This window comes from Conger conger, chromosome 2 (assembly GCF_963514075.1).
Source record: "Conger conger chromosome 2, fConCon1.1, whole genome shotgun sequence".
Classification (NCBI taxonomy): Eukaryota; Metazoa; Chordata; class Actinopteri; order Anguilliformes; family Congridae; genus Conger; species Conger conger.
The window spans coordinates 49,368,985-49,640,033 of record NC_083761.1 but is presented as its reverse complement, the minus strand read 5'-3'; the positions used below and the strand labels follow the sequence as shown (position 1 = coordinate 49,640,033).

Here is a 271,049-nt window from a genome sequence, read left to right as displayed (position 1 = left end):
ACTAGGGGATACCACAGTGGCCTCATCCCCTAGTGCAAGAAACCTTGGAGTGGTGATGGACAACAGGCTATCCTTCTCCGAGAACATCGCTATTGCTATTGCTTTATTGGCTGTTGTATTGTTGTACTCAGGGTATTCTAGCTGCCAACTGTGGTATGCTAGTTTGGAAGATCATTGTACTCTTCAAGGGTTCTGATTATCGGTATGTTTACACTAGGACTCGTAACTGTACTGTCCTCTCAGGTCCTCTTAGCACTCATACTTGTGTTTGATTTGCACTTCATTGTAAGTCGCTCTGGATAAGAGCGTCTGCTAAATGCCATGTAATGTCATGTAATGTAATGTAAAGGAAAAGCAGATGTCCCACTAAATTGCATTCCCAGTATACTGCTAAATGCTATGCAAGTGCATTTCATCATAGACGGCAGCAGTGACAACTTAATCTAAGCAAATGTAGCATTAAATCGTGATGCCACCACAACAAAGGCTCTGTATCATAAACAACTGATCGACATGCAGCTTTTCAAAGCTTTATTTAAATATCATAGTTAAGAGTGCACTGTCAGATTTGTGTACCAAATGCAACAACAAGATGACTTTATCTATCCTCAGCTGGCCAGTCTTATGGGACATTGCATCCATGGGTTTTTTTCCCGATTGCCTTAACATCGGTTACAGGTTGCCATCGATAGGCTACTGATAAAAAGAATGTAACCTATTTGTAATCAAGTTTATGAGTTAAAATCATGCCGGTTAAGTCAGTTAAATCACAGGAGTTGGGCCAATAAATTAATACAGATACCACTGTCGGTATGGAGTTATATTAATGCCATGAGTTGTACTCTTGTAAAAAAAAAAATTGTACTTGTTAAAAAATGTGTACTCATTTTTTTTGGAACAGAGTGATTTATTAAGTGATTTAAAAAAAGGGATTTTTGAATGGGAAAATGTCTTTATGACCCAGGGGGCGTGGCTTTGACGTCACGACTTCGGCCCTCCACAACCGTTTTTCTGTTGCCGTTTCCTTTCCAATCCAGTTATATTACAGTTCGTTTTCCCAATCGGAAGGCTCCGTCTACTTGACTATAACTCGTTATCTCAACCTGTTTCCATAGACTATAGAATAAATGTCCATCCTCTCCAAATTTCAGAACGATTGAGATACATTTTTTCTATATTTCCCAAAAGTCTGTAATGCCGGTTGATATTGATGACTGGACCGGGACAATTCTAATTAACCTTCCTGTTATTGCAAGGAGTACAGTATTTGAACCAAAAGTCTTCACCTTGAAAGCATACATAGATTAATCCACAGAAAATCTGTTTTGGACGGAAAGCGAATTAACGGTTACGTGGCTAGCTTGCTACCAAAATAACGTTAAGCCTAATTTTAGGTAGCTTTGGTTGCCAGCTAACGATATGTCCGGGAGATGTAAGAGCCGAAGCCGTGCAAATGCTACCTCAATGTCGGGAAGTGTGTCCATCGATGAGCGTATTTTGCGAGAATGCCACCAAATATACACTGATACGGATAACGGTGAGTTTTCGGCCGTAACGTTACAATGTACAATGTTAAGAGTAAATGTTGACGTCAGTTGTCATTAAAATAATTGGATCCTGCGCTCGCTAGCTAGCTCCATCCAGCTTATAATGCTTACATTAACTCGCTAGTTGACAGTTATGCCGTAAACTTTCTTCTTACCGTGAAGAATCCCTACACTACAAGATCTGTGCTGATACCTTGATGGAGAGCAGGCTGATGTTAGAATTAGGGCTTTTGAGGCTTTCAGCAAATGCAAACATTTCACTTAAAACTTTTTTGTGACATTTTCTTAGTTTTTACAACGGGAGCTTCAATGAATACTTAGTAATAAATAGTAATAATTTGAGAACTTGCCAACATTAACTAGAGTTACAGTTTTTTCTCAATCGCTTTGGCCCGATTGTCGAATGACAATTAATGTTCTCAAAACAGTATGTGAAAACCTCCACACCATAAGATCACTTGTTCACAGCAGAACATCATTTCTCATTGCAGTCTACACATTTATGTAAATGATAAAGTACAGTTATCTACAATTGGCCCAATTATCAATCGCACAAGTCTTGCCGATCACAATATATTAGGTTGTTTTCTGTTGAATCGTTTTATTCTCAAACACGCAAAACACACATAGGTCCATCCAACTATCATAATATGTCAAGTAGATACTCCCTAAATTTTAGTGACATTGTATTCATGTAATGTCAGCTGAATTGATAAATTGTTGGCCAGGTGAATCTTGGATTTTACTTATGAAGGGAAGTTTCCCACATCTGACTTCACCCAGTCACAAATTACTGTAGGGCACAGGTGCAACACAATTACAGTACTACACATTCTGATCAATCAAAATTGAGCAGTATTCATAAAATGGGCCAAAGCGATTGAGAAAAACTGTAAAGAAAATCTAGTCTTGCAAGCCTTTCCTCCCCATTTCTTATACGCAAATGCCATCTAATGGCAAAAAGTGGCATTTGCTGTTCATTGAATGATACATTCTTGGCTGAATTGAGAGTTCTCAACCAAAGGTTTTATTTTTCTAGCTAGCATGCATAAAGATGCATGATTTAAAAGTATAGCTAGTTTGCGTCATTCTTTTCAATTTCAACGCTAATTCCGCTGTCTGAAGCGCATTTCTTCAGTCAAATCAACACGGTATTTGGTAAGTTCCACCTTGCTTGCTAGATTGAATGTTCTCATGTGTAATGACAAATATTCCATATTAGCCAGTTGGCTAGCTAACTAGCAAGGTGTAACTACTTTTAAAAGCCTGACTATAGGCTAGCTAGCTCGTAAACTAGCTGGCATTAACACTGTCACTGTGATTTTCCTGTGTAGCTAGAGCTAGCTGCCTAGCCTAGTTAACCGACTTTGTTGGGTTTTATGACTACATTTACATTTACATTTTAGTCCTTTGGCAGACGCTTTTAATATCCAAAGCAACTTACAAGTGCATAGGTTCTTCCACAAGTTAAAGCATCACATCCATAACTAGTAAAATACACATGAAGTGCTGTTCTAAACAAAGATACAGTCATCGTAAGTGCCATTTTTAAAATTAGTTAATACATTTATTTTATTTATTTTTGGGTTAGACAAGAGGGATATCGGAAGGGGGGGGGGATCAGGAGGGAGGACTAAGGTACTGTTTTTAGTCTGAAAAGGTGTGTTTTTAGTCTGCGTCGAAATACGGTGAGGGATTCTGCTGTCCTGACAGTGGTAGGCAAGTCATTCCACCACTGAGGAACCAGAACGGAAAACAGGCGTGAACGTGCAGCTCGTGCAGAGCTGGCAGACCGGAGTGGTCTAGCTGGGGAGTAGGGAGTGATTAAGGATTGGGAGACCGGCTAGGAGGGAGTTGCAGTAATCCAGGTGGGAAATGACTAGTGCCTGGACTAGGAGCTGGGTGGCTTTCTCCATCATGAGATGATGGATACGGCATTTATTGTAGAGGAAGAACCTGCATGTTCTGGCAGTGGAGGATACATGTGGAGCGAGGGTGAGGCGGTTATCAAGAGTCATCCCAAGATTCTTGGCCGTATGGGAGGAGGATACTACAAAGTCCTCAACAATCAGTGAGGAGGTCGATTGTCAGAGAGGATTTAGCAGGGATGTAGAGAAGCTCAGTCTTGGTAAGGTTAAGCTTCAGGTGGTGGGAAGTCATCCACGCAGAGATATCAGCCAAGCAGGCAGAAATCTGTGTGGTGACCTGGGTATTGGGGAGGAAGGAAGGAAAGAGTTGAGTGTCATCAGTGTAAGAATGGTAAGAAAAGCCATGGGGAGAGATAGCAGAACCAAGAGATATAGTGTATTGAGGGAAGAGGAGAGGACCAAGAACTGAGCCCTGCGGGACTCCAGTTTGTAGGGGGTGGGGGTCAGAGACTGAGCCCCTCCAAGTCACCCGGTAGGAACAGCCAGAGAGGTAGGAGGAAAACCATGCCAGTGCAGATCCTGTGACACCCATCCCAGTCAGCGATGAGAGCAGAATCGCATGGTTGACTGTATCGAAGGTGACTGACAGGTCGAGGAAGATGAGGACAGAGGAGCGGGATTTGGCTTCAGCAGAGTGGAGTGACTCAGTGGAGTGGCCATTCTTGAAGCCGGACTAGCCTAATGAACTAGCAGAACTTTTAAAAGATTTAGCTGTAAGTTTTCTGTTTATGTGCGTTTTTTGGTGGCCCTTGCTTTACTGTATCTGACACGTCTTCACAAATTGAGTGCATGGTTTCCACTTTGGACAGACAGTGAGAGAGTGAGAGAGGCTGTTGTGTGTCTTCTAGCCACAACCTGCGTGTGATAACGTTGCTGAACAGAATGTTCAATTAGCATCATACAAGTTAGCATGTCTCTCCCCCATGTTCAGTGTATGGACAATTCATCATCGAAATGTCGAATTTTGAGGTCTAATAAATGTAATAAAATGTACAATCATGAAATTACAAACAGCACATACATTTCAGAATTACATACATTTCGTACATTTCATAGTGCTTGGAGTTCTGCCCAAAGAGTTTTTTTGCTCATCAGACAACAGATCTACAGAGTGTTCCTTGGTCTTCACCTTTCAATCTTTTCAACCAAATCTTTCAAATGAACGAACTGACCCAATTCTTCTCAGTCAAAGATTTGTTTGTTTGGCTCTCTCGGAAAGTGACCGAAAGGAGCCATTGAGCGAGAGAGCCAAATGAGCCATTTAACGACTGCGACAGAGCCATGAGCTGTTGTTACATTACATTACATTACATTAATGGCATTTGGCAGACGCTCTTATCCAGAGCGACTTACAACAAAGTGCATACCCATAACCAGGGATAAGTGCGCTGAAAGAGGGAAGTACAATTTCAACTGCTACCTGTACAACAAAGATAAGGACCAGGGCCTATTAAATTTTTTTTTATTTTTTTATTATTTTTTTTAAACAAACAAATAAACAAACAAACAAACAACAAAGCAAAAGTGACCAAACTTAACTAGCCAAACACTGCTTACCTAGCCAAACTAAAAATACCGATACAGAAAAAAAGTAAATCACAGAAAGACAACAATTAAGGTTCACAGGGAGGTAGGGAGGGATGGGGAGAGGTGCTGCTTGAAGAGGTGCGTCTTCAGTTTGCGCTTGAATGTGGGAAGAGATTCTACAGTTCTGACCTCAACAGGGAGTTCATTCCACCACCGTGGAGCCAGAACAGACAGTAGTCGTGAGCGTGAGGTGGAAGTTCGGAGAGGGGGAGGTGCCAAGCGGCCTGTGGAGGCTGAACGAAGAGGTCTGGCAGGGGTGTAGGGTCTGATGATTTTTTGTAGGTAAGCTGGGGAAGACCCCTTAACTGCTTGGAAGGCTAGCACTAACGTTTTGAATTTGATGCGAGCCATGACAGGCAGCCAGTGGAGAGAAGTAAGCAGGGGGGTGACGTGAATATTTGGGAAGGTTGAAGACCAGACGAGCTGCTGCATTCTGGATAAGTTGGAGGGGTCTGATGGCGGACGCTGGGAGGCCAGCCAAGAGGGAATTGCAGTAGTCCAGGCGGGGCAGAACCATCGCTTGGACCAGGAGCTGGGTCGAGTAGGGGGTGAGAAAGGGGCGGATTCACCGTATGTTGTATAGGAAGAACCTGCATGACTGGGTCACCGCCGCAATTTTCTCGGAGAGGGACAGTCTGCTGTCCATCACCACGCCGAGGTTCCTTGCACTGGGTGATGGCGTAAGTGTGGTATCCCAGAGGGAAATGGAGAGATCCAGATGGGGAGAGGTATTCGCAGGGATGAATATCATTTCAGTCTTACCTGGGTTGAGCTTTAGATGGTGGTTGTCCATCCAGCTCTGGATGTCACTCAGGTAAGCAGAGATACGGGCTGAAACCTGTGTATCAGATGGTGGGAACGAGATGAAGAGTTGGGTAGCCCATGTGCAGTGATCACAGGGCCAACGGAACGAGTGTAAAGAGAAAAAAGAAGTGGGCCTAGGACGGAGCCCTGGGGAAGGGCCGAGGTGTCGATACCGTACCAGCCCAGGCAACCTGGAAGGAGCGACCAGAGAGGTAGGACTCAATCCAATCCAGGGCTGTACCACAGATGCCCGTTGCTGACAGGGCGGACAGGAGGATGGAGTGATCCACAGTGTCTAAGGCAGCAGAGAGATCTAGAAGAATGAGGACAGAGGAGAGGGAGGCTGCTTGTGCGGCATGGAGTGATTCACTAATGGAGAGGAGCGCTCTCTGTCGAGTGGCCCGATCTGAAGCCAGACTGATGGGGGTCTAGCAGGTTGTTGTTAGAAAAGAAAGAAGAAAGTTGACTAGAAGCGGCTTGTTCTATGGTTTTAGAAAGAAAAGGAAGAAGAGATACCGGGCGGTAGTTCTGGATGATGGAGGGATCCAGAGTAGGCTTTTTTAGCAGCGGATTGATGTGGGCCCTCTTGGAGGATGCTGGAAAACAGCCAGAAGACAGGGAGGAGTTGACAAGGGAGGTGACAAATGGGAGAATGTCAGGTGTGATAGTCTGGAGAAGAGAAGAGGGGATAGGGTCAAGGGCACAGGTTGGAGGGCGGTGGGAGAGCAGGAGTTGAGAAACATCAGAGTCGGGGGAGAAAGTGGAAAAGGAAGGGATGGGCCTAGAGGGGGGAAGGGCACAGTGAGGGGGGCGGTGGTTGTAAAGGATCTGCGGATTTCTGTGACCTCATCGAAAAAATCAGCAAAATCATCAGCAGCGAAGGAGGACTGAGGTGGAGGAGGCGGTGCGTTGAGGAGAGAGGAGAAAATAGAGAACAGTTTCCGGGGGTTAGAAGTGGAGTTCTGAATTTGTGTTTGATAGTATTTTGCTTTGGCGGCAGTGACAGCGGAAGAGAATGCCGCCAGGAGAGACTGGTAAGTTGTGAGGTCTGAAGGGTCTCTGGATTTTCCCCACTTCCTCTCTGCTGTGCGGAGGCTGGCCCTGGAGGTACGGAGGGTGTCAGATATCCAAGGACTGGAAGGGGATGTGCGAGGTGGCTTTGAGACAGGGGGACAGAGAGAGTCAAAGGCGGAGGAGAGAGATGAAAGGAGGGTGGCAGATGCAGAGTCAGTGGGGAGTTTGGAGAAGGATTCGAGAGGGGGGAGTGAGGCGGTGGCAGTGGTGGCAAAGGAAGAGGGTGAGAGGGAGTGGAGGTTACGGCGCGCTGAGGAAGTGTGGGTGGGAGGAGGGGGAGGAGGATGGGGAGGAAGAGGGAGGGAGAATGAGATGAAGTGGTGATCAGATGTATGCCTCACCACGGGTAACCGTGAAATCGGAGCATGAGCAGTTCCTCACAAAGACAAGGTCTAGGATATTGCCTGCCTTGTGGGCTGGAGGAGAGTGTTGCAGGGAGAGGCCGAAGGAGTGGAGTAGCGGTAGGAAGGCAGCAGCCTGGGAGGCTTCAAGGTGGATGTTGAAGTCTCCAAGGAGAATCAGTGGGGTGCTGTCCTCAGGGAAGGAGCTGAGAAGGGTGTCTAGCTCATCAAGGAAGCTTCCCAGGGGCCCTGGAGGACGATAGATAACTGGTGTTATCTATCAACTGGTGTTGAACTGAAAGTACATTGCACTTGAGCCATAAGATGTAATATTAATGCCGGTAGCAGGCAGCACATATTTCACGGACTAGCTGAATAGTTAGGATATCACAGATAATATTTTGCTCAATCCTGTTGTCTTTTGATTTTCTGTAATATAGCCAGCTTGGCTATGCAATAAAAGGGATGAATGATTTTGCAAAGACCACAATGTGCATTGTGTAATTTTTTTTCTTAGGTAGCATATTGAGCATATGTAGCTAGCTGTCTGCAGCCTGCACTAATATATTTCAGATATTGTCTTAATTGCATTAATGTTATATTTCCTCATTTATAGGTGTTTAGCTAAATGTAAAACATTACATTAGAAGTGTTAACAAGTGTTAATAAATACTTTATTATTTTAGCTAATGTTACATTATATGTAATGTCATTTTGACACATTTAAAATATGTCTTAGCAACTTTGGCATCAACAACTCATAGGCTACAATTTCTTATGAAATCTGAAATGAAGCTGTGGAAGATAAAATGTTTATTAATCCTATTCATAGCGGATGTTGTTTGTGTTTCCTGTTCTCCATTTTGTGTTTAAGTCAACAGCATTTTTGTGTATTTGTACCCTCTGTGCTTACTGTAGATTGTTTCCTGTTCGTTTCATTCATTCATTTGTTTTGTCTGTGCCTCATTTCGCCTTTCCGCCTCCTCGGTCCTTATATGTACTTCCTTCCTGTCTCTGTCATGGATTCCACCTGTTTCTCGTTTTGATTCTTGTTTAGTGTATGTATTTAAACCCCTTTGTCTGTTTAGTTCTTTGCCAGATTGTTATGTGTCCCGACCTTACTTTCACCTGTTGTTGTTGCCACCTGTTGTGTCTTTTACCACCGATTATTGGATGACCCTCTTGTTCTGTTTTGACCCGCTGTATTTGGACCTCAGTTAGATTTTTTACTTTTGATTTTGGATTCTGTTTTTGTTTGGACTGCCTGTTTGTTTTCAATCTTCTGCCTGTGACTGTTACTATTCTCTGGATTATCTGTGTTTGCTTGGATTCCAAACCTTTGCCTGGACATTTGATTACAAACTGCCTATTCCGTGCCATTCCTGTTTGCTGGTTATTGACCACTGCCTGTTTAAACTGCGATAAAGAAAATAAATACTTGAACTTTACCTCCTGTGGTCTCAGTATTGGGTTAATTGTTCTGAAGCCTGACAGATGTATTATTTAGCCTACTAAGCAGACGGCTTTTGTACATCCATACTGTAAAGCATAATTTAAAAAATGTACAGTTTATTGGTGCTGTTGCAATCCAAAAAGTCTAAATATTGTGTTAGTTTTGTTTTTCTCTGATTAATAGACGAGGCTAATAACAAACTTTGCAACAACGTTAGCTAATATTAAAACTTGACGAAGAGGGCTGAGCTACAGACTTCATAAAATGTTATCATATTCACTGGCAAGCCATTTCTTTACGCAGTGTACTATAGCTTGATAGATTCTCTCTGATTTACATTGGAGTGCTCTATTTTGCTGACTTGTAATTTCACCTATGCCGTTTGAAAGATTAAACAATCTTCATATTAAGAGTCTATATGTGATATGTCTGTATCTCAGGCTTGATCAGCATAGCACGGTCAGTGGGGCTGAATCTTCTGCCGCCAAGGAAAAAGATCACCGTCATGCTTATGGGGAACCACTCTGCTGGCAAGAGCTCCTTTATTAACTGGTATTGGCTTAAAGTTACCATTCATGTCAGTAGTTGTCTGTACATACGCCATAAGTCTTTATATACCCTAAATCCACATTTATGAAGTGTAAAACATTTCACCCATGTAAATCACAGAATTGCTGCATATAACTACATGCCTATGGTGTAAAATTTTGTATGCTTTAGTATGTTGCTCCATTTAATGCATTGCAGTGTTGTTTGTTAATGTAAAAATATTTAGGTGTAGTATTTGTCTGTCAGGTATGTAGATGAGCACATTCAGCGCACAGGAGTGGCCATTGAGACGCAAGGCTTCAGTTTTGTTACCAGTGGACGAAAAAGGGAATCCCTCATGGTGAAAAGCGCAACTGTGTTATTCTTTGGGTTCTCTGTGTATTGTTTTAAATTGAAACTTATATAAGCAGTATTATTCTGTAGGCTTTTAAATGGTCAGGGCATGAAAGTAAGGCAAAGTCTGTGATGTTATGGAAAGGTTTCTATTATTAAGTCCAATCCCATCATGTCCCCAGTTTCACTTATTATTTTCAATTTCAGGGAAAGGCAACACTCTTCCTCCACCCTCATTTCAAACATCTGCAGGATTTCAAAGGTCAGACCAGTGCAAATTATATTAACCTTTTTCAACTTATCATAACATCATTTTGTATGAGTGGTGCACACATGTCCAGTCGCTTGCAACATCCCTGCCCCAGGATGAATCTCTGTTCCTCACAGGGGTGTCGGAGTACCTCACCACTGAGATCTGCACGTCCCGGCAGAAGCGGTTCAGTCTCGTGACCTTTGTGGACACACCTGGCCTGGTGGATGGGTACATGAAGTATCCATTTGATGTAGATCAGGCTATTCTGTGGCTGGGTTTGTAAATTCTAAAATACTGTCATTTACTGTGGAACGTTTACTCTCATTGTGTCAGACTCCCACTCTCCCTTGCAACCATTTGTTGTTTTCATCACATCCTTCTCACTTCGACTCTTAACTTCTTGCTATATCATTGGTTGGATTCATGTACTTCCTTCCTATCTGTTCTCAGGCAATGCGTGTGATCTGATTCTGGTATTCTTCGACCCAATGGGCCAGGCACTGTGTAAGCGCACCATGAACCTTGTTGAGAAGTTGAACGAAAGCCAAGGCGAAAAGTTGAGGTTCTATATGAGCAAGGCAGACGAGGCTGGGAGTGACTCAGACAGACAGGTAATCTAGGGGAGGCATCATGATTGAAAAAAAGAACATTCAAATAAAATGACACAATAAGGAAGGCCAAGTCAGCCAAATTTGTGTCGTGCATGGACATGTGAAGGGTTGAAGATGCATTTATCGCCGAAATAAATGGCAGAGATATTGTGTGTATTATATTAAGTGTGGCTGATTATGTATTCTGTTGAATAAGTTCACGCAATTAACGAGGGTCGAATTATGCATGAAATTTCTCTGCCTCTATAGAGCAGGCATAAAGCAAGGTGCAAGATCTAGGCTTCAAAGATGCACTGAAATAATCTTTGCAACAAGAATCACACTATTTCAACGCCCAGAGCAAGAAATCATCAAACAAATGATGATTAATAGTAAATATTCATTCATGATTGCAGCCAAGCAATAATTAAGGCTGGGTGTTTGTCACAGAAAATATTTACTAAATAATTTATTAAATTAACCAATATCTCATGCAAAGCAGTGGGAGGTGACTGAAATAACATGCTCAACCATAGTGACAGTAACTGAAGTAAATAAAAAATAAAAAAAAAAAGAAATCAGTATTGCCGCTAATAAAAAATATGAATAGGCTAAATGCAATGATGCGCTGCTTTTAATCACTTTTGTCTATCACTTTTGTCCATCGTGATTAGTTATCCTCCAAAACAATCACAGAAAATAAATGGGGAATTAAAGGGATTGGCAAAAAATACAAAATCCCATGCGACTTCTGTGACACCAAGCCAAACAAATAATTATGCTTCTGGGAGAAATAAATGATGTACTGGTACCTCCCACACAAAGTTCCCATTCAAAAGTAAAGCTCATTGCAATGTCGCATTTAATCCAAAGAAACATAGCCACCACAGCTGGAATATGTAAAGATTTTGTCCTACACTGGATATGCTTTTAAGTGGCAGCCGATACATGGATATCGCCACATGCAGTGAAGATATTCAATGCAGTAAACACCTGTTTTAACTGTGCTGTTTAAGATCTGTCTCTTTCGCAAAATGGGGTTTGTTGACAGTCCTGTTCACTGATTGTGTAATTAGCTGTAGCCTTTGTAAATAAGATGCAAATTTCAGGCAGGGTGTGACTGCACCAACACACCCTTGTCAGGCCATATTTTGCACTGTGAGCTTTGTGTATGTAAATTTGGCCCCAGGAATCTTCACTATTTCCAACCCATTTTCAGGACGGGTTTCCTTAGCAAAGAGGTACAGTTAATATGGTGTCTTTATTTGGTCCTTAATTGGTCTGTGTAAACTAGCTCTCGTTCACGTTTTTTTTGTTCCCCCAATGCCATCACATCGTCCTTTTCCATGAACAGTTGCAAAAAAGTTCCACTTTTCTTCCATACCAAAGTCTTCTCAGTGGAGTCATAGATTCTGGATGGCTTTGCAGTTTTTGTACTGCGGCGCACAACCATCTCAGCAGTAGAACACCTTCCCTGCAGTTTTCATAGCTTTCTTTAATGGAACCACATGAGATGCCTTCAGAAGAGATGGCCACTCACTGTCCCTCCAATGGTCCAATTGAGATGAGCAAAGCATCAGCCCTTGACCAGTGGCTTAAAAATAAAAATCCTTCACATGACTTTGCACCTAATATTCTTCTTCTTCTTCTTCTTCTTCTTCTTGTAATAATTATTATTATTACAAGGAGTTTGCAAGCTGGATAGCTAAGTAGCTAGTATTGTTACTACCTGTAGGTTTTGGAGCTTCAAATTTATCTGGTGCTTTAACTTTTAGAAACAGCGCCTCTGGATTATTTAACGTTATCTTTAATATACATTTCTTGGTCAGAGCTCACCGTTAGCATGTTATGCACAATTGTTCATACCAACAGCGGAAGATCACCCAAAAAAATCCCTGCATCCTTTTTTGAACGGTTTCCACATCAATGCTTAGCTAATGTCTGAGCTCATTTTCATCTGTAGTCCCTAATCTGCGTGTCTTTGGACTGTGGTAGAAAACCAGAGTACCTGAAGGAAACCCACGCAGAGACGGGGAGAACAACTCAATTGTTAGTTAGGGATCCCAAGTATGTAGACTGTAGAAATCTCAACCAGCAGACATTTCACATTTCACCAGCAAAAATAGTTGAAGGTACAATTGGTAACTTTGGACTTGCACTTGCACTTGCACTAAATTGCAACAACAGACAACCTCAAACCACAACACTGTTAATGCTTCCCACAGTCTATAACTATAACACGTAATATAAATTGTTATTATACAGCTCGGTGTTCTTGTGCACATTTTTTGGAAAGCTTACCGTAACAAACGCAACAGAGCCTGCCATCTTTTCGTAGTGACCTTGACTTTGGTTCGCTACACAACACTATTTACAATTTTCACTTTAGCTAACCAACTATATTGTGAGCAAGCAAGTTATTTGGCTACATAACTAACTGGCTATATAACTAAGATATGATAGTCTACCACAAACGATGCTACTGCAATTTACAGTTTGAGAGGTTTACAGATGATTGAACACGCAAAGAGACAAAAGGAACGTGTAGCTGCCCAAATTGCACTCCAGACAAGAGATTACTGAAACGCTATACTATTGCTTATCTAGTTAGAAACCAATACCAGTTCTCTTTAACAAGCAAATGAGCAATTACTAGTTAGCTTCCCGAATGTACAAATATCCGCCTGAAGCACAACGTTTGTGCAATCGCTACTATGTTTGTATTGCCTATATTTTATTGTAAGTGAATATTGGTTAATCCTTCAAGCTAACTATAGCTCATTTGCTGGTTGCTACCGATAACAAACTGGAATTGTTTTATAACTAGATATGTAGTCTTCGCTTGGATAATAAGCAATAGTTTCAGGGATTGCTTGTCTGAAGTGCAATTTGGACAGCTACATGAACAATCAAAATAAGCCCCATGTCATTGGCTGTGGCAGTTAGAACCAATTTTCAACCAATGAGCTTGAATTGTTGTACAGTTGTACAATGTTTTGTTAAATTTGACGGCCCGACAAATGTACTCTTTGAAACCTGAATTTAAGGACTATGAACACAGAGGGTGATTCAATATGTCAGTGAGCCTTTTTTTCAATGATACCTATTGTGTCTTTAAGTTAGCTACAGCATTCTTCATCGTCATAATATATTTTAAAAAAAACACTTGACATTGGACAACCAAATACACATGTTTCCCAGCAGTCTTTGCATATCAGCAAATAAGAAAATAGGCTACTGCTTTCAAAGAAAGTATCACAAATAATTGTATTAATTGTGTTTGGAATACATTCTCTGCACTATTTGTTATGTTAGGAGGTTGCTGTAAGTTTCCATAAGAAGTTTTAAGCAAGTAAACATGAAGCTGATATGTTTGTTGAATTGACAGTATATAATAGACTCTAACCCTCTGGTTGATAATGGCTTTGATGCTGGATAATAATATGTAATAATGTTCTCACATTCTGTACTTCTAAATTCCAAGGCACACTTGACCTTGCCACGCAACACACTGTTTGAAAACCACTGTTCTAGCATTTGGCTGGAGAGATATTTACTGTATTTTTTTAATGCTTTGGGTGCGCCTTGATATGCAGCTCCAGGGTGAAATTGCAATTACGTGCAGAATGTCAGGGAACTACTAATTTCTCATTCACCATTTGGCTATGGAAAACTTCAAATGGCTTCAGTGGCTGGCAGATAAGAAAAAGAGTAAAAAGGGGGGTCAGTTAATAGGGTGTGTGTGTGTCTGTGTCTGTCTCAATAGGGGTGGCCTAGAAAACTTCACACTGGCACCTCTCATACTATTAAAAATCCAGATCTTTAAAATGGCTAATATACCTTCAACTGTAGGTCAGCCCATACCAGAATAGAGTGGAAGCCATAGTGTCAATGCTGTCTTCATAACTTGGTGATGCGTTTGTGTTTGGTATGCGCTAATTGTTAAAAGATGCTGGATTCGGAAATTAACCATATTTCACCTTAACTTTACTTCCCAGACAAGATTTAGCATCAGATTTCTCATCCTCAGTTCAAACTTAATATAATGCTAATCTGATCCTGAACATCATTATTTGTGAAATGACCGTTATTGCACAGAACAAAGTTATAAAATATTTCTAGTTTAATGTATCTTTCGATAGTTTCAGAGGAGTCAGTAGAAATATGATGTTCTACTGCCCCCAACTGTCTGAACTATTGAACTGTATAATTACTGGAACAAAAACCTGGTCACGTGGTTCCATTTAATCCCATTCAATTAGGTTCTTCCGCAAGTGGCACTGCTGCAAGATGGCTGCCATGGCCCGGAAATAGAGTTATTGATGAGCAGTAACTCATCAGTACAGCCCCAAAGTTCACATTCAATAGAAGCAGGCAATAGCATTTTACAATTTTACAGAGTCCCAATTTCTTCTAGATTGAACGAAAAAGAAAGAGAGATCATCAAAAATCCCTGAATGATGAGTAAGAGCTGAGTAAGCAAAATAATCTCTGATTGGTTGAGGCAGGGGCCATGTGATGAGGCCTCGCTCCACTGCAGTTTCAGTCAGCTTCAGATCTGCGTATGAATGTAAATACCCCTTTGGTAAGAGTGAATTATCACATGCAAGAAGCCTTTCATCCTAGCTAGCCCAATGGTAGAGAAATTGTACTTAAATTGTGACATTGTCAATGATTATGTTTGTTAGACTGGAGACACTCATAAGACCACACAGATTTGTAACTAAGAAATAAAGAGCTAAACTTTGTCTTCATGCTCGTGTAGAGGTCTATCTAATAAATTGCTCACTGAGTGTAGGTTAACATGTTTTAAAAAAATCTAAAAGGGTGAGTTCAGGGAGTGATTTATTTCTTATGGAATGCACCACCAAGAAATCAAGTTGGTAATATGTTTATACCCAGAGTGTTCTTGTGTTAATTAACTGAATTGTGTTTTACTCTTCAGAGAGTTTTGATGCAGATAGTTCAGGAGCTGTGCAAGAGACCAGGCCTCAACAAGTGTGGTTTTGACATGCCCACTATTTACATACCCAACCCCAACAAGGTTGTAAGTCATCATCACAACCAGACATGCAAATACCCTGTACATACACTGTGAAATTATCTGAGATTACATAAACAGGCACAAAACACATACCATGTTTAATTGTTTAAATTAGTGAGCCATTGCACCAGGAAATGGACCAGGCTGTCGAGCCTGTCGCTCAGAATTCCTTCACTTTTAATACATATATTCCTTATATGTATGTTGCGTTGCATGTTCAGAGATGCTCTTCTGCATACCACTATTAATGACAGTGAACAGATAATAAAAGGACAAAAAAAATTAAGCTGAGATGTGACACATTTTCTTGATTTTTTTTAGATGCAGTTCACTATAATGTATGGACCACTCCTTTTCCGGCAATCAGTACACTGACAATTTACAGCCGACTCAACACCAACATCTCTTTACAGATATAATGCTGCAGTTACCTGATCAATATAACTAAAAAATGCGGAACTATTCCTTCTATTGCCGGAACTCTATTCTATTGATAGATAGATAGATAGATAGATACTTTATTCATCCCGAGGAAAATTTTATTGTCCACACAAGCAGAGGTTTGTGCCAAAGCACACCATTATTCTGGGGCAAAGTGTCAACTGTTTTGATCAGTGAGTGTTACTGTTGAGTTTTTCCTCATGTAAATTCTTGCCGCATTGATTACTAGAAAAGGAGTGGCCCATACAGTCCATTATATTGCATTATGTGCATTTTAAAAAGTTGTGAAATATAGAAACATAGATTTGTCACATCTCTGCAAATCTGGATGGAAAGATCCACGTACTCTGGGTATGTGGAAACATGATTTACTTTTGATTGACCCCCCCCCCCCCAGATAAAATTCTGTTGTATTTACTTAATGTGATCTTGGAAACAAGAGCCCATAAAAATCCTGGTTGAATTTTGATGGAGAGACCCTTATGGTAAACTATTACTCTAACATGTTGGATTGCTTGGATAAGTACAGAACTACTTTACACACCTGCATTTATTTTCTCCCCTGAAATTCCTGTCTTTTCTATCGCACCTCAGCCAAGTTGTTGTGTGAATCAGATTGAGGAAGTCTGCAAGACCTTAGAGAAGACCATTAACCAGACTGTGCAGATGTCCCTTAACTCACTGGAGAACGACTGTGAAGTCATCATTTGCGCCATAACTGACAAACTCAACACTGATAGGTACTTCATCTGATGTACATTACATTACATCAATGGCATTTGGCAGATGCTCTTATCCAGAACGACGTGCAGTTGATTAGACTAATCAAGAGACAGTCCTCCCCTGGTGCAACGCAGGGTTAAGGGCCTTGCTCATGGGCCCAACGGCTGTGCAGATCTTATTGTGGCTACACCGGGATTCACCGACCTTGCCGGTACCCGTCATGTGTCTTAACCACTACGCTAGGCCGCCCCACATGTACGTAATAGTAATATCTTACTGAATATACAATGTTCTATATCAAAAGTGATACCATGCTGAAGTCCACACAAGTGGATGATGAGTGAGAAATTAGAGATCCAATGACAGAAAATTATTTCTAAGATAATCAAATTTGGGACTTCTGGATGACTCTCAAAGCATTATTCCAGGGAATGAATGGAATTCCCATTATTCCAGGAAGGGAATTCAAGCGCTGTCCACCAGGGGGCACCACTGGCCCTACTCACAGGTATGGCGGCAGCTGTAACTTTTTGTAATCATTGTAACTGCTATCCATTATCTATTCATTGGGCCTTATAAAATGGGCTTTCAAGCCTGAGAGGACTGTCTGGCTGAAAGACTGTGGTCTGTTTTGGCTTCTGGTTTTCTGGTTTTGCCTTTTTCCGGTGGAATGTTTTGTTGTCTACCTTCTCATTTCATGTTGGAAGGTTTTGGTGTTTTTCTCTTCGTGGTCTGTGCTTTACCAGACTGATTGCAGAAGCTGCAGCAATGAGCCTAGTGGAGGAGGGTGTGTGAGTGTAGGCGTAAAAAGTTCGCAGAAGTCACTTGATTTTACCAATACCAGTGTTTTGGGTCAGAGGCAAATAAAAAGACAAATATACTGCACCCGCAATAGGCTAGCTAGCTCACCGATCCAACATTGAACATTGATTTAATAAGGGCTAGCAGCATTGCACTGGCCCACTCGCACTGAAGGTACAAACACTGATTTGGCTGTACCACAAATGATAGGTGAAAGTCTGTTCTTTATCCTCATTCATTGCCTCATTTCACATCCAATGTGCTGGACTACAGAGACAAAAGAACAGAAATTGTAGTACTGTCCAAACACTTACAGACTGCACTGTATTTCACCAATATGAAACCAAACACACTTTTACCCTTTCGCCACCGCCTCATCTGCCTGTTCAACCCAGGTCTAAGGCGTGAGTCACAGCCCAGTCTATGGCATATTTCTAATTCCAGGACTTTCACAAGCAATGATCCGCGCATGATCAGCCAAAATCCAATTAACAGTTTTTGTAGATTGTGTGCTGTTCAGTTTGTCTTTGATTTAAATCCCACAAGCAGGAAAATACATCGGTTACATTTTATTTGTTTATGTATTGTTTTTATTCTTCTATATAGTTCCTGTATTTATTTCTGTTTTTAATTATTTGCTGGTTATTCTCATTGTAGACTGTGATCCCTAGGGTACGGTATTTTGTCCTTTTTCTTACACCTGTCTAATGAGAAGAATGGCATAATGCAACTTGGACAATCTTTTCATTTTGATTACGTGACAGTGTGTATGGCTTACTGGCACAAGTTACAGAGAGACTGCATTTGTAAACTGTTCGATGATAAATGTTTTTTGCAACAATTTCTCTTTTGGCGTAATGAGTAATATGCAATAAATGTCACATCAATGTATATGTGAAGACATAATTAGGGGAAACCGGGGCAAAAACTAACATGGGGCATGTTGAGAATGGGGATTTTGTGAGAAAAAGTATTGACCAGATGTGTCGTGTTAGATTGATTGGTAAACAATAAATAGTTCTGAATGTCTACTCTTGGTTTTAGCCTTGGGTTTTGCCGATGAATACTGCGTTAAAACGATAAACTAAAATTTCATAATGGACTTTATGAAAATGGCAACATTCAGTTGCCACGGCCAGTGCATCATGCACCTTGCCAGTGACTGCACTGTGCAAAGTGGATTCCGCAAAATATGGCTCCATATGCAAAATTATTTTCTTGAAATGGGGTCACCTGTAGTGTAGTGGCTAAGGTACATGACTGGGACCCGCAAGGTTGGTGGTTCAATCTGCATAATCGACTCCTGCTTAGTCTAAAATCAACTGTAACTGTCACTTTGGTTAAAAAAATGTAATCATGATTTAAAACAAAACTTTAACAAGCACCGTTGCCGATTTAGGCTACTAGCGCGTCTCCGGTCGTAACCAATGAGGTTCCTTGATGAAATCCCGGGTCCAGTAACCCTGGATTCCCCCTTTCATACAAACGCCAAGCCATGTTTCGTCCTGGGTAATTCCCAGGTCAAGAGCAGGGTCGCGATCCTTTCACACAAACAGCAAACACAGGACATTCCCGGGTAGTTGCTTCTGTGTGAAAGCGGTTTTAAGACGGTAGTAGGAGGAAAGTTGAGTCAACTACCTGAAAGCACACTAAATGTTTTTTTTGCAACTTCAGCTGAAATGTTCTTTCGACTTTCATATAAACACATGCCTTCCCCTGTCCCATCCCCTTCTCTTTCACAGGCAGCACAGTGCAGACAACTCGCAATCCCATTGCATAGGCTGTATGCTTTGTCTGCTGGGCTCTTTTCTGCTTTTCATGCTGCTGGCTGTCCTGCTGTTGGGCGGTCTGTCCAACCCAGTTTTTCAGATGGCACTGGGGGAGGAGGGCAGGGAGGCATTAACACTCTATTTGGTAAGTCAGTATTGATTATATACATTATTAGTGTGTGTGTGTGTGTGTGTGTGTGTATATCTTAATGGCTTTGTACAGTATGTGTCAGAGTACACCTGTGGTGAACTCTGTCTTTACTCAGTGAGAAGTTACATTACCAGAATTTCACCTCCTATACTTGTATCACAATTCTTACTACTATTATGATCCCTTGGGAAAAGTCAGCCAAAAGCTTAGTAATTTAAAAGGAAAACCTGATCTCAATTTATGTTGTCCAGATTTCTTCTTTAATTATAATGTTGCTTGGCTGTTTGCTAATGACTTGTTGCAGTATATGATTGCTAAATCAGAAGTTTTTCGGTCTGTGAATATTAAAGTCACTATCATAATATCAATATCACGTAAACAGAAAAATAATTGTCCAGAAGAAGCTTAATATACACTCAGTGAGCACTTTAGTAGGTATTTATAGACTTATTTTTTAGACTTCTACTGCTGTAGCCTTTTCACTTAGAGTTATGCATTGTGTGTTCAGAAATGCTCTTCTACATATCACTGTTGTAATGTGCGCTTATTTGGATTACTGTCACCTTCCTGTCAGCTTTGACCAGTCTGGCCATTCTCCTCTAACGTCTCTCATTAACAATGTGTTTCTGTGTGCAGAACTGCTGCTCACTGGATTTTCTTTTTTTTTTTTCTGCACCATTCTTTGCACTCTAGAGAGTGATCAGCAGTTTTTGAGATACTCAAACCACCCTATCTACCACCAACAATCATTCCACGGTCAAAGTCACTTAGATCAAATTTCTGATGGTTGATTTTGATGTGAATATTACCTGAAGTTCCTGATGCGTATCTACATGACTGCATGCATTGCACTGCTGCCACACAGTTCATAACTAACTCATTGTAACTAATATTCCTGTGTAGGTAGCTAAATAAATATGTTTGAATTAACATTTCACAACAGGATTTGGAAGGTTTAACCCAAGCATTTTTTCCATGGATGCTCTCCTGTTAGGTGACTGTAGCTGTACACATGGTTAATTCAAAAGCTTGCATGAAGTGTATTTTCTTGCTTTAAACCACGAACTTGTGAATACCCCTACATCAGACATTGCACAGCCAGTAGGTTGTGAGAAATTTTCTATCTAAATTTCTTTTTTTTTAGCAAAATCCAATTTTTTGACCACCTGTTTAAAGCACTGTATGTCAAAGTACAGTTAAGTAATGGTGCAACTATGTTGTGAGTATAAACAAGCCACCTCCAATTAATTTATTCCTGAAAACATGCAAGTTTGGTTGAAATATGCTCATCTGACCCCTCTCAGTCTGGCTCTCAGGGTTCACACAAGGTGCTTACTTGAAATTACTGCCCAGAAATGTTTCTTCTTTAATGATGTTCCAAACATCCATCCATCCATCCATCATCACCCGCTTATCTGGAGTCGGGTCGCGGGGGCAGTAGGCAAAGCTGGGTATTCCAGGCGTCCCTCTCCCCAGCAACGCATTCTAGCTCCTCCTGGGGGATCCCGAGGCGTTCCTTGGCCAGGAGAGATATATAATCTCTTCAGCGGGCTCTGGGTCTCCCTCGGGGTCTCCGCCCAGTTGGACGAGCCCGGAAAACCTCCAAAGGGAGGCGCCCAGGAGGCATCCTGATCAGATGCCCGAACCACCTCAATTGGCTCCTTTCGACGCGAAGGAGCAGCGGCTCTACTCCGAGCTCCCTCCGGATGTCCGAGCTCCTCACCCTATCTCTAAGGCTGAGCCCGGCCACCCTACGGAGGAAGCTCATTTCGGCCGCTTGTATACGCGATCTCGTTCTTTCGGTCACTACCCAAAGCTCGTGACCATAGATGAGGGTTGGGACGTAGATCGACCAGTAAACCTCTTCACCACAACGGTCCGGTGCAACGCCCGCATTACTGCTGACGCTGCACCGATCCGCCTGTCGATCTCACGCTCCCTTCTACCCTCACTCGTGAACAAGACCCCGAGATACTTGAACTCCTTCACTTGGGGCAAAGACTCGTTCCCAACCCGGAGGGAGCAATCCACCGTTTTCCGGCAGAGAACCATGGCCTCGGACTTGGAGGTGCTGACTCTCATCCCGGCCGCTTCACACTCGGCTGCAAACCGCTCCAGTGCGTGCTGAAGGTCACGGTCCGATGAAGCCAGCAGAACCACATCATCCGCAAAAAGCAGAGATGCGATTCTGAGGTCACCAAACCGGACACTCTCCTCACCTCGGCTGCACCTTGAGATCCTGTCCATGAATACCACAAACAGGACCGGTGACAAGGGGCAACCTTGGCGGAGTCCAACACCCACCGGAAACGTGCTTGACTTTGTGCCGAGAATGCGGACACAGCTCTCACTTTGGTTATACAGGGACCTGATGGCTCGTAACAACGGCCCCGGTACCCCATACTCCCGCAGTACACCCCACAGGGTTCCCCGGGGGACACGGTCGAAAGCCTTCTCCAAGTCCACAAAGCACATGTGGACTGGATGGGCAAACTCCCATGACCCCGCCAGCAACCCTGCCAAGGTAAAGAGCTGGTCCACTGTTCCACGGCCAGGACGGAAGCCACATTGCTCCTCCTGAATCCGAGGTCCGATCGTCGGTCGGAGCCTCCTTTCCAGTACCCTAGAGTAAGCTTTCCCAGGGAGGCTGAGGAGTGTGATACCCCGGTAATTGGAGCACACCCTCCGGTCCCCCTTCTTGAAAATGGGGACTACCACCCCGGTCTGCCACTCTACAGGTACTGTCCCCGACCTCCACGCGACACTGAAGAGGCGTGTCAGCCAAGACAGCCCAACAATGTCCAGAGCCTTCAGCATCTCAGGGCGAATCTCATCTACACCCGGTGACTTGCCACTGAGGAGCTTTTTGACTACCTCAGCAACTTCCGCCAGGGATATAGGTGCAGATTCCCCCGAGTCTTCAGGCTCTGCCTCTTCCACAGAGGACGTGTTGTTCGGGTTCAGGAGCTCCTCGAAGTGCTCTTTCCACCGCCCGACAATATCCCCAGTCCGGGTCAGCAGTTCTCCCCTGCTGAAAACAGCCTGAGACAAGCCCTGCTTTCCCTTTCTGAGTCGTCGGATGGTTTGCCAGAACTTCCTCGAGGCCAACCGAAAGTCCTTCTCCATAGCCTCCCCAAACTCCTCCCATACCCGGGTTTTTGCTTCAGCGACTGCCGAAGCCACAGCCCTTCTGGCCACCCGGTACCTGTCTGCTGCTTCAGGGGACCCCCGGGCCAGCCAAGCCCGAAAGGCCTCCTTCTTTAGCTTGACGGCCTCCCTCACCGCTGGTGTCCACCAGCGGGTTCTTGGCTTGCCGCCCCGACAGGCACCGATGACCTTCTGGCCACAGCTTCTGCTTGCCGCCTCTGCATGGAGGCTTTGAACATGGCCCACTCGGACTCCATGTCCCCAGCTTCCCCCGGGATGCGTGAGAAGTTCTTCCGGAGGTGGGAGTTGAAGACCTCGTTTACCGGGTCTGTCCGGCAGCCTCCCCGGCCACTTGATCCAACTGACCACCAGGTGGTGATCAGTTGACAGCTCTGCTCCTCTCTTCACCCGAGTGTCCAAGACATACGGCCGCAGGTCTGATGATACGACCACAAAGTCGATCATCGATCTTAGGCCTAAGGTGCTCTGATACCAAGTACACTTATGAGCTACCCTATGCTCGAACATGGTGTTTGTTATCGACAATCCATAACCAGCACAGAAGTCCAATAACAAAACACCGCTTGGGTTCAGATCAGGCAGGCCGTTCCTCCCAATCACCCCCCTCCAGGTTTCTCCGTCATTGCCCAAGTGAGCGTTGAAGTCGCCCAGCAGAATTATGGAGTCTCCGGGTGGCACCCTTTCCAGGATGCCGCCCAGTGACTCCAAGAAGGCCGGATACTCTGAACTGCCATTTGGTGCATAAGCACAAATGACAGTCAGAGCCTTCCCCCCAGTGACACGTAGTCGCAGAGAGGCGACCCTCTTGTTCCCCGGGTGGAACTCCAACACAGTGGCGCTCAGCCGGTGGCTTGTGAGTATCCCCACCCCCGCCCGGCGCCTCTCACCTTGAGCAACTCCAAAAAAGAACAGAGTCCAGCCCCTCTCCAGGAGTTTGGTTCCAGAACCAGTACTGTGCGTGGAGGTGAACCCAACTATATCTAGTTGGTACCGCTCCGCCTCCCGCACTAGCTCCGGTTCCTTCCCCACCAGCGAGGTGACGTTCCACGTCCCCAGAACCAGTCTGCGACGCCGAGGATCAGCACGGATCCCCGCCTTTGCCTACTGCCCGTTGGACAAAGCACCCGACTCCGATGCCGACCCCTGCAGGTGGTGAGCCCACAGGGTGGCGACCCCACGTGACCAGTTCGGGCTGTGCCCGGCCGGGCCCCATGGGATAAGGCCCGGCCACCAGACGCTCGCCGACGAGCTCCCCTCCCAGGTCTGGCTCCAGCAGGGGGGTTCCAAACAGTTTGATTTTTTTAAAGCCTATTGTTTAGCCTATGTATCGGACTATTTTTCTTTTTTTTTCTTATTTCTCAGCCAGATAATGGCTTGTCTGGTCCTAATCTTGAGAAAACACCAATAACAGACTCCCAACGCAATAAAAAGCTTAGAATCCAGAGTAGATCTCTAAGAAAGCATTGGAATACACCTGACTAATGAGAAATAGTTACCAATTACGATGAAAAGGGATGTAATTCCAACACGGATTACCCAATATGGATGTTAAAGGTGACAGTCTGAATTTCACATCATATTCATTGTTTCGTGTAATCCAATGTGCTGGACTACAGAGCCAAAATAACAGAGCGGCAGTATTCATGTAATAATTTTGTTCAAACACCAGGCCAACGGACACGTCATAGTTGGCTGTCTATGGCTGACAGCGATAGGGTCTCATCAGTGCTGGTGGGGTGAGATCAGACATAGTGTTCACACTGCTCTGACGGTTGCCTCATCATGTGCATCTATTTGCATTCTAAGCCTCAGCAAACACAAGTCTTCACAACCTGTACTGCGTGTATTGGGTTTGGAGGGAGTCCCACCTTAATCTCCTCCTCCGGAAATATAAGATAGCCTTACATTCAGTATTCGTGCTGTTGGTTCAACACAAAAAGCTGCTCTAGCAATGAAAAATGGTAGGCTACTAGCAATCAATTCAGGTTTTGAAAACGGTTACTAACAACTGTGAAAACAAATAATACTCATTTGAGAAAAGTCCCAGTAGCCAAATTGAATTGAATTGAACATTGAAAGGACTGTCAACATTTACAGAAATATGACTTTGGGTCAAGCAAGCCCTTTAACAAGCGATAATATGCATTTTTGTGAATTTTTGTAAAGTTTCATAAATCTCATCAAGTCGATATAGTCAGAAATAAAAATTCCGTAGATGTTCCAGGAGGCATCATGCTGTTGTCAGAATTAGTCTTTATTTTGGTAGTAACCATTCACAAATACAAACTGGTCACCTAATGGTCTTATTGTGGGAAATGACTATAACTTGCACACCTAGAACCTTTTGTTGTGTTTTACACTTCTACACCACCCCTCTTCTCCCACGTCAAAACTACTGCACACTGATTGTCTTGAAAGGCGGACCAACGAGCCCCCGGTTAATTATTTTGATGATGATCCCGGCACCTACTGCAAGGGCCAACTACAGCCAATGACACAAACACCAGACCTGTACCCCAATGCATAGTGTATTCCCTGCTTAATGCTCACCTTTTCTGTATGTGCTGCTTTATTGTTACCATCAATACATAACAACTTTTTTCCTCTTTAGGTTCCTGTGATGAAAGCATTAGTCTCTATGCCTATTGACCATCAGCTTTATTGCTGTGGAGGACTCGTTATGGTCTTTGTCACTCTCCTCATCCTAGCATGTTTGGCCTTCCGGTAAGAAATTTAGCTTTCTGTTTTTTCCGTTTTTACTAAGTACTGTTAAGTAAGTACTGTTATTCAGAATATGCTATAATCATAACCTACTCCTTCAGTTCCAACACTCCACTAAAAGTGGTGAGATGAGATGTTATTGCACTTGCAAAAAATGTGTAATGTTATTGGACTGTGGACTACTATGCTAAAACACTTCAATTCAATTTAAACCAGGCAGAACTCAAATCAGCCCTGGTATCTCCTAAAAATAGTGTGATAGCAGGTAATCGAGTGAGTGTTATAACTAACGGCAACAATATTTGCTGTATTATGCAGGTTTTTCCATTTTGACACAAGCAACTAACATCATTTTCTGTTGTTAATCCAAAAAGTTCCCAATCACTATTGGTTTCAAGCAAGACATTGATTTGTACTGTATTGAAAAGTTCTTATACATAAAAATGTAAATTACATGTGGATCATGAATATGCAAATCAATTCATTAACAAATCACAGCAGACCTAATTCTGAACATCTGAAAACTATAAATGTAACCTGTGTGAACTGCAGCCTTTCTCATTGGCAGCATATTACAGCAAAATAGATCACAGGGTCAAATCCATGCCCATGCCAATCCTGAAGAAGCGCAGCATTTGGCATTGCTTAGGGAAGGAGGGAAGAGTTTACTCGGCCGGGAAGCCCAGGAAATCATAACGTCAAAATGAAGTCTCCGAGTCTGTGTGAAGATATTGTACTGTAGCGGTTGGTCAGCCTGTGCTTGTACTGCCTTGATCCTCAGTGTGTTTTTCACAGACATTTATTTATCTTGTCCATCTGTCTTCCAAGCACCCGTCCGACCATGTCTGGCTGGCAGAAGAGACAGTTGAAAGAGAAACTGGACTTTGTTGAGGAAGTGTTGAATAAAAAGAAGGTACTGAAAAGAGCTGGAGTGCATTATTCCTGCTGTTTGTTAGTACTGTACACTAGATCCCTGTTTCTGTGTTGAAAATGAAGCTGTAACAGGTCAATAACTGTGCCTTTGCATTCATGTATTGTATCCTTCTGTAGAGAAAGCTCTATGAAGACTACCTCCGTCAGAGTCTTGGGGAACATGATATGGTCTGAGGGAAAGGCACGAAATAAGAGATGATATAGTGCCCTTCTGATATTGCACTATGCATTCCAGTACTCTAGAATGCCAGTTACAGTTTATTCCAAGCTATCGTATTTTGACTAGGCCATGGGTCGGAATCCCTGGTCCTGGAGAGTCACAGTGTGCTGGCTTTCGTTGTTACTTAGCACATGATTGATCAATGAAAGCAGTTGATTGACAGTTAACTCACCTCACCTTGTTTCTTGGGTCTGAACTGAATGCTGATTTTAAGATTTTAAGGTGAAAACAAAAATCAGCACACTGTATGTCTCTCCAGAAGAGCATAGAGAATGGAAAGCATCATCATTTGTATCCATTTGCTGTCTTTTACTGCATTACATTGACCGATGAAAAGACATTGTAATTTGCGGGAACTGTTACAGTAAACTTTTAATGCTGAGGCACTTATAAAGCTGTGGATGTGATTGATTCTGTATTTGAATTCCAACAAATTTCTTATTTAACTACATGATGTAGTTAAAACACGATTAATCATTCTTATATCGTATTATTCTGTTTTCTGATGAAGGCAAAGTAGCAAAAAATCTTCAATCCTACTTTGTGTCCTGCTTTCCAATGTAATGCTAATGACTATATTTTCTTTTAATGGAGCCATTAAATGCACATGGTAAATACACTGAAGTGTAGTGTTTTAATATGTAAAGAAAATTAACAGTTCTACATCATATTCTTTTTGCACCAGCTAGGAGCATGCTGAATATCTAAAACATATTCCATTTAAAGTCATATATACGCCGATGTTATGCTGTTAGTCCTCTGCGTGCCACAAAAACAGCTCTGACCCACCGAGGCATGAAATACCAATGAGGGTGCCCTGTGGTATATTGCACCATGTTGGTTGTCTCAAGGATAATGCCAGGTGATGAGCCGTCCAATTTTTGTCTCATCAGACCAGAGAATCCTTTTCCTCATGCTCTCAGAGTCCTTTAAATGCCGTTTGGCAAACTCCAAGCGGGCTGTCATATGCCTTTTCCTCAATAGTGGCTTCCGTGTGGCCAGTCTACTGTAAAGGCTTCACATTCCTTTTCATACAAAAGTAATTGGACAGTTCTCGGCTTCTTCTGAATAGTCAGGTATATTCAATCGCTTCCTTAGCACAGGTATTACATTACATTACATTACATTATTGGCATTTGGCAGACGCTCTAAAAGCTTTCAGCATCTAGTCTTGATTCTAGGATTGATTGCCTTTGGAGTTTGGACATTTGTCAATATGAGGGTAGAAAGTGAAAAGAAGCTTAAATAAAGTTGATACTTTTTCTGAGTAATGTTTTTTGTTTTTATTTTATCTCAACCTCAAATGTATTTAGTGTATTGCAAAAACAAAGGAATTGGCCTTGCTCTTCCAATACTTTTGGAGGGGACTGTTTGTTCCACATACTTTATGACACGTCCACCCTTGCCACCCTTGATTAATATGCACAAAAGATGCTGTAAACAAAAATAAATACAGTTATTGACATAAACTTTATTAATCTTAAAATTAGGTAGTGCGATCTATTAATGATTTAATGGAGATGGCCATTGTAGAACATGGTTGTTGTTTTTACTAAACCATTTTTTTGTGGATTTTGATGTATGCTTGAGTTTTCTTGCTGGGCAATCTACCTTGACAGGTAGACTTCCTAGCAGAGGCAACCAGATTTTCTGCCAAAATGATCAATTATTAATTATTGATCTTAAATAGTGACCCTGGATAACTGACAGCAAAACTCTAAAACATCCATTTTCTTAATTAATTTTTTTACCCATTCTGTGGGTACCATCTGTGTCTTCTGAATTGACAGTTTGGGATTTTCCCATGCTTATGGTTGACAGGCATTTTGCATGCTTACCTCATTTTTACACTCGAGTGAAACAGGAAGTGATGGAATGACACAAAAACTAGTTATTTTAGTGTGAGATTAATTAAAATAAAATTGTTTTGCCAATTTCACTTTGTTTGATTTGATTCACAATAATTGTTAAGTTTTGTAGTTTTCAGAAAAATGTGATTGGTAAATAAAAAATCGAAAAATAAGTGTAAAGTTATTGAAATGAAAGTTCTCCTGTAATAAAGTGCTCAGTGAGTGTTTATATATATATATATATATATATATATATATATATATATATATATATATATATATATATATATACACACACACATAAAAATTATGGGACAAATTAACGTTGCACACAAACATTTTTAATGTTTTTATTAGCACAAACTGGCCTCCAACTACATGTCACAAAAGTATTTTCAAGCAGATAACAGTCAAAGCTGTCAAATCAATATCAGCATTCAAATAACAATTCTGTTGAACCTGATTAATTGAACTCAATTGGAAAGAAAACCAGCATGTACAATGTCTCCCCAGGAACACGGTTGGGATACACTGAGCACAGGTTAGCCTTTAGGAGTTTAATGCTGTCGTGGTAGTGAACTGTCCTCTAGGGGGATGAGGCAGGTCTGAGGCTGGCATCCCAATGAGAAAGTATTTTGCTTTGTGAGCAATTGCAAGACAAGACACATGAAGAGAGACAGAAAGACTATAGCAGATGATGGACACTTTCAGACCGCAATAAATACATTAAAGAGAGAAAAGGCATGGAACCGACAGTTCAGCACAGAAAAAGATGTATACAATGAAGAAAAAACAAATGGGCAACAAAAAGACTGACAAACAAAGAATTTGACAAAAAGTTGAGAAAACAAGTTTAACAAAAACACAAATTCTCTTGAAATCGTCTTTATTTTTAAGAATAAAATTGTCATTATTGTATCATATTTGTTATGACCTATATATTAACTTTCTCATTTCATATACAGTTTTTTATGTGGTTTTTATTTTTGTGCTTTTTTCTTGATTTTCATTTTTAATTCCCTCTCTTCCAGTGACTAGCTGGGCTTTTTGCTCTTTGGAGCAGCTCCTATCGTTGTATCTTCTTCCTTTCTTCTTTCTTGTCTTGATTCCACTTCATAGTCACTAAATGTTCGATACTGCACCAGGAAGAGAGGAGACAAGACTTAGGGACTGTGTACTACCGTTAGGGGCGTTAGTAATTAAACGTCTTTTTTGTTAGGACTGCATGTATTTCAGTCCAGTACCAGCAAGTCAACAAGCCACATATCAGATAAATCATTCAGCCAATTAGCAAGAATAATCTCAGTTAATCACTCTAGTATCACATATCCTAGTGCATGAGAAAGTTTGCAGTAGAATGTTTATGTATATGGATATTAATCACATTGGAGTGAGGTTGGGTTGATGAAATGACTGAAATTTGGTTATAGTTAACACCACTGTTGGGTATGACACTACTATACCGATAAACTACAACCATATTTCCTAAAAGTAGAATTGCCATCATGATCATATTTTGCATGCTATAGTTATAAATAGAGTTCTACGGTGCTCCCATTTAGGAGTATTTGCTTTTTAAAATTGATATGTGCTAGCTGAAAAAAGGGGATGAATTAGTGTGCTCGCACAATTTACAGTAGGAGCACATGTTTCTTGGGGAAAATGTTAGCATAGAGCCATTCTAAATATGATTGTCTATTTTTTTAATTATAACATTATTTCTATTATTGTTCATATAATGCATGTCAGAGTCATGGAACAGTCATGAGGATGAATGGATGGGCTTGAAAATGAGAAAGTAAAAATATCTCTCGTTCATATTCCAAAATAATATTACCCACATCCCCAATCTTCTACAAATACTATCCCCTGGATTAAATTAACATTGTTATTATTATTATTTTTTAATAATCACAATTATTTTTCTTTTGATGATTTCAGAATTTCAGATTTTTATGAGTAACGTACAGTGTAGCTAGTAACTGTTAGACCAAACAACAGCCATTCTACCTACGCTAAGTTAGCTAAATGTATGGTGTTTAACTTAGCTCTAACGTTATATACTCTATACAGACTGTCAGTTTACATGCTAACACCCTATGCTACCACATTCTGTTGTATGCTCATGATCTAACTTAGGCTAACATGAGACATTTCTAGCTCTAGTCAAATGCATGTATTATAGTGAGCACAGTTAAATCATACATTGTTATGCATACTAGCTATGAAAATAAAATCTTTGGTTGAGAACATAGACTGCAGAAGGTTGACAACCTATAATTTATCATCAATGAACAGCAAAATACCACTCGTATAGGAAATGGGGAGAGTGCGAGTTAGCTAGAATAGATTATTTAATCTAAGTTCTTAGCCAAGGGATTTATTTTTAATGCATATTTACAATGACCTATCAACTATTAATTGAACCTCCTGGTGTAAAAACTTAAGGAAATTAATTAAGTGAAATGTTTGCTGAAAGCCTCAAAAGACTTATCAGTCATAACGCTAAGTCTGCTCTCCGTCAAGGTATTAGCACAGATATTTGACAACATGCTATAGCCCTGTATCTTATATTCAGTTTCACAATTGGGTATAAACAAGATTCTCATTTATACCAAATTATATGCATAGAATTAACATGGCAGCATATAATTATTTTGATAAATTCAGCATACAGAAAATAAATTGTATATATTACATATAAAATTTTATCAAATGGGTAGGACAAACCTCGCAATCTGATTGGTTCATAGCAGTGATACATTTTCTGTATAATACTGTGCATTCTAATGCTTGTTTACAGTTCTATTTCAAGTATCACTCCATGGCAAAGCTGCCATTCAAATCAGAATGAAAACACATTAGCCCAGAATTTGCAAGCAAGCAGGGACACAGAGCTATACACTGCCTCTGCATTCACGTGACTCATAAACTGTCTGATGGGGATCTTGATTTGCGAGAGAGATTCGTGTCCGTAAGCAGGCAAAAGTGAAAGAGCTTTAGGGTGACCGAAACTTGATGGACTAGAGAAAGCAGAGCAGTGCTTCTTAAAGTATTAAAATGAGTAGACCTACACATCATGCTCCCACTAATGTTGGACAGCTCAATCACGGTAGCTTGCAAGCTCTAACGTTACATACATTAAGCTAGCGAGTGTGGCATGGGTATTATTGGTAAATGGAGGGAGGGTAATGGGATTAGGCTGGAATTAAATTAAGTCATTAGTAAGAATGAGAACAAATGATGCTGACTGGAGAAAAATATGAGAAAGGAGTTTGTTTCAGGGCAAAGGAATTTAGAAAAAAAACTGTGAGACTTGTACATGAAACTCAATTGGGAAATGAATACATTGAACATGGTATTATTATGCAGACATCATTAGCAAACCATGAAGAGTATGATATTGCAACATTCAGAGATGCTGTAAGCAGAATAGCACTCACAATAAAATATTTAAACCATGTTTTACAAAATGCTCATCTCATTGGTTTGGTTTCTACATTCTAGAACCAAGATTTTACATTAACTATTGTTCTTATATTAACACTGTGTTGTTGTATTCACAAATGTGTTAGTTCTTTACTAAAGAGATAGTTGTGTAATACAATAGCTCAGAATGCTTATCAGAAGGCTCTCATTGGCATGACAGCTTATTAGAGAATATTGAGGTTAAAAAAAACATGAGCTTGGAAACAGCTTGATGACATCCACCAAGGAACACAATTAAGATGCATGTGGTTCAGTGTCAGGCCTTGACAAAGAGAGCACAGCTCAAGATGATGATATTAAGTGTGTGCAGGTGAATGAAATTTAAAGTGTGTCTTACTGCACTATTAGAGTGCAGAGCTATATAAGGTGTCTGGGAGAGCTTTTGTACCTTCCAGGTAGTTGCGGGCAACAAACTTCAGGACCTCATCAATCAGGATGACTGGGATGGACAACTTCAATACAACCAACCATTGCTCCACATTCAAGTGAGTCAATTTGAAGACCATCTGTTAAGAAAATTACAGAGAGAAAAATTAACACCAGCACTAAAAGACATCTACACAAACTATACTACGGCTAAATGTTAATTTAACTGCATGCAATAAAATGGTTTGATAAAATGCCACAATGACTCAAAATGTGATTTCTCTTTGGTGCAAAAATGCAGAGCAAACGGCCCATATTCTTATTTAGTCTTCTGATCTGATCAAGACTTGACTGAGACCTTGCATATATACGTTCTTTGTTGAACTAAAATTGTATCTCATACACTCGTTGGCTTGTCAGCATAGCAAGTCATCTATATTCTTTGTACTGTTTATTCTTTGTATTTTGTACTGCTTGGTGGTTAGACTACTTATATGGGAAAAGGGGATGGGTATGGAGGGGATAAAGGATGGGGAAATAAGAGACTTAAGAGATGTGGGGAGGGTAACAAGAACAAATTGGACAGGTGTGGTGAAGTGTGAACTCACAGGCAGGGGATCAACATAGATGATCATGAAGTGGAGGGACATGGAGAGGGTCATGGCTCCTACCAGCCATCCGTTGCTCCAGGGGGGCATACGAACCAGAGACTGGTTCTCAGACAAGCTTATGGGGAAAAGGCAAGGGAGAGGGTGAGTCTAGTAGCATCCACAATGGGGCATCGCAGTGTTAAGAGGTTGGGGCGAGAGACCCAGCCATGGAATATGAGGGGAAATGGATAGACCATTTCTCTGTTCAAAGCATGAAAAAACTTTCTTTTTTTATGTGCAAAATGTGATTGGTTGAAAACTACAGTCAGACCTGTTGAGGGCGTTGCACATCTCAATGGTGACCAGCACTGACAGGGCCATGGTCATTGGTGGAGCAGCCTCAAAAATTTCACATTCGACGCCAACAAAGTCTTCGTTTTCATCATGGCACTGCATGAAATGAGACTGGGGGGAGAAACAGAACCGTCATCAAACTGGAGGGAGTTTTTCATGCCAAAATTCCATTGATTTGATGCACCATTGAACTAAACATATACACTCAGTGGCCACTTTCTTAGGTAGACCTGTACACCAGCTCGTTAATGCAAATATCTAGTCAGCCAATCATGTGGCAGCAACTAAATGCAAAAAAGCATGAACACAATTCCCAAAAGCATTACATGCAATTATTATATTCATTACAAACATTACCATCCATTGAAATCCACTGTACACATCAGTTCTGTTAGACTACATTTAACACAGTTCAAAGATGGTTTATTTCTTGGCTTGATGTAAAAAGAAAGTGGTACTGAGGACTCACCAGCTGGTAATATGTCACACCAGGACCTTCATCGTCATACATGAACCAATATGCTGCAGCAGCAACAGTAGCAGCACCCACATAGCCTGAGGGAGGTAGAGAGAGAAACTGCAGTGACAAATATGATACAATAATGACAAGCACACCTTAATGGGGTAATAAACACTAAATCATGTTTTTGAGTTCTAAAACAGAGTATACATTAGTCCCATGGTAAAAAAAAAAAAAAATTTTATTAACCCCTTCTGTACAGCCTTTTTCTACATAAGCCTGAAAAGCTCTGAAAAGTCTAGCTGTTCTCTCTGTATACTGGCATAAACCATTGGGGAGAACAACAAATCACAAAGCTGGGAAATCTGTCCTGCAGTCTATCAGGGTAGCACTTCCATACCTCCGATGGCCATGTATCTGAAGAAGAGCCAGCCAGAGATGAGGGGTTCCTTGGGGGAACGGGGAGCCTTGCCCATGATGTCTAGATCAGGTGGGTTGAAACCCAGGGCGGTGGCAGGGAGACCGTCTGTGACCAAGTTCACCCACAGCAGCTGCACAGGGATCAGGGCTTCGGGCAGGCCCAGGGCAGCAGTCAGGAAGATACTGAAAGAGGCCAGGGGAATGTGGTGGTTAACACATTGTACATACAGATTGACTGGCCCCTATTGCGCACTTGCACAAATAAATGTATTGACCAGACACTGTAGTGACAGATAAACAATACTGACCATACGACCTCTCCAACATTGGAGGAAATGAGGTAGCGGATGAACTGCTTCATGTTGTTGTAGATGGCTCTGCCCTCCTCTACAGCAGCCACAATGGAAGAAAAGTTGTCATCGGCCAGGACCATCTCAGAGGCTGACTTGGCAACAGCAGTGCCAGAGCCCATAGCAATGCCAATCTCAGCTTTCTTCAGGGCAGGGGCATCATTTACACCATCACCAGTCTGCATAAAGAGATACAAAGATAAATGAATGGAAGACACCATGCAGAAGGAAACTTAATTGTTGAAATAATAGAATGATGGAGCCTCTTGACTGGTTGTTGCTGTTACATGTTATTTTGGGTGTGTGTAAATGGCTGACGTGATCCTTGCTCTCACCATGGCAGTGATCTCATCGTAGCCCTGCAGGAACTCCACGATCTTGCTCTTGTGGGAGGGCTCCACACGAGCATAGCAGCGAGCATTACGGACAGCCTCTCTCTGCTCATAGGGAGGTAGGTCATCAAATTCACGTCCAGTGTAGGCTCGGCCCGTCACGTCTTCATCCTCTCCAAAGATGCCAATGCGGCGGCAGATAGCTACAGCTGTGCCCTTGTTATCGCCTAAGAGAGGGAGAGTGTGTTCAGACAGAGGCGGATAGAGAGAGCAGACCACAGGTAAAGGAAGAGTGACGTCGCACACTGACCGGTGATCATGATGACACGGATGCCTGCAGCCCTGCAGAGCTCAATAGAGCCAGTGACCTCCTTACGAGGGGGATCCAGCATACCCACACAGCCAACGAAGGTCATGTCCACCTGCAAAGAGACAGCACAGGACACAAACATCAGTGGGCTATCACTACAGTCAGATCCTGACTGGAAAGGATCTGTAGAAGAAAAAGATAATGTAATATCCCCTTCCTTGCCCTCTATGCTTTTCTCCTGATAGTAGGTAGCTGATGATCAGTCTCTTCTTCTTACTCTACCCTTCCTTTTCTTCTTCACATCAAATCAGGTTGCATTCAATTGTATCTTTACTGATGTAACAGATATAAATGCTACAATTGTTTAATGGCTGAATGATTTTAGCTGTACACGCTACATTTATCTCCCTCCCATCCCTCTCCTAATTCTTAGCTTTTTCGCCTGTTCCTCACCTCATAGTTGGCGAACTTGGTGGAATCTTCCAGGTTCATTTCCTCAACCTTTGGAGGGGTGTCACGGGTGGCCAGTGCCAAGCAACGCAGGGTGTCTCTGCCAGTACCCCATTCCTTGATGACAGCCATGATCTTCTCCTTGACAACCCCAGTCAGTGGTACACGGGTGGTGCCAATGCGAACATAGGCACACCTGTCAATCACACCCTCAGGGGCACCCTGTTGGTATAATGGGAGGACGTTAGGTATATATAAGTTGGGATTGACCACAGAGCTGTCAGCTTTACTATGAAACTGTGCTTTGGCAACTAATTTTTAATTGATTCAGTTTTCAACTTTAATGTATTTCCCCACAATGTACAATTTGAAAATATTATATGGATTCAAAACACAAGATCATATGGAATGTTCTACTTGTTTTTCTGAGGAATTCTATAATTCTGCAAGTACTGCACGTACAATGAATATTTTGAGGTAGGGAATATGAGCATCTTGCCCAGGCAGTGATGTAAAATGACAAAATAGGTGATAATTATGGCAAATATTTCATTCACACTTAGGAATTGTATATATTCAAATTACATATATGAGGCTTACTGGACATAATTAGGGACATATTTATTTGCACAAATAATTAAATGATGATCAACCAAATGTCTGGTACATATAAGATGCCAAACCTCGGACTGTAACACACATGCAGACAAACAATTGGGAAGACATAAATGAGTTAGAAATGCATGTACTCACCTTCACAAACATCTTACAACCCACAGCGGCACGGGATTTTGCGGGGGTGCAGTAGACGGACATAGACTTCCTGTCACGAGAGAACTCCAGGGTGAAATCCTTCTTCATCAGCTGCTTGATTACCTGTAAGTGGGTAAGCGAAATTGGTCATATGTGGTGAGGGACTTGACCGCGTACATTTAATATCGTAACGTCATACAATGTAGTGAAACGTTCAGGGGCGCAGTGGTGTAGGTATACTTACAGTGCAGCAAGCATTGGCTCTCTCCACCTTGGACAGGGAGCGCACCTCAGAGTTGAAGACATTCATCTTCTCCACCAGGCAGCACAGGGCTGTCTCTGTGGCCTCACCCACCTTCTCATAGATGCCCTTAGCCTGAGGAGGAGAGGGACACAAAAAGTGAGACAGTCACCAGGGGAAGTGGGACAAAAAAATCTTATAGAGAATAAAGAAACAGATGTATGGACGTAGAAGATGGAAAACTTACTTCATTGTAGTCCAGAGAAGAATCGTTACATAGAGCACAGATGGTAGCCAGCTCAACCAGACCATCATACTGACCACATTTCAACTGAGCGCCCTCTTTGGTGCTAATAGAGAGAGAGAAAGAGAGATTATAATCACATATTTTCTGTCATTAATCATTTACCTGTTAGAATAAGCTTTGTGTTTATTATTCAGTTACCTTTTTCACTCAAAATTGCTTGATTTGTTTGTGTGTGTATGCGCAAATGTGGGACAGTAGGTATGTGGATGCATGAAAGCTTTAACAACTATTATTGCACAAGCTTGCAATATGTGTAATAATAGTAATATTTCATAATATGTACAAGCACATGGAACAGTCACATACTTGTCCTCCCTATAGCCTGGAAAAAGTCAACCTTTTAATAATGGTCAATATTTAAACTAATAGTTAATTCTGTATTTATTTTCAGAACTGCATTTTAAAAATTAACTATCTGAGAAGCCACATATTTCTCACATATGAAGATATTATCTTCACAAGTAGTTAATAAATCCTGCCCAGTGTTTTATAGCTGATTGGGGACAACTTATACAGCTGTCATATGACAGTGAGTGTCTTTTGCTACTGTAGGTGACAATACTGATTGTTGGCCCATTGCAGATGAGGTGGAGAGGTGTAATGAATTAGTAATGATGAGTGTACACCATTCAAACTGAACTCACACTTCTCCCTCTGGGGTGTATTTGGAGCCAGAGATGTTGAACTCATCCAGGGTGACATGATCGCCTTCCACTTTCTCAATGATGAACATCTGGAGACATATAGATTGATACATTACTCATTACCCTCCCGCATGCAACCACTGAAATATAAACCAGTCCACAGTATATTCAGCTGAGGCCAAGGAATTTCTGAGGAGTGTATCCCCTTCTCACCTTAGTCACACACATCTGATTGGTGGTGAGGGTGCCTGTCTTGTCAGAGCAGATGACTGAAGTGCAACCCAGAGTCTCCACAGAGGGCAGACTTCTGACAATGGCGTTCTTCTTGGCCATACGCCTGGTGCCCAGGGCCAGACAAGTGGTGATGACAGCAGGCAGACCTGTGTGACAAGGCAGTCAAAGGGGTCACACAAGCGATGCCCTGAGAGAGACGCGCACGTGACGTACGAAGCTTTGCTGCTCATGCATCCGACACTTCACCCGAATGAGCGCAATGCATTGCAGCTGAACGCTTGACACCTTGGTAGGTGTTCAAACCCCACACCCCCCTCTCCCTGGCAGTGAAGAAGCGGAGCCGTACCCTCGGGGATGGCAGCCACAGCCAGGGCCACAGCGATCTTGAAGTAGTACACGGCTCCACGGATCCATGAGCCTCCATGGACGGGGTCGTTGAAGTGGCCGATGTTGATCATCCACACGGCAACACAGATGAGGGAGATGACCTTGGACAGCTGCTCGCCAAACTCGTCCAGTTTCTGCTGCAGGGGAGTCCTCTCCTGCTCGGTGGCGGCCATCTGGTCACGGATTTTACCAATCTCAGTTGAGACACCGGTGGCCACGGCTACACCGATGGCCTTACCTGCAGCGATATTGGTGCCCTGAGACGGTGAAAAAAGAAGGAGAGAGAGGTTAATACAGTCCATACACATACTGTATGGCCAAAGCAATTCACTAGAATAGAAAAGAAACATTACAAAAGGGTGTACAGCATTTAAAAAGGATGGAGCAATGAGGCAAGGGTACACTTACAGAGAAAAGCATGTTCTTCTTGTCCTGGTTGACAGCTCTGAGGTCAGGGACAGCATCGGTGTGCTTGATCACACTGACAGACTCGCCTGAGAGGGACATAGACACCGTGGGTAATCATACAACAAACATGGAGAGACGATTCCCTATTTAAACTCAAACTCTATTGTTACTCACCAGTAAGGATGGACTGGTCAACACGCAGAGTTGTGGAACGGATGGCTGTGATTCTGATGTCAGCTGGGACTTTGTCACCAACTAAGAGGAAATGTTCATAACATTACATTACATTATATTACATTGTAACATTGTACTAACAGTCATAAGCTGTTAGTATTGACTATGGCTCAGACAGGAATTAATCAGGAATGGGCATTGCACAAATTCTTTAACCACCACCACTCACAACAAGGAAGTGAACCTAAACTGGCTAAATAATTTGTTGCCTCACATTTTTAGCTAAGATTGCAGACGCCATGGTCCTATGAGACTGGATTCCACAGCTCTGTTTTAGATTTTGATTGATTTGATTATAATTAATCGCATGCATTGTAAATTACTCTGGATTATATCAACAAAGTAAAAAAAATACTAATTAGAATCCAACTACAGTTCCACTACTACTACTACTACTACTACTACTACTACTACTACTGCTACTACTGCTACTGCTACTTATAATAATAATCATAATAAAAATAATAGTATTAAATTAATGTCTATGTCTGAGCAGCTGGTGTATAATTTCTCCACTGCAGTAAATTAACACAGATATTAAGTTGAGAGAGGCTGAGCTGACACAGTATCCACTGATGGACTGGGGAGGGAGGGAGACGGGACTGAATGAATTGATATGGAGGGCAACAGGTGCACACTCATATGAACGTGCGGGACAGGTGATGGGGTGTATTTATACCCAAGCTTTCATTTTCCTTCTCTCAGCATGTTTTCTTCACCATCTCAATATGCCCCTCTAACGTCCTTCGATCCCCACCTCCCACTGCCTTAGATGGATGAAACACCTCTCTGACTCACTCTTTTCATCTCTCTCAAGGACAGTGACCCCCTTGATCATTTTCCTGCGAGCACGGCCCTCACAGTTTTTTCTCTCTTTTTCACTTCACTTCGCCCTTCCCTGGCTTGTGCTTTGTAAGCAGGAAGTGATCAGTATTACAAAGAAATGCTTCCTGTCTGAGACTATCTAAACAGCCAATCAGAGGCCTGTTCCACAAAGCAGGATTACTGAGTTAGCCAGATAACTGTCCTCACTAAACCGCTAAATAAAACAGCTATTTTTTACTTTAGTCCATGTTCAAGATTTGTGGGGGTTCTGGGATTTACTCAGTGCAGTTATCCAGCTAACACAATAATCCTGCTATGTGGAACGGGCCCCAGCTTTCACACAAATTTTGGGCTCGGCTGATCAGGAAAGGTTTTGGTTTGACCAAAACTGTTATAATGTGTGTTGCGAAAAACAGAATCAAATAGATTTTTTTTCTTTAATTGAAAGAAATTGTTCTAAGTTTGGTTAAGGTGATTTTAAAAGAGATGAAGAAATAAATCTAAGGATAGTGATGTTCAGAGAACAAGAATGAGCAAAAGTCTCACCAGAGATTTCCACAATATCTCCGGGAACGATTTCTCTGGCCTTGATCCTCTGGACGCTCTTTCTGTCAGAACGGTACACCTTGCCCATCTCAGGCTCATACTCCTTCAGAGCCTCAATGGCGCTCTCCGCATTGCGTTCCTGCGGAATCAACACACTCATGATTAAACTGCCCTCCTTGATACTTCTGCCCACCCCCTTACCTATACATCAATATGTTTAAGTTCACAATGACCTCTTTACTGTAATTTTGTAACGGATCCCTAATGTAATATGAGCATGTTCCATGCTTAAACTTTGCCTCCAATATAGTATTGATGTGCATGTGTGCTCAATGTAACATGATCATTTGACTGAGTGTTTTACTGTACATTCACCATAGCCCCTCTTTGCCTAGTGCGCAATGATCAGTCTGTTTGTCTTTTCTATCATTCCCTCATATATTCCGGGTTTTACTTTAGAACTGAGAGTTTCACCCACCTGCCAGACTCCCACCACGGCATTGGCGATAAGGATAAGGAGGATAACGAAAGGTTCTACAAAGGCAGTGACTGTCTCCTCGCCTTCCTCAAACCAGGCCAGTACCTGAGAGACAAATATGGAGGGCAGCACTTCAGCAAGGTGTACACGAAGGAAATAACTTTCAGATAGCACAAAGTGTTATACACAGCACAATATTCACACAATTTATTGGGCCGCAAACCAAATCAATTTGGGTTTATTTTTTTTTGTAAACCAGGTTTTTTTTTTTTTTCATTTAATACAATGAAGCCAATATCATTCATGAATATAACTAGTTTGATGGCAGGGGATATGATGTTAAGTGTGCATGATGGTAATCCTTTGCTAATTTTTAGGCTTGCGTGCCAATATCTTATGATGCTCTATTACACAATATTAGTGCTTCATATTAACCCTATCTGCCATGGATTCCTCCCTCACTCACTGTCACCCTCTCCACTTCTCCTGCTGGCAGTCCCCCGTTTCTTCCATCCTGACCTTTCCCGAAGGATACAGTTTCTCTTCCCAGCTTGAGACTTTCTTAAAATAAACCTTTCCCCCTCTTGCTCCGTCTCTGTACCTCTCCTCAATCCACTCCTTCTAAGGCTATAATGACAGCTGTCTTGGCACAGAAAGGAGGGGATAGGAATTAATACCCCTCGTCCAGCCCCCTAGTTCTCTTCTCCAAACGGATTTCAAGATGGACAGAGATAGAAAGGAAAGAGTACGGAGAAGTTCATTCATATCATGACAAGGCCCAACAAAATGCTGACATCAAAATTGAAATAATGACTAGATTAAAAAAGAAATGCTATGTGTGTACTAGAACTCTTTAAGACAATTAAGGAAGCAAATGGATTGATTACAGAGCATATACAAAAAATAAAAATCTAAACTTAAAAATGAAGTACGCTCTGGTATGTCCCATGGATGTGGTGTCCTCTGACCACTAGGCCCAGTAGGTTCCTATTTCCTGTTTTATATCTACTACTGGATGTGGCCAGGTGGCCAGCTTTCTGTCAAGCAATCGTGGATGAAGTCTGTTGTTTTTGTCCGAAGTATTAAATGTGTCTGAGGCAGCACACAGCCTCCAACATATTTACACATTGTGTTGGAGGAACAGTCCATGTTCCAACACAATATCCCTGATGGGTCTATTGGCCCCTCAGCGTGAAAGATATAACAACATTCCTGCCTTAATTATCGGTGTCACCTTCATATCTCTACAGGCAAGATATATAGGACAGATATATAGGAATGAGCAGCCAACCAGTACTCAGTACTCAAGATGGAAGCTCTGTGGATGGGATCTCTCTTTCTCCTTGATGCATAGTTGGTGCAGTAGCATTTTATATCCTTATGCTGCATTCTGCAATATCATCAATGACAACCTCAAAGTAACAGTAGCTTGAAGCTCAAAGATGCTTCAATTACAATGAATATACAATGCTTTACTTTTACTCGGATTTCATATTCTAATTTAAAGCCTCTTATACAAATCAGGCCAAAAGCGAATCATCTGACCCAAACCAGGTTTAACACATATACAATTTATACACATAGAAATGAAAGAGCTTCCAAGGCTAAATTATACAATTATGCATTGAATGAACTGAATGGGGTCTTAGGCTCAATTTAATGGTTATAAGGCGTCAAAGATCACACTTTTAAAGTGTTTAAATTTGCATAAATTGGAGGAAACATCAGATGTATCCTTTGCCCTTCATCAGATAGAATATTTCACCTAAAAAAATAATTTTGATTAAAACAATGGCGTGACATTTGTGCCTGCCTTTATTAGCCTGGCACACTAGGAGGTAATTTATAATGTACTAAATCAATCACGTGATGTGGTTATAATGTTTTAATTGTAATATACATGTGAGTACTAGGCTGGATATTTTCTGACTCACAGAACTTTCCATAATCTAGATTATTAAACACAAAAATGTCATTAAAGTGGTTAGCTAACTAATGTAATAATACATAACACAGCTATAGCTATAGGTTTTTTTCTCTAGCTGTCAGACCATAAGCTCTTTCTGGTGTTAAAATGAACAGGCTGTTGGCCAAAAAGACTTCTGTCTCCAAGGGCAGCTGCTTACCTGAGCAAAAGGGCTATAGGCAGCTGTCTTTGAAAACAGAATACAGCCATGAAGGTACATGGATCATTGTGTTACATCATGAACACAAATGACAACAACGACACACATAATAATCACAAAAATTGCACAAATAATCAGATAGTTTACTTACAAAGGAGATGCAGGCGGCCAGCAACAGAATTCTGACCAGCAGATCTTCAAACTGTTCAATAACCAACTCCCAGATGGACTTTCCTGAGAGAAAGCGTGAGATAGACAAAAACATTAGTGGGTTTCTACAATGATAAATAGCAGCACATTGTACGTGTGTGTTCAAGACAATACACTGACTACCAGTTAAGTCACATGGATGCTGAAACAAGAAGACATAATGCTTACCCTCCTCAGCGGGGAGCTCTTTTAGTTTGAAGCATGACGAAGAGAGGGGGAGAAGAAGATAACATAATTAGCACAATTTTATCCATATATTTACAATATGCAATACAATATCATGCAGCAATTAGCTTCACAAGGTATTGATTCAGACAGAAGTACAAGGAAGGACAGAGGATATAGTAGTGCGTCTATTATGGTTTCCAGCTTCTAGTAAGTAGCTATATTTCTGTATTTCTGAGCAATAAAGTGCAAAATGTCATTAAATATTAGTATCTCATGTCTCCATATTTTTATCTCATTAATGAGATTTTGGACTGTTTTCAGTTTAACAGACACAAACAATGCATTGTACGCATGTGCAACACACAGACTGTACAGAAACAGTTGACAGTTGGTTTATTATTATCAATATCATCAGAATTGCTATAGTCTTTATAACTGACTTAAATGCAAACAGAGTTTATCAGCCTTGGGCATATTTGTATGCTTTCTCTTTTCTCTTTTATTTATATTCATCTCTTTTCACAATGCTAGTATTCACTCTCACTTTAGTCTTTTATGCCTTCTGCGTCATATCAAGAAGTTCTGTGTCTGTGAACTGTGTCTGTCCATTATCCTTCACTGTCAAAATGTTCTTATGTCCTTCACTTCCAATTTTAGCTTTTATTTCCTTTTTCATTCATGCAGCATAACATGAAATCATTATGAAAAGTACAACTTGCATCCCAGGTGTAATTACAAAGCCAACGCATTATTATTTACAGAAGGTATTCCTCAGAAATATCCCTTCACTCATTAAAGAAATGCCTCTGCACTTCTAAATAGCCATGTAGATGACTTTACAATAATCATTACTCTTTCCTGTCTTCATGACATTGCTTCCTTAGACATGCTCTCAAGGGCCTTCTTCTCAAGGGCCTTCTTCTCTTCACTGTGAAATGCTTCTCCCTCTTTTGTTCTTGCATTTCTGATTTGCCACCATGAAATTCTCCCTAACTTAACTTCCCTTTTCTCCACCCATATCCCCCCACACCCCCCCCCCCCACATGCACACCCACATTTCTCCTAGTACCATCTCCAATTGCCTCTTCTGAAATCCAATCATGAAAGTACCTCCTATGATTATGCCATTCAAATCTCCTCTCACTTATGACTTATCCCTGCTCCACTCCCTCTACCACCAGTCTTCAGCCCATTACCTCAAAGCCATTCAGATTTTTCTTATTTACACCACATTTTCCGTCTAACCACACATACGAGTTTTATATCCTCTTTCCCCCTCCTTTGCTCCATTCTCCGTTGTGCTCACCATTGTAGCCAAACTTGGCGAGGTTCTTCTTGAACTGGTCAGGAGTGAGGCCAGTAGCTTCATTCACTGCGAAGTAGGACAGACAGTCTGCTGGACCCTTTGAGTGTGCGTTCTCCATCCTTTCGTTTTAAAGGGGAGGACCTTCAAGAAAAAGAAAGGTTTATATTCTTCAATCCGTGCTTAGTTTTGTTGTTTTCAGTATTTAGTTACCAAACTTCTGCCCACCACCCTTTTAAAGTGTGGGATTGGGACAAAAAAGGCCCCCTCTCTCTTTTTCTCTCTCCCCTCTCACCGGTGTCTCTCCTCCACCTAACAGGAGCGCTGGACTGACAGAAAGTGCGAACTGACACTTATTTTGAGTGGGTTTTATACAGCCAAGAGATATCCCATTGGCAGAGACACACCCTGTGCACCCTACCCATTGGCCAGGCAAGTTAGATATGGACCCTGTGGGTGGAGCCAGGATAAATAAATGGGGAGGTGGGTTGCAGGAATTGGGCAACAACTGTAGAGGGGGTTGCATCAAAATGAAAATGAGGTCTGTTTTTGGAACATGCATGGTCAGGAGAATGGGGTAGAAGGGGGAGAGGGGGGAGATGGAATGAGAGATGTGGAGGCATTGAGTGATGGCTCAAGTGTTTCTCTGAGGAAGAAGGGGGCAAAGAAACAGAGGAAGAGCAAGGCAGAAGAGGGTTAATAGAACACATCTTGACTGCCATTAGTCTGTATAACAATAATTGCTGAGGGAGTATGTGCGCACTCTAGACCAGGGATACTCAAAACTGGCCCTGGAGGCCAGTAGCACTGCTGGTTTTCTTTTATACCTGGTTGTTAATTGACTGATTAATGCCACTGATTGGCCAAACATTTCACTCATCTGGCGTTTCAGGTATAAATCAATCCTGATTAGATGGGAAGAATGAAAAAAAGCAGTACTATTGGCATTGAGGGTCAGATTTGACAAACCCCACTGCAGACCATAAACAGTACAGAGCACAATTTACATTGAAACGGGTTGATACTGGGTTAATACGATACAGTTAGCCACTGTACATACTCACTGTATAGATACCACAATATAATAAGTACTGCAGTACACATACGTGATTGACTGCATATTCATTATCAAAGCAAATTGAGAAACAAAGAAAAGGATAATAGGCTTAATTGACTTTGTGGAACTCTGAAAGAGAAATTCAGAAGATGGGAATAAAGGAATGATGGCAGGGGATGGGGAGCGAGCACATTATTCGATCACTCAGTGGAAGAGCAGAAGAAAGAAGTCATCCGATTTTTTTTGTACTAGAGAGGGACGGATGTGAAGAACATGTAGACCAGTATTGAGATAGATGGTACAAAGACACACAATATGTTTACACAGAGGCCATCAGCACCATCACCACCACCACTGACAAAAGGCCAGGGTTCATTGGGAAAATGCAGTGATAGGATGGCTTAAGGAGAGGGTGAGAACAAATACATTATATACACCCAGTTGATATTTTAGTGTGTGAAACGTGCATACGGGGAAATCAAACTAGTAAGAGTACGAGGGAAGGAGTGAAGGAGAGAGGAGGTAGGCATGTGTAAAGAGATCACTTAAGCCCTCACTTGGAACTCTGAATAAAACTTGAGACTCGATTGAACAGCAGAGAAGTGCTGAGGCACAATACGAGAGGAAGGGCTTGTCCAACAAACTGCTGTCCACTGAACAGGGGTCTCTTTGTATCTATCTCTTTGAATCATTGATGACCTTTTGAAATCTATCAACTTCCTTGATTTGGCTGCATTATATGATGTAGTGCCAGCCCTGTGCAGGTGTGGTGTGTGTGCGTGCATGCATGTGTATGTGTGTGCCTGTGTGTGTATGTGTATGTGCATGTGTTTGGAGGAAACAGAAGAGATGCAAACTTTACCTTTGTACTGATCATTGGTCTCAACCTTATTACATATTCCCTTACTTTCCTTTATTATGAATGGAAATTAATTTGCTTAATAATCAAGACATTTGTCTTCATTACCAATTTTATTTTGTGATACCATCACTGATTGTCACATCACAGACTTGTACAACATTGTCTTATTGCTACAGATTATTTGAACTGTTGAATAATTGTACACTTCACAAAAATATTGACTAATTTGTTGACTTATTTATACATTGCACTCAATGTCAGTGCAATGTTCAGTTAATGAAGGTAAGTTTTTTAGTTTACTCTTTGTAATGACTAAATTACTTCAAATAAATGTAACTCTTAAATTGTACATTCTTTGACTGGATGTGTGGAAAAAGAACACTGCAAAGTGAAACACCATTAAGAGAAAGATTTGTGATTACTTTCCAAAATTTAGATAAATGACAAAATAAATGGAAACAGGTTGAAGACAATGGTGAGTTTAAAGGCAAGATTTTTGACACCTCTATTTCAAGATCACAAGCCTCTAATGGTGGATGCGTTTACATATGTATGTGTGTGCCTGTGTGAACACACCCATGTGCTTGTATAGATTTTGCGTTTATTTGCATATGCATGTGCAAGAGAGAGTGTGCATGGAAATGTGCATTCATACGTGCTCATGTTTATGAGCCTGCATGCAAATGTGTATGTATGTGTGCATGTATAAGTGTGTGTGACTGTCACACCCATGCATGTGCACGCACCAGTACATGTGATATGGTAATAGCAGTTGCAGCAGTGCCAGCAGTAACACTGTTGTACCTTACATGTATATTTATAAGTGGAATCAAGTTTGAAAAATGAAACTGGATCATGTTTGGAATGTAATTGGACATTTGAATCGTTTGGAGCTCACTGCGGTAATTCATAGCGAAGAGCTAAAACCTGACTGCCTGACTGATATTCCTGATGTGCCAAAGCCAGGCAGTGCGTGTCAGGTTTCTAAAGGGCCAGCTCAGGGCAGCTCTTCAGTTCTGCAGGTGTGATCTAGCCCAATAAGTCTGGCCTATCTCTCCGACCACTCAAGCACTCTGAACCACCGAAAAACTTTAGATCGACAACACTGGAGCACATTATCCGCACAATATTGATATCACTATTCATTTAAGTAATTAGCTCCATAAGACTAGGAGAATAATTCTTAATTAGGTTGCCAAACAGATGATATTATATAATATTACTACCAGGTGGCAATTCTCTAAATGATTAACCATGCAATTACTATGTGAGTCAAATAAGAAACCCTGGAAAAAATGTTGAAAGAAATACAAAAGCCAAAACTGTCCTGCTATCTGAGTCCAATACAAACAACGGGGGGATTTTCTGTTCATAGCAAATAGAATGTGAAAACAACACCAAAACAGAAGTGTAACATACCCTGTGAGGCCCTGTGACATTACTGAATTCCAGAGTGATATCACAAATTAAATCACAGTATAAAGCAATCAGCTTGAATCGTTTACTTCATTATCATTATCAGCAGTGCTTGTAATGTCCAGAGCAATGATTAACACAACAAAGGTGACTAACAATCTAACAACAACTATGGTCCTGTCCTCCCTTACTAACTGTCAGCAAATTACATTTGCTGGCAAATTTAACCTCTATTTGATTTATTGGTTGTTTTAAGCAGAAATGAAAACAGGCACCCTCTGACCTCTGGGAGCAACCATCCCTGACATGAATGTCTGATGAGTGATCAGTGACCAACAGGTGTCACAGACGTGTTCTCGTGCCCATTGACAGGACTCTTTTCCCGCAGTGGGTGAGGGGTGTTCTTTTCCTGCCCCTTTTGTGGCTTTAAACTAGTTCACAGCTTCGATCTGCCAAATGTTGCCCAATCCCATTCTGTATGCGTCAAGTAGCAGTGTTTTTCCTACATGACACAACATGACACCCTAACTGTGTGTACTGTACCATTCTTGCATCTGGTGTGAGTACTCCACCAGGTGACAAACATGTCACTCCCGGGCAGCTGTTGCCTGTGCCACAGAAAGGAAACAGGTTTGCTGATTATGGTACAAAAGGCCCATAGCATCTGTTCAACTGCTTCTTAGCCAGGCTTGACACTACTCCCTCCCTTTACTACAAAACACATTTAGAACTGTGCTGCAAAAGTCAATGTTCATCAAGGGTTGATAAGTATGTGTCTGAAAGGGATTGACTTATTGACCAGTATCAAATACACAATAAATACAACATTGTTATTTGTTATACATAACTATATATTTACTCTGTGACCATTTTATTAGGTACACCTTTCAAGAAAACGTTTCCCACGTGATTATGCCACAACCAGCAGCCTGAATCATTGACTCAAGACAGGATGGATCCATGAATTCATGTTGTGTATTCTGACCCTATCATCTGCACATGGGAGTAGGAAATCAAGATTTGTCTGGCCAGGCAACATTTTCCCTGGTCCAATTTTGGCTAGCCTGTGACTACTGTAGCCTTAGTTTCCTGTTCTTCGCTGACAGGAGTGGTCTTCTGCTACTGCAGCCCATCCACTTCAAAGTTTGATGTGTTGTGTTTTCGGAGACGCTCATCGGTATACCACTGTTGTAATACACAGTTATTTACTAATGCCTTCCTGTCAGCTTGAACCATTCTGGCCATTGTCCTCTGACCTCTCCCATTAACAAGCCTTTTTTGCTCACAGAACTGCCACTTACAAAATGTTTTGTATTATTTTTCACACCATTCTCTGTAAACTCTGGAGACTGTGGTGTGTGAAAATCCCAGGAAATCAGCAGTTTCTGGGATATTCAAACCACCCGGTCTGGCAACAACAATCACTCCACAGTCAAAGTCACTTAGATCACACTTCTTCCCTATTGTGATGTTTGGTCTGAACAACAACTGAGTCTCTTAACCACTTTTGCATGGTTGTATGCATTGGATTGCTGTCATATGATTGGCTGATTAGGTATTTGCATTAACAAGTTGCTGTATTAACAGGTTTAACTAATAGTGTGGCCACTAAGTGTGCGTATATAGAGTGAGCTCCAGAAATGTTGGCACCCTTGATACATACACACAAAAATACTGTGAACTAAGAAATAATGCAGTTTTTGATATGAGCTTTATTTTCCAGTATGTGTAAAGTAGTGTGCTTTATAAATTATTCAATAGAATCAACCAAAGTCTTAAATATTTTCAAATAATGGATGTTTTGCAATGGCCATCTCAGTCTTTCCCTTCCTATTTCTGTGTGGATCTTGATCTATGTTTGGTGTCCTGCTGGACAATCCACCTCTGATCAGGACCTAGCAGGGACAACCAGATTTTCTGCAAAAGATTACTGGTACTGTTGGTACTTACTAGTACTGGTACTTCTTCTTGTATGCATTCCGTTTTTGCCACCAAACATGTCGATGGTGTGTATGGCCAAAACATGGTTTTCAGAACAAAATAAGATTACTTAATAAAAAACATTGAAACATGTATTGAAATGTATATAGGAAGGTATATAGAGGAAATGTATTGAAATAAAAGTAGATTTATAGATATCTATGTTGTTTATTATATGCAGACTTTTTTCATAATTTTTATTAAAGGTGCCAATAATTCTGGAGCCCATTCAGTCTGTAGGTCATTCAGTCCATAGGTATTTGGACAGCAGCTTAATTTATGTTATTTTGCCTCTAGCTACTCTAGCACATTGGATTTTAATAAATGAAAAAGTTATATTATAAACAAATATGAGGTTAAAATGCAATGCAGACTGCCATCTTTAATTTGATATACATTCATATTGGTTCATCCGTGTAGGAACTGCATCCCTTCATATACATAGTCTCCCAATTTCAGTGGATTGAAAGTAATTGGACAGCTGGTTCTCAGCTGTTTCTGATTACTCTGGTGTATTCAATCGCTTCCTCAGTGCAGGTATGAGAAAGCCTTCAGTATCTAGTCTTGATTCTTTTTTTCTTTAAATTTGTTTCAGAATTTTCCATCTTTTTACCAATTGGTAGCCAATTGTGCCTTGTCTTTTCCAACTGCCCTTGTGCACCCCGTCCCTCAGCGGCCCAGATAGATCTGGCAATCCTGAGAACGACAAGCCTTCTCCAAGCCGCATCGTCCCGACTGTGTTTCCGAGGCGTCCGGGGTGCTGTAGTATGCGGCGATCTCACTAACCCCCCTCGCTGAGTCCCCCCTCTGCCCTCGGTGCGGTGAGCCAATTATGCCACTCCATGTGAGCCAAACTCAGCTTTGGCAAGACCGGGAATCGAACCCTGGTGTGCAACTGCAACAAACTGATGCCTGCATCAAGGACCGTTACTTTAGCCCTGCATCAGCATGGCTCTCCCATTCTAGGTTTGATTCTAAGTATGTTATCGCCATTTATCAACATGAGGACCACAGTTGTACCAATGACAGTTAAGCAAGCCATTATTAGGCAGATAAATAATAGTAGTAGTAGTCAGAGACATGAGCCAAACAATCAGCATACCAAAAGACTTTTTCATTAAAAAGAAAGAGCACTTGTGAGCTCTGTAATTGCAAAGGGGCAGGTAGGTCAAGGAAGGAGCTCTGTAGTTGATGACCGAAAAATTCTCGGCATAATGAAGAAGCGGATGTGTAGACTTCACATCAACAGAGGCCACACTGCAGGATGCAAACCGCTAGTTAGATTCAAATACAGGATGGGCAGGTTACAATTAGCTAAGTAGCACCTAACAGAGCCTGCAGACTTCTGGAAAAATCTTGTGGACAGAATAGACCAAGATTGACTTGTATCAGAGCTGTAGCCTATGCATGTTTCCTGCTGGTGGTATTTAAATCGAAGGCAAACTGAATAGTATACGATCCACAAAAACTGTTAATTGGATTTGGAGACCCAGAATTAGCAATAGGCCATAGACTGAAATGACGATCTGGATCGTCTCAAAAATACGAAATTGAGAGTATGCCAGCTTGACACACACCAGGCACCGGCCAGAAAAAAGTGCCTTTAGTGTATTGTGTGCAATTCTGAGGACAAGAATGCAGTCGGAGCATTGGGGAAAGTTCAATGAAGGGCAAACAATTGATTCCCGGTATAAAAAGTTATGAGGAAAAGCTTAAGCTGCTTAATCTCTTCAAGTTTAGTAAAATGAGACTTAAGGATGAGGCTTTTAAAATTCATAAAAGGGATTACAAAAGTGAACTACAGGATATTCTTCAGGTTGTGTATTGTTAACAGAATGAGGGGGCATAAACGGAAATTAGCAAAGGATAAATTCCAGACAGAAGTTTTTCACACAGATTGGCAACTGTGTGGAATAGCTTGCCAGGTCATCGTAGTGGAGACAGAAACTTTGGGGGTTGCTGGGCTGAATGGCCTGTTCTCATCGTTATGTTGTGTCATGTCATGTCATGTCATGTCATGTCATGTAATATTATGTTATGTTATGTTATGTTGTTAAGTTACATTATATTTTATTATTTTAAAACATATTGGGACATCGACATGATGATCAATGATATCAATTTTAACATTTCCATTTCCACATTATTATTATATTATATTTATTGTCTTCTATTATCTATATCCATCTGGTTTTCTCTTTAATTTATTTTTCTTTTCCTTCACATTCTTACTGCTCTGTGTGCTATGCTACCTGTTACCTTGTGTTTTTCCTGTTGTCTCCTTGCCCTCTCTGCCTCTCTCGGCCTGTACACTGTATCTCTCCTCCTCTCTTAATCTCAGCTGCTGTTGCATAGGCTGACCTCTGACCTTTCAGGGTGAGGTAGGGTAAGTCTGTCAGTGTCTCCCTCAGGGCAGCTCACTGACATTTAACTCAATATCCCAGTGGGATAGAGTTTCTATCTCTCTCTCTCCCTCTCGCTCTCTCTTGGCGCAGTGTTAATATACCGTGCTGTGCAGACTGCTGATATTCTGCCACTGAGTCTGCAGTAGCCCCCCTCCCAGCCCGGTGGTGCCGTCAATGCAGCATGTCATGCAGTTGGGCATTGCCGAAGCACTATGTTAACCCTCTCTGTCCCTCTCAGCTCTTTATCTTTTGCCTGTTTTTGGTCCTCTGCTTCTACTTACTAACACTCAACACCCCCCTGCCTTGCTGATTGCACACTACAGGCTGAGAGCCATTCTCATTGATTATCACTCTAACACTGACACAGCAACCCCAGTCACTCCAGGCATGGCAGGGCTTGGCTGGGGAGGGGGGTGTTGGGGGTGCTACTATATTGGGGTGAGGTGTCATTTACAAACTTGGTGCACCGCGCCTGACTTTACTGCAGTGGGCCGCAGTGAAACTAATTTGTACGATTACAGTTTACTTAATTTGTAAGCTGCAGGTGTACGCTTGACTGTAGTGCTGTGGCGTGGACTCACTCCATAATCTGGATAACAGTGGAGGTCTGAATGGCACATGGTGCCTTTTCAAATACTGAAGACTTTATAGAAGTGCATTACTGCAGTATGCAGTTGTACGTTTATATTTGTTATACACTGATCACTGGAGTACATTTGTGTGACTCATTGAGATATGTTACACATGAAAATGATCAAAGAGGGAATGCTGTATATATATTGTTCAAGTTCTGATAAGGATTTTAAAAATCTTTCACCCATCATTTATCCAATGTACTATTGCTATTTATTTATAAATAACATAAACATGAATAACATTCTGTACATGTTTCATTATTTATTTATTTTTTAGTGCAGGTAGTCTGCCCTCCTTATATATTTTTGCGTTTATTTGCACCGGGGGAAAGTAGAGAGGGTTGTACAGAAAATGCAATGATGGGGAATCAATAATTAATTAAGCAATAACTAGGGAGGCCAGTTTATCTGGAGCAGCTTTCTCCCCTGTTACTCAGTCATCCCTCAGCCTCCTCGTCAGTCAATTATCATATTGTCCCTCCCCAGTAATCTAGAGCAATTGGCGCTTATTACGCCGATGATGACAACAATTTTCCCACGCTGGCACATGCTGCTTTCAGTGCATACAATCGCAGATAAGTGCCAATTTTTATTGTGTCGGGTGTTAACATTTTTTTTAACAGGCGGTAAACAATTGTCGTAGACAAGTGCAATTCTAATACCTGCAAAAAAAAAGACAAATGAGGTTACATTGTTGAAATCAACCTCATAGTTCAATAGGATTTGTTTGAATTTGTTTATTTCTGTGACTTTAGAAATGTATGGCATCAAGCTACACAATGTAGGCAAGAATAACTTTTAAAGCAGATCATAATTGTAATTATAATTGTCATTTTCATTGCCAAACAAATACAATGTGCAGAACATGATCTGTGTCAACTGTGAACACAGACATGCTGTCAGCTGAGCTGACAAGCTCCTTTATCTATATGCAAGTTTTCAGCCTTCAGCTCATACTTCTGCCAAAGTTTTAGTTTCATACATGTGGATCTAAAAAGCATAACATTTAGGATCATTAACTTTTTTAAATGGGAAACATCTGCCCACTGCTCAATTCTGGGCTTTTGTATACTGACAAATATTGTCTGGAGAAAGATAAGTGATTTACTAGTCTATCTAACTGTAGGCCAGAACTGCCAGTGGGCATAACATTCCACATTCAGCTCACAAAGCATAGTCTAATGGAGAACCGGTTGGGAACACCAGGTTACCTATATATAACTGGGCAAGAGCAAAATGGTCTAGTACAACTGTCACAGTTTTGGACTTATATATATCCAGAGGCTAACCTTTGACCTAGCTCTGTAGGCCATGTGTTTACACAGTAGGGAGGGGAAACAGGAGATTGGCTTTTGGCTTCAGCCATTCCATTCACTCTGTCTTACTGTATGGAGAGTGTGGTGGGAGCCCTTACTTCATACTTACATTTCTCCATGGCTTGCGCATGCTGTATGCATCTGTTGTTCACACCATTCCTTCTTCTCTCCAAATCCATCAGTACCCATCCTCTTCTCTGTTTTCTTTATCACTGGTATGTTGGTGAGTTGGTGTAGTTAGGCAAGAATTTGGGAATTGACATGGAGACATGTAGTGAGGTCCATTCATACACTCAGTGACCACATAATTAGGTAGACATGTACACCAGCTTGTTAATGCAAATCAGCCAATCATGTAGACATGGTCAGCTGTTTTTCAGCTGGAAAGGGAAATAAATGTGATCTAAGTGAGTTTGACAATGGAATGATTGTTGGTGCCAGACTGGGTGATTTAGGTATCTCAGAAACTGCTGATATCCTGGGATTTTCACACACAACAGTCTCTCGAGTAAAAATCATCCAATGAGCAGCAGTTCTGTGGGCAGAAACTTGTTGTTAATGAGAGAGGCCAGAGGAGAAGCGTCAGACTGGTCGAAGCTGACAGGAAGGTGACAGTAACGCAAATAACCACACATTACAACAGTGGCATGCAGAAGAGCATCTATGAACACACAACTAGTGGATAGGCTGCAGCAGTAGCTTAATAAGTCTAAAAAGTTGAATAAATACCTAATAAAGTGTTCTTAAGTGCATATTCCATATATTAATAACTTACTTGGAGATGGTTATTCCAGGTAATCCATAACATTCTTCATGTTGTGTAAAGCTTCTGTTATTTACATAAAATTACAAACTTTCTGGAAACAGTAATTCTGCAATCAGTAGCGTCTCTACATTAGGGTGAGGCTCAGACGGTCACTGCTGGGCTTCACAAGCTGATTGATGCCCCACCAGAATCTCAATGCCAAAAAACGCTACTGTCTGCAATTAAGAAATTAGGGACCTTATAGGATACGTTTTCTGAACAAGCTAATTTAGTGGTGACACATAACTGGAATATAGTGACTATGAATGGATTTCCATACTATATTCCATAAAATTGTTGAAGTGTTTCTTACGATCTGCTGAAAAACAGAAACTTGCCGTTCAGGAACTTTTATTGTCTTTGATCAGATACTGATCTTCAAAGGAGTGGTGGTTGAAAATATTGAATGAAATTGCAGTTAAACTTTTAATTAATTTTGAAAGTACTGTTTCATAGTGTGTGTGAAATTCTTCTACTCTTCTATCTGGATTCCCTCAAACAGATTGAAAGTACTGAACTCTAATAGTCTTTAACCGTCACTTTCACAACTGAACTGCTTTAATCAACCTTTTAGTCAGAGTTAAATATTTACTAACATTCCTGTTATGGTTAACAATGTGAAATGCAGTCATATGAAGTATATTCATAATTAATTGACAAAATGGCATGAGACCTTTTGCAATATGAATGAATGAACACTTTCAATACACCGTTCGTCTTTGGATAGAAGCAATGAACAACCACTATTTATATACACTGGAGTTTGATATTTAATTCAATATTCAGGACAAAAAGTACCCCCCCTCCCTCGACTCCCAGAGAAAAAAATTCCCTGGCATCTAGCCTGAAGAACAGCATGTACATCTCCAAGCCTATGGGAGACAGAGAAGTACTGATGACACAGACTTGGACTCTGGGGCAGCAGGCAGAAGGGAGAGAACTTGATAACTTGATCACTGGGGCTGGGACAGAGAATGACACCAGAGACCTGAGCCCCTGGCAGCCACCGGCTCAGTGACTACATGCCTGAGCCTGACAGAAAGAGGGACCGTGAGACCCCATTCTCTCCTGATTGTCCACCACGCGGCTGACCTTCCAAAGACTCGCTTTGGCATGCATTGGTGGAATAGTTCTAATATGTAACTATAGTGATAACAGTGCATCTGGATCATGCCAATAAAGCATGGGATGAACTGAATAGGAGCAAGATTCCTGGATGATTAGGCAGACGTGTAGCGTGCATACCGAACACCAGGCCCGTGTGAAGCAGGACAGGCGCCATATCACAAACAGGTGGACAGGTTGCATTTTGAAGACAGATTTAAATAAATCCCATACCTGGATAATTAAGTGTATGTGTCCCTCTGTCTCCATTTCTTTCTCATTCTCTTAGATCTATAAAATTATGGAAAAAACAGTGGACAATGTGGCTTAGTGGACAAGTCATCTGACAGGAAGACAGATGAATGAAGGGAGAGCTATAGGGAGTGTGTCACCAAGATAGGGAGATGGAAACTATGTTAAATATAGAGTAAGGAGAGAGATGAAGAGGGGGGTGAGAGGGAGAGCACATGGGACAGGTAAAAAAAAAACGTGTTGCTTATAGCTGACTTAAAACAACTGAATGGTCCATTCCAATGAGGTAAGCACGGTCTGCTAATATCACTAGGGATGAATATGCATTCTGGTATTACTTAGTTTTAATGAACTGTATTGTATATATTTATCAGCCAAGGTTTCTTCCTGAGGATATGTGCTGGGCAAAAGTAACACAGGTGTCATCCAGCAGTGGTGTTGAGGTCTTGAGATTGTTACAAATCCTCATAACCAAATCAGCACTGTCCCTAAATCCCAAATCTCATAGGGTGAAGAGAGGAATGCACATAATCACATATATGCAGTTTAAACACCATAGAAACAAGGAAAATATAGAAGTACAGATTAGGAAAAAGTTTTACAATTGACATCGGAATGTGATGTAGTATCTGGGTTCATTATGGTGCACTTTGGACTATATTATAAAGGCTATAAATCACTACTGTATCCTTTTACATGTCTGCTACTGGCAGATGAAACTTGAGAAGGAAATCTAGGCATTATGTTACCTAACTGCTTTACTACTCGTATATATTTAGCATTGATTTGGAGAGCGCATAAACCTGTTTGCAGCCATCAATTTTATGTAATTAAAGGATGCCCATTTAGACTAAGACAATGGTAAGACTACAGTAAGAGGTGAAGAGAAGATTTACTCATCAGCATTGGAAGTATTCACCTTTGAATAGTATTCACCTAGGCAGTATGTGGCAAACAATTTAACAGGGTCAACCTTCTTCAAAACTGTAACAATGTAAATTATTTTAGTATATTTTTATTAAGCATTTACATGATCTATTGCTATGTAGTAGTGCACATTCAACATCTTAGTGAAAGAGGTGCAAAACAGGAATTCCCCTGAGTAATTCCTAATTTAAATGTTTTTTTGGTGCCCATTGCTGTCTTCTGCATCCCTTATCATATGTAATTATGTATCTACGTATGTACTTCTTTATGTACTTATTTGAACAGTTAATTATTTTTCTGACCTTACTCTCATCAGCTCCCATTAATCTGTGCTATAGCCCTTCAGTTACAGCGCAGAATCCCAGAACAGATAAGAGGGGGATCAGAAAAGTATTTCACTAACTATAGCCAGATGTTTATGAAAGCAGTGACTTCTCTGATACCAGTTGACAGCACCTGCTATTAATAGTGGGGCTGTCCTTGGGTATTTTGTAAAAGGAGACATGGTCAGATGAGTGAACAGCAGAGAGAAAACAGGGGGAAAGGATATCCCAGAGATGATAAGGATAAAAGCACATTACTTGGTCCTGTTACCCCCCGGTCCCTGCCTGTCTCTGCTACAACCCCTCTCTCACTGGTTATTTTTATCCTGGGCTTGATGTCACAGCAGCTGACCCCACAAACTGGACAGCCCCAGACCTTACAAGGCCCAGACAGAAGACTGTTGCCAAGTGACCACCTGTGTTTTTACCATACCACGGGCCTTCCTGAACCACACACACTGCCTTTGTCATCATTCTTACCACTTTTGTATTAACGATGACGATTGGTTAAACCATTATATTGATATTGTTTGAAAATCCTCAATATGGCGAAATGTTGTTCAGGAATGTATATTGTATAGATCTTGTATAGTATTATATTACATCCTAAATGATAACATTTTATATCTATGTTACTATAAATATACTGCAACCCATTCATAATAAGTTTCAGTCTGGGTTTAAAATTAAATAACAGTGTGATTGGGAGATCTACAATGTGCATCCAACACACATCATAGTACTGTATGTCTTGCTACTGTACAATACTTCACAACCAACAATAAAATATGAAGCACTAAAAATGACATTGACAGAAAATTAACTCTAAGGTCAGGTAAAATAATGAATGTAACAATGGGATGGTGAACAGGGAGAGTGGAACAGAGGAAGTGAGCCATGAAGAGCCATAGTATGAGGGGAAGAGGAACACAAGGAGAGGGAAGGTCAGAAGCCTGAGTAACAGCTGCATAGGAGAGAGAGAGGGAGAGAGGGAGAGGGGGAGAGAGAAGGGGAGAGAGAGAAAGAGGGGGAGAGAGGGAGAGAGAGGAGAGAGAGGGAGAGAGGGAGAGAGAGAAAGAGGGGGAAAGAGAGGGAGAGAGAAGGAACAGAGCAAGAGAGGGTGAGAGAGAGAGGGAGAGAGAGGAGAGAAAGAGGGAGAAAGAGAGGGGGAGAGAGAGAGGGAGGGGGAGTTATGAAAGGCTAGAAAAACAGATGTAGACTGGTAGAAAGAAAAGGGGTAATGTAGTCTGTGAACTTTATTTGCAAGTGAAAGCAATTTTACAGCATTCATACAAAGGCACAGTAATGCGAAAACGCATATGGTTGCACTAGCATACTTGAACAACTCTATGCATCATATGACCAATATACAATATCCTAGTTACCACTTTAAAGGTCTTTTAGGAGGATAAAGGATAATGGAATATGAATTATATGGACAGCTGCATTTTCATATGCAATGCTGGGTCTGTTTTATTTATATGTCAATATCCATTTTTCCTTACTATGTAATGTACTGCAATGTATGCAATTTCCGTCAATGAATGTAATGTACTGCAATGTAGGTAATTTACTGCAATGTAATAGAATTATGCTAGATTGTAGTTCCAGTCAGCTGAACATGGAGTTTCTTTTTGGTCTTTTTAATTGGTTTAAGCTTGAATAAGAATACTAAATAATGCTATTGATGTTCCACATCAAGACCCTATGAGTGAATTAATGATTTAGAATATATTTTCAATAATATGTGTTGGTCTTTGAATTACTTTGTTGCAATAATTACAGCTCCCTGTAGTCTTCCACTGAGGTTTTTTTGAGAGAAATAGAAGGGACAAAAACTGGCTATAAAGTTGGTTGTGACTTACTGAGATGTGGGGAGATGGGTTGCTTTATATCCAACTGATAAGGTTGATTCTCTGTCCAGTAATCCAATATGTTCAGCTAGTGTTGGATACAGAAAGGGTCATTTCATTTTGAATACTGAGATTTTAGTCATTTCTAAAATTGCATTTGGATGGTGTTTCAGAACTGCTTCAACGTGATTTGTGGAAAATAACTCCCTATCATTACTTCATGACCGTGGGACTGTGGGAGATCTAATTAAAAATTGCATAACTGGCCCCACTAATTTGGTTGCCTTTATAGCTATGTGTATTGGTTGTGAAATGTGTCCATTACTGGACATTCCATTTCTAGAGTGTTGTTTGTTTTAACATTAAAAAGACCGTTTTTTCATCAAAAATATGACATTGTATATTAATGTTTGTTTGACAAAACTATTGAGTAAATATTCAAGGGCCCCATGTAAAATGTCTTAATGGGGTTTTTCTACTCTCTGATCATCACATTCAGGGAGACAGTGCAATATAATGGCTCAAGAACAGGGCTTGTAACCCAGAGAGTGGGGATTCAATTTGTAGCTGGAGCACTGGCATGATATCCTTGGATTACCGTTTTATTGAAGAAAGTATAAACCAGAATTACTTCAATAAAACAATTCAGCTGTAGAAAGATTGTATTTAAACTGTATACCCTAATTTTCTTTGGATGAGAGCATCTGCTGGAATGTATCATGTGAATTGGCACTTACAAACTTGTAGAAATACTATATTAGTGTTGAAACCATGATTGACAAGAGACTTCAAGATCTTTTTTGCTTTAATTAATATGGGTAAACATCAAAGTGCATTTATTGCATGAGGTCTGAAAGGGGGTGATATCAGTACCACTGGAAATTTGACATTTCTGTTATTCGTAAGGTCTCACTCTGGAACAGATATCAAATATTATATAGTAGATATACTGTATGCTATTTTCAAGCCATATTTTCATGCATGCAGTGCATTATTATAAACTGTTCCATCAATATCCATTAACCACAGAAGTTTTACCCAGCCAAGTTCCTCCCAAGTCATATGTTTTAAAAGTTACTGCATGTGGACTGATCTAACCAAAACAAGATCACAACAAAGCCAGAGAGGGCCTGCACACCTTGGTAGAGTTTTTTTTACAGGTGCAGCTTTTTTTGAGGTTAAACTAGTAAGTAAGGAAAAAGCGCAACACTGCTACTTTACAGAGTCACCACTTTATTGGCAGACGTGCTGACGTTTCGGCACTAGGCCTTCATCAGAGTCAATTTTAATTACTATTCAAAATCATAACTGACATATCACCAGAGCCCCAAAGGCAGGGCTGTAGCTGATGAGAGATGGGGTGGGTCTTCCCGGAAAGTAGACTTTTCCTGATACAACTATTATGCTATCAACAATGGCAATAAGGCACTTTTTATTAATATATTTCCAATATCAGCTACATTATATATATTTTCCCTGCTTTGAGAATTCTAATAAAAAATGAAACATTTTACATTTTATTTAAATGTAATCAACAAAATATTTTATTTAGTTTTAGTTTTTATTACTACATAAGGGAAGCTTCATTTAGGAATGTTGGATATTGTTCGATATTTTGGGACAAGTTTACTTCCGATTGCTGTGTGAAGTTACCATAGAAAATGGGATTTGAAATATTTGAAATATTTAACATTTTATTTATTTGTTATTTAAGTGTAATGATCATCGGTTTTCACCCCAATAATATGCTTTCTCTCTCTCTCTAGCAGTGTATACTCTCTGTGTCAATTTAATTTTGAGACCCACAGGGATCCCAAGGAAGTTCAGCGGAAAACCCTCTAATCAACCGAACATTGGTTCTGACCCAGGGGAATGGGTGTTGAACCTGCCCATTACTGCTGGGGTGTGCAAATCTCAGTCTACTAACTGAGCTTGTTTAACAATTGCAAGCAGACAATGATAGGTTAAGGGCTAGTTACAGAGGCTAGCTCTGCACAGGTTAACAATGCATCAACATCAATAACCCTCTAATAACCATTTGTGGCAGGTATTTTTTAGTCCTGATTCCTTGAGGATAATGGCAAAGACTTTTTGTTCATTTGCAGAGTCTCTCTCTCTCTCTCTCTCTCTCTCTCTCTCTCTCACTCTCACTCTTCTATCTACCCATGGATGTGTCACGGCGTGTGGCAGCTTTGTTTCTGTATGATCAGTTAGATGGAGAGGCCAGTTTAATTATGTTTCCACCCCCCAACCTACCCGAAGCAACCCTGACAAAATATTTGAGATATTGGGTGTTTTCCTTGCAGAAACAGTTCTTCCAGAGAAGCCATTCACTGGGTAGAAGATTGGGAACATTTGTGTACTTCAAGGACCAGAGCGTACTCTTGTGATTCCCAGGCTCAGGTGGTGGGTGAGTGTAATGCTGACAGCTATGCAGTAACAGCTAAATCTAGAAATGAAATGTCAGAGTTGAAAGAGTGCTTGTATAGACAACAGACCTAATTAGATACTATCTTGAAACAATCACAATCTGACAGTAGACCCATGTGTTTGCACTGTGATCAACCAGGTCACATTGGCAGATATTGTTGCACAGAACCAGCTGGTGCCTCTGGGCTAAATGGGCGGGGAAGGGCAGATTCAAGACAGCAAAGGGGGGCAGTTACTTGTGTTTCAGAGCAGCAGGGAAACTAGCGCCCTCTGGTGTAGAAAAGGGGATTCCATGAGCTCAACTGTATACCTGAAACATTTTCCAAAGCTTATTATGACATGTCCAGTATGGGATATGGAGGGTGTTAAGGTTTCTTGTCTACTTGGTACGGGGTCAATGGTGACCACCATTTCTGAGAGCCTCTTTAAACAACACACCGTCTTGGGGAGAAAGGCAGTTGCATGAGGTTAGTTGGCTCCAATTAAGGGCTGCAATTGGTCTAGAGATCCCCTATGTGAGTTACCTAGGCCTTGATATGCAAGTCTTGGGCAAAACCCTCTTAAGCATGGGTTTCTTTGTGGTAAAAGAAGGCTCTGGCCCACGAGGTAATAAATCTAGGGCTCCTGGTCTCCTTGGTGAGATGCTTTGTCAGAATGCCACTAGCTTGAATGTATGTCACAGACAGGCTTCCTGGGTAAAGGTCAGTGGGCATGCTTCCATCCATGTTCCTGCTGGGTCCCTAAAGATGATCCCTGCTACCGGTATACAAAGTTTTGGTAGGGCCCTCTAGTCCACTTTGTTTGAGCCAACTACCAGTAGGTTATCAAATGGCCTCTTGGGCTTTTCTGGCAGTGGAGTGGAGAGCCCATAATTAATGTTGAGACCCAAGATATCTGGCTCCCATGCCAAACCATTTTAGGTGTACTGCCGGGTGTTAACGTTACATCTGACGTAGAATTTGCACAAAGTCTTAAAAGATACACCTGTTGCACCAACTGGGTGTAGAGCTACGTCAGGGTGTAAATTCTATGCCTACTACTATTTCAATTACTCGCCAGGTCTCTGGACAGAGAGTGTATCACAAAGCAGCAAAATGGAGTTAGCTGTAAAAGTTCACTGAGTACAATCCAAAACAGCAATTTCAGTTTATCATCCACATTTGGAAGGGTTATAGGTTTTGTTCTGCTTTAATTCTGTTCTGTGAGTTACCCCCAGAATGCTGCACCATCTTGAACATATCAGCACTACATTTCATAGTAAATTCTGCTTTTCAGAATACCTTAGGGGACACAACTAATGTCAGCAAATAAAACAGTAGAAGTAACGCTATTGTAGCCAAGCAACGCACACTGCCAGCTATATGATATATGATACCATCTACATCATCAAGGTAACAGTGAATGAACAAGCTCATAATTTCCACCAGTTTTGAAAGATGCCTACAACATTTGAAGTTAGTACTGGGAAGGCTAAAGGAACATAACCTCAAGTGTCATTTCTTCTCATCCGTCAAGTCAAATACCATGGTCATGTCATCTCAGTGGTAATAGACCCAGAAAAGATCACAGTGGTGGCTGAGTAGAAATGTCCACAGGTGTTGGCAGAACTTCAACCACTCTTAAGCCCCGGACACACCAAACCGACGGTCGGCGTCGGTGCCCCCGGAGCCATCGATGAGAGGGCTCTCGCCGACGGAGCCCTCCAAAACACGCCGACGGAGTGTCAGCGTGCGGGACACATTAGGCTTTTCCACCTATTGCCATCATTTGGGGACGGTTTTTCCTGGAGAGCTGTATCCTTGGACAAGCTGATGGGAGAGTTGCAAAGTACTCAGAAGAGGCCGGTGATCGGTTCTTTAGATGGACAATGGGATGAAGCCTTTTCTTGTTTTGAAGACCAAACTGGTGAGTGGACTGGTGCTGGGATGTGCAAACTTTTCCAGGCCATTTACTCTCAAAATACTAGGAGCAGAAATACTAAGACCACCAGGGGCAGAGAAGGCCAGGTGCATTTGCCAGTCTAGGGCTGCATCCATCGCAATATGTCAAACTAATTAAATGAAACTTGCACTACTAGCTTGAAAGTGGTCCGTGATTGAATGATTTTGGGAGTATCTGCTCTGGAAGAAATTTAAAAGACAACAGACAAAAAATCCCCTTAACAAAATCCCCAATTTTTGCAGACTGCAAAATTGGGGATGGTAGAACAGCACTGGGCCTCTCAATTGGTGCTATTCGATTTTGAAATCAAATGTCGGCCAGGGACCATGAACCCGAATGCAGATGCCCTCTGCCGCCTGCCAGCCCATCCTGTTCCAGGATCCATGGTCGATGTTGCTCCAGGGATCATGCACAAGCTGCCCATATCAACTATACTGAAGACCAATCATCCCTCCTATCATCTCCTGTTCTACCTCTGATGCCTTCCCTGTCAGGGAGAAAGCAGAACTCCAAGTGCTGCAGGCAGCTGGCCCAGCCATCGGGTGTTTTTGAGTACTGGAAGAGAAGTGCTCCCCCTACCAATGCAGAAAGGAAAAAGGGTCCAGCTGAAGCATAGGGACCAGGATGGGGTCCCCTACAGGTTAATCTATCCACTGATGGCAGTACTGGGGTCTTGCATTTCCTGCTGCCACAGTGCTTCTGGAGGGAAGTGGTCTTGGTGCCCCACAATGATCCATAAGGGTTGTGAGTTGACCACAAGTTTGGTGAAGGAACGGTGCTGTTGGCCTAACCTGAGGCAGGATGTAGAAAGGTAGTTCTAGGAATGCTAGGTGCTGACCTTCCCTGGGAGTCTTCTGGCATCCTGGCCATTAGAAGTGGTGGCGATAAGACTTCACACTCTTGGAAAGGGCAAGTGGTGAGTAAGAGAACATGTTGGTACTTAGTACTCTTCATTCAATGTACTGCATCTGTACCTAAAAAGTTTGTAATCACCTTGCCTTTTTTGGATTTAATATTTTATTTTCTCTGTTTGTAATCAAACAATTCACACGTGGTCAAAGCACAAACTATGTATTTTTTTTCATAGATTTTGCTTTCACCCTGTAATAATTACAGCACTTTTATATGTAGTCCCCCATTTCAATGTTTCAGACAAATTAACAAATAAGAGTCATGTTTTGTATTTGGTTGCATATCCTTTATCAACATCATCAGTATGGATATCTAATTTTCAGGTTGTCCGACAAGCGATACTAAAACTCCTTGCATTTGATTTGGATTTCTATGGTAATTGGAGGTTGGAACAACAGTGGCTTCAGAAAGTATTCAGACACCCTTCAGTTTTTTGCACACATTATTGTGCTATTGTGTTACACCTGTATATACAAGGTCCCACAATTCACACTGCAAGTCAGGACAAAATTGGATAAACTGGCCAAATCCAGGTGTGCAAAACTTGTAGGGACGTACCCTTGAAGCTGTAATTGCTGCCAAAGGGGCTTCTACATAGTACTGAATTAAGAGTCTGAATGAGAGATTTCAGTTCTTAATTTGTAATACATTTCCAAACGTTTCTAAAAACAAGTTTTCACTTTGTCATAATGCATTATTGAGTGTATATTCATGGGCAGACATGGCATTTTTATCAATTTAAAATTAAATCAACAACACCAACAACAACAATAAAGTATGGAGGGTTTGGACTACCAATATTAAATAAATACAAAGGCTAATAAATAATGAATTAAAATGACAATTAATTCATTTAAACCAAAATTAATTCATTAAATCCATAATTAATTAATTGAAAAAACCATAAATTAATTTTATTACACTATTTAATGAATTCATTTTCCCGATCTTGTTTGCACTGTGAAATAATTAAATCAATAATTAAAACGTCACCCATCAAACCGAGTGGGTGGGCCTAACGTTTTGATTGGTTACACCGAATAGTCACGGCCACGATAATGAGCATGATTGCGATCGCAAGAATTAATGCAAGTTCAAATAATGCAGGAATTGGTTGACTTTGAAATGATCCTACGCAGAACAAGAGAGCTTCAAAAATAAAAGTAAAAAAACATATTCTGCGGCCGAAATCAAACACTACACATTGTACATGCATTTTTAAAACTTAGCCGAAATATATCCGTCGATTTTAACTACGTTCTGCTAAGCAAAGGTAAAGGTAATACTTGCTTTCACCGCTTTGGTTTGAACACTGCCCTTATGTTTTTCTTGGGTCGTGACCTAGTGCAATGTGCTGTGGGAAACCTGTGCCGGAATAGTGTCCAGTGTTTACAGACTTTGATATTTCACCGAATGTAGTGTGTCAACCGGGTAGCTTTCATACAGCGATGGTTTCGGACGTACTAATACTATTTTGACAATCTAAATAGTAAGATAGTATGCTATTTCGGACGCAGCCACACTCTTGGCACCAGAATAATGTTACCAGTTCTTGCTGCCGTCCTTGTCAGTGGGTCGATGACTGTACTAAATGCATAGCTTTCAGTTGTCTGAAACCCCGCATAAACACCAAAGAAAAACGTAAGGAACTTAAATCACTTTTTTTTTTGGTGAGGCTGAATGTCTTGCCTCCGTTATATAGATAACATTAGTCCTATTGTTTTTTATCGAATTAAGCCGTGCCACTCAAAAAATAGCAACCTGCAATGAAAAGTTTCGTTTGAGCCATTCGTGACGTGCCGCCAAATCCTGCATAAAAGTAAGAAAATTAAATCCTGAACTGATCCGTCCCTCTTGTTGATCTAGTCGGCAAGAGCAGACACGCCCACAAAAACGTCATAATCTCTCCAGGCTCACAGCGAGGTGGAAAGTCTGGCGGTGTTTCCACAAGAAATAAACAATAAGTTTGTCTTTCAGAATGAAAGTGGTCTAATGCACATTGCCAGAGCAACTGCACTGAAGTAGCAAATTAACTCCTGATGTACTTGAGTGGCCCAGAGACATTACCTTAATCCTCAGTAAAAACCTGCCGCACAACCTGAAAATTACTGCTCGAATTGGCTGTGCAAAACTGTCGCGAGAAACAGGAAGAGTGGCGTCAGAACAAGCACAAATCATTTTTGATGGAAACTGCTTCTGGCTACCACTGAGGGTTTGCTACACAGAGCAAATTCATTGTCACAAAATAATTCTTATGGTGTTCTGCCCAAAGTGTTTTTTCAAATGTGCTATTTTCAAAAAACCTAGCAAAGTATATTATGGAAGCTGAGATCTACTCTAAGTCTACATTTTGGAGTATTCCAAGCACTTCGGACCATCTCCATTCATGCACCAGTAACCTTGGTGTTCAGGCAATTGAACTCTAGGTTGATAACCTCTTCTCCTATACAGTTGAAGATTGGGTTCTCAGCTTTCCAGTCTTGTGTTGCCGTTTCAACATAGGCTCTCATGCTTACGGTTACAAGTTCTAGGACTGTGTAGGGAGGTACAGTTGTGTTCAAGGAAATACATCAGTAACCTGTTATTGTTATTAGTAGTAGTCATATTTCTGCATGGCAAATACTTTACTTGTAGATGTAATAGAAAAACAAGACCCAACTGTCATGACATGCATACTGCTTGTTCTGAATAATTCAGCAGTGTCGAGTTTAATTCGAGAATTCATTAATTCTGTGAAAAAACAGGTGTCACTAATTGTTCTTTATTAAGGTAGAAGGGAAGCAAATGTTTCACATTGTTATAAAATATATTTCCTTCTGAATTGGTAAGTAAAATGGGCCGTTCCAAACATTGTTCAGAGGAACAATGTCATTTGATTAAAAACTTGATTGGAGGGGGATAAAGAAGTTCAGAAAATTATAGGATGCTCAGCTAAAATCTCAAATGCTTTAAAATGGCAACAAAAACCCGAAACACACGGAAGAAAACGAGCAACTACGGATCTAAGAATAATCAGAATGGCAAAGATTCAGCCATTCATCAGCTCCAGAAAGATCAAAGATAATCTACAATTATCTGTAAGTGCTGTTACAGTCAGAAGACATTTGATCGAAGCTAAGCTATCAGCAAGAAGACCCCGTAAAGCACCATTGGTGAAAAAAGGGCATGTGAAGAATCGGTTCAAATTTGCCAAGGAACACATCAATTGGCCCAAAGAGAAATGGCGTAACATTCTGTGGACTGACAAGTAACATTTTTCTTTTCGGGTGTAGTGGTTGTCGACAGTACGTCAAAATACCCCCGGGTACTGAATTTAAGCCACAGTACACTGTCAACAGTGAAACACTGTGTATATCTACAGAAATCAAGAGCCATGTCACAAAATATTTAGCAATCAGTGGGGTAACTAGGTCTATATGGTTTTGAATGAAAAGAAACTTGTATTAGTGTTCTTGATAGTTACTAGGTATTTCTAGAATTGACATTACAGAGTAAGGGTATATGATGGGAAAGGTTAAATACCCAATAACAAGTGATAGCTAGTTTGCAGACTTCCCAGCAACTTTGTGAAAGTCATAAATCAGATTTGCTATATTAAATAGACTTGCCTTAAAACATGGTTGGCAATATGAGTACAAAATCATTTAGAATAGATCAATGGCTCAACACTGGAAATTGAACTAGAATGGTATCTTTGGCATTACTCTTTTCTACTGTGCAACTTAGAAACTAAAGACTAAAATACCAATGCCCACCAATAATGTAACCACAATAAAAAATGTTAAACGCCAAAGTCATTCAGACTAATCACATTACTTTTAGAGGAAATAAAGGACAAATTGACAAAAAAACATACAAAGTATTTTTTTTATTTCCTTCCTGATAACAGAAAAGATCTGCAATTTCTTGGAAAGCAAAACACATTTTTTTTTTTTTAAATCATTAAAATGCAGTTTCTTTTTTTCTTTTTTATTTATTTATCATTTTTACCTTGATTATTATACCCAGCAACAGTGCATGGTGGAAAAGGTCCCTGATATTTTGAAGACCCTCACCGCCTTAAACTCACATTATCTATTACCCGTCCCATTACATTTCTCCCTGTCCAATAATAAAAAAAAAACCCTCAGCAGAAGTCTAATAAAATAACTAAATCCATCAAAATGCTAATTGGAACACAAGCCATCATGTATAGTAATCTCATTGGATGTTTACATTTTGTTCAGTAATCCTGCAAGAATGACACCAACAAAAGGAGAATTTCAGAAGTGTTCCTGTGAAATAAGATCAGCTAAATAAGATCCCAAAAACTTCCATATTCATAAAACTACCAAAAAAGGTCCCTTAAACCTTGAATTTATAAGACTGGCTTCTAAAACATACTTGCTTTGAAAATACAGTGATTGTCCATGTACAGTACAGTTTAACAGTACTATAAAAGCCTTCATTTTATAGAAATCCAGAAAGGGATGAATTATTGAAATACCAATTTCTCCCTCTCTTTAATCTAGTAACATTGTTTCACAAGAACTGTACAGTACCAGTTCTGCTCAACACATGTCCTTTGGGAAGCAGCACCCTTCAAAGACAATTGCAATAATGCATGATTACATTATACACAATATACAATTCCTATCCGGGGCTAAAAGAGAAATGGTTACTTCCATTGCATCCAATACATCAGGCTTTAGATCTTATGAACTTCTATAAAAAGGGCCCTTGATGGCATTAAAGCACCACTATATATCCATCCATGTTCTACCTTCACATGTATGAAGGGTATTTACCCTGGTTTGACTGAATTCAGTCAAAGTACTTAACAATGGTCCTCATGTTTACAATTAAGTAGCTGCTAGCATATATTCGGCTGGTATGTTACACATAAGCAGTTGTCTCCTGACCGCCTCAGAGAGGGGTCTGTAATGTTGGTCCTGGGGGACCACTATACAATGCAGCCCGTAAGTGTTTGGACAGTGCTACACTTTGTTCTTTTGGCTCAGTACTCAAGCACTTTAGTAATAAACAATTCATGAGGTTGGATTGTCACCTTTCATTCCTATGAGGTTCTGTGAATTAATTACATCCATTTTTATACAGACAGCCATTTAGTAATTGGACAGTTTGCTTCTCAGCTATTTCTGATTCGACAGGCGTATTCAATCACTTCCTTAGGGCATAAATAAGTAGTTCTGATTCTAGGCGTTTGATTGCCTTTTTGTCAACATGAGGATCAGAGTTGCACCAATGAAAGTCAAGGTAGCCATTATGAGCCTGAGAAATAAGAAAAAAGAAAAAAGTTTGGGACATAGGCCAAACCATAGGCTTACTAAAAGAAAGTATGGAACATCATTAGAAATAACATTGGTATATGTTAGTATACCATTGCCTTGCTGTGGGATGAAGCACTATCCAATGAGTTTGGAAGCAGAGAAGATGCTTCTGTACACTTCAGAATTCATTCTGCTGCTGCCATCAACAGTTACAATGTTGATGAAGGCAAGTGAGCCAGCACCCGTAACCTATAACATCCCCAAAACATTTCACAGATGGGGATTTGGTTCTTGGGCAGTTCCTTTTAGCCTCCATACTCTGCTCTTGCCATTACTCTGATACGTCAATTCAACCATGTGGTCACCTGCCCACAAGTATTTTTGCTACTACTTGTTAACCTGTAACAAGGCCATCCTTTTATTCAACTAAAGAGTAGTTTGCATCTTGCAGTGCAGCCTCTGTAGATTGGTTTGAGAGGTCTACTGCAGAGAGTAGCCACTGACACATCCACACCTGCCTCCTGAAGAGTGTTTCCGATCAGCCAGACGGGTTTTTTCTTTTTTTTTTATTCATTATGACGAGAATTTTTTTCTTGACCTACCAGCCCAATTGCAATTATTGAGCTCACCAGCGCAGTCTTTTTTTTCTTAATGATGTTCCAAACAATTGATTTGGCCTACGTCTATTATTTAACCTACGTCTCTTCCCGTTTCTCAGCCTTATGATTACTTCTTCCACAACTGTCCTCATTGTTTTCCAGACAATCACAAGCCTAGAATCAAGACAAGATACTGAAAGATTTCTTATACCTGACAATTACTATCCAATTACTTTTGGTCCCCTAAAACGGTGGGACTATGTATAAAAAGGGATGTTTCATTTCAAATCCGAAGTCATTCATTTCAAAGTCAAAAGAAAATAAATAGAACCACTGTCCAAATACTTATGGACTGCACTGTATATGCTAGTTTTTGTTCCAACCACAATTGCAATCCCAAATTTAACAGATTTCTTTTTCTTAATTGGGTGCTTTCATGTTCAGATGGATTATTTACCCTCTTAAACCACATTGTCAGACATAGCTATGCTTGTCATGAAGGAAAAAAGTTCCATGTTCACACTGTGCTTATTAAGCAATATTGCAAGTATTGCATAAAGAGGTAACAAATGTAAACTGATCAAATTCTGAGGAAATTCTGAGGGGAAAAAATAAGCTATAAGCAGTAAGTTCTAAATTTTTTTCCCCCTTAAACCTGACACAATGAAGCCTTGTTGTTTGCAATATACAGTAGCACAATAAGCGTAATGTGAACAGTTTTCTTCATGCATAACTATTTCTGACAATGTGGCGTAAGAGGGCAAATAATCCCACTATACATGAAAAGCACCAAATTAAAAACTGAGCAGATTGTTAAAATTCAATTGTGGTTGGAACCAAAACAGCATATACACAGTGGTCCCACAGCATCAATGTTGCAGACCCTTGACCTAAAAGATATGACACACAACTCAGGAAATGAGGGTCTGGATCAGTGAATATATTAATGATCACCAGGGGGAGCCACAAATCCCATTTGCATTATCCAGGAACCAGTCACCAGGCTGACACACTCTTGAATGGAAAAGTCAATGAACTCAACCTCAAAACGGTACACAATCTACTGTAAACAATTCCAACTGCTGTCTAAAAAGATTGCCTTTTTAGAGTTCTTGCCTCACTATAAAAGTAGCTAATGAGACTAACCAGCTGCTAACACTTGAAACCTGGTGAAAAAGCAAGGAGAATCTGTTTCACAGACAAAACAAAGGACTAGATATCAAACGTACTTGTTAAAGGTACGCCGGGCAGAAAGCAATTGACAGTTGTTTCATTTGGTGAAAGTCTGAAAGCACAGACAAGGGGAAGGTGTGAAACTAAAACTAAACTAAAAGCAAAACAATGGGCTTTGGGGAACAATCAATCATCAGGATGTGATGGGTGTACACACTGTTGGAGTTTTTGAGACAAAATCAGAAGCAGAGATTTAAATGACCTTTGATACAGAGAAAACATGAAGGAAAAAATTACAACAAAAATAAGTTGTAATTGGTGACAAAGGACACTGACAGAAGCCTGGATTCAATCAATGCATGTCCTTAATCAATTAAATGCAAGCACTCTTTTTTAAGAGTGTGTACAGTGATCACTAAAAGTACTAAATGTTGTGCTTGAATTTTAAAAAGTCACTTGCATTTCTCTAAATTAAGAACTAATACTGACTGCATCTAGACCACAGACCAAATCTGGCAGTGTAGCAGGTATTCAACTGTTCCTACTCCCATAATCAGGCCCAGAACCATTCCAATAATCAATTATGTATTTTCAAATTCTAAAAGAAAGCACAGGAGCAAGACCTGGAACAAAAATGAAGCAGAAAAATACAGTATTGTATTAATTTTACAGGAAAAACAAACACTAAGCAGGTTAATTTTAATAAATCTTACTCTTTATTGATTTCTTACTTCTAATGGAAGGCTAAAACATAAAATACCTCAAATAACCAGACAATTATTTACCATCAAACCTAAACTCCGTATTTCAATCTCTGACTTTTTGTACGAATTTGCCAATGTAATTCTATGCACATCTCGATACATAAAACAAGCAGTTCAGTCACTCTTTCAGCAGAGTTTGTACCAACTGTTTGGCAATAAAACAGAATGAATGTGTCAGCGTGTGGCTTTTTTCCCCAAACCATTTAACCCCCTACTCAAACTCTCCCAAAGACATGGAAAATGAACAGTTCAGGATCTCCTATAAACAATAAAAAACATGCTCCTTCCTGCCATTCCCTGTTCATTTAGACTGGCTCACCGCAGTATTAGCCGACTCAGCACCCACCCTGAAAACAGTGAGAAACTGTACTTCCTCACCGTGGAGACTGGGGAGAAGAGACAAGTGAAGGGGGGAAAATAGTACACATCTTCTTTCTCTCACACAGACATTCCAAAACTGTTATACAGCGCATCTAGAATTTATAAAGAAGAAACAAAAAAACAAAAAAACAAGACTAAACCCTGGGTACTGTTTTGATTTGTTGCTATTTGGAGATAGAGAGAGGAGGAGGGAGGTAGAAAATGAAAAAGGTGTACAGCAGGTGTTATTTCTTTGCTTTTCCACCCTTGGCAGAATTTCGAGGAGGAGTGACTGGACGCCCGGATCCCATGCCCCCCCCCGCCCCGTAGGAGTACAACTTCTTGTCAGCAGGCTTGAGAATCTGTTCGAGAGAGACCATTACAAAGCATTAATACAACATGCTTACAAGCCAGCCAATGACCAGTGATGACAGACTGACCATGGTACACATCACCATCTTATAAACCAAACACCAATGAAACAGGAACAGATAAAACTGAATTATTAACCCTAAGAAAATTATTTTGCCATTTTTTTTTTGCACTGGAGCTTTGCGTAATCAAAAATACCCCCACAGGAAACCAGAGAGGGGTCCAACGATCTCAAATTCAAATCATAAAGTAGCCAATGAAGGCAACTAACTAAGCAAATGCATGTTCGACAAACGTCTGGAAATGCAACACAAAGTGAAGGAATAAAACTAATAAATGTTCACTTTGTTTTATACGACGTAGCAAAATGAACAGCCCATGACCTTACGCCTGCCACGTCATACATCTTCTGAGACACATTACATCATTCAAAATAGCATTCATTTACTTTGACTGTGGACCACATTTAATGAAATCCAATTTAACAGAACACCAATTGGCTTCAAAACAGTTAGCCAATACAAGCAAAATTTTCCCCTAGTTGACATAGACAGGCACTCACCTGGAAGGAGCACATGAGGGTCTCGTCTACACTCATCATGGCTCCAGCATTGTCAAACTCACCGCAGTAGTTAGGGGCTGAGAACAGTGTTACCAGCTGTCTCTTTGCAAAGAATTCATACCCGTCTTCTACCACCTGGGTGACACAAAGGTGGTTAATGGAATTCTGATACCACTTTCTTAGAATATAGAACAAACATCAACAGTAATATATAGGATGTACTAAGGCATATAAAACATATTTAACAAAGACAGCCACAGAATCTGTGTTTAAGAGGAGGATGCCAGAAAACTGGAAATTTCATCTACACTCCAAAAGTCCTGGTAGTCTCTGACCTGATGTGCCCTGCAAATGAGGTCCATATCGTGTTTGTGCAAGAATTTGGCCACCACATCAGCTCCAAAGGTGAAGGAAACGCCGCGGTCGTTTTCACCCCAGCCCAGCACATCCTTGTCAGGGTCAGCCCAAAGCAAGTCGCACAGCAGGCCCTGGTCCGGCACGTCTGTGGGTCGCATTACTCTGCGGACCTGCTCCATCGACTGCAGGTCAGGGGACAGGCCTGTGAAGAATCCACCATCCACGCTCATTAACCCCTTACTTACACAAATACTAAATCTTTTTTGGTTCATATACCACATTCAAGGTATAACCCAGAATTATCTGCCAAGTAAGTTGAAGATGTTTAGCTGGGTTGAATAAAACTTGCTTAGTTCATGAAAATTTTAAGACTGTATTCTGTAACTTCAACTGCAACTTTGAGTAGTTTTAACTTGATATTGTGTTAACTTGATGCTAAGTCAAGTCAAATTCAAGGTTGAGACAAGCTGGTAGAAATGTTTTATCTACACCTTTTTGTGCATTGTCATAATGGGGGGCAGCCATTAAATCCCCCCCCCCCCACTTGAGTATCAGAGAAAATAAAGGGCAAACTGAATTGTTCCCGATTCGTCTACGGTCTGCCTATTGATCAACAGTGCAGATGTTTCGGCTGGCGGAATGCAAAAAGACATCTTGTACCTCCATGACAACAGAAGATTTTCTCATCGACGATGGCAGCCACTGGCAGGCAGTTAAAGCAGTCTGTGAAGGTCTTCCACAGCTTAATGTTATACCGCCTCTTGCCTACAAGCATCAACATAGAGCGGGCGTTTACACAAAGAACCCTTACCTATAAAGCTTTCTGCAAAAGATACTCAGATAAAGCAGATCCGTACAGCAGTGTGGATAAATACAAATGTGTGCCCGTCAAAGATTGAGAACACAGTAAGTCTGGAGGGCACATTGCATAATATCATGACTAATTTACACAACGCATGCGGCTGTTCACCCCACACTGACTTCACTTACACTCGTCGTAGAAACCGTAGATGCGGTTGATGGAGGCGCACTCGTGGTTGCCCCTCAGGAGGAAGAAGTTCTCAGGGTACTTGACTTTGTAAGCCAGCAGAAGGCATATAGTCTCCAGGGACTGTTTGCCTCTGTCCACATAATCCCCAAGGAAAAGATAGTTGCTCTCAGGAGGGAAACCGCCATACTCAAACAGTCGCAAGAGGTCGTAGTACTGACCATGGACGTCACCTGCGATGTAATTGCAGCAACATTTTCACTGCAAGTAAACGCCGATACGGACCAATATGCAGACATGTAACCAAGATGGCAAGCATTTTATAGTGAAATTATCCCACGGACAGTGACCTGCAATCGAATCAATTTGACTTACCACAGATCTTGAGAGGGGCCTCAAGTTCTAGCAGGATTGGCTGGCTGAGGAATATCTCCCGGGATTTCAAGCAAAGGCCGCGGATTTCATTCTCTGTCAGTTGCACGTTCTTGCCTGGCCGGGAACCTTTCACTGGACATGGGATGGACAAAATATTAGAGTGTACAAAAGATTCTTTGTACAACCAAAGTTATGCACTTTCAAATACTAACTTGTATTTTTAACCCCATGATTAAATACAAATAGTAAGGATATTTTTTGTAAAAAGTAAACAATTCTTCAGTAAACCGTTAAATTATTACAATGTTGTACCTTATTTAAGTATACCTCGATTAGAACTATTACTCACTGTCAACAATTGTTTGCAGCAATAAAATGACAGTGCATGCCATAATCTAATGCAGGCATACTTTAAAGAATCACATGATGCAAGTCTGAAGCGCAGAATTTACAACTACATTTTCATGAGACATTTTAATGAGCAACAAGAACATGGAGATCGTAATATCCCCTTTCCATGTAAAATAGCAGAGGCCTTAGTAACTGAAAATACCAACACGTCTACCACCATGGACAGCAGAAGCATCAAATAATCCCTTAAAATAATTTGCCTCAGCCTTTCCAAAATAATTGATGATAAACTTCATGGGAATATGGAATGTGAACAAAAACACATTTTTACCATTTAAGTAATTCCAAGTGAAGAGCATATTTTAGAAAAACCTCCCTCTTCATTGTCTAAGATTTTCTACATTTGTTGCTTTTTATGAATTATGAAAGTCTGCAAAGTTTATCTGAATTCTACTTAGTTCTGGGTTATGCCAGTTTACAAAACATAAATAGCAAAAAATACACTTGCGAATTAGCATTTCATTTTAGAGCATTTTCAGCAGCCTGAAAAAAAGGTATCACCAAAATTGGTGGGGGTGTACATCTTCAGAAAATCTTTTCAGGTTTAGTGTCATCAGAAATAATCTGAGCGCCTAAAAATGCTAAAATATGCAGTTATGAGTGTTTCTTTGCCTACTTATAGTGCCAAAATTTGGGTTTGAAGTATTTTGAACAATTGTATACATAATTATGTACAAACAACAGGATTTATAGACTTGTAGAAGGTACATTTGTGACACTGACCTGAAGTTGGCACCAGCCACAACTTGGGCTGCCTGGCTGTACATGCGGGATAAGTAGCAGCAAGTTAGCAGCAAGCAAGATATTTTATAAAACTATAGCAGGGCTGTCTCTAGGTGTAAAGTTCATTTTGCTGCTAAAATGAACTTTACATATTTTTGGTCCTCGGACCAATTCTGTAACAAGCTATTCCAGTGTAAACGATAATACAATTTAGTTACAGATAATTTTCAACCTGTCCTTTAAGAAAGAAAACATTTTAGCAGCAAAATGAACTTTAAACCTACTATAGTTTTATAAAATATATAATTTGTAGCTTGCTCTTACTTATCCCACATGTATATCCAGGCAGCTCAAATTGTGTCCGTTTGTGGCTGGTGGCAACTTCAGCAAAGTTCAGTTCAGTTTCACAAATGTACTTTCTACAAGTTTATAAATCCTGTTGTTTGAACATCATTATGTATACAATTATTGTTCAAAACACTCCTAGCACTTCCTAAAATACTTTAAACCCCAGTGTTAAAGTGCACTCAACCAGAATACTTTAACCATATGATTGGCCTTTGTCCCAGTGCAAATGTGGTTAAAATAGGCTGATTAGGTGGACTTAAGTCTTGACTGCTTATGCTAAAGTTAGCCAGGGAACAAATAAGCAACATTGAGCTTCAAGGGAGATGGAATCTGAACCACAGGGAAATTGGTAGTATAAGCATCTGAAGTAGTTGGCAATTCATACTGGAATTTGCTCATCTGCCTTCAATTAAGCATATACTGTGCACAATGATCAGAATACAGAAAGAAATCAGAATATATTTTCAAGAATCAAAAATAATGACACAGCTGATATCCCCATTACAATTCAGTAAAATCCCTTAATACTCTACACTAGACCACATAAGCAGAGATGCTGAAATATATGGGCCCTAAGCTCCAAGTCACTACTCAAGCCCGTGTTTTACTGACATCTGGAATAAGAGACAAAAGCAGAGACCAAAACAGAGCAGTAACCTGGGGTAGAAATTCTGTATTAAGTATTTTTGGGGTAGCATATAGTTTAGTTCCAACTGCAGACAAAATGTAAAATGAGGCAGTGACAGCACTTCTTTCAGGACAAATCAAAGATAAAAATAAATACAGAGAGGGTGCCTAGTCTATACAAATGAATAGTGACGCTTAAGGATAGCAATCTTTTTGGAGAAAATGTATTAAATCGAGGGGAAATTTGTTTTTATTTTCCCCTTTGATTTAATAAATTTTCCAGAGAGAGGGCTGTAATTAAGAATTGTCACATGTAGACAATTTGTATCATCCTTAAACTATTAAAGTCAACACGTCTCTTTTATCCACTGTCCTCTACCTAGTTAAAGCAGTTTGCTTACGATTGCCATCTATACACGCAGAAATCTACCTACTGCAATAGGGACTAGGCTTGGCTAACTATGCACCCAAACTAGCGCCAACTTAGCGAAGCGGTTTCAATCATTTGAAAGCGCTCTCTATCTTGCCAGCTTTTGCAGCAGCACACAACTTTCTCTGCCTCAGTTGATGGTGCCCTGGCTACAAGTTACCCGAGCAAAGTCAATACACTTTAGTTATACAGAGTAGCTATATTTAAACTAGATAAAATCCTACTATTTTAACACATTTCTCACGTCATATTTGTTCTTAGAAAGATTGTAGTCATTTATTGCAGACCAATTCTTTGAGATCTTGGCTTGTATCATCGGTTCTTGGTGCCTTGTGAACTTGAGTGCAGAACTGTACTAGAGCCATGTATGATGATGTTAAGGGACAAGAACAGATATTGAAACACCCAATAAATGTTCCAAAAATCATTCTAAGAAAAACCTATTAATATATATAATATAGGCTATATAGTATATATATATATATATATATATATATATATATATACATATACATACACACACACACACACACACACACACACACATATATATATATATATGTGTATATATATATATATATATAAAATAAAAAGGAAGGCTAGAAATATGCGTTTTAACTGCATCATTTCATCTCATCTTAAATATAGCTACAGTGTATTAACTACAGTTTATCAGCTCAGTGAACTTGGAGCCAATTACTAGTCTGTGTTGTAAAGGGGCGCAAGGCAAGCAAAGTTATGGTGCATTCACTGCTCATGATGGAAGGTTGGAACTCGATGTAATTAGCATCACTCCGACTATAGTACGTCCATGCATGCTCGGAAAAATGGGTGTCACTATTAGCTTTGTTCAGCAGGCACATTTGTTGTCAACTGGAAACCTCAATCCATTAGAGGTTTCCAAGTTTCGGAGTTATGACATTTTTAGCCGCTCAACTGGACTTTGCCTACCGTTTTGCAGCGTAACTGCATGTCACAAGCTGCAGTGGCTCTCAAATACACAGAACTGCGTCCTCGGTCCATGGTAGATCATGAAGACGTACTTCACAAGTATGGAAGTCCAGACAAACACTACACACAATACATGTATACTATAATTTGGCATACATAAGGCAGCTTTTGTATACAAGCAAAAAGCGAGATGAATTACTATATATGCAGCAACTTTAAAAGCAGCAGACGTTGATGACGGTAGCTAGTGGATGTGATTGAATAATGAAAACAGAAATAGTTCAAACATAAATATTTCCATTGATTTTAACTACAGTCCGCTAAGCAAAGTTAAAGAGAATACTTGCATTTAACAGTACAATAGGAAAGATTGTATTAAAACAAGACCATTGTAAATCCCTTCCTATCATTGAAAAAGGCTCACTGACATGTTGACTCACCCTTTGCCTGCGTTTATCGTCCTTAAATTCGGGTTTCAAAATATACAGTTGACGGACCGACACTGTACCAAAAATTGTATAGCTGTAAAATAATTCAAGCTCATTGGTTGAAAATGGGTTCCAATTGCCATAGCCAATGGAGTTTTAACGTCAGCGTGTTCACAGAGAAGGGGGAGGGATAAACACTGTTGTGGTTTGAAGGTGTTTGTTGGTGCTATCCCTCTCTTGACTGTTTGAAGTTATTACCTATTGTACCTTTAAATTGTTCCAACTCTTTCATTGCTTTGGTCTGGACACCACCCTACTGTTAGCTTGGGTTGTGACCTAGCGGGACACTTGTACCAGCCTAGGCTGTGTTCAAAACCGCATACTTGGTATACTACATTTCAATGACAATTACTCTGAAACGTAGTACGAGTAGTATGCTGTTTCAAGCACAGCCTCTGCTATATCACCGAATGTAGGGCATCCGGGTAGTTTTAGCACACTTTTACACAGCTATGGTTTCGGACAAACCAATACCATTTTGAAATCCTTAATAGTATGCGATTTCGAATGCAGCCCCACACTCAGTAAAACACCGGAAATAAGTTTACAGAGAAAAAATATCCTACTTATCTTCTCATGCAGTGTACTCATGGTCGGCACATCGCCTGGTAATATCAGTATATTTGGTAGACGGCACATATTTTGAGGACACAATACTTACTAGACAAAGTAGGAGACCGTTTCGGACAGGCCAAGACCTCTGTTGAATTACTTATAAATTTTGTCACAAAATATCTCATTCAAATGAAGGGAATGTGTTAGTGGAACTGAATCCAGCCTATGTAGTTAACATACTGTATATACATTTATATCATATAGCAAAAAGCGAAGCTAAGTCAGGGCCTGCTACCATTTATAATAGCTTCTTCGCGCAATGAAGATGGGAACTATCAAATGAAACATTGCGAACGTTAGACTATCCCATGTATTTAAATAGTTTTTGCCAACTTTCAGCATGATCATGTCCACCGAATATTTAATTAACGTTAGCTAGGTTTTCATTTCTCCTGCAAGTTAGCTAGCCTAGACTAAATTAGTAATTAGCTAGCTAGCAGGGCTTGTGAAACCAATTGGTGCCGTATAATCTAACATGCTAGCTAGCAATATTAGCTACGTTAGCTACTAGCAGCGATAGCTTGCTAGTTCTAGCTAAACCAGTGCAACTGAAGTAGCGCTAAATAAGTTAACGTTAGCTACTAAATAAACTAGCTAATTACTAGTGTGTAGCTAGCTGGGATTCCATTGTTAACTAGCGAATGTTTTTTTTGTAATGTTCTATGTCTGGCTTACCGGTAGTGTAACGTTATGGGCTTCCAACCCATTATCTTACCTTCAAGCAGTCGCTGTATTATGGAGTCAATGTTTAATTTGTCTGGCTCCGCCATTTTAGCCAATGTCCACCTATGTAGCTTGCTATTTCTGTGCCGTTTTCTTATACTCCTGGGCCCGGAAACTTAGTATTAGCTTGTTAGTTTGCCAAACGAACGTTAGATGTTCCTTTGTGGTCGATAAAACACGACCCCCACAGGTAACGCAGCTAGCTATCAATCTAGCTTGAGTTCTACTGTAAGTTAGCTTGCTAGGAATCAACCTAGCCAATACGAAACGAGCTTGCTTGCTTAAAAAAACACATCCAGAATTAAAGGGGATGAGTATAAGTGTGGTTCCGAATGTCCACGATTTGAGTAACAATTTCTTAAAGTATATCAATTTCTCTCCTCCACGAAACTTGAAGGGCAGCGTTCGAGAGGGTAAACGAGTACAACATAATGTGTTCCTTGCACTTTCTCACAACTGTTGGGCTAGCGTTTGAACCCACATTTCCGATTCTTATTGGATACATTCTGTGTCTGTCTTAAATGAATACTCCCGCCTCCGGTTGTAATGATGACGTCGGTGGAGTCCAAACATTTAACGCGATATTTCTTTTATTTAAAAAAAGGCCAAAGACAATCGTACATACAGCAGCAATAATAATAATAATAATACACGTATTATTATGAAAAAACTTCTTCTTCTTCTTCTTCTTCTTCTTCTTCTTCTTATTATTATTATTATTATTAATAATAATGAGCTTAGCTTACTACTACTACTACTACTACTACTACTACTACTAATAATAATAATAATAGTTGTTGTTCATTCATATTTTTATTTTGTTAAAATGAAACTAAAAAATCATTCTTGGATTTTTCATAGAAAATATGAGCCTTACAAATAAAATCATATTTTTTAATGAGTTTCCATGTATTGTTACCCTCTGTGCTTTCCGTAGTCTCTCTCTCCCCATTCATTCCCATTAATTTGTTTCATTTCCATTACATTTCCATTTTAGTCATTTGGCAGATGCTTTTAATCCAAGTGCATAGGTTCTTCCACAAGTTAAAGCTTTACATCCATAACTAGTAAAGTACACATGAAGTGCTGTTCTAAACAAGAAATATAGTCAATGTAAGTGTTGGGTTAGACAAGAGGGATATTCAAAGGGCGGGGGGGAGGATCAAGAGGGAGGACTAAAGTACAGTTTGAAAAGGTGTGTTTTTAATCTGCATCGAAATAGGGGAAGGGATTCTGCTGTCCTGACAGTGGTAGGCAAGTCATTCCACCACTGAGGAACCAGAACGGAAAACAGGCATGAACGTTCAGCTCAACCGCCAGGTGCTCGTAGTGAGGGAACCATAAGGCAACCAGAGCTGGCAGACCGGAGTGGTCTAGCTGGGGAGTAGGGAGTGATTAAGGATTGTATTTAAGGTGGGGCAGTCCCCTTAGCAGCCTGGAATGCCAACACTAGGGCCTTGAAGCGGATGCGTGTGGCAACAGGAAGCCAGTGGAGGCCAATGAGGAGTGGGGTGACATGAGCTGACCTGGGCTGACTAATGATCAGGCAGGCTGCAGCATTCTGTACCAGGCAGTGGCCTGTAGTGTAGTGGTTAAGGTAAACGACTGGGACATACAAGGTTGGTGGTTCTAATCCCGGAGTAGCCACTATAAGATCCGCAGAGCCGTTGGGCCCTTGAGCAAGGCCCTTAACCCTGCATTGCTCCAAGGGAGGATTGTCTCCTGCTTAGTCTAATGAACTGTACATCGCTCTGGATAAGAGCATCTGCCAAATGCCTGTAATGTAATGTAATGTACCAGCTGGAGGAGCTTGATGGCACAAACTGGGAGACCGGCTAGGAGGGAGTTGCAGTAATCCAGGCGGGAAATGACGAGCACCTGGACTAGGAGCTGGGTGGCTTTCTCCGTGAAGAGATGACGGATACGGCGTATATTGTAGAGGAAGAACCTGCAGGTTCTGGCAGTAGAGGATACATGTGGAGCCAGGGTGAGGCGGTTAGCAAGAGTCACCCCAAGATTCTTGGCCGTATGGGAGGAGGATACTACAAAGTCCTCAACCATCAGTGAGGGGTTGATTGTCAGAGAGGACTTAGCAGGGATGTAGAGAAGCTCAGACTTGGCAAGGTTAAGCTTCAGGTGGTGGGAAGTCATCTACACAGAGATATCAGCCAAGCAGGCAGAGATCTGTGTGGTGACCTGGGGTTTCACTTCTTTTCACCTGTTTTCACCTGTTTTCACTTCTTTGTTTTTGTGCACACCTGATTGTGATTTCCCCTCGTTATCCCTGTATATAAGCCTGTCAGTTTTGTTAGCACGCTGCCAAATTGTCATGAGCTTTAGCCTTGCTTTCCAGCATTTTATTATTTCCTGATTGATACCCGGTTCGACCTGTTTTGATTTCGACTTCCACATTCTGCTTATCCCGTCTGTCTAGTTTGGAACCACTGTGTATTGACCTGTTTTTGTTTTTTGACCTCTGCTTCTGGATTCTGTTTCTGTCTGATGATTCTGTTTCCGTTTGTTTTCAACCCTTCGCCTGTGACCACGACTTCGATTTGGATTATCTTTGTTGTATCTGTTTGCTGGATTATTGACCCTGTTTCTGGACTATTGATTACGAACTGCATATTCTCTGCCATTCCTGTTTGCTGGATATCAAACCCAGCTTGTCTGAACTAGTCTGAAGTAAATAAAGACATTAACCTTAACTTCTGTTGTCTTGCTCTTGGGTCCAGTGTTCTGAGCCCTGACAAATACCAGGAAATACAAATGGATATTCTGAACTCTTGTCTCATGTTAATCTTTTTATGCCTTTAGTGGATTAGAAAAACAAAGGAATTGTTCCAATACTTTTGGAGGGGACTGCACCAAGAAATAGCCTAGGCCAAACATTGGCGTAATAATGACGATATCAGGCTTCAGAACAATGAAACCAGTAGCAAACTCACAGAATTTCCAATAAAAATCTTTGTTGAAAAACGGGCAGGTTAAACAGGCAAAGGTCAGATGCTGGCAAACAGGAGTGTAGATAATCCAGTCAAGGGTTCAGTAGCGGGGCTAACAGACACATAACAGACACAGCAAAGCGTAGTTGTGGTCACAGGTCACAGTAGGCAGTCCAAACAGGCAGATAAACAAATACAAACCAGGAATCCAAACAAAGTCCAAACACAGTGGGTCAAACACGAACAGAAGAAGAATCCAAAAAGTGATGGTAGAGGTACACAAATGGGTCAAAGCACAGGCAGATGAGACAGAGAAAATGCTGGAGAGAATAGCAGGAGCACATTACTATCTGGCAAAGAACAGACAGAATAGGCAGGTTTAAATAGAACACAGATAATGAGGGAAATGAGAATCTGGTGTGAATCCAGTAATTGATGAGAGCGGGGTCAAGGATGTGACGTTCTGGGACCCACAAGTTCTCCTCAGGCCCGTACCAATACCATTGCACCAGGAACTGGCAGCCCCTGCTTTGGGGATGCATCTTCTTTTTTTTTTTAAACATATCTTTTGTCACGTTTCAGGTCTGTCTCGCCATGTTTTATGTTTATTCATGTTGTCTTAGTCACGTAGTGTCTTATCATGTATTATGTTAGTCTAGGTTCGTCATGTTGTTTAGTTATGTTTCGTTACGATTTATTTTCTTGTCATGTCTAGTTATGTTTCGTACGATTATATTACCTTGTTATGTTGAGTGGTTATCGTCTTAGTTTCGCTTTGTGTTATGTTTTGATTTATGTTTATTGTTATGTTAACTGGTCGTTGTTTATGCATACACTTTTACATGTCTTTCCGCAAACCTTGCGTTCCGCCTTTTCTCTCTCTCTCTTTCTGTCATTCACTCCCTATTGTTTCCATTTGTCCATTTACTAAAACTACTAACGCTAGATCAGGATTGGGTAGAAACTAACAAACTAATCATGTGTTCATGTTACCTTACGTTTCTCGTGCATGTAATTTACTAATTTACTAATGCTAGGGCAGGATAGGTTTATTACTAACGATTACTAATCACCTTGTTAAACTTGTCATCCATCGCACCTGTTTTCCATTTCCTTGCTACGCTCTAACTAATTGTCTACACCTGTCTACATCTGCATTTATATCCCAGTCGCGCTACTGTTCACTGCGAAATTGTCTGCCTCTGTTTACCATGCAACGCTTGAGCATTATTTACTGTCGTGATTACACGTTACGATCCAAGCCGACCATTGTCCATTGATTTCTGTTTTGTTGACCACTGTTTGTTTTTGACCACGTCCTCGCCTACCGTTTTGTACTTTTGCTTCGCTGATTGTTTCATGGTTTCGACTCCCGCTTCGCCCACGACTACGCCTGCCGTCTGCCTGTTCATCTGCCCCGCTGACAGCTCTCCTGCTACCGGACCTCCCTGCACGTCTACCGACTACGAGTTTGCCTCTTCCCTCGGCACCGTGCTTTTTGTTTGTTTACTATTTGTTTGGCTGGATCTACGTGTATGGACTTTGCTTGTTTTGACTACGCTCCTGGGATTCGTCCCGAATAAAGCCCTGAGGGGTCTTTATATAACTATTGTGATAAACCTGGTGTGGGAGGAAACATTGGTGGGGGGTGGAGAGCAATAACGGACTAATTGTCTACAGCTGTGGGACGGTGAAACTCTGCATGGGACTCTGGGGGTTAAAAGACAGAGCCTAGGGTTCATTCGGGTGTTGCTGGGGAGCTGAGACCTGTTTGCTATAGCGGATCGGCACACTCTGGGGGGAGGAGCCGTTCGCAAATTATAGTTCTGCCGGCGGTGAAGATAAGTGAGTCAGGGGAGCTGTACCAGCGCTAGGAGGGGAGGCTGGTTGCCTCCTTTAGTAAGACAGGGCCGGGGAGATTTAGGAGTGTGTGCATCCGCCTGCTCTCCAGCCCATCGTTCCAGCGTTCGGCCTGCTGCCGTGCGCTATTGGCCCCGCCAACCCAAGCTATTGTTGTCCCGGGGAGTCGGACGGAGCCACAGCCCAGACCCCGGGGGAGGGTCTCGCCAGCTCTGCGAGCTAAGTCTTTAAATCCTTGTTATAGTAAACTATGTTTAGTGTGTGTGTTACCTTTCATACCCTAGTCTGTTTTATGTTACTTACATTTTAAATAATAAATAAAGATATATATTGGATCATTATCTGGAGTGTATTGTGTGTTCTCTGGTCTTCCGACAGAGCCCTTTTCGGGCTGGTTTATTACACTATTGTTTCTGAGTCGTGCATTTTGGGTCCAATCCCCACGCACCCGTCTCATCTTTATTGATAATACATTCAACAAATCTTGTTCATATACATCAACTTTGACATTTCTCCCCAAATTTAACTTCACGATTATGTTTGCCCAGAAATTCTGGATATGCGCGCAGGTCCATAAAGTGTGTATAAAGCTACCAGTCTCCTTAGTACATTTAATGCACATGGCCGACTTACTTGGGTCCATCCTATTTCTATGTTGAGGCGATATCTGAAGGCGGTGCAGCAGTCTAAATTGTAGTTCTTTTGCTTTATTGCATATGGATATATTATTAGCATACTTCCATATATCTGATCATCTATCACCACCCCAAGGTCTTGAGCCCACATTTGCAGAACTGTATTGCTTACATTGTTGGATTTTTGTAAGGCTTCATAACAGCGGATAAAGCTTCTGACTTGTAGGAACCTAAAGAAATGTGTTCGAGGTATCTTGTATTTCAACCTGAGTTGATCAAATGTCATCATTATGTCTCCTTCAAATAAATCTTTCAGGGTGGTAATCCCTGCTCTCTCCCACAGAACAAACCCGTTATTGGTCATTCCCGGAAGGAAATCTGTGTTCTTTTTTATTGGAGTAATTGGCGATAAAACATCAGTTCTTTTTTCCGATTTCTTAATCATATTCCATACCTTTAGTGTAGATTTAACAATTCAATTGTTATCTGCAACTTCTGATTCCTTCCAGTTCCTGACAAATGGCAGACTAGCCAGTTCCAATGGTTTACCCAGATTGAATGCTTCAATGTCTAACCAGATGGAGCCTGGGTCATTTCTCACCCAATCTACCAGATATCGAAACTGGGAAGCGAGCTGGTATAGTTTAGTATTGGGGACTGCCATCCCCCCCTGGTCTGATGCTAATTGTAGCTTCGCAAATTTAAGTCGTGGTCTCTTAGAATTCCAAATAAATTTTCTGAACCAACTATTTATTGTCTTAATAATATTATTACTTAGCAGAATTGGAATTCAGGGATGCATCTTGAGCAGACAGCTGATGGTGTAGACTGGGCTGCTGTCAATGAGCCGGGGGGAGAGTGTTTGGCAGGGGGTTAAGCCGGGAAGTAATATAGGGTTAACTCGGGATACATGGAACACTGTATGGATGCAGCGTATGGGAGGTGGGAGGCTATGGCAAAGTGTAATGTTCCTGAGTTTTGTCTGTCAGTTTAATTTTCTTATTCTTGTAATTTATTATTTTCATTATTCATATCTGGTCTTCTGTTTATTCATTCATAGTTCATTGCATGCGTCTTCCCCTGTGATGTCTGTCTCTTAATATATTCTGAGCCTGAGTCACTCCCTAGTCTGGAGCCGTCTGTATTACGTGTGTCTTTGTGAATCCAGTCCGCATTTTCTCCCCTCGTTATTGTATTATTACCCATTCATGTTTCTCACCTGATGTTTATTTGTTAGATCATCCTCACTGGCATGCCCCTCCTAGTTTGTCTTATCCTTCAGTGTATTTAAACCCCAGTTTCAGTTGTACACATTGTCAGAACGTTGATCTACTTATTCAGTGCCGATTTTGTCGACGCGTGTTTATTTAGTGATTCCTGAGATAACCCTTTGCCTGATTCCGTGTTTGCCTAGCCCATTTCTTTGCTATTTTGATTTTTGGTTTTGATCTACGCTCTGTGTTCTCGACATCTCTCTTGACTTGCCCCTTTGTACCATTGCTTTTTTGCCCTGGATTTTTTACTTTACTCACAATTCTTTTTGCAACTCGATCTGATTACCTGGCTTTGACCCTTGGACTGTAATAAACAACATTTTCTGATTATCCCTTGGTCTGCGCTTGGGTCTCCTGAATGGTGCATAACATGCAAACTCCGCACAGAGGCCTCAGCCAACCAGAATTTGAACCCAGGACCTCCTTGCTGTGAGGCAGCAGTGCTACCCACTGCACCACCTGTGCTGCCCTGATTTTCAAATATTAATTTTTCAATAGATTTAATTTTACAGAGACATTTTTGTATTTAATTAGAAAAAGTAACATATTACTGTAAGCAATTGACTACTTTTTACATAAAAATGTGATCAAAGCTGCCTGAGATCAGAAGCAAGGAACCAAAGTCTGCAGAAGAACTGTGGCAAGTTCTCCAACATGCTTGGAAAAACCTCCCTGCTGATTGTCTTATAGAACTGCAGGACAGAGAAGTGATTAAGTTTTAACACCGAAGGGTGGTCACAAAAAATATTGATTTGATTCAGTTTTGAACTATTCTGCCAATTATTAAAATGTCATGTAAAATGTATAGTACATTTATTTAGGGCCTTTCATTTAATTATTTTTGAAAGAATCTTATCTGTACAAAATGTTATACAGGTGCCTAAGACTTTTGCACAGTACTACATAATGGCCAATGTTCTCAAGACAGTGCAAACCCTGCAGTTAATACAAAATTAAAACACAGATTGTCTTCTGTGGCAAGGGTACAGTTGGGCGGAAGGAAGCAGGGCACCCCAAGGACCATGCCTAATGGTTAAGTAGACACAAACCTGGACTGCATTTTGAATTAGTCCAGGCTGTTAAAAAGTGTGCTCTTTTCCACAGTAGGTGGCTGAGATCAAAGGAGGCCAAGCCGAAAGGAGAGCTGAAAGCTACGCGAGTTGGGTTATTTTTCATTACATTTGTTATTTTTGTTTATTGTTTTTACCCAGATCCCGTGAGGGTGATGGGCGAAACCTTTTTGTTTGTTTACAAGTGAATTGCTCTCTCTCCTCCTTAGTCCAAGGAAATAAATAAGATGCCGGTGCAATCCAGAATTTCCCTACCTCCCTGTGTCCAGCTCGTCTATCCTCCCTGTGTGTGACATCTTGATTCTTCTTAAGTATACTCATGTCACACTTCTCCTCGCTTCACTGCATTGGCTACCTATTACAGCTCAAATTAGGTTTCAATCCTTCCCCCACCAAACCTCAAATCAATATACAAACTCCAGACCCTTGCCAGATCTCTCCATTTCACTATCTTCAATTCTGAAGGCAACTCTCTCCTCTAGGCAATGGATGCTTCTCTCTCTCTCTCTCTCTCAAGATGTATGTTTGCACTGGTCCTACAGTGGTAGAAGAAACTCCCCGATGGGGTCAGGGCAGCAGAATCATCATCGTCATCTGCTATCTTCCAGTTCAGACAACAGACCCAACCCTCCAGACTACATCTCCATCCCAAAGCATTCCCGCATTTTGTATTAATTTAGGTTATTAATCTCAGCAGAAATAGGAAAGGCTGGTGGGCCAGATACCACCAGGTAATCATGGTGTCCTTCATTCAGTGTAGCCATTGGGGCAGGGCATGCTCGGAATAGAGTGTTCCCCAGGAGGTAGTACCGGAGAGTCAGTTCAGACCATTTTATAGCGAGACATTCCTTCTCAATGGTACAATACCGACTCTCCCTGGGGCTGAGGTTGGGGCTGATGTAGAATACTGGTCATTCCTCCTCCTACACCTCCTGGGACAACACCGCCCCCCAGTCCTCTGTCAGAGGTATCCGTCTTTAGGAAGAAAGGTTTAGAGAAGTCAGGGATAATCAAGATAGGATGCTTTAATGCTCAGAAATGCTATCTGGCACTGCTCCATCTACTGGACTGGATCTGAGGCTCCCTTTCGAATGATGTCAGTCAAGGGATGAGCAAGACTAGAAAATCCTGGATGAACCGGCAACAGTAATTCCCTATCCCCATTTACATTTACATTTACATTTTAGTAATTTGGCAGACGCTTTTAATCCAAAGCGACTTACAAGTGCATAGGTTCTACCACAAGTCAAAGCATCACATGAATGATTTACTTCACTTCTTCTTTGGACTTAAGTTAGGCACATGCTGAAATGGCTGTGGTTTTATTGACCAGAGTACCGGTAAAGATGGGGAGCTGGGGCAGGGGCGTGGTAAAGACAGGGAACTGGAGGGGCACGGGGAATGCGAGGGAGCGCAATATGCATGGATCTCAATGGTAATGAATAGAGTTCATTTGATTTCATATGAATGAATCAAGGTGCACCAAACTGATAATATAGTGAGCATAATCCAGCCCGTTTTCCACCTGCCCAAGCACCATGAATCAACTTCGCACAGCGCATTGGAGCAGTCACCTGGCCAGGTGCTTGGCGTACTGGGTGCGCCCCTCACTTGGCTTTGGAAAATGGCAAGATTCAGTAGTCACGCCCAGTACACCAGGCACCTCACCAGGTGACTGTGCCAATGTGCCGTGCAAAGTCAAATCCAGGAAATATGGCCCTGGTTCAGTCTCACAATTCTCTCTGCTGCAATGAGTCAAAGGGTGGGACTGTCTCAAAGCCACTTCGCACAACCCCTCCCAGTCCTTGGATATCTGACACTCTCCGTACCTCCAGGGCCAGCCTCCGCGCAGCGGAGAGGAAGTGGGGGAAATCCAGAGACGCTTCAGACCTCATGACTTACCAGTCTCTCCTGGCGGCATTCTCTACCGATGTCACTGCCGCCAAAGCAAAATACTATCAAACACAAATTCAGAACTCCGCTTCTAACCCCCGGAAACTTTTCTCCATTTTCTCCTCTCTCCTCAACGCACCGCCTCCTCCTCCTCCTCAGTCCTCCTTCGCTGCTGATGACTTTGCTGATTTCTTTGATGAGAAGGTCACAGTCATCCGCAGATCCTTTACAACCACCGCCCCCCTCACTGTGCCCTTCCCCCCCTCTAGGCCCATCCCTTCCTTTTCCACTTTCTCCCCCCTTACAGACTCTGATGTTTCTCAACTCCTGCTCTGCCACCGCCCTACAACCTGTGCCCTTGACCCTATCCCCTCTTCTCTTCTCCAAACTATCACACCTGACATTCTCCCATTTGTCACCTCCCTTGTCAACTCCTCCCCGTCTTCCGGCTGTTTTCCGGCATCCTGCAAGAGGGCCCACATCACTCTGCTGCTAAAAAAGCCTACCCTGGATCCCTCCATCATCCAGAACTACCGCCCGGTATCTCTTCTTCCTTTCCTTTCTAAAACTATAGAACGAGTCGCTTCTACTCAACTTTCTTCCTTCTTTTCTAACAACAACCTGCTAGACCCCCATCAGTCTGGCTTCAGATCGGGCCACTCGACAGAGACTGCGCTCCTCTCCGTCATTGAGTCACTCCATGCCGCACGAGCAGCCTCCCTCTCCTCTGTCCTCAATCTTCTAGATCTCTCTGCTGCCTTCGACACTGTGGATCACTCCATCCTCCTGTCTGCCCTGTCAGCAACGGGCATCTGTGGCACAGCCCTGGACTGGATTGAGTCCTACCTCTCTGGTCGCTCCTTCCAGGTTGCCTGGGCTGGTTCGGTATCGACACCTCGGCCCCTCGCCACAGGAGTTCCCCAGGGCTCAGTCCTTGGCCCACTTCTTTTTTCTCTTTACACTCGCTCCCTTGGCCCTGTGATCACTGCACATGGGCTATCCTACCACTGCTACGCGGACGATACCCAACTCTTCGTCTCGTTCCCGCCATCTGATACGCAGGTTTCAGCCCGTATCTCTGCTTGCCTGAGGGACATCCAGAGCTGGATGGACAACCACCATCTAAAGCTCAACCCAGGTAAAACTGAAATGATATTCATCCCTGCTAATACCTCTCCCCATCTGGATCTCTCCATTTCCCTCGGGGATACCACACTCACGCCGTCACCCAGTGCAAGGAACCTCGGCGTGGTGATGGACAGCAGACTGTCCCTTTCCGAGAACATTGTGGCGGTGACCCGGTCTTGCAGGTTCTTCCTATACAACATACGGAGAATCCGCCCCTTTCTCACCCCCTACTCGACCCAGCTCCTGGTCCAAGCGATGGTTCTGTCCCGCCTGGACTACTGCAATTCCCTCTTGGCTGGCCTCCCAGCGTCCGCCATCAGACCCCTCCAACTCATCCAGAATGCAGCAGCTCGTCTGGTCTTCAACCTTCCCAAATACTCACACGTCACCCCCCTGCTTACTTCCCTCCACTGGCTGCCTGTCATGGCTCGCATCAAATTCAAAACATTGGTGCTAGCCTTCCAAGCAGTTAAAGGGTCTTCCCCAGCTTATCTACAAAAAATCATCAGACCCTACACCCCTGCCAGACCTCTTCGTTCAGCCTCCACAGGCCGCTTGGCACCTCCCCCTCTCAGAACCTCCACCTCACGCTCACGACTACTGTCTGTTCTGGCTCCACGGTGGTGGAACGAACTCCCCGTTGAGGTCAGAACTATAGAATCTCTCCCCACCTTCAAGCGCAAGCTGAAGACACACCTCTTCAAGCAGCACCTCTCCCCATCCCTCCCTACCTCCCTGTGAACCTTAATTGTTGTCTCTGTGACTTGCTTTGTGTATCGGTATTTTTAGTTGGCTAGGTAAGCAGTGTTTGGATAGTTTTGCTCTGTTTGTTTGTTTGTTCAAAAAAAATAATAAAATAAAATAAAAAAATGGCCCTTGTCCTTATCTTTGTTGTACAGGTAGCAGTTGAAATTGTACTTCCCTCTAGGGTCTTTCAGCGAACTTATCCCTGGTTATGGGTATGCACTTTGTTGTACGTCGCTCTGGATAAGAGCGTCTGCCAAATGCCAATAATGTAATGTAATTTAATGGACTTTATTGGACTTTTTTCCAGGTCTTTAACCAGACAAATCTATAGTGAATTGGGTTGTAGTATAGCTTTGGGGTTTTCATGACCATTCATATGTAGTATGTTTTATTTGTGTTACCCCCTCTAAGAGTAGTCTGGTTTACACATCTTTGGTAATATTGTAATAACAATGATGGCCAACAGCCAATGTGACCATTTTCTTGGTACTCATGTTTAAAAAGTCAGCCTGAACTGAACTGAAAAGTTAACTTAAAGGTTTGTGTTAAAGCATTGTTACAAGACCATTGTAAATCCCTTCCTATCATTGAAAAAGGCTTAATGAGATGTTGACTCACCCTTTGCCTGTGTATATAGTCACCCTTTGCCTGTGTTTATAACTGTACAATAATTCAAGCTCATTGGTTGAAAATTGGTTCTAATAGCCACAGCCAATGGCGTTTCAAAGTCAGCGCATTTACAGAGAACAGGGAGGGATACACAGCATTGTGGTTTGTTGCTGTTATTCCTCTCTTGACCATTAGAAGTCAGAAATTACCCATTGTACCTTTAACTTGACAAAAATCTGAGAGAACACAAGAAAAATGCAGGATTCATATTTCCCCACCTAGCACTGAAAGGATTTAGTTGTACAGCTGTGCAGTGTGTATTCAACATAAGGAATAAGTAAAACCTACTCATCCATTTTTATATTTTACCCCCAATCTGATACTTTCTCTGCGTTTTTCCTCTCTCTTGCATCTTCATGTGCATGTTTGTGTATTTTTAGATTTTGTGTACTGCTCTTTCTCACTGTCTTTCATTCACTAGCCTCCATCTTTTATAAGATCCTTTGTATCAAGCCTGTACAAGTTAAGGAATGGTGTGTTTTTATCTCTCTCTCTTTCTTTTTTTCTCTCTCTCTCTCTCTCTCTCTCTCTCTCTCTCTGGCTCTTTCTGGCTCTCTCTTATCTCTCTTTAAGGTATGTATTATGTATTGGTTCCGCTCATTCTTTCTTTAATTATTTCTCAATGTCAATATAAATATTACCAATCCACCCATCAATGTCATTTTGACTCAATTCACTGTATTCCTGCAGTGGTTAACTAAGTTTGGAATCTTACACCGAAACTGGTGTCATGTGATGATTGGTTGGACAAGCAGAATAGACAAGTCCAGTCTGGTCCAACATTTTCCTCTGCTCACCTTTCTTCTCTGTGCCCCACCCTGTACCTCACATTCCACCACCAACACCCCCCTTCCCCCACCACCACCCCCAACACACGCACAAACTATAGCCACACACAACAGAGAGTGGCACCAGTCACAAACATATTCCTAAAGGACCATCACACTGAGAAAGAACAAAAACTATTCTCTTCACAGAAGCCTTGGCATCCAGTAGACAACACTGAAGGTATTTGGTTATTTATTTCCAGGTATTTCATATTTGTTGTGTAATTTTACATTTAGTGTATTCTTACTGAGTAAACTGAAGAGGAGAAATATCTTGTGAAATGCTCTGTTAAATGTGATGGGCTGCATTGAAGTATATTATATACAAGTTTCAAATTTCTGCATTTACACTGGATGCTCCGTAAATCAACAAAAATTCTCATGAGGTATTTGAAATATAGCAGCATTTAGATTGAATACTCTTATAACACTTCAAAAACAAGTCCATAACAAGTATTTTAGTTTTTTATTAAAATCGTATTTATATGACCTTATTTATATGATAATTTAGCTAATTAAGATGAGATTGTTTGACTCATTCAAAGACTTGCCAATTGGGTAAGTCAATTTCACAATTTTCTTTATTTATTTATTTTTACTTTAAACAAGCTGATACTTTCCACTATTAAGATTTTAAGTCCCATTACAAGACTAAAACAACTTTGTTTTGCAGTGTGCTCCATTACTGGCTTTTTGCTTTAAAAAAAGTTAATATTGCAGTATCTACATTAAACAATAAACAAGATTGGCATGCATGACCACCAGTGCTAAAAATAGAATAGGTCAGAGTACCTTACAGAGTACTTGATAAACCTTGCTTCTTCTTTGGGTTGATTTTACTAGATTGTATCTATGGAGAGAACACTGTTTTGTTTCTTTGGGCATGCACATTAGAAACAGAAATAAATAATTGGATTCATTTATTTACCAATGTATCTGATCTCAAAGCACTCTATAATGAGAGGAAATGTTATCTGCTGATATCTGGAACACACATTTCATCAGAACACACATACATTCATTAGTTCAGCTCAGGAAGATTGGATTGAAAAGCAAAGTATTTACCCTGGGCATTGATTATTTAATGAAGAATGAATGGTAACTATCATATTTAGTGACCTGTTTCATGGGTCCAGTTGAAAAAATTAGTTCACTTATGTGAATTCCTTTCATGAAAAGGTAGTAAAATGGTGTATCAGTCCATGACTGAATAGTATGAAGATGACTGGCGCGTCAAGACTTGCGTATGTCTTGGGGCAATACTATTTTCAAGGACATTTTAAATGCAGCTGTGAGCTACACACTGAAGTACAAGTTTTCAGTTCACAAACACAGCCTGACACTGAATGTGCACTCTCACATACAGTCATAAAACCTCCAGCTTTTATTTACTTAGCATTTAAGAAATCTTCTGTATCCATAAATTAATCTGCCCCTGTTTCTCAGTATCATTGTCAAAGTATTAACAGCTATTATCTGCCTCAGTGTCAACATAAATGTAAAATGTGTGTATGTAAATGTACTGTGTTGTCCAGAAGCAGGGATGACCCCCCATTCCTCTCTTTCAGAATGGGTTCTTCAGGGATACACATTGTATGCGTTGCCCTGGGTGTGCTGGGACTCATTGCTGGGATAGTGTGCTGTGCTCTTCCAAGGTGGAAAGTGTCATCTTTCACAGGACAGAACATTGTCACTGCCCAGGTACTGTGCTAGCCCACCCCCAGTTTACAAAGAATTCTAAACACAGACAGTGTATGACCACTCCCAAGAATAAGATGGGCCAGTGGAATCTCTGATTACATTGGCATTAAGCTCTCCACATTGGCCAGGTATATTAAAAGGATCACTGAGGATCGTTATATATACAGTAGGCTCCAGAATTATTGGCAACCTTCATGAAAATGCTGTATAAACAACATACGCTCAGTAAGCACTTTATTACGTATTTATTAGACCTATTGGCCTTCTGCTGCTATAGAATATCCACTTAGAGGTTTGATAAGTTGAGTGTACCGAGATGCTCTTCTCCATACAACTGATATATATATATATATATGTGTGGTTATTTGTATTACTGTCACCTTCCTGTCAGTTTTGAGCAGTCTGGCTCTTCTCCTCTGACCTCATTAACAATGTTTTTCGTACCTTTCTCTGCAAACTCTAGAGACTGTTTTGTGTGAAAATCCCAGGAGATCAGCAGTTTTTGAGATACTCATACCTGTCATCAATAATCATTCCAACTCACTTTGATTACATTTGGTCTGTAAAACAGCTGAACCTCTTGACCATGTCTGCATGGTTGTATGCATTTAGTTTGGCTGATTGAATATTTGCATTAACAAGCTGGTGTAGAGGGCTACCTAATAAAGTGGTCACTCAGTGAAGATAATCTATATGTCATGTTCAAACATATAGGAAAGCAATATACTTTTATTTTCATACATTCTCATGTTTTTATTAAGTAATCTCATTAATCTTTTTTTCAGTAATCTTTCAGAAACCATTGGTGTCCCTGTACTAGATACTATTTAGCTTTTAAGCAAATTAAGGAGTGGGTACACTTTAGTGGTAGGAAAAGATGAGCATTGCTGGGCTGAATAGCCTGTTCTCATCATTATGTTATGTTATCTATGTTATGATAATTTAGTTAATCTCAGTCTAAAGTAACTACATCGTGGCACTCCATCACTTCCTGTTTCACTTGAGTATAAAACTGAGGTAAGACGCATTCAAAATCCCTTTGTCATCCATCAGCATGGGAAAAGCCAAAGAACTGTCAGTTCAGAAGACAGTTCAGATTTGAAGTCTGAATTGACTTGATTGAATTTGGGTAATGAGTACAAAAAAGTAAAATATGGTATACGAGCCAATCAACTGGACTAGATCACGCTGCTCCTTAGTTAAATAGTCAAATTTACTTTTTAAAGTTCTCAAGTAGGCTGAGTTTTCCAACCTCCCCCGTAATATACCTTCTCCCGGTGTTTGGAAGTCCTCCACAGCTACGGGCTCACTCACAGGAGAAAATGGAGATGTCACAACACTGCAGACTGGAGACACAGGAACAACTGTGGACTCAGACTTGGCACACACAGGAATATCGGGGGGTACAGCAGGTTCAGGAATTCGGGCACAGTACGGTTTTAAAGGATTTATATGGCACAACTGAACTTTCTTTCGGCGATCCGGGTTACGGATAAGATAATTGACCTCAGAAAGTTGTTTGTCGATGACATATGGACCCATAAACTTGCAGCGGGCTATGGTCCAGCGGCAACAAAGCCAAAACTTGATCCCCTAGTTTAAAGCTTCGGTGTTTAGCTTTGCAGTTAAACAATTTTTTCATTTTTGACTGTGCCTTTTCAAGCGCCCGCTGTGCAGCACAAGCCTGATACAATCGGACCCGGAAACCATCCACATAATCAATAACATTTTCCGGAGGTTCCGTTCCTCGCCACTCCTCTGCAACCACGGTCACCGGACCCCGAACTTCATGTCCAAACACCAGTTTGTTTGGTGAAAAACCATAAAAAGTTTTGGAGTAGACGGTTGCAGGTTCCTAACCCCAGAGTGGCCAGTTGTGCCATCGTGAGAGCTGCAACAATGCCTCCCTATATACGGAAGGAACCACCACCTGGGTTTTTCCCCCAACAGACCGCACCTGAGGCACCCACCTCCTACACAACTCGCCGTCCCGCAGGAAATAACCAGATTGGGTCTCACACTTACCCTTTGTAACTGCCTGATCACGCAGGCTTTGGAGGGAATCATCAGCCAACTGTTCTTTTATTAAAGTTTCTTTTGAAACACCAAACAGAGCAACGTCATTTTTTCCCCCTTCGGGAACATTACCAGGGACATTTTCTTGTTTTACAACGAAGTCAGCACAATCAACTGTCGTATTTTCCTTACCCACATTCCCCGTTTCCTGCACCACTGCCTCCTTTGTTTCCCCGACACCTTCGGCGTTAAACCTGGATGAAGCTTTATCCAGGTCGGCGAAAAACGTGTCACAAAGTGAGGCACCTTCGTCTACACTGTGATCACATTCAGCTTTGTCTTTACTAGACCGAGTCATTGACCGGGTAAAAACACACAAGGGAAATACTTTGGGGAACTGACGACTAAGCTCGTCCTCCTCCCCACAGGCAACAGGATTCTCCACCACCAGGAGGGGCACCGATACCTGATCACCCGCCAAATCATTTCCCAAAATAAGGGAAACACTGTCTACTGGGAATTCGTCACAGACCCCCAGGACAACATCCCCAGACACCAACCCTGAGGAAAGGGAAACATAATGAAGAGGCACGGTTGAATGGCCAGTCACACTCCAAATAATCACACTGTGTCCAGTGTACGAATCGAGAGTGAACGGTAAAACATTAGATAAAACCAGGGACTGCGAAGCCCCAGTGTCACGCAATCGGAAACTGCTTGGGCCCTATTCCCAGAGAAACAAACCCCTCCGAAACAACGGAGAATAATCGGCACAATTACTACACCTCGGATTCACTGATTTTTTGTCTGCAGTATCCACCTTGGGCACACAGAAAGGACGAGGAAAACGATTGGTAGAGACCAGACCTACCAGTTTTGACGTGAAGCCCGACTTATAAGCCTTGGGGCTTTTGGGACCAGGGGACTCATTCCACCAGTGCCCCCGGTTATGACACACGTGACATTCTAGTATGAACGAACTTTCAGTCCCCGTAACATCTTTGGCTTTGTACACCGACTGTTCTTGGTTGCCAGATTGACCAGGGAACAGTTAAGAAGAGCGAGAGCCATCACGCTGAGAATGACCTCATTGGTAGTTCCCCCCTCCATCCTTACGGATCAGCATAAACTCGTCAGCTAACGTAGCAGCTTCGGATGCTGTTTGGGCTTTCCGCTCCGTTACGTACGTGGCGACCGAGTCAGACACAGAACTTCTAAACTGCTCGAGGGCAATTAAATGCCAGAGTTTGGCGTATGTATCTGCACCAGCCGCTGCACACCACTGTGTCAGCTGTAGTAGCATCTCCCGAACAAACAACATGCGATTGTTTTTCCCGGCGTTTCCAGGTCCGAAACCTTTGTCGATACGCTTCGGGAACAAGCTCATAGGCTTTCAACACTGCTTCCTTTATTGTACTAAAAGAACGAGCTTGTTCAAGAGTCAATACGTCTACACTTCTTGCGCTTGCCGCCTCTTCTGGGCACCCTATCCTACTTCCTAATATAAGCCAAACAACCTTCGATCGCCTGACTCCTACCGCTGCCAGCCAAACGGCCAGAACATCAACTTACACAAAAGCGACGCAACGGATCCCGGACGAGCCCCCATATGTTACGACCTAAGGCTCGATTTGGCCGTAACATCAAATGGACACCAACAACAAGGTGAAGGAATTTTAAACAAGTGTCAAAACCCACAACCAAATACAGGCCTTTTTAACAAGAGTCCAAGCCAACAACCAAATACAAAACACAATGTCAGAGCGAGGAAGGCGCATTCGCCGTGCAGCCATGAGCTAACGTGAGCTCCCTCCAGAATGGTGAAGCTGTGCTTTTAAACCCCCAGCTTCCAGGTGCGTCAAATCCAACAATCAGCGCTGGCTCAGTTCTCCTTAGCTCCACCCACCTTTCCATTCATGCAATCAGAGAACACGGGCAGAGACCCAGAGCGGATCGCGAACCTGGGTCGTAACAACATCCTCAATCTAGTACTGACAGCCATTCCTGTGTTATACGGAACAATATTCATTAATTTAATTTGAGTTAATTTAATGGCGGCACGGATGGTGCAGTGGGTAGCACTGCAGCCTCACAGCAAGGAGGTCCTGGGTTTGAATCCCCATCGGCCGGGGCCTCTCTGTGCAGAGTTTGCATGTTCTCCCCATGTCTGTGTGGGTTTCCTCCGGGTACTCCGGTTTCCTCCCACAGTCCAAAGACATGCAGGTTAGGCTGATTGGAGAGTATAAATTGCCCTTAGGTATGAGTGTGTGAGTGAATGGTGTGTGTGCCCTGTGATGGAGTGGCGACCTGTCCAGGGTGTATTCCTGCCTTTTGCCCAAATGCACCCAAGAACAGATGTAGAATCAGCATTTTGCTCAACTAACACTTATAACTGTAAGTTGTACGTGTGTAGCCTACTAATTCCTGGACACCAGGGACCCTTGGTCAGTACTTGTCACCCATATGAAAAATGTTCCTGAGGGAAAGCCTGTTACTGATAATACTACTGTTAGTACTAAGTATTGCTACAGTAATACTTGTGAGTCCCATCACTGTGGTATCAATGGATGTTTTCCCTGGGCCCTACATTACAATTATTACATTTCAAAGCGCCTTTGGTAACTTTCCTCTGTTCACTGTGTTTAATTTCTCAATAAATTGCCAGTGCAAAATTTAACATGCTGTTTGATGACCCCACTGTGCAGGTAACCTATGATGGGCTGTGGATGGCATGCGTGGCCCAGAGCACAGGCCAGCAGCAGTGCAAGAGACATGACTCCCTCCTTGAGCTGGCAACTGACCTTCAGGCAGCACGTGCCATGACCATCATCAGCTGTTTCCTCTGCTCTCTCTCCATCCTCATCCTCTTTGCTGGCTCTGACTTCACCACCTGTGTGCAGAATGAGGATGTCAAGCCCAAGATCACGCTGGTGGCAGGCATCATGATGATATTGGCCGGCCTTTTGCTCATGATTCCAGTCAGCTGGTCTGCCCACAACGTTATTCAGAATTTCCACAACCCACTAGGTCAGCCAAAGAAGGAGCTGGGTGCCTGTATTTTTTTGGGCTGGGCCGGTGGCGTGATAATGCTCCTGGGAGGTGGGCTCCTCTGTTGTTTCAGTCGCATCAACTCTGGCAGCTCAGGTGGCACTGCAAAGTACTACAGCAACAACGCCTCAGCTCCCAATTCCAACTATGTTTAGAGGGGTCGGAAGAGAGGGAAGGGGAATGTAGTAGTTACAACAATGGTGAAATACTGTCCCCATCCAAAACTGTTGGAGCAGCAAGGTCAAATCCTTTGTTTTTGCAATACACTGAATACATTTGTGGTTGAGATAAAAAGATGAACATGAGACAGAAGTTCAGAATTTCAGCTTTTATTTGCTGGTATTTAAGTGTTAAACTATGTAGAACGTAGCACCTTTGGAATCAGAACACCCAATTTTTAGGTGAACAAAAATATTGGAACAGAGAGTATTTAAGTAAATAACACTTAATATTTGGTAGCGTATCCCTTGCTTGCAATAACTGCACCAAGCCTGCAACCCATTGCCATCACCAAACTGTTGCATTCTTCTTTTGTGATGTCTTTCCAGCCTTTTACTGCAGCCTCTTTCAGTTGTTGTTTGTTTTGGGTTTTTTCCCTTCAATCTTGTCTTCAGGAGGTGAAATGCATGCTCAGTTTTGTTAAGGTCTGGTGATTGACTTGGACAGTCGAAAGCCTTCCCCTTCTTCTCCCTTTGTTGTGTTGCCAGTGTGTTTCTGGTCATTGTCTTGCTGCATGATGAAGTTCCTCCCAATTAGTTTGGACGCATTTCTCCGTGAGTTGACAGACAGAATGTTTTTGTAGACTTTTGAATTCATCCTGCTGCTGCCATCATGAGTTATATCATCAATAAAGATTAGTGAGCCCACTCCAGAAGCAGCCATGCATTTGTCCACACTTTGGCCTTTCCATCACTTTGGTAGAGGTTCCTTCTGGTCTCATCAGTCTATAAAACTTTGCTCCAGAACTTTTGTGGCTCATTGCTGTACATCTTAGCAAATCCTTCTGATTCTTACTACTGATGAATCTAGTACCAACTCATTCTAACTACTGTTGGCATCTTGTGGTATAGCCTCTATATTGCTGCTCTTTAAGTTTTCTAACAAAAATGCAGTCTTCACAGGCAAAACCCGAGGCTAAAACCAAGAGTAGACATTCAGAACTATTTATTGTTCAACCAAACAGTCTAACAGGACACATCTCGGCAACAAGAAACACCTGTCAGTCACATGTTCCAATACTTTTGCTCACCTAAAAAAAAAAATCAAAATACCAAGAAATAAAATGTGAAATTCAGATCAGCCATTTCATGTACATCTTTTGACCTGAAACTCAATTGTCTTCACTGTACAGCAAAAACAAAGGAATTTACTTTGCTATTCCAATAATTTAGGAAATTTCCAATAAATGTGCGGAGACAGACAAATGGTTATTGTCACAATTTAAATCAGAAACCGATTCCAGATCTCATTTAGTCCCCTGTCAACGTTAAGAATCAAATGACATTTTTACTTCTGATGAGATTTCTACATTGCGAGCAAGCACAGCACAGCTATTTAACAAGCAGAAAAGTAGCTATCTACCCAGCTGTATTGGTGTTCAGGTATGTTACAATTTGCACTGATTAGAGTCAACATTTGTCAAAATATGATGAAAATGTATGAAATCGGTTAGGCAGCTTTTGCTTTACATTGTGTGACGTCTTCTCTACAAACTTACTGTACCACTTATCCTCAAATGATGGCACATACTAAATTAAAGATGGTAACAGCAGTGTGTATAGGTGAGACCTTTGCACATCTGATATATGCTTTGTTGCTGGTGTGGTGTGGTTGTCATGCAATTAAAAAACACATACACTGCTTTAACTTGCAAAAAGTATCATATTAGACGTAGTTTGATAGCCTCGTCTATGTATAATACATCTAATCTGTTGTGTAAGATAAATCAGTGGTGTGCGTGTTTTTCTTTATTTGTTTAACAAATGTATGGTGAATAAAAAAACATTAATCAACTAAAATGCAAACATAATCCTTAAAAACAAATGTACTTATGCAGAAAATCCCATTCTTCCTTACAACCTTTGCTATAGCCATTTCAACGATGCTTATTGCGTGTTAAATATTCAGCTGCTTATGTCAGGTATATTTAATCCTGGGGTAGTGGATGCAAATTTAAATTCACTTCACTATTTTGTGTTTTTCTTTAATTGTTATCATGGTGGTGAGTGAAACTAAATTGGTGAGAGAAACTAAATACAATATACATTTACATTACATTATACGTATATTACTTTCTTCGTTTGCATCCAGTAGAAAATATAGTTACAGTAGAATAATGTACATATGATGGGTATTTTTAAAATGAGGGTGTCAATTTATGTCACTCATTTCTCTATTCAATTTCTTTATCAAAATGTACAATGAGGTTTATAGAAAGCATTACACGGTATTTGTATTTCTTGTCTTCCTATAGACCCAGATGTAAACCATATAGTTGTTTTATGTAATAAAATAATCATTCTCTCAAAAGGTTGTGTCTGTTACTTTTGTGTATGCAAATGTTTATAATGTTTTTATTGCATGTGTGTAAGTGTAAGATAAATAGGCATTTCAGGCAGACCCATGCATTGCCTTAGTCAACAAGACCTAACATTATTAGTGTGGAATCACAAACTAATGTCTGATAAAAACACAAACAGAAAGATGTTTGAAAATACTCAACATATTTTATTCAATCATGTTTCATAAACCAAGAAAACATAATATCAAAAATGGTTATTTGCTTTTTTAAGAACTCAAGCTCTAAGAGTATTCTTTGCTCTATGAAAATATGATCAAAATTTTTCCCAAATGGGGCAAAAGCAATCCTTCTTTACCTGCTTCTTTTCAAATGTATTCTTTGCTCACAAGCCCCTTTGCGACTCCCCCCCCCCCACACACACACACACATTTCATTCTTCATGAGTTCTTGGTCTCCAATGATTCCACTCTTTTAGTCAACTGTTCCACTGCTACCTTTAGCTTCCGCAACTCTTCCTGCAGACAATTCACTTCCTGAGAGCAAGAGAGAGAAAACAGTCCAAGAGTACTAACAACCTCAAAGTACAGTTTAAAGTTTATATAAAATGAACTCTTTTGATAGCGAACCTGAACAGTTCTTTTGTTTTTCTCATGTCAAGTCAAGTCAACTTCATCTTCACATTCACAAAAGAAGAGAATGTTGATCTAACTGCAAATAAAAAATGAAATTACACACAATTTCACATCACTAGACAAAATACATTTGGCCAAACTTTACGCAAACCCATAGGCTAATGAGGAGAGGTGCATCTTAATATGAGATTTAAAGGTATCAATGGAGGGGGAGAACCTAATATTCAGAGTGTCAGATGGAGGGAAAGAGAAGAAAAGCTTTTGTCAGCAAAGAAATGAGATGAGGATACCAGAAAGGAGATGACAGACACAAGACATTGCATGTGAAGGGAAAAGAGGAGGGACAGATACAGATCCTTGGGGGACACCTGTAGGATGTCATTCGCACAACACAAGCCACTATTTCAAGAAACACTACAGTACCCTTAAAGGAGGTAAATGGTCTGCATTCATATAGTGCCTTTATTCAAAGTGCTGTACACCCATTCAGACACACACTGCAATGGCAATTGGCTGCCATGCAAGACACCAACCAGCTCGTCAGGGGTTAGGTGCCTTACTCAGGGACACTTCAATACACCCAGGGCGGGATCTAACTGACAACCATCCAACTGCCAGATGACTGACTGCTCTTACCACCTGAGCCAACGTCACCCCCAGGTATGACTATATCCAGCTCGTGAAAGTTGGAGGAATAGAGCATAAGAGAGGGAAGATGATAGACAGTGACAGACAGAAAGCCAGTCTTTATTCTGTGACAGGAAGTGAGAGTGTAGACTAGATGCTGCATGTTCTGGAGTTTTGGTGAGAAAGGGGAATAGAGACTGGCCAATATTTTTGGTCAGCAGAAAGGTCCAGAGTCTGTTTCATAAACAGGGGTGTAACATGGGCCTCCTTGAAGGGTGAAGGCTCATTACCAATTTCCTGGTCTTGTTGAGAGATGTTGCTCACTAGCGCCAGTGTGTTTAGCTCCAGCATAGGTGTTTTAGCTACCCCATTCAATTTAAGTCCAAGAATTCACAATCTGCGAATTTTTTCTTCATCTAATGAGTCCTCATGCACCAATTATAACTGTTATTAGGACAACATAGAAATATTTTGCGGACAAATCAGGGACAGTTTCACTGCCGAGTCACTCTACCTCACGCACTTCGTGGACAAGCCACACTCAACAGAATTCATGCCCATATAAGGGCTCTGACCCCAATTGGTATGTGGCAGCACCCAAAAATTCAGTTACATGGTATCAAAATGCTTTTCACAAGCCTGCGGAGAGTCAGTGGGTGACCTCACATACACTTCCATGTTTTCTACAGTCGACGCTCACTGCCTGTGGACAGTTTCATAGTATCCAGCAAATCCAATAGTTTGAAACAAAAATACGCCAGACATTCTAATGACTATTTCCTCTACAGAGCCTGGGGTTCATGTTTGCAGGCGTTTCTAAGCCCTAATGGGAGTTTTCGATACTATGCTTCAATCCACCTGACTCATGTTTCAAGCATCCTTAACAGGTGACAGCTTAGCTACCAATAAAGGAGTTTCAAAACCTTTAGTTTTGAAGTAAGCTATATCGATAATAACACCACTTTGATTGTAAGATTTATTTCTCTATAGTGTTCAGGAAGGGAACTGTGATCATATCTGCTATGTCACACTAACATAAAAGGACACGGACATTAGCGGACATTAGCGCAGTATAAACCTAATTGTAAAGGCCCTACATGAAAAGAGAAAAGCAAGCTGAGTACCATGTACATACTATGAGTAAGTATGCATTAAGAAAACAAGATAGAGAGTGAGTAAAAGATAAAGAACAGATAAAAAAGGAAAGGGAGGATGAGAGGACCTGTCAGCTGATGCCAATTTAATAGTTATGCCTCCAGAGTTTTCCCTAATTGCCTATAACTTTGTTACTCCAGCCTTTTTGAGCTCAGAGTTGTGCCTGCAGAATACACTACTTTGCGACTATTACCCTCTCCGTGTGTGTGTGTGCAGTGGGTACATGTCTGCATGTGAGTGTGGGCATTTGTGTGCATGTGTGTCTGTGTATGTATGTGTGTGTGTACATATGGGCACGTGCAAGCATATTCCTTCAAAACTGAGTTTCTTTGTTGAATATAGGTAAAGCTCAGCCCAATCCCAAGACAGCCATGTTCCTCTCTAACATTTGAAATAACAACCGTACATCCCATCCAACAGTACAGTTACTTTTTAGCACTTAGAAAGAGTTGACTGCTTTTCTTGTTTTCATGGTTTAGACATGTGACTTCCAACAGAATTATGCTGTCTGACAAAGATTAATTGGGATCTATTCATTGTCAATTGTGTCTGTTATCCTTTTACTGCCAACATTATTTGACAATTTTCATTAACTTTCATTGGAAGTTCAGCTGTGGGCCTCTTTCCAGTTCAACAGTGAGGATTCTATTGGAAAAGCAACGTCACATAAGCAAAAAGACAACAGAAAATAGGACCATGGACACGGTCATAACATACAATATAGATCATTATCCATGGTGTTTATGATATGCAGCCTTTTTGTCTCCATTTTTATAAAGGGTGCAAATAATTCTGGAGCTAATGTATACACACAAAAATAAAGTTTTGATTAAAATCGGTAATTTGCAAATGTAAATTCACAGCAAGAATCATCATCAGAGGACCTGTATTTTTGCACTGATCTCACTGCATATAGAAGAACCTGTAATACAACAAACATCACTAGTTTGCTCTCTGTCTGAGATGCACACCAGTTTCTCCACTCTCCCCACTTCCTGCACCCAGAAAGGGTGAAAGCAATGGTCTCCATATATGGTCAAAATGCAAAATAAGAACGACAAGCAAAAAAAGAAACCCTGAACCATACTTCCTTACTGAGCAAAAATTCAAATGTCATGCGCAACCACAAGGCTAGAATTAATACTGAATGCAAACATATTTAAATTAAATGGTTGATCAAAACTGGCAAATGTTGTACACTTGAATAATGACACTTTGTGATATCCAGGTGCTCATATTTTATTATATTCTGCAACAACACATGAAAATATTGTTAGCTAAACTGTAGTCACGATAAGCAGCTATGATACGCTTCTGCTTTCTGCTTTCATTCACACTGACATGACTTGCTCTGGCCAAGGTACAGCGCGTGTGGATGATATCCGGTGTGACTACTGCCACCTAGCGGCTAGGAGTGGTGTGCGAAGAACAGTTGCAGGCAAACTGTGTCCAAAATACTGTTTGAACAACCAAAGAAATATTAAACGAACATTTAAAAATGCACTATGGGGGGTATCATAAGAAGCAATGCATATTATGAACAAAATGCATATTATGAACTAAATTATAAACAGTACCACATTCCATGGCGCCACACCCTCCCCCACTTAAAAAATAAAATAAAATGTTTTCTCAACATTTTATCCATTGACATATAATTGGTGTATTCCTGGAAAATGAAATGGTTGATATTACCCAAAGGCATTCACTCTGTCCAGTGGAAACATCCTTCATACTTCTTGACATTTATATTAAATGCATTCAAAGACCAAAGTAGAAGTTAATAGTGTTTAACTGTAACAAAATTCCCCTTAAGAACGCGCTTCCAGAAACGTGGCCCTCCACGACGACGGAACCCCACCAACCTCTGCTACCCCTCACTGACCCCCTGTGACAACTTCACAGTTGCAGGGGGGCTATGGAACTGCTAGTCTGCCACACGGAAGGCTGACTTCATTACTGGTTATGCCTCCCTCCTGTCCCTACAGTTCCTTGCCCTCACCGAGACCTGGATTACACCAGAGAACACTGCCACCCCCGCTGCCCTCTCATCCTCCTTCTCCTTCTCACACACCCCCCGGCCCTCTGGCCGTGGAGGTGGCACTGGCTTGCTGATCTCCCCTTCATGGAAATTCTCTGCGATTTCCCTCACTGACCTATCCCTATCCACATTTGAATGCCACGCTGTCTCAATTACTCACCCTGTGAAACTTTATATTGTCGTTGTCTATCGTCCTCCAGGTGCCCTGGGAAGTTTCCTTGATGAGCTTGACACTCTACTCAGCTCATTCCCTGAGGATGGCACCCCACTTATCCTCCTGGGAGATTTCAACATCCACCTGGAAGCCTCCCAGTCTACTGCCTTCTTACCACTACTTCACTCCTTTGACCTCTCTCTGCAGCACTCTCACAAGGCTGGAAACCTTCTTGACCTGATCTTTCTGAGGAACTGCTCCTCTTCTAACCCCACTGTTACCCCTTTACACAAGTCCGATCACCACTTCATTTCCTTCTCCATCCCCCTAGCTGCTCTACCTCCCTCCCCTTCTCTCACCCCCACTGTTTCTGTCCGATGTAACCTCCGCTCTCTATCACCCTCCTCCCTTGCCCCCAGAGTCACCGCTTCCCTCCCTCCTCTTGAATCCTTCTCCAAACTACCCACTGATTCCGCATCTTCCGTGCTTTCCTCTCTCTCCTCAGCCCTTGACTCTCTGTCCTCTTGTCTCCCGGCCTTCTCGATCCTCCCCTCCCAGCCCATGGGTTTCTGACCTTCTACGTTCCTCCAGGCCAAGCCTACGTGCAGCTGAGAGGAAGTGGAGGAAATCAAAAGACCCGTCGGACCTGTCTTCCTACCAGTCTCTCCTGGCGGAATTCTCCTCCACTATCACCACTGCCAAAAGAAATTACTACCAAACAAAAATCCAGAACTCCACTTCTAACCCTCGTCAACTGTTCTCCATTTTCTCCTCTCTCCTCAGCACACCTCCCCCACCATCTCAGTCCTCGCTCACTGCTGATGACGGTATTTTTTGACGAGAAGGTTGCAGATATCCGCAGCACCTTCGCGACCACCACCACTTCTATGCCTGCCTCCATTTCTGTGTCTGCCCCCTGTTTCTCCTCTTTCTGTCCCCTTACAGATGCTGATGTGTCTCACCTCCTGCTCTCCCACCGCCCTACTACTTGTGCCCTGGACCCCATCCCCTCAAACCTCTTTCAGACAATCTCGCCTGACATCCTCCCATTTGACACCTCCCTTGTTAACTCCTCTCTGTCCTCTGGCTGCTTTCCCTCATCATTCAAGAGGGCCTACATCACCCCGCTCCTAAAGAAACCCACTCTTGACCCCTCCTGCATTCAAAACTACTGTCCGGTATCTCTCCTTCCTTTTCTATCCAAGTCCATTGAACGAGCCACCTCCAACCAACTCTCTTCCTTCCTCTCTCAGAATAACCTGCTGGACCCCCACCAGTCCGGCTTCAGACCTGGCCACTCGACGGAGACTGCACTCCTCTCTGTCAACGAGTCCCTTCAGGCTGCACGAGCAACCTCTCTCTCCTCTGTCCTGATCCTTCTTGACCTCTCTGCGGTGTTCGACACGGTCAACCACTCCATCCTCTTAGCCTCCCTGGCATCTACCGGGATCTGTGGCACAGCCTTAGAGTGGATCCAATCTTATCTCTCTGGCCGGTCCTCCCAGGTGTCCTGGGCTGGAGGAGTGTCAACCCCTCGCCCCCTTGTTACAGGAGTCCCCCAGGGCTCAGTCCTCGGACCCCTCCTCTTCTCCATCTACACAAGATCCCTTGGCCCCGTTATCTCTGCTCATGGCATCTCCTATCATTGTTATAATAATAATAATACATTTTATTTGTATTGCACTTTATATATTTTTTTAAAAATCTCAAAGTGCTACAGATTAAAAAGCAGAAGTGCTAAAAAAAAAAGAAATACAAAACATGAGAAAAATAAAAAAATCTAGCAGAAGGCTCGTTTAAAGGTATCCACAGACTGTGGTGCCCTCAGGTGGTCGGGAGAGCATTCCACAGACTGGGAGTGGCCGAGCAGAATGCCCGATCCCCCATTGTGCGGAGCTTGGTCCTGGGGGGTTTGAGGAGGTTGGTGGTTGCAGAGCGGAGGGTACGTGAGGAGGTCTGAGGGGTAAGGAGTTCCTTGAGGTAGCGGGGGGCATTTCCGTGTATGCACTGGTGAGTGAGGAGGGAGACCTTGAACTCAATCCTAAGTGAGATGGGGAGCCAGTGAAGTGATTTGAGGATGGGGCTGATGTGATCATATTTGCGCACCCTCATCAGGATCCTAGCAGCGCTGTTTTGGACATACTGCAGTTTCTGGAGGCCGTTACTAGGAATTCCGATGAGGAGTGCATTACAGTAGTCAAGCCTGTAGGAGACAAAGGCGTGGACGAGCTTCTCTGCATCTGGCAGGGTGAGTGTGGGACGGAGTTTGGCAATGTTCCTATGGTGATAGAAAGACGTTTTACACAGATGTTTGATGTGAGTCTCGAAGGTGAGGCGAGAGTCCATTCTAACACCTAGGTTTGTGACTGATGTGGAGAGGGGGATGTTCTGGCCAGAGAAGGTGATGCTGGTGATGGTGGATGACCGGACCTGGTGTGGTGTGCCAACTAGGATGGCTTCAGTCTTGGAGCTGTTCAGCTGTAGGAAGTTGAGCTTCATCCACGCCTCTATCTCCTCCAGGCAGGTGGTTAGTGTGGATAATGGCAGGAGTGCAGATGGGATGGGGTCTGTTTTTAGATAGAGCTGTGTGTCATCAGCATAGCAATGGAAAGACATTCCATGTCTGCTGATGACACGGCCAAGGGGGAGCATGTAAAGCGTGAACAGAGTGGGGCCCAGCACCGAACCCTGGGGGACACCACAGGTGACATTGTGGGTGTGGGATTTTGCCTTTCCCAGGGCTAAGTGCTCAGTTCTGCCAGTGAGGTATGAAGTGAACCAGTTGTGGACAGTGTCAGAAAGGCCAATGGTGGAGTGCAGACAGTGGAGGAGGATGTTGTGGTCCACAGTGTCGAATGCTGCTGTTAGATCCAGGAGGATGAGGAGGGATGGGGAGCCAGTGTCTGCAGTCATCAGGAGGTCGTTGGTGACCCTGACCAGAGCCGTTTCCGTGCTGTGGCCAGGGCGGAAACCAGACTGAAATGTCTCAAACAGATTGTTATTTTTTAGATGAACTTGAAGTTGAGCGGCAACTGCTTTTTCCACTACCTTGGATATAAATGGAAGGTTGGAGATGGGCCTGTAGTTGCTGAGAACTTCTGGATCTAAGGTGGGTTTTTTGACGAGTGGTTTGATGACAGCAGTTTTCAATGCAGGTGGAACATGACCGGCTTGGAGGGAGTGGTTGATCACCTTGGTGATGAGGGGGCTTATGGCGCAGAGGTTGGACTTTACCAGGGCTGTGGGGAAGGGGTCCAGGGCGCAGGTGGACGGCTTCATCGTCCTAATAATGTCCTCAACCTCTCGCTGTGTGAGGTCAAAAAAGCAGCAGAGAGGTGAAAAAAGTGATGTAGTTGTTGCACCTCTCCTCTGTTGCCTCTGAGTGCGAGAGAGTTGGTGGTTTGAGAAGGTGATTTATGGTAGAGAAAAGTTGCTTGGAGTTGCCAGGGCTATTTTTTATGATGTTGGAATAGAATTTTGACCGTGCATCTCTGAGGGACTTAGCATAGGCCTTTTGATGTTCTCTGTAGGCTTGTTTATGAACAGTCAGTCCTGAAGCCTTGAGACGCCGCTCAAGGACACGCCCAGCCATCTTCATCTTCTGCAGCTCGCAGGTGTACCAGGGGGCTGAGCGCGAGAAGGAGACTGTTCGGGATTTGAGAGGGGCGTGGAGATCCAGGAGACTGCTCAGAGATTGGTTATAGAAGTCCACTGACTCAGTGACTGAGGGGAGGTCAGCAGAGCCAGAGGAGAGATATTGGAGGTCCAGGGTCAGGGCGTCTGGGTTGATGTTTTTCAGGCTCCTGAAATGGATTTGCCTCTTGGGCTTGGTGTAGGGGGAGGGAAACAGCAGCACCATTGAGATGGTCTTGTGGTCAGACACACCCAGATCGTAGACCTGTAGATTGCTAATGGGGGCGGAGTTTGTGATGACCAGGTCGAGGGTGTGTCCCCTGGAGTGTGTGGGGACGTCGACATGCTGTTGGAGGTTGAGACAATCCAGTAGTTGAAGGAACTCGGCTGCAGAGTGACAGGAGGGGGTGTCGACATGAATATTTATATCTCCAAGAATTATGATATTAGCAGAGGTTGTACAGAGTGTAGTGAGAAGGTCGTGCATCTCTGGGATGAAAGCTGAGTTGGGTTTGGGAGGCCGGTAGATGAGAAGTATGGTCATGGGGAAGGGGGGCTTACATTTAACTGCAAGACATTCAAATGAAGACTGTGTAAGCAGAGGGATGGGGGACAGCTCCAGTTTCTGTCGGTGTATAACAGCTAGGCCACCACCACGACCAGTGCTGCGGGCTTTCTCCAGATAGCTGTAACCAGGAGGACAGGCTTCATTTAGGGCAGAGTAAACCTCTGGCTGGTGCCATGTTTCTGTAAGGCACATGAAGTCTAGGCCCTTGTCCATGATATGGTCTTGAATGTAGGAGGATTGTTATTGATGGACTGTGCATTAAAAAGTTCCAGTTTGACCATCAATGAGGAGGTGAATCTCTGTAGGGGTCGTAATACATTAAAATCCACTCCACGCACACTGGAATTGTTATGCCGATGACACCCGACTCTTTCTCTCCTTCCCCCATCAGACACACAGGTCTCTACCCGTATCTCCGCCTGCCTGAGAGACATCCAGAGCTGGATGGGCAACCACCATCTAAAGCACAACCCAGATAAGACGGAGGTGATCTTCATCCCTGCTTTAACCTCTCCCTTCTCTGATTTCTCCATCTCACTAGGGGATACCACAGTGACCTCATCCCCTAGTGCAAGAAACCTTGGAGTGGTGATGGACAACAGGCTATCCTTCTCCAAGAACATCGCTACGGTGACCCGGGCGTGCAGGTTCTTCCTGTACAACATCCGGAGAATCCAACCCTTTCTCACCACCTACTCCACTCAGCTCCTTGTTCAAGCAATGGTCCTGTCCCGCCTGGACTATTGCAATTCTCTGCTGGCTGGCCTTCCAGCATCTGCCATCAGACCCCTACAACTCATCCAGAATGCTGCAGCCCATCTGGTATTCAATGTTCCCAGACATTCACATGTCACCCCCCTGCTCAGCAACCTCCACTGGCTGCCTGTTATGGCTCGCATCAAATTTAAAACTTTGGTGCTCGCATACCAGGCAGTTAAAGGATCAGCCCCTGTGTATATTCAATCCCTGATCAAGACCTATACACCAACAAGACCCCTCCGTTCTGCCACTTTGTGCCGTCTGGCGCCTCCCCCTCGCCACACCTGCTCTTCACGCTCACGACTGCTGTCTGTCCTGGTCCCACGGTGGTGGAATGACCTCCCGGTGAATGTCAGAACGGCAGAGTCTCTGACCTCCTTCAAGTGCAGACTGAAGACCCATCTCTTCAGGCTACACCTTTCCCTCCCCAACTCACAATCACTGTGATTGGCCTTAGACCGTAATGGCACTTATGTATAGATATTGTTACTTGTATAGGTATTGTTGTTTTTATTGGCTGTTGTTGTATTCTAGCTGCCAACAGTGGTATGCTAGTTTGAATGTTGATTGTACTCTTCAAGGGTTCTGAATTTCTGTATGTTTACACTAGGACTCGGAACTGTACTGTACTCTCAGGTCTACTTTTGCACTTGTTCTTGTGATTGCACTTTGTTGTACGTCGCTCTGGATAAGAGCATCTGCTAAATACCACGTAATGTAATGTAATGTAAAAAATACCATTTTATCTGAATATTAAACCATTGTTGTTTTCATGCCAGGATCTGTAAACATTTTCACCTTATTGGGATAAACTCACTTTTACTCATTGTAACCAGACTCCAACTAATCGGCCAACATTTTACTATAGTCTGTTACCACAATTCTGTTGTTTACCTATCATACACCATGAATTATATGTCGACCAATGTCTCCACATTAGTCTTTTCAGCATAAATCCGTTTTTTTTTAATGTAGTCTCTCAGGCTATCAATGTCTCAGTCTTATTTCTGTTAGTCAAATGCGGTTCTGAGACTGACCCTACTGGACAGCTCCACACACAGATTTGAGGACCCGACTGTTGCGGCCGATTTCATCAAAAACAGAATGAAAAAAGCTGTCCTGCCACCGCCGGGTCTGTAGCTCAAAATATCAGTTGGCTGGTCTGGTTAGCAGGCTAGTTAGCGGGCTAGCTGGTAGGCAGATTAGCTAGCTATCATTGTTGATATTTGAATGCAGCTGTTTTTTATTTTCAGTACATATTGGTGAGTGAAGCTAGCCTTGCAGAGCTCATTGACACTTGAACGTAGTGGGTTTTTTGTTTTTTATTTTTATTTTCAATACATGTTGACGAGTATATAGCGGACTCCTCACATTAATGTGATATAATGTGGAGATATATTTTATTCCACTTACATTACTGCCTACTATTTGTGTCATTCTCATTTTGTTTTGATCTGAGCTGCCTGCACTGCCAATATTTGGCTGTTTACATGGTTGAGGCTCAGTTCTGCCACTTTATAGATTTTGTATCTCTCTTAACTGAGTTAGTTTTCCTCGGGTCCTAATGTTACTGGAGACCAACTTATGCACATTTGTTTTATTCTAGTTCAATAGTCACAAATCTCAGGTAGCTAAGAGTAAGCTAGTTAAGTTGGTATGCATTGCTCTAAAGGTTTTTTGTATTTAGGGGTTTGCTTGCATCTCAGTTGGGGAGATGCTTCGGCAAGAGGGATTTTGTGGGAGGGTTTTTTTCCTTCTGTATTTGTGTTTTGTTTTCTTGTGTTTTGTCACTTGTTTTTGTTTTTTGGATTTGCACTATTGAGGTCAGCCAAAATATTTAGCTTGCATTATGCCTTGTCCTTAACATGTCCTCTCTCTGTTAAGACATGACTCAGCCTAACGTAGCTTATCCTGCTGGAGGGAATGGCTTTAATTTTCTCACTTGGAATTGTAGGGGCATTAACAACCCAGTTAAACGCAGTAAGGTTCTCCACCAAAAAGCTCACATCATCTTCCTCCAAGAAACTCATCTCAAGGTATCACAACACTCAATTCTTAGGTGCAGATGGGTGGGTCAGGTGTTCCATTCCTCATTTCAGAGTAGGTCAAGAGGGGTGGCTATCTGACTTCACAAATCAGTAACTTTTACATGTTCTAATGTGATAGCTGATCCCAATGGTAGATATGTAATTGTCAGTGGTAGGTTATTCAATACGAAGGTGGTTCTTGTTAATATTTATGGTCCTAATTGGAACAATGGTGATTTTTTCAAATCGGTTTTCTCCACACTCCCTGATATGTCCTCCCATATGCTGATCATAGGCGGTGACTTTAACTGCTGGTTGGACCCACTTTGGATCGATCCTCCACTAAATCTACTACTTTATCAACCTCAGCTAGGGTTGTCCGTACTTTTATGTCTGATTTCGCTGTTTCAGACCCTTGGAGAACATTTAATCCATCTGGGAAAGCATACTCTTTTTTCTCTTCAGTACACCACACTTTTACGTGCATAGACTACTTCCTTGTAGATGACAGACTTCTCCATTCCATATCTTCGTGTTTATATAATCCAATTGTGGTTTCGGACCATGCCCCTGTCACTATGGGAGTAGTCTTTCAAACAGCTAATAATCAGCGACCACCTTGGCGGCTTAACACTCAATTACTCAGTAACGAAAATTTTATTAACTTTGCTTCGGCCCAAATTGACTTTTTTATAGATACAAATAAAACCCCAGATATCTCTGCTTCTACCCTATGGGAAACTTTGAAAGCTTATCTCAGAGGTGAAATTATTTCCTACACCACATATGAGAACAAACTTAAAAAAGATAAATTGTCCATGCTAACACGCCGCATTGCCAAATTAGATAACGCATATTCCATTTCACCATCTCCAGATATTTATAGGGAGCGCTAAACTTTGCAAGCAGAATTTGACACTTTGCTAACAGACCAAGTTACTGAGCTGCTTGTCAAATCTAGGAGCACCTACTACGAACAGGGAGACAAAGCCAATAAGTTATTAGCACATAAGTTGCATCAAGTTTCATCATCACATCAAATTCCCAAAATTCATACATCATACGGAATATCATTAGACCCTAGGGAGATAAATGATGAGTTCAGAAGTTTCTACCAGTCCCTATATACTTCTGAAAGTGATTCTGATTTATCAGAATTTGATGACTTCTTCCATTCCCTTGATGTACCTTTAGTCAACCGGGATTTGGTTAAAGAATTAGAACAACCAATCACTGTTGAAGAACTGTCTACAGCTGTCAAATCCCTTCAATCCGGGAGAAGCCCAGGGCCTGACGGTTACTCAACAGAGTTTTATAAAAAGCTTTTCCCCAAAATAGCCCCTATTCTAATTGAAATGTATAATGAAGCATTTGTAAATGGTATTCTACCACAGAGTCTCACTCAAGCGACTATCTGTTTAATTCTTAAAAATAATAAAGACCCTCTTGACTGTGCATCATATCGTCCAATTAGCCTGTTAAATGTTGACGATAAAATATTAGCCAAACTTCCGGCAACACGCCTGGAAACAGTTCTCCCATCAATTATCTCTCCTGATCAAACATGATTTATTAAAAATAGACATTCATTCTTCAATCTTAGGCGACTATTTAATATCATGTACAATTCCTCTGACACCAACACCTCTGAGGCCATTATATCCCTGGACGCGGAGAAGGCGTTTGACAGGGTGGAGTGGAAGTACCTTTTCTATACACTAAATAAATTCGGTTTTGGCTCAAAATTCATTGCTTGGGTAAGACTTCTGTATGCGTCCCCTCAAGCCTCTGTCAGGACTAATAACACTCAGTCAGGCTGTTTCCCTCTGCAATGGTCAACACGCCAGGGTTGCCCTCTAAGCCCTTTATTGTTTGCTCTCACCATAGAACCCCTTGCAATAGCACTTCGTTCCAACCCTCTTATCAAAGGTATAGTTAGATACGGACATGAGCACAAGGTGTCTTTATACGCAGATGATTTATTGCTATACACATCTAATCTTTCTGTTTCTGTTCCTGCTGCCCTTGCTACTATTACATCCTTTGGTCACTTATCAGGGTATAAACTGAATCTTAGTAAAAGCGAATTGATGCCGCTTAATGTGACCGCAGAAAAATTCCCATTACATACCATGCCATTCAGAGTTGCTCATAGTTGTTTCACTTATCTTGGTGTACAGGTCACGAGTCGATTTGAAAACCTTTTTCAGGCCAACTTTCCTCGCTTTTAACCCGCACTAAGGATGATTTTGAACGCTGGTCGGTGCTACACCTCTCTTTAGTAGCGAGAATTAATTCTGTTAAAATTAACACACTCCCTAAATTTTTATATCTCTTTCAGTGCCTACCGATTTTTCTTCCCAACACATTTTTCAAAAAAATAGACGGCCTAATTCTACCTTTCATATGGGATAAGAAGACTCCTAGGATACGAAAACAGCTCTTGCAGAGACCCAAGTCAGACGGAGGTCTGGCGCTACCAGATTTTAGATTTTATTATTGGGCAGCTAATCTTAGGGTCATTCAGTTCTGGTTGCGAGGTGGAGAGATATCCCCACCCTCAATTTGGTTAAAGATGGAAGCTGGTTCATCTATACCGGCATCATTGTCTTCCCTCGCTCACTCCTCCATTACAGGCCCTTACTTTCACCAAGAATGTATGTGTCAAAACAACATTGAGGATCTGGAATCAATTTAGGCGTCATTTTGGGTTTCAGACAACCTCTCTTTCTGCTCCGGTGGCCTCGAACCCTGCTTTTGCCCCATCTATGGTTGATAGTGCTTTCTCAATATGGTCTAGTCTTGGTATAAAAAGGTTTAGAGATCTCTACATTGACAATATATTTAGTACGTTTGAGCAACTAGCAGTTAAATTTGGTCTTCCCAGGCATCATTTTTTAGATTTTTACAGATCCGGAGTTACGTCCGCAATTTGGATCCTCGTTTCCCCGTCCTTCCTGGTGAAACACAATTTGACACCTTTCTTACCCCGCTTCCCACTCTGAAAGGTACCTTGTCAATAATTTATAGACAAATTTGTTCTTTAAGAATTGCCTCACTTAATGACATTAAGGGAGGAGGAACTGGGGGAGGGAATATCTGATGGGCTGTGGGAGAGGGCACTCGGAAGGGTACATACCTCTTCGGTCTGCGCCCGACATGATCTCATTCAATGCAAAATCATTCATAGGGCTCATTGGACCAAAGCGAGACTAGCGAAAATTTACAAAGACGTAAATGCTAACTGTGTGAGGTGAAACCAGTCTCCTCCTAATCATGTGCACATGTTTTGGTGTTGCTCATCTCTTGATGGTTTTTGGAAAGATATTTTTAGCACACTTTCAGAAATATGTGACACACAGATCAAGCCAGACCCTTTTATTGCGCTATTTGGGGTGCCCTCGCCCACGTTGCAAATGACCAATATTAATAAGGATTTTGTTGCCTTTGTTACCCTGTTGGCGAGACGATTGGTTTTGCTTAGTTGGAAATCCTTTGTGCCCCCTTCTCATGCTCTTTGGATTAAGTCTGTTTTAAATTGTATAAAGCTGGAAAAAATTAGGCACACACTTAAAGGGTCTCTAAACAAATTCTGTGCAATGTGGACGCCTTTCTTTTCTTATGTTAAGCGACTTCGTTTCCCTGTTATTCCAGAGTGATGTGTGTATATATGTATATATATATATATCCTCTTTATTGATGTCCTTGTTGGATGGAGGTGGGAGCGTGGCAAGCTCCGGGTAGGAGGCAGGGTGTATGTGTATATGATGTCTGTGATCTTGTGAGGGACTGTGCTGAGTTGGCTGGCCTGCGGACAAGTGCATTGAAATATGTATACGTATTTATTTATTTATTTTATCTTTTAAATTATTTTAATTAATTTGTTTTGATTAGATTTTTTTTTGTTCCTCATCATATTCTGGTGTGTTAATGTATTGTTGGATGTGTTTTGTGTTCACGCTGAACAACTCATGAGGACAATTATTTTGTGAATGTCGATTGTGCAGAAAATCCAATAAACAAAGTTATAAAAAAAATTATTTCTGTTTGTCAGTTTTTAACAGATTGTCTCTATAACTGACTGTGCCCATGGTCGCCATATGCTCTGGGGACAAGGGGATGGTGTTGTTACCTCCATACTGCCCATACTCGTCTCTATGAAGGTTGGTTGTCCTAGTGCATCATACGTCAGCATCTTGGGTCGCCGTTGCTCTCTCTGAGGGTGGACATCCGCTGGCTGAGATGAAGACCCCTGCTCTGGTTCAGAATCACTGTGTCGATCCTCTTCATCAGATGCTTGTTCCTCCATTTCCTCTACTTCAGGCTCGCAGGTCTCCGCTTCCGGGATAGGCACAGGGACATCATGATGGTGTGGAAGCCTCCACACAAGCTCACCTCTCACGTTCTCTTCATCACTGTCTATATCCTGATCCGGTAGCTGTTGCTGAATTTCCACTCTTCTACGTCTGGTGTCTTTTTTTCCGCTAGTTTGATCCTTTGTTTCCGGTCTATCCACCGGAAAGCTGTCACATGGAAGCAATAGGTTTCTATGCACTACCTTGCTCTTGCCTCCTCTCTCTGGCTTGATCTAATAAACGGGGATGTCAGGGCTCTTTCGACCACTACATATACTTTATCTTCCCAGTGTGAGCGAAGTTTGCCTGGCCCTCCTCTTTCTGACAGGTTGCGCAGTAAAACTCTGTTGCCAGGGTGAAGTTCAGCTCCGTGGCTCTTTTTATCATACATTTTCTTTCCTCTTGAGGCCTCTTGGTGGGCTGTTTTTGTTGCGATATCATACGCCTCTTGCATCCGAGCCTGCCAGCGAGTCACATACTCTCCATAGATAGCCTTTCTTGCTCCGTTGCCCGCAGATTGAATAGGAGGTCTATGGGGAGTCGTGGGGTGCGCCCAAACAGCAGATAATAGGGCGAAAACCCGGTGGCTTCGCTCCGAGTGCAATTGTAGGCGTGAACTACCTTTGCCAGCGAGTCTTTCCAGTCAGCTTTCTCAGTATCAGTCTGTTCTGTTGAAACGCCCTACTTGACCATTTCCTTGTGGATGATACGGTGTGGTGTGGGAGCCACACACACCACAGATTTTCTCCAGCTGGGCAAACATTTTATTCTCAAACTCTCTTCCCCTGTCGTGATGGATTTTTGCCGGAAAGCCGAATTTGAGGGCAAAATCATTAAAAACTTTTTCCACCACTGTCTTCGCAGACTTGTTTGTTGTTGCATATGCCTGTGCAAAGTGTGTGAAATGATCCATCACGACTAGTATATATTCATATCCGTGTTTGCATGTTTCGAGGTGCAAAAAGTCAATGGACACAAGCTCAAATGGGTAAGTGGTGGTGATATTGGTCAGTGGGGCCCTGGTGACTTTATTTGGCCTCTTTCTCTTCAAGCACTCGCAGGCATGCATTACAAAGTGCTCCACATCACTTTGCATTCTGGGCCAGTAGAACCTATCCCTTATTAACCCCAGTGTCCGTTCTACCCCCAAATGTCCCATTTCCTTGTGTAACTCAGTAAAGACTTTGTCATTTTGCTCATTTTGCTCTTTTGGTAGGAGAAGTTGTTCTCTACTCCCTACTCTCTTATGAAGAATCCCATCATTATCCACATACAATTTGCTCCATTGTCTCAGTAAGACTCTGACATCCGGCGTCTCTGCTTTCCAGGCCTGTCCCCTGGGTAGATGGTTACTGACCTTGTACTGCAGAACACGTCCGATTACAGGGTCCTGCTCTTGACTCAGTCTGATCTCAGCTGGTGAGAGTGGCTTCCTGTTGGGCAGTGATGTGGTGTCTCTCACTAAGTTGATGGCATCCAGGCTGACTGTGGAGGTTAGATGAAGGGGGCTCTCTTTCTGCAGTATTACAATGTATTACACTATCCACTGTCCACAGAAGCACAAATTACATCCTGCTTTACCTCCTCTGTGCACTGGGCCATGAACTGATCCATATCCAGCGGCATGCGGGAGAGGCCGTCAGCGTCTGCATTCTGTTTTCCTGGCCGATATTTGATTGAAAAATTGAAGTCGGCCAGCTCACCCACCCACCAGTGACCTGTTGCGTTCAATTTGGCTGTTGTGAGGACATATGTTAAGGGATTGTTATCGGTGTATACCACGAAATGAGGGGCGTAGTAGAGGTAATCCCGAAAGCGCTCGCAAATGGCCCATTTCACCGAAAGCGCTCGCAAATGGCCCATTTCAATGCGAGGAATTCTAATTTTCCAGAATGCATATGATCGTTTTTCTCTGGAGGTGTCAATGTCCTGGAGCTATATGCGATTACTTTCATCTTACCTGCCCGTCTCTGATATACCACCACCCCCAGGCCCACTTGTGAGGCATCACAATGTAGAACGAATGGTTCTGAGAAATCGGGATAGCCCAGAATGGGTGGCTCTATTAAACAGTCAATCAGAGTGTTCAATGTGTCTTGGTGACTTTGGGTCCAGCTAATGGGTGTGCTAGAGGGTAGACGATTGCTCTGTTTTGCACTGACCTTTCTCCTTTTTGTCTTTAGCACAGGAGGTGGAGCTTTGTCGGGGGGTGAGGCCAACAGCTGGTATAAGGGTTTAGCCACTCAGGAGAAATTGGGAATGTAGGCTCTGTAGTAAGAGAGAAACCCCAGCATACTGCTCACTTCCCCCACTGTAGATGGTGTTCTGTCCTTTAAAGCTTGGGCTGGAGCAATCTCGGCTGGGTCCATGGTGTATCCCTCTTCAGAGAGCATTCGCCCAAGGAAGCGTACTTCCCGCTGGAATACCTCACATTCTTTGCACTGAGCTTGACACCATCGTTTTGATATCTCTGCAGGATGTCTCTGATGTGATTCACATGGCTGTCAAAAGTAGGAGAGTGAACAAGGTTGTCATCCAAATAGGGCTGGCACATCTCATCACGGAGACCAACCAAGCACTCTTCCATACTCCTTTGAAACTCTGCTGGTGCTGAGCTGAGCCCAAATGGGATGCGGTTCCATTGGTAGAGGCCCCAGGGTGTTGTCGAGGACCCGGCCCTAGGCCCCCCTGATGAGAGATTGACGGGGGATGGGTTAGGAAGGAATGCATTGTTAACCCCTCGCACACGCCATCGAGGTGGTAGTAAGCATGCCCGTAAGAGGAAAAATATGTGGTTCAGAGATAATGAGCAGCCCTACTTGTCAGAAGAGGAGTCTGAAGTCGGGGGACTTAGATTTAGAGTACTAAGGAGCAAGGTTAAAGTTATGACTGAGGCCATGCATAGAATGAGTTCCAGCATAACCTTGGAGGAGATTCAACATGCTGAGCGAGCAGTCGGGGAATACCCCAACCCTACAGGGGAGGAGCACAATGCCTGGCTAAAGCAAAAAGATAAGGGGAAGGGATGTCAATACCGAAAGAATATTAAGAGGCTTTAAGGGCCTTCCTGATTATAATCTGATAATTTATTGGATAGATTCAAAGGACTGACTGTAGAGGAGTTGAGGGATGATTTACACTCAGCTATTGGCTGGATGTCCTTTGTAGATCCCTTAAGGCGCCGCGGAGAGGGGCACCTGAAGAGTGTGTTGAGATGGTGGAGAGCACTAACTTCTGGCTTGTATGAAGTCAAAGTTTGGAGATAGTCCAAGGAGAGATTATGACAGGGAGACAAATACCAGTGATGAATAGGTTCATTAAAAAATTACATAAGAGCTAGTGTTTTTCCACTCGTATACTGAGATGGCGGAAACTCCCAACCGGAGGGGCACATGAGATAAAGTATTGGGGAAATTTCCTTTGAGGTATGAGAAAAAAAGTTGCATAAGAAATAAATGTCTTTCCACTCGGTATATTGGGGACATTTCTTATCAAAAAAGGTACACTTTTATACGAGCTAAGGATATATAAGGAGTGAGCTTTTAGACGTTAAAAAAGCAGAGAAAAAAGAAGAAGAAAGAAGGAGAGAAGAAAAAACTCTCTTAGAATTTCGCTGTTGAAGATATCTATGGGCTGTTGAAGAGAGAGCAACCCAAGACAGATGTAGTCAAGCTGGAGTGGCGCGCTCCCTCTGCGCGCCACTCCAGGATATGGATATGGAGAACGGAGTGACGTACGCGGTGCGGACTTAGCCCAAGAGTTGTGGCAACAGGACTGATGTCGAAAGAGCAATGCAGAACAACTATAATGAAGCTTGAGTGGTAATTATAATCGATATTACTTGTAGAAGTAGGAAAAGTAATACATAGAAGTAATACATTATAAGTTTCCTTTTATTTTTATGTCTTTTATTTTTCATTAAGGTACTATATAAGGTAGAAAAATGTACAGAAGTTTTTAGAGTTTAGATAAATATAATATTCTAGGAATAGTTTCTTTTAAACGTCCAGAAGGGGGAGCTATAGGATAAGGTTAAGGCCAAAGAGGATGGGTATTTGAGGGGTGTACCTTGAATTTTAACATCATGGTGGAAAGGTAAATTAGAAAGAGCTAAAAGGGTATATGTAACTTGCATGTGATCAGCAAACTGAAAGATGATATATATCCTGTAATCTGTATATCTCTATTCTTTAGATTGATTATATTAACGTATATCTTACTATAATCATATGTGATAAAGATTATTTTAGAGGAATACATTGAATACAGGACATCGTATACCAGATTTTCATCACACCCTTCACTTCGAGACTGGGCTGGAAGTTCAGTAGAACTTACCAGGGCTCCAGAACGTTCGGAGTACTTGAGTTCGTCCCCGAGACACCTCATGGTGAGGTACTGCTCGTGGGAACGTGAGGTCTGAGCTCGGCAAGGGGTCCGTGGCTCACGACAGTGTTATAAAAGCTGTCAGGGGCCGACTCTCAGGGTCCAGAAATCCCTGGTGATATGCTTTGCCCTGGTCCAGTACTGAAAACCAGGAGCTGCCACGCAGCGAGTCCAGCATATCTTGGATCCTGGGAATCGGGTGCCGGTCTGGTACAGACTTCTTGTTGAGCTCCCTATAGTCACAGCATAGCCTCAGCTCTCCTGATTTTTTCCTGACGCAGACGATGGGTGAGGAGTAGGGTGACCTTGACTATGAAATCCATCCTCGGTCCAGCAAATCTTGGAGATATTCTTTCACTTCCCGGTGCAGGGGCTTTGGCACTGATGTGTAGGTTTTTCTTACAGGTGTGGTGTCGTTTAGTGTGATATGCATATTCAAAGAAGGAATACGTCCAACGTCTTTGTCATTGTAAGCAAAAGCATGGCATTCTTCCCTGAACAGTTCCCCTCTGTTGCTGATCTTCACTGAGGTGGCCTAACTTAACTGGAGGGTCCCACTCAGTTGGCTTTTGGTGTTGTTGTGGAGTGGTGGTTACCTGAGTTAGTTGAATAAGGGGCTTTGATTTGGTTTGGCTGGTGTCTCATTGTTTCTGGGGAAGCCACCGGTAAGAGGATACTCTGCTTTTATTTCCTGCAGATGACCCAGAATGGTGCGGGGGTTCAGTGTGACATCATGCTTGTTATCGTTAGCGATTGAAACTGGTATGAACACTGACCTTCCCTCGTTGACACTGACTAGACCCTCTTGGATGACCAGACCTTCAGGCAGCTCTGTTAGTACATCAGGCGAGAATAACACACTTTGTCCTTTAAACTGAGCTCCGATGTGGGCACAAGCATAGATGGTGGTGATGTGCCCAGCAGCCAGCCGTTCTCCCCTCTTCCCTGCCTGCACTGTCATCACATTATTACTTGAGTCTGGAGTCTGCAGTACTTTGAGGACTGACTTTGCCGTTTTCACTGAAACTGTGAAGAGTCTGCTGATGTTCTGGATGGTTTGTAATTTTGACTGCCACTTGTCCCACTTGTTGACTTCCTCAATCACATTATATCTGATAATGGGTTGTTCAGCCACACCGGGATCACCAACCACCAGCATGGGGACCAACAATGTCTTTTCTGGGTGAGTGTCACAGTCTAGATAAAACTCTACCTCTACCCAACCATCAAATGGGATTTCAGTTTGATTTGCCGCTAATGCCACCAGTGGCTGTAACCCCAATAGTTTGGTGAGTGGTCTAACTGTGCTGTGTGGAAGGTGCCGTTTCCTCCATTCATCATTGATAACGCTTACCTGCGCCCCAGTGTCCCACAGAGCCTCAATCCCTATATTGTCCAAGTAACACTGAACCACACATCTTTCCGCAATAAGACTGATGAGCTTGGCTTGACGCTGTGAGGGAACATAGGCAGGTTGCCTACCATTTGTCTGTGGAGTGATAGGTAGGCTGTCTCCCTTGTCACTTGATAGGCTTTGTGACAGTGGTGGGGTATGAGATGCAGGATTGATTTGGGACCTGGAGGACGGGAGGGCTGTGGGTCCCGGCTCAGCAGCCCCTGTCCGTTTCCCTGCATTTGTCTCCTCCTGCAGCCATGGGAAAGATAGCCCTCCTGCCCACAGCGGAAGCAGTGTCTACATGACTCACCAACCTGTGCCTCTCTGCATGCCTGGCATCCCCTGGTCCACCTAGCAGTGGTGGATGGCCCTGTGTCAGTGCTGGTGTGACTTTGTCGCCCCCAATGCCTCACTGAACATCCTTTTCAGTTCCATAATATCAGCCCTAAGACCCTCGATGAGTTTAGTGGTTTCTGGGTCAGGCCCTTTATATTGTCCTTGATTCTTCTTTGTGCTTGTTTCTTTGTTTGTCTCCGTTTCACTGTTTGGAGGAGGCTGACTACTGCTGGAGTGTTGTTCTATGTGTATTTCATTCACTTTAGGTGGTCTTACTGTCATATTTTTTTTCTGGTTGGCTTGTCGTTCTAGCTCGAGACTGGCAGCCTCAGTCACCTTATCGATCAAAAGTTCATCTGTGACCTTTGGGTTGCTTAAGTAGGGTTTCAGCTGGAACTTCACTGCCTCACTAAGTAGTCCAGTTTCCAGTGAGTGGAGGAATTTTCGCTGGATGAGATCTGGGCTGAACTTTTCTCCTTCCTCCTCATCTCCAGACTTCCAGAGCAGTTTCTCCCTGAGTTTGATCGCCCGGAAGAGGAAGTTCTGAGCTGATAATTTTGGGTCTTGGGAGAAATTCATGAGTCTATGCAGCAGGTCAGATGATGAGTCAACTTTATAGTGCCCTCTCAGTATAGTTTTTAATGTGGGAATTTTGAGGCCTCTCTTTATTTCCAGTAGATCACACAGGGGGAGGCCTGGGCTCACTGCTCTTACGACAGCTTCAATAATTTCAGCCTCTGAGTGTCACGGCCGAGTCTAGAACCCCGCTCTCTGGCGTGCTAGTCAGATGCCAATCCCCTAGACCACCAAGCACTGAGGATGACTCAATTGCGGAGAACTGCAGGTATAGTCCAATTATTTATTTGAACAAAAAACAAAGTTCCAAAAGCACAGAAGATTTACAAAACAAAAACAAAACAGAGGATTTTCCAAAATTGTCAAAAACAACAAAGAACTTCCAAAAAGGGGGGAACCAAAAAACTCCAAAAGGTAGCCAAAACACAAAGGGCAATCCAGTCTCGTAGTGTATAAACATTCCAGGGTCAAACACAGAATATCCAAACAAGGTATAGGTAGACAGAATCAGACAAGGTTACTCACGGGGAGTTAAGGTGAAGACTCAACAAAGACTAAGTGAAAAGGACCGGGCTATATACAGGAGACAATTGGCAACACTAATCACAAGACTAACAACAGGTGCGTACAACAAGACAATTAAGCAGTGGGACAAAAACAATATAGTGACACCTAGTGGCCAGACACACAGAGTACAACAGTGTGACACTGAGTAGCCCTTCTTCAACCCAGCTTCCATCTGGTTAGTGAGACTGGTGTAAGAGAGTTTCTCCTTCTGTCCAGCTTCCCCTATCTGACCACAGATTCTGAACTCTCATCTCAGTGTCACTTCTTGTGCTGCAAGGGGTATAGGAACAGTGACTTCCCCTCTCTCACTCCTGCAATGACACTCAGTCGCTCTCCCAATGCCTCAATCTTCTCCTCAATGCACAACGTGCCTCTGCCTGTGCCTGTTGGAGCTGAGCATACTCCTCTTTTAATGTCTCTACCTCACTGGGCTCTGTTCGTGATATTTCTGATTTTCCACTTTCATGTTCTAGTGTTTGTATGAAAGACTGGAGTTTACTAAGACACGACTGGAACACTTTGGTGTCCCCCTCACCATGTTCAACCTCATCTAAAGTTACTTAGCTGAATTAGGGATCGACGGTGCTCGCCTCTGATTCCCTTTGCTGGTTCACTGCACTTCAGATGCTGACACACCCTGATGAGTTCAGACTGCCCAAGTGTCCGCAGCGCTGACCTCATCCCGGAGCTGCTCCATGTTTGTCTTTCATTCAGTCACGTCCATCTGTAGTTGTTCGTTGTCCAGGTCCGTCTCTTGGCAAGGGACTGGGTCTCTCTGATGTTTTTAACAGTCTCCTCCTGGCTGGCTCGCCAAAAATATGTTGCACACTTGAATAATGACACTTTGTGATATCCAGGTGCTCATATTTTATTATATTCTGCAACAACACATGAAAATATTGTTAGCTAAACTGTAGTCACGATAAGCAGCTATGATACGCTTCTGCTTTCTGCTTTCATTCACACTGACATGACTTGCTCTGGCCAAGGTACAGCGCGTGTGGATGATATCCGGTGTGACTACTGCCACCTAGCTGCTAGGAGTGGTGCTAGGAGTGGTGCTAGGTGCTACTGCCACCTAGGTGCTAGGAGTGGTGCTAGGAGTGGTGCGAAGAACAGTTGCAGGCAAACTGTCCAAAATAATGTTTGAACAACCAAAGAAATATTAAACGAACATTTAAAAATGCACTATGGGGGGTATCATGCAATGCATATTATGAACAAAATGCATATTATGAACTAAAGTATAAACAATACCACATTCCATGGTGCCACACCAACTTGCAAATTTATGAAGTGTTGGCTTTTATCTTCATTTTATATGCAACTTTTATTAGGATTAGCACCATTAAATTGTACAATTATCTGGTTTTAACTGAAGTTAAACCTTATTGTGAAAATGAACTAGAACCTGAGCAATCCAAATGAAACAAGTGATCTCCTCTGATGTCCTTGGCTGCAGGCTGTTAACTACAGACACACTGTAGGAGAGCTCCACTGACAGGAGAGTACTGCCTCTTTCTCTCTGAGAACAGCTGGTAACTTGGGATCAGTGTTCTGGGTTCCGCTTCTGTTTTGAAGAGCGAGTGGCAGAGTTCGGAGCATGAAGTTTAGCCCGTTCAAAACTGCCAGTTAGATATCTCGTTTTGTTTCTCCTGACCAGTATAGCTCAGGTCAGCATTTATTTTCTGTTGGCAGATCGCCGGGGAGTTTGGTTCCCTTTTTCCGTTCTTTCCTTGCCTATTTTAGTGATTATCCAACTTATCGTTGGTAACTTTGTGATCCCTTCCCGGTCGCTCTTGGTCTCTCGCCCCTGCTCCCTCACACCTTTTCACAGAAGCCTTTGCCTTGGCATCCAGTAGACTATACTGAAGGTATTTGATTATTTATTTCCAGGTATTTCATATTTGTTGTGTAATTTTACATTTAGTGTATTCTTACTGAGTAAACTGAAGAGGATAAATATCTTGTGAAATGCTCTGGTAATGTGATGGGCTGCATTGAAGTATATTATATACAAGTTTCAAATTTCTGCATTTACACTGGATGCTCTGTAAATCAAGAAAAATTGTGGAATTTGAAAGTATAGCAGCATTTAGATTGAATAGTCTTATAACACTTCAAAAACAAGTCCATAACAAGTATTTTAGTCTTATATTAAAATCGTATTTATATGACCTTATTTATATGATAAATTAGCTAATTAAGACAGAAAAAAAACATGAGATGAGATTGTTTGACTCATTCAAAGACGTGCCAATTGGGTAAGTCAATTTCACAATTTTCTTTATTTATTTTTACTTTAAACAAGCTGATACTTTCCACTATTAAGATTTTATGTCCCATTACAAGACTAAAACAACTTTGTTTTGCAGTGTGCTCCATTACTGGCTTTTTGCTTTAAAAAAAAGTTAATATTGCAGTATCTACATTAAACAATAAACAAGATTGGCATGCATGACCACCAGTGCTAAAAATAGAGTAGGTCAGAGTACCTTACAGAGTACTTGATAAACCTTGCTTCTTCTTTGGGTTGATTTTACTAGATTGTATCTATGGAGAGAACACTGTTTTGTTTCTTCGGGCATGCACATTACAACAGAGAAATACATCTGTTAGCTGCTGATATCTGGAACACACTTTGGTAAAGCTTGGTTGCAATTTCATCAGAACACACATACATTCATTAGTTCAGCTCAGGAAGATTGGATTGAAAAGCAATGTATTTACCCTGGGCATTGATTATTTAATGAAGAATGAATGGTAACTATCATATTTAGTGACCTGTTTCATGGGTCCAGTTGAAAAAATTAGTTCACTTTTGTGAATTCCTTTCATGAAAAGGTAGTAAAATGGTGTATCAGTCCGTGACTGAATAGTATGAAGATGACTGGCGCGTCAAGACTTGCGTATGTCTTGGGGCAATACTATTTTCAAGGACATTTTAAATGCAGCTGTGAGCTACACACTGAAGTACAAGTTTTCAGTTCACAAACACAGCCTGACACTGAATGTGCACTCTCACACAGTCATAAAACCTCCAGCTTTTATTTACTTAGCATTTAAGAAATCTTCTGTATCCATAAATTAATCTGCCCCTGTTTCTCAGTATCATTGTCAAAGTATTAACAGCTATTCTCTGCCTCAGTGTCAACATAAATGTAAAATGTGTGTATGTAAATGTACTGTGTTGTCCAGAAGCAGGGATGACCCCCATTCCTCTCTTTCAGAATGGGTTCTTCAGGGATACACATTGTATGCGTTGCCCTGGGTGTGCTGGGACTCGTTGCTGGGATAGTGTGCTGTGCTCTTCCAAGGTGGAAAGTGTCATCTTTCACAGGACAGCACATTGTCATTGCCCTGGTACTGTGCTAGCCCACCCCCAGTCTACAAAGAATTATAAACACAGGCAATGTACGACCACTCCCAAGAATAATGTGTTGTTATTTGTATTACTGTCACCTTCCTGTCAGTTTTGAGCAGTCTGGCTCTTCTCCTCTGACCTCATTAACAACACGTTTTTCGTACATTTCTCTGCAAACTCTAGAGACTGTTTTGTGTGAAAATCAGCAGCTTTTGAGATGCTCAAACCACCCTGTCTGGCATCAACAATCATTCCAACTCACTTTGATTACATTTGGTCTGTAAAACAGCTGAACCTCTTGACTATGTCTGCATGGTTGTATGCATTTAGTTTGGCTGGTTGAATATTTGCATTAACAAGTTGTTGTAGAGGGCTACCTAAAAGTGGTCACTGAGTGTAGATAATAATCTATATGTCATGTTCAAATGTTATTTTCATATATTCTCATTATACATTTTTCAGTAATCTTTTTCTGAAAACCATAGGTGTCAAAATTATTGGCTAACAGTTCAAATAAAAACATACTAAACTACTATCCATCCATCCATTATCTGAACCCGCTTATCCTGATCAGGGTCGCAGGGGGGCTGGAGCCTATCCCAGCATACATTGGGCGAAAGGCAGGAATACACCCTGGACAGGTTGCCAGTCCATCGCAGGGCACACACACCATTCACTCACACACTCATACCTACGGGCAATTTAGACTCTCCAATCAGCCTAACGTGCATGTCTTTGGACTGTGGGAGGAAACCGGAGTACCCGGAGGAAACCCACGCAGACACGGGGAGAACATGCAAACTCCGCACAGAGAGGCCCCGGCTGACGGGGATTCGAACCCAGGACCTCCTTGCTGTGAGGCGGCAGTGCTACCCACTGCACCATACTAAACTACTAAACATACTAAATTTTTCACACAGTGGTCACTGTATGGAATAGCTTGCAAGGACATGCTAATTATTTAACTAGCTAAATAATATCGTGATCAGACATTTGTATATGCACTAACTACAGTTTTTTTTTTTTTTTACTGTGCTCAAGTACAGTAAAACCAACATCATTTATAGAGCTGTCAGAAAAATACATTAAGGTAATTGGTTGGAACAAAAACCAACTTGCAGACCAGACCTCCAGGAACGGAGTTGTGCACCCCTCTGCTAGATACTATTTAGCTTTTAAGCAAATTAAAGAGTGGGTACACTTTAGTGGTTGGAAAAGGTGAGCATTGCTGGGCTGAATAGCCTGTTCTCATCTTTATGTTATGTTATGTTATCTATGTTATGATAATTTAGTTAATCTCAGTCTAAAGTAACTACATCGTGGCACTCCATCACTTCCTGTTTCACTTGAGTATAAAACTGAGGTAAGAGGCATTCAAAATCCCTTTGTCATCCATCAGCATGGGAAAAGCCAAAGAACTGTCAATTCAGAAGACACACACGGTAATTGACTGGATTTGAAGTCTGAATTGACTTGATTGTCGGGTAATGAGTACAAAAAAGTAAAATATGGAATGCAAACTTGCAAGGAAAAGGATGCAATAAGATAACCAATAAATAACCCAAGGATCACAGTTTAAGAATTGCAGAGATTAGTTGCATCTTGGGGTCAGCAAGTCTAAAAGAAAACATACAATGTCACCTCCATACCAGCTCCAACTCTTTGGAATGGTAGCGTGAAGGCAGCCCTTACTGAGCACAATAAACAAAACCAAGCACCTGGGGTTTGCCAAACCTCATTGGAATTATGACTGGAAGAGAGCGCAATGGTCAGGTGAGACCAAAATTGAACGTTTTGGCCATACACACCATGAAAGTGGAATGCGTAAAACCTCTTACCTACTGCCAAATATGGAGGTGGGTCATTGATGTTCTGGAAATGTTTTGTTGCTAGTGGTCAGTCTCCAGACTTAAATCCCAAAAAACGTATGGTCTGAATTGAAGAGGGGGGCCCATAAGTGCAAACCCAAGGGTATGATTCATACTGAAATATTTTGCATTTAGGAATAGTAAAACCTGCCTCCAAATGTGTTCCTCACAAATTATAGGAAAGGACTCACAACTCTGATCTTTGTCAGGGGTATTAAACCGGGGTGCCAATAATCGTGAAGCCTGATTTTTGGGGAAATACATTTTTTATTTGAAAAATACTTGTTATACTTGTAAAAATACTGGTTGATTCCCTTGAATCATAAATAAAGCACACTAATTCACGCATGTTGGAAAATAAAGAATATGTCAATAACAGTATTACTTTTTAGGTATATTCTTTTTGTGCATATTTATCTAAATATTTATCTTTCTATAAGTCTGCTGAAAAACTATTGCTACAACTCAAGGCTTCCTGCATACCTATTTAGCCTCAGTGGTGCACTGAAATGGTTCATTCTTGTGCTGCCAAGACCGTCAAGGAAAAGATATTGCAACTAAGCTTGAACAGAGAACAAATGCACCCAATAACAGATGAAGAATCAGGATTTTGCTCAACTAACACTTACTGTAAGTTGTACGTGTGTAGCCTACTAATTCCTGGACACCTGGGATCACTGACCTCCACAGTTTGTCATATATTAGATTAAGCATCATCCCCCCAGACCCTTGGTCAGTACTTGCCACCCATATGAAAAATGTTCATGAGGGAAAGCCTGTTACTGATGTAGGGACTACAACTTCCACATTCTCACAGGAAAATTCCGCGACGTCCACCACGAATGACGTCAAACTTGGTTCAGCCAATCCCGTAATGGCGGGAGCAATAAACTTTCCCGTATAAGAGCAAGACACGTTCTTGGGATCTCGCTCTTCTGCTTCTTCTCTTCGAAGCACCCTTTTTGGCCATTCGCTTCAGCTCATCTGCTCCGAGACTCGGACAGAGGCTGAATGCTGCACAGCGCACTACCAGGCCTACTGACACACCCAGTTACCTCGCGGTAACTTCGTGGCCTATAGCGAGTAGAAACTGGTGTACGCGGAACGCTACATCAGTTTACCCCTGAAAAGCTCACCAAAGAACAACAGCAACAAACTTTTCCACCCGGAAAAGGGACCAACGAACATCCTTCCAGCAACCAAGCGGACCAGACGACAACGCGCGGCTAAGACGCCCCAGCCTGCGCATCTCTCCAGGGCACACATTCACAGCACCATCGCGGCTCCTACAAGGACACCACGTCTTTTGGATCCAATGCGTATGGACTCAGTAAGAGAACAAACATTCAGGCATAGCCAGTGTTTAGTTTAGTCTTAACTGTTTTTGTGAATCTGTGTTTCCATATTTGCCGTCTTATCATTGGAATGTATTTTGTTAGCTATATATGTACGTGAATTGATTTGCCGTCTTTTGCGCATATATAGAGTAAACTACGCAAGTAGTCTTCTCACAGCTAACAATAACTAACACACCCAGAACTCTAGCTTACCCAAGCTAGCTACTCCCACTTTTACCTTTCCTTTGTTAAAGCGACACGCGCGCTTGCGCGCGCCACACACACGCACACACACATACCGAACTAAATTTCCTTACTAACTTCCCGTTAGTTTCTGTTCTGTGTTTTACGTTTGTTTAATAAATATATTTTATTAAACCCCGGTGTCCGTTTTGGAATCACATAGACATGAGAGCCGAGTTAAAGCAGTCTTTCGAAGAACTTCCAACCTTCAGGTTATTGGTATGTTTAATCATTAATATTGGTTATTTTAATTATTAATTAAAATACTAAATTTGTGGTTAGATATTTCTGAAAACAGTAATTTTATGAGACTGATTACTTTTCGCAGTTATACTGCTACATAACATTAACTGGCGCCCCGGTTTCGTAGAGAGTAAAATCCCTACGTTATTTGACGTCCTGTGCGAGGACCCTACATAATTTGGAGCCCCGTGCAAGGACCCTACATAATTTGGAGCCCGTGCGAGGACCCCTACACTGATAATACTACTGTTAGTACTAAGTATTGCTACAGTCATGCTTGTGAGTCCCATCACTGTGGTATCAATGGATATTTTCCCTGGGCCCTACATTAGAATTATTACATTTCAAATCGCCTTTGGTAACTTTCCTCTGTTCACTGTGTTTAATTTCTCAATAAATAGCCAGTGCAAAACGTAACATGCTGTTTGATGACCCCACTGTGCAGGTAACCTATGATGGGCTGTGGATGGCATGTGTGGCCCAGAGCACAGGCCAGCAGGGGTTGAGATAAAAAGAATTTCATTTTTATTTCCTGGTATTTAAGTGTTAAACTACATTGTTAGGAAGCCTGACCAGAGTGGCAAGAAGTTTGGTAGGAGGCAGACGACCGAGACTTGTCCCGGCATCACAAAAGGTGGTTTATTTACAAAAACAAGTGGCACCGCTACATGTGCAACCAAAAATATATATATAAAACACAAAAAAAAAAAAAAGAAGAAGAAATTAACCAGTAACTTGGCTTAACTGAACAAAACTTCAGATCATACTAACAGCCCATAACAACATCACGTGTACCCAGCTACATACTGACGTCCCACCTCCCCAGCAGCTAAACAGCAACTCTTTAAATAGGCCTTCAATCAACCCCAAACCCAGACAATCTAGGTTATACCAGTCCCGCAGGTGTCTCTCCTGAACACAGGTAAGTGATACAATTATTAACCATTCCTTGTCCTCATTTAGCCCAACCGAAACCGTTCACATGGCTTACTATATAACATATATCTGTAATCACATAAACAAATCACAATCAATATACATACATAACTTACTAAACATTTCCTACCCCCCCCATACTTGGTCTGGTCCCGTGACATCACTCATGATGTCACCTAGGATACAAATACAGGAAGTGTTTGGCTGCTTCCTCCTTTTGCCTCTGGACCACATGGTGAGTATGTTAGGATTGGAAACAAAGAAGACCGTAATTAACTTATGAAACATAGAACTAACCCAAGAAACAATTAACTAAACTTATAATACTTGTCAGTATTTTCCTTTACCCAGAGATGCTGATGTTATGTGAACTGTAATGAAACATAATGCAAATAAGTGATGGAATTATGGCTAACAAACAATTCAAATGGCAATGATGATGGCAATGGGGACAAATGGTGTGTTCTCACCTACTTTGTCACATACGTAGAACATGGCACCTTTGGAATCAGAACACCCAATTTTTAGGTGAACAAAAATATTAGAACAGAGAGTATTTAAGTAAATAACACTTAATATTTGGTAGCGTATCCCTTGCTTGCAATAACTGCACCAAGCCTGCAACCCATTGCCATCACCAAACTGTTGCATTCTTCTTTTGTGATGCCTTTCCAGCCTTTTACTGCAGCCTTTTTCAGTTGTTGCTTGTTTTGGGGTTTTTTTCCCTTCAATCTCCTCTTCAGGAGGTGAAATGCATGCTCAGTTTGGTTAAGGTCTGGTGATTGACTTGGACAGTCGAAAGCCTTCCCCTTCTTCTCCCTTTGTTGTGTTGCCAGTGTGTTTCCGGTCATTGCTTGCTGCATGATGAAGTTCCTCCCAATTAGTTTGGACGCATTTCTCTGTAAGTTGACAGACAGAATGTTTTTGTAGACTTTTGAATTCATCCTGCTGCTGCCATCTCATGAGTTATATGCCATGAGTTATATCATCAGTAAAGATTAGTGAGCCCACTCCAGAAGCAGCCATGCATTTGTCCACACTTTGGCCTTTCCATCACTTTGGTAGAGGTTCATTCTGGTCTCATCAGTCTATAAAACTTTGCTCCAGAACTTTTGTGGCTCATTGCTGTAAATCCTAATGATTCTTACTACTGATGAATCTAGTACCAACTCATTCTAACTACTGTTGGCATCTTGTGGTATAGCCTCTATATTGCTGCTCTTTAAGTTTTCTAACAAAAATGCAGTCTTCACAGGCAAAACCCGAGGCTAAAACCAAGAGTAGACATTCAGAACTATTTATTGTTCAACCAAACAGTCTAACAGGACACATCTCGGCAACAAGAAACACCTGTCAGTCACATGTTCCAATACTTTTGCTCACCTAAAAAAAATACCAAGAAATAAAATGTGAAATTCAGATCAGCCATTTCATGTACATCTTTTGACCTGAAACTCAATTGTCTTCACTGTATAGCAAAAACAAAGGAATTTACTTTGCTATTCCAATAATGTGCAGAGAGAGACAAATGGTTGTCACAATTTAAATCAGAAACCGATTCCAGATCTCATTTAGTCCCCTCGGTTATCAACGTTAAGAATCAAATGACATGCACAGCACAGCTATTTAACCAGCAGAAAAGTAGCTATCTATCCAACTGTATTGGTGTTCAGGTATGTTACAATTTGCACTGATTAGAGTCAACATTTGTCAAAATATGATGAAAATGTATGAAATCGGTTAGGCAGCTTTTGCTTTACATTGTGTGACGTCTTCTCTACAAACTTACTGTACCACTTATCCTCAAATGATGGCACATACTAAATTAAAGATGGTAACAGCAGTGTGTATAGGTGAGACCTTGCACATCTGATATATGCTTTGTTGCTGGTGTGGTTGTCATGCAATTAAAAAACACATACACTGCTTTAACTTGCATCATATTAGACGTAGTTTGATAGCCTCGTCTATGTATAATACATCTGTTGTGTAAGATAAATCCGTATTGTGGGAGTTTTTCTTTATTTGTTTAACAAATGTATGGTGAATAAAAAACCATTAATAATCAACATAATCCTTAAAAACAAATGTACTTATGCTGAAAATCCCATTCTTTCTTACCTTTGCTATAGCCATTTCAACGATGCTTCTTGCATGTTAAATCTTCAGCTGCTTATGTCAGGTATATTTATTCCTGGGGTAGTGGATGCAAATTTAAATTCACTTCACTATTTTTGTGTTTTTCTTTCATTGTTATCATGGTGGTGAGTGAAACTAAATTGGTGAGAGAAACTAAATACAATATACATTCACATTACATTATACATATATTTATTTCTTCATTTGCATCCAGTAGCAATAGCAAAAGTATTTTATTCAATCATGTTTCATAAACCAAGAAAACATATATCAAAAATGTAATGGTTATTTGCTTTTTTAATAACTCAAGCTCTAAGAATATTCTTTGCTCTATAAAAATATTAAAATTTTTCCCAAAATGGGGCAAAAGCAATCCTTCTTTACCTGTTTCTTTTCAAATGTATTCTTTGCTCACAAGCCCCCCCTTTGCGACTCTCCCCCCCCCCCCCCCCCCCCCCCCCCACACACACACACACACACACCATTCTTCATGAGTTCTTGGTCTCCAATGATTCCACTCTTTTAGTCAACTGTTCCACTGCTACCTTTAGCTTCCGCAACTCTTCCTGCAGACAATTCACTTCCTGAGAGCGAGAGAGAAAACAGTCCAATAGTACTAACAACCTCAAAGTACAGTTTAAAGTTTATATAAAATAAACTCTTTAGATAGCAAACCTGAACAGTTCTTTTGTTTTTCTCATGCTGACGAATGACACAGGGATTTTGAATGCTTGTTACCTCATTCTTATAATCAGGTGAAACAGAAAGTGATGGAATGACACAATATAGTTCCTTTAGACAGAGATGAACTAAATTATGTAAAATTGTATTGGCAATGTCACTATATTTGATTTTATTTACGATAACATTGACACCTGTCATTTTCAGAAAACAGGAGTAAATGTATTGAAATAAGAGAATAGTTTTCCATATACAGTATTTGAACATAACATATAGATTATTATCTGTACTGTTTATTATTGCCTTTTTTCTTCAGTTTTATTAAGGGTGCCAATAATTCTTCAGCCCACTGGATGTGCTTCAATAAAAGTATTCATGCACTAACTATCAGTAGTATTATCAGTACTGCAGTATATGCAAAGGTACCATTCAACCAAAATTAATGACAAGTGATTTAGCATACTAGATTTCTATTTAAGCAGCTTCCTAATATATTTGGAATGGTCTGCTACTTTGTTCTGACTATGGACTTCCAAAAGTATGAATCGTGGTTGCCGTAAAATTGTTAGTAATATTTTCTGAGTACTAGTCAGTGCCCTCCTATCGATGAATATTGGTTGTGACCACATTCCCAACCCAACTCCTTAAAGCAGTATCCTGAGAAAAGTAGAAGCATTCTCTCACCGTGCTGTCACCATGCTGATGCACAGAGGTAGCAGTGGTGGTACTCATCAGGCTCTTGTGAACTTTGAATTCTTTTGTTTTGGTTGCCACAAATCCATCTTTCAGAGAGATTAGAATTGGCTTGCCTTCTTTACCTGAAAACCAATCAGAGGCCTCCACTGAAGGCTCTGGACCTATTGTGTCAGGGTACAGATCCTCTTGAAAGAGATCAGACTGAGGAAATATAAAGAAATAAACCAGGTTATTTCTTTTTTTGAGGCTTTGCTAGTGAGAATTGCCCCATCTCTGGGTGATGTTAGAGCTGATTGCTCTGTGGAGCTACCAGCCACAATTGGCACTGGCATGGTCCAGATTTGAAAGCATACCATGTGACCCACCCATGCACTGGGCCAGTGCCTTAACAGGATGAGCCACACAGCAGCACACTTGATTTGCGTATATAACTTTACTGACTGCAATAAAGACATACATATATACCCTGTAAAAATGCATTTGATAGTGCTAATATTGAGTACGTCCTTACCTTGCGGGGAACAGTCATTACAATGGGCTCACACTTCCTCTCGTGAAGCTTGTAGAACCTAACAGGACGTGTGACTATTGTTAGAGGGATTATTCACCACACGTATGTTGAATCCATGGTGGGAATTGAACCCTAGCCTCTCACTCGCCCAGACACTTTCCCTCTCAGCTAAAGGCAAAATCCCCGAGCTGAAAAAAGCTTTTTCTTTTTGAGTTGCATTGCAGTGTGAGTAACTGGTCACGAGCACTGCAAAAACCCAAAAAGAAGTCAATCTCAACAAGCATTTTAATCTTAGATTTAGACATAAAAGATTACTTTTAACTTTTTTGCTGAAAATGACAAAAAGATTTTCCGAGTGAGGCCTTCGCTTTACTGCACTGTGCTTCACGAACGAACTAGCCGTGCAAAGGTAGTACAATAACTATCAGTAGCATGATGGTATTTACCTGGCAATTTCACACTTGTTGACCTCCAGTCCCCTTTTGGGCATGTAGCCCATGCCCTTTTGGCTCTCCTTGCTGCTGTACATGGAGAGGTAGTGAACATAGGGTGCCTCATCAGTAACCTCAAAATACCGGATACTGCAGTCACCCTGGGACAGACAGGGTTCATACACATATCAGTCAAGACAGTTGGTCCTCTCCTTACTGTTTTTGAGTTTGTGTATGTGATATTGCATTTTGTTTCTGCGCAAATAAAATATATTTCTCAAAAAACATTCAGTTTGACAAATATGCAATAATAGCGGAAATCAGGAAGGAGGCAAATACTTTTCCATGGCACTGTATACAGTGAGACCCTACCTTGCCACAGAGGTACACAATGCTTGTGTCAGGATCAAAGAAAGGCAGGAGCACCCCGCTGCTTGTGTCCAATTCCTGCAGGGTCAGGGACTCACCAAAGTTCTTCTGTGAAATGCATATTTCTGTCATGAAGTAACAATTATCACACGTACTGGTGGGCATACCTGCTGTGTGTCTCTCATATACACTTTTATTAGGTATAAGTTGAGAGAGGTTTTGACAAAAATGTGATAGGTTAACCCCAATATTGCTCAGGTTTTACCCAGATACAGCCTTAAATTAAACTTTCACTTTTCAAGTAAATGTTTTTCTGGTTTTCACCTGAATGTCGCGATGGCATTTCCTCAACGTTTCATCACAGAAATATTCACTTGGATGTCGATGTGAACCTAGAAAATAGGGTCCGTAATGGTTTGGTAGCAGGTGCTGAAGAGACTCACCGGGTCCCAAAGCGCCACCTGCCTCTCGCTCATACGGCTGAAACCTGTGGTCAAGATCTTTCCGTCAGACACATACACTGCCCTCACTGGCCGTGAGCCTTCATGGGGCTTTTCCTTCTCCTACATGAGAAAGGGAAAAAAAAGACAATGAGAGAAAGAGAGAGTGAGAGAGAGGGGAGAAAAACGCTACCAGCCTGAATTACAGTCTTAAAATGTCATTGGAGGGGGCTGCTGGATGACTCAATGGGCATCGATGGGCCCCACAATATGGTATTAAAATCAGACCAAGTTAGTGATGACTGCAGCTAGCACAATCGGCTCTAGTGATTGGGAGAGTCTCAGCCAGCCAGAATGACAGTATCTCATCATGTACCTGCGATTCCCATTGATCAGTCAGGCACCTACATGTTCCTATTGAGAGGCGCAGGTTGCATATTTCTCTGACTCATGTCTCTGCAAGCCCAACTGAACTGCACTGTGATAAGAATCAGCAGCTGGCATTGTGTGAAAAGCAGCAGTGCATACTTTTCTTTATTCTTGGAACTCTTGGGTGCAGTGGGTGTTACAATGCATTATATTACATTACATTATTGGCATTTGGCAGACGCTCTTATCCAAAGCGATGTACAGTTGATTAGACTAAGCAGGAGAAAATCCTCCCCTGGAGCAATGCAAGGTTAAGGGCCTTGCTCAAGGGCCCAATGGCTGTGCAGATGTTATTGTGGCTACACCGGGATTCGAACCACCGACCTTGCGGGTCCCAGTCATGTACCTTAACCACTATGCGACAGGCCGCCCAATGCGAGTCTGATTTTGCATTGGGGGAAAAAGGGGAAGAAGCATACATTTTTTCATTCACGGACAGTGCACTGTGTAGAGGTCTGAGGATATAGGTACTGACAGCAATGACAGTGCCCTTTCGAGGGTCCAAGATGCGGACCATCTTGTCTTTGCAGGAGGTGAGAATCTGGGAGCCGTCCAGGTTCCAGCACGCACTGTAGATGAGGTCGGGGTGCAGGGACTCGATCCGCACCACTGCCTCTCCACACACCACGTTCCACAGGATCACCACATTGTCACAGGCTGAGGGGAGAGAAAGGAACAGCTAGCAAACACACAGAGGAGTGAACAAACCAAAATAAGAGTGACACAGCAAAAGCGAGAGGAGCTGTATTGCAGTAGTTCAGTACTTGTGCGGTAATTAAGTACTCACTGTATGTGTGTAGTAATATACAAATTAATATTAGTAACAATAATACAAGAGAATAGTTGTAGTACCATGGCAGTAAGAGTAGTATCATTGTATTATAGTAACAGTGAAGTCTGGTAGAGTTAATAGAGATAATGTAGTCAGTACATTATCATATCAGTTCTTGCACTCAGTAGCAGATGAAACTGTAGTCAATTAGTAATAGTAGTATTTGCTGCAGTAGCGTACCTGCACTTAGGAGCACATTATGGGCAGTAGGGTGCCAGCTGAGGATGCCAACTCTTTTGGAATGTCCCTCTAGCATGACCACTGGCTCTGTCAGGGGCTTTATTAGACCTCCATCTGGAATTTCCCAAATCTAAAGAAGGAGGAGTGACAGACAGATGGCATACTACTGATGGAGAGAGATATGATACATATTCATACAAAGTATAGTCACTGCATGCAGCCAATCAGTGGGCTATCGACTAAGTGCATCCAGTATATCAATGATGTGGGCTATCCTCTTATTCTATTCAGTTTATTAGTACCATTGGCTATCCACTTAGTATACACAGTTCATCAATACCATGGACTATCCACACAGCACATCATACACAGTGCTCCAAAACCTGTGACACACATAAGTATCCATCCTACCAGTCCCAGCTCCATTCGGTGACCCTCACCATAACACTGCAGTCCTCTGAACCACTGGCGATGATGTTGTCATTGTGGGGACACCATTCAATATCTAGCACCGGGCCAGTGTGTCCACAGACAGTGGGGTATGACTTGTCAATACGGCCAGACTGAGGAAGAGAAGGGAGAAATTATAAGTATCACTTATTACAGGACACTACACTCAAAAATTCCTCAGAATTTTTACAGACACCACTGATTTCACACGATGGGAATTGAAGCAACGGAGAGTGTGTAGAAAACTTGAATAAACACCGTTTAGTGCTGTTTGCAAATTTTGAAAACACCAAATCTTCTAAACACTACAAGCAAATATGAAGGGGTAGATACTTTGGGTATATATAGAACAAATCTGCAAACCCAACTCACTTCTGCGAGGAAAGTTTGTCATCTTGGGTTACCACTAGCTCTGAGTGAGCACTCCCATAGCATTTTGGTTAAGGAAAAGATCTTGTGGTGTGGAGAAAAGTTGGAAGGTATGTAGGGTGGCTCAGCCTTAGCTCAGTTAAGCTAAAGTCATGTCAAGTCAAGTCAACTTTATCTTCACATTCACAAAAGAAGAGAATGTTGATCAAAGTGCAAATTAAAAATGAAATTACACACAATTTCACATCACTAGACAAAATACATTTGGCCAAACTTTACGCAAACCCATAGGCTAATGAGAAGAGGTGCATCTTAATATGAGATTTAAGGGTATCAATGGAGGGGGAGAACCTAATATTCAGAGTGTCAGATGGAGGGAAAGAGAAGAAAAGCTTTTGTCAGCAAAGAAATGAGATGAGGATCCCAGAAGAGAGATGACAGACACAAGACATTGCATATCAAGGGAAAAGAGGAGGGGACAGATATAGATCCTTGGGGGACACCTGTAGGATGTCATTTGCACAACACAAGCCACTATTTCAAGAAACACTACAGTACCCTTAAAGGAGGTAAATGGTCTGCATTCATATAGTGCCTTTATTCAAAGTGCTGTACACCCATTCAGACACGCACAGCAATGGCAATTGGCTGCCATGCAAGACACCAACCAGCTCGTCAGGGGTTAGATGCCTTACTCAGGGACACTTCAACACACCCAGGGCGGTATCTAACTGGCAACCATCCAACTGCCAGATGACTGACTGCTCTTACCACCTGAGCCAACGTCACCCCCAGGTATGACTATATCCAGCTCCTGATAGGTCCAGAAGGAATAGAGCATAAGAGAGGGAAGATGATAGAGAGTGACAGACAGAAAGCCAGTCTTTATTCTGTGACAGGAAGTGAGAGTGTAGACTAGATGCTGCATGTTCTCAAGTTTTGGTGAGAAAGGGGAATAGAGGCTTGCCAATATTTTTGGTCAGCAGAAAGGTCCAGAGTCTGTTTCATAAACAGGGGTGTAACATGGGCCTCCTTGAAGGGTGAAGGCTCATTACCAAGTGGCCAAAACGGGTCTTTGTTTCTGAAGCACATTTCCTGGTCTTGTTGAGAGATGTTGCTCACTAGCGCCAGTGTGTTTAGCTCCAGCATAGGTGTTTTAGCCACCCCATTCAATTTAAGTCCAAGAATTCACAATCTGTAAATTTTTTCTTCATCTAATGAGTCCTCATGCACCAATTATAACTGTTATTAGCAGTTAGACAACATAGAAATATTTTGTGGACAAATCAGGGACAGTTTCACTGCCGAGTCACTCTACCTCACGCACTTCGTGGACAAGCCACACTCAACAGAATTCATGCCCATATAAGGGCTCTGACCCCAATTGGTATGTGGCAGCACCCAAAAATTCACTTACATGGTATCAAAATGTTTTTCACAAGCCTGCGGAGAGTCAGTGGGTGACTTCACAGACACTTGGTCCATATGTTTTCTACAGTCGATGCTCACTGCCTGTGGACAGTTTCATAGTATCCAGCAAATCCAATAGTTCAAAACAAAAATGCGCCAGACATTCTAATTACTATTTCCTCTATAGAACCTGGGGTTCATGTTTGCTGGCGTTTCTAAGCCCTAATGGGAGTTTTCGATACTATGCTTCAATCCACCTGACTCATGTTTCAAGCATCATTAACTGGTGACAGCTTAGCTACCAATAAAGGAGTTTCAAAACCTTTAGTTTTAAAGGTGGAGTAAGCTATATCGATAATAACACCACTTTGATTGTAAGATCTCTATAGTGTTCAGGAAGGGAACTGTGATCATATCTGCTATGTACACACTAACATAAAAGGACACTGACATTAGCGGTGGAAACGCAGTACAAACCTAATTGTAAAGGCCCTACATGAAAAGAGAAAAGCAAGCTGAGTACCATGTACATACTATGAGTAAGTATGCATTAAGAAAACAAGATAGAGAGTGAGTAAGAGATAAAGAACAGATGAAAAAGGAAAGGGAGGATGAAACGACCTGTCAGCTGATGCCAATTTAATAGTTATGCCTCCAGAGTTTTCCCTAATTGCCTATAACTTTGATACTCCAGCCTTTATAAAATTGAGCTCAGAGTTGTGCCTGCAGAATGAGTGTGGGCATTTGTGTGCATGTGTGTCTGTGTATGTATGTGTGTGTGCATGTGTGTGTACATATGGGCACGTGCAAGCATATTCCTTCAAAACTGAGTTTCTTTGTTGAATATAGGTAAAGCTCAGCCCAATCCCAAGACAGCCATGTTCCTCTCTAACATTTGAAATAACAACCGTACATCCCATCCAACAGTACAGTTACTGTTCAGCACTTAGAAAGAGTTGACTGCTTTTCTTGTTTTCATCCCCTTGTGGTTTAGACATGTGACTTCCAACAGAGTTATACTGTCTGACAAAGATTAATTGGGATCTATTCATTGTCTATTTTGTCTGTTACCCTTTTACTGCCAACATTATCTGACAATTTTCATTAACTTTCATTGGAAGTTCAGCTGTGGGTCTCTTTCCAGTTCAACGGTGAGGATTCTATTGGAAAAGCAACATCACATAAGCAAAAAGACAACAGAAAATAGGACCATGGACATGGTCATAACATACAATATAGATCATTATCCATGGTGTTTATGATATGCAGCCTTTTTGTCTCCATTTTTATAAAGGGTGCAAATAATTCTGGAGCTAATGTATACACACAAACATAAAGTTCACATTTGATTAAAATCGGTCATGTGCAAATGTAAATTCACAGCAAGAATCATCATCAAGTATTTTTGCACTGATCTCACTGCATATAGAAGAACCTGTAATACAACAAACATCTCTCGTTTGCTCTCTGTTTGAGATGCACACCAGTTTCTCTACTCTCCCCGAAAGGGTGACAGCAATGCTCTCCATATATGGTCAAAATGCAAAATAAGAATGACAAGCAAAAAAAGAAACCCTGAACCACACTTCCTTACTGAGCAAAAATACTCTTCTCACACATTCAAATGTCATGCACAACCACAAGGCAAGAATTAATACTGAATACAAACATATTTAAATTAAATGGTTGATCATAACTGGCAAACTTGCAAATTTGTGAAGTGTTGGCTTTTATCTTCATTTTATAAGCAACTTTTATTAGGATTAGCACCATTAAATTGTACAATTATCTGGTTTTAACTGAAGTTAAACCTTATTGTGAAAATGAACTAGAACCTGAGCAATCCAAATGAAACAAGTGATCTCCTCTGATGTCCTTCACTGCAGGCTGTTAACTACAGACACTGTTAACTAGGAGAGCTCCACTGACAGGAGAGGAGTACTGCCTCTTTCTCTCTGAGAACAGCTGAACTAACTTGGGATCACCTGGTACATTTGGGTATACTGTGCAGTCTCCCAGTCACAGGGCCTAAAGCAACTATAGACCCTGCTTACCTTGACTGTGGGAGCCACTGAAGAGCTACATGGTGCCTGTTTTCAACAAAATTTGCACAAGCAACAGTGGACTGTTATATAAATATGAAATATAATTTTTTTCTGACAGCAGCAGCACTCTGAGCACTTGTGGCAGAGGTAAATTACTAAAGCACTGACATTTTGACAAGCGGAAAACAGAAGTGAAAAGAATGCTTCCGTGCCATGAGAAACTGCATCTTTTGCAGATTCTTTTCAGACTGCGAAACATAGTGCTGACATTGCAATGCAGGCATCAACCAACCCATAAATAGTTGAGACATTTTCATAAATGTCTCAATTATAAACTCAATTGTGCAATCACAGGACTGTGATGTTGGAGTGCCTATGGGGAGGATAATCATAATTTAACTGCCCCTTTGTAACTTATCTTATACCCACCTTGTTCAGAGGGAGGACCATGAAAGCACCTCCACCACTGGCATCCACGATCACAGCTACAAACTTGGGGTTGACAGAGCAGAAGTTACTGTCCCAGGTCATCTGAGAGATCCTGATGTCATCGTAGCACTGGTCAGCTTTCACAGCTTGGCCAAAGACATGGCGGAACTTACTGGCCCTGACAACCTGCTTGGCCATTGTGGTCTGCAGACACAAGAAAAGGATGCAGGAGGAAAATGGTCAATATACTGCAGAAACTAATTAAAGTGTTACAATAAACACACTACACTACACAGAGCATGATGTCTCAGTTGCTGCTCTCAGCAGAATACTTGAACATGTTTAACAGTATAGGCTGCTAGGCTGCTTCCAAATAAATATCAGCATATACTGTATATTTAAGTCCTGATGTTCCATATCCCATCATATTAGTCACGTTTTGATTAAGAATTTTGATTAAGCAATTAACGTGCACTGTAGAGTAATAAGGTAGTAAATATAGCACGTAATGACCAATATTTATACTTCCTGACTAACTGAGACCTGTCAGTCCAACCTTTCATATGGAGCAGGTGATGTGGGGAAGTGGTGGTCAGTATTGCAAATGAGGTTAACAGAAAAAGCTTCTTCATCAACATATTGTTTCCTCATACTATATTGCAGAGATTGCATGTGACAAAATGGTGGCACTGCTTAAACTCCTGCCCTTATGTGGAGACAGAGAGGAAATGTTATGGTACAAAAGCAATAATATTATGATATGAAAAAATTTATGGAAACATATGGTGAAAAGGGTTTTAAATAGAAATACAGAGACATTTACATTTTACATTTACATTTTAGTCATTTGGCAGACGCATTTAATCCAAAGCGATTTACAAGTGCATAGGTTCTTAAAGTTAAAGAGACAATGAATCCCAAACCAAGCCTTCTGGATTCTGTCCAGAAGGGGTCTATGCAAACACTGATCTTCTGTGTGTTGGTTTTTTGCTCATTAAAAGGTTAAAATCTCCTGCTGTATATCAAAGATATAGTGTAAGTGTACAATCAACACCCCTCACCCTCACACCTGCATGCACACACATGCACAAACGTACACATGTATGCAAAAAGCACAGGGGAGACAGAAAAAAAGAAATAATAGGTAATAGGATACTTCCCAAACCTTCTTCCCCTCAAAGTAGCACGAGCACTTACACATACAAAAAGACTCATACACATATACCCTTACATACACATACACATAAACACATTTAATTATGCTTAAGCCTGCTCAAGATGGTACACTTACAGTATTTGTACGTGTTTATCACCAGTTAAGGTGAAAACCTTGCCAAAACTAAAATAACAATGCAGTAGGCCGAAGTGGCAATCAAGGGAGTCAAGCAGCATTGGGCAAATGGCAATTAACTGCACAGTCGCATGTATCATTTGTCCTTTCTGGCACCTTCACAGCCAAACTTTGGTACATAGCGGCCATATTGTTTGACCAAGCAACTATCTTTTGACAATCCTGGACAATAATCCAAAGATGTAAAATTGGGTGATACCCTGCTGAAAAAAAAAATCCCAAGCTAGGTTTTGAAATAGCTGGTAGCTGGTTGACCAGTTCAGACCAGCTCCATACCCATACTCAAAGTAATTCTAAGCTGGTCATAGTGGGACTTTACACCAGGGATAGCTCTCAGAGGAGTTGTCTGCTGTAAATGGGTTTTTGACAAAATGCAAGATGGCTGAAAATCTAATTGACATCTAGAGCATATGATTTCCCAGTTAGGATGCGTCACTGCAATCGTCCACAATAACTTTGGTTGAAATATCTGCTTCAATTATAGAGTGCACATATTGACATACACATTTTCTTTTGGTATAGCACTCCCGAGTGGTCAGATTTCATTTCAACTTGGTATGTATCCCTTAGGCCCCCTGGCAAAGAAAGGTACCAAGTTTGGCATCAATACAAAAACAAAGCATTGCAGATATATGGATATTTGCCCTCAAATGTATTGGTTTACAGCAGCCACACCTTTAACGTCAGATTTGACCTGTTGGTAGCGGTAGTGGGGACAAGGAACTGGTCTCGTAATCCATCTTGAAAGTATATTAAACTAGCAGCAATTTAGACTGCTAAAACTGCGTTTTCGAATAACGGACACTGGTGATTAAAATTACCAGGCTGGTCAAAAAACCAGGTTATTATTTTAGGCTGGTAAAAAAAAAACCTATATTATTATATAAGGATACAGTACATTTTGAATATACAGTAAATGTAGGCTAACCTTCCAATAAATTTTCAGTGGACTTTTTCCACTATTTCCCCAAGTCTACAGTACACTGAACTAACCAGTTATTGCTTGAATAAACAGCAAATGTGAATAAAACTGATTTCGATTTCAAAAAGGTGACTGTATTAATGTAACCAACAATATTGCCTGAAATTTAAGAGAAACATAGCCTATCCACATTAAATTAGCGATAGAGACAAAACAATTTTCCAAATGCTGCGCTGGTCTATATTCAACTAAATAACGTAGAACTTGTATGTCTATAGGCTATCTATAGTGGATTGGCTGTAATAAGATATTGCAGTGTCAGAGTAATTTTATGGGTAAAATGATCCACTACCTGTAAATAGGTGAACTGATCCGGATTTTGGTGGACTTCGTCAGCGGAGAACGAACCGTTTGAACAAGGCTCCAGAGGAGTCCTTTCAAGTGATGGAGGAAGTAAAGAATGAGTGGGAGTGTCTTTTTTCTGTCGCTTATTTTCTAAGAAGTTACAAAATCATAAAATAGAGTATAGACACATTTGGAGAGTAATAGAGCATTAGTATATCATAATGTATATATCCTAATGTAGTTATTTAGTTAGACTCTGTTCAGTTTATTTAACGAATAAATAACCAAGCAAAATACATAAATGGAAAAGAACACAACAAAACACCACAATACAAAGAGACGTACAGATTTTGTTCTAACTTAATTGCTCTGCCAAGATACTTACATAAACTTAGATAACTTAAATTTAAAAAATAACACTTTGCTGCAGCTCACTAAACCAATTTGAATTGATTTATTATATTGAAATGAATCTCCCTTTATCCGTTACAATATACATATGTAGGTTTCTTTTTATTATTATTATTATTATTATTATTATTATTATTATTATTATTATTATTATTATTATTGAAATAATCACACGTACAAAGGTGGCGCTGCATTGTTGAAGTAAACGGAAATGACACCATCTGCAAAGTCTGTACCTCAAGTTACCCGGTTTGTGTGGGGCGGAATGACGCGATGTATGTGCGACGTTGAGTGGAGTGATTCATTCCATAGCGAAAGTACAGTATGGTTTGTTTTATTCGCCCTGCAACAGAAGTACAGACCATTTATAAATCTTTTAAATAACGCATTTAAACAAGAAAGAACACATCCGCCACTGTAACAGCAAGGCTATTGCAATATGAAGTTACTCCATAAAGATATAGAGAAAGATAACGCTGGGTAAGTGGTTGAAACCAAGCGACTGTTAAACGAGTAACGTTAAATAACATTAGCTAACTTAGCTGCCTCTAAATTAGCGTTAACTAGTGTTGATGGGTTGACCACAAATAATTATGCACTGATTATTAAATAAATAAAACGTATTGAACAATAATACAACGATATAATGTAAATATACATGCGTTGCGTGTTGATGTTTCATTGAACATCGAAATCTAGCTAGCTACAGTAGTATCTTGGCAAGGAATATTTTGACAGCTTGTTACCTAGCTATGTGGGCAACCATTTAGCTCTGGTTCAAAGTTTATTGGCCATTTGTAATTGGTGCATTACACACAGTATACATGCATTAAAAGAACACATTAGCCAATAAACGGAAAAGTATATACAAACTTTTCACCTATGCCAACGCGTAACACAATATTGCATGACTGTCATATTTATGAAACTGGAATATATCCTGCGATGTCTGCATTGTATTTGTCTATTTTCTCTCACAGTTTCAATAGACCTGTAGCAAACCCATCAGCTTGTTTACTGTGTCCTTTAATGCTTCCCTCTTAGTCAAGTGACCCTAATGCCAGAGGAGGCCGAGGACATGTGGCATACCTACAACCTCCTGCAGGTGGGAGACAGCCTGAGAGCCTCCACCATAAGGTGATACTTGCATCAGTTACTGGTGATTTGTGTGTGTGTCTGTCAGCCAACATTTTGCCTGTACTCCTCTCGTTTGCATTACTTTACTTAGTGCTGTGGGCATATATGTTTATTTCTGTTTCTCTCTTGCTCTTTCTCTCACTCTCACTCTCACTCCTTAGCCATTGCACATTCTCTGGCCACAGGACAGTAATGTTTTTGCTTATTTCAGGAAGGTACAGACAGAGTCATCCACGGGCAGTGTTGGCAGCTCCAGGGTTCGCACCACATTGACATTGTGTGTGGAGACCATTGACTTTGACTCTCAGGCCTGCCAATTGAGGGTGAAGGGAACCAACCTCGAGGAGAACCAGTATGTTAAGGTCAGAAATGGACTGACAGAATGGAGTGTAACTGGCTGTCTCACACACACTGTCTCAGTTGCGGTTTAGTACACACCACAAGAAAGACAGTCATATGACATCTTGCCAGATGGGAAATATGTCAGTATGGTACCAAGCCTTTATATTAAATTATAGCAATTTAAGTAAAATGGTCATACATAAGAAAATGAGTGAGACATACACCATTGACTGTATGGCATAACGCAAATAACAATGTGGCTAGCTGATGAATCCCCAGTCAAAAAGAATGTTAGAAGCATCTTGCTCTCTTTTGTTGACAGAAGATTTATTACTGCACTATAGTGATTGGCTGTGTATTTGAAAGTATTTAAAATGACTGCCCTGACTGGATCCAACACAGTTCCAGCATTATCAATGCGCAAATAGATTTCTGACATCAATGTTACATTAATAGACTTTCAACCTTCATATGTTGTAGCTTTGGTCCAGCTTCACATGCAAGGAAAAGGGCTCACTATATTTTCCTTTTTCACAGATGGGTGCCTATCACACCATTGAGCTGGAGCTCAACCGGAAGTTCACTCTTGCCAAGAAAAACTGGGACAGCATTGTGCTTGACAGGATAGGTAGGTCTGGGTAACCTTCATATGTCAAGTGTTTATGTTAAGGTCGGATGTATTGTGTCCAGTGGGAGTGATGTGGGTGCAGTATAAAATCCTATTTCATTAAGTGAATTTGACAAATGATGGCTATAGCAGGATATTGCTGCTGCAAGATGGGTACTTTAGAGCTAGTGCATAGAAAATAACTTCTGGTATTCCCTAGTGTACAAGCTATGAAGATTGAGACCGCTGTATGTACCCTTCCCTCAGAGCAGGCTTGTGATCCGGCTCAGAAAGCGGACGTGGCGGCAGTGGTGATGCAGGAGGGCCTGGCCAATGTGGTCCTGGTCACCCCTGCCATGACGCTGCTTAGGGCTAAGGTTGAAGTGACCATTCCCCGCAAGAGGAGGGGAAGCTGCACTCAACATGACAAGGTGATTGCAATGCCTGACGTGCCATTCGGGTTATATCAGTCAAAGTGAGGGGTTGGAATTAGTATTACCATTAGCATATTACTAAGATATTACGAACAGGTGAGACAGGTGGGATTTTGAGTGCTTATGTTTTTGAAATGATTTGTCAGTGTTCATTTGGTCCTTTCAGGCTTTGGAGAGGTTCTATGAGGCAGTGATGCAGGCGATTCTCAGACATATCAACTTTGATGGTAAGGCAGACTAATCTTTTTCTTCTGTTTTTTAGTGGTCTGTTCCTCTTTTCTTCAGTGGGCTTCTGCTGATGAAGGCAAAGGCCGTATAGCACTCTTGGACTTCAGGGTTTAGCTGCTGAGGTGGAATGCTAGGATGCTAGTGCTAGGAAAAGGGGGTAGTGGATAAGATGAGACTTTAAGACAGTCACTCCAGTTGTGTATCCACAGAGCTCTCATAGACAGTTTGCCCTTGCAGCAGTTTTCAGCCAACACCAGCTGACTGGGATGACAGAACTCAGCTCAGAGGCCAGGTTAGGATGGTGGGCCCATTTATTGTTGCTTTCTGGCAGGGTCAGGTGATAGTTTTCTCTCTGATACGTCTACTCTAGTCATTGATCAACTGTTGTTTCTTTTCCCAAATCTCAGTTGTGAAATGTATGCTGGTGGCAAGTCCAGGTTTTGTGAAGGACCAGTTTATCAGTTACTTGTTCCGGGAAGCAGTGCGGCAGGACTCCAAGGTCCTGCTGGAGAACAGGCCCAAGTTCATGCTGGTTCACTCCTCCTCAGGACACAAGTATTCTCTAAAAGGTAACAGAAAAGAGATGAGTTTAAGGAGCAAGCATCCAAAATTGAATGTATGGATATTGAAGCAGAGTAATGTTAACGGACTGCATATGTGTGTCTTCAGAAATTTTGTCTGACCCAACTGTCACAAGCAGACTGTCCGATACCAAGGTAAGGGTTTCTTATAGGAAGCGCTTGGAAGCATTTTTGCTGCTAAAGGTGGTGCGACCAGTTATTCAAGGGGGCAATTGCTTTTTCCACAGGGGTGATTTGGGTGTGATTTGGGTGTGATTTGATACCTTTTTTCATCAAATACATTTGTTTTATGTTTGCGCAGGTTCCCATTGTCTAATATTAATTTGTCTAAAGATCTGAAACAATTCAGTGTGACAAATATGAAATAATAGAAGAAATCAGGAAGGGGGAAAATACAGTGCAGTCCATATGTATTGGGACAGTTGGTACAATTTCAGTTTTTTGCCTGTATAATCTAGCACATTGGATTTGAAACAATAAATGTGAGGTTAAATTGCAGACTGTCCCCTTTAATTTCAGGGAATGTACATGCTGTCTGGGAACTAATTCCTAATTCACCATTCAAAAAGACCATTGTGTGTGTGTGTGTGTTTCTTCGTAACTAAATAAATCTCTTGATTTTCACCTGGTTGCAAATGAATTTTGATAAAGGTTGATCCGACAGGTTGCTCTGCATATAACTGAATTTGGTGATTTAATTGATAAATCTAATAATGACCAAATTAAATCAAATTAACATATTTTACCTGTTGGTTAAATTAGGTGTTTTAACTGTTGACACATTTGTGTTCACTATTCAGAGGGTGTTGACTATTAAAATAGCTGGATTCATAAGTTGCCACTTTTAACACATTCTAATTAATCCTCGCTTCCCCGACAATGCGTATTTGGGGTTACACGTAGCAATCGCATCCCTTTTTATACATAGTCCCTCCAATTTTAGGGGACCAAAAGTAATTGAATGGTTGTCTTCTCAGCTGCTTCTGAATAGTCAGGTATATTTAATCACTTCCATGGTGCAGGTATTCAGCATCTAGTCTTGAATCCAGGCTTTTGATTGCCTTTGGAGTGTTATTGGCATTTGTCAATATGAGGCCCAGAGTTGTGCCAACGACAGAAAGAAAGAAAGCCATTATGAGGCTGAGAAAAAAAAAAACAAAAAAAAAAAGCTAAACAATTGGGTTACCAAAATAAACTGTTTGGAACATCATTAAGATGAGTTTAGGTAGTAATAAAGTGTGTACTAATGCAATTATCTTGGTGATAATGCAAAAATGAAGTTTAACATTATCATTATCATTTAGTTTGAAATACTGAGAGCCTGCAAACGGGAAACAGGATGGCCAGGTTACAGTTTGCTAAGTAGTGCCTAAGTCAGCAGACTCTTTTAGTCAGAGTACTTCTTAGCACCATTAGCATAATGATCACTGACAAATCCATGCCTGCTGACAGTCTGCACTTTAACCTCACTCATTGCTTAATTTCAAATCCAATGTGCTGGAGAACAGAGCCAAAACTACAAGAATTGTGTGATTGTCCAAGTACTTACGGACTGCAGTGTCGGTTGGTTGCAGAAGTACTGAATGTCTGAGTTGAGCAGGTCTTTGGCATCCTGACCACTAGGGGGCTTGAGCAAAGGGACAGCCCTTGGCACTGCGAGGAAGGCTGGCTGGCCAGTCACTATTCAGGACTGGGATTCATTTTATATTCTGGGTTATATCTTTGTTTCATAGGCTGCCGGAGAGGTCAAAGCTCTGGAGGATTTCTACAAGATGCTACAACATGAGCCAGACAGAGCATTTTATGGGTAAGTAACACATGCAGGCTAAAACATTACATTACATTACATTATTGGCATTTGGCAGACGCTCTTATCCAGAGCGACGTACAACAAAGTGCATACCCATAACCAGGGATAAGTTCGCTGAAAGTCCCTAGAGGTAAGTACAATTTCAACTGCACGATATACATTTTGGCAAATTACATCAATGAGGACTTCATTCCAGGACTTTCTAAACCATTAAATACATTTGTGTATTTAACTACAGACTGGCACATGTGGAGAAGGCCAATGAGGTGATGGCTGTTGACATCTTATTGATTAGTGATGAGCTTTTCAGGTGAGTGTGCTCCGCTCCTTTGTCCGGTCCTTTGTCTTAAAATCAGAGGTAAACCCACGCATCCTCCAATGACATCACGTTGCCTTTGATCGCTCTCGCCTCCCTCAATCAGTCGCTTGTTGGTGTGTTTGTGTTCTTAAATGTAGCCTATATCAATAGCAGTGGTGTAGCTCCGGATGTTGAAAGAACCTTCACTAACCTAAACAGATGACTCATCCTCCTGAGTTTTCTTCTCATCATGTTGCAGAATGTAGATAATTATATGATTTTAGGGGCAAGTTTTTTTGAGGGCAAGTTTATGATGCAAAGAGCATTAATGCAAACTTATTGAGCGAATCAATTGCTTGATTGTTAAATAAATGGGAACAGGCTAATCACTTTGAAAGTTAAGGTTGATTATAGAGCTACGGTATTTTGAAATCCCGACACAGCAATAATTAATCCTCCTTCACAGAACTATGGAATGGGGAACATTTGAAACGGGGACAATTTTAGCATCACATCTTTAAACCACAGGAGTACTGAATTCTCCTGACAACTTTTTCTGTTATATATATTCAGGAGGAACAAATATTTTCATATATACTGCATATCTTGCAGCATATAGGTGGTTTGAGGCTAATTTGATACCTTAGACCAGGGGTCTCCAATCTTATCCTAAAAGGGCCGGCGTGGGTGCAGGTTTTTGTTTTAACCCAGCAGTAACACGCCTGATTATACTAATGAACTAATCGTGGTCTTTAATCAAGACCTAGATGAGTAGAATCAGCTGTCTTAGTCCTGTGCTAAAACAACAACCTGCACACACACCGGCCCTTTCTGGATAAGATTGGAGACCCCTGCCTTAGACCCTTGATGACAATTTAGCCAAAAAATATGTTCCATACTGTATCAGTATAATTTACAGCTGAATCTAGCCTCCCCCTCTAATTCCCATAGTGATCCATTCAAATGCAAAGAATTTTAGTATTGCTTGTAGGACAACCTGAAAATTAGATATCCAGCCTCTGATGATAGGTCACAGACATCAGGAAGTCAATGCAAAAGATATGCAACAAAATACTGAATATGACTACTTTCATAGTGAGGGAATGAAAAAAGTAATGGGATATGTGCCCCTTGTCACTTGGCCTGCTTGCCTTGCATCACCAGCTATCCCAAAAGGCCTTGCGGACACAAAACATTACCTCTCATTGGAAATGAATGGGGGTGATGTCATCGTGGCTACTTGTCAGAGGATATGTGACTTTACCCTTGAGGTGCAGATGTGGAAGTCAATGGAAATGTGCTGCAGTTATTTATTTTTGTCTCTCTCAGGCACCAAGATGTAGCAACTCGAAGTCGTTATGTGCGGTTGGTTGACAGTGTGAAAGACAATGGGGGGGCCGTCAGGTAAATAAAGATTTAAGGATGGATGAAAGGAGAACTCAAGCAGTTTTTAATGCAATGATTTTAAAAAACCTTATGATGGTTGAGGTTATACTGACAGCCAGTTTCTTTTTTTTCTTTTCAGAATATTTTCAAGCCTTCATGTATCTGGAGAACGTAAGCATATATATTTATACACACACACTGTAAACTGATTGCAGAAAGGTCATTGGGTGTTTTCAGATGTTTGTAACTTTTAAAGTGACTGTATAGAACGTTGGTTCTCAAACTCGCTCCCAGGGGACCACTTTGTGTGCCGATTGACTGTGGATTTTTCCTCATTTCGTGCTCTTCATGGCATTCATTTAATGGTGCTGTTTGGTGCTAAATCATGTGATTTTATCATTATCATAACTAATCTTCCTTGCATTCATTAGATAGGTAACTAATAAATGATCTGTTTCCGAATTAAGGAGTTAGATCGGTAGCTAGCTAGATTTAATATTGTAGAACATCCTTTGGGTGAGATTATACAAGTACATATACATGCAATATAAACCATTTTAGTTTTATTACAATGTTTTCCTGGGAAAAAAGTAAGCACGAGTGTCATTGGTAGGCCATTTTATTTGGCTTCAGAAAAACAGCCCCAAGTTTATTTCTTATGCTTTGCTAAATATTATAAAAGCACCAAACCAGGGACACAACACACAAGGTTTACACCAAACCATTGCCCTTCAATGCAAAATATATTCAATATATAATGGGTAGTACAAATATAATAGCAATTTATTTTATATACTATTTATAATTACATACTTTGTTTATTGGTTACTGTCTATAGTTAACGTGCACTGGTGTTTTAATGCAAAAATTTTAATGTCGCTGTTTCACTTTTTTGAGACAGTGTCATGCAATTTTAGCTAACTACTTCATATAGTTAACTTTTATCTATTAAAAGCTTAGCTTCTTTGCTGCTACCAATGTAAGGTGTCAAGCAAAAACATAATGTGGCTTTAAAAGATAATCAAGCAAATGGTAAACATGTTGTCCCCCACCCCCATGTTGCCACCTCTGATAGGTTTTACCATTTGGTTGATTACCTTTTAAAGCCAGAAGTCAGAAATCCTATACATTCACATTGTGTTATATTGTAAGTGATTACATAAAGGTAAAAAAAACTAAAACATTTGAACCTCCTTCTATGCTAATGAAAAAGTCTGCCACTGCATTTTGCAGTTTGCACCTGGAATATTTTGCCCATATCTTGACGATGTATTAGGCTTGGAGGAGAGTGCTATTTTGCCTGTTTCCTGTGTCACATTACAGTGTCCCTTTGTACATTTGGATAACTGAATTTTGCTCTTTATAGTGTGAAAATCCCAATTCAATACTACATGAAATGGCAATTTACATTTTAATTTCAAGTTTCACACAAAATGTGAGTGGGAAATTTTTTATTAAAATATATAATTACATTGCTGCGATATGCTTCCATAACTGGGCGCCCCTCCTGAACTAATTTTCTGACTATTCAGAGTGGGCCTGTACTTAAATCCCATTTTATATAAGTTTCATAATTGGGCTGTTTATTTTGAACCAAATGTTGATTATCAGTCTTGTAGAAAGCTCTCTTTAAGTTTTCACTTAAATGTATTTACTTCCCAGCTGCATATGTATAATAGCTCTCTCTCTCTCTCTCTCTATCTGTCTATCTCTGTCTGTCTCTGTCTGTTTTTCTGTTTGTCTGTCTGTCAGAGCTGAACCAGCTCAGTGGCCTGGCAGCTATCCTGCGCTTCCCCATTGCTGACCTCTCTGAGCCTGAGGAGGACAGCAGCTCGGATGAGGAATAATTGCATCATACACATATCAGACTTAACTGCATTCCTCTCAGAGGACAATAACATACAGGCAGAAAAATGTGTCAACTGTTCACACATGCATAAAGGAAGGTATATACTGGTAACACATAAAGGCGCTGACTAATTATGTATTTGGAAAGATACTGTAGACGACCCTTACACTAAGATGGATGCAGCATTGGGCATGGGTGGGATCAGGGACATACAGTAACTCACAGTGTGTAGTGTTGGAGTAGAGGGGCATTTGAACTGATTGGCTGAAGAAGTCCCACTGCATAGCTGGTTTACTTCACAGCTCCTGTGTAGAACTTACTAAAACTGAGTGCCTTCAGTAACTATTGATGAGCACAGTGGTTGCAAGAATTTGTTGCACCTTGCACCTTTGTCCTGTAAATGTCAACATGAATCAAACCTGTTATGCAGTAAGGCTGGCTGACTTCTGTTCCTTAGTGCCAAGTTTATACCAAACATGCACAAATAATTCATAATGGCAATGGTTTAATAAGGATAAACTTTGTCAAATGAGATATTTAATGAAAATAAATATGTATTATTGCATGTCTGTGTAAATCTTTATTTGTTGTTGATGTAACAATTCATATTTCTGATACAGCTTTTGAATGTTACTTGTTTTTCAGAGAGACGCTATAAGCAGTATAAGGCAGTGAACTGGGGTCAGTTAAACTGCAGATCATGTACATTCCTACATACAATGCAGCTATTTTCTTGCCCATTGCCAAGTGGCTGAGCTAGGACCTGGGAAGGTTGGTGATTCAAGCCCTAGTGTAACCACCATAAGATCAGTGCAGCTCCTGGGCCCTTGACAAGGTCCTTAACCCCAAATTGCTCCAGAATGATTGGCCCCTGCTTAGTCAAATCAACTGTAATTCACTTTGTGTCAGCTAAATAATTAATGCAGTTTAACTAAATGTGAATGTATTAGTGTTTATCACATTAAATCATCAATTAAGTATTCCATATAATAATCTAATATTTACCTTAAAGGCACACTATGCAGGATCTAAAATGTGTTTCGGACATGCTTTTCGGTGTGAGGAGGGATACTGTTACAACCAAAGGCAACTTCTCCACCTGCCAATAAACCATGCTGAAACCTTAGCAAGCTGTCCTATTAACTAGCTTATCAATAGAGAGCAATTTAGCAAGTTACATAGAACTTCAATAAAAGCATAAACAGGTAACATAAAAAGAATTATCTGCACAAAATATGCAGATAAAATAACAAATAACTTGTGTGAGGCAGGGGATTAAATATGAATACACTGTATATAGACTGCATCACACCAACCTTGCTCATCAAAGTGCCAATTGAAAAGGGAAGAATAATGGGTATACAGTTTGCTTCTTTGGAAGCTACTCCCTCCCTTTCCAAGTGACTTTGCATTAACCAACAAAATCCCAAAATGCCTCAACACGGGAAGAATATTAAATCAAACCCACAAATAAGACCAGATAAGCAATTACAGGAAATATAGAGCCATACGGTGATGGAGACTAGTGAAATCTTCATAACTATTAATCCTGCTACACTCACCCCCACTGATTTCATTAGATTTCTCAAACATACTAGTATGCATTAACAGGATTACAGGATTAAAGAAATTGGCAGACAGGCAGTCTCGATGCAGACTCAACACAAGAGAAATGTAACAATCTAACATCGAAATAGTTACAAAAAAAACCCAAATAGAACATTTCTGTGAAGATACACAGTAACCAAAGTACAATCCATATCTCAAGACTTAGAAAGTCGACCAGCTAGGAAGCTATCCAATAACGGGATAAAAAGGGTGAGGGGTAGCTAATCCCTATCCCTAGTTAAATGAATGTGCCATATACGCATTATTCAAAAAGACTACACCCTAAATTACAACATGGCGTTGTAGACCAGGCAACATGTTTTCCCTGAAACATTAGTCCACATAGGGAACTCACATGAGAGAAGGAAAAGAAACTTGGCAGAGCTCACAGAGGCTTCAGTTTGGTGCAACCTCCTTATGTCCAGCTCATCTATCCTCCTAGGGGATTCACACAGCTTGTGACATTTTGGTGCCGGAACCCGGGATAGAGGAGTCTTCGAAGATGGAAACTTCTCCGTTAGTGCAGATGGTGTTGCAACATCAAGCTCTCTGCAGTCTGCAGAACAATCAACATCAGGCGGCATCACAAGCTGCAGATCGAACTCTCCTGGCCAACATCGAGCTACAGAAGATGGGGCCAGAGGACAACCCAGAGGCATTGTCCTCGGGCCATGGCTCCTACCGCTGCTGTCAGGGGAGGCACGACGGGCTGCCTGGAATATACTGGCCGGGGCCCTGGCCGACTACGCCACAGGAAGAGACTACGAGAACGTGGCAGAGTTTGTGGCAGTCGATCGGCCCTATGCCTACACTCAGCAGCTCCTGGATTCCTGCCGGCACTGGCTGCTACCCAAGGGCTGCAACCCAAGGGCTGCAACCCAAGGGCTGCACTCCCGATGACATCGTGGAGCAGGTGGCACTAGAGCAGTTTGTCTTGGGGCTCCGAAAAGGGACGTGCAACTGACTCCGGTGCCATCAAACAACCTCCCTGAGTGTGGTTATCCAACTAGTGGAGAATTACCTGTCTGTTGGAGAGGACACAGGGAAGAAGAATCATGCAGCTCCCCCCAGACCCCTCCCCTTCCCTTTCCTCCTGCTCCCCAGTTCCCCATCATTACCCCATTCCAGCCCCAGTTCCCCGTGTTTTCAATTGTGGGATAAAAGCATAGCATGGTGCCAATTTTTACATAATTAAGGACTAGTTACATAGGGTAAATACAGGCAAAAGCAGAACACAGCTTTTTTTGATGCTGGATTTAACCAAGGGTTACTGGCAGATTCCATTGCCTCGAGAGTCCAAGGAAAAATCGTCTTTTTCCACTCGGATTACACCAATTCGTCACTCTCCTGTTCAGATTACATCAAGCTCCGGCAACCTTCTGGCATCTGATGGACAGGCTCTCAAGACGGCATGCTGCATACGCCACCATCTTTGTGTATGACATTATCATCCACAGTAATGACTGGCAACAAAATATGCAGCATTTGCAAGTCGTCCTGAAGACGCTGCGACGGGCATGGCTCACTGCAAACCCAGGGAAGTGCGCAATTGGATGGATGCAAGTACATTAGCTGGGGTTCCTCTTTGGATGGGGACAAGTAAGTCACTCTGGTGGATAAAGCCGTGGCCATTTTGTCGTGTCCCCAATCCAAGTCCAAAAAACAGATCATTCCTGGGGATAGCAAATTACTATCGCCAGTTTATCCAAGATTTCTCTTATCTCACTAGAATCTTGATGGACCTCATTTCAAATGGAGCCTCAGATCCGGTCTGGTGGACGGAGCAGTGCCAGGTGACGATTAAAGTATGCTCATGGGGCAGTCCTGTCTTGATTAGCCCTGACTTCGCTAAACCTTTTCGTCTTCAGACCAATTCCTCGGATAGAGGACTGGGGGTGGTGTTGTCCTCTACATCAGCCACAAGCTCAGCCCCAGGGAGAGTTGGTACAGTACCATCGAGAAAGAATGTCTTGCGATGAAATGGACGGAACTGACTCTCCGTTACTGCCTCACCCCTGGCTCCACTGAAGGACACCAACACCAGGACTAGCCGGTGGTATCTGGTCCTCCAGCCATTCCGCTTCTGGTTAATCCGTTGGCCGGGGTCTGCAAACACTTGTGCCAATTTCCTCTCCTGGGAAGGGGGGGGAGTTGGTCAAGCCGAATGCAACCCGGCTGCCTTCTGATGGTGGAGGTGTGTGGCAAAGGCACAATTTGCAGGAAGGAGGCAGGGCGATCTGAGGACCATGCCTACTTTGTTTTGAATTAGTCCAGGCTGTTAAATGTCTGGTATTTTCCGCAGTAGGCGTCTGAGACTGGGAGCACACAGTAGTGGAGAAAATGTGACACCTGATGGGCAAAAAGCTGAAAAGCAAGCCGAGATGCCAGTGCAGCTGGAAAGATATGCAAGTCGGTTTGTTGTTTTAGCCCAGATCCCGCAAGGGTTACGAGTTATTTTCCCATTCTTGTTGTGTGCTCATCTTCTGAAAGAATAAATTGCGTTTCAAAATTGTTTCAAATCAAATGTGCTGGAGCCAAAATGTATTTAAATTCCTTAAATATTTTATAAAATGGTATCAGGCTTGCTGTCCTAAAAATAAAAAATGTACATAAAAGTTCTCATTGGTTATATGAGTAATTTGTTCATCATGCAGACCTTACTGTGTAGCTTACTGCCATTTACATCTGTAATCATTTGCTTATTAACTCTTCAACAACATTATATGGAAATGCATTTGTAATATGTTTTTAATATACAGTACTGTGCAAAAGTCTTAGGCACCTGTATAACAATCAATATTTTTTGTGAACACCCTTCGGCGTTAAAACTGCATCACTTCTCTGAGCCAACGCTGTCCTGCAGTTCTATAAGACAATCACCAGGGAGGTTGTTCTAAGCATGTTGGAAAACTTGCCACAGTTCTTCTGCAGACTTTGGTTGGCTCCATTCTTCTGATCTCAGACAGCCTTGATCAAGTTTTTATGTAAAAAGTAGTCAATTGCTTACAGTAATATGTTACTTTTTTCAATTAAATACAAAAATGTCTCTGTAGAATTAAATCTTTTGGAAAATGAATATTTGGAAATCTCAAATGTTCTTTCATACTAACACACAAAAAAACAACAACATATGTATAATATATATAATAAAGTCTAGGGTGCCTAAGACTTCTGCACAGTACTGTATGTTTGATGGATTGAAGTTCAAATATTGAAAAAATAATGTCATAAGAATATTCAATCGTCCTTTGTTATTGTATCTACTGCATATGTATGTCCATGGGAAAATATTAAAACAGGATTATGAGACAAAATTACTGAGTTAGCTGGATAATTGTGCTGAGTAAAACCCAGAACAGTTATTTTCACTTAAAGTACAATAGGTACAATAGGTAAGATTTTTGTGTTAAAAGACCATTGTAAATCCCTTCCTATCATTGAAAAAGGCTCACTGACATGTTGTCTCACCCTCTGCCTGTGTTTATAGTCCTTAAATTCGTGTTTCAAAATATGCAGTTCACGGGCCAGCACTCTGTACCAAAACATCGTATAGCTGTACAATAATTTGAACTCATTGGTTGAAAATTGGTTCTAATTGCCACAGCCAATGGTGTTTCAGCGTCAGCACGTTCACAGAGAATGGGTGTGATAAACAGTGTTGAGGTTTGAGTGTGTTGCTGTAATTCCTCTCTTGACCATTAGAAGTCAGAAATTACCTATTGTAACTTTAAGTCCATGTTCCAGATTTGGGTGGTTTCCAGATTTTACTTTTACGTAACTCAGTAATCCTGTTTAATAATACATGTCCCAGATTAATTATATACTGCTTATTCATAATGGTAAACATAAACATAATTTTTATTTTGTGCCATTACTTTCCTTTACAGTTCCAGAGCAATAATAGAATAGTCAGGAAATGTACACACATACATTACATTGCATTAATGGTATTTGGCAGACGCTCTTATCCAGATACAGCACATACAACCTTTGGAGGCAATAAAGCACTATATGCTGCTGTGGAGTTACTTGAAGTGTGTTTTCTTGTTTAAGCCCTCAAACCCTGAATGTTCCCATGCCATGTTAAAGCCAGTTCGTCTAACAAAAATATTGGAAATATTCTTAATATTAATATGAATAATTCAGTACCACTAAAAGCAAGCATATTACAATTATTTATCTGAAATGTAATTTAATTTGTAATTTTTAGACAAAGTAGCACCATTACCGGACAATACAGTCCTTTACCATGATACAACTATTTTGATGTTCTAGTGCTAGAAGAAATATTAAATTTACATGATTTAAAATATACTGTATGAGTGTAGAAATAAATATTATATTTTAACAATTATAGAGCTGAACTTTTATGGAAGTATTTCAAATCTGAATCCGAAGTGGAACAGTTATATACCTTCACAAGATGCTTATCAATCAGAATGACTTTATTCTCATATAAAGTAATCACTGAAAACCAAATATAATATAGTGCAATGAATATCTAGCTATGAATATAGCAATATAATGTAGAATGCATTATAATGTTCTAATTATTCTGTTAGGATGCATTGTATTGTAGATCAATTAAGTTATACACATACAATTATTCACTCCAGCTGTAATCAATAAAATATATGTATAATCCAAGTAAATGCACTCAGTTACATGTAAATGACAGGAATGTAATTCAGAATACGAAAGGTTGTAATCATTTCAATTAATCCTCGCTGCAAGAACGGCACCTGTGAAATATACAGTGTGCAACGTAAAGATTCAACCCCTGTTCATTTGTAAAGTGCATCTAAACACAAGTAGGTGTAAATATGAAAGTGCTAAGGTTATAACCAGAGATTCAGTTAAACTGTGCGCATACCAATATCTCCACCAAATACTCTCAATTTCATGGATTCCTGTGTGTCCACATCCATTTTCCAACCTCTAAATGCACTTATTTCTGGAGGTGTCACTCTGGCAGACAGTGGTAGTTGTTGAGCCACAGTAAGTCTTCCACCATGCCCCAGTGTAGGAACACGATTGAGAGGACCACCAGCACGTGCATTATCTGGTGGCTGTTGCACCAGTAGTCAAAGAGCCCTGGCCGGAAGCGCTCCGGGATGCGGCTGATGTTGACGATGCCGCCCAGCATGGCCAGGAAGTCCATGACGAGGAAGTGGCGCAGCGACGAGGGGCTGCCCGTGCCCACGCCGCTCCAGCGCAGCGTGAAGAGGAAGAAGCGAAAGAGCGCCTGCCAGGCGAAGGATCGCAGACGACGTAGGTTGCTCCGGGCCGTGACAGCACAGTAGACACCATGGATGGAGAGCAAGACGTAGGCCAGAAGGGCTGTGTTTCGGATGAAGGGGTGACACAGAAGTGTGATGTATACGATGGGCAGCGCTCCTGTGTGCAGAGGAAGACAGATTTGGTTATGAGCTGCACAGGAAAAATCTGGTTTTCTGTTCAGAAAGAAAAAGAGAGTATGACGTATAAAAAGCACTATGGGCCAGTTTCAATGACACAAATTAAGTCTAATCCTAGACTAAATTCAATTTTGAATTGAAATTCTCCATACAAAACTGGCCCTATATTTTCTACACTGTGCTATAATCTAATCTTTGACACAGCAAAAAGAGCTAGCCCCCCCCGCACACACACACAAACTCCCCAAACCACTTCCTACCCAAGGTGTTGACCATGCAGACGCCGAGCATATCGAGGGACAGCAGTGTATGGTAGACTGGTGCCCCGCCCTCATGGTTCATGAAGAGGTGATACAGCACAGAGCCAACCTCTGGGGATAGACAGGCTAGAAAATGCACCACACCCAGCCATGTGACATTGATCTGAGACCAGGGGATGCTTAGGGGGAGCAGCACCAGGAAACAGAGCAATGGAATTCCTGAGAGACAGGAGAAGAATATGTGCTAACACACACAAACAGTACCAAATGAGCTATGATGATACATACAGTCCCCATAAAGTATTGGGACGGTGAATCCCTTTGTTTATGCAATACACTGAATACATTTGGGGTTGAGATAAAAAGATGAACACGAGACAAGAGTTCAAAATGTCAGCTTTTATTTCCTGGTCTTTACAGGAATGTGTTGGAACAGAGCGTCTTTAAGTAAATGGAAGGAAATAACAATTAAAATTTGGTAGCATAGCCCTTGCTTGCAATAACTGCATCAAGTCCGCGACCTATTTAAATCACCAAACTGTTGCATCCTTCTATTGTGACTTCTGAATTCATCCTGCTGCTATCATCATGAGTTTCATCATCAATAAAGATTAGTGAGCCCAAGCCATGGCACTTACTCCACCGTGCTTCACAGATGAGCTTGTATGTTTCGGATCATGAGCAGATCCCTTCTTTCTCCACACATTGGCCTTTCCGTCACTTTGGTAGAGGATATTCTTGGTCTCATCAGTCCCTAAAAATTGTTCCAGAACTTTTGTGGCTCATCTCTGTACTTCTTTCAAATTCTAATCTCGCCATCCGATTCTTTCTCCTGATGAGTGGATTGCATCTTGTATAGCCTCTATATTGCTGCTCTCTAAATCTTCTTCGAACAGTTGATTGAGATACCTTCACCCATTCCCTGTGGAGGTTGTGTGTGATATTGCTGACTGATGTTTTGGTGTTTCTCTTCACAGCTCTCACAATGTTTCTGTCATCAACTGCTGTTGTTTCCTCGGTCGACCGGTTCGATATCTATTGTTCTGTATGCCAGCGGTTTCTTTCTTTGGCAAAAGCAAAGTGGTTGTACAATTTGCTTTTCTCCCAAAGACAACTCTCTGGTCTTCATGGAGGTTTATTTTTTCTAGCACAAATGCAGTCTTCACAGGCAAAACCCAAGGCTAAAACCAAGAGTAGACATTCAGAACATTCAGACATTCATTGTTTAACAATTCAATCAAACTGGACACCTCTGGGCAACAAGAAACACCTGTGTCTCTCATGTTCAAATACTTTTGCTTGTCTAAAAATGATATGTTCTTAATTGTTTAACAGATCTCGATAAAGATAACTGCAAATAAAAGCTGGATTTCGAATCTGTCATCTCATGTACATCTTTTGACCTCATTTGTCTTCAGTGTATAGCAAAAACAAAGGAATTTACCTTGCTGTTCCAATACTTTTGGAGGGGACTGTATACAAATACTTATTATTTTGGCATTGCAACTACAACTACTGACAGAGACATTTGTGACATTAGTCCCTCATTAATGCTTATCAGACTAAATCCTACTGACAATGAGTGACCTTTATTGGAAAAACACAAATTAAATGAGTACCACTTGTATCAATTGTTGTTGTTATGTTCCCTCTTCCTGTCTTTTCCATATTCAATTCTGTCATTTGTTTGGAGTTTTGCAGCATCAACATCTATTTCGATTAGATTCTTCACTCTCCTCATTTGGCAAAACAGCACTGACCATACAGCCATAGCCTCTGGTGTGTGGATATATGTCAGTTAATCTACAATTAATCATACAATCAGCTCCTAAAGTTTGTCATTATTCCAAATATCAATTAAATCTGTCATAGCATACCATACCAACATCTGAAATTCTGCAGGAGGGATGTGGCACCACTTTTTCACAATAAGTGTAATTAATTCTTATCTTGTTAATGGAGGTGGAAAGTGCCTTCTCAGATTCCAGAATCCCCCATAAATGCTGAGTTAAGATCCGGTGACTGAGATGGCGAGACATATGGTAACATTGTCATGAAGCCAATGGGTGACCACACTTGCTCTTTAGATAGGGGGATTGTTATCATTGTCATGGGTTAAGGTTATGTTCTACCAAAAACGCATCTTTGGTCTTCCAGGTACACACTTGAATTATCATGAGGTATTTAAATGAGACTTTGAAAGATAAATTCCAACAAAATATGTAAATGAGCTAATTAGCACATTTTATTAATTTTGATGGTGGAAATTACAAATTACAAACATTTTTGTTGCAGTCTATAATCTGAACCAAGTAAGATATCATTATAATTCTTTCAGATTCTCAATAAGACATTTTTTAAAGATTGTTCTGAGCCATTTCATATCACCAGTAATCAAGCGTAATTGTTCTCGAAAATTGTATTAGAAAAGATAGATTGGATTAGATTGGCTCCTATCACTCTCCCTGATATGAAGTAAAGGCTTGAACATTTTCATGATGATAGCACTCAGAAAAATGGTCCTGTAATATCATCCAAAATCAGGTTGTAAAGAAATTGACTGCAAAGATAGAAATGGTAAATAATTATACAAATTTCACCATACACATCATTCAAAAGGTGGTATTATCCTGAAAGTTGAATAGTTGAGGGATGATTTGCAGCAGTAAACAGAAAAGTTTTTTCAGTCTTCCTCCACCACATCTCCTGTACTTTATTTATATAGCTCACTTCACACAGGAAGCAACTCAATGTGCTTTACACGAGCAGTTCAGATACAACAGATTTTAAAAAATAGGAAGCACAGAAATCATACAAAAAAGGAACAGAAAAGTAACACTAAAGTAAACACCACAAAATCAAAATAAAACCAATGCGATTCCCTTAATTGCACTGCCCTGTTTTTTGTTTGCTTGTTTGTTTGTTTGTTTGTTTGTTTGTTTGTTTGTTTTTACAATTGAATGTGAGGCAGAGGCAGGGTGCAGAAGTTGTAGTTCTAATCCTTGGAATAACCAAATGACTATAAAATTGGACTACTAACAAAACCCAATCTATGCAATTGCTTTTTATTCAATAAAAGGAAAGTTAAGGACTTTCAAAATGTTATATTAACAAAATAATCAGTCAGTCAACTGGTGTTTAACAAACAATTCTAACACAGCTACTGTATAACATTAATCAGACAAATTTAAGAACTGTTTTCTAGGCTGCACACTGACCAAGCTGACACAATATAATGTTAGGCTTCCCAGCTGTGAGAAAAAGGGAGATGGAAAGTTTGGTCGGTGTACATAGCTGTGAATGCTTAAGCTTTTTAGCCTATTAAATGCTGATATATTTGGTCTTAATAATCTACTTAAGCTACATTTATTTGTTTAGTTTTTTTTGCTTACCATGCGTGTAAATGTTCCCAAACTCGTTGTGCAGGTAGAATAAGCTTTTGATACAATCCTGCACTGATAATGCCGGCCGGTAACCTGTCAGAACATATTTGTTGAACTGTAGATGCGGAGGTGAATTTGCCAAATCCAAAAGCCTTGGCCCGTTTAGAAGTGTCATTATGGTTCCAATAAACAAACCACCTTCCAAAAAATAATAATTCCTTTAGAATTATTAATGTGGTCTGTGCCTATTTAACAATTCTATTTAAACTATCAGTTAAAGCTATCGCATGTAAAATGCGAGGCCTGTATTATACTGATACACACATAGAAGGCTGCCAGCTGAGGATTCCATATTCTGTAAAAAAAAAATACCAAAAGAAATCTCAGCAGTTCCTGTGCACAGAATCGTTCACTGACTTTCACCTTTCTGGTTACAGAAACCTGTCTCTCTGTCAGCAGCATTCTTATGGAGTGCCCGTACACCAGTGAAGACGGGTTAAATAGCTATTCTTAGCCGGTTAAGTAGCTTGCTGTCTCAATAGCAAAATCCATAGGCTCTCATGAAGTAGGGGAGACCGGGGCACAAACACGGGTATGTTGAAACATGGGTTTGGTTTCATGTATGTAGTATAGTGTTTAACAGGACAAACTTAAAAAAATCTTTAAAAAAAAATTGTTTTAGCACCATGCATGTCGTCCTAATGTTTTCTCACCAAAGTATTTTTCAATTAGCTGGTGATATGTCTACGCCACAAACTCCACATATACGTCATTTAAATCTCTGTCTTGTGGGTTATAATGCAGTATAGTTTTGATACATGTTACTAGTAAACATAAACTGTGAGCCATGCAGGAGTCTAACTAGTACAGCCGGGGCACGTTGGAACGCTGTGTTCCAGCATGCCCTGGCCTACTATAAACACATCAGCCAAAATAACTGTTAATGTAACTTTGTAGAATCTATGTATACTGTGCACTTATTCAGTCCCATTTAGCACTCGCTAAGACATTCATTACATATTAATGTGAGTCATATGTGGTTAGTAAAGACAAAATATAGTAACGTTAAGAAATGTTGCATTCACCAACCTTTGAATGGTAATAAAACAAAGCATTGCCCTGACATTTCAGACGCTGTTTCAATGTGCCCCTGAGCTGTTTAAACTTTCTCCGTAGTCAGCACATGTTAAACAGTTTCACTCCTGCTGCTTTTCACTGAACTGTAATTGCCTGGAATGTCCTAGAACTGTACCGATGTCTATAGTCATAGCAAAGACATGTATCTTCTTTCTGGATTAAAAATATTTTCTCTAGTATCTATATATTTTTTTATTGATCGAAAATCTAAAAGTGTTTGGTTGTTGTTGTTGTACAAATAGGGTAGGCAAAGCAGGCAGTTTATAAATGTGATTTATTTTGTCAAAATTATAGTGTTCACTTTTGTCCACCTAAAACATTTGCTCATGAGTTTACTGGTTGTGGGTGCTTTGCCATTTAATGATCAATCCATTTCAAATGCTCTTTCATAAACACATTTAAATAGGCTAGGCATACTGACTTAACGTTTCAGTCCGGCAATATTAGCCTACTTAAATATTTACATCAATGGACAGTTCACACATGGCACCTCCTTCTTACGAAAACAGGTTGTTCATTTTGGCTCAATTTTAATTAAAATGTTGTCTGGTAAATGGCCATGCACTAGGATATTTTGGCAGAGGCTGCCACACAATAGCTCACAAATGGTAAATACTGTAGATTTTGCTACTCTGTTGGCGATATCCCTAATGCAAACAGAGTAACGTAAACCAATGTAAATGTAATATCAGTGCCTGTATGACCACTGATATCAAATCAACGTCAATTTTATCCCTCTCCCTTACTGCACTCCATTTCTCTGTGTCAATCTAATTCCCTCTTTATCCCCTTACATGCTTCAGTCCAGCTTTTCACCATTTACCAGCCAGTCAGAGAGCCTTTGACTTGACCACGCCATCAGTAAACCAATTACAGCACAGGATTAGGTTCAGGAGTAGCCTCCTGTCCTGAGTAACCCCAGGCAGCATGCTATAGAGAAGGCTTACATACAGAAAACAAGATAGGTGATCTTTTTATCCTGAGACATGTACTTCCTTATCTGATTCAGTGAATCTCTGGCGGAATGAACGGACAATAGGTAAAAAACTTCTGTCAGTTACCCTGGAAAAGGTTGTTGCTGAGTTTATAAAGAATAAAATTATAACTCATGCGTTTTTATAATGACTTCAATGATATAAATAGTTCTGTTGCCAGTCTCCAATTACAACATTGGATTTAGCTTTGTCCCTATCTCTCTTAAATACAAGTTGATTTATGCAATTTTCTGTATGCAGACATTTAATTGAATGAATAAATTCCTTTTAATAATCAGTGTACTTTATTTGTAGAGAATCAAATGGCTCCTCTCTCCTCAGATCTCCTGATTCATTTTTCATTCTGCAGAACCTTCACCTACTGTAGCCCCTACACCCAGCCCAATATCTCTCATCCTTTCACACTACATCTCTCTGCTGTTCAACCTTCTTGCAGCACTAGGTTGTTGATATTATTGTCATAGAAATGTTAGGCCTCCTGATGTTTTGGACTATCCTAATGTCATGGTCATTGGGAACATTTCCTGGGAGACCACTTTTCATAAGAAAGAAAACTTGAGCTAGTACTATGTAAAAGTCTTAGTCACATGTAAAAAACAAAGATGTGTTGGAAATATTAAGTTGAAATTTTATGTAACATATTAAGTTGATCATATTCCTGTATGGTAATATGTACCTAATATGCACACATATCAAAAGCCATATTAATGTGATAATCAATATAGACAATGTGATTGGTAGCCACAAATGTGAAATCAATATATGCACTCATGATTCATAAAATGCACTTAGATCCAGATAATGCAAAGACAATATATACCCATATCAATGTGTGAAAGTATAATGTTGTCACTGTTAGTTATTCCCACGGCGGGGCCTGTGGGAGTGCAAGGGGCTCTGGGGAGCTTGGAACCTTTCCAGGCTTTCCAGGAGGCTCTCCAGGCAGTTGTGGAGTAAATAAAAACATTTTTTATTTTTTACACTTGTGACACCAACCAATCAGAATTTACCTATCCTTATTACATTGAGAAACCATTGTGGTGGGAGGGAGAGAGACATCTGTGAGGGAAAAAGCCTGTTTGAAACTATATAAAAGATGATGTGTAGCTGAATGATGTTAGGTCACCTCGGCTTTATGGTCTGCGTGAAGAATAAAGTCTGATATTCTGGAAGATTCCGCCTCATCCTCTTTATTGAAAATTCTGCACAAAGTCTGGAAAATCGTTTTGATTGAAAAACCACAACCGATGCTTTCAAAAATAATAAAATCAACCATTTCTAATATCACAAAAATTGCTATAAACAGCAGTGAACAATTAAAAACAAAACCGAATCATTAATTGTTGTGACTGCCCATCACCTTTAAAATTGCATTAGTTTTCTTGGGTACAAGTTTTATCAGAAAATCAGCTGGTTGGTTGTTCCACATCTTTTGGGTAACTTGCCACAGTTCTTATGCAGATTTTGGCATTTGACAGCCCTGATAAATACTTTGTTATCTAAAAAGTTACCTACTTAACAGTTTTTTACAATTGCTTTGAAACTAATTTCAGCATAGTTTTATGGAAACTAATTACTGTTACAACATTCCAAGTTTAGATAATGAATGTTTTAGGATTTCCTAAAACTCCATTATCATTGAATGTGTGGCCTGTAGCGTAGTGGTTAAGGTAAATGACTGGGACACACAAGGTCGGTGGTTCTAATCCCGGTGTCGCCCTTGAGCAAGGCCCTTAACCCTGCATTGCTCCAGGGGAGGATTGTCTCCTGCTTAGTCTAATCAACTGTATGTTGCTCTGGATAAGAGCGTCTGCCAAATGCCAATAATGTAATGTAATATAGCATCGCCATCCTTTGTCACAGGGGTTTTAAACATTTTTTTACACGCATGTTTGAGCTGGTTGTCAAATGACTGATGATTGATTTTACATAGTGGTAAGAGTAGGAGTAAGGAAGTACTCCTTCAGAGAGGTGGGGGTTGTCTTGGTAGAGTACAGTGTCTTTCACTGCAGTTCAGGATTTTTCCCCACTTTGTACCTATAATTTTGTTGCTATGATTACAGTTTTTTACATCATTCCACTCTCTTCTACTGTTTCCACTATTCCCTTTATTTAGAACCACAAAAAGACCATATTGAAACAGTATTTTTTCATGCTATAGTAAAGTATTGTAAAAACAACTATCTTTTGTGTGGGCAATCTAAACAAATGTTCCTATAGTATTTCATGAAAAATTAGGAATTTGAACCAATGAGTTTGGAAGTGCAAGATCTCTTCAAAGATATGAATGCACAATGCATGTTTTGAACTGGCGTGTTACAAGTGCTTACCATTTTGAGTGTTGTCTAAGGTTTTGAAAATTGAGCACAAGCTTGTGAGATTAGAGTGATTGTAAAAAAAACTGTTGTATGTAACTTTATTTAACAAAATACAAAATAAATCTCAGAACTAAATTTCAGAAAATGAATGTTTGTTCTTTTCTACTGACACACTAATGCAGAAAATCTCCAATAAAAATCTAATCCAAATTTATATTTAAAAAAATCTAGGGTCCCTAAGAATATTGGTAATCATAGATAAACATTCACTTCATGCACATCTATACAATCACCTGAAGTAAGGTCTCAATAAAAAATAGACAATAAGGCATTTATTGTAAATACAATGATTAATTGTTTACTCACAATTTACAGAATCACAATCACAACTCTATTCCTGTATTCCTCAACAATACATTGGAGGCTATGGATTTAATATAGCAATTTAAGTGGTCTATAGTATGTACAGATAAATTTGGCATAAAAAAATTGTAAACCATTACAAATGCATATTTATACAATTTATATATTGAACTCCATACAATTTCCTTAGCACCACAACCTCAAACAAATAATATTGCAAATAATATCTGACCACATTTTATGTTACTCTGGATAGCAAAATATATTTTTATTTATTTTATTTATGTTTTCTAAATACTACTGGGCTACTAGGGATACAGTACCAATGGTTAAGTACACCTATACCTTAATTGTGGAGTTAAGGCAATAGTCGACACCTCCAAAAAAGTATAAATCTATAAAAAGGCTCTAGCTTCAAGCATTTAAGCCACAAGCTTTAACATTCATTCATGAACCAGTGCAGCGTTGTGTTATTTTGACAGATTATGTATGAGGCAGAAATTTAGACAAATAGCGACTTGGCTACATTGAACGTAGAAAGAGCTCTGCTCTTTTAAACTGATGTTAGCAACAGAAAATTTCCTGTGCAGAGCCTTCATCTGATTTTTGTCTGTGATCACAACAAATGTTTAGATACCTTGACAAAGCATAAAGGTAGATAGTATTTTAAAACATGTAACTTACTGCAATTAAAATTTAAGTCAACATTCCATCATCCCAACAATTCAGAGTGACAGGCACCAGTTCTGGCACCAGTTCAGGCACCAATAATTTAGCAACTGTGATATGGGATACTTTAAAGGAGTAGCATCAATTTATGACCTTTCTGTGGACTTCCCTTTCACACCTTAATGAACATCTTTCCACATTGAGGGAAACAACTGCTGAACAGAAACGCTCCATAGTTTACTTTCCTCATGGTCATATTATCCAGTGCACTTCTCCACAGAGTGCTGGCTCACTCTGCCTTGATGAGGCTGATGTGATTGGTTAGATCTATTACTGCAGTGTAATCTCTATGGTAATACACCCACAGCTGCAGCTATGAATTCTCAGGCCCAGAACATAATATATTTGGAGGGCGCCCTCAATATATTTTGTAACAAAGTAAAAATAGTTACACCTCATATCCTGGGCCCCCCTTGGCCTGGACCTGGGACAGAGTGTCCCAGTTGCCCCCCAATATCTGTGACCATGAATACATCCTAGGTAATATATTGTATCAGTGAGAGTCAGTCTGATACAGATGGAAGGATGGAAGGAAGAAAGTATCTGAACAATGAAATAAATATGAATAATTCAGAAAAAAGTGTGTAAATAAGTTCAAAATATCATTCAATAAATAAAGAAATATCATGACACTTTTTAATAGATGCTTTCTGAGCTTTAGTGATTATCGTACAAACATGAGGGCAAAACCTAAAAAAGAGGAAAGTTGGAGGGGTTGAATGGGGAGATACTGATGAGAGCAGTGACACAAAAGACAGGGGCCATGTTCAGCCTAGACAGAGAAAGAGATTAAAGGGAGTGATTAACATGGGTAAGGAAAGGTTGCACACACTGTTCGAATCAATAGCAGTTACAATGAGAAAGACAGCGAGAAAGGAGCAATTAAATTATCTTTTGACACTGAATGAACACCTGCTGACATTCTGAGAGCTGAGGAACAGGATGACTATCGAATGACAACAATATTGATACAGCCTTTTTTCATTCTCACCTTGGTATCCATTGCCAAAGAATCCATTTAATCCAAATTTGGTGTCTGGCCCTCCTAAACACAGAAATAACTTGTCAAAGTATGCTGACAATTTTTATTTATTCTACCTTTCTTTTAAAGACCTTCACAATTCTGTTATTCAACCCTTTAGTATGCCTAACATACATATGTCATATTGATAGGAGTACTAAAAAAGTGGCTGAATAAGTATTATATTGGTGGGGGAAGATTTCAATAGAGGTATTGTCAGGGATCAATACCAATAAATGATACCAGTAATCAAACTGGTAATTTGATTGATTATTGAGCCTGATTAAACCAACTAGTAAACAAATCAATTTTGTAAATGTCCTACAAAGGCCCTAGACTTGCTGTGTTTAAAATAAAAACATAAGATTTCTTCAGATTAAAGAATATAATGAAGATAAGAATAAAGTAAGCAAAATAGTCTTGCTCAAGTTTATAATACCTATTAATATCTAATTTTTGCAGTAAGTGTTTGTAGATTTTAAATATGGGTTTTCTGTAGGAGTTACAGGTTTAAAAAAGCAAACAACCCACTATACTTTTATGCATTGGTATACAATGACATGTGTGTGTGTGTGTGTGTGTGTGTGTGTGTGTGTGTGTGTGTGTGTGTGCATGCGTTGTTAGCCAGTGGCAGCGAAGCAAAAAAGCACATAACCATCTCTCTTGGTCACTGTCTCTTCATTTAACCCACAATATACCTCTCACGTGCTCTTACACTGTTCTTTCACACCCGGAAATATGATCACTGACCATCCACTTTCTCCTCCCATACAGGAACTTTAAACTGTTACTGTACTCCTGGCCTTTCTTCAACTTCTCTCTCATACACGCACTGCTTACCTCTCCATGTTTTACCCTGTGGGTGAAACTGCAGCTTCAGATGCTGCTTGATGTGTATCTGGGGGTGGGGCTGAAGGATCAGTGGTGGGAGCTGGTGCTCGAACGGATCGGTCTGTGCAGGCAGTGGAGCTGCCGTCTGGCTGTCTGGCAGTAGGCTGGAAGGGTTGGCTGTGGCAAGGAGCAGCACTGGAGCAGGCGGGACCATGGAATCTGCTATAGAGGGGACTGAAGGAACTGAGGAGACTAAGGGAACTACAGAGACTAAGGGGATCTCAGGCAGTCCAAAGTCTAATGGGATTTCAGGAACTTCTGGGACTTCAGGGATTTCAGGGACTACGGGCACCTCGGGGACTACAGGGACAGGTGGGGAAGAAGGAATACTAGGGGGGATTGTGGAGACCACAGGGACTGGGGGCAGCGAAGTCAAGGCTGGAGCAGGGGTGCCTGAAGGAGAAACTGGAAGTTCAGGGGATGGAGGAAATGAGGGAGTAAGGGACTGTAAAACAACTATGAGTGAGGAGCAATAACAGCAAGGGGGAGACAATTCAAAGATAGTGGGGAAGGGTGAGTGAAATAGGGGAAACAAGAAGAAGGGGGAAAACAGAGGTCAGGTGGTGGATAGAAGAGTGCAGCATTGCAGTGGAAGGAGCAGACATGTACAGTACAATTTCTGTTCTGTTAGCTGATAGCAGCAGCAGAATAACATCTGAAGTGTACAGAAGCATCTTATCAGCTCAAGTGAAATCAAATGCCTCCAAACTCATTTGACAGTACTTCATCCCACAGCAGGGCAATGATCCCAAACATACACCATAATTTCTGAGCTCACCAGTGCTCTGTTCCAGACAGTTGATTTTGGTTTCACTATGTAGTAAAAAAAGAGTCATGTCTGTGACTAGATACTGAAAGCTTTCTTATACCTTTACTAAGGACTTGACTAATCAGAAACAGCTGAGAGTTCAACTGTCCAATTAATTTTGGTCCCCAAAATAGGGGGGGGACTGTATAAAATGGGATGTAATTCCCACACGGATATCCCAATATGGATGTAAATACCCTCAATTTATAGGTCTGTCTGGACTTTCAGTTCATATTTATTGTTTCAATTCAAATCCAATGTCCAACTGTACTGACTGTATTGCCCTATTGGCTAGATAATGGTGTTTGCTTTGTAGATGTTTGTTCCATCATCCATCATCTGTTCTCTAAGCAAAATGCAATGATGTTGCTTGGACTGAAACTGAGTGATTATGTCTCAGCCACTGCTTGAGTACCTGTTTTACCTTCTGGCTGAACTTCGCCATTCAGCTTCCCTCCATTTCCTGAAACAAAAGAACATTAATGTCAAACACCCATATACTGAAATTAATTGCTTTGTTGAATCACCGTTGACCTTTAGCCTGACAGCTTAATTTGGCTCTCTAAATCACATCAAATTAGTCTGGAGAGGGTGACATTAGTGAGATGTAAGATCATAGGGTGACAGCGAAGAATATTGAAACAACTTTGAGGAGCAGAGAGTCAAGAAAGGAGAAAGTATAATGGTATCTCTCTCACATCGCCTGAATCGTGTTTGAGATCTTGTCATTGGGTAGAAGAGTGAGGAGCACTCAACAGTTCTGTCTCTCAACATCTGTTCTTCTCATCAATGACACTATTCTATTCTATTCTATTCAAAAGTAAAGAAAATAGAGAAAACCTGTAGACACACATTCATACTGAGACAGAGACAGAAAGTATGACACATACCATATTTTCCAGAAGTTTTCCCATTGCCACCAAGTACAACAGGCTGAGCTGGTAACCCTCCATTTCCTGCAAAATTTAGGGGCAAAAAACAGATACAAGAAAATATGAATGAGATGTAGTCATGCATTGGTATGATACAATGTACATTGATAAGCACACATACAGACTAAGTTTAAAACTGACATTAGAAACATTTAGAACAGTAAACACATGAAATAGAAACAACATACACCTCTGCCTCCACAATACACACATCTCATGAGACTTAGAATGCAAAATAGTCGCTTTGTTTCTGGAAACAGCTGAATTTTGTTATGTCACAAATAGATATGGGAATCACAGTAAATTAGCAGCAAGCTCCACAAGCACAAGCTATCTATTTAGGGGGTTATAAGGGGACAAGTGAGAAGGTGTATTTGCCAGCTCATCAGCCATTTTCCATGCTGTTGGGAATCATACATTAACCCACCAATGCCTGGGAAATACTAAGCAGATCAAACTAGTAAGGAAAATGAAAGAGTTGTGTAGACAACCACACCCAAGCTAGAAAGGGCACAAAAATACACAGGCAGAAATAGATGTAGTGTTTACCAGCAGATTTTCCACCAGTCCCAAGACCAATTGGCTGTGCACCATACGGCAACCCTAAATTTCCTGAGAACAGTGGGAGAGCAAAGGTAATTCATCTCATATAGTAAATGGATGTGCACCCAGTCCAACAGATGGAAGTTTTAGCAATAGATTATTTCTCACCATATTTGCCAGCAGGTTTCCCATAACTCCCTACTCCTCAGGGGGTGATAGAAAGAAGGGGATGAGAGAGAGGTGGTCAGAGAGCCACACAAGGATGACTATTCAAATACAGACACACGCAGGCAGATGTAGTCTCACCATATTTTCCAGCAGATTTCCCATCAGTCCCTAATCCAAGGGGCTGAGCACCATATGGTATTCTTCCAAATCCTGGTAGGAAACGAGAGATGAAAACTTGTACACAATGTAAACTGTTATAGAAGAAAATCCACAAAAGAAAAGACAAACAGGCTTATCAGCACCAAGGGGCTGGGCACCATATGGAAATTTGCCATGCCCTGGAACAGTACAGTCAAAGACCAATGTACAAACTCATTTCAGCAGAGTGATGGCTAGACATACTGACTCACAGGTTGAGAGACATACAGACAGTAATAATCTCACCATATTTGCCAGCAGATTTCCCATTAGAGCCCAATCCAAGGGAATGGGAACCGAAGAGTAACCCACCAATTCCTGAGAAAGGCAGATCGAGATAGCCAGGACGCAAGGAAGACAAGAGTCATATAGAGTGATTCAGTGACAAACAGATGGACAAACAAGCAAGCAGGTAGGTGCACACAAGTAAACGAGAGACTAACAGACTTAACAGTCAAAGACCAATGTACAAACTCATTTAAGCACAGTGACAGCTAGACATACACATCACAGGTTGAGAGACATACAGACAGTAATAGTCTCACCATATTTGCCAGAAGATTTCCCATGACTCCCCATTCCAAGGGGCTGAGCACCATATGGCAGCCCGCCTGAGAGAGTGGTGCGTAGTCAAAGAGAGCAAGGGAGCGAAAGTGAGAAAGGGAGGATAAGAGAGCCTTATAGATACACCATACATCGATACACAGACTAACAGAATAACAATGTGCAGATGGTGAGACAAACTCAGGGGCAGAATGAGCACAATATGGAAACCCAGAAATCATGAGAGAAAGGCCGAGAGCAATATTTACTCAAGCATTGTGAATGCTTTTCAAACACAAAAGCAGCTGCTACAAGAAATTACAAAACAGTAAAAATCCCAATTATACACTCATTGAGAACTTTATTAGGAACCCTATACTAATACTGGGTAGGGCCTCCCTTTGCTCTCAAAACAGCCTCAATTCTTTGTGGCATGGACTTCACAAGATGTTGAAAACATTCCATTTTGTTCCATGTTGACATGTTTGCATCATGCAATTTCCGCAGATTTGTCAGCTGCACATTCACATCCCAAAGGTGGTCTACTGGATTCAGATCCAGTGACTGGGAAGGCCACTTCAATTCAATAAAATTTTATTTGTACTGTATAGCGCTTTTTTACAATGCAAGACTGTCACAAAGCAGCTTTACAAAGTGCCCACGCCTGAAACCCCCTCAGAACAAGCCTAGGACGAGAGTGGCAGGAAGAAACCTTGAGCAGAACCGAGCTCAGAGGGGGAGCTCATGTGCTTCTGGTGGGCAATGGGCAAACAGTGAGTTTAACAGTAGTGTTTATATGTAATATATAAATAAATTAAATTAACAAATTAAATAATTACTCATACAAATAATAAATTATACAAATAGTAATTATGCAGATGACAAATATAGATGATTATCCGGGAAGATCCGGATCTTGGCACAGGGACCTCTCTCATCAACAAGGCATTTCTGTCTGCAGCAACTAACTGGATGTTTTTTCGTTTTTTGTGTACTGTACTAATAAATTGCTCAGTGAGTGTATATGATTTGCTGGATATGATTTGTGAAAGTACTACAACAGGATGGATATTTTGTAAAATTAAGTATTCACTCCAGACAATCGAAACAAGTCACTAACCATATTTTCCAGTAGATTTCCCCTCACCTCCAAGGGGCTGGGCACCATATGGCAAACCCCCACCTCCTGAGTGAAATAAAATATTACATGAACTAAAGTGATTAAAAAACACAAAATAAATGTATATATATATATATATATATATATATATATATATATATCAAATTATCTATGCATCTATTAATCTATTACAAGCTGCTAGAAAATGAGAAGATTATTTTATTTTATGTTAAAAAATGCGGGGAAACTTTTTTGGCTAAATTAATATTGAATTACTCTTATGTTTCAATGTTTTTTACTTAGTAATATTTTTTTATGAAAACCACAGGTGCCAAAATCATTGGCCCCCTAGCAATTGTTGTGCAGTTAATAAAATCAAACAAAGTGAAATAGGTGAAATACCATTTTATTTGAATTTAGTCTAAAGGTGCAATATTGTGTCATTCTACCAATTCCTGTTTCACAAGAGCACTACTTTACACATGTCAATAACTGTATTATTTTTTAGTTTTTAGCATTTTCTGTGCATATTTTTGTGCTATTATGTCATATTATATTATATAATATTATATTATATAATAAATAAATATATTTATTTATTTTTGGCTCAATTTTGGCACAATTTTATATTTGTAATCAATTCACATGTGGGTAAAGTGGACATTCTCAGCTTTTATTAATGGGTGTATTTTATTAAAGGGCATTTTGCTTTCACTGTCTAGAAATTACAGCACCTTTTATACATAGTACCTCATTTCAGGGCACCATAATGTTTGGGACATGATATTGATTAGGCCAAATCAAAATCAATAGAAACTTAATAGGCTTATCAAAATCAACTGCAATTTAACCACATGTGAATTTGATGACAAGTCTCAAACGGTGGAGTACTTACCCAAATAAATAAAAAATATATCTTTGTCCCAAGCATTATGGAGCTCACTGTACGTATATACTATATACACACATTGCAAATTCACATTAGTGGAGCAGACATACTGTATCTTACCATACAGTCCAGCTGGGGTGTCAACTGGTAACTGACTAGTTCCTGACACAGACAAAAAGTACAGACAGACAAAGAAAAAACTCTGTCATGTTAATTTTGGCAGCTGGAAAGAGGAATCCAATTATAATTTCTCTGAAAGTTCTGGATGAGTAGTGGAAAGTTTTTACATGCCTTCTTTAAGGACATTGTAGCCTCCAACTGCATATACACCTACAACCAATTCCTGTGAAATTTGTCCAAAAATACACTAGCTTTACTGCCACTGTCCTTATGGTAAGAGAGACAATCCTCATTGTGACGCCTTCAACATTCAACAGTCTATCAAAAATGGGGCATGAAACAAGAGTAGCACATATACTGTGCGCCATAATACCTTGTCAAGCTCCTTATTATCATCGATGCAGAAAAGAATGTAATAAATGAAAGCAAGTCACAATTTCCATTGCAAGAAAATAATTACACTAAGGTTCATAGCAATGTGGGATTACAATTTGAGAAAATCAGCAGTGTATGTCCGAAAGAATTAGCATAGAATTTAAAAAAATTAGCAGGTAACTGATAAAGAGATTGGATTGCTAATCTCGAGTAAAAGAAAAGAATGCTCTAATGAGATTTTAATAATCATTGATTTGAAAACAGTTATTAAGTTAAACTCTGGTTGATAGCTGTACAAGGAATGGTTTATTTATTCAATAACACTGTGCCACTCAACGTGTTTCCATGATACTCTCAGTTACAGACTGAATTTCCCACATTCCCAATGCAATCAGGCCTGTGAGGTTCTGCTGTACTTCCCTATACAAAAAAATGACATGTAAAATGTTCCTTGTTCTTCCTAAGTCTTGTGTGGATAAGCATGTGCTTTTCTTACCATCCAGTGAGGCAGGCATTATTGGGGCACCATTGAAAGCAGGGTGGCCAGCACCACCTACAGTAGACAAGGGAGGGAAAAAGTGACCACAGGCAGTATTACAGAAACATCCTATCTTAAGTCCAAAGTTAGATCTGAATCCTCTCACAGGTTTGGAAATTTGAAATAGGCCTACTAAATGGATGATCAACTTTGATGTCTGTTACCGAACAACCTAACAACCAATGCCGCTTAAAAAAAAAAAAAAAAGACCACGTTAGAGTTAGTGAACAAGTACCTAAAAATGCTTGCAGAGTTTTGGAAAAAGACAAAAAGGAATGCCCCAGAATCAAAAGCAATCTCCCTCATCTGTGAGACATGGAGGTGGGGGAGTTTTGGCAGGCATAGCTGCCACAGATACTGGCTCACTTTTATATTACATTACATTACATTATTGGCATTTGCAGACGCTCTTATCCAGAGTGACGTACAACAAAGTGCATACCCATAACCAGGGATAAGTGCGCTGAAAGACCCTTGTCTTCACTTGTCTTCAGTGAATGTGTAACTGCTGATAGCAGCAGCAGAATTACTTCAGAATGAGGTGTACAGAAGCATTTTATCTGCTCAAGTTCAAAAATATGCCTCCAAACTCATTGAATGGCATTTCATCCTACAGTAAGAAATTATCAAAGCCAAAAACTGGAAAATTCTGATCATTCACCCATTCTGAATCCAATTGAACATGTGTTTCATATGTTGTGGAGAAAACATAAGGCTAGCCAAGGAAATCAGCAGGAGCAGTATAGACCTGGCAGAGCATCAGCAGAGAAGATACTCAGCACATGGTGATGTCTAGGAGCCACAGACTTCAAGCAGTCTTTGCATGTGTAGTGAGGAGCGCGTAATAACGATCACGCAAATATTTATAATCTTCTCTAGTGCACAAGGCGCACTTGGGTGTCATCTCCTTTCTCTCTCCCGTTTTCAAATATTTACCTGTTCGCCAGGAAGTGATTGACATCCATCAGCGCCACTGATAGAGTTAGGGAGGGTGCGCTGTCTAACAGGTGCGTAGAGCATTTAATATAGGACAGGTACACCCGCCTCTTTCTTGTCTCTTTCTTTGCATCCTCGCGGCTGGGCTGTAGGAGATTGTTCGGCGTGTGTGATCCTCTAAAGGATTTAAATCGGTATGCTAAATTAATTCACGTACTTCTATATTTTAAATTACACGCTGTTTTAATCTGAATACTTTATGTCCCAGTGCTTGTTTATTGTCGGGCCGAAGTTAAGACGCAACTATCGGCAATAATCAAGTTCCGCTGCTGAATCAGGAAAGGGTACGTTTTACAATAGATTCTCTATTGTCTTTTGCAAACGTAGTGGTGTTAATCTTTTACTAAGGTTTTCTCCAGTGCCCAAGTGTTATTTTTGCTTACTGATTGATTAATTGATGTATTGTATGATTAATTTATTGATGAACATTCGTAATGTTTGGCATTTATTGTCCTTCTTTATATACGGACGGTAACATTCATTTAATGACGACGTACTTTTAAATTGTTTGGCATTTATGTTATTTTGCTCCGTAGGCCATTCCGCTTGGAGTGCTGTATGGCCAATGTTTCTTTTCCCTCCAATATTAGTTTAGAAATGAGTTGAGCCACCATAGTGGTTGTTTGTTTATTACCTTTTGGCTGGCCTTGGTTTACATTTGGTGTATTGTGATTTAAGTGCATATTTTCTTTATTTGGTTTACTTTTAGGTGCATGCCCATATCAGGCATCTACTGTTGTGCCCAGGTTTTGGGCCCTGGATAACTTAGACCATTCTTGCTGGTAGATTGGCCCTCGGGCTACTAATTCCACCCCTATTATTTCAGAATAGCTTTTGGGTGCGGTGCAGTGACTATTGTTTGCTGTTGAAATTGTGTATTTCTTTGTGAACAGTGTGTAGTGATCACGGATTGTGCTGTGCATCACATGGTTAATGACTATTGTATCCTACTCTGAACTGTTTGGTGTGACTTAACCCCTAAGGGCCTAGCCTAGCCACATGGTTAAAGTATGTACTGGGGCCCATCTGGGACATAGCATCAACGGGTGCATATATCTCTGCATTGGTGTATTTTTCTTGTGTATTTATTAATTAACTAACTATTTGGTGGGAAGACTACCTGTAACATCAAGGGCCAGTAGCTTGGTCGATGTGCTGGAGTATGATGCCAAACCAACTACTTTTTAAGGATACATAAAAATAAAAGCTTTATTTTTATATTAACAGTGTTGCTTCTTATGCTGTACCTAGCTGGGCTCCCCTACCCATTATAATCAGGGGTGGCGTAGTCACCTTTTGCCTTGTGACGTTTTACTTCCTTACCATACGGTCATGGAAAGGAGGATGGGTGTTAAAAAGGCCAAGAATATTCTTCCATGTTTGACATTGTTTTCCTACACATTAATCCAGCTGTCAGGTCAGCACTTGCAACGTCCTCTCAGACGCACAGCCGGAAAACGTGCCTTCCTTCATCAGCAAGCTAGATATCGATCATATGGGCGGCCTGTAGCGTAGTGGTTAAGGTAAAGGACTGGGACACAAGGTTGGTGGTTCTAATCCCGGAGTAGCCACAATATGATCCGCACAGCCGTTGGGCCCTTGAACAAGGTCCTTAACCCTGCATTGCTCCAGGGGAGGATTGTCTCCTGTTTAGTCTAATCAACTGTACGTCGCTCTGGATAAGAGCGTCTGCCAAATGCCAATAATGTAATGTAAGAAACGAAACTACTTTGTGGAGAAACTAAACTACTTTAATTTAAAGGTACAATAGGTAAGATTTTTGTGTTAAAAAATTGTTATAAGAACTTTGTAAATCCCTTCATGTCATTGACAAAGGCTCACTGACATGTTGACTCAGCCTCTGCCTGTGTTTACAGTCCTTAAATTCAGGTTTCAAAATATACAGTTGACGGGCCGACATGGTACCAAAAGATTGTATAACTGTACAATAATTCAAGCTCATTGGTTGAAAATTGGGTCTAATTGCCATAGCTAGAGAAGGAGGAGGGATAAACAGTTTTGTGGTTTGAAGGTGTTTGTTGCTGCTATTCCTCTCTTGACCATTAGAAGTCAGAAATTACCTATTGTACCTTTAAGTTTAAGCGATTTCTCCTACACAACTATTCTGCCGCAAACATTCAAAAGTGTTGTGCGTTCATATAAACTATGTGCCAGGTTGATATAAGTGGTAAGGGAAAATCAATATCATTAAGTCGATCTGTTAAACACGGGGCAATGTTACTGCTTGTTCTTGCGGTAGTTTAACTTCTCAGGCAAGTTTGTAACGTAATTATCCACAGATATTGTTCTGTTGCACTATCAACGGCTGCATGTATACTGTGCAGAAGATATAATTTACCTTGTTAATGCAGTTTAGACAGCTGTAATGTTATTGAGTACATATTTTCAGTGAAGCAGGAATTGTAATTGCTATATTTAGGAATTTGCATATATCCCATTGTGCAACTGTGAATAGGATTTTTCTGTCGAAGCGGCTATAATACATGATTAATATGTTTGTAGCTCAGTCAAGAATATGTATTTTGTTGCAGCTATATGTATATTCAATATTGTGTTTTTCAATTAATTTCTTCTGTTCTAACCCTCCAGACTTTGAAACAATCCCACTCACCATATTCACCCAGGCCTGTGTCAGCCCCCAGGTCTGCTGGCTGACTGGGCTTTAGTCCATATGGTAGCTTTCCCATGCTGTAATCACCATTGCCATTGACTCCCAACCCAGCAGCAACCACTGGCTGGCCCCCATAGGGCAGCTTAGCTGTACCAGGAGCAAGTTCAGAATCAGCAGTAGCACCCCCTATGAGAAAAGATCATGTATTGCATACAGGAGAATGGTGGTAAGTGGATGACTTAAGAAAACACAACCAATAGTAAAAAAAAAAACAACTGGAAGACATAATGGATAACCTTGCGATGAATTAATCATTCAAGCTGACCCAAGCTGATTTCAGAGGAGACTAGCTAACCATTTACCATATGTATGAGCTGTATCAGAATGGTATTGCTGACAGTGAATTGGTGACCTCTAGCAGTCTCAATCACTAGAAGTTTCAAAGTAGCAGTTATGATTTCTAAACAGGAGGGAAAGGGTAATCTGATTCACAAGCTGTGTAGGGAAGGAATGGAATAATACAAATATGGACTGTTGTAAAACATATTACTTGGGGTATACTAAAGTAAATGGTAATATTTTTAGCTTTTTGTTAAAGTATAATCTTCCCCTTTTTTTCAATATACTTGAAAAAAATTTAAAAAATGACTAAAAACAAAGTATTGATGTTACAAAGAAAGGATAAGATAAACACCTTACCAGGCTGCACACCTGCACCATTACTGGTTCCATAGCCTGGGGGGAGAGAAAGAAGAGCTTTATTCCAGAGTGTAGAGTTCTTTTCTCTTTTGCCAAATTATATAAGCATTGGGCAAACCAGCTTTACATATAAATATTAATATATTATATGAATATAAATATTTAATTCACATTCTGTAAATGTACTGCCCCATTGAGTACATCCATCCATCCACTGTTAATTCTATATTTGACAGATAATTGGCTTAGCAACGTCAGCCTTGCTGTTTAATTGCCAGTGTATATAATTATATTTTAAATATACAAATGAGAAAAATCTGAGTGGAAACAAGTGGAGTACAAGAGAGTGAACACATCATGTCCATGTCAATTTCCTTAGCTGGTGTCCAAACCTATTGCAGGGTAACCACCAAGCCCATTTTCCAATTGCATCAAAGAATACAACACAGGCTCATATGGATGCATACCCTCACACCCACACACACATAGGATGGACAGTGGAAAGACAGTTCAACAAAGCACCATGCTATTCATAGTACAAAAGCATTGACCGTAATCTTATTCACATCTTTCACTTTGTGTTGCCATATGTTCATAACACGTGATAAAATGCATTTCACAAAGGAAGACAGGTAGGCAAAGAAACACATGAAAATGTAAAAATAGCAAAAAAGAGACAGAGGCAGAAAAGGCAAAGTGGAGTATAAAATAAAAGATGAGGTTAGAAGAGATGTAAAGTAGAATATGATTACAGTACAGTAGAAACAAGTAAAATCAAGAATGGAAAATAGAGACAGGGACTCGATGGGGAACACAAATTCACCTGGTTGCTTGACTTTCCCAGTTTGAGGGTAACCAGCAGGGCTAAGACCTGCAAGGAGGGGGCATCAGTATTTTCAATCTCTGATACTTTGCCTCCAAACATAAAAAGTGTTCTATGCAATACATGCAAAAAAAGTACATCAACAAGTATTTTAGTCTTACATTTAGATTTTTAAAATCTTATTTCTACTAATTTATCTGCTAAATAATCAATGGGGAAAGGCATTTTGACTAATTTCAAGATTTGGCAAAAACACATAGCAAACAGTAACTTAAAACAAGCTAACATATGCTACTTCAGAAAAAAACATTTTTTAAGTCTCAAATTATAAACGGTGGGGTTTTTTTCTATTTAGTATGTTTCGGCCCAGCAGCAAGTATAAAATAGATGAGTGAAAATATCTCCTTATTCATTTTATATTGCGGTCTGACTGAAACATATTAAATGGAAAAAAATCCCAATATATCACATTTTCGATCATACTGCAGCTTCCATACACTGACAGCCAATGCATGAAAATCTGCGGCAAGTTGAGTCTTTCCAGACGTGGCTGGACATTAGTCTGCTTAAGCCGGCATCACCAGACCCATAAGCATTTCTAAACTCCAGTGTAGGGAATTCATTTTCAAACACTTACAATAAAAACAACAATGCACACAACCACATAGTGTCAAACATGCAAATAATTAGTTTATTTTCAATGCTGTCATTTGTTCATACTATATTGTTACTATGTTAACTTTTTACATTTCCATATTTATTAAAGGGTATATCCCACTGTAGGCCCTTCCATGCACATGAGTGTCCTTTCTGCCAAATCTGACAGTCTGTCAAATGACTACATTTTGAACTGTAATTTTAGTGGCTGCATGGGGCAAGTTGTATAGGTGGGACACCCAGGAGGTAAACAATTATTCAGCCAGGTAGAAATAATTAGTGAAATGAACTAGCTGAGAATTTTACACGGGTAGTGAGAATCAAAAGACTAGAACCCCCTGAGCTGGATTACTGCAAACCATCAAACACAGACTGGAATTTCAAGGTTCTAAATGCATATATCTAAAATGGGTAAAACTACAGAACTCACTCCTAACATATAGCAACTACCAATTACAAATATTTTACCGCCAGATCAATAGATTCTTGGTTTGTGGGAGCACTTACGTCACTGAACAGTTGTGGAATGCTTACATACTATGTGTTCCACCCTAGAATACATTTTTGAGTCATATTAATGGAATCAAATATTTAGATTTAATTTACTTCCATCTTTGGGATGGTGTAGTTTGTAAACAGACATTCAGATAGAGGTTCAAACTACACCATCCCAAAGATGGAAGTAAATTAAATCTAAATATTTGATCATCCATGATTGACCTGCAGAGCTTCACCTGGTTTAGCTGTTTTGGCCCCTCCTCCATTGCGATATCCATTTCCAGCTGCAGCACCGTTTCCTGAGAACAACACATTTGTTCCAACAATAATTCACCGCTTAGTATAGCCGATTTCCTCTACAGTGATGAGAGTATGCAGTTGGATAGCCCTGTTTCAGGTAAACAGAGGTAGAAAATCTAGGTTCAGAAAGTAAAAGTCTGCTCCAGTATTTTGGATTAACATTACAGCCTGTACCATCTGTCAGTGCAGAAAAAAATAAAAATAATGTTTTTTTTGTTTGTTTTTTTTTCATAAAAATATATGTAACATCTAACATTGACTTTTCTGTCCGCTAAATCCCAGATTCACCTGACACAAAATCTGGTATTTAAATAAAGGTAGATTGAAATATCATTAATTGTGCACAAATGTATTTAGTTTGGCCATGGCAATGCTATATGAACACAGTACAGAACAGTAGTTTGTACTGCTTGCTTTTGGTAATTGCCACAAAAAATTTCATTTTTTCATAAATATTGGTTTACTATCTCACACTACAACAATAATGCAGAGAGGGAATTCTAGAGTTTCAAAAGAAGAATAAAATAAATCAAGTGAAATTTTTGCATTTGCCAAAAGCCTGAAAGGACAGAAAATTTAATTGATCAGCCCCATCACTAACAGTAGTCTGCTCAAGGTGCATCAGCACAGACATTTGAACTGATACTGCTGTAAGTATTCTGGTGGCGCAACAGGCGAGATGCAGCAGACTTGCGGTTGCACTGCAAAATTAGATGATTGAAAAGTCTGCCAAATTTGTCCGGCTCACGTGGAGCGGCATAATTGGCTCGCTGCTCCAGAGGGAGGGTCTTGGCAGGGTTAGCTGATCGCCGCACAATAAGCACCTTGGAATCACGGACACGTTTAGAGAGATGAGCGAAAATGGTGTGTCGCTCTTCCTCGGCCCAGGGGCCGGGGTGTGGACAGTGTATCTAACTCTAATTGGAATAGAGGGGGGTACAATTGACTACTAAATTGGGAGAAAAAGGGAAAAATCAGAAATAAAATTATTTAAAAAAATAAAAAAGAACATGTCCATTTAACAGTAACCCACTACACTATGTGTATTAAGTGTGAAGGCTGGTTCCATCAGGCAACTTCATAAATTAAATATATTTTAAATGAAACAATGTCCATAGTCAATATCAGATGACATTAAAATGTTAAAATAAATATCCTGCGATTTCAGTTGAGTATAAACCAGCCTTAATGCATTCTGACTTCTTCAATTCAAGTTTTGTGGACAGTGTCAGGAGTAACTGTACTTTATAAACCAGTTTAAAAATAATTTCTCCTTGGTTGTTGGGATGAAGAATCAAAAATTAACACTGCTCATAAGCTGAATCTGAAGCCCTGACCTGTATAGATACATGCACTGAATGAATAAAATCACAGCAGATTTTACCTGACTTAGCTGCTTTTGCTGCATGGCCATTGGGCACTCCAGCTCCTGAACCACAATCAGGGAACCACATGGATGTTCAACCAATTTTACATAACAGTGTATTTATGTATAATCACGTAATTACGCAGCGCATTAGGTTAGTTTACTCCCTACTTTGTTCCAAAAATCATCTAAATATTTATTTTCTTTTAAGCCACTTTAAAACACAAACCACAGCAAGCTGATTTCAGAATTGTTCAAATTCACAAATATAGACAGAAAGAAGACATGCAGGACAAATGGGTTATCACACAGCTAAAGGAACACGCATGCACCGAGTGAGATTCTTTGTCCATCCACATACATTACTCATAACATACATACATAACCAAAATGGAGCAACTACGGTTATAATACCTACTACAAATAAGAAACATGCACAACAACTTTACAACCACTCAAACCGGAAGGTGCAACTGGCAAAGATGGTAAGTGAATATAATGAATTTGGACATTTTGGATAGTGGGTTATTACTTTAAGATGTTTGAGGCAAAAACACAATAGTGGAAGTTTACCCATATTTGGTACTTTAGCCCACTGTCCATTGAAGAATCGTGCTCGACCACCACAATCTAAGAACACACGTGTCACCTAATTATTAGGTGAGAACATTCTATTGCAAGACATCAATTTAGACTTTGTCAATCTACACAAAATATCACATAACGTAAGACTATATACAGGTATAACTTTAATATTATCCATCCATCCATTATCCTAACCCGCTTATCCTGAACAGGGTTGCAGGGGGCTGGAGCCTATCCCAGCATACATTGTGCGGAAGGCAGGAATACACCCTTGACAGGTCACCAGTCCATCACAGAGCACACACACCATTCACTCACACGCTCATACACTCATACCCACGGGCAATTTACACTCTCCAATCAGCCTAACTTGTATGTCTTTCGAATGTGGGAGGAAACCCACATGAACACGGGGAGAACATGCAAACTCCACACAGAGAGGCCCCGGCCGACCGGTATTCGAAACCCAGGACCTCCTTGCTGTGAGGCGGCAGTGCTACCCACTGTACCATCCGTGCCACTACTTTAACATTATACATTATAAATATCTAAATAATACATACAGTACTGTGAAAAGGTTTTAGACAGGTGTGAATAAATGCTGTAAAGTAAGAATGCTATGAAAAATAGAAATGTTAATAGTTTATTTTTATCAATTAACAAAATGCAAAGTGAGTGAACAGAAGAAAAATCTAAATCAAATCAATATTTGGTGTGACCACCCTTTGCCTTCAAACCAGCACTAATTCTTCTAGGTACACTTGCACAAAGTCAGGGATTTTGTAGGCATATAGTCTGGTGTGTGATTAACCAATTATGCTAAACAGGAGCTAATGATCATCACTTTAATATGTAGGTTGAAACACCATCATTAACTGAAACAGAAACAGCTGTGTAGGAGGGTTAAAACTGGGGGAGGAAAAGCCAAACTCTGCTTCCAAGGTGAGGTTGCTGAAAACAGTTTAATGTCAGAAGTCATACACCATGGCAAGACTGAGCACAGCAACAAGACACAAGGTAGTTATAGTGCATCAGCAAGGTATCTCCCAGGCAGAAATTACAAGGCAGACAGGGGTTTCCAGATGTGCTGTCCAAACTCTATTGAAGAAGCACAAAGAAACGGGCAATGTTGAGGACCGTAGATGCAGTGGTCGGCCAAGGAAACTTAGTGCAGCAGATGAAAGATACATAATTCTTAGTTCCCTTCCTAATTGGAAGATGTCCAGCAGTGCCATCACCTCAGAATTGGCAGAAACCAGTGGGACCCAGGTACACCCTTCTACTGTGCGGAGAATCTGGTCAGAAGTGGTCTTCATGGAAGAATTGCGGCCAAAAAGCCATACCTCCGATGTGGAAACAAGGCCAAGCAACTGAACTATGCATGAAAACACAGGAACTAGGGTGCAGAAAAATGGCAGCTGGTTCTCTGGACTGATGAGTCAAAATGTGAAATATTTGGCTGTAGCAGAAGGCAGTTTGCTCGCCGAAGGGCTGGAGAGCGGTAAAATAAGTGTCTGCAGGCAACAGTGAAACATGGTGGAGGTTGGGGCTGCATTTCTGCCAATGGACTTGAGGATTTGGTCAGAATTAATGGTCTCCTCCTCCTTATCCATCATGCAATACCATCAGGGAGGCATCTGATTGGCCCCAAATTTATTCTGCAGCAGGACAACGATGCCAAACGTACAATGTCATTAAGAACTATCTTCTTATCTAAGACAAACAAGGAGTCCTGGAAGTGATGGTATGGCCCCCACAGAGCCCTGATATCAACATAATCAAGTCTGTCTGGGGTTACATGAAGAGACAGAAGCATTTGAGGCTGCCTAAATCCACAGAAGAACTGTGGCTAGTTCTCCAAGATGATGGGAACAACCTTCCTGCCAAGTTCCTCCAAAAATGGTGTGCAAGTATATCTAGAAAAGGTAGGTTGATGCTGTTTTGAAGGCAAAGGGTGGTCACACCAACTATTGATTTGATTTAGATTTTTCTTCTGTCCATTCACTTCTTCTGTTCATGCATTTTGTTAATTGATAAAAATACTATCAACATTTCTATTCTTATTTTACAGCATTTTTTCCACACCTGCCTAAAACTTGTGCACAGTACTGTATGTTAAAAAAAAAATATATATATATATATATATACCAAGCACTTTATTAGGAACATTTTTACTTCATTACACCTACATATTCATGCAATTATCTAATCAGCCAATTGTGTGACAGCAGTGCAATGCATACAATCATGTAGATACGAGTCAGAAGCTTCAGTTAATGTTCACATCAACCATCCAAATGGGGGAAAAAATGTGATCTAAGTGACTCATTCACTTAGTCATTGTCAAATGAGAGACATCAGAGGAGAATGGCCAAACTGGACAAAGCTGACAGGAAGGTGACAGTAATGCAAATAACCACACATTACAATAGTGGTATGCAGAAGAGCATCTCTGAACACACAACGCATCATAACTCTAAGTGGATGGGCTACAGCAGTAGAAGTCTAATAAATACATAATAAAGTGCTCACTGAGTGTATATATAATATACAGTATGTTACACAATATTTCTGCTGACTTCTACACACATTAATAAACATGGTTATTGAAGTTTACCTGGTTTGGTTGTTTTAGCCCCCTGTCCATAATGATATCCCAAGCCAGCACCATTTCCTGGAGGCCAGAAGTGTATCAGTATAAAATAACCAACAAAATATTCATACCCGAAATTAGCCCATACACAGATAAACTCATGTTGAGTACACACAGATTTAACAATAAAAAACAGGAATGTAGAAATTATTGAGAATAAAGTTAATACTTCAGAATCTAAGTAACAAAACATTGATGGGAATGTATGCATTATATGCTGAAATTGAAAGAGAACATTATTACAGTATTGAGATATGGCTGAGAAATGTATCAGTAAAGCATTTACAGAATAACTGATTTGGATAAAGGATAAAATATGGCACAAAATAGATAAAAAGGACACAGAATTTTGGTTTACAAATGCCTGCGAAATAGACAGGACAGTGGAGGTTTACCTGTACTGGCTACTTTATGCCGCGATCTGTCAGGCACAACACCTCCAGTAATATAACCTGGGAATCAAAAGGTCATAGCCATGTACAGACACTTCATAAAATAGAAAATATGGTAAATGACATGCACAAGTTTCTGAAAAATATGCATCAAAATATGTTGATACTCTGCATTACATGATCAAGCTCATGAGATATAAAAAGAAAAATGGAATATGGCTCATTGGTGTTCATGAATTAGCACACAGTGACCAACAGTGGGCTCCATAACTAATGACACCCCTGACTGGCAATTCACAATAAATACTTTTAAATAATAAACAATATAATACTTGAGATACTGTAAACCCAAAATGCCAACATGTGGAAAATAATAAACCTCAAAATCCACACAGTAATGCTTCCGTGACAACAAAATGTATGTTCTGCAATGGTCATCTCAGGCGCTAAATCCAATCAAAAACCTGTGAGCTGAACTGAAGAGGGCATTTGATAAGCTCAAACTCAATAATGTGATCTTCCAAGGATCTGCATAGAGGAATGGTCCAAAATCCCTCCAAATGTGTTCCTTGACCTTGTCAAGCATTACAGGAAAAGATTCCATACTGTTATCCTTGCCAGAGATGGATGCATGCACCAGGTACTAAACCAGGGGTGCCAATAATTATGAACCCTTATACTGTATAGTATACATGATAGACCATAATTAACAAGGCAAGTATGCATTTTCACATGCCATTTTGAGTCTTAGAGGCATCAGAAACACATACTGACACCAACACAAACTGCAACACAGATGAACAATTAACTGATGGTGAAAGACGTACACAAAGCCTCTAGATCTACTAGCGGTGAAAGAGCTAACAACACGTGGTGAGAGGGGAACAGATGCACAAAGGCGTCCACCGAAATGAGGGGCAGCACGCCACAGAGACCAAGACACAGCACAGGAAGAGAACAGAAACAGACAGGGGTGGCAGAGAAATCATAACCCCTAATTCCCCTAATAGTCCAAAGCTGAGGGGCATTTCTGCATTGCTTTCAGTAGAAAAGAATGCAAACCTCCAATACCCGAATCCCCAACTTTGTGAATGAGGCAAATAGTGAGGAAAGGAATAAACAAAGCTAAATCAGCCTCAAGCTCTCCTAACAGTGAGAGATCTGAGAACACGTGGCGAGAAAGACGTACACAAGGTGTCCGCCAAAATTAGGAGCAGCATGCCACGGAGAACACAGGACATGAACAGAAACAGTGAAACGGACTCCTAATTCTAGTCTAAGGCTGAGGGATGTTCCTGCGTTGTTTTCAGTAGAAGGGAATGCAGTCCTCTGATAACCAAATACCTAATTTTGTAAATACACAAAGTGCACTCAGCCTCTAGCTCTACTAGCGGTGAAAGAGCTATCAAAACAAGACGAGAAGGGAGGAGCAGCACGCCACGGAGATTAGAACGCAGCACAGGGTGACGAAAGTCTCTGAACCCCACTTTATCCAGTTAAACAAGGTTCCTGCGTTTCTTTAGAATAAAAGGAACGCAGTCCTCTGGCTACCGTATAACTAGCTTTGTGAATAACAGAAAATAGTGACAAACAACATACACAAAGGGAACTCCCTCTACCACTAAGTATGAAAGAGCAGTCATGAATGAATGAACTCTCAAAACCCCAAATCTAGCCCAAGCTAAAAGAGGTTCCTGTATTTCTTTGAATTTTAAAAGGAAAGCAGTCCTCCAGCTACCGTATACCTGGCTTTGTTAATAACATGAATAACAGAAAGTGACCCAAAAGCCCTAAGTCTAGGGAAGAAAGGGCTTAAATAGAGCAGATGCATCAATTAGAAAACTCCTGCTGATTGCATGAGGGAGACATGAACATGATAGGAGCGCCCTCTCGCAGCCCCAACAGATAATACCCGGAAAATAACTGAGCCGGCTAAAACCATGACAACTGTGTGCAGTTGTGACATACTGTAGAAACAGTTAACCTACGAGGAGAGTTCTAACATTCTAAACAACACTCATGTTGCTCTGGCAACTTCATTGTTCTCTGACAATGTAACTTTAACAAATTGCAGTTCATCATTCCTTCTTTCATACTGTATATGTTTTCTTGGATGATCATCTGGAAACCATATTGACCAGAAGTAGGCCTAGCTGATTCAAACTGCCTGCCTAGTCGCTGCACATAGCTAGTCAGCTGTCACTACCTTTCATACAACACAGCTCTAGGTTACTTCTAGGTTACTTCTGTAGTAAATAATACATTTTGCTCCTACTAACTAGTGTGATTGTTAGTCTCTTCAAGGAGCATTCTGTGTGACAATATCAAGCATTAAAAACATGCAAATTCTACTTGGACTTACTGTGACTGTAGCCTAATTATCACATAGCACATATCGCAAATAGAAAACTGTCAATACTGCATATCAAAGCATTGAGGATTACCTAGATTACTTTGCATTATGTTCAAAGGGCTCCAACAATTTCAAAAAAAAACACAAAACCAATAAAGCAACATGTCACCCACCATGCAGACTTGACTGAATTTGAATTAGCCCCACAAATTATATATGAAATCCTACTTTAATTCTAAACCCATTCAGCTAATTTGCATGTAAAAAAAAATCATCACCGTAATCTGTAATAAATCTTTAACTGGAAAGAATGCACAAGACAGAACAGCAAAAGTCTTGGCAATCCAGTTATTACTTTTCAAGGTCTGATGGCGGTGCTAGAGGAAAGGCCATGGGGTCACCAAAATCAATATGTTTCTTTCTCTTGAGAACATGAATGTTCACAGAAAATGCACTCCCTGGTTATGGGTATGCACTTTGTTGTACGTCACTAGATAAGAGTGTCTGGATAATTATGGCAATCCGGCCATTACCTTTCCAGTTATGTCAGTCAGTGACGGAGAGACAAACAGATGGACAGAGGTCATTACAAATATATTTTTTCTCCTGGGCCATACCAAATTGAACCAAGGTATGATAATGCCAGTAGCTCTATTTCTAATAAGGTTAAGGTCCTTTGCTCTTGCACTTTCTGTTCAGGAAAGGAATTGTTTAACTCCCAGTCACAACAGATCCTGTCAAGATTGGCCTGTGGCATATTTTTACCCTAGACTATAGACATGTTTAGGAGGGAGCTAGCAGTCCATGTATGACAAATTGCTTAACAGACTAAGAGACACAGGGGGGGCAACACTGAATGGATAATTTGGTTGAAGCATTAGAACAGACACACCAAAAAAAGAAAGATTTTTACCCAGATTTGAGACTTCAGCAACCTGTCCTTCAGGTATCAGAGCTCCCATTACTTTAGAGGTCTTTCCTGCAGGAGCCGCAGTTCTAGATGTTGCTCCACTGATTTTTGAGTTCTTTCCTGCAGAACCTGTTGGGCCAAGGTTTTCACCACCCTGTGCATCGGGAACCACAGGTCCAGAACTTTTACCACTCTGTGCTTCGGGAACTGTGGGTCCAGGACTTTTACCACTCTGTGCTTCGGGAACCACAGGTCCAGGACTTTTACCCCCCTGTGCATCGGGAACCACAGGTCCAGAACTTTTACCACCCTGTGCATCGGGAACCACAGGTCCAGAACTTTTACCACCATGTGCATCGAGAACCACAGGTCGAGGACTTTTACCCCCCTGTGCATCGGGAACCACAGGTCCAGAACTTTTACCACCATGTGCATCAGGAACCACAGGTCCAGAACTTTTACCACCCTGTGCATCAGGAACCACAGGTCCAGAACTTTTACCCCCCTGGGCATTGGGATTCACAGGTCCAGAACTTTTACCACCCTGTGCATCGGGAACCGCGGGTCCAGGACTTTTACCCCCCTGGGCATCGGGAACCACATCTTTAGTGTCCTGTCCTTGGGCCACCACAGGTAGGAGTTTATTTTTCTTTCCAGTGGGCATTCCAGCTCCATTAGGCACCAATGCTCCTGGTCTATAGCCTGAGGACCACAAGACTGTTAGTGTCTGCTTACTCATATAGCAAACCCTAAGATATACACCACTAAATAAAAAAAGGACAAAAAAAAGTATGTTTGGTATTGAATAATAATCTAAAGTACAGAATATTCAAGACACTTGAACATGGAATAAACAGCACACAGCCGTTAATAAAGACATTCAATTAACAAGCACTACAAGCACAAAAGGAGGCATTGAAAGAGAAAAGATAACATTGATTGGATCAGATCCAAACACTGTGCAGTGCAAGATTTAGGAGAGGCCATACGCATAGCTCGATAGGCTGGGGCCATCAATGCGGTGAAAAGCCACCAGAACAGCAGCACTTTATTTTACCCAACTGAAATGCCTCACATAAAATACTATGCTAACCACAAGGCAGTTAGTTGTTTTCTTTTCTCCAAAATACATCCCATAAAGTCCACATGCTGAAAAAAATACTGTGGTAGTGCTAATAGACATAAAAATTTAGCACATGCATAACAAAAACATGCTAACAAAATATTATTGTACAGCCAAAAGAAAAGATTTTAGTCTTTTTTCAGTTAAGATAAATCTTAATTAATGGATTATTCTGACCTAACATACTGTACACATAATATAAAGAATGCTGTGATTTATGTTAATTAATAGATTCCACATGATATTAATACAGGGTACTCGGTACAGATGTGTTAAGACAAACTAGTTATAACAGAAATAGGTAGTAACACACAGAACATTTTGAGTTTACCCCAATTTGCTACTTTAGCCATATGTCTGTTGGGTACACCATAACCTGCAAACCACAAGAGTATTACCGTATGCTGATTTACATTCTATACCTACTGCATAAGATAAACAGTACACATTTTGATATGTAATAATGGCCTAATGTACATACTTATCCTGCAGTCCTAGCACATACAGTGGGGCAAAAAAGTATTTAGTCAGCCACCAACTGTGCAAGTTCTCCCACTTAAAAAGATGAGAGGCCTGTAATTTTCATCATAGGTATACCTCAACTATGAGAGACAAAATGAGAAAAAAAAAATCCAGAAAATCACATTGTCTGATTTTTAAAGAATTTATTTGCAAATTATGGTGGAAAATAAGTATTTGGTCAATAACAAAAGTTCATCTCAATACTTTGTTATATACCCTTTGCTGGCAATGACAGAGGTCAAACGTTTTCTGTAAGTCTTCACAAGGTTTTCACACACTGTTGCTGGTATTTTGGCCCATTCCTCCATGCAGATCTCCTCTAGAGCAGTGATGTTTTGGGGCTGTCGCTGGGCAACACGGACTTTCAACTCCCTCCAAAGATTTTCTATGGGGTTGAGATCTGGAGACTGTCTAGGCCACTCCAGGACCTTGAAATGCTTCTTACAAAGCCACTCCTTCGTTGCCCGGGTGGTGTGTTTGGGATCATTGTCATGCTGAAAGACCCAGCCACGTTTCATCTTCAATGCCCTTGCTGACGGAAGGAGGTTTTCACTCAAAATCTCACGATACATGGCCCCATTCATTCTTTCCTTTACACGGATCAGTCGTCCTGGTCCCTTTGCAGAAAAACAGCCCCAAAGCATGATGTTTCCATCCCCATGCTTCACAGTAGGTATGGTGTTCTTTGGATGCAACTCAGCATTCTTTTTCCTTCAAACACGACAAGTTGAGTTTTTACCAAAAAGTTCTATTTTGGTTTCATCTGACCATATGACATTCTCCCAATCCTCTTCTGGATCATCCAAATGCTCTCTAGCAAACTTCAGACGGGCCTGGACATGTACTGGCTTAAGCAGAGGGACACGTCTGGCACTGCAGGATTTGAGTCCCTGGCGGCGTAGTGTGTTACTGATGGTAGCCTTTGTTACTTTGGTCCCAGCTCTCTGCAGGTCATTCACTAGGTCCCCCCGTGTGGTTCTGGGATTTTTGCTCACCGTTCTTGTGATCATTTTGACCCCACGGGGTGAGATCTTGCGTGGAGCCCCAGATCGAGGGAGATTATCAGTGGTCTTTGTATGTCTTCCATTTTCTAATAATTGCTCCCACAGTTGATTTCTTCACACCAAGCTGCTTACCTATTGCAGATTCAGGCTTCCCAGCCTGGTGCAGGTCTACAATTTTGTTTCTGGTGTCCTTTGACAGCTCTTTGGTCTTGGCCATAGTGGAGTTTGGAGTGTGACTGTTTGAGGTTGTGGACAGGTGTCTTTTATACTGATAACGAGTTCAAACAGGTGCCATTAATACAGGTAACGAGTGGAGGACAGAGGAGCCTCTTCAAGAAGAAGTTACAGGTCTGTGAGAGCCAGAAATCTTGCTTGTTTGTGGGTGACCAAATACTTATTTTACCGAGGAATTTACCAATTAATTCATTAAAAATCCTACAATGTGATTTCCTGGATTCTTTCCCCCCATTCTGTCTCTCATAGTTGAAGTGTACCTATGATGAAAATTACAGGCCTCTCTCATCTTTTTAAGTGGGAGAACTTGCACAATTGGTGGCTGACTAAATACTTTTTTGCCCTACTGTATAAAACAACATAATTAATGTACTGGAAATAACACTATATTACAATGAATACGGCATACACGTACACCTTGGTTCCATCCCGGAATGTAAATGTTATTCTTGTAAATCACCATTTCTCATTTTCATAATTTTCATAAATTTCCCAATTGTACCCTGAAAATACAATAATGTTCTATTGGGTTACAAAGGACTATGTTTTCCAAGCAAAAAAGGTACAAATGAATTATATATTGCCGGCAAGGGATACAATTTTATCCACCTATAGGGTACCGCCCCAGTGACAAGCATTTCTACCTTTTTAGACACTTTCTTCATAATGTATCTTTATTATTGAGAGTGTGGGAAATGCTTGTTGGGGGTCCTAATTTACATAACAATATGATATGAAATGTGTTATGATTGACACTTAATTTCCTGATCAACCTGCTCGTGATTGACAAGCTAGTCATACACAAAAATTGTATTCCATATGAAAATAACAAATACACATGATTTAATACACTTTGATGGACAGTATAGTGGAGATTTACCTGCAGGTACTGGTTTAGTCCTTCCACCACTGGGAACACTCGCTCCAGCCCCTGCAGTCCCCTTGCCATTTGAGGCCCCAGTTCCAGTCCCATAACCTGCCGACCATGGAAGCATTAGTATTTATAAACCACTCTGCACACTTACAGTTACCTTAACCACAGCTGGACTTTGCCCCTTGTTTTATTCCTGGTCTGTCACTTGGTATACCCTCTCAGGTCATTATATACTGTATGACACATTCATTATCTTTTATATTTAATTTATTTCATGGGCGGGTAATGGGTAATTGTGTGAGGGGAATTATTGCTGTATTGTACTGAAGGACCAGAACAGAATCATCCATCCATCCATTATCTTAACCCGCTTATCCTGAACAGGGTCGCAGGGGGGCTGGAGCCGATCCCAGCATACATTGGGCGAAAGGCAGGAATACACCCTGGACAGGTCGCCAGTCCATCGCAGGGCACACACACCATTCACTCACACACTCATACCCACGGGCAATTTAGACTCTCCAATCAGCCTAACCTGCATTTCTTTGGACTGTGGGAGGAAACCGGAGTACCCAGAGGAAATCCATGCGAACACAGGGAGAACATGCAAACTCCACACAGAGAGGCCCCGGCCAACCAGGATTCGAACCCAGGACCTCCTTGCTGTGCGACGGCAGTGCTACCCACTGCACCATCCGTGCCGCGGAATCAACAGTTCTCAAATGATAGTGGGTCACTGAAAAATAATCTGAGGTTCTACCATCTCTACTGAATAGAAAGTGAAAGGTAACACAGATATGTTAAAAACACAGATACACCGTGGATATTTACCTGGGTTGAATGCTTTAATTCCTCCCCTTTTCAGATATCCAGTGCTATATCCTAAGACCCACAAGAGTGTAACCGCACTATTATTAATATGAAATTCATATCTCTTCTGGTTTAATATGCGATCAAATGACCACAATCTGATTAATTCAATATCCAGACACATACGTGCAACAAGAATACATAAAATGTAAATGGCTAATATTAAAAGACAATATATCCATTAACTCAAAAATGTGAAATACAAGTACTGAGACTACATTTTCTATACCCAGAAACTGGCCTTTTAAATGAGGGTTAAGTTTCTATAAACAGCCCTTTCTCTCAAAATAAGAATGCAATATGAAATGCTACATGTAGGTAAACCACAAAACAAAAACATTTACCATTTGATCTAGTGCCCTGTCCATTGGGCACATGACCTCCAGCACCATTACCTGAGGGGTCACAAAGGTACAACGAGTATCTTGTAATAATGTAACATAACGCAATTATCCACAAAAACATTTTTAGCTTGAAGTAGTAACACGGTGGTTCAAAGTGACACTAGCCAGTTGTCTTTAGCCTTCAACAAAACAAATGTGCATAATGTTTTATTATTCTTTTTATTCAAATGTATTTTTAAAACTTACTTTCTAAGCTTAAATTTCCCACCATAAAAGTTCACCCTAACTGTCTAGGCATGGTAATCACTACTACTACAACTATCAATTAGCAATGATTGACAGAGCATGCTCCCATTTTCCACACATTGTTGTTTGTTACCACGATGATATGCGCTCATTTTGGGAGACTGAATTTTCACAAGCTAGCTAACTTAGTATATCAACTATCGATAGGTAAGGTAAGGACACTGACTTCTCCAATGATCATTTTTGCCAGCTAGCTAGCCAAGTTCAAATAAAGGCACAACTATAACGTCCTGATGAAAGCAAACTAGCCAGCTAACATTATCGACAGTCGATAATCTTACTGTTTTCATTTCCTTAAAAGGCACTCTAATTTAAGTGAACCTAACATTAGTCAAATCTTTGCATTGTCTTGCCTGGAGGCCAGCCACCTAAACTATGGATCACTAGTTATAGGGGAGGGATGAGCAGGGTGGTTATCCTTATGTGACACACTACGAGGAGAGCATTCTGAACCGCTTGGAAATAGGACGAAATCTCCAAAACTAAAGAACAGACATATTTAAAACTTAAAATAACAAATGGCAAATAACATGGAAAGTCACAGAACTACCAAAAATGGCAATCCCTGATGCCCCTCCACAACTACAGGACATAATTCAACCTTACACACCAGCTTGACCACTCCACTCTGCTGCCGCAGGCAGACTTGCACATCCTGCCAACAGCGTGAATGTATCTTGTTGTCCTGACTGTGGAGCTTCTCAACCCTAGCTCCAAAGTGGTGGAACAACCATCCCAATCCCAAACTGTTCATTTTCCACAGTCCATTGTCTGGAGATTAATCTCTTCACACTGTACCTTGAATAGTTAATACTCCTCTGTGGGAGTGCTCTAATCTATTATCACTTGTGTATTACCCATCTTAATCTTCTAGCCCTCTTGTTGTACTTTGCATTTTTATTTAGGATTGCCATATTTGCATTTGTATTTATCTTTGTAATGCAGTTGTTTACCATATTATTTACTGATTCAGCCTATATACCGTGTGTACTAGACTGGATGTTCATGACTGCAGACAACTTATTCTTTATGTGAATTATATCAAACCTGTTCTGTAGTTTTAATGACCTTTGGCATGGCCAGAAAACGGTCTGCCTTCATTGTAAACCCCTTTTGGTTCACCAAACAGCTGCTTGGCCAGACATTTACATTTTACATTTACATTTTAGTCATTTGGCAGACGCTTTTAATCCAAAGCGATTTACAAGTGCATAGGTTCTACCATAAGTCAGAGCATCACATCCAGAAACTAGCGAAATACACAGGAAATGCTGTTCTAAACTAAGAAGTGCATTTTTCTTTTTTTTTGGGGGGGGGGGGGGGGGGGGGTAGACAAGGATAGGGATATCAGAAAGGAAGGGCAGGGGAAATCAGGAGGGAGGACTAAGGTAGAGTTTGAAAAGGTGGGCTTTGAGTCTGCGTCGAAATAGGGGGAGGGATTCTGCTGTTCTGACAGTGGTAGGCAAGTCATTCCACCACTGAGGAACCAGAACGGAAAACAGGCGTGAACATGCAGCTCGACCGCCAGGTGCACGTAGAGAGGGAACCGTAAGGCGACCAGAGCTGGCAGACCAGAGTGGTCAAGCTGGGGAGTAGGGAGTGATCAGGGATTGTATGTAAGGTGGGGCAGTTCCCTTAGCAGCCTGAAATGCCAACACTAGGGCCTTGAAACGGATGCGTGCGGCAATAGGAAGCCAGTGGAGGCCAATGAGAAGCGGGGTGACATGAGCCGACCTGGGCTGACTGGTGATCAGGCGGACTGCAGCATTCTGGACCAGCTGGAGGGGCTTGATGGCACACGCTGGGAGACCGGCTAGGAGGGAGTTGCAGTAATCCAGGCGGGAAATGACAAGCGCCTGGACTAGGAGCTGGGTGGCTTTCTCAGTCAGGAGATGACGGATACGGCGTATATTGTACAGAAAGAACCTGCAGGTTCTGGCAGTGGAGGATACTTGCAGAGCCAGGGTGAGGCAGTTATCAAGAGTCACCCCAAGATTCTTTGCCGTACGGGAGGAGGAAACTACAAAGTCCTCAACAGTCAATGAGAGGTCGATTGACGGAGAGGACTTAGCAGGGATGTAGAGAAGCTCAGTTTTGGCAAGGTTGAGCTTCAGGTGATGGGAAGTCATCCACGCAGAGATATCAGCCAAGCAGGCAGAGATCCGTGTGGTGATTTGGGTGTCGGGGGGGAAGGAAATGAAGAGTTGGGTGTCATCAGCGTAGGAATGATAAGAAAAGCCGTGGGAAGAGATAACAGAACCAAGAGACATGGTGTATAGCGAGAAGAGGAGAGGCCCAAGAACCGAGCCCTGCGGGACTCCAGTTCGTAGGGGTTGAGGGTCGGCGACTGAGCCCCTCCAAGTCACCTGGTAGGAGCGACCAGAGAGGTAGGAGGAAAACCAAGCGAGTGCAGAACCTGTGACACCCATCCCAGACAGCGATGAGAGCAGAATCTCATGGTTGACTGTATCGAAGGCGGCCGACAGGTCGAGGAAGATGAGGACAGACCTTGCTAGCTACCTTGCTTGCACACACCGGCCACCTTCCTTGCTCCCAAGAAGAGATAGGAGGACCCTCCACTGACTTCAACAGCAAGAAGCCCAGTTGGAAGGAGACCCAGAAGGTTTTTGAGGCTGCCAGAGCCAGCTCAGCCCCTCGGCCAAGCCAAATGACCTATACAGTATTCAAGAGGTATGCACAGACCAGGCTGCCGCACAGACTGTGGAAGATCCTGAGGTTTATCTGGAGGAGGGGAAGGGTAGCCCAACAATGGAGATTCACAGAAAGTGTCTGGATTCCCAAAGATGAGAACAAGTTCAGGACAGGACAATCTCACTGCTCAGCGTTGAGGGGAAGATATTCTTCAGTATTATCGCCCGATGTCTGACTGAGTGCCTCCTGAAGAATCAGTACATCGATATGTCTGTGCAGAAGGGTGGAATCCCAGGAGTGCCAGGATGTCTGGAGCATACAGGAGTGGTCACACAATTGATCAAAGAGGCAAGAGAAGGGAAAGGAGACGTGGCAGGGCTGTAGCTGGACTTTTACAAAGGTATATCGGTCTATTCCCCACAATCTGATCAGAACAGCACTACAGTGCCACCATGTCCCAGATAAGAGACCTCATTTTGTACTATAATAACCAATTCAAACTGACAGTCACCTTTACATTGCATTATTGGCATTTGGCAGACGCTCTTATCCAGAGCGACGTACAACAAAGTGCATCCCCATAACCAGGGCTAAGTGCGCTGAAAGCGCTGAAATCAACAAATAAACAAACAACAAAGCAAAAGCGACCAAACTTAACTATCCAAATACTGCTTACCTAGCCAACTAAAAATACCAAAACACAAAGTAAATCACAAAGACAACAATTAAGGTTCACAGGGAGGTAGGGAGGGATGGGGAGAGGTGCTGCTTGAAGAGGTGGATCTTCAGTTTGCGCTTGAAGGTGGGGAGAGATTCTACAGTTCTGACCTCAACGGGGAGGTCGTTCCACCACTGTGGAGCCAGAACAGACAGTAGTCGTGAGCGTGAGGTGGAGGTTCGGAGAGGGGGAGGTGCCAAGCGGCCTGTGGAGGCTGAACGAAGAGGTCTGGCAGGGGTGTAGGGTCTGATGATTTTTTGTAGGTAAGCTGGGGAAGACCCCTTAACTGCTTGGAAGGCTAGCACCAATGTTTTGAACTCCACTCTGATGTGACTACCCAGAGGTGACTGGCTAAATCCAGGTCCCTAGTACTGAAGAAAGAGATGGTGACTGACTGGTTCAGCTTCTCTTTGGAAGCTACCCAAATTTGATCTGTCACCGAGAAACCCATTGAGAGTCTCGGAGAGACCTTTGATAGCACTCTGAAGGACTCTACATCCATCAAGGCTACAAACCAGGAGCTGAAGGCTTTGCTGACAGCGGTGGACAGGTTAGGTCTACCAGGAAAATTCAAGGCCTAGATTTACCGACAAGGCATACTCCCCAGGATCTTGTGGCCCCTGCTGGGATGAGTTAACCACTGTCAACTGTTGAGGGCTTTGAGAGGAGGGTCAATCACTATATCCGTAGGTAGCCATGAAGCCTGAGCAGCATTGCTCTGTAGGAGAATAAGAACAAACTGAAACTCCCCATGAGCACCCTGAATGAGGAGGAGGTCACCCATCCAAGAGAGATGCTGCAATACAGGGAGTCCAGTGACCCTAAAGTCTCCAAGGCCGGCATTGAGGTGAGGACTGAGAGGAAGTGGAGGGTGCCGAATGCAGTGGACTGGGCAGAGTCACGGCTACGCCACAGCATTCTGGTGGGGCCAGTGGTATCAGGGCTTGGGTGCATACCAACAACCCGCTAAGACAGAGCCCAGAGCAAAGACAGGCGCCAACAAGTCCAAGATGAGGTGAGAGCTGGGGTCAAGGGGCTACAGGGAAGTGAGAGGATGGGGATGTAGCCAGAATGCGCATGAATAAAATGTGAATACACTATGGAGCGCAAGATCATCTGATCCAAGCTGTGGCAGGCTGAGCCCTTCCATATGTAGTTCTTGATACATGTCCTGCCTAGCCCATCTAACCTCTTCTGCTGGGGCAAGATTGACTCTCCAACATGCTTCTTGTGCCAGAGAAGAGGAATACTTGAGCATATCCTGAGCAGTTGCCCGAAAGCACTGGGTGAGGTCACTACCACTGGTGCTATGACCAAGTCCTAAAGGCGATTGCGTAAACCATCTGCAGTGCCGAAGACCAGACCAAGTGCCTCCAACCAGTAAAGCAGGGAATCGCCTTTGTCAGAGCAGGAGAGAAGCCCAAACTTGGCTCTGGCCAAGGGCAGCAGTAGGGGTCCTGGGAACAGCACCTGACTGGCACATGAAGGTAGACCTGGGAAAGCAGCTCTGATTCAATATACATCACAGAAACCACCCATAGACTAGACATCATCTTATTCTCCTTGGGAGGAGCAGGTAGAGGAAGCATATGAGAGCCAAGTATACTGGCTTGGGGTAAGAGTGCCACAGACGAGGTGTACATTGTGTGTGCCCATTCATGTGGGCTGTGTAAGGCCTACAGTATTACATGTGTGTGCAAGAGAAAAGCCATCAGAACCACCACAGAGGTGGCAGAAAAAGCCTCCAGATGGCTGTGGATGAAGAGGAATGATCCGTGGTCACATGCTACTTGTATACAAACCGGGAACTGAGCACTCCCGGTTGGATCGCATGGCTGAGGGTGTCTGATGTTGAAAGACCTGAAAAACCCAATGACCCCCAAGGTATATCACTGATGCTGTGTCCAAGTGCATCAACAGATGTATGCTGCACTGAGCCCAAAACATAACAAAGGTATTGCTAATTTTACCTACTCATACTAGTCTCAACAGAGCTTTGATCAAACCTGGTTTTTGTTGCTTTGGTATAGCGTAATTAAAATCATACTCTGCTGCACAAGGTCAGGTGGCTAACTTCCAAACTCATTTGAAGATAGCCTCCCATCATTTAACAGTTACCTTCTCTTCTAACAATCCATTGATAAGATATTTTACATAGGCTACTAGCTAGGTTTTTCTATTTTAGATGTGATGGCATACCGTTCTGCTGTATCGTGGCCCACTTCAAGTGTATATGGAATTAAGAAAGCAACCAGCCTTGACTATGGCTTCTAACTGATACAAACCTGTAGAGCTTTACCTGGTTTGGTTGATTTAGCCCCTCCTCCATTGGGATATCCAGCTCCAGCATTATATCCTGAGGTAAACATGGATACTGGGTTAACTTGTTGATCAATGTTTTCAAGTGTTGAATATTGACTCAATTAGTTAAAATAAATAATTGAAACACACAACAGCGGGGATTTACCATTGGCTCTAGTTCCCTGTCCATTGGGCGTACCAGCTCCTGCACCATTACCTAGGAACCAAAATGGCGTTACTTTACAGTATACCAACAACAATCAATATGCACAATTAGTAGATACTAACTAACAGAAGGGAACTTGCCAAATCTAGAATCAATCACTTGAAAGATAATGTCTGTATTCATGGGCCTATTTCAGTTTTAGTCATAGAGCAAGAACCATCACCATATTGTTTGTCATAGCTGAACAGCAACCGATTAAGTGTTGTTCTCACATACCGCATACCATAGCCTACCAGCTACAATAGCTATGTTTGATAGGTGGAATGCACTTTTGAGTAGGAAAGTATGCAGAATGCAAATATGCATAGCAGATCACAGCGATTGCGTGCAAGTTGGAAGAAATTGGAAAGATATAATGCACAAACCACTAAAACCACTCTGCACCCAGTATGACAAACATACTGATGAGAGGTAGAAAACACATACTGTACTTAGAACACAAACACTCTGAATATGTACCATTGGGTTTAATCCCCTGTCCAGTGTACACAGCAGCTCCAGCACCATTACCTGGGGGGCACACAAGTGTTGCAAGTATTTTAGAGGTAGGGAACAAGGGCCATATCTTTTTCTGGTTTTCATGCCCACTTCTGACCTTAACCACTGAATTAGCCCTAATATTTATGCAATTTATCTGACATTTTAGCTACATTTCTTGATAAGTGCATGAATAACAAACTGACAAAAAAACTGTTCTTATGTCCCTATATGAAATGTTTTACTATGGTCAAATCTATGAGTGAACCAGTGTTGGTGTATACACTCAACCAGCTCATTTAACAGGGAGCCTGCAATACACACCAGCCCTCCAAAAATTGCCCACTCCTGATTTAATTCATTAGGTGAACAGGGGGCCACAAGGGTACACACAAAAATCATTGTTAGTATTGAAATTTATTAAATATGAGAATTCAATAAAAACGTACTTTTGTCTTAGTGCCATAATTAATGGAGTATTATTACTATTGAACAATTTTCAGTTTAACTTAATTAATTCAAAAAATTGACTAAATATACACTCAGTGACCACATTATTAGGTATTTATCTGAGGTATCTTTTAGACATATTGGTCTTCTGCTGATGCCCATCCACTTCAAGGGTTGACATGTTGTGTGTTCAGAGATGCACTTCTGCTTACCACTGTTGTGATATGTGATTATTAGAGTTGCTGTCACCTCCATGTCAGCTTGAACCAGTCTGGCCATCCTCCTCTAGCCTCTTTCATTAACAAGGAGTTTTTTTGCACCATTCTCTGTAAACTCTAGACTGTTGTGCATGGTGATCAGTAGATGAGCAGTATCTATGATACTCAAACCATCCCATCTGCCACCAACAATTATTCCATGGTCACTTAGGTCACATTTCTGACCCATTTTGATATTTGGTCTGAACGACTACCGAACCTTGTGAACATACAGTATATGCATGCTTTTATTTACTGAGTTGATGCCACATGATTGGCTGATTATATAAGTATTTGCATTAACAAGCTGGTGTACAGGTCTACCGAATAAAGCGGTCACTGAGTTTCTACTGGGTTTAACCACCTGTCTACTGGGCAGACCATTTCCAGCATCATTAACTAAGGACCTCACAAGTGTTTCAAAACATCATAAACAGCTTCATGAGATTATCAATCAAATAGGAAAACTTAGCTAGTGGACAGACAGACCTAGTTTAACTGATATTTAAGTTGCCAATTCCAGTTAAACTACCAACCTAATCCTGAAAATCCACTAAGCTGCAAAAAAAGTGGAATGAGAGTTGACCAGATCGACTGCCTACAGAACCGGCACAATTACATTTATTTACAACTTTTTTCAGTTTTTGTACCTGTAAGGGTTTCAGAGAATAGTAACATTTCAGGGATCTTTTACAATGCTTTCACTATTACCATCAACAAACCATGATTTTTCCAGCTACATTGTAAATCATGCATACTTTGTTGAAGACCCAAAATCACAAGAAAACATTTCCACAGCCTATTAAAACGTTTTTCAAATGGTATTTGTCTAGTTGGCTAGCCACTTAAGTCGGAAATATAATGAACTTTACTGAAAATGAGGGAGTGACACACACAGACCACTTTGCAACACACTATAGATCCTCACCTGACTTAGGTGCTTTAGCCCCTCCTCCATTGGGATATCCAGTTCCAGCGGCATATCCTGGAAATTCCAAGATTATCCCAAATTTTTAATTATTATTGCAATTGAAATATTTTATTTTTGCAGTATTTGGCTGATTTAAACCAATGCATATAGCTCTTATATTAATATTATTCTGGATTTTATTCCGATTATACATCATTACAGATATTAATACTGAACAAAAAATAAGCATGTAAACAAAGTCATAGTTATACATCAGGAATTTGATACTAATGCAAAAAAGAGCAAAATATGGATATAATCAAATAATCAGTTAAGACATGAGACACATAGAAGAAAGAGAAAGAATGATATACCTGGCTTGGCTGCCTTAACACCTCCCACATTTGGATATCCGGTTCCAGCACCTGCCAGAGGTGGAGAAATTGCATTGGCCTCAACAAATCCTGTAGCAATTCCTATGGAGTTCTAATAGATGTTATATTATAACAGGACTGCAGAAACCAGACACCGTTATTCGTGCCATCACAGCAGCTACTAATTTTGATTATTCACATAATATGCAAACATATGATGGCACTGATAAAGGTTGCTGGTATTTGTACTGTATAAATGGATATACAGTGAACTCCATAATGTTTGGGTCATATGCATTTTTTTTCTTGATTGCCGCTATACTCCTGAACTGTAGATTTGTAATCAAACAATTCATATAATTAAAGTGCAGATTCATGGATTTTGGTTTCACAATGTAGAAATTATCATAATGCACCATAATGGGATGGGATGCATGCAGGCAGGATGCAGGCAGCTTGGGGAAAACTCAACAGAGACCCCAAGGGGGAAATGTCTGCTGAAGCATAAATCAAGAACGAGAATTGGATGGTGGAATGTTAGAACATTATACCAGACTGGAAAATTGGCACAACTGGCCAAAGAAATACAACGTTACAACTTAAGCATTATTGGGGTATGTGAAAGCTGATGGAACACCTTTGGAGAGATAACAACTGCCACTGGAGAGACCTTTCTCTACTCTGGTAACCCAAATGAAGAAGCCCCCCCAAACACACGGAGTAGGGCTACTTCTTTCAAACCTCATTGAATGGGAACTAATATCGGAACAGATCATCACAGCCAGATTTCCATCTACAGGACGCAATATCACATGCATTCAGTGCTACGGTCCTACCAACGGTGTTGTTTTTGAAGAGAGAGAGACCTTCTACCAGCAACTACAGGCAGTCCTCCAAAAGGCTCCCAAGAGAGACATCAAGATTGTGATAGGAGACATGAATGCCAAGATTGGAAAGGACAGAAGGTCTGGGGCAGATGAACGAGAATGGGCTTCTCTTTGCAGGCTCTTGTGCCTGCAAAGCTGGAAATAGGGTACGGAGAAGATTTGATACAGGAAAACTAAAAGACATCAAAGTACGATAGGAATGGGGAATTCAGCTCCGTAAGAAGGCTTTCAGTGACACATGTAAACCTGTCCTGGGGCACAGAGACCCCAAAAAAAAAGATCATTGATGCAACATTGAGGGAAATTGAAGCTAGAAGAGAAATCAAATTGAAACTCAACAGAGAGATAGGCAGTAATAAGAAGGAATGCCTCCGACAAGACTACCAAAAAAAGAATAGAGCGCACATGGAGGAGCTTGCCAACAAAGTAGAGGCAGCAGCCAAATAGAAAAATGCCAAGGAATTGTTCAAAATTACCCGACAGTTGTCAGAAAAGAACAAGAGCACTAGCCGGCCTATCAGAGATAAGGATAGGATCAGAGATAGGATATCAAAGGAAGAAATAAAGAGAGACATCAAAAAACTGAAGCTGGGCAGAGCACCAGGTAAAGACAACATGTGCTGAAAGCAGATATCAACACCACCGCTGACATCCTACACAAGCTTCTAAATGAAATATGGGTTAAAGAGGAGGTACCCAAAGACTGGAATTGTTCTTACAATTGAAGAACAACCCCTTGAAAATGTGGCTGAGTTTGTCTACTTGTGAAGTAAGATCAGCACAGATGGGGGAGCCGATAAGGATGTGGAGCTACGCATCAGAAAGGCAAGACATGCTTTCAGAAAACTGAACTATATGGCACTCTTTCCAGCTCTCCAAAAACACCAAAATCAGAATCTTTCATTCAAACGTAAAATCTGTCCTACTCTATGGCTGTGAAACCTGGTAAACCACCAAGACAATCATCAATAAACTGCAAGTGTTTCTTAACAGCTGCCTAAGATACATACTGAAGATGTAGTGGCCGAACAAAATAACAAATGTAGACCTGTGGAAACAGACCAACCAGGAGGGAATCAACCATCAAATCAAAGTTAGAAAGTGGGGATGGATTGGCCATACACTTAGAAAGGAATAAACCAATGTAGCAAGACAGGCTCTGGACTACAAGTCACAAGGAAAGAGGAAGTCAGGAAGAAAAACAACTGGAGGCGGTCCACGCGTGATGAGCTGAGCAAGACGGGGACCTCCTGGCAGGAAGCAAAGACCACTGCGCAGAAGAGAGTGAGGTGGAGATCCATGGTGGACGCCCTATGCCTCCTCGCTTTGCATAAAAGCATCAGCCAAATGACATGTAATGAGTAGCAACCAGCATGTAATGAGTAGTAATCTGTCTCGTTATTCAAACATAACAACTACTGACTGCAGAAGACTGCACAAACAGTCCTACAGAGGCTACAGCACAAGATGCAAACCAGGATGACCAGTTTGCTAACAAACCTTCTTATCTGCTCAGGTTCAACTAAATACCTCTGAACTCATTGGATGGTGCTTCATTCTACATCAAGACAATGATGCCAAAACATACTGCTAAACCAAAAGAGGCCCAAACCCTTCTTCACTGGCCAAGTCATTCACCTGACCTGAATCCAACTGAACATAGTTCATATGATGAAGAGAAATCTCAAGGCAACAAGATCTGGAAACAAGCAGGAGCTGAAGATGGCTGCAGTGCAGGCCTGGTATAGCATCCCCAAAGAAGATACTCAACATGTGGTGATGTCCATTGGTCACAGACTTCAAGAAGTCATCACATGCAAAGGATATGTGACAAAGCACTAAAGGATATGTAACAAGCACTAAACATGACTACTTTAATTCAATACTTCCTTGGTATTTTGCTGTAAATTCTATAGGTCATTTTTCACAGTGTACATAAAAGTTTATTTTCGTGAAGCCAGATGTTACTGTGAAATGGGTAGAGGGATGAGGTAAGTCTCTGAGGTTTGATTGGCTTACCTGCACCTAAACCATGTCCAGATCTTAGATAGGTGCTTGCTCCTGGTCTGTAACCTGGCAACAGACAAGAACTGATGAGCAGCCAAATTACCATGCCACATACTTTAGCTCTAGATTTTGGGGGTCAGTCCTGGAGGGCTGCAATATCTCCAGGTATTTGTGCTATTATTATTCATATCATTCATATTATATTATTGGTTGATATTGGTTTTCTTTCAATGGGCAATACAACATATAGCATGACTTAGACTTAACTGTGACTTATAATAATAATAAAAACAATTCACAAAATATACCCACAGCTCATATAAACATCACAAATCTTAATTTTGGAATCTTAAGATAAATAATACACACATTAATCTACACATCACATTAATCTTAGTTAATGGCTGGCTACTTAAATGTTTGAACCATATACATACCTCCTAAAGAGTGTCCTCCATAGCCATAACCATTGCCACCATGTCCTACAAAACATTAGTTCATCATGTTAAGGGCAGTAAATGGCACTCATGAGTTGCACATATCTTATTGTGTCCTTTCTCACCTCCTCTTGGTTTTGCTGCATGTGGACCTAGTCCCCTGCCAATCCCCATTCCGAGGGCAGCTCCTGAAATCAGATTATTTGAAATCAGAATAGTGGGGTAACATCATCATAGTGCTCATAGCTCCAAATATACACTTGCTGAGGTAGACCTGTACGTCGGCTTGTTAATGCAAATATTTAATCAGTCAATCATGTGGCAGCAACTAAATGCATAAAAGCATCCAGACGTGGTCAAGAGGTTCAGCTGTTGTTGGTCAGAACGTGAAAGAAATGCGATGTGACTTTGACAGTGGAATTATTGTTGGTGCCAGACAGGATGGTTTGAGTATCGCAGAAACGGCTAATCTCCTGGGATTTTCACACACAGCAGTCTCTAGGGTTTGCAGAGAATGATGCGAAAAAGAAAAAAACATCCAGTGAGCAGAAGTTCTGCAGGAACAAGTTGTAAGGGAGAGAGGTCAGAGGAGAAGGGCCAGACTGATTGAAGCTGACAGGAAGGTGACAGTATCATTACAATGAAAACAGTAATAAGGAACATATATTTATGATACAGTATTAATACAGACTTTAGCAGTACCATAGACTGGCCAGGCTATATATCTGTGTTTCACGTGCTTTCCTCCAGCACCCCCATATCCACCTGTAAAGAAAACATGCAAGAGATGTCAATACAGTGACATACAGCATTAATACAAACTGAATGGTGCTTTGTTCACTGTTTTGGATAGATAGATAGATAGATAGATAGATAGGCAGACAGATAGACAGACAGACAGACAGACAGACAGACAGATAGATAGATAGATAGATAGATAGATAGATAGATAGATAGATAGATAGATAGCAGAGCTACAGTTACCCCTTGATGGCATCAGCTTTTTTCCCACGCCCCCACCACCTTGAGCTATAGTACCTGAGGGGGAAGGAGGGGGAAAAACATCCACACATTCATGTTCATGCCAAAAGAGCTACAGTAGGTCTACATTGCAGTTTAACAATACACAAATATTGTTGGTCCTCATTTTTGTCTAATCCATGCTGATTGAATACTCTTATTCAGTGAATCCACAATATCAGAAGATCTGTGAAAAATCTGTGAATCTCACAGCATCCACACAGCCTGCATCTGACAGTAGCGCAGTCCTATGACCATGGTCCAACCACGTACAGTACATATTGCAGTACAGTCTGACATTCAGAATATGATGTACTTCCTTGCACATGAACTCAATCAGAAATTGAGTTTGATTTCAAAGATGCAGTATGACAAGTATAAATATTTGGATTCTGTGGCTTAAGTAACAAATCTCAGCATGCTCATACTGTAAGTGATTCCTGGCTGTACCTTAATATTGCAAGTATTCCTATTGTTTTTATTATTATTATTTGGCAGTCATAGTGATTCACGGTTATTTAGCTGATACAATAGCATTGAATGTCATATAGACGGGCTGTGCCTGGTAATATATATATATATATTTTACATAGCTGTTTTAAGGGTTTAAAAACTACAGTTATGTGTTGTTGAGTCCCAAAACATGTACTTTTGGGAGATTTGTGGAACTAAGGGATCCATTGATTCAGAAAAAATGAAAAATGTCTGACTGTCTACAAACAGTAAAATCACGTCTCTCACAGTGGGCTGTCACATTTAGCCCACAGCTACCACCTACACTCTACTTCCTTTGATTTAGAAAATGAGAACTTCTTCGAGGGGCACTGGAATATATGGCTGTTTCCCAGAAACACATGAGAGCATAGAAAAATTCAGTATGCAAAGACTTCAGCAGACATAGCCAAGTTTTTTTTTTTTTCCTTTACATGAACATCAGACATTTGACACGCAAACACCAGCTTTGGCAAGGAGATACTTTTGTCTTCTTCATGTCTGATTTCTCCCTTTTTCCCTCATTCAATCACAATTCTGCTAGATCTAACTAATACACATCGACACTCCATAAATTGGTTATCAGGAATCTACTATGTCAGTCAAGCAAGGCATCAGTGGCTACTTTGGATGAGCATCACAAAGCAAAAAATAAAGTAAAATTCTCAGTAGATTAATACAATTTCATTAGGCTATCTATATATCTACTTTGACTGGTGGTCCTAGAAAAGAAAAGGCTATGAGTATCTGTATTTTTGCACAGATAGGTCATTATTACTAGAGATTAGCAGCATGTTAATCTTAGCAGGACATTTAGATATCGCAACAGAAAATGCCAGTATTTGTCTAACCTGAAGTCTGGAAGGATATTAATGTAAAAGGCTCACTGTGTCCGAAGTATCACTTAAAAATGTATGTGGGTGTCAGTGATAATATACTGTATGCCTGTAGATACTTTTAAGTGTGCCATCCAAAGTACACTATATGCAGATGTATTGTTATTGGCTGTATATTATATACGTTATATTACTTCAAAACATGCTGGTAGCTAATATTATTAACTACAGGTTTAAACTGTTAGCAATGTTTTGGGATATATGTAGGTGTAAAAACTGTGATAGGACAGACCTACAAGTAATATAGCTACTAAAGAGGGTAATAGGTATCAGCCAATAATAGCATAAAACTGACATAGGCCAGATACTAGGATTATAGTCAATATGATCAGCTGGTATGAGGTTAAGTAGTTGGTGCAGCACTGTTGCTGTATATTATGTATATTAAAAAAAATGTTATCTGAACTTATTATTATTATTATTAATTATTCATTATTAATTATTATTAATTATTCATTATTAATTATTATTAATTAATTATTATGAATTATTAATAATTATTATTCATTATAGTATTAGTATTAGTATTATTATATAAGCAAAGCTATACATTGACTAACTAGTTCTGTTGGCTCATAACCTGTGTTTAATTAATAGTAAGCAAGTCGACATATTTTATCATACAAATACAATTTGTAACATTTTTCATCTCCTCTTATCATGAATGGGAAAAGATTTAGCAGTTTGCATTTGCACTATAATGTCAATTCTGATGGAAAACATCAATCTTTGATATTGATCCCAGAATTTCCATACTATAGTGTACATCCCTAGAAGATAAAATAATAGGTTGCTATTTCATACAACTAATTTTCATGAAGAATGATTCATGAAGCCAGAAAATAGGCATACAGACAAGGGTGGCTTAAAATGTGTGTGTATGTTATTCTAATACAGAGAAGCATGTAACTGTAACATCCAAATCATATGCAGGTAGGCGGCCAAATACGCTATAGGCCGCCCCTACCGCTTATACCATTACCATTTAAAGGAAATTAATGTCCACTGAAGTTTTAGTCAATATTTCCAGAATATTACTCAGACATACGAATTAAGATCATTATTGAATTATTACAGGTTTTGAATGATAAAATGTGGTTAATGTAACAAGGACTAATATGTGCATGCCCCAACTGTTGAACTCATAAAGAAAGCAATGCCTACATTGTACTGCAAAAAGGCTTCAAAAGATATTCAGAAGTTAGTAATTTAAAAAAAAACATATTTGTCTGATGTAAACTTCAGCTACATTTAATCAGGGTCACAGAACAAAGTAAGTTGCAAGTCTTTCCATGGAAACACAGTAATGAACTTTGGCAATTAATTGTCGCCCCAGTTTGTATTTACTAGCAGGGATGGAGAGAAAACCAATGCAGAGTATCAGTATATTTGCTGAATACAGCAATCCAAGACAAAGTAGAATTCACCCCAATCTGGATATCACAATTCACAGAAAGAATTTATAAATACTGCAGACATTTTAATAGTATTAGACAATCTATAATATTTGACCTCCACGATGAAACAGATAAGTACTGCCTTAACTACTCAAGCGAGTACACTCACACTGTGCACTCAAACAGAATCTCAGAATCTATTCTCTGATCCATACATCATTGTGTGTTTCATCACAGCTGCAACGGCTGAATAATTTTCCAACTTTTGCTCTTACCGCCTTGCAGAGTGTTCTGTGCCAGCCAGAGAACGAGGAAAGTCTGCGGGACGAGATGTCCCAGCATTGTGGAAAAACTGCTAGACAGAAAATAAATAAAAAACAAGATCAGCAGGATCGATACCGCTTAACAAGAACGTTTTTCTGTCTGACTGTACCTTATATACACTTTTGACTGTTCTGTCCTCCCCTGACCAGCCCCAAACTGGGTTTCCACACCTTTAACAGACTGCACCCTTCCTAGTAGAATGTGTCTGTCCCATCGCTGTCTTAAGGTCTGGAGAGTTGATGTAGTGTATACGCACTGACTGATTGAACGGACACTTTAAGTGTATTAACACTACACTGAGAGAAGGTTAATACAATAGCTGGACATTGGCTGACTGACCCTTCCCACCGTCGACCATCAGTGTGCTGAGGTTGACAGCAAGGACAGGACAGTGCTTACACTGACACCGAATTAAGTGCTACTGCCTATTGATTAATGCCTGACTGAGGTCGTATAATATTCTCTTTTCTAATGTAAAGAAGTAACAAATTGAAGTGTAACACTAAAATAGAGAACAATAAGAGAGCAGAGGGAGAAACCTCAGCAGAGAGACCAATATTTGTGATATGAGATGATAATGGGAAATAATGGGAAAAGCAGAAAGGGGAATTGAATCATATAAATGATAGGTCAGGTTGGAATTCTGAGGAATTAGAAGCAATGACAAATAAAAAACAAATGTTGACCCTCTAGCTAGTCAGTTACAAAGCTGAATACTAATGACCTCTAATTATGTCATTTGTCACAATATAATTGGCAGATAAAATGTATGGTAAATCCAAAGCAAGCATGTGAAAAGGCATCTATAATATTGGTCTAAATGGGATTTGTGCGTATTTCAGCTAAATTGCATCTGTTTATGTTGCCATGAAGGTGTGCAGTCACTTGGTGCAAAGCATACATACTTCAATGGGGAAGAAATTCTGTGACAATATTCTATGAAGAACAGGACTTGTATTTAAGAGTTACATGGATAGGACAAGACATATACTGTATCTTACAAATAACCCCTCCACAAAAACAATATCCATTGCATGAATATTGCGCAGCATGACCTTCATAGAACAGACAGTGCCATTGTGAAGCATAGATAATACATTTTTACAAATCTACACCTTCCCTCCTTGGTCTCAGTCCTTCTCTCCTGTAAAGAATTTCCCTGATCTAAACATATAAATAAAGAGGAACAGAAAAAGGAGAAAGACACAGAGTAACCCTTTGTGTGTTCAGGGAGAGAAAAAATGAAAGATGTCTCACCATCAACTCACATTCCTCACCCTTCACAGAAATGCTCATCTTACAGGGTCAAGGCGGGGTTAATGTGTGACCTCTTGACCTCCTGTCCCGTGACCCCTCACACACTTGGCCCACCATCAAGTCCCACGCATTTAAAGTATATCTCACACTAACAGTCTGGGGGTACCCTGCCACAGGTATACATTTGTCTATTTCTCCACAGTTACTTAACCAATTATAAGCAGTGATATTTAGGGTAGACTGAAGAGAAACTCTCACCGATGGAAACGCTCGCTCCTTCAATACTTTCATACAATGGACAAACATTTACAGGCATTTTTTCTGTTTTGCAAAGGTAGCCACACAATGTAAAAAAAAGAAAATAGCAGGCATTCATTTATGTCAGCTCACATGCTGCTGAACAGAAATGTGTACAAAAATATATATTTTTGTACACTTGAATATCTTGGATTCAGATCAGGTGAATGACTTTCTGAGTCAAGAACTTTCCATCAAAACTCCTTTGATGCTTCAGATGTTGGGGATCATCCATTGAGGCATTTGTTATTTTCTTGCTAAATACTTCACCAACTAAATAATCACTAGTTTCTGACACCCTTCAGTCATAATACACATTCAAATGTATGATTTGCACTGAGTATTATTACTGCTGATAATAATATAGCACGCAAGACACAATTTGAAACAATAGGAAATCACCATTCACCCTGGTTGGATCCTGATTAAAAATAACAAAGATGAACACAAAAAGCTTTTCCAACTGATTTTTGTCAAGCAGTCTCTAGCTCTCTTGGGAGATTCTTGGTTTCAGACACCTACAGTGGAAAGAAGCACACACAAACCTTGGGCTAACCAGATGTGTGTGCCCATTTAACCAGTGGGCTATATTTCTCACTGCACACGTTTTTATGTTCAGTCTGTCATTTACTGACCCTTTGACGGTCACAATCACTGTTTCCACCCTCCTCTCTTACAGTACCTTCCCATGTTTCTCAAACAAGGAAAATTTACAAACTTAACTACCCCCACTGTTTCGCATCCTGTCCCACATTCCAGCTCACTCTCAGACAAAGGACAATATTTACCCAGTCGGCTGACTTTTGATTTATCAAGCTGTGCGGTCTGTAAACACAGCAAGCACAACTGCACATGCTCACGCTCACAGCAAGCACAACCACACACACTCATAGACACAGAGAAGGGAAAGACAATGGGAACTGGGTAACGATGGACAAATACAAAGGTTTCTCTTAAAATACCTCAATTTGCTGTCCAATTCTGCTTTTCCATCTCTTTCCCTTACACACTCCCATGTCCTCACCTCTCTTCACACAGAAATACTGCATGCCCATCCACCAACTGTTCAATCCCACCAACATTAGCTATTTTCTGTCAATGTAGTTCACTCCTGTTATTCAGGAAGTTAATCACCATCTTTGTCCTCTTTCCCACTGCTACCCAGGCCGTTGTGGAGCGCACAAATGGGGTCTTGAAGGCAAGATGGATCTGCCTGGACAATAAAGGTGGTGCCCTTCTTTATGCACCCGGGAAGGTGTGCAAAATAATATTAGCCTGCTGTGTCCTGCACAATGTGGCCATTAAACAGGGCCTTCCCCTGCCTGAAGTCCCCAATGCAGAGGAACGACTGCCTCCGGAACCAGCTCTTGGGCCTCGAAAGGTGGCTGCTATACAGATACGCCAGCGACTTGTAGAGCAATTTTAAGGCAAGTGTTGCTAAGACTGAATAAGCTGTGCACATTTTAGGCCGACAAGCTTTGCAAAAAGTTAGTTTCATTTGTATTTTGTTTTATATTTATATACAACATCCTGTTTCAGTAGGCTACCTCAGTTCATTTTCAGGTCATGCTCTTTAAAATGTATACAAATAGGCTATATTTAATTATCAGAGTAAAAGAGAGTAGCTTGATTATCTTGTAGTAAATAAGTGTTTTCCCAGGATAAACACAGACATCACACAATACTGACAACATAACACTTTATTGTTGAGGACGCAAAAGTGCCTTGCAGATTTCCTTCAAGCTGGTGTTAATTTCTTGGAGGGACGTGTTGATTTGGTTGACTGCTGTAAGTAGACTTGTAAGTGTAAGTAGTGATTCCTCAGGACCTCATCCGTAAGGACAGCCGGATCACCTCTTCGGCCTCGGTACCTGGGTGCAGCAGGAGCAGCAGCGGCGGCAGCAGGTGGTGGAGCCACATCATGGGAGGAGCACTCACCAGCTAGAAATATGAGACAACGTTTGTTTTTTTTTCGTTTTATATGTGGCTCTTTTTTCATTTGAAAGAAACATTAAATAAATCTTATTTGAAAAATGTTTAATTTACGTTGGCTGCAGACTGACTTATTTTTACATTACATTACGTTACATTACGTGGCATTTAGCAGACGCTCTTATCCAGAGCGACGTACAACAAAGTGCAAATCAAACACAAGAACAGGTGCAAAAGTGGACCTGAGAGGACAGTACAGTTCCGAGTCCTAGTGTAAACACAGAAATTCAGAACCCTTGAAGCGTTGTTTGGAGCTGTACAGTATAAAACAGAGCTTTAGGCTATTAAGATTCAAATAATTTGAAGACGAAGCATACAAAACTGCAGTGGGCTATATGTTATCCGTATCCTTTCTTGAAATGAATGTTAAATAGCTCTACATTCCGACACTGATATCCATTACACACCATATCGCACAATATAACATTACTGGTTTCCCGTTTCAACTTCATTCAATCCGAAGAGAAACCCCCACAAATGTTCTGTTTGTTTGGTGGGACTGTACGACCTAGGTTAAACTATACTAACCACTAAGCTATCAGTGATGGTTTTCAGAATGTATTATGATACAACAATTATCACCTTACCATCTGGGTTTGATGTTGTCTCCAGTGGAGGCATGTCGGTGTCTCCGTCAGGTATAATTCCTGACAGAGAGGTCTCCCCAATAATGCCAGCGATGCGCTCGTCAGCAGGTGATATTTGTGCCTGTGAGCCTCCTCCTCCTGTGGCTGATGCATGTTTTTTTTGCGCGCTTATGCGTTTCTTTGCCTCCAGTTTCATGTCAAACCATTTACGTTTAACCTCGGATATGGTACTATTGTCTACAGAGGCAACATTAACAGCATCTGTCACCTCCTTCCAGGCCTTCGCTTCGCCTGTCCTTGTCACAACACCACTACTGATAGAAGAAAATGAAATATTTTTTACCCAATAACCCAATATTTCACCCAAGATGATTTCGATCTCCGCTTCAGAAAAGTTTTTTTTTTTTTTTTCTTTCCTTGTTTGCGCCATGATGACTGACAGGTCGACTGGATGCGTCTACACCTCCTTGTATGGCAATCATTGTCTATTCATGGGCGGGGATTTATGCTAATTGCTGATTACCGGGAGCGCGCTTTCACTTTACGATGGATTGGCATTCATGATCATACACGTGTTTACGATCAGATCAGAGTTTCCCGCGGCGTTCATGAATCCGGAGCAGGTTTTTAGTAGCGTGGACATTCATGTGCAAATCTGCACATAGATTTACTAACGTTTCATGAATGAGACCCAATGGCTCTAAATAAGCATGGCAGCTACCATTATTTCAGTAGGCTTTATGGAAAATGTATTCAACTGTTTCTAAATGACATACAGTGAGCACTTTATTAGGTATTTAGTCTGTTTATTCTGATGGTGTAGCCGATCCACTTTGAAGTTTGACACGAGATACCCTTCGGCATACCACTGTGGTAATGTGTGGTTATTTGCTTTACTGTCACCTTCCTGTTAACTTTGACCAGTCTCTCATTAACAAAGTGTTTCTGCCCACAGATCTGCTGGATGTTTTTTGTACCATTCTCAGCAAACTCTACAGACTGTTGTGATCAGCAGTTTCTGAGATACTCAAACCATCCCACCTGGCATCAACAGTCATTCCATGGTTGAAATCACGGAGATCTCATTTTGTCCCCATTCTGATGGTTGATTAACTGAAGCTCCTGACCCGTATCTGCGTGATTTTATGCATTGCACTGCTGCCACACAATTGAGGGATTAGATAATTGCATTAATAAGGTGTACAGGTGTTCCTAATTAAGTTCTCAGTGAGTCTGTGAGTATCAGCGATACTGCACCCATCGCGGCAGTAAGATGTGGATGGCCAGAGACGGGCACAATATGAAGTAGAGATGGCGCCCAAAAGACAGAGAGAGTCGGGAGCAACTAAAAGAAAAAGAGACTAAAACAAGAAGCTCATGCTTCACTTGCAGGCATGTTGAAATAAAGATCGAAAACTTCCTCCGAACAGAACATCGGGAAGCGACCACTTCCACATCCACTTGAAGTTAAGGTCCTTACAATGGTATTTTTTCTCCTGATGAATGTGGTTATGATTATGGTTCCTTATTGACGATCCCAGACACTAAAACACTGATGTGAATTGGACCAATATTTATAGAGAAAAAGTAATAACTGCACAACATCCATGTGTTAAGACCTTGTTAGCTCACGTATAAGCCTGCCCGGTTCATAATCCCTCGTTAGTAACAGCTTCCCCACCACAATGTTACGGTGGATCACCATAAATTGTCACTGTATGCTGAAAAGGATCGCATATGTGGCTCGTACCAAATTTATGAAAACGGAAGGAATGTGAACCTTAAAAACACACAAAAACCAAAGCTGATCGGGAAGTAATTGCCTTTTTTTCTTTTAAGTTGGCGTTGCAACATCATCAGATAGGAGAGAAGCTAACGCTAGCTAACATCATAAACTAGCTAGCTAGTTAAGATTAGAATTATTAGATGCTTGCTATGGGAGAATAGGTAGATAGTCAGCGAGTGAAAGCGAAGAGCCCACTCCGCCCAGTGCTGCTGCGCTTTTAGTCATTTGGCAGTGAAAAGTTAAGTTGGATCCCGGGCAAAAGAGGAAACAAGGATCTCGCTATTGTCGCCATCTGTGGGGGAATTTAATTCATAACGGTCAGATTTAGGAGACCTCGTTCAGATATACTTACGTAGTCACACACATATAGTAGATAATATACGTAAAATAAAAGTAACTTCAACCTGAAACTAACTTTAATTGAAACTAACAACCTGTAACTTCGACCTGAGGGGCACCATAACAAAATTCTGCTTAGGGCCAGATATCAGATATACAACAGGTAATGGCAAATAGCCTATATTATATATAAACATGCAACGTTCGTATTTTATTAGATGCAGTAAAAACAAACGTAACCTACGGATATTCTTGTTGCATTCACGTCGCCCAGTACGGAAACGGGAATCATCTGTAGAAATAGCGCTTTTACTTTCACTTCCTCAAACATAAATGAAATGGCTTGATCGAAAAGGCTGCACGTGAATTTCAAACTCAACTCTGCGTTTATCTTCGGTCTTTTCCATATATTTCAGTGTGACAACTCTGCGGCAAGATAAAAGGATAAAACCATTGTCGGTTCCGAATTAATAGTTAATTAATAAAGTCACAACACTTTACATTTTCAAATATTTAATGTTGCAAGTGCTGTACAAGAGTGACACTGTAGTAAATATTTACACGGATTTAAACAAAACTCAAAACCAAATTAAAACTAGATACAATTTTCAATTAGGATTGAAATGGGAAAATTAGGTTTAACTTCCTTTGGCAATAATCAAAAAATAGTAAAGAAATGCAAATATGAGTACGTTTGTAAACCAATCATTCTCACTTGGAAAAGGAATTACAGAAAAGACAGCATCATTCTTAAAACAATGAACCCATTTACCTTCAAGGTGCAATTGAAAAATATTAAGCATATTCACATTGCTATTCAAACCCCATTGGACACTACTCTTCTTGAGTTGTATTTCAGAAGTCTTGCTTCATATACAGAATCTACACTACATCTGTATGTACAGTCGAACAGAATAGGCTTTTCTTTATGGTTTCCATTTTAACCATTGTTCAAGATGGAACTGAACTAACTGGACAGCGCAGAAAGCATGGTTTCTGTGTTACTGTAATGGAATACACTGCGATATTACACTGACATTCCCAAAACATTTCTGAAGGACAGAGAATGGTAATGTAGCATTGTCAAGTGGAACAGGTTGACTATAGAGACCGATCTGGCTTTTAACCAGTGGAGCAAAGTCAATTTGCACCATCTATTGGCAAACTCCGAGCATTACATCACCAGAGAATACTGCAGAAATATTAAATATTGTAAAACAGCACAATAATAACAGAAAATGACAGCCATCTTGTTGGTAAACATTAAATGAGTCAATCTGTAAAGGTCATGAATGGAATGTGGCTAAAAGGATAGCAGGCAATATAGTCAGTTGGACTACATTTTAGGCCATCCTTTCACAATATCAATATACTCTGAATGTACATGGACCTGGAGTATGGGAATATCAGCAGACATAGGCAGGGTACAGTATCTGGAGTTGAAAGGGAGAACTGGAAAAGGAAAGGAAAAGTGAAAAAGAATTAACAGAAATAGTGCAATAGGGAAGAAAATGAAGAACAGGAGCAATTAAAGGACTTCACAGAATTCTGTGTACAAGGCAACCGGTACATTGTCACACACTCCTGATTTAACTGAATTCAGGGGTTTAATCAATTCACCCAGATTGATTCTATAGCCCCAGAAACATTAGGCTCAGTGAACAATACATATTTCTCCTGCTCTCTTCTTTTCTCCATTTTCTCTCATCTCCGCCATTAGGAAGGGACAGCAGGACAACCAGTTGTTGACCTCCTGACAGAAAAAACAAGAACAGAAATGAATATGCAAAAAACAAACTACACGAGGGGTGCACACCACCAGCAATGTACAGTTAGGCTGCAGTCACATAATATCAATTTACAGTCACCTCAAACTATTGGAACAGCTTTGTTTTTGCAATAAACAGGGCGGCCTGTAGCGTAGTGGTTAAGGTACATGACTGGGACCCGCAAGGTCAGTGGTTCGATCCCCGGTGTAGCCACAATAAGATCCGCACAGCCGTCGGGCCCTTGAGCAAGGCCCTTAAACCTGCATTGCTCCAGGGGAGGATTGCCTCCTGCTTAGTCCAATCAACTGTACGTCGCTCTGGATAAGAGTGTCAGCCAAACCTATTGGAACAGACAGCAATTAAGTAAATAGAAGTAAATAACACTTCATATTTGGTAGCGAAAACTGCTTCAAGCCTGCAAACCATTGACATCACCTAACTGTTGCATTCTTCTTTTATGCTTTTCCAGCAGCCTGTTGCAGTTTTAAGGGTTTTTCCCTTAAATCTCCTCTTCGGGTGGTGAAATGCATGCTCAATTGTGTTGAGGTCTGGTGATTGACTTGGCCAATCTAAAACCTTCCCCTTTTTCCTCGCTAATGAAGTCTCTCTAAACATTCTTGTGTTGGCAGTTTGTTTTGGGTCATCGTCTTGCTGCATGATGAAGTTCCTCCAAATTAGTTTGGACACATTTCCCTGTAAGTTGGCAGACAAAATGTTTTTGTAGAATGTGTTTTATTGATGATGCAACTGATGAATTAAATCGTCAATAAAGATTAGTGAGCCCACTCCAGAAGCAACAACGCAAGCCCAGGCCATGACACTTCCTCCACTGTGCTTCACAGATGAGCACGTATGTTTCGGATCATGAGCAGACCCCGTCTTTCGCCACTTTGGCCTTTCCATCACTTTGGCAGAGATTAATCTTGGTCTCATCACTTCTTTGGAAATTGTAATATTGCTTTCCGATTCTTACTACGGATAAGTGGTTTGCATCTTGCGGTATAGCCTCTATATTGCAGCTCTAGAAGTCTTCTTCCAATGGTTGATTGAGAATTTCCATAGGGCAGGGGTGAAGGTGTTTGCGATGTCACAGACTGAGTATGCCAAACAGGACATTCCTAGTGTTACAAGTTATCCCCAATGCTTGTGCAATGGCTCCGATCTCTTTTCGAAGCTTCAAAATGGCTTGCTTTTCTCCCAAAGACAGCTCTATGGTATTCATGTTGGTTGATCTTTTCTAACACAAATGCAGTCTTCACAGGCAAAACCCAAGGTTAAAACCAAGAGCAGACTAACTATTTTTTGTTTAACCAATCAATCAAATAGGACATCAGGGCAACAAGAAATACCCGTCCGCCACGTTTCAAAACTTCTGCTAACAAATCTAGATAAATATACCAGGAAATAAAAGCTGAAATTCAGATCAATCATCTCATGTACTTCTTTTGACACTCAATTGTCTTGTGTATAGCAAAAACAAAGGAATTGACCTTGCCGTTACAATACTTTGAGGGTAAAGGCTGAAGGTAAATAAACAATAAGCAAGACAATGACAAAACAGTGCCAACACAAAGGACTTCACTAGAGAGAAACAGTAGGTTTTAGATGTCAATCACTAGACCTTAATCCAATTGAGCAGGCATTTCACCTCCTGAAGAGGAGATTAAAGGGAAAAACCGCCAAAACAACCAACTGAAAAAGGCTACAGTAAAAGCCCGGAAAAGCATCACAAAGAAGAATGCTACAGTTGGTGACATTGCAGGCTTTATGCAGTTATTGCAAGCCAGGGATATGCTACCAGATATTAAGTGTCATTTACTTTAATTTACTTAAATACTCTCTGTTCCAATACTTTTGCTCACATAAAAAGTGGGTGGTCTGATATCAAAGGTGCCAAGTACTTTTACACATCTAGGTGTAAATACCAGGAAATAAAAGCTGAAATTCTGAACTCTTGTATCATTATCCCAAGCCCAAATGTATTCAGTGTGTTGCAAAAACAAAGGAATTGGCTTAGCTGTCCAAATACATTGAGGGGACTGCCGCTATACATGCCATGAAGAATAAAAAGCTAATGATTGTATTTTGCTTATTGTGCTATATTACAGAGGTATGTTTTTTTTTTGTTTTTTTTTAATTGAATTTATTTTATTTTTTATCAAATGATAGGCTGAGGTTAATCAATAGGCTTCCAATTAGGTTGCTGAACACATCCGTTTAATTTCATAATGGTTTCCTTAAACTATATCAACCCAATGCAGGTTTGGCTCATTATTTGCTTTGTTTTTTTAATTCTGTATCATGTCCCAGGTGGTTAGTTTTAGTGGCCAGGTGTCCACAATTTCAGCTAGGAGCCTATTGATTAACCACAGTAATTTGATCAGTTATTACTTTATGAAATTACTTGCAATAATAATAATAACTTGCAGAATAAGCACATGTACAGAGGAATCTTACTCTTCATTACATGCATAGTTATTTCTGAAAATGTGGCTTAAGAGGGAAAATAATCCCTTGAAACATGAATAGCATATAATGAAGAAAAATGAACCTCTTATTAAAGTTCTGGTATTCCAAATGCGGTTGGAAGGAAAACCAGCATACACAGGGGGGCCCCCAGGAATGAGTATAAAAAAGCATAAGTTCCGCCCACCCATTTCCTATTGGGGACAGATTAAGCCAACTAGATAATGTTAGATGGTTTTGACCATTCCGTGACAGATAACATTTCTCACAAGCCTGGAGAAATTAGATTAAATTCAATTATCCCAGCTCAAATACATTTAGTTTGCTACATGGCAAGACTAAAATTATACACAAGTAACATTGTACTGACTCCATGCTGTTCTCCAGCTGGTGGACGGTGCGCTTGTCCAGGTAGCGGCAGAAGAGGGACAGCAGATTTGAGGGTAAGAGCAGGGGCTCCACCAGGGAGCACTGAGAGAGCTGCCGGGCCACCTGAAACACAGTCTCGGTCCTGAGAGTACAGGAGAAGGAACCAGATTTGAGAACATATACAAGACTGCAAACTATAGCCTTGGCTACGGTATGAGAACAATATTCAAGTGCCTCACTGGCAAAGAACCTCCTTTAACCATTTTCTGAACAATTATCCTTCCTACAACTGCAGCACACGATTAATGTCAATTAATAAAGGACCGGTTATGAGAAAGTACATTATTTCCAGGAGTAATGACAATAGCTATTGATAGTTGAATTTTATTGAGTGGTGTTCATGTGCCAACAGCAATGTTTACCACTAAGGCTGATTTGTCAGCTGGGGAGGTTTAGCTTTTTATATTAGAGCAAAGAAACTGCTCATGTCAATGGTAGTTTGATTCAAACAAATGATCCATCCAGTCATTGAATAACTACAGGGAATCTCCCTCTTGTGATAACGAGCATCTAGATGGCGCAATTGCTGTGCGAACCGAAAGAACACTGGCTGACATGCGCTTATCCTACCATGTGAGGTCAAGGCAAATTGAGTACTGCATTGCACGCTTCTAAATCTAAAACCGGCTGTTGGCAGGGCAGATCTAGGTCCTAGGAGGCGCCAGGGCACTCTCGACTGTCTCATTTTGTTATAAGGGCGTGTTATTGTAAAAACAATACGATCACCTACTGGATGTGAAATATTTAAATACTATACGAAAACGAGACCCCCTTATGTAGTCTGCAACAGATTCCAATTTCCTAACTTTACACTGACGACACACCACGCATGTTGGATGCATGTCCTGTCGTCATCCCCTTATGCTGGTTCCAAGTGTGAAATTGGATACGTTACATTATACATCGAATGTAACCCCGAGTTTCGCACCGACACTATTCTTGCAGATACCACACGAAGGCAGATTAATAGCGTTCACAGCACTCCGGCAATAAATGAAATAGGTTTAAAAAAAGTTATTCAACTCAATGTCGTCTCCGTTTCCACACTCGGCATCAGCATTACAGGTAGACATGCATTTTAAGCTAGTTCTGATATGTCATGCTACAATGTCATGCTACAATGGCTACGGTATTTACGGTTACAGATTTCAGCACCAAACCGTCGTTTTACGTGGGAAAAATGTGACAATTATTTTTAGCATTTAGAAATGCTAACTTATTCATGCAAGAGCTAGGAAGGGGCATTTGATTACGCAGGTATGGACCGATTTACTAGTAGTCAGCACTTGGAACGTCATTCTCAAAGCATACGATCTCTGAAATAGTGGTGGGGGTATTTAGGAAGACGCGCAGCAACTAGTGATGTCCATAAATCGCAGACTAAGCAGTCAGTCTGAGAGAGTGTTGGAATGTGGTTTGACTAATCAGAATGAACAGCTATTCAGGAGACAGGGGTCCTCAAAGTTGACTCATATTGGGCCATGATTTGTTTTGTGTTATTTTGACAATACAGAAACACTTTTCACCACTGCCGAGTCACCACTTGGCGGACTTCAGACCCAAATAATGGCTTCTCGTTTCCCTACTGCACAGGCCCAGGCTCCAAACATGGCAGCGTCCAAAAACTTAACTTTCAAAACACTTTTCACAAGGCCATGGATAGTCAGTAACATAACAGGCACTTGCTCCATATTTTGTACAGTCTGATTTGAACCTATGAAACAATGAAAAAGTCCAAACCCCACCTTCTGGTCCTCTTGGTTGTCTCAATTAAACCAGGAAAGATCAAATCGAGCACAGAAAAGTATTTGAATCCGAAACAATTATGCATTTGACCCAGATCTAGAGCAATGTTTCACAGTCCAACACAGTCTGCAGTAAGTTTAGCAGCCAGTACATAGAGGACACCGTATTATTGGGAACGCCCACAGGCAGCAAACCCCAGGAAATATATCAACATTACTTTGAGAAACTTTTCCCAACTTAAATTTCTCCTCCAATGTATTCAGTTTACATATGCAATAGTAGGCAAGAAAGTAGTTTGAGACATTGATTTCTGACAGAATGCCCCAGATTTTGAAACCTTGTTAGCTCAAATCTAGGTGACTAACTGCAGAAGGCCTTTAGACACCATTAGTCATTAAATCCACTTGAAATGCATTGCAATTGGACTACAAACATATAGTATAAAGTGGTGACAGATTGAGAACGGCACACCTAAGTGTTGTGCATAAAACAAAAAGCACGGAGGTCTCTCACCATGTCTCAAAATCACCAATGCTTGGCTCCATGGGAACTTCAGAGGACAGCAGTCTCTCCCCTTGAGATAGCAGGGCATAAAGTAGAGAGATCCCAAACTGAGAAGGAAAACACATTAACAGTAACCACAATCTGTAGGGATATTAGCTTCGTAAAATTCATGCATTTCAGTCTTTTTTTCTCCTGATGACATTTACATCTGTGGACTGGTTTCAAACACAGTATAGAGCACATTCAACTCCACTGAATGAAACATTTTCCTACCATGCATCAGGAGATCAGCCACCCAATAAATTAATATAGTGTACAACAGACCCTTGGTTTGTAGTAACCGTGAGTCTAGGATATCGGCTATGAATCAGGACTGCTCCGTTCAGTTGCCCCAAAGTGACCAGACTCAAAACTATTAAGAGACGTCAGATTACGCTTTGAAATAAGCCAGTGGAAACTACTTAGGCAATGCTGAAGAAAGAATGGAGTCGTCCAGGTGTTCCAACCCCTTGAGTTGCACCGTCCTCAAATATTAGCTTTCCTTTACATTTAAAACCCCCCCCCCCCATTGAGCAGAACAGACCTTGTTTTGACAGGCCAGTGAAAGTTGGGACTCTTTGGTTTCAGGTGATTTAGATGTGAAATTCCGGAGCACCCCGATAAGCTGACTAAACGACAGCCGTCCAATCACAGTGCACAGGGATGGATACAGCACTGGGAGTGCCTGGTGAGAAGGAAAATAAAATAAAATCACATAAAACGGCACATTTATACAGCAATCAATCTCCTCCCTCCTCCCTCCTCCCTCCTCCCTCCTCCCTCCTCCCTCCTCCCTCCCCCCCCCCCCCCCCCTCCCCACACACACTTAAATATTTGGGAGCAAAATGATTAATTTGTAGTAATATTAAAATTTGGTTAAATAAAGAGTAATCTGATATATCCTGGCGCTGTGGCTGTTTAATGGAACTGGAGAGAAATGAGTCACAGACCCTTAGCTTTGCAAACCTTTACTCCATGTCCAGGAGAGGGTTTCGAGCCAATTATTTTCTGGTTATAAACTTTAGGGGCAGGTACAGCATCATAAATCCTGTCAAATTTATAGAAAAATGACTAGGGTACTAGAGAAAAATCTTAAAACATGTCTTATTTAGAATATGAAACTATTATAATGACATCTTAGTTCTGATTACAGACCGCTACAAAAATCTTAGAATTTGTCATTTCCGATCATCACCCACCCCTCGAAGCTAGCTGCCCAGCCATTTTTGTGGTCAAAAAAGTTATCTTGGAACAGAAAACATTTGAAGCAGGATTTGCAAACTGCAGTGTGATGAGAAGCAGGGGTTGAAATAACGTTCTTCTAAGGACATGATCCCATGTGATTATCAGCACATGGAGGCCATGACCAGCATTCTGACACACAGGTGATTGGGCATTCAACATTTGGACACATTGACACTGACCTCGTCTGTGTCTCTGCTCATCAGGACTGAGAGGTGCGACGTAACAATGCTCAGAATGTGCAGTGCAGCCTCTTGAGACAGGAAGGGGATGAGCCGAGCCAGCAGTCGCTTCCCTTTGGACACCAGGAGACAAGGCAAGAATTCCTCTCCCGACTCTCTGAGCAGAAGCAGAACCCAAAAAGCACCAAATCAGAAGACCGAGGCAGCAGCTGGGTATGAAAAGACTTGGGGGGGGCACCAACCAGTTGGCACCAACTCTCACTGACCACAGGTAGGTGAAGACAAGGAACTCCAGAGGGCAGCAGGACTCACAGAGCAACAGGGTGCTGCATTTGTCTGTAGATCAGCTCCACTCGTCTCTGCATCTTCTCCCTCAGCCTGCCCCTCTCGCCCTCGCTGAACACCGCGGCCCTCCTCCTCTCACCCTCCTCCACTTCCAGCAGGGTCATGAACAGCTGAGTGGAGATGCACGGTGTTCAGTACACTGCCAGTGCGGCGCAGTAACTCTTCATAAGGGGAGGAAAAATTACCTTTTCCAAGTTGTGAAGAACGGCTAGTCTCTGTTGTCTGGTGTCTTTTTGTTCCTGTTGAGACATGCACACTCAACGCTGCAACATTGACCAAATTAAATTCAACCTTGGTTGACCCCCACCAATAAGAGCACTCCCATGGATATAATTTGTTGCTAGTGTTAATACTCCCTCTGTGCTGGGAAACATATTGATCAAATTGAGCCTATAGTGTGCTGGCCGGACCATAATGCTCCCAAGTACACTCAATTAACGAGAGATGTAACCTAAAGTGAGTGCTGTGGGCCTAATGGAAAAAGGAAAAACTAAAGGGTACGGGACACATCTACAATTACCACAGGGGATTCACCTTGGTTGTAAGACCACCCCCCCCATCATCCTCGCCAGGGCCAGCCAAAAGAAACAAAATAAAAACCGACAGGCTATTAAGACAGTGTAGGATATTAAGACTGTAATACTATGTCCGGTAACCTTCCCTTGTAGTCACTGACCGGTATCTAGCAACGACGCGTGGCAAGAATAAACAGTTATCCCCAAAGCAGCATTACTGACTGTCGTCAGCACAACCCAATGTTAGTTCATGTTCACCTCTCAAAAAAGAATTAGGAGGCCAACCTCAATCACCTGTGGAACAGAGGCGTGTCCCGCTGCAGCAAGTGCCAAAACAAAAATAAAAATATCAGTGTGTGTGTAATTCCTAGTAGTAACACTAGCCACTATAGACTCCAAGCTTACACATTAAACCATGGAGGGACTTAGCTTACCAAGCATTCCAAATGACTGTGGGGATTTCTACATGCCTGCACAGTGTCTTGGAATTTCCCCAAAAAGGTCAATTTTCTGTGTTACAATGAAAAAGACATATTCCCAATCTCAACAAATATTAGCAAGTTGGACATTTCACCTCTTCTGGACAGTGTGCATGAACAGCATCGATTGCTCGCCGTGGGGAGAAACAAGTTGACACAGCCACTTGTCCCAAAGAGCCTTCAATGTGTACAACTGAAAAAAGAATGCTGTAGTTCCATATTCATTCATACACTTGCACATCTCCACACAATTGCAAAAATGGAAAGTAAAAAAATCGGGGTAAGGAAATGGGAAAGCAGGGGCAGACCTGGGGTATAAGAATCGGTCTTGGTGACATAAGGGGTGGTGAGCTTTGGGGGTTCCCTCTTTGCCCGGTCTCCCAGCAGTTCCTCCTCTGCCAGCTTGGCTTCCATTCGGTGGTAGTACTCCTGAGAATGATAGGTTGGAAAATGACCTGGACCTTTGGCTGATGCCTTACATACATAATTTTTGTAGTGGGGGCGTCATGGCTCAGGCAGTAAGAGCAGTCGTCTGGCAGTCGGAGGGTTGCCGGTTCGATCCCCCACCCGGGCTGTGTCGAAGTGTCCCTGAGCAAGACACCTAACCCCCAAATACTACTGACGAGCTGGTCGGCGCCTTGCATGGCAGCCAATCGCTGTCGGTGTGTGAGTGTGTGTATGAATGGGAGAATGAGAAGCATCAATTGTACAGCGATTTGGATAAAGGCGCTATATAAATGCCAACCATTTACCATTTGTATATTTCACACCTTTTGGCTCAATGTGAGATACATCTCAACCTGCAATTGTCAGGCCCCAACAGCAGCTTGAGAACAGGCACTTCAATATTTTTGCATAGTTCTGCTTTACCTGTGCTATTGGTTGAATTATAGTAGCAACAGACTATAACAACAACTGTTACAGGTGTCAAACATCTATTCCTGTTTAGAGACTGTTCCCATGTGCAGACATGCCCACGGTCTGATAATTAATCTGGACCATGAGCGAGCCATCAGCCCAGCAGGGCAGCACACAGTTACTGCTGAGAGCATGTGGTAGACTAAAGTCTGCTAATTTGACAGTGGAGGCTGCAGCAATGATCTAGGCTTATGAATAGGACTGGGAATTCCAACAGAACAAAGAAGAAAATATTTTAAATGTGTAGATCTTCTGAAGGTAACAGTACCTGGTAGTAATAATCATCCAAGTGTGGGTTCTCACTCTGAAGCTGAATCATCTGCAGTCTGATAATCCACTCCTTCTCCTTCAAAGACATGAGCTGACTATGAGGGTCCCAGCTCTCAGTCTTTCTGGAGAATGAGACATGTGGGGGGGGGGTAATGGTAATTTGATTATACACACAGCTCAATAATGAGAACGCGTTATAACGACACATTTTCACCATCATACACTGCTACCATATACACTCAGTTAGTACTGAGGTATATCAGACATTTGTTTTCTGCTGCTGTAGCCTATCCACAGAGGTTTGACGGATTGTGTGTTCAGAGATGCTCTTCTGCGTACCACTGTTGTAATGTGTGGTTATTTGCATTACTGTCACCTTCCAGTCAACTTCGACCAGTCTGGCCCTTCTCTGACCTCTGAAATTTACATTTTGCCCACATAACAGCAGCTCACCCTTGACCACATCCGCATGCTTTTGTGCATTTAGTTGCTGGCACGATTCAATATTTGCATGAACAAGCTGGTGCACAGGACTACCAAAAAGTGCTCACTGAGTGTATGTTGGTAGCATAGTGTGAGCGAGATCAGAGCACGCTGGCATTTGGACATATCACTGAACATTAATAGTGCACTGAACTCAAGAGCTATTTTTACACTGAACAAAATCCAGCTGGACCAAATTCAATCCATACTGCCAATAAAAACACAGGAAGGGCCAGCCCTGTGAGAGGCATAAATGGCTGTCAATCACCTGTGACCTCTCTGTTGACGCTGGCTTAGAAGCCGTCGGTGCTGGGGGTGGAGCTGTGTCACGTGACCTGGAAATCTGTAGAGGTGGGAGGGTAAGATCATCCGCACATTCACAGACCACAAATATGAACGGAGGAAGGATTGTTTTTGTGTGTCAGTATCAGGTAACTGAGGAGACACGGTACATTAAAAATCAGACATGGGACAATGTTGCATGTGGTATAAAATAATTTGCAGCAAAACACTGAGAAAGAGAGTGGGGGGTGGTGTTACTTTGATAGAACATACCTAAATCTCTGCACAGGATTGGCAGAGGGGCTATAGAATGGGGCAGGGGTTGGAGAGTGGGCTCCAAACCTCAGTTGCATCATTTTCGGGGTGAAGGCCTGTGAGACAGGAGGTCTGGGGAACGAGGATGGGGAGCGCAAGCTTCCAGACTGAGAAGCACACAACGCAAACACATGCATGAATAAGCATGAAAAATGCATAACCTTACTACAGGAAGCAATTAGACTGACGTGCAATATAGTAAGGATATGAACATAAAGCTCAGTGCTGCTAGTACTACCAGAGGCAACAATAACAAAATCAAATTAAGCATTACATTTTTTACATTAATGGCATAAGGCAGACACTCTTATCCAGAGCGATGTAAAGTTAATTAGAGCAGGAGACAATCCTCCCCTGGAGCAATGCAGGGTTAAGAGCCTTGCTCGAGGGCTGTGTGGATCTTATTGTGGCTACACCGGGGATCGAACCACCAACTGAGCGGGTCCCAGTCATGTACATTAACCACTACGTTACAGGCTGCCCTGAAGCAAATGGAAGACAAAGAGTAGGGGCAAACAATCTTAGATTACAGATTATTCACCTGCCCATACTGCTGCTGAGGATGGACAGGTGAGCGAGGCATCATGGGATTCATCTGCATCTTGGGAGACAGAAATTTTAAAATTGCCACCTAGTGATGGACAAAAACTAAGAAATACAATGGAAAATTGGATACTACCGGTTACCAAAAAACCAACACAATACTTGAGACAGATATCTTTGTCCAAAAGGCCTCGTTGGGAGTTGCCCTTGTCGCTTGCCTGGCCCAGCCCCTCTGAATGCTGGGAAAGGACGCTGAAGAGGCGACAGGAAGTCCAGAGTGGTAGGCAAGATTCTGCCTGGAGCGGGTCGATCAATGACACCGACAATAGCCTTGTCCTAAGAAGATTACACAGTTATTAAACTATCCATGTATTCGATTTAGTCAGGAATCTTAGAGAGTGTTTGAATACACACACATTTCACTATTCGTGAACTACAAGGCAGGTGCTTTACCTGTAGTATAGATCCTGGAACACATCTCTGAGTGCCATAGGATGACAACACCCACTGACAGAGAAGGGGACATTTTAGCAGTTAATAGTAAGGTAGGTGCTTACTGCCATAGAAAACTACTGCTTCACAATATGCGTCTCAATTAATCATCTACAAATTTTTAAAAATGTAATGTTCATGGCTGTTCATGTTCATCTTCTTAGTTAAACATGCTCCAGGCCCATTTCTTCAGTGACTTTCTATGACTTACTGGCTATGTGTCATTCATAGCATTTATCTTCTGACAATGCATAATGATATCATGTACAATTTAAAACCACCAAATTTGTGCGGTTGCAATTGTAGTGGAAACAACTGTAAGCTGACCAAGATGATGATAGACAGGGGAGGATTCAAGCACTACTCAACCACTATTCAGCTGGAAAGTGAATTTAAAAAAATCAAATTACTACCCTCTACACCAGACATACATTTGCTAATGTCAGAAGTCTGGTGCTCCACTGATTCTGTTGAAAGTGGGACATTGTAGTTGGTCTTTAAACTAGTCCAGGTCCATTAAAGTCTAAAACAGGGCTTATAGGGAGCAGATAACTAATCACAAGTATTTTAACAAGGTGTAAACACAGATTAACATCTATACAACTTGAAATTGAATTTGAAGTGGCCGACTGAATGGCAATTTCCTGTAAACTCATCTACCTCTTCCTTCACCTCTGCCCATTGTATCATTATCCTGATAGAACGTCACTCATGTTGTTTCTCTAAAAACAATTATGCATTATCATCTTACAAAAGTTACAGTTTACGGCAAGAGCAAGCATGCAATCATTTTTTAAAGCCACAAAAGATCACAGCCCATTGATGCACCCCTTGCAGCTGCAGTGCATTTTATTTTTATTCTATAAAATAGATTTGCGAATGTTACAGCACAGCACGCTGCTAGGTTTTAAGTTTATTTAGTTCACTGATTCACCCCAAGAGACATTTCCATGTAGACAGAAATTCAGTATGAAAACGAATGTGACTCACAGCATCCGAGTCCTTATCCTGCCAAGAGGAGCTGGTGCCACTGTCCACTATTGCACTGTCCAGACTCTAGGAAATCACACAGCGATATGAAAAAAGTTTAATACAGTTTTAAGTGCCTATAATGACCAGAAGCAGGTAGTTCTTCTCAGTAATTCTTTTAGTGGTGGGTCAAGCTTGGTCAGGTTTACCTTCAAGCTGGGCCTTCCTTCCACAGTCCTCATTACAGCTGGGTCATCAAACATTTTCCCCCTCCCTCCAAGACGGTCCTTGTCCCCCCTTTCCCTTGACTGCATCCCTGACCAGGCCTGTGGCTGAATTTGAGGATGAGGTCCACGTTTTGGGAGGGAGGGGGAGCTGGGAGTGCAAGGACGTGGTGAAGGTGGTGTTGGTGACTTGTCTCCACAGAAGAGCAAGAGATCAGTTGGATCTCCTTCTGCGTCTTCCACAGCCATGTCAAGATCTAGATAAAACATGTTTTAATTTAGATCCAAGGTTAAGCTATCCTTTGACTCATTTGCAAATTCCATGTACAAATTCCAAGTTCCAAAACAGTTGGCGCAAATAGTTAATTCAGCACAGACAATCCCCCCCCCCCCCCCCATTCCCTGCATACCTAGTCCAAAAGTCTCTTCATTGTACAGATCTATTTCCTCATCTTCTTCAGCCATCTCCTGTAGATCACATTCTTCAACTCCACCTCCATCCTCATCCTCACTCCATTTTCCCCCATCCTCAGGCCACTCTGAGTGGGGATTACCACCCCCTGGGATTTCCACCCCCTGGAAAGAGACATGCTAATGAGCATAATAAGAGAAACATGCTATAGCAAATTAATGCGAACAAAATGCCAGCTCTAAATGGTTACTGGCTAAAGTCTGAAACATTACATTGCTACATTTCCCATCAACAATGGCAGCGGACATCTCTAACGCGAAACCGTATCACTACAAGACAAATTGAAAACGAGGAAAAGATTAGGAGAAACGAACAGAAAATATCCAACCATTTAAGTTTGTACATTCGGTAAGACAGCGAAAACGTAAACGTAGGCTACTTTGATTCAGGTGTGTTTGGTAGGTCTGCAAACAGACAAGACACATATTCAAACTATTTTTCTTCAGATGGTTTAAAAAAAACAAACAAAAAAACAAAAACATTACACCTAGCCTGTTTATGCTCGTTAGTAGTCAGGCTTAGAACTCAATGGAGAATATACAAAACTGTATCTCAAATTACATGCAAGATATACTTTCTTAAGATAAAATAATTCTGAAAACCTTTCAGGCAACGTTACCGTACTGACCTGGACTGAATTACTCATTAATTCCGAAAATATTTTAAAGCTCCTTCTAAGTAAGTCGTTAGCTATTCAGCTGACCTTGGAAACAGGCGCCGCGTTCTCAACACCCTTTTTAAATTTACCGCACCTGCGCCACGCGTGAGAAGCCTGACTTGGAAAGGTGACATGCGCATTAAGGAAGCACTATTCCACATGATCAGTGTGCTGCTTATCTTTGCTGAACAGTGCTAATAATCATAGCCCAGATGTAGATTCCGATGCGAGGGTCCTGGGCCCTTCGATTTTTTATGAATGTGTTCAGAAGCTACTTTTTTCAAATCGATCTGGTGACCTGGCCTGTGACAAATTTATTACTTCAGCAAAAGGCGGGAGAATAGGAAGGAAATTTGAGTGATCTGATTGGTTGTGAAAAATTGTGAAAATAAGATGTCAGTTATTGTCAAAGTTGTCATTTTTATCAGCCAGAATAAGTCCGTGGCTCTCAGGCTTCCAGAAAGGTACGCCGCCAGCAGTATGGCTCAGTAATGATTTAAAACACTAAACCCATATGCAAATAGACCATGACCTACAATTTTACACCATGTCTGATCAATTTAGCTACTTACTTGAATCATCCAGCTGCTGCTAGTTCGCTAGCTGTGCAGGCTAAGTCAACGTTAGTCACATCATTCGTTTTGGTAGTCGAGGCTATCAAAACATTGTTCAACCAAAATAATTCTTAGTCTGGTATACGAATTGAACATGTCAAGGCCATATATTAGCTATTTGTCAAAATTACGTGGTCTTATGTCCTTGTGAGTTTTCGTTAACATTACGTAACGTTAAGTGTAAACTTGGGACAGTGGGCCCTTAACTTAGTTTACATGCGCTAAATTTAGCTAGGTCGTCTAACCTTAGGTTTTTTTGTCGGTTAGCTGAAGAAGCGATTTACATTTTACCGTTAGCTAGACTAGTTACACTATAAAAAAATATATATATCACTTTGCGGCTGATTTTAAAGGTGCCATGGCTAGTTAATGGGAACTGTTGATAATGTTTGTAAGGTAAGCCAGGCTAACGAAGTGGAAGACGGCACGATCAAGGCTTGGTTCTGTAACTTGGTTCTGTAACGGGCTAGTTAAGTACTGTACCCAGGGATGGGAAGGGGATTGAGAATTAAACTTTCTCAGATCCTATTCGTTTTCGTGTTTGTGTTTTTGAGTGAGGTTTTGAAATCCTCAATAAGGGCGCACACTTGTATAAGACCGGGCTGGTGTGTTTTTACCATGACTCAAGATTACCTGACTGCGTCAAGGTTCCTATGAATTATTAATGAACCTTCCAAACTCATCCTACAAAATAACTTTTTTTTAAAATAAGTAAAAAAAAACAACCTCCCATCCCTCAATGCGCACTCAAGAACTATTCATGAATCTACCAAACTTGTTCTGCGAAACAATGTATCCTGTGGGGGATATCCATCCATCCATCCATTATCTTAACCCACTTATCCTGAACAGGGTCGCAGGGGGGCTGGAGCCTATCCCAGCATACATTGGGCGAAAGGCAGGAATACACCCTGGACAGGTCGCCAGTCCATCGCAGGGCACACACACCATTCACTCACACACTCATACACTCACACACTCACACACTCACACACTCACACCTATGGGCAATTTAGACTCTCCAATCAGCCTAACCTGCATGTCTTTGGACTGTGGGAGGAAACTGGAGTACCCTGAGGAAACCCACGCAGACACGGGGAGAACATGCAAGCTCCGCACAGAGAGGCCCCGGCCGACGGGGATTCAAACCCAAGACCTCCTTGCTGTGAGGCGGCAGTGCTACCCACTGCACCATCCGTGCCGCCCTCCGTGGGGGATATTTCTATTTAAGTTGTCTTCGCACTCCTGAAAATAATCCCCTGTGTTTCCCGTGCTTCTTTGGTGTGGCAAGTGTTTATATGTGAAAATAAATAAATAAATGAAAGAAATCATCAACAGTCTGAAAGTAGTACCACTCAGACATGCATGGTAGCACTGCCAACCATATCTTTTTGTTTTATTGTATAAATAAACACGTTTGCTATGAACGCTTTTACAGTTGTAAGATCCTTCCTTTGTGACTTGGTTGTATTAATGGGATACGTTGTTTTACTGTTTTCTGTTGGGCTTGATGCCTTCATGTCAAATTTGACCTTATAGCCTTTGATTGCTTGGTGCCCTATTAAATTTAGCCTTTGCCAAAGTGGCTTTTCTATGAAAATGATTAAATCCAATCCCTGTTAGGCTTTTTGACCATTTTACGGCCAGTAAAGAATATTTCAGATATTTAAAGAAGTTTTTGACAACCATACAGCATTACAGTGGCCAATAGGCACTTTAGGTAGTTTGAGAATATGCAACTCAAAGTTCAGTTTGCATAGTGACATTATCCTTCCAGAGTTTATACATGTGGACAGATTTCTTCAATTGCATTCATTCACAATTCTAAAAATCTTTATCTTTGTTGTCTTTCCTTCTAAGGTTGTATGCACCATACAAAATACTTCCAATCAAAAGTCATATTGAATGTACATGTACAATAATTAGGTAATACACACATACAACTTGTGGACGCATAAATGTAGAAGCTAGTTTTGAGTTACTTAAAGTGTACAATCTTGCCACAAACCTCAAGAGAATAGTTGTTACATACTAAACACGTGCTTCTTTGTCGTTTACTCTACCCTCACTCTCCCCCATCTCTACCCTTCTCTACCCTTCCCTTCTATCTCCCTTTCAGTTGTGCCCGTCCATGCTCTGGGACCAAATATAAACTGCAAGTTTCTTGGCTGACATACAGATTTTCGTGGGGAGGAGCATTAGCATTCAGTTCAAAACAGCCTGAAGGACAAACGGACAGTGGTGGAGAAAGAGACTAATCCAAGAGACATACGGACAAAGAGTATACGAAGGCCCAAGAATAAGATTGGATAGAGGTTGGTGTTGACTTGGTCTAAAACAAATTTGAAACTTAATTGAGGTGGGTAGAGTATGTGGATAATTATGTTTTATTATCTTTAGGTCTTGAAACAACGGTGCTAAAGTTGTGTTTGTGTCTACAGTTTGAAAGCAATACAGATGAGCAATATTTACCTTTAAATTGTGTTTATTTGGACATCCTCAACAAAACACCACTGTCTGTGGTGAGATTCTGGTCAAAATTATTAATGTAAGTGTCATTATTATGACAGTGGGATGTGGAGCCACGAATGTTCCAATTACTATGTACTCTGCTGAGACTGTTAAAATAGCAATAGCTGATGTATGGTGAGCATTCTGGTGTAAAATGTCTGCTCTATTGTACAATGGGGTGCAAAGTTTCCGGCACCCCTGGACAAAAAGCTGCTTACAATTAATATCTAAGTGAACAGAAGCGAACCTGACCTCTAAATGGTACAAAGTTAAACATGACAGATTACTTCAAATTTTAAAGCAAGATTACTTTTATTAGAAGTTTTTACAGTTTCAAAATAATAAAAAAGGTAAAAGGCACTGTGCAAAAGTTTGGGAACTCTGTCAGTTAGTACTGTACTTTGTAGCCTAGTACTTTGAAAATCCTCCTCGGGCAACTGTAATAGCTGCAAACACTTCCTGTTACCAGCTAAGAGTCTTTAAATTTTTCCCCCTTATTCCTGGCAGAACACCTCGAGCTCAGAAATATTCTTCGGCCTCCTTGCATGTACAGCATGTTTGAGATCTCTCCACAGATTTTCAATAATATTCAAGTCTGGGGACTGTGGTGGCCATTCCAAAACCTTCATCCGTCTTTCCTGGAGGTATTCATGGTTGATTTTTAGGTATGCTTTCGATTATTGTCTTGCTGGAATACCCAACCTCTCGTTAACTTCAATGTCTGGACTGACCTTTGAACATGACCTTTGAACATTTAAAATCTGCACAAAGGTCTCAAGTTTAACTCTGTGCCATTTAGGTTTGTTTTCGATCACATACAGATTTATTGTAATAGACTAGGGGGGGCCAACTTTGTGCGCCCCACTGTATATCACCTAGGTGAGTGCTACGCTTTGGTGGGGGTTTAGGAGAGTTTCCCGCATTCATCAGTGCTTTCAGAGCATGAGATGAAAGGTGCTCGAGAAGTGCAATTTATTATTGTTTTTGTTGCACATTATACTGTCATAAGCTTATCTTTTCTCCACAATCAAGGAAAATGGCTCTGGTTTCCACAACAGCTCTGGTTCGCAGGGCCTTTGCTTCAGCTGCCGCAGGGGGCCACGGGGGCCATGAGGGTTCAGGTCTGTCTAAGTTTTCATAATAACACTGTGACAGTTTCTGCTGTGGTTTTTTGGTTTCTGTCTTTGCCTCTTTCATGCGTACCTTGGTGTTTTGCTTATGACGGTTTCGATTTATCATTGACTGAAGTGCGTGGAAAGTTGGCATCGTATCGCTTCCTTAGTGGGGTGCTTATGCACAGTTGCACCCTGTGCAACCAGCCATATTAGTAGAGTATTAACTTCTCTATCTATCAAGGTCTGCATTATTCCATGTGCTGCAGTCATACCTACAAGTGCACTACTGTTCAAAAGCTTGGGGTCACCTTGTCTTTTTCTGCTTTTTGTGATTTAATATTTTATACCATACATGGTCAAAGCGTAGACTCAAGACCTTTTAGTCATCAAGGGTCCAAGGTATCAAATGAGCCTCAAACCACTGCTACTGTCAGATATGCAGTAGATGCTACAAGAATAGTTTCTCCTGAATATTTTTTCCATTGAGTTCAATAATAAAATGTGTCAGCCAAAGCAATTCTTGTAGTATCTTCTGCATATCTGGCAGCAGAATGATGGTTTGAGGCTCATTTGATACCCTGGACCCTTGATGACTTTAAGCCATTTAGCCAACAAATGTGTTCCATACTGTATGAGCATAATTTACAACTGAATCTAGTCAATTCCCGTTGAGATCCATTCAAATGCAAAGAGTTTTAGTATCCCTTGTAGGACAACCTGAAAATAAGATATCCAGATGCTGATGATGTCGATAGGTCACAGATACAAACCAAATACGAAACATTTTTTTCACATGATGTTAATTTGCCTCAAACATTGAAATGGGGGACTACATGTAAAAAGTGCTGTAATCACTACATTTTATACAGATTGTATAAAAATAACATTTCATAAAAGCTCTGAGTCTGCGCTCTGAACACGTATGAATTGTTTGATTACAAACAGAAAATAAAATATTAAAAAGACAAAGCAGAAAAATACATGGTGACTCCAAGCCTTTGAACAGTAGTGTGCGTGGCTGTTTTGGGCATTATCTCTCACAACAGTGAAGACCTGGAAGACTCTGTCCTTTGTGGTGGCGCTGCCTGGAGTGGCTGTCTGCATGGTGAACGCCTGGATGAAGATGCAGCACGGCAGTCACGCTTCAACCGCTGAGTTCGTCCCCTACCCACACCTCCGCATCCGCACCAAGGTAATATATGTACAGAATATGAACGTCCTGAGGCCCGTCAGGACGTCAATATGTTTATTTTATTCCTCACAATATAAAATCAGTATTTATGTTCATTTTAGTTTTAGTTTTTGGTTTTTTGTAAAATTATATGGAACTAGATGAGAGTATCATAGGCATTTGTTCTAAATTGAGACGATGGCTATGATTACTACTGGTTCTGTTCTGTCGCTGTTCTGTTCAAAAAGAGTCATCCATTATGTTTGTGTTTGTAATGACATTAATTGCTACGAAATGCATCTGATTTTCCCCTAATATTTCTCCACCACCAACACCAAAGAACTCGTCATCAAAAGAGTAAGAGGAAACAAGAGTGAGAACATTTGTAGATAGATGGATGACTTGTAGGGACAGGCTATGTACGGACCATCTTACTATGTGGTGCTCTTTCTGTTGCACACAAACTGTAAAAAATGGGCTCTGTCCACTTTATAGTTAAGGTGTGCACTTGAAATGTGTAAGATGGATGAACGGGTTGGTGGGTGGCTGAGTGGGGGCAGCACTGGTAGCCAACATCACATGAAAAAAGTTATTTATATATGCAGTTTTGTTGTCAAAAGCAAATTGTATACTCAAAATAACTGGTGATTTTTACATGGTAATTTATATTTAGATGAATTTGATGTCTAATCTTTGCTCTTTATGCATGAAAATTACATTGAGTATTGTGGGCTAGTATCTGGGCTAATTGTTTTGGCTAGTACCAAAAAGTTCCTCTCCTGGGTATTAGTGTTCAGCCCCTCCATGTGTCTTTTACATATTGAAGCTGATTGTGTAGAAAATGTAGGGCCTATATTGCTCTATATCAGTCTTAACTCTATCCCTTTCTTTTTCTCATTCAAACAGCCCTTCCCATGGGGAGACGGCAATCACAGTCTTTTCCACAACCCCCACACGAATGCCCTGCCCACTGGCTATGAGGAATCCCATCACTGAGCTCACTGAGCCACTTGTCAGGGCTGTCATGAACTATGTATAGTAGCTACTGCATAGTAGACTGTGACCTGACTTGACCTACTGACTGCTCAATGTTGGTTTGTTTCATCTGATATATAAAGTTGAGTTTTACAGGAATGTATTGTGCTTTCATTGATTCGTACACATTATCTCAGCATTGTATGCCTTGCAATTTCCCACTAGTTGTATGCTATCACGTTTTGACAGTTCCCATTTGAACTGGTGTTTTGGTGTTCCTTTCAGAGATCTTGTTTGATTACCCTTCTATTCATTCAAAGTGAATTAATCAATTAAACCCAGTCAAAACAGCAATAAGGTGATAGGTAATATAGTTTATTCATCTTTGGTCAAAGAGGATCGACAATCACAACCAAAATGATGATTATATTCTTTGATGCGACTGATACACAGTGTAAGCATAAAATAGACAAGATCCTCGCTTCAAAATCTTTGGCAGTGTAAAAAAGTATTATATGGCTTCAAATGTGTCTTTAACATCATAGTTTTAAGCCTTTTTTACCAGCATATGGCTCTTTACAATGGAGCATAGAACATCATTCTTAAATAAACCCAAGTCTCACAAGGCTTATTTGTTTAAAAAAACACAAACAGCGAAATGTATATTGAAAATATGAATGCAGCAATAACAGTGACATAGCTATAATTGCAAAGCAAAGCATATACACTCACTGAGCACTTTATTAGGTAGACTTGTACACCAGTTTGTTAATGCAAATATTTAATCAGCTAATCATGTAGCAACTACATGCATTCAAGCATGCAGACATGGTCAAGAGGTTCAGCTGTTTTTTAGACAAAATGTGATCTAGGTCTTTGACTGTTGGTGCCAGACAGGGTGGTTTGACTATCTCAGAAACTTCTAATCTCCTGGTATTTTCACGCACAACAGACTCAAAGGTGCAAAAACCAAAAAAAATCCAGTGAGCAGCAGTTCTGCCGACAGAAACGCTTTGTTAATGAGAGAGGTCAGACTGGTCAAAGCTGACAGGAAGGTGACAGTAACCACACATTACAACAGTGGTATGCAGAAGAACATCTCTGAACACACAACATGTCAAACCTCTAGGAGGATGGGCTGCAGAGGCAGAAGAAATAAGTTTAATGAATACCTAATAAAGTGCTGAGTGTATATACATATGTATATGTATGTTTGTGAACACATATACAGACAAAAGCTACTAAATCCTCAACAGGAATAAGAAATAGAAATAATAAAAAAGGGTCCTTCATCAAAATAATCATATTCATGCGTACTGACTTCAATATAAATATTTAAAATATTGATTAGAATCGCACCATTCTAGCTCCTTCCATGTTCTGTATAATTCATACATTTGCTAGAGAGAAAGATAAATTAAAGGTATGCTACTCCTCAGTGCATTACAACTCAACAGGACAGAGAACGAATTTGAGGAGATAAAATGTAGTTGATTTGAAGAACTGTTCAGTAAAGTACTACTTGTCTTCCAAACTTGATTGTCCTGTTTACATGTTAACTTCAGATGCACCCCATCTCACTTTTTTGTATTCAAAGTCCCTTTCTTTTGGTATACTTTTTTGGCACGTATATTTGTAAAGGAGTCCATTATACCCTTTATACATTATTGTCTAAACTCTTCCATCCATACTGCCTGTTTCTGTGTGTCCCAACACTTTGAGTACTGAAGAAGAGATATAGCATACAGTAAGCAAGCTGTCTGATTTGATGAAGTTTGTGGAAGGAGAGAGATTTCCCTCATTCCTCAGCCCAGTGGTTCCCAAACTTTTTCAGTCAGGCCCTCCTTTGGTAATAGGACACTTTTTAAAGACCCACCAATCTCTCTCTCACACACACACACACACACACACACACACACACACACTGCCTTTTCCCTTCAACCCTCACCGCACCCCTGATTTTGAGAACTACCGCCTTAGCCAAAGAGCTTGATGAAGCAGGTGTGGCAGTAGGGCTTGTTTTCCTGCTCCTTGAAGCAGCCTTTGCTCAGGGGCTTCAGGCAGAAGTGGCAGACGAGGTGATGGGGGTGGAACTTGGCACCCATGGCGGTGACGCAGCGGCCTAGGATGGGCTGCTGGCAGGCGTGGCACACGCTCCCCCTGGACTGGTGGTAGTGCGCCTCACATAGTGGCTGGCCTTCGTGTTCAAAGAAACTGCCGTTCACAAAAGGTGTGTAGCACTCCTGCAACGAAAGGGCCTAGTTATGTACAAGTGATTAAGAGCAGGAATAGGTTGGGGGGTGAAAGTTTGGTCTAGATTTGGCAAATTAATTATTGAGCAATTGAACAGAATCCAGAGTCCTGTATTCAGTAATTCTATTACTTTTACTATTACTTTACTATTACTTCTACAGTATTATGTTTTTGATAAAAATGACACTGGGGTAAGATAATTTCACTTGTCAAGCAAAAAGTAACTTTAAACATGCTGATATTTTCTATTAGATAGAAAAAACATGATTTTAAGTCTCAATACAGGACAAACGTGTTCAGACATTTTTTGCCGTGCAGAGGCAAAGAATGAGAGCTACAATACTCTTAACAGATATATGCCCAATTGGTAAATGCACACACACACGCATGGTCACAGACTCACTCTGCAGACAAAACACTGTGGGTGCCAGAGGGAGTTGAGGGCAGAGATGTAGTTCTCCAGGATTGGCTGGGAACAGCCCTGACAGCGGGAGGCGAACAGAGAGAGGAAGCACTGCTGACAGTACTGCTGTCCCTCCCGGTCATGGAAGCCTTGGAACAGAAGAGTCTCACGTGAAAGCTGTGCTACACAATGTAAATCAATATATCTGACAATAAGTAATATGATATAAACCAAATCAGCACATATTAAAGCAAGACACTGGTGCTTCTCCTTCAGTGTTCCTGCCACCATGCACAGTTAAGCATTCCATCCAGCTTGGCATTGTAACAAAATAAATATGCATGGAGATGCATGTCTAAGCACTGAATATTATACATCACTATATATGGATGTGAGCAAACTGGCTGGTGGATGCTGAACCATATGAAACAATGGAATTTAAGAGGCAGGCATTAGTCAGCATTCCATGGCCCTAACAGGAAGTGTTCTCACCTTCCTCCCCAAAGGCCCGCCCACACTTTACACAGGAAAAGCACTCTGGGTGCCAATTCTTGTCCAGGGCAGTGACCATTTTCTACAAAGGTAAGAAAGAGGGGATCTTAGAACAGTGATACTTAAGTGGTCATCTACACTTCAGTGGGCTGATGACAGGAAGGTACTGTGTATGCGTATTGGATTGAGTGAAAGATGGGGGAAATGGAATGAAAATGTGTACTACACATAACATTCCACAAACGGACATATACATGAACATGTTCTAACAGACACGGGTAAGGGGACACAGGTACTGTGAAGACAAACTGATACACATGAACACGTTCTAACAGACACAGGTAAGGAGACACAGGTACTGTGAGGACAGACTAACATACACATGAACATGCTCTAACAGACACATGTAAGGAGACACAGGTACTGTGAAGACAAACTGACGTTGAGAATGGGCTTGTTGCAGTGAGCACAGTGTGGGGAGTACAGGGAGAAGTAGTCAGACTCGCAGTAGGGTCTGCTGTCTTTCTCAAAGAAGTTCTGGTTTCCAAGCTCAGCCTCGCACTCCGTGCACACAAAGTGCTCTGGGTGCCACACTCGACCCAGAGCAGTGACCACCTAGACAGAAGGGAGAAGAGATTCATTACCTCAGCTTCAATTGTTAAGGCACAATGTGAAACCAACAGAATTCCTCTTAATTCTTGGAGTTCTCCAATCCATATACAGTAAGCAGAGCAAACTCACAGAATGCATATGAGTATGAATATTCCTGGTCTGAAATCAAAGGAATTCAAGTACCTTACAAAAATGTACACCAACTAGTACGCAAATTGTGTGAAAATGCCCTATATGAGTCTCCTCTAGGGGGTAGTGTTTAAGCATTTTTACTTTTTTGTAACCAAAAAATAGTTTTTTCTCTTGTACAGTCTCTGGGACACTAAGCTGGAGGAAAATAAGCTACTGGCAGCATGCATTTTAGAAGAAGCTAATGTGCACTCTCCCAAACTGATGGAAGTTGTTTCACCTATAACTGGAAACTCAGAAATACCAATAACAGACAGACTGCAGAATGGACTATCAGACAAAAAGTAAAATTATACTGCTCTCCCGCATAATGTTGACCAGATGTTGTTCACCTCCTGATACTGGCCCCAAGGGTGATATTATGACTTACTGTATACAGATTCACTTCACTTTTCCTAGTATATGTTATCAGCCTTTTACAGTTCTGACCATGGTTTATGTTGACAGGCATATAAACTAAGGGTACACTCCAGTGACCAATGGCAGCATACCATTGGCCTTTACACCCAATCTGGTTCACTACCTGCCCAACGACTGGTTTCTGACAGGCGGAGCAGTTTCCCTTGGAGGAGGTGGGAACTCCTTGTCTGGTCAGATCAGATTGGAGGAGTCCCAGCATGCTATCCAAGGAGCCACCAGAAGAGGCTTGTGGAGGTGGGGCTTGTTGCCGCGGGGAAGTGACCACTGGTTGACTGACAGGAGGAGCCGGCTAGTCAGAGAAGCATCAAACATAAATTGGAGTCAGATTTATGCAAAAGCTCAGTGTCAATAAATGAAAGCTGGGAACCCATGCTCAGTTTGGGTTATTGACTTGGCCAGTCAAGAATATTCTGCTTTTCAGCCCTGAAAAACACATTGGTTGCTTTAACAGTATGTTTGGGGTCATGGTCCTGCTGTATGGTGCCATCCTATGAGTTTTGTGGGCAAACATACTTCAAAAGCAACCAAGGAGTTGAATGACCAAGTTAATGAATGACCAAGTCAATCATTTGCCCTGAATCAAATTGAACATGCGTTTCACTGAAGTCAAGACTGAACTCCCCAGAAACAAACAGGAACTGAAGATGGATGCAGGACAGGCCTGGCAGAGCACCACCGGGGAAGATACCCAGTGTCTGGTGATGTCTATGGGGTGCAGTAAATATGATGACTCTATTTCACATTATGTTAATTACTTTAGGCCCCTTAAGGGGGGGGGGGGGGGTGTAATGTCTAAAAGGTCTGTAATTGCTACACAGATCACCTGATTCAGATGAAAACACTCTCAAATTATAGCTGAGAGTCTGCACTTTATCCTCATATTCACTGTTTCATTTAAAATCCATTGTGCTGGAATACAGCCAAAACAACTAAAATTATGTTACTGTCCAAATAGTTATGGCCTGCACTGTAAATAGAAAAACATCAGACAGCACTTATGAGCTTGAAACAATTTACTTTTTGAACTTTTTCATATTTAAGTCCACTGAGTGCACAAATGTCTTGGCAACTGCTTCCATCAGTGTGCTTGATCATGTCAGAGAAAATGTGAAAGATCACAACCACATCAAGCAAACACATTTTTAATTTCAGTTCAAATCTGACCCGGTGGTAGCATGAGAAAGACACTTTGCCTTTTGATAGACAGGCAGCTAAAGTATCATTTTACAAGAAATATATTTCTTGGGAAGGCAGCCAGTACAAGAGAAGGGAACTCACTGAGCTCTGGACTCTGAAGTCTGAGAGGGATGCCATGAGTTTGTCTAACTCCAGAGTGGCAGAGGTGGCTGAAGGCTTCACTGAGCTAAGAAACAGAGGTTGGATTCAGCGTACGCACTGGGAGGCCAAGCATTATATATTTATACTCACACTGTTATGCTGTATGACTGAAACAATCATGCAGCAGAACACTGGGAGTGGATGTTCAACTCATTTTGCAGCATGTACTGTATAGAGCACTAAAATTCTGTACCCAGAGGTGGTGGAGGAAGATGCTGCCTTGTCTTTGCCTGTCTCCTCACGTCCTCTAGAGCCCTGGAATTCCTTAAATTTCTCCCCCTCATCCTGTTTACTGGTGGGGAACTGGGCAAGAATCTCATCTGACAGATAGAGGGATTGAGGAAGATACTTGAAAAGCTGTGATGGACAGACATCTACTTGCATGAACAAACATTGCACTCCATACAGACAAAACGATCACTTCTCATAGCTATACACAACACAGAGCACGCGGTACATATACACAAAAATATATCTCCAGTAACACAGACATGCCACATGCTGTAACGTATAATTGAACTGGGAATTTGGAACACATGCAAAGTGATGCACAATCACAGAGAATCCACAGATTTACAGACAGAAGACACGCCACACAACAGTTGAGACCCACACAGTCCAGCCCTAACCTGTGATGTTAAATTGAGTGGCATTGAGCTCTTGCAGTAAGTGGTCCAGCTCACTAAGCCCGCCCCCTAAAACAGAAGAGGAGGAGAAGGCCGGGGGAGGGTCAGGGGAGCGAGGAGAGCGGGGCTTGCACACTGTACTGAGAGAGAGAAAGGGGGAGGAATGGATGTTACTACTGTATTCCAAACTGAGCAAAAGAGGTTTAATGCACAAGTCGACAGAATGAACACTGTAGTAAATTCCACTGAACTGAAAGATAAAGTTATTACAGAGAAATACACAATGTAACACAGACACCAACATACACAGATGAGGGGAAACAGATGAGAATACTGTGTGATGCAGTGCAGTTCCAGAATCAGTCAAGCATTACCCATTGGTCTACATAGTTTCAGAAATTCCCATAGAATCAACAGAAACAGAGTAATGCAGACAGGCGCTACCTGTACAGTTTATCAGTGTCAGGGTTCTGAGAGCTGTTGGACTTCATTGCAGCAGACACCGTCTAAGCAGAGAGAAATGGGAGGGGAACAGAGGGACATGGACAGGATAAATGACAAACCAGATCAATCATATATACAGTGAGCTTAATTTGCTCCTGTACTCAATAATTATAGATGTGTAATCAAACAACACAAATAAGGTTAAAGTGCCCATTCTCAGGCTTTATTAAAGGATTAAAGGATATGTTTTAATATATTTTATATTAAAAAGTTCTGTAATGTATACATGGTGAAACGAAAGTGCCAAGTAAATAAAAGCTGAGAAATGTAACCACATGTGAATTGTTTGATTACAAATCTAAGATTATTGAGTACAGGGCCAAATTTCTTTTTAAAAATGTTTTCCCAAGATTTATTCACTGTATACAGTACTATGCAAAAGGCACATTTAAGAGAAATCAGTAAAGCAAAAATGTTCAAAAATCATTCAAAAATAATGAAATAAATCAGTATTTGTTGTGACCACCCTTCGTCTTTAAAACTGCATCAATTCTCTTCGGTACACTGTCCTGCAGTTTCATAAGCTGGTAGGTTGTACCAAACACATTGGAGGACTTTTATGGCCACAGTTCTTCTGCAGTCTCACTTTCTTCTGGCTATCCAGGTAATGCCAGAACAGCCTTTCTGAAAAGTATTCTATTACTTAATATGTTATGCTATTTAACAAAATGCTAAAAATATTTGGAAAATGAGTGTTTAGAAATCTATATTTCGTTTGTACTGACACACTAATGCAGAAAAGCAAAACAAAAATCAAATATGCAAAATCTCCAGAATTATTGGCACCCTTAATATAAATGGAGAAAAAAGGCTGTATATAATAAACAACATGGATAATGGTGTGTATCTTACACTCAAACATACAGGAACACCAAATACTTTTTTTACAATACATTTACTCTCAGATTTAAATGTTTTTTATTTTGTAATCTATTTTTTTCTGAAAACCACAGGTACCACCACATGTTCGGTAATTGGTACCGAAAAAAAGAAATACATAAATGGTAAAACATACTGCTTAGCACTGTAAGGGCAATAATAAAAGGCGTAAAATATATGGAATGGTTGCAAACTTAAAAGGAAGAGGACTGAAGTGCATATTATCTCCACAGATGGTGAGGAAGATGGTGAGGGACGCCATAAGTAACAGAGGAATCGCGGTTTAAGAATAGCAGAGAAGCAGAGAAGTCTCATTTCGCCCTTACTGAGCACCATAAACAAAACCAAGCATCTTGAGTTTGCCTCATTGGAATTATGACTGGAAGAGACTACTATGGTCAGATGAGCAAAATTGATTATTTTGGCCATACACACCGTCTACTGTCACATGTGTCTGTGTGCACTCTTTAAGATCAACGGCACAATGAATTCAACCAGGTACCAGGAAATCTTGACAGAAAATCTGGTTGTCTCTGATAAGAAGCTGAGACTTGGTCATTGGTAGATTGTTCAGCAGGATAATGACTCCATTACATTACATTACATTATTGGCATTTGGCAGACGCACTTATCCAGAGCGACGTACAACAAAGTGCATACCCATAACCAGGGATAAGTTCGCTGAAACACCCTAGAGGGAAGTACAATTTCAACTGCTACCTGTACAACAAAGTTAAGGACGAGGGCCTTTTTTTTTTTTTTTTTTTTTGAGAACAAAAAACAAACAAACAAAAGTGACCAAAGTTAACTATCCAAACACTGCTTACCTAGCCAACGAAAAATACCGATACACAAAGCAAGTCACAGAGACAACAATTAAGGTTCACAAGGAGGTAGGGAGGGATGGGGAGAGGTGCTGCTTGAAGAGGTGTGTCTTCAGCTTGCGCTTGAAGGTGGGGAGAGATTCTGCAGTTCTGACCTCTACGGGGAGTTTGTTCCACCACTGTGGAGCCAGAACAGACAGTAGTCGTGAGCGTGAGGTGGAGGTTCGGAGAGGGGGAGGTGCCAAGCGGCCTGTGGAGGCTGAACGAAGAGGTCTGGCAGGGGTGTAGGGTCTGCTGCAATGTTCTCGGAGAGGGACAGTCTGCTGTCCATCACCACGCCGAGGTTCCTTGCACTGGGTGACGGCGTGAGTGTGGTATCCCCGAGGGAAATGGAGAGATCCAGATGGGGAGAGGCTTTAGCAGGGATGAATATCATTTCAGTCCTGCCTGGGTTGAGCTTTAGATGGTGGTTGTCCATCCAGCTCTGGATGTCCCTCAGGCAAGCAGAGATACGGGCTGAAACCTGCGTATCAGATGGCGGGAACGAGACGAAGAGTTGGGTATCGTCCGCGTAGCAGTGGTAGGATAACCCATGAGTAGTGATCACAGGGCCAAGGGAGCGAGTGTAAAGAGAAAAAAGAAGCGGGCCTAGGACTGACCCCTGGGGAACTCCTGTGGCGAGGGGCCGAGGTGTCGATACCGAACCAGCCCAGGCAACCTGGAAGGAGCGACCAGAGAGGTAGGACTCAATCCAATCCAGGGCTGTGCCACAGATGCCCGTTGCTGACAGGGCAGACAGGAGGATGGAGTGATCCACAGTGTCAAAGGCAGCAGAGAGATCTAGAAGAATGAGGACAGAGGAGAGGGAGGCTGCTCGTGCGGCATGGAGTGACTCACTGACGGAGAGGAGCGCAGTCTCTGTCGAGTGGCCCGATCTGAAGCCAGACTGATGGGGGTCTAGCAGGTTGTTGTTAGAAAAGAAAGAAGAAAGTTGAGTAGAAGCGGCTCGTTCAATAGTTTTAGAAAGGAAAGGAAGAAGAGATACCGGGCGGTAGTTCTGGATGATGGAGGGATCCAGAGTAGGCTTTTTTAGCAGCGGAGTGATGTGGCCCCTCTTGGAGGATGCCGGAAAACAGCCGGATGACAGGGAGGAGTTGACAAGGGAGGTGACAAATGGGAGAATGTCAGGTGTGATAGTTTGGAGAAGAGAAGAGGGGATAGGGTCAAGGGCACAGGTTGTAGGGCGGTGGCAGAGCAGGAGTTGAGAAACATCAGAGTCTGTAAGGGGGGAGAAAGTGGAAAAGGAAGGGATGGGCTTAGAGGGGGGGAAGGGCACAGTGAGGGGAGGGGGGTGGTGGTCCAAACATACATCAAAATCTACACAGAAATGGTTGGCCATCTCAGTCTCCAGACTTAAATCCCATGAAAAAACTGTGGTCTGAACTGAATAGGGGGGTATCCCGAACATAACAATGATTCTGAAAAGTTCTGCATGGAGGAAAAACTTCCTCCAAATGTGATAAAAAACCTTATCACAAATTATACTAAACGAGTGTCATCTTCACCAGGGGTGTTTGCACAAAGTATTAAACCAGGGGTGCCAGTAATTTTGGAACCCGTTTTTTCAGGAAATATTTTTATTTTATTTGACTTTGGTTGATTCCATTGAATCATTAATAAATTATTATTTATTATTTATAACATAATTATTACTTAGTAACATCCACTCACTGAGCACTTTATTAGGTATTTATTAGACTTATTTCTTAGACCTCTACTGCTGTAGCCTATCCACTTACAGTTATGATGCCTTATGTGCTCAGAGATGCTCTTCTGCATACCTGTCAGCTTTCACCAGTTTGGCCATTCTCCTCTGACATCTCATTAACACACATTTCTGTCTGCAGAACTGCTGCTCACTGGATTCTTTTAGTTTTTTGCACAATTCTTTGCAAACTCTAGAGACTAGTGTGGATTAAAATCCCAGGAGATCAGCAGTTTCTGAGATACTCAAACCACCCTGTCTGCCACCAAAAATCATCATATGCATTGCACTGCTGCCACACAATTGGCTGATTAGATAATTGCATGAATAAGAAGGTGTAATAAATTAAAAATGTGCTCGGTTAAATGCAAACATAACAGAACAGTGACACAATTTTTGCAGTTTTGCTTTGTACTCCAGCACACTGGATTTGAAACCAATGAATGTGAGGTTAAAGGGCAGACTGTCAGCTTAAATTTTAGGTAATTACATCCTTACTGGGTGATCCGTGTCGTAAGTACAGCCCTTTTTATACATGGTCCTCATTATAGGGGAGCAAAAGTAATTGGATAAATAAACATAATCTGAAATTAAGTCATCGTATTTATCACTTGGTTGCAAATCCTTTGCAATGATGGCTGCTTTAAGTCTGCGACCCTAGACATCATGAGACACTGGGCATCTTCCATGGAGATGCTCTGCCAGGCCTGTACTGCAGCCATCTTCAGTTTTAGTTCGTTTTGCCTTCAGTCTTGTCTTCAGCAAATGAAACGCATTAAATTGGATTTAATTGGCCAGTCAAGAACATTGCACTTTTTGCCCTGAAAAACTCCTTGGTAGGTTTAGGAGTATGTTTGGGGTGACCTGCTGTAGGGTGACATATCGTCAAATGAGTTTTGAGGCATTTGAGGCACTGAATCTGAGCAGAAGTAAACACGGATGTAAATATTCTCAAAGTAGAATTGACTGTCTTTTCATTGTTTTATTTCAAATCCAATGTGCTTTAGTACAGAGCCAAAACAACAGAAATTGTGCTGCTGTCCAAATAGTTTTGCATTTAACTGCATATCCAAAATGACGCTAACTACTTAAAATGTCCAACAGAATTAACGGGCTGTTTTGAATTAAAGAACAATACCCCACAACTAAGTCAAACATAATTATGAACTTAAAGTGGATGAAAACCAGCACACAGATGCACCTAGATACCTAATGCAACAGTTCACTAACATCCCATTTTCTACTCACTTGTTGAGGGGTGTAGGCTGGGGGTGGGGGTCGAGTCTGGACAGAGTCCTGGGCACTGGAGGGCTCAGACTCTGGGGAACTCGCTGATGCAGCAGGGGGGTCAGAGGTGAGAAGGACAGGGCGTCTGGCTAGGGGAGAAGTGGAGTTCTCCAAATCGGCTAGGAGAGCATCTGCGGAGAGACAGAAATGTAAAGTGTGTTGCAGGAGGAGGAAGTGAGGAATGAGGAGAGAAAGTAAAACTGTGCACTCTCAAGATGCAGTACTTCTGTACTTAGAATAGAGATACAATTCTAAAATGTTTGTAACATTGAAGGTGACATCACAACACACATTAATTTGAAAAAATGCAGAAAAAAACTTTATTGGTGGAAATTATATTATTACGTTCATTAACATTGTCCTGTTTTCAAATATGTCTCATTTGATGCTATAAGCCTTACTTTAGATGAATCAATAATCAAACCAATAGTAAGTGGGATCTCATCTGAACATTGTTAGGCTTTCTGAATGACACATTTCCTTTTCAATTACCCTCTTTATTTGACTTCTAGCAAATTGTTAGATTTTGCTCTGGTGCTTCTTTATATCAGAAACTGTACATTTTTCCAAATAGTATTCCTTAGAAATTATATTTAGACATGCCCCTTTGTCTAATTTTGTACACTCACCGAGCACTTTATTAGGAACATTTGTACTTTATTACACCTACATATCCATGCGATTATCTAATCAGCCAATTGTGTGGCAGCAGTGCAATGCATACTATCATGTATATACGGGTCAGGACATTCAGTTATGAGCTAAACCATCAGAATGGGAAAAATGTAATCTAAGTGACTTTGACCGTGGAATGATTGTTGATGGCAGACAGGGTGGTTTGAGTATCTCAGAAACTGCTGATCGCCTGGGATTTTCACGCATTCTAGTGGAGTTTGCAAAGAATTGTGCAAAAAAACAAAAACAAAAAACCAGTGAGCAGCAGTTCTGCAGATAGAAATGCCTTGTTAATAAGAGAGGGCAGAGGAGAATGGCCAGACTGGTCAAAGCTGACAGGAAGGTGACAGTAATGGAAATGACTACACATTACAACAGTGGTATGCAAAACAGCATCTCTGAATGCACAACACATCATAATAGGCCAAGTCTAAAAAATAAGTCTAATAAATACCTAATGAAGTGCTCACTGAGTGTATATTGTGTTTTCATCATTCAGAATTGTGGCTCCTTTTAGTTTAGTTTTAGCTTAATATTTACCGATTTTGCATCAGTGATAATGTAGCACTTGATAAAGCACATGCTTCCTCAGGTTTCATGCCACATAAAATTGATCAGTCATACTGTAACTTGTGGTTCCAGGTTTTGGCGTTCATATTTCTGAGGTTCTATGGTGGGGTTTCCCAACCCTGGCCCTGGAGAACTCCTAGTGCTTCTCGTTCCCCCTAGCTAACTTTTACATATAGATGATAAATTATTATGAATTATTATAAATGGACTTTTAAGCAGTCAGCTTTAAATATCTGTACTGTTCTATGGAAAATTTTAAAAATGTTCTTTTTGAAAGATGTTAAATGTTGTATTGCCTAATTTATAGGCATGCAGTTGAAATCAGTGAACTCCTCAAGTGTGAATAACTGGTTGCTGAAGCTAAAAAATGAATGGACTATGATATACAGTACCAACTTGAGAAACCAAGCCTACAAACCAGTTTCAGAACTACTTTATGGAACTTAAATCTATGTTTTAATAACTTCATTAATTAAGAAGTTGGTTGATATTAAAGTGGAATACAGAGGGAGTTTGGGGTATTGGCAAGGGCAGAGAATCCCTGTTCAACTGTATTAACAAAATTAAACACAGAGAGAATGGAGGATTCTTGGGACACTATAGAGAATTGAAATAAATTTGAGCAAAAAGACAAATGGACATAAGGGTAATACCACAAAAAGCAAGAAAAGGATACACAATGATTGATGAAGGAACAGATGTATAAAGACGGAAGGACGGAAAGTCACACTCACACTGACAATTACATACCAAACACAACAATACGAGGACTGAGAGGGGAGTAAGGTGGGTCAGGCAATCCTACAAAGAGACAGACAGACTCAGTGACCAATCCCAGGCAAGGTAAACCATCATCCAACCAATTGCAGAATAGAAGACACAGTCAAAAGAGAAAAAAGAATTGCTGCAGCTCAACACAACATATGCAGGGGTTCACATTAGGACATGTCTGTTAGGGGGGGGGGGGAATCCAGAAATCACATCATAGACAGATATATAGATAAATCTTAAGTTGCAAACAGCCAGCTGCATGGATACAAGGACAGGGTTCAAGCAAGAGTGACAGACGCAAACGGTTATAGTATTAATCAATCCATTGGGATTATACAGGCAGTGAACAGAAAATGGAAGCAAAAGTTGGGCAAAAAAAAGGTGCTGGAGTTTCCACAATAATGTGGCCACATTTTTTATGGCATGGGTGGCAGCAAGGTATACTGGTTATGAAACTGGGGTTGTACCTCAAAGCTTGTGGATTTATTCCCTGATGGGGTGCTGCTCTTGTGACCTTGAGCAAGGTACTTAACCTGCCTACCTCCAATAAAATATCCAGTTATATGTTATGTTCATGAGTTTTGCCTGTTAGTTGTATATTGTTATTCTTGCATATTTATTGATTGATTAATTCATTCATTAACCTAACCCGCTTATCCTGAACAGGGTCACAGGGGGGCTGGAGCCTATCCCAGCATACATTGGGCGAAAGGCAGGAATACACCCTGGACAGGTCGTCAGTCCATCACAGGGCACACACACCATTCACTCACACATTCATACCTATGGGCAATTTAGACTCTCCAATCAGTCTAACCTGCATGTCTTTGGACTGTGGGAGGAAACCGGAGTACCCGGAGGAAACCCATGCAGACACGGGGAGAACATGCGAACTCCACACAGAGAGGAACCCAGGACCTCCTTGCTGTGAGGCGGCAGTGCTACCCACTGCACCATCCGTGCCGCCTGCATATTCATTACTTTTCATTATTCATGTCTGGTCCTCTGTGTATTTATTCATATTCATAGCACGTGTCTTCCTCTGTGTATCCTGAGCTTGAGTCACTTCCCTGTCTGTGTGATTCACTATTCGGGTGGTTTCGGAATTTTCCGGTTTCCCATGATTCCTTCTCAGTCTCGTTTTCTCTTAGTTCCTGCTTTTCCTCCATTTATGTTTGTAGATAGCACTAATCTACTAATAACAACTAACATAGATTTTGTACAGTACTAAAATTATATTAACACACTAATTGTCTGTCTAACTAACTAACAGTCACTACTTTTGGGTAATTATAATTTAATCACGTAACTAACAGACTAACTCTATCTCTATTTCGATACTGCTATATAATTCTGCCTCCCTATTCTATCTCTAATTGCTTGCCTTGATTCAGGTGTTCACACCTGCTCTCCCCTATCACTACATTCCTTAACTCTAATTGTCTACTCCCTAGTCCAGAGCCGTTTGTATTACATGTGTGTCTTTGTGAAAACCAGTCCGCGTTTTCGTTCCTCCCTCGTCATTGTATTAATTACCCATTCATGTTTCTCACCTGATGTTTATTTGTTAGATCATCCTCACTCCCTTGCCCCGCCTAGTTTGTCTCATCCCTCTGTGTATTTAAACCCTGGACTCTGTTGTATTCTTTGTCAGAACGTTGATCTACATACTCAGAGCCGATTACTTGTAAGCCTGTTTATTAAAGATTCTTGAGACACCCTGTTGCCTGTTTTCTGAGTTGCCTAGCCCCTTTGATTTGTATGCATTTTTGGTTTTTGATCTACTTTCCGCATTTATTGACAACTCTTACCTTGCCCTTTTGTACTGCTGCCTTTCTGATTATCTAGATTTTTACCCTGGACTGTGTTACGACTATTTTTTTGCAAACTCAATTTGGCACTGTTATCTCTGATTACCTGGCTTTTTGACATAAACAATGTTTTCTGAATATCCCCTGGTCTGAGCTTGGGTCTCCTGAACGGTACATAACAGTTAATTTATCAGAATAAATTTGTCTGCTCAATGTTGTAATGGTTTTGTTGTGCTCACAACCGTAGAAGGCAAGAATGAAGACAATGACAGAATGATAATTTTCACTTCATGTTATATCATTTCTTTCTGGTAGAGAGGAGTGTCTTAAAGATGGCAATATCCTAATCCAGAGAGTTTGCAGAGTGTGATATTGCTATAATCCATTTCATGGCCTTCTCAGCCACCAGATCTGAAGCCAATCACCTAAGTATGAGCTGCCAGAGTTTCTTGTGCTGTATTCTTCCTGGCCATGCAAGACGACTCTATACCATGACGCATACAGGCCAGGTAGAGTTGCCCAAAATCCAAATAAATTACCTTATATCAGTGTTTCCATTTTTTCATTACCTGTAGCATTGTTTTTATTAGTGTAGCTGTATCTGTTCAGTACAGGAAGTCATATTGCACAGTGGAGGAAAGGAAGGACAGAAATCGAGTATGGTACTGATAGAGACTTCCTATTCTACCCCAAATGTCACTCACTGTGTCTCCCTCATGGTAATAATAGTGTATTTTTCCAGGAAACAAGCATCAATGTCAGCGTTAAAGCTAGTGTGTGTTGATGTGCATAGCTGTCCAAGACAAGTTTTTTTTCTAGCTTTAGATATTGATTGTAACTTGGTCCATTATATGTGGAAATACTATTTCAGACTTATGATCATTGGACAAGTATTTCTACTCACAAAGATTCACATTACCTACATGTTTTAGACATTAGACATTTGCTCCCAGTCACACACACATGCACACACATACACACTGCACAAACTGCACTGTTCATATAAGGATGGGAACTTTCTGTCAATGGGAATTATGACCATATTTAGAGGTGTCTGAAACTGTTTCATTTCGCTACTGGTTCTTTTCACAATGACAGTCAAACATCCAAACCTTTGCATGAATACAGACATCACTAAAAAGTTGAAAAGACATAAAAATTTACATTCCTGAACCACCAGACATCTATTATCATTATTTACAAAGTCTGTAAACTGCACTCAATAAGCTTTAACAAATACACCCACACAAACTTGGACACTAATGAAAGTCACATTCCCCAATTCCATGAGTAACCAAACTCTCTTTCTCTGCTATGGCCTATCTATTGACACATTCACATTCTGTTGCACTTGAAAGCATTAACAGCATATGGAGACTCAGAAATATATGCATCCATAAAACCGCACTTCTGTATGATGGCAAGAGTCAGATGTGAATTTAAAAAAATCATAATTACAATAATAATTAGGTGAGCAAATTTGTGGACTGAACACAAAATTGTCACTCTGTACTTGTCTTTTTGAAATCTGACTCATCGTACTTAACCACAGTGTTAGACAATGAATTTATTTCCCTTCAGGAACATACCTCATGAACATAGTGACCGCAAAATGAAAACATGAGATACTGTACATTCTTAAAGAACATTGAACTAGAAAATTATGAAAACCAGTAAGTGCAGTGTTAATGCTTGCACTGGATAAGTAGGAGCATACAAATACAGTCAAACACAAAATGAGAATAGACTAGGAACCATTTTGCACAAACCTTTTTATGAATATATAACCAAATTCATCTGGCGAGCCATCAATCTTAATAATCATTATTTTTCTTTACCCTGTTGTGTGAACTTTCAGAATATAAAGTAGCCCCCATGAGTTTATTAGGCTACAAGAAATTACCACTAACATAAACATAACTTTAAATAACCATGTATTTCTGATTTAGGTTAGTTGTTTTTTGTGTGCCCATAAAAATGTAGTTTCCCTCAATCCCCATCCCCCCAAAAAAGGGGCAGTTATCCCCAAGTATTACTGTCTATGTTTTTGTTTTTTTTCCAATTAAAGTTCGAGTTACTCAAGCAAAGTAGCATATTCAATGTATGTATCAAATAACAGAACAGTTTTTTGTTCTAAATATAAAAATGCATCTTTTTCCATCGGAGTGCTCCACCCCTTCCTCCCTTTCCCACTCCCAGCCAAAAAAGGGTCCGTTAACTTAGCGAGAGGAGGCATAGTTTCAAACGATAGTAACAACATGGAAGAAAAAATATAATACATACCTAAATCGTCCATTGTAATTTTCAAATTAAAGCTGATTCGTCTTGATGCGTTGATACGCGTTAAATATCATTAATCCTTATTGGTATCCTACATAGGAAAACGACCGTCAGACAGCGTTTGAAGCCAAGGAAGTTTTACATAGCTTGCGCTCTCCGCAAAGTAAGGATATAAAAAGGGCGTATTCTTTCTTTTTCCTTTACGATTCCCTCTCCTTCCCTGCACAATGTCAATCAGTACCACAGACCGGAGAAGGCGTTGTAGAATTACTGCGGTTACTCCCCCTCCCTCCGTGTCCTTTGCTTCCCAGGCAGATGACGTCACTACCTACATTCCTAGACCATATTTGGGATAGAAAATTGAGGATTTGCGGCGATGTGTAGCCTACATTGAGGCAACAAGGTTGTGCCACAGTTTACAGTAAACCGTTACCGCGTGGCATCCTCAGATAAACGCTGCACTGACTAGACATAATATTCATTCTGAAATGAAAACAGAATTAATGTTAAGAGATTACTCGTATACTGACCACCATGGTAGAAATTCATAATCATCACACTAGATCTTCTCGACACACAAATGAGTCACAACCAAGAAGTTTCTGAAGTAGTCACGTACAGTATGATGTGTAGGCTAAGGGACAAAGAAAGAGCTTAAATAGTGTTGTGCATAGATGCACGTACCTTTGACACACTTTGTGAAGGATTCATGGGATTTACACACACAGCAGTCTAGAGTTTACAGAGAATGGTCCAAAAAACAAAAGACATCCAGTGAGTAGCAGTTCTGTGAGTGAAAACACCTCGTTCATGAGCGAGATCAGAGGAGAATGGCCAGACTGGTTTGAGCTGACAGAAAGGCGGCAGTAACTCAAATAACCACGCACTACAACAGTGGTAAGCAGAAGAACATTTCTGAACATACAGCACATCAAACCTTGAACTTGATGGGCTATAGCAGCAGAAGACCACACCTGTCAGCCAAGAAGTCATGGATCCACCCTGCCTTGTGTCAACCGTTCAGGCTGGCGGCGGTGGTGTAATGGTGGGGGTAATGTTTTCTTGACACACATTAGGCCCCTTAATACAAAATGAGCATTGTTGAAATGCTACAGCCTACCTGAGTATTGTTGCTGACCATGTTCATCCCTTTATGGCCACAGTCTACCCATCTTCTGATAGCCACTTCAAGCAGGATAACATGCCATGTCTCAAAACTCATGTAATCTCAAGCTGGTTCCATGGACATGACAATGAGTTCAATGTACTCCAAAGTCACCAGGTCTCAATCCAAAAGAGCACCTTTGGGATGTGTTGGAACGGGAGATTTGGAGAATGAATAAGCAGCCAACAAACAGAGCCAGTACCAACAGAACCAGTATTATTCCTGGATGTAACTTAGCTAACTTATAGTCATTTTAGTAGATTCTGTGACTACTTTGTTCTTTTTTTTTTGTTCATTCTTTTATTTGGACCATTTTAGAAAGAGGACAAAATTCTTGATGACTGCCATCAGCATTTGTAAATTGGATGTGCTGTATCGTTTGAGCCAGATGGGCTAGATACATGAATTAGGTATCTTTTCCTACTAAAGTTAGGTCAGCAAATACTCTCAATGGTTTAGCATTTCATGTCATCTAAAAACAAAATAATATCTACTGTGTGTACCCTGTGAACTAGAAACATGAATGGTGTGTCACTCCCCACTAATTTCAGATCAACAAATGGTGAGGTCATCTTTACATTGAAATCCAAGATGGCAGCCATCGGCAAAAGGGAAAATCTTTACAGATTTACAGACAAGAAGCAGGTGGGTTTTTTTTTCATAAAATCAAAAATATTTGATATACTGAGTAGGCTATCTGTGGATTTTGAGGTTATGATTACCCACCAACTATTTGGCTGAATTAAATATATTGGCAAACTACAGACGAAGGAAACTGTATACAGTACAATACAATAGTACAAAGTTATTCAAACAAAATAAAAGGTAACTACTAACATCAGGTAGTTAACTAACTAACTAGAGATCACTGTAACATAAGCTGCTCGTATAGTCTCACTACCTGCCTTAACTGTTTGGCTTGCTAGTTTGTAGTCCCATTCCTACCAATCCAAATGCATAGTGAGGTCTGTTGGGAACTCCTGGTGGAAGGGTTTCAACTCCCACCTCTGAGAGAGCTTCTCCTATATCCCAGTGGAGGTTAGGGACATGTAGTCTGAATGGACCCAGTTCAAAACCTCTATTGTGTAACTGCTGCTAGGAGTGGCGGTGAAAAGCTAGTCTTTGCCTTTCTGGACGGCAAACCAAAGACCTGTTGGTTGACTCCACCAGTGAGGGAGCCTGTCAAGCTGAAGAAGGAGTTCTCCCGGCCTGGCTGGCTGGGAGGACCCCTGATTCAGCCGAGAGGTACCAGCAGGCATAAAAGGCTGCAGCAGTTGTAGAAGCAAATGCTGGGGCATGGGAGGAGTGAAACTCGATGAAACTCAAGTGTCAGAAGCTGGAAGGGACATTTTAAGGATAAAAGTGTTCTAATTATCAGAGATTCGCACTCCTCAGCCTCCCTGGGCGCTGTTTTGTCCAGGCCACGTTACAACGGAGCAGCTTTATACCCTCTCACAGATATTTTAGACAGCATGGGAATGTGCTTAGGCAGTCTATATGTGTTTTGTGTATTTGCAGAAGGCTTATGGCCATGTACCTCAGGGTATCTTGTAGGACGTACTGTGGGTCACCACAAAGAGCCATTCAGTCCCTGTACACTCGGAGGGAGAGATGTGTTTTTATTATCGGCATTAAGTCAAGCTCGTTCAATGTGGCTGTCGGACTCCACCAAGCGTGCCTCGTCTCCACTCCTGTTCCTGATACTCATGGACAGGATCTCAAGGCACAAGGTATGTGGGATGGAATGGAATCTCTGCTGTTTGTGGATGATGTCATCCTTTTAGCCTCATCTTACTCTGACCCTCAATGCACACTATAACAGTTTGCAACCAAGTGTGATGCAATTGGGATGAGGATCAGCACCTCCAATTTCCCAGAAAAAGTTACCTTGTCCCCTTCAACTGAGGAGGGAACTGCTCCAGGTGGAGGAGTATCAGGGCTATAGAACACCAGGACCCAGTGGCTAAGACTAGGAGTAGTTCTCGTTTAAAGTCTTTATTTAAATAAAGGCAGGTCAGACAGGCGGAGGTCAATAGCCAGCAAACAGAATCAGCAGGGATAAGGCAGTTTGTAGTAAATAGTCCAAGCAATTAATCAACTCTCCAGCAAACAGGTACAATACGGATAATCTAACATGTAGACGTGGTCACAGGCGAAGGGTCGAAAACAAATAGGTAAATCAGACAGAATCGGGATCCAGAAGACGAAGTCGAAAAACAAAAACAGGTCATAACAGAAATCAATCAGATAATAACACTGGAGAGTATGGTATAGACCAGGGGTCGGCAACCTTTACTGTCAAAAGAGCCATTTTTGCCCAAAAAATCTGTCTGGAGCCGCAAACCATATTTGAGCCTTATAATGAAGGTAACACAGCCTATTAAGTCTAAAATAGTCTATGGACATTACTAATAGGTGTAAATGAGCATTCATTAAAATGTTTTACCACATGTGACCTCTACATGTGACTGCAGTGGGGTATTTATGATTATTTAGTTCTTTAACTTTGCGTTTCCATTACAATAATACCATATTTTGTTTCGCCATTCAGCAGTATTAACTCAATTATTTCTTCCTGCGGCCCATCAGAGTTCACATACCTGCATAACAGCGCTGTCTGCTCAACATAGTTCACATCGCTTGACTCATCGCATTCAATAGAGTATGCTACAGCTGGAGGGAGGAACCACCGCAGCCGGAGGGAGGACTAAGGTAGAGTTTGAAAAGGTGTGTTTTTAGTATGCGTCAAAATAGGGAGAGGGATTCTGCTGTCCTGACAGTGGTAGGCAAGCCATTCCACCACTGAGGAACCAGAATGGAAAACAGGCGTGAATGTGCAGCTTGACTGCCAAGTGCTCGTAGTGAGGGAACCATAAGGCGATCAGAGCTGGCAGACCGGAGTGGTCTAGCTGGGGAGTAGGGAGTGATCAAGGATTTTATGTAAGGTGGGGCAGTCCCCTTAGCAGCCTGAAATGCCAACACTAGGGCCTTGAATCGGATGCATGCGGCAATAGGAAGCCAGTGGAGGCCAATGAGAAGCGGGGTGACATGAGCCAACCTGGGCTGACTGGTGATCAGGCGGGCTGCAGCATTCTGGACCAGCTGGAGGGGCTTGATGGCACATGCTGGGAGACCGGCTAGGAGGGTGTTGCAGTAATCCAGGCGGGAAATGACAAGCAATGCTATTGCCCCTTGTCACCAGTCCTGGTTGTGATATTCATGGACAGGATCTCAAGGCGCAGCCGAGGTGAGGAGAGTGTCCAGTTTGGTGACCTCAGAATTGCGTCTCTGCTTTTTGCGGATGACGTGGTTCTGCTGGCTTCATTGGACCGTGACCTTCAGCACGCACTGGAGCGGTTTGCAGCCGAGTGTGAAGCGGCCGGGATGAGAGTCAGCACCTCCAAGTCCGAGGCCATGGTTCTCTGCCGGAAAGCGGTGGATTGCTCCCTCTGGGTTGGGAACGAGTCATTGCCCCAAGTGAAGGAGTTCAAGTATCTCAGGGTCTTGTTCACGACTGAGGCTGGAAGGGAGCGTGAGATCGACAGGCGGATCGGTGCAGCGTCAGCAGTAATGCGGCAGCAGTAATGCGGTCGATCTACATCCCAACCCTCACCTATGGTCACAAGCTTTGGGTAGTGACCGAAAGAACGAGATTGCGTATACAAGTCGCCAAAATGAACTTCCTCCGTAGGGTGGCCGGGCTCAGCCTTAGAGATAGGGTGAGGAGCTCGGACATCCGGAGGGTGCTTCCTGGGTGCCCCCCTTTGGAGGTTTTCCGGGCTCGTCCAACTGGGCGGAGACCCCAAGGGAGACCTAGAACCCGCTGGAGAGATTATATATCTCTCCTGGCCTGTTAACACCTCGGGTTCCCCCGGGAGGAGCTGGAATGCATTGCTGGGGAGAGGGACACCTGGAATACCCAGCTTAGCCTACTGCCACCGCGACCCGACTCCAGATAAGCGGGTGACAATGGATGGATGGATGGTAATTTTGTGTTTGTAGAATGATTTAATGCTTCATTTGCTTAAGTTGTTGTTGCCATCTATGATGAAATCTGCTAGCATAGCACTTAGCAGTATACCGGAAATGTAATTCAGTGGGAATTCTGCTGTATCTCCCTATAGTGCTCATGTGGCATATTCTGAGCCAGGACTGATACATGCATTAAAACTCAATGCTTGATGATATATCATTCATGACAAGCGCTATACCTAATAGAGATCTGCAATACAATGTCCTAAAGCAGTGCTAATACAGCATTATTCCTTGTGTACATTCATACACATGGGTATGGTTTCACTAACTGCTCCCTGTTTCTCTCCAGACGGCCGGCAGAAGACACCAAGGAGCACATTTGCACCAGTTGCTAACTTATACTGTAGCATTCAATTCCCTGTGGTGTTAGCAGGGTTGGCTCATCAGGGTTGTCTATAAGATTAGCCATTCAGATGATGTCATTTGGGGTCTTGCTTGGTGATTTCCTGAAAGCTTAGTCATTCGGAGGATGTCACTTGGGGTCCAGAGTGGTGATTGGTTTGAAGAATAGCCATTCAGATGATGTTGTTATGGGCCCTGCTTCATGATTGCAGTGTAGGTATTTGAAGGCTGTCACATGGAGTCCATAGTGCCGATCAGCTGGCAGCTAAGCCATTTGGTGGATATTATTTGGGGCTCTACATGGTGATTGGTTGACAGCGTAGCCATTCACCCCCACCCATGTACTGGAGTACTACAGTCTACCCGCAGTTGGAAGCAAGCGTTTTGTACAGATCTGAGTTTCATGTTACAGCAATGGGATGAGCACAAATACAGAGAGGACTAAAAAACGCATACAGGTCTGAAACTATCATCCGTAAATGGTGATAGATTATGCCCCCTTCAGGTAACGGCACATTACATTACTTAACATTACACAACATTACATTACATTATTGGAAGACGCAATAGAGCAATAAACACTTACGTAGGAAGTGTCTGTGGTGTACTGCAAGGTGCTGGAGTCCTGCAGCACCAGCAACAGTGGGACCAGACAAGCTATAATCGGCGGCTTATGACCTTGCCGCTATTGCCGGGGGAACCGGGTGCTTGTGTGGAATCTAGATTTCCAAAAAGCATTTGAAAAGGTACCACATGACATACTTATTGTCAAAATGTGGGTGGGTTTGGAATTGGCTACAGGACAGAGTAGTAGTAGGAGGGGCCTTATCCAAGCAGGGTATTGTGGGAAGTGGAGTCCCACAGGGATAGGCGATTCTTCAGGGTGAGTTCAGTCAGCAGAATGAGAGGGCACAAATGGAATTTGGCAAAGGAGAAATTACTTAGGGGAGGAAAAGGCTGTTTTGTTAACTTCATGCACCAGGAGCTAACTAAGCTGGCCCCAAGGTGGTCTCCCCGTCCATTTTTTGTTGTCTTCCAGCTGCTGCCGGTGCGGCTGGGGTAGGTGTGAGTGTGGCAGTGGGGCGGCAGACCTGACACCGTGTCGGTGGGCGAGTGAAGAGGGCCGGTGGTGATGGCTGTGGAATTGTGAGACAGAAGGCAGCTGGAGTTGACCAGCGAGCCCCGGGCTGGGCAGAAGGTGAGCGGGAGTGGAGCCCCAGTGGTGTGAGGGACACGCACCACCATCAAACGCAAGCTTGAGTGTGTCCCGTTCTGTCCAGTCCACAGTTGGGTAATTGGTGCTGTGCCTTCTCCTCTCCATAGTGCAGCCCTGTTCCCCTGACCGAAGGATACTGCGATCCAGGAAACCCACACCGTTCGGCTGCGGTGGTTCCAGACGGCAGGAATGAGTCCTTTTCAGTTTTGAGCAATACAAATAAAATTGAATTGAATTACATTATTGGCATTTGGCAGACGCCCTTATCCAGAGCAACGTACAGTTGATTAGACTAAGCAGGAGACAATCCCTCCCTGGAGCAATGCAGGGTTAAGGGCCTTGCTCAAGGGCCCAACAGCTGTGCGGATCTTATTGTGGCTACACTGGGAATCAAACCGCCGACCTTGCGGGTCCCAGTCATGTACCTTAACCACTACGCTACAAGCTGCCCCAATTGAATCGAATTGAATTGAATTGAAGGCTGCTCATTCTAATCATCTGAAAACTATAGTTTAAAATGTGAAGGAAGGACCTGCTCATGGTGACAAAAAACTCACCATTACATTGCTCTACTTCACATTATTTTGCACAGACATACATGTGAATCATTACCTGTGCATGTGTGGTTTAACATGTGTGGGCCTTCCCGGATACTTTAACCTCCATCAGAACATACAAAAGAAGAATTCATAAGACATGCATTTTATAGAATCTTAGCCTATATCCTGTCACATGTGATGACTGACACATCTTTAAAAATGCATCACAAAAATGCACAGCGTAAGTGACGCTGAAGCCAGATCTGATCTCCACTGATAAAGAGCACAGGGAGGGAGGAATGCTCTCCCACTCCCAGCAGTGTTCCTCTTGCTCTTTCCCAAAGTCCACATCCAGCTCCATGAGCTCCACTAACCGCACTTTCACCTTAGCTGGGAAAAAACTGATACACCAAAAGATATATCTCTCTTTCTTTTTCTTAGATGTAGGGGCAAGGGAAAGCATTGGTCTTCTTTTTA

At 41.2% G+C, this 271,049-nt stretch overlaps 12 protein-coding genes across 22 annotated transcripts; 4 read left to right on the top strand and 8 right to left on the bottom strand.

Annotated features, from left to right (window-relative positions):
* Positions 1 to 1,419: 1,419 nt before the first annotated feature.
* Positions 1,420 to 26,384, top strand: LOC133121244 (uncharacterized). The gene is made up of 12 exons (XM_061230449.1): positions 1,420 to 1,537; positions 9,175 to 9,286; positions 9,530 to 9,623; positions 9,824 to 9,878; positions 10,004 to 10,144; positions 10,320 to 10,480; positions 15,405 to 15,503; positions 16,539 to 16,684; positions 19,211 to 19,382; positions 25,168 to 25,280; positions 26,106 to 26,190; positions 26,328 to 26,384. Exons 1-12 carry the CDS (start codon positions 1,420 to 1,422, stop codon positions 26,382 to 26,384), a joined length of 1,353 nt encoding a protein of 450 aa, XP_061086433.1.
* Positions 26,385 to 28,616: 2,232 nt separating this feature from the next.
* On the bottom strand, positions 28,617 to 44,711 carry atp2a1l (ATPase sarcoplasmic/endoplasmic reticulum Ca2+ transporting 1, like). Its single transcript, XM_061230772.1, has 24 exons — positions 44,561 to 44,711; positions 44,269 to 44,409; positions 42,963 to 42,980; positions 42,736 to 42,818; positions 40,459 to 40,563; positions 39,981 to 40,119; positions 38,550 to 38,630; positions 38,376 to 38,461; positions 37,927 to 38,224; positions 37,560 to 37,726; positions 37,347 to 37,435; positions 36,643 to 36,745; positions 36,399 to 36,530; positions 36,155 to 36,277; positions 35,405 to 35,623; positions 34,952 to 35,063; positions 34,645 to 34,868; positions 34,268 to 34,488; positions 33,940 to 34,142; positions 33,549 to 33,634; positions 33,057 to 33,190; positions 32,744 to 32,861; positions 32,158 to 32,275; positions 28,617 to 29,416 (listed from the first exon to the last, which is right to left on the bottom strand). The coding sequence occupies exons 2-24, from the start codon at positions 44,384 to 44,386 to the stop codon at positions 29,403 to 29,405; spliced, it is 2,991 nt and encodes a 996-aa protein (XP_061086756.1). The 5' UTR covers positions 44,387 to 44,409; positions 44,561 to 44,711; the 3' UTR covers positions 28,617 to 29,402.
* A 23,625-nt stretch (positions 44,712 to 68,336) lies between these two features.
* Positions 68,337 to 81,121, bottom strand: ppp1cab (protein phosphatase 1, catalytic subunit, alpha isozyme b). The gene is made up of 7 exons (XM_061230811.1): positions 80,612 to 81,121; positions 75,304 to 75,435; positions 74,931 to 75,161; positions 74,601 to 74,705; positions 73,919 to 74,142; positions 73,584 to 73,718; positions 68,337 to 73,011 (listed from the first exon to the last, which is right to left on the bottom strand). The coding sequence occupies exons 1-7, from the start codon at positions 80,664 to 80,666 to the stop codon at positions 72,895 to 72,897; spliced, it is 999 nt and encodes a 332-aa protein (XP_061086795.1). The 5' UTR covers positions 80,667 to 81,121; the 3' UTR covers positions 68,337 to 72,894.
* A 12,590-nt stretch (positions 81,122 to 93,711) lies between these two features.
* On the top strand, positions 93,712 to 102,961 carry LOC133121563 (claudin-4-like). The gene is made up of 3 exons (XM_061230829.1): positions 93,712 to 93,848; positions 95,236 to 95,368; positions 100,090 to 102,961. Exons 2-3 carry the CDS (start codon positions 95,237 to 95,239, stop codon positions 100,585 to 100,587), a joined length of 630 nt encoding a protein of 209 aa, XP_061086813.1. The 5' UTR covers positions 93,712 to 93,848; position 95,236; the 3' UTR covers positions 100,588 to 102,961.
* A 30,925-nt stretch (positions 102,962 to 133,886) lies between these two features.
* LOC133121547 (coronin-1A-like) lies at positions 133,887 to 148,278 on the bottom strand. 5 transcript variants are annotated; one of them, XR_009708014.1, is made up of 13 exons: positions 148,193 to 148,278; positions 145,568 to 145,771; positions 141,305 to 141,427; positions 140,865 to 140,994; positions 140,328 to 140,509; positions 139,427 to 139,546; positions 138,987 to 139,091; positions 138,630 to 138,775; positions 138,184 to 138,241; positions 137,661 to 137,873; positions 136,778 to 136,879; positions 136,278 to 136,350; positions 133,893 to 135,539 (listed from the first exon to the last, which is right to left on the bottom strand). XR_009708014.1 is itself a non-coding variant. In XM_061230797.1 (12 exons), exons 2-11 carry the CDS (start codon positions 145,763 to 145,765, stop codon positions 136,784 to 136,786), a joined length of 1,371 nt encoding a protein of 456 aa, XP_061086781.1. In that variant the 5' UTR covers positions 145,766 to 145,771; positions 148,193 to 148,278; the 3' UTR covers positions 135,672 to 136,350; positions 136,778 to 136,783. The 5 variants fall into 5 exon arrangements, 3 of the variants coding, with proteins under 3 accessions (XP_061086781.1, XP_061086780.1, XP_061086782.1); XR_009708015.1 differs by lacking the exon at positions 137,661 to 137,873 and having other exon boundaries at positions 133,887 to 135,539; XM_061230797.1 differs by lacking the exon at positions 133,893 to 135,539 and having other exon boundaries at positions 135,672 to 136,350.
* A 598-nt stretch (positions 148,279 to 148,876) lies between these two features.
* Positions 148,877 to 157,833, top strand: pelo (pelota mRNA surveillance and ribosome rescue factor). Its single transcript, XM_061230809.1, has 13 exons — positions 148,877 to 149,076; positions 149,641 to 149,733; positions 149,945 to 150,095; positions 150,613 to 150,703; positions 150,950 to 151,113; positions 151,283 to 151,343; positions 151,752 to 151,913; positions 152,014 to 152,060; positions 153,659 to 153,732; positions 153,974 to 154,045; positions 155,363 to 155,437; positions 155,559 to 155,590; positions 157,172 to 157,833. Exons 1-13 carry the CDS (start codon positions 149,036 to 149,038, stop codon positions 157,264 to 157,266), a joined length of 1,158 nt encoding a protein of 385 aa, XP_061086793.1. The 5' UTR covers positions 148,877 to 149,035; the 3' UTR covers positions 157,267 to 157,833.
* A 6,006-nt stretch (positions 157,834 to 163,839) lies between these two features.
* Positions 163,840 to 168,147, bottom strand: LOC133121567 (progestin and adipoQ receptor family member 4-like). The gene is made up of 3 exons (XM_061230835.1): positions 167,946 to 168,147; positions 164,554 to 164,772; positions 163,840 to 164,273 (listed from the first exon to the last, which is right to left on the bottom strand). The coding sequence occupies exons 1-3, from the start codon at positions 168,109 to 168,111 to the stop codon at positions 163,840 to 163,842; spliced, it is 819 nt and encodes a 272-aa protein (XP_061086819.1). The 5' UTR covers positions 168,112 to 168,147.
* Positions 168,148 to 172,866: 4,719 nt separating this feature from the next.
* On the bottom strand, positions 172,867 to 190,221 carry cmn (calymmin). 2 transcript variants are annotated; one of them, XM_061230791.1, is made up of 19 exons: positions 190,169 to 190,221; positions 189,614 to 189,658; positions 188,166 to 188,228; positions 186,775 to 186,822; positions 185,952 to 185,987; positions 185,253 to 185,438; positions 181,583 to 181,639; positions 180,712 to 180,753; positions 179,703 to 179,768; positions 178,585 to 178,650; positions 178,286 to 178,357; positions 177,980 to 178,051; positions 177,842 to 177,871; positions 177,680 to 177,742; positions 177,089 to 177,154; positions 176,614 to 176,661; positions 175,340 to 175,846; positions 174,470 to 174,523; positions 172,867 to 174,250 (listed from the first exon to the last, which is right to left on the bottom strand). In XM_061230791.1, the coding sequence occupies exons 1-19, from the start codon at positions 190,170 to 190,172 to the stop codon at positions 174,246 to 174,248; spliced, it is 1,530 nt and encodes a 509-aa protein (XP_061086775.1). In that variant the 5' UTR covers positions 190,173 to 190,221; the 3' UTR covers positions 172,867 to 174,245. The 2 variants fall into 2 exon arrangements, with proteins under 2 accessions (XP_061086775.1, XP_061086776.1); XM_061230792.1 differs by having other exon boundaries at positions 176,623 to 176,661.
* A 6,177-nt stretch (positions 190,222 to 196,398) lies between these two features.
* On the bottom strand, positions 196,399 to 224,117 carry LOC133121243 (spidroin-2-like). Its single transcript, XM_061230447.1, has 15 exons — positions 224,093 to 224,117; positions 217,542 to 217,621; positions 214,446 to 214,499; positions 214,164 to 214,226; positions 213,587 to 213,649; positions 213,462 to 213,506; positions 213,037 to 213,090; positions 210,131 to 210,181; positions 209,775 to 209,831; positions 208,122 to 208,172; positions 207,603 to 207,653; positions 207,435 to 207,491; positions 200,252 to 200,347; positions 196,492 to 197,190; positions 196,399 to 196,406 (listed from the first exon to the last, which is right to left on the bottom strand). Exons 1-15 carry the CDS (start codon positions 224,107 to 224,109, stop codon positions 196,399 to 196,401), a joined length of 1,446 nt encoding a protein of 481 aa, XP_061086431.1. The 5' UTR covers positions 224,110 to 224,117.
* A 227-nt stretch (positions 224,118 to 224,344) lies between these two features.
* patl2 (PAT1 homolog 2) lies at positions 224,345 to 239,287 on the bottom strand. 4 transcript variants are annotated; one of them, XM_061230775.1, is made up of 19 exons: positions 239,161 to 239,287; positions 238,471 to 238,636; positions 238,046 to 238,317; positions 237,858 to 237,923; positions 236,829 to 236,882; positions 236,538 to 236,711; positions 236,374 to 236,433; positions 235,791 to 235,939; positions 235,504 to 235,578; positions 234,751 to 234,874; positions 233,873 to 233,993; positions 233,660 to 233,757; positions 232,756 to 232,809; positions 232,538 to 232,680; positions 232,226 to 232,382; positions 231,346 to 231,486; positions 230,772 to 230,832; positions 228,454 to 228,594; positions 224,345 to 225,601 (listed from the first exon to the last, which is right to left on the bottom strand). In XM_061230775.1, the coding sequence occupies exons 1-19, from the start codon at positions 239,176 to 239,178 to the stop codon at positions 225,480 to 225,482; spliced, it is 2,196 nt and encodes a 731-aa protein (XP_061086759.1). In that variant the 5' UTR covers positions 239,179 to 239,287; the 3' UTR covers positions 224,345 to 225,479. The 4 variants fall into 4 exon arrangements, with proteins under 4 accessions (XP_061086759.1, XP_061086758.1, XP_061086760.1 ...); XM_061230774.1 differs by having other exon boundaries at positions 238,471 to 238,651; positions 239,161 to 239,269; XM_061230776.1 differs by having other exon boundaries at positions 230,772 to 230,869; positions 238,471 to 238,651; positions 239,161 to 239,267.
* Positions 239,288 to 239,594: 307 nt separating this feature from the next.
* Positions 239,595 to 245,735, top strand: LOC133121565 (cytochrome c oxidase subunit 6A, mitochondrial-like). Of its 2 annotated transcripts, none has more exons than XM_061230833.1 (5): positions 239,595 to 239,654; positions 241,924 to 242,163; positions 243,348 to 243,436; positions 244,477 to 244,622; positions 245,508 to 245,735. In XM_061230833.1, exons 3-5 carry the CDS (start codon positions 243,352 to 243,354, stop codon positions 245,595 to 245,597), a joined length of 321 nt encoding a protein of 106 aa, XP_061086817.1. In that variant the 5' UTR covers positions 239,595 to 239,654; positions 241,924 to 242,163; positions 243,348 to 243,351; the 3' UTR covers positions 245,598 to 245,735. The 2 variants fall into 2 exon arrangements, with proteins under 2 accessions (XP_061086817.1, XP_061086816.1); XM_061230832.1 differs by having other exon boundaries at positions 239,601 to 239,654; positions 241,924 to 242,119.
* Positions 245,736 to 245,930: 195 nt separating this feature from the next.
* Positions 245,931 to 263,505, bottom strand: LOC133121546 (transforming growth factor beta-1-induced transcript 1 protein-like). Of its 2 annotated transcripts, XM_061230794.1 has the most exons (12): positions 263,279 to 263,505; positions 259,164 to 259,214; positions 257,130 to 257,299; positions 252,354 to 252,415; positions 251,913 to 252,049; positions 251,477 to 251,603; positions 251,224 to 251,308; positions 250,049 to 250,234; positions 249,166 to 249,339; positions 248,725 to 248,806; positions 248,233 to 248,381; positions 245,931 to 247,819 (listed from the first exon to the last, which is right to left on the bottom strand). In XM_061230794.1, exons 1-12 carry the CDS (start codon positions 263,289 to 263,291, stop codon positions 247,553 to 247,555), a joined length of 1,503 nt encoding a protein of 500 aa, XP_061086778.1. In that variant the 5' UTR covers positions 263,292 to 263,505; the 3' UTR covers positions 245,931 to 247,552. The 2 variants fall into 2 exon arrangements, with proteins under 2 accessions (XP_061086778.1, XP_061086777.1); XM_061230793.1 differs by lacking the exon at positions 259,164 to 259,214.
* Positions 263,506 to 271,049: the final 7,544 nt, after the last annotated feature.

Coding starts and splice junctions, on each gene's coding strand:
- LOC133121563 (XM_061230829.1), top strand. CDS start 95,237: ATGGGTTCTTCAGGGATACACATTGTATGCGTTGCCCTGGGTGTGCTG. Junction 95,369..100,089: donor AGAACATTGTCACTGCCCAG/GTACTGTGCTAG, acceptor CCCACTGTGCAG/GTAACCTATGATGGGCTGTG.
- atp2a1l (XM_061230772.1), bottom strand. CDS start 44,386: ATGGAGAACGCACACTCAAAGGGTCCAGCAGACTGTCTGTCCTACTTC. Junction 37,727..37,926: donor TGTGGCTGCCATCCCCGAGG/GTACGGCTCCGC, acceptor CTTGTCACACAG/GTCTGCCTGCTGTCATCACC. Junction 37,436..37,559: donor ATCAGATGTGTGTGACTAAG/GTGAGAAGGGGA, acceptor ATATGTCTCCAG/ATGTTCATCATTGAGAAAGT.
- LOC133121244 (XM_061230449.1), top strand. CDS start 1,420: ATGTCCGGGAGATGTAAGAGCCGAAGCCGTGCAAATGCTACCTCAATG. Junction 1,538..9,174: donor ATACACTGATACGGATAACG/GTGAGTTTTCGG, acceptor TCTGTATCTCAG/GCTTGATCAGCATAGCACGG. Junction 15,504..16,538: donor ACATACCCAACCCCAACAAG/GTTGTAAGTCAT, acceptor ATCGCACCTCAG/CCAAGTTGTTGTGTGAATCA.
- pelo (XM_061230809.1), top strand. CDS start 149,036: ATGAAGTTACTCCATAAAGATATAGAGAAAGATAACGCTGG. Junction 151,344..151,751: donor CAGACATATCAACTTTGATG/GTAAGGCAGACT, acceptor CCCAAATCTCAG/TTGTGAAATGTATGCTGGTG. Junction 155,438..155,558: donor GACAATGGGGGGGCCGTCAG/GTAAATAAAGAT, acceptor TTTTCTTTTCAG/AATATTTTCAAGCCTTCATG.
- patl2 (XM_061230774.1), bottom strand. Junction 236,434..236,537: donor GACAAAGATATCTGTCTCAA/GTATTGTGTTGG, acceptor CTGTCTCCCAAG/ATGCAGATGAATCCCATGAT. Junction 233,994..234,750: donor TGGATGATTATTACTACCAG/GTACTGTTACCT, acceptor TATCATTCTCAG/GAGTACTACCACCGAATGGA.
- LOC133121567 (XM_061230835.1), bottom strand. CDS start 168,111: ATGACACTTCTAAACGGGCCAAGGCTTTTGGATTTGGCAAATTCACCT. Junction 164,773..167,945: donor TGGGAACATTTACACGCATG/GTAAGCAAAAAA, acceptor CCTGTCTCTCAG/GAATTCCATTGCTCTGTTTC. Junction 164,274..164,553: donor CTGCATGGTCAACACCTTGG/GTAGGAAGTGGT, acceptor CTCTGCACACAG/GAGCGCTGCCCATCGTATAC.
- LOC133121546 (XM_061230794.1), bottom strand. Junction 252,050..252,353: donor GACACTGATAAACTGTACAG/GTAGCGCCTGTC, acceptor TCTCTCTCTCAG/TACAGTGTGCAAGCCCCGCT. Junction 248,807..249,165: donor GCAACAAGCCCATTCTCAAC/GTCAGTTTGTCT, acceptor TTACCTTTGTAG/AAAATGGTCACTGCCCTGGA.
- LOC133121547 (XM_061230797.1), bottom strand. CDS start 145,765: ATGGCCAAGCAGGTTGTCAGGGCCAGTAAGTTCCGCCATGTCTTTGGC. Junction 137,874..138,183: donor TAATGACTGTTCCCCGCAAG/GTAAGGACGTAC, acceptor ATATTTCCTCAG/TCTGATCTCTTTCAAGAGGA. Junction 136,880..137,660: donor ATCAGCATGGTGACAGCACG/GTGAGAGAATGC, acceptor TCTCGCTCTCAG/GAAGTGAATTGTCTGCAGGA.
- cmn (XM_061230791.1), bottom strand. Junction 186,823..188,165: donor GGCCAAAACAGCTAAACCAG/GTGAAGCTCTGC, acceptor CCCTCCTTGCAG/GTCTTAGCCCTGCTGGTTAC. Junction 176,662..177,088: donor GAAAACTTCTGGAAAATATG/GTATGTGTCATA, acceptor CTTTTGTTTCAG/GAAATGGAGGGAAGCTGAAT.
- LOC133121565 (XM_061230833.1), top strand. CDS start 243,352: ATGGCTCTGGTTTCCACAACAGCTCTGGTTCGCAGGGCCTTTGCTTCA. Junction 243,437..244,476: donor CGGGGGCCATGAGGGTTCAG/GTCTGTCTAAGT, acceptor CTCTCACAACAG/TGAAGACCTGGAAGACTCTG. Junction 244,623..245,507: donor ACCTCCGCATCCGCACCAAG/GTAATATATGTA, acceptor TCATTCAAACAG/CCCTTCCCATGGGGAGACGG.
- LOC133121243 (XM_061230447.1), bottom strand. Junction 213,507..213,586: donor TGCAGCAAAACCAAGAGGAG/GTGAGAAAGGAC, acceptor AATGTTTTGTAG/GACATGGTGGCAATGGTTAT. Junction 208,173..209,774: donor GGCTAAAGCACCTAAGTCAG/GTGAGGATCTAT, acceptor TGTGCCCCCCAG/GTAATGGTGCTGGAGCTGCT.
- ppp1cab (XM_061230811.1), bottom strand. CDS start 80,666: ATGGCGGAGCCAGACAAATTAAACATTGACTCCATAATACAGCGACTG. Junction 74,143..74,600: donor AATCTTCTGTTGTCATGGAG/GTACAAGATGTC, acceptor GATTCTTCACAG/GCCTGTCCCCTGACCTGCAG. Junction 73,012..73,583: donor CCCTCATGTGCTCCTTCCAG/GTGAGTGCCTGT, acceptor TCTCTCGAACAG/ATTCTCAAGCCTGCTGACAA.